This window comes from Callithrix jacchus, chromosome 6, assembly GCF_049354715.1.
Source record: "Callithrix jacchus isolate 240 chromosome 6, calJac240_pri, whole genome shotgun sequence".
Classification (NCBI taxonomy): Eukaryota; Metazoa; Chordata; class Mammalia; order Primates; family Cebidae; genus Callithrix; species Callithrix jacchus.
Genome location: NC_133507.1, coordinates 59,866,720 through 60,110,512, shown reverse-complemented (window position 1 = coordinate 60,110,512; position 243,793 = coordinate 59,866,720). Strand labels below are relative to the sequence as shown.

Below are 243,793 nucleotides of genomic sequence, written 5' to 3'. Positions count from 1 at the left end.
ATTACACTGGTTTTAGAAGGAGTACTGGCATTTTGTCCAGAACAGTTTGAATGTCACTCCAACATAACAGAAGGTGAATTTGTGGCCACAGCAACATACAATAATCACTGAGACTTATCTGGGGCATCCTTGTTTGTGGGATGAGAGATTCAAGTCTGATCTACTGAATTTGGAAAAATACAAATATGCTCAATTCAGTTAAATAGCTTAGAAGTAAATGAGATCAAACTGCATTGTTTTAATCAAATAAGGGTTTTTAAAAACTTTATTTGCAAATACCCAGCTTTATTTAATTTTATGGTATGTTTTCTTCGGGGCCCTTACAATGCTGTGGTGTGTCTTGGTGGCCATGATATGGCTGTGACATGGTTAAATGGACCAGCAGCTTCCAAGAAGATTTGTCAGCAAGTGTCAGATAAACAGAAGTCAGAGGTATGTTCAAGATTGTTGGAGGGGTTTGAAGGGAGGAGGAGGAGAAGGGGAATCAAAGACTTGCAGACCATGAGAGGCAAAGACGTCCGGCTCCTCTGCGGTCCATTTCCTCTAATCTGGATTGGCATGTCTGACCAAATTCTTGCCTCTGGTGCCACTTGTAAAATCCGAAAAGATGAGAACATCAGAGCACTATTTAATGTCTTGTCTCGATTCGGAATGAGGCATATCTACATTAACTGATTCAAAGCAATGTCCAAGATACTTTATTAAATGTAAAAAACAAAGTTTCAGAATGGCACGTTTACAGTGCCATTTGTGTATTTAAAAAGAGAGGAGTTATGTAGCATAAATGCTTCTGTATGCATACAGTTTATCTAGATTCTAGAAGGATGCACTAGAGGGAGATAATCGTAAGGGAACTGTGAGGCTGAGAAATCCCCCTATATTATATAGCCTTCTGTAGTTTCACTTTTTTCCTAGTTTAAAATGGCAATCATATAATAAAACATACCGTTTCACTAAAAGAGCTAAATTTTACAGACCAATGCTTGACATATGGAACTTTGAAATTTTACATAGTTGGGAGTGTACAGAAATCAAGTCACACAATAATGTCTTATACAGCTGTCCAAGCTTATCCCAGAATTTTTTTTTCTCTTTTTTTTTTTAGACAAGGTCTCCCTCTATCACCCAGGCTGGAGTGCAGTGGTGTGATCACGTTTCACTGCAACTTCTGCCTCCCAGGCTCAAGTAATCCTCCATCTCAACCTCCTTAGTAGCTGGGATCAACAGTCCTGTGCCGCCATGCTCAGCTAATTTTTTATTTTTACTTTTCTAGAGAGATGTGCCCAGGCTGGTCTCAAACTCCCGGGCTCAAGTGATCCTCCTGCTTTGGCCTCCAAAAGTAGTGGGATTACAGGCATAAACCACCACACCCAGCCCAGAATAATTTTAGAACTACAAATGTCAGTGCATTTTTGTTAAAGATGCATTTTTGGGGCCCAGCGCCGTGGCTCATGCCTATAATCCCAGCACTTTAGGAGGCCAAGGCAGGTGGATCACAAGGTCAAGAGATCGAGACCATCCTGGTCAACAAGGTGAAACCGCGTCTCTACTAAAAATACAAAAATTAGCTGGGCATGGTGGTGCACGCCTGTAGTCCCAGCTACTCAGGTGGCTGAGGCAGGAGAATTGCTTGAACCCAGAAGGTGGAGGTTTCGGTGAGCCGAGATCGTGCCATTGCACTCCAGTCTGGGCAACAACCTCAAAACTCCGTCTCAAAAAAGAAAAAAAAAAAAAAAAAGATGCATCTTTGGGTTATTTTTAGTATTTTTTTCCTCCTCAGATTCTCTGAAGATTATAATCTTCACGGTAGTGAAATAGAGATCACAAAGATTTTAAGAGAGAAAATGTGTGCTGTTAGCTATAAATAAAATCACTCTTCTAACCCTCTGGGTAGAGAATGAGGGAGAAAAGCTGTAGTTATATGAGCATGGTCTTTCCCTGTGACTGTGGATCAAGATTGACACCCGGTGGCCACATTTAATCCTTTTTTTCACTGTCATTCCCTTTCTATATAATTCGCCACTTCTAACATTTCCCTTTATGCTTTAGAGAAAAAGATTATTTAAATCTGTGATGTTTACTGAAAGTGAACTGTATCTTAGACAGCCAGGTTAAATTAGTGGGTCTTGTTTCATATATAATTAACAGGTTTATTTCTGTATTCTCTCTGTTTGCATTTTTTCCTAACATTAGTAGCAATTTTCGTTCCGTTGACAAAACAATGTACACTAAATTTTGTGGAAACTGCAACTTTAAGCAAAAGGAGGTACAACAGAGGCTTGAATAATGTCTTTTTTTTTGAGATGGGAGTCTCACTACGGATGCCCAGGCTGATCTTGAACTCCTGGCCTCAAGCAATCCTCCTGCCTCAGCCTCCTGAGAAGCTAAGATTATCAGCATAAGCCACCACAGCTGGCTTAGCTATAATGTCAATGAGAAAAATAAAAAAATTTTTATATCTTATTTTGCTTAAAGTTGCCATTTCCAAGAACCTATTGATGACTTTGAGGACTTAGTGTATTAATCTTTTTTTTTTTTTTTTTTGAGACGAAGTCTTATTCTGTCACCCAGACTGGAATGCAGTGGCATGATCTCAGCTCACTGCAACCTGCACCTCCCAGGTTCAAGCAATACTCCTGCCTCAGCCTTCCAAGTAGCTGGGATTACAGGCCTGTGCCACCATGCTCACCTAATTTTTGTATTTTTAGTAGAGATGGGGTTTCACTGTGTTGGCCAGGCTGGTCTCGAACTCTTGACTTCAGGTGATCCACCCACCTCAGCCTCCAAAAGTGCTGGGATTACAGGTGTGAGCCACCACACCCAGCCATGATGAAGTTAATATTTTAGCAAATAAAATTAACACGTTTAACACAGATTACCAAAGAGAAAAGTAGTAAATTTAAAAATTAGACACATCAAAGTCAAAATTCTAGCTGGGTAATCTTGAGCAAATCTCTGAATTTTACTAAATTTCAATTTCCTCCCCATTGTGAGGATTAAATGAAATGCAAACTTAAAATGCTTATCTTGGTACCTGGCATGTATGTTATGAGTTATACACACACACACACATACACACACACACACACACTCAGTAGCTATTGTTACTACCAGAAAAAGCAAGTTTATGAAAGTAAAACCCACATGAAGAATACATATCTTCTTCAATCAACTTTATAGTTTGATGCAGGAGAACAGTGGCCCCAGATAATCTAAAAGTATACATAATTCAAAAGATCAAACAATCTAAATAGAGTCATTTAGAAATAGATTTGTATTATACATATATTTTTTTGAGATGGGCTCTCACTCTGAGGTGGGAGGTGCAGTCCCACCTCAGATTACAGGTATGTGCCACTACCCACAGTTAATTTTTGTATTTTTTGTAGAGAAGGGGATTTATCATGTTGCCCAAGTTGATTTCAAACTCCTGGGCTCAGGTGATCTGCCCACCTTAACCTCCCAAAATGCTGGGATTACAGGCATGAGCCACTGAGCCTGCCCTATTACACATTTGTAATGCCCTATTTACTGTCATAATCACTTTTTTATCAAAAATTAAAATTAGGCCAGGCATGGTGGCTCATACTTGTAATCCAAGCACTTTGGAGGCCAAGGCGGGCGGATCACCTGAGGTCGGGAGTTCAAGACCAGCCTGACCAACATGGTGAAACCCCGTCTTTACGTTAAAAAAAAATTAATTAATTAAAATTAGATTAAAACTCAAAGCTCTTTGCCTTTCAGGAAAGAAAAATCATTTAGTACATACCCTACAAACCTCCATATATGATGTATATAAATTAGCTTGTTTATAAATCACATACACATGTTATTTTACTATATATTATATACATTGTAAAACTCCCCAAATAGATATTTTTCAGTATAAGATACATAAAAATCCAAGTGGAGGCAATTTCCTTCTCCCCCTCAGTGGAGTATCTTGCACATGCCTGAGGTGGGTAACCCCCTATTCTGGAAGCTGTTACTCTAACAGTTCTCTGACTCTCACCAGTAAAAGGGAGAGAGACAAACTGGTGATCTGGCACAGTGGAAGGAGCACAGGCTTTGATGAGTCCTGCATTTGAAAACTGCGGCTTCTTTAGTGCTGCTATGACCTTGGCAACAGTCCTAATCTTGTTGAGCCTCAGGGTCCTCTTCTGTCAAATGAGGGTGATGATACATACAAATGATACTGTCCATAAAACGCAGTTCTTGGCATCGTATTATTATTGCTTAGAGCTGAAAGAAGCTTTCAAAGATCACTTAGGGAACTAGGACTAGAAAGATTCACTCTCCTGGATTTTTAAAGCCACACAGCTGGCTACTGACAAATCTAGGACCACCCCACTCTCTTTACCGAGCTGATGAGGGGGCCTCAAAAAATGTACTGTCAGACAAGGTTTTCCTGAGACTGAAAATATAAATTCCATCATGAAATTTTCCACACATTTGGTCACTCCATGTATAGCCTATATAGAGAGATGATTAATAGTTATGTATGTGTTGTTATTACTAAATGGTTTCTTAAAACCACAAACCACAGAGAAAAATATGTCCTATTACCAGTATCAAAAAGTAAATATATATACATATATATTTTTTTTGAGAAGGAGCTTCACTCTTGTTGCCCAGGCTAGAGTGCAATGGCTCCATCTCCGCTCACTGCAACTTCCACCTCCCGGTTCAAGTGATTCTCCTGCCTCATCCTCTTGAGTAACTGTGATTACAGGTGTGGGACACCACATCCAGCTAATTTTGTATTTTTAGTAGAGATGGGGTTTTTCCATATTGGTCAGGCTGGTCTTGAACTCCTGACCTCAGGTGATCCACCGGCCTCAGCCTCCCAAAGTGCTGGGATTACAGGCATGAGCCACCACAGCCTGACAAATATCTTTTATTTTAAAATCTATGCAATGGGCAAAGCTCTGGTCCAAAAGGAAGGCTACCCAGATTTTAGTCCCAATTGTGACAAGGACATGTCACTTGACAACTCTGTATCTTATTTTCCTCATCCATTAAGCAAGAATGATATTACTTACAATGTTGCAAGATTGGCATGCAGTAATATAGGTTAGGAAAAGGATTCTACAAATAACTATCATTATTGCTGTTGTTTCCCCAACCACAATGAAATTATCTCGAACACACACACACTTGAGAACTCAGTATCCTTCCAGCCCAAAAGGCTGGTCCCTTTAGAGAAGAGACTAAGGCCCACTCTGCTAGGCCACAGGTAGTCTCAACAATAAAAAGCATAGACATTTTCTGTCTTCTCTGATCCCAAGACAGAATGTTCCCAGACCTGGACCCACCCTGAGCTATTCCTTATCAGCAGCCTTAGGGCTATGACCTATAGCCCAGGTGGATGGTTTGCTCAGCTGTGCCTTTGGAATTCCAGGTAGCCAGATTGAGGCATTCCCTATCTAAGAATAGATGCCATATTTTGGGCCTACTGCTGTGCTGCATATTTTGTATACATTATTTCCACTCCTAACAACAACCTGTGAAGTAGTGACTATTTCATTTTACAATTATGGAAACTGAGAGCCAGAGGTTAAATAGCTTCCCAAAGTCAAACAGCTAGGAAAGAAACTGCTAATCTGGCTCCTAATCACATGCTGTTTCTAAAACATTTCCCACTCTGATTCCCTTCCGGTTCCTGCCTGATATACCCTCAGATTTTGGACCGTATTTCCTTTACCCTTGCATGGGTTTTGCCAGGAACCGCTGTACTGCCATCCATTCCTATATTCTACTTCAAGACTCACCTACTAAGTGGAACATATTGGAGTTTACTGGAGCATTCAGTATGACACATGCATGTACCCAGATTTACTAATTGCCTGGCAATCCCACATTGCTACACCCTTCAGGCATAGGGCATCAAGTTGCCCAGCCTTCCTGTATGCATACTTCCATTTCTCTCTCCACTCAATCTCAGTGTCCTCCTGTTTCATGCCAGCCAATGTTCTGAGGTTCCAGCATGTTTTACAGCAAAGCCTGTTACAGTCCCAGAATGATGATTTAAGGAATTGACAAATTATTCATTACCTTGGAAAATACCATATTTTATTCAGACAGATAACTGTAATTCATCAGTAAGGGGGGAAAAAACCACCACAGTAGACATCTAGGCTTGACTGTAGAGACAAAGCAGTCATTTAGATGGAAAACATCTGTGAGTAGCCGAAGTCTCTTTAATCTCCACAGATATAAAGGAATTAGTGTGAGAGGGTATTATCCCCCAACCCATTTTAAACTCAGGGACATTGATACAAAATCCCAGTACAGGGCAATAATTTCATGAAATTTTAATGAGTTCACCCTAATTCTCCAAGTTCTGAGAAATGGAAAAAGCTGTCCATAATCACGTTTTTATAGGCATTTGGAAAAGATATTTAGAAAGCACAAATTAACTATAATATCCTAGGAGGGAGTTTTGTAGATCTCACAAATTGGAAATGATGCCATACATTTGTTACAGGTCACTTTGCTGTAGACTTAAAGCCCTGACTTTAAAATCAATGTCCTGCTCTTCTCACATGCTGGTGAACATAGATACCTTTAGCTATAATTCCAATTTTATAAATCTTTGAACCAATTTAGTAAAATTGAGACCAATAGCCAAGGTAAGCGCAGGGCCTAGCAAAGTGGCTTCAACTCTTGGGTTAAAAAACAAAGTATGGCTGGGTGCAGTGGCTCACACCTGTAATCCCAGCACTTTGGGAGGCTTAGGTGGGCGAATCACCTGAGGTCAGGAGTTCGAGACCAGCCTGACCAATATGGTGAAACCCATCTTTAAATAAATAAATTAATTAATTAATTAAAGTATGGCCCAGGCGTGGTGGCTCACGTCTCTAATCCTAGCACTTTAGGAGGCCAAGATGGGCAGATCACTTGAGGTCAGGAGTTCAAAACCAGCCAGCCAACATGGTAAAATCCCATCTCTACTAAAAATACAAAAGAATTGGCCAGGCATGGTGGCTCATGCCTGTAACCCAAGCACTTTGGAGGCCAAGGAGGGTGGATCACCTGAGGTCGGGAGTTCAAGACCAGGCTGACCAACATGGTGAAACCCCATCTTCATAAAAATAAAAATACAAAGAATTAGCTGGGCATGGTGGTACATGCTTATAAACCTGGGAGTCTAGGGCACAAAAATCACTTGAACCCAGGAGGCAGAGGTTGCAGTGAGCTGAGATCACACCACTGCACCCCAGCCTGAGTGACACAGCAAGACCCTGTCTCAAAAAAAAAAAAAAAAAAGTGTAACTGTGTTTTCTATGAGGTATCTGTGCAGCAACTATTTAAACAACTACTATAGGCCAGGTGCGGAGGCTCATGCCTGTAATCCCAGCACTTTGGGAGGCCGAGGCGGGCGGATCGCCTGAGGTTCAGAGTTCGAGATCAGCCTGACCAGTATGGTGAAACCCTGTCTCTAAAAAAAAAAACTACTATCAAGGCTAGATGAGGATAACTCTGTCCCCATCACCAAGAGAGTGTCCAGAGAAATGTGCCAGACTCTTGCGATACCTTTGCTCTTATTAGACCTTAATATGTAATCACACACCACATTTCTCTCTCCCTTCCTGTCTGAGAACTGAACAAATATCAAAAGTGGACTTTGTTTGCTGCAAAGTGATTCAGCAAGGCAAGGTGGATGGGATACATTTATCCTTCAGCAAATAAACATGTTTCACTGGTTTGGCACTGTTTTCCTCTGTGTCAAAACTATGGCCAGGAAATGAGGAGCTAGTGGTCAAAGGTACAAACTTTCAGTTATCAGATGAGTCCATCCTGGAGATGGCATGTAAAACATGGTGACAATAGTCAGCAATGCTGCATTGTGTACTCGAAATTTGCTAAGAGAACAGATCTTAAGTATTCTTACCACACGCATACACAGAAAAACTATGTGAGGTGATGGATATGTTAGTTAGCTTCATTGTGGAAATAATTTCAGAATGTAAATGTATACCAAAACATCACCTTGTGCATCTTGGATATATGTTATTTTTATTTGTCAATTATACCTCAATAAAGCTGTTGAAGAAAGGAAACTGAAGCCAATACTTCACCATATGCATGAGGAATGGTAGCGAATGCCCCTGGCAGCACTTGTGCAACAGCTAATTTGCTAAGAGAATCTTAAAGGGTAGAGATCAGAACTAATTAGTGTCAGTGCCCTAGCAAAACAGCTAGAGTCTACTCAAAACTTCAGACTTCAAAGAGGACAGAAGTTGGTTTCCACACAAGTTCCCATCAATGTTGACAGGGTCATGGATGTCACCTTGTGTCAGGCCTTGTTCATGACTTACTGCTATAATATTGTGTGTTTAGAGATTTTCATGCCAAAGAACCACTCAGATTCTTCTTAATTTGCAATCAAGAAACATCAGGGGTCTCCCCGTTCAATATAGAAACTGGCTTTTACACTTTCCTAGCCTCTAATGGAGATGGTCTCTCCCTGATGTCATTATAAGGGGACTCACTCTGGATGCACTGGTGCCCAGGTATGCAAGGGGGCATTGCCTGCTGTAAATTGATGTTGCAACTCTGGTTCTTTTGTGCTCCTGTTCCTCTGGTGCAGTGACAGAGGGGTGGGCTGAGGGAGTTGCTGAGGACTTGCAGCCATAGGTATTCTCTTGTCCCAAGCCTGTGCTTTCCTTGATTTTTTTTTCCTATTGCCCAAATATGACAATTGAGATAATACATGTCAAGTGCTTATTACAGTACTTGGCATATAACTGTTCAATAAATATTAGCTATGATTATTCTTTTTTGTCTAAGAACTGTAGCTTAGGTAAAGGTCAGAGCAAATCCACTGAGCTTCAAGGGAAAGAAGCAATACATTTGATTCAAACCTTTTAATTCCATACCAAACCTCCGCTATAATAATCACAACTTTATGTCACTGGTTAGCAACACATGAATTGCCAGACACAACTATTTTGACAATACACTGTGAAAGTTGCAGACACCAGGAGGAAATCATTTTTGTGAATCCCAGACAAACAGGGATAGGAAGGGCAAAAGGAGATGGGGCTCATGCTTGCAAGTCTGAATAAGAACTGTTTCCAAGGACTTTTTTTCTTTTTTTTTTTAAGACGGGGTTTCAACATGTTGGTCAGGCTGTTCTTGAACTCCTGACCTCAGGTGATCTGCTTGCCTTGGCCTCCAAAGTGCTTGGATTACAGGTGTAAGCCACCATGCCCAGCCTCCAAGGACTTTCTAAAAACCCTTTTGCAGTCTTCATGCACGTCCTGCTTTGATAAGGTTCATCACTAGACATTCTTTAGGACCACAAAAACTTGGATAAGATGTTCTCAGAACACTTGCATAGTAATGGCACCTCCACCAATGAGCTGACAACAACTATGGCTTGGGACCTCTGGACCCAAAGAAATCTATTCTAAGCATCTTATGTAAATCTGCTTTTTCCTAATAAACTTTTCCCTGTACTTTTCCCTTGCCATATGTACTGTTACCTTGCCATTTCACACATTCTGGATTATAATCCTTACTTCTATTCCTGAGTAAACCCAACATATTTAGGGGTAATTTTCTCTATTGTCTTTTTTTTTTTTTAGGTTGACAACATTGTATAAAGATAATTCCCCAAAAATGATAAAATCATACTTTCATATAGATATAAAAATAAACATACATTAAAAAGTTTTAGACTGGGCACAGTGGCTTATGTCTGTAATCTCAGCACTTTGGGAGGCCAAGGTAGACAGATTGCTTGAGCCCCAGAGTTCAAGACCAACCCGGGTAACATGGGGAAATCCTATCTCTACAAAAATATACAAAAATCAGCCAAGTGTGGTGGTGCATACCTGTAGACTCAGCTACTGGGGAGGCTGAGGTGGGAGGATCGCGCTTGAGCACAGGAGGCAGAGGTTACACTGAGCTGAGATGGCGTCATTGCACTTCAGCCTGGGTGACACAGTGAGACTCTATTGCAAAAAAAAAAAAAGATTTTATTTAACTCAACGAAAAAATTGGAGCGATGTTATACCCTTTTTTGACTATACCCAAAGAAAGAGTCAAAAAGCATAAATTTATATGGAAGAAGGAAATATTGAAACAAATGCATAAGTGGAGGCAAAATGAGCTTCCGCCACAATGGAGAGGGCAGGCAACTGAGTCTTTACTGTACAGAACAGAATTAGCACATCTATAGACAAGAATAATTTTTACATTGCCATTAGTTATTTACAATCACAAAACTGAATACAGCTCCCAAAGAACCAGAAAACATGAAATGGCTTCACCTAAACGGTGCATAGTTTTTTCATCGATGCACACATCTTTCCCTACAACACTTATATTTATATCAAGTTGCAATTAAGGAACTAACGGATAGGCAATTGAGCCACACAGTTGTTCAAGTAAATAGTCTGAAAGAATGGTGCAAATACCAAAGATCTTTCAAGGAGGTTGGCCAATAAGACCAAATCAAATTGTTTCAAACCCAAATCAGTAAAATGTCACTTCGTGTTCAGTAATAGTAATAAACATTATTATATGTCTAATGGTCCATATAGTTGCTTTCAGAATGATGATTCAACCATTATATGGCATGTTCTGTGAGAAGCTGTTTATTTGGATCATTGCTCTATCTACGCCTAAACTTATATCTTTTTCTTTTTTTAACCAATGAGTAGCATCTGTGGAATTGGGTAGAAAAAAGAGTTCCTGGCACCTTAAGTGAGATAATGATAATTCTTACATATATTGTCCCAAAGTTCATGTGGCATTTAGAATTGCCATCCTGATTAGTAATAAAGATCTTCCCCTAGCATTTCCTCTAATGCCATTTGGAATGTCTTTGATTTTTATTTAGTTTCATTTTATTTTACTTGGCTTCACCAACTGAGATCTCATGAGTCTACTAAGTGAAGGAAGCATTAATTCCTCTCTAACCACCACAACTGCTATAATGGAATCAACTGATATTTCTACACCTACTTGTATAACTCAGAGATAGCCTTACAAATGGTACACATACCCCCCTTCCTTGTTAGCCAAAGGGAGACCAATGGAAGTAAGTGTCATAGATCTGCCCAATAATGGTATAAGACAAAATCGTATTTTGAAAATATTCAACTGATGCCGTTTTGGTCTCACAACCCCTAGTAATTCCTAGTTTTCCTGAGGCTTTCTACTTAGCGTAGAACAAAGAAGACAACTGAGTTGCTTCAACAGCTCACAGAAGACATAACAGTCTGAAAGCAAAAGCAAAGGGCTTGAGTTGCAAGTGCTTGAGAAAGTACAGTGATAGTTTTGTTTTGAATTTACAACAGGATTTAACTAAAGGACTAAACACTGAGTTTTATGTTAGCCATAGCAATGGTGCAATATAAAAAGCAAGGGCAGGCTGGGCACGATGGCCCACACCTATAATCCAGTACTTTGGGAGGTCGAGGTGGGTGGGTCACTTGAGGACAAAGACTGAGGTGGGAGAATTACTTAAGCCTGAGCCCAGGAAGTTGAGGCTGCAATGAGCCGAGATAGTACCACCGCATTCCAGCCTGGGTCACAGAGCAAGATCTTGTCTCTAAATAAATACATAAATAAATGTCAATTACAATTTAAAAGTTGTTTGTTTGTTTGCTTAAAGAGCCCCAGGCCTGCTTACTCTCCCAAGTGGTTGCATCTGACCAAGGAAGCATGCATATATCCATTGCTTTCACCTCAGATCAACTGAAGAGTCCACATTTCTGCCTTTTACATCTTCCAGGCAAAAGTCACCAGTCCACATTCCACATCCCCCAATCACATAAGCCACATGTCAAGATTCCTGAGAAGTTCTTCTTATCAAGCTTGAAATGAGGGAAAGGAAGGCAGGGATACCTTACGACAAAGTTCTCTTCGAAGACATACTCTATCCGATCCTCTCTTCCCCTGTCCAACCCTATGCTTTGGATGCTTTGGGAATTTCCCTTGAAATTTTACAAATCCTGCTGGGTGATAATATAATTCGCTCTGGCATCTGGCATTTGTCATTTTAGGATCTCAGCGTAAACTTCCATTTACAGTCCTATTACAAGTGTTTTCTATTATTAGAAGAAATAAGAACCAATTAAAAAGATAAGCTCAGTTACAGAGAAGGAAATAAAGTTAAATATTAACACATCTACATTATGGCTAAATTTTGTTTTTGTTTTTTAGGGATGGAGTCTCACTATGTTGCCCACGCTGGTCTCCAACTCCTGGGCTCAAGCGATCCTCCCACCTCACCTTCCTGAGCAGCTAAGACTACAGGCGTGTGCCACCATACGCAGCTTATGACTAAATTTTGACAAAGCTTTATTATTATTTACCCTGAGCACTGCACATGCATGTAGTAGAACAGAGCCCTGAAACATGGGGGACCTTGAAGAACCCAGGAGAAACAGAAATCAACTCTCTGGTCAAGAGAGGAAAAGCAATAGAGTGAAAGAACAACTAACAAACAAGTTGGCAACAAGTTGAGCACCCCAAAAATGGCTTGTCTCTTCACAATATTTGGAGCCTCAATTGGGAAGACTCAATAGCTAAGAATGACACTATGATTGGGAGGGACTGGAATCATCATCTGGAGGTGTCTTCATTCACATCTGGCAGGTGATGCTTGCTGTCAGCCAGGGGATTAGCTGGGACTGAATACTAGAGGTGGTCTCTTCATGTGACCTGAATTCTCCTACATCATAGCAGATGGGAATTTGCATGACGGCTCTGGGTTCCAAAAACTGAATCTACATCACCCTTCTTACCTAGCCTCAGAAATCACACAATACCCACGGTATCACACGGTATCAAAGAAATTGTAGCCAGCTTTCAGAAACCATGATTCCATCCTTGACCATCACTCAAATACATACAACAATGTCTTAAGTGCACATCTATGCTTTTGTCGTCACTTTCCTATTTGAGTTATCAGGTCAAGAAAGGGAAGGCTTCTCTGAGACTGAGCCTTCTGCTTTCCTCCTCTTCTGTCACCTCACTTGGCCAGGTACACACACAAGTACATACACATACAGTTCCACACGTCGAAATTTTCACAGAATTAATTAAGCAAATCAGCTTTTTTATATTGTGCTTAAGATACAGGAAAACTATGAGAGTCAATTTTATCTTTGGCTGCAAAGGGAGGGAAATCTTGAATTATTCAACAAATTTCAGCTTTTGGTTTCTTCACATTTCAGAAAAACTTAGCAAGCTTTCTATCAACCTTTTTACGTCAATTGATTCCATTTTTTTGAAATACCATTAATTTTTACACTAGCCATTGTTTCATGTCATACATTTACGTAAGCAGTGTTTCAACGTCAGTGTTCCTTATAGTCCGTAAGGGAAAAATAAAATATTTAATTGATTAGCACTAGAAGAATTCTTATCTTCTTTTTTTCTCTTAAGGCGGGGTTTCACCGTGTTGTTCAACTCCCAACTTCAGGTGATCCACCTACCTTGGCCTCCAAAGTGCTTGGATTACAGACATGAGCCACCACGCCCAGCCATTCTTATCTTCTTTAAAAAAATAAAGATTCTAGGTGTTTTTTTTATTTAGTAAATTCAATAAGTAAATAATTCTTTATTTGGTAAACTCAAGAAACTATTCAATGGTTGCTTCTATCAGATTATGCAAGTATGATCCAAGAATTTCAACCAAAAAAAAAAAAAAAAGAATTTCAACCATGTTCTTAAATTAACACTGATTAACAATCTTAAACAGCATTGACAGTGAAAGGGAAGAAACACAAAATGCTCCAACGTTATCAAGGCTGATTTTGGGTCGTTTATCCCAGGGGCATAAATTTATATCTCATAGGAGAATTTACACTTATAAGGCTAGTTTAGAAATAACTATGATATAAGGCTGGGCATGGTGGCTCACACCCATAATCCCAGAACTTTGGGATGCCAAGGAGGGCGAATCACTTGAGATCAGGAGTTTGAGACCAGCCTGGTCAATCTAGCAAAACTCCATCTCTACTAAAAATGCAAAAATTAACCGGGCGTGGTGGCACATGCCTGTAATTCCAGTTACTCAGGAGGCTGAGGCAGGAGAATCCCTTGAACCCGGAAGGTGGAGGTCACAGTGAGACACTGCACTCCAGTCTGGGTAATGGCGTGAGACTCTGTCTAAAACAAAATAAATAACTGTGATATAAAGCAGAATGTGACTGCCATGAGAGATTGAGAATGCTTTGGGGATTAAAAACCTAAAAGCACATAGGTTAGAGGAATCAAAAAAGACTTCATAGAAGTGGCTACACAAGACTTAAAAACAACTGCTTAGGGTTCTACCCTTAAATAGAAATGAATGCTCAAAATTTATCAGAGGCCAGGCGCGGTGGCTCACGCCTATAATCCAAGCATTTTGGGAGGTTGAGGCATGTGGTCAAACCCCATCTCTACTAAAAACACAAAAATTAGCTGGGTGTGGTGCCATGCATCTGTAGTTGCAGCTACTCCAGGCTGAGGCAGGAGAATCTCTTGAACCCAGGAGGCAGAGGTTACAGTGAGCCAACATCGTGCCACTGCACTCCAGCCTGGTGACAGAACGAGACTCCTCTCAAAAAAAAAATTATCAGATATTTTTGGAAGACAGCAACATGGAAGAGAGAGAACAAAAAAAGCAAACTATATGAAAGGAAAAAATCACAGAAAATTCAGAGACAGAGGAGGCGGGGACCTGATGCAGGAAAGAAAATTTACAAAGAAAGAAAAACTTACAAAGAATAACCTCAGAGAAATAAAAGAGGATGTGACCTGAAATAAGAATAGGGGCTATGAAAACAGATAATCCAAGAATAAGAAAGAGCTCATAGCAATTAAAAAATCTGTGCATTCAGGGTCAGGTGTGGTGGCTCATGCCTGTAATTCCAGCACTTTGGGAGGCTGGAGCAGGAGGATTGCTCGAGCCCAAGAGTTCGAAGTTGCGGTGAGCTATGATTGAGCCATCCGGTGTTCTGAGTGACAGAATGAAATCCCATCTCTAAAACAGATGACAACAACAAAAACTATGAATTCAATTTAAAAATAAAATAGAAGGGCTGGAAAATAAAGTCTTTCCAGCATGCAGAAAAAAGGGGAATAGATGGAAGATAAAAAATACAAAAGATAACCAAATTAGAAGATCTACCCTGGTTATTGAACATACGAGTGCTTTCTGAGAGCCAGGAAAGGAAAAAAATATTAAATAAAAGGGAAAAAAGAGATAATCTAAGAAATATTTCAACTAGTGAAGCTGAAGGACACAACTCTGTAGACTAATAGGACTCACCAAGCAAGCAGCACAATTAATTTCAGAAGTTTCATTCCAATAGTTTCACACAATGAATGACTACTGAGGATAAAGTGAAAATCCTTTAAGTGTTTGGAAAGGAGAAGATCACATAGAAATAAACAGACATGAGAAAGGCCTTGAACTTCGCAATAATGACCTTATATGTAGAAGACAAAAGATCAGAAGTCTTCCAAATTTTGAAAGATAATGACTTTCAATCTAGAATTTTATTCCTGGTCAAGCTTTAGAGTAGGCTAAAAGCATTTACAGATGCACAAAGACTAAACACACTTACTTCCTTAGAAAGCTAATGTTGTCCAGCAAAATCAGCAAATGGATCAAGAAAAAGGGAAATCGTGGATCCCCCAAAACAGGTTATCTAATTTAGGAATGAGTCCAAGAACACTTGTAGGATGACACCTGACCTAGAGAGCAACTGGTTTAGAGTTAGCCTGGAGGGCTCCAGGAAAAAGGTTGCCAGAAAAACGAATCAACTGAGATCATCTGACATGCTCAGCATTTGGAAAACAAGTGAGAGAAATGTGACAAATCTCCTGGAAAAAAATTAAGTACTGGAAAGTATGCAAGTGAAACAAGTGTTGCAATCAACAACTCCAGGAAAAACAAGGACAAGAAGTATTAAAGCAAGGAAGTTAAACCATGATACATTATTTGGCTCAGAAGAGAACGATATTTATGTATTCTGATAATGTTATATGTGATAGCAATTGAACCAAAAACTGTGATATAATTCCACCATGAGGATGGAATGTTGTTTCCTTCCTTCCCTCCCCTACATTCCGTCAGCTAGATTTTATTCAGGTATCTACCATTAGCTGCCTGACAATGTGCCGTAGGGGAGACTGACTGTAACCTCAACCGATTAGTTAGCGTACTAGATTAGGGTAAATCCAATTAATCTCAATGACAATCCCATTCCCTTTACATGTGATTGTTTTAGGAAAAGGCAAATGACCAAAGTCTGTTCAGGGGATTCTTAAACAGAAATGCAAGAAGAGCCACTCTTCTCTTCTTCCTCTGGATACTGTCAAATGCAGAAAAGACAACTAAACGTGCTGCCATCCTCTAGCAATCATGAAGGCAGTCAACCTGAAGACAGACGGCAAGGGTAGCAGAGTGAAGGTCAAAAGTACCTGGGTATTGATGATGCCACTGAATTATCCAACCTTGAGAGGCACTGTCTTCAGACTAATGTTAAGTGGAGGTAATAAATTTCCTTATTAAACCAGCACAGTCAGATTTTTCTAAAATCCTCACTTGAAAGTGTTCTAACATTCTAATTGCTTTTTGTGGGGGGGGAGAGTGGGTTGGGGGGTGTACTCAGGTAGTGAGAGTGCCAAATACACATCTATCATAACAGGAAATATGTAACGTACTATCTAAAAGTGTTGAATCTATACTGTAAAGAGCAATATAAATCCTACATTTAGAAACACAGAGTTACATACAGAAACAGCTAAAATAGTAGGGAGTGGGTGCTTTTCAGGCACAAACTAAGAGTTGCAGAGGGATGAGATAATATTTGATTGTGTTTAGTTATGGGAGTGATTACTTTGATTAAGATAAATAAGCAAGCAAATAAAAACACAAAAAGTAACTTTTCGAGGTTACTGTAAAGAAAGGTTCCCCATGTGGCTATCAAAATAGCTACTGACATCCCCCAAAAAACAAACTAGCAAGGTTTCCAAAAGCTAATAGTCTCATCATAACCATATTGATCTTACAGTGTCAGTTACCCATGGCTTAAACTGGGGAGCAACTTGAATCTTTTTACCTGCATAATGGAACCCTCAGATACTTCCAGGCAAGATTAGAACAAGGTGATACAGCACTAGGGGATGTGATGAGGTCTAGGCTGAGGTCACATGACTCCCCAGTATTCTTTTTTCAAGTTATTTGGTATCAAATTCATTCTCTTTTTTAAATCAAGAAAAATATCTTCCAGCTTTCATTTCTCTATAATTCAAACATGAACGTTTACTATTAAGGTCTCAAGATGGTAAAGGGCTACGTGCAAATGAAAAAAGATCTTTACCATCCTGGACAACAAAATGAGACCCTGTTTCTAAGAAATGTTTTTAAGTAGCTGGGTGTGGTGTCTTGTGCCTCTAGTCCCAGCTCCTCAGGAGGCTGAATCGGGAGAATCACTGGAGCCCAGGAATTTGAGGCTACAGTGAGCTAGGATCATGCCATTGCATTCCAGCCTAAGCAATAGAGCCCATCTCAAGAAGGAAGGAAGGAAGGAAGGAAGGAAGGAAGGAAGGAAGGAAGGAAGGGAGGGAGGGAGGGAGGGAGGGAGGGAGGGAGGGAGGGAGGGAGGGAGGGAGGGAGGGGAGAAAGAGAAAAAGAAAGAAAGAAAGAGACAGAGAAAGAGAGAAATAAAGCAGAAGGAGGAGGAGGAGGAGGAAGGAGGGAAGAAAGGGAGGGAGGGAGGAAGGAAGATATTTTTGAGAAATGTTTATGATTTTGCACCTATTGAACATTACAGTAACATGAAGGAAGCTGATTTTTGGTTGTCAAAGAAAATGGAAATATAAGATTTTATAGATGGGGCCTGGGTAATGAGGGGGCACTGTCATTCTGTCAAATATTCCAAATGATTTCAATTCATTCATCTTCTGATTTTTTACAAATTAACAATCACATGTTAAAATTAACATATTTCAAAACAAAATTTAGTCATCGATTTCAGCCATTGGAACACCAAACTTTTCACTAAATTAAATAAAGGAAATGACTGATTCAAACTGACTCCCTTCTTGTTCCCTAATCACCTCTTGGTGAGGTGAGCCTGAGTCTCGTGTAGGAAGGAAGTATAGTCACTCCCTAGGGTCGGAGGGAACCAGGGCACTCTGGTGTTAACAGATCCTGGACCCACCATTGACAATAACATTTTACCCCACCATGCCTCAGTGTCCCCAACAATAAAACCAGAGGCAATCACTTCTGACATCCAATTTTCAAATATAATATTTAATAATTGTGTGATACTTTACAACTTGGGAACTTTTAAGTCAAACTGGAAATAGATCTGTTTGATGATCTTTTCAGTAAGATGGCAAAAACATTTCAGTGTAGAGAGATTCTGTAGAGTAGGATCGAAATGTAAGTCCCTTTGGAGTAGAAAATGAGAAAGAAAACCCAGATTAAAATCCTCTGCATCTTAAGTTCCAGGCTTAGAAAATATAGACAAATGGGGAAAAAATGGTCTTAAGAAATAAAAAAGAAAGTCTACCTTTTTTTCAGTCACTCTGTTTCATGTGCATTTTTCTACAATTTTGCCTGGGCCACAACACTCCAGTCTGAAAATGGCTTTACATCAGAATGGTTCTCTAAGCCTTACATCACCATATTGTTTTGAAAATTATGTTCTTATTCTTGGCTTTCAAATTCTAATACAGCCTCTTAAAGATTTCCTCATTATCTTTCAAAATTTCAAGAGTCACAAGACTGTCTTATAAGGAGATGCTTTCTGCCTGCAGACGGTAGATCTGTCTGGGGTCCTTCGACATCCTGGTTTCTTCAGCCAATTTAGTATTTATGGCAGGGTCTGAGTCTATAGTAGTCTGTAAATTATTTCCTGTTTATCTAGATTAAATTTATAAAGATCAATTCCTAAAACACTAAAAATGTATCCCTAAGATCTCAATGGTACACAGCTTGGTATTCCCTGTGGAATCCATCATAAATCCCAGAATATATCTGTGGTTTGATTGTTTATGTAAATGTCATTATTTGTATTTCTCAGTACAAAAAAAGAACAGTTGATCCAACAATTTTTGTCTTGCAATGAAAAAATTAAAGATGAAGGATACTTAATGAGCAAACTTTAATAGAAAGTGCTCAGGTGCTCACTTTATATGTTAGTCCTAAAGTGAAAAAGCAAATTTGAATACTTTCAAAGTATTCTTTTCCCTGAAGAACACAAATTGTTAAAAAACCACTTATTTTTACTTTGGAAGACTAAGCATACAACGACTTCAAGTTAGTAACTTCTGTAGTTAAACATGTCACAGACAAAAATTGTCGGGGTCCGGCACATCGGCCAGGGGACTACCGACCTGCAGGAGTCCCCAAGACCGCCAACGTAGATGTCTCGTTCAACCTGAGGGAGAGAGTGCGCGGAAGTGAAAGAAAATAGAAAAGCTGAGTCTGGAGGGCTGGCTTAGGCTATGTCCAACCAGCAATTTTATTTTTGCAGTATGTTTCCTTATATACTTTTCTGAAGTCAAAGTTGTTTACACCAGATCAACTACTTAAGTTACAGTAAGCAAGTTACGCCCACTAAGTTACGCCCAGTAAGTAAGTTAATCCCATTAAGTAGGTTACGCCCAATAAGTAGGTTACTTTCAGTAATTAGGTTACACCCAATAGATCAATGTAAGTAAGTTACAGTCACGCCCTGTAAGCTATGGTAAGTATGTTACAGTCACTGCCCTGTAAGCTATGGTAAGTAAGTTACAGTTGCGCCCTGTAAGCTATGGTAAGTAAGTTACAGTTACACCCAGTAAGTTGGTAAGTAAGTTACCAAGTGTAAATACTTAAGTTAATATTTTACAATGAAGGTAACAAGGGTCCAAAATGAACACAAGCAATAAACCATAAGAAGCCAAAAGTGGACACATTGCCTCCCAAGTCCTCATATCCATAAAGTAATGTCTGTTAATTATTTAGAATAACATAGTCCCTCTCTCGGTTCCTGCTTTCCCTCATCTCGACTCCCCCAACCAGGGATCTGTGTCTGGGCTCAAGCTCACCGTATGGCAAGGCCCATTTCCCAGGGGCCTCACACGGGAGCGATCCCCACAGATTCCCTCAAAAAATTAAAGAATTTCTTTTATTTTTTTAGAAATGAAGTTTTGCTGTGTTGTCCAGGCTGAGTTCAAGTGATCCTCCCACCTCACCTTCCCCAGTAGCTGGGGCTATGGGCACGCTGCCACTGCACCTCCAAAATTATATCTTTTAAAGCCAGTACTTCTCATGTGAGCAACAGACAACAAGAAGTATACTTATTTTGGGAAGTTGCTTTCCAATATAGCTCATCCAAGGGAGTCTATTCCTTAGTTAGTATCATTTTCTCCAGTCAAGAAGGCCCTGGACTTCCTTTTTATCTCAGCATCTTCACACAAGTTCTTCCAGCTGCTGGGGAAGCTTATCCCTCGTCCCATCTCCCACTCATTTTCCACTTTTTTTTTTAACTCCAGTGCTCCTTCAGATCTTGATTTTCTTCTCCAGGAACCCCTCCATCTTTGCCTAGACTGAAAAAGTCTCCATGTTACACACTCTTAAAACATAATAGAAGGCCAGGCACAGTGGCTCACATCTGTAATCTCAGCACTTTGGGAGGCCGAGGCAGGAAGATCACAAAGTCAGGAGTTTGAGACCAGCCTGACCAACAGGGTGAAACCCCGTCCCTACTAAAAATACAAAATTAGCCAGGCGTGGTGGAGCATGCACCTGTAATCCCAGCTACTCAGGAGGCTGAGGCAGGAGAATTGTTTGAACCCGGGAGGCAGAAGTTGCAGTAAGCAAAGATCCAGCCTGGGCAACAAGAGCAAAACTCCCTCTAAAGAAAAAAAAAAAAAAAAAAACAGAAACCCGGATTTTTTTAAAAGTTAAACAAAATTGATAAACCTTTAGCAGACTAATTAAAAAAGAGATAATAGTCAAATAAATAAAATCAGAGATGAAAAAGGTAGCATTACAAGTGATGCCACAGAAATTTAAAGGATCCTTAGTGGCTACTGTGAGCAACTATATGCCAATAAATTGGAAAATCTAGAAGAAATGGACAAATTCCTAGACAATTACAACCTGCCAAGATTGAACCATGAATAAATTCAAAATATAAACCGACCAATAACAAGTAATGAGATCAAAGTCATAATAAAAAGTCTCCCAGTAAAGAAAAGCCTGGGACCCAATGGCTTCCCTACTGAGTTCCACCAAACATTAAAAAAAAAAAAACTAGTACCAATTCTACTCAAACTATTCTGAAAAAATAGAGAAGGGAACCCTTCCAAACTCATTCTATGAGGTCATTATTACTCTGATACTGAAACCAGACAGAGACTCATCACAAAAAGAAAACTACTGGCCAATATTTCTGATGAATATTGGTCAACATACACAAATCAATGTGGTGCATCGTATTAACAGAATTAAGAGTAAAAACCATTTGACCATTTCAATTGATGTTGAAAAAGCATTTGATAAAATTCAACATCCCTTCATGATAAAAACCCTAAAAAATACTGAGCAGAGATGAAATATACCTCAACATAATAAAAGCCATATATGACAGACCCACAGCTAGTATCATACTGAATGGGGAAAGCTGAAAGCCTTTCCTCTAAGATCTGGAACACAGCAAGGATCCCCACTTTCACCACTGTTATTCAACATAGTACTGGAAGTCCCAACTAGAGCAATTAGTCAAGAGAAAGAAAGGTCATCCAATATAAGAAGAAGTTAAATTATCCATGATTGCAGGTGATATGATCTTATATTTGGAAAAACAAAGACTTCATGAGAAAATGATTAGAACTGATAAATTCAGTAAAGTTGCAGGATACAAAACAAACATATAAAAACCAGTAGCATTTCAAAATGCCAACAGTGAACAATCTGAAAAATAAATTTATAAAAGTAATCCCAATTACAATAGCCACAAATAAAATTAAATACCTAGGAATTAACCAAAGTGAACGATCTCTATAATAAAAACTATAAAACACTGATTTAAAAAATTGAGGAGGACACCAAAAAATGAAAAGATATTCCATGTTCATGGATTGGAAGAATCAATATTGTTAAAATATTCATACTACCCAAAGCAATCTACAGGTTCATTGCAAACCCTATCAAAAGACCAGTGACATTCTTCACAAAAATAGAAAAAAAAATTCTAAAATTTACATGGAACCACAAAAGACCAGAATGGCCAAAGCTATCCTAAGCAAAAAGAATAGAACTGGAGAAATCACATTATCTGACTTCAAAGTGTGCTACACAGCTATAGTAACCAAAACAGCATGGTACTGCCATAAAAACAAACACATAGACCAATGGAACAGAATACAGAACCCAGAAACAAATCCACACACCAACAGTGAACTCATTTTTGACAAAGATGCCAAGAACATATACTGGGAAAAGACAGTCTTCAATAAATGGTGCTGGGAGAACTGAATATCCATACTCAGAAGAATGAAATAAGACCCCTATCTCCCTCCAATCTAAGACCTCAAACTATTAAACTTCTCCAGGAAAACCCCAGGACATTGGTCTAGCAAAAATTCCTTGAGTAATACCCCATAAGCAGCACAGGCAATCAAAGCAAAAATGGACAGATGGGATCATGTCAAGTTAAAAAGCTTCTGCACAGCAAAGGAAACAATCAACAAAATGAAGAGGCAATGCACAAATGGGATAAAATGTTGGCTAACTACCTATCTGACAAAGGATTAGTAACCAGAATATATAAGGAGCTCAACTGTATAGAAAAAAATATAATAATCCAATTAAAACATGGGCAAATTACTTAAGTAGACATTTCTCAAGACATACAAATGGCAAACAGGCAAAGGAAAAGGGACTCAATATCATTGATCATCAGAGAAATGCAAATCAAAACTACAATGAGATATCATCTCACTGTAGTTAAAATGGCTTATATCCAAAAGACAGACTATAACAAATGCTAGCAAGAATGTGGAGAAAAGAGAACACTCATACACTGTGTGGGAATGTAAATCAGCACAATCCTTTGGAAAACACTTTGGAGGTTCCTCAAAAAACTAAAATTGAGCTACTATATGATCCAGCAATCTCACACCTGGGTATATATCCAAAAGAAAGGAAATTACTATATCCAAGGGATATCTGCATTCTCATATTTGTTACACTGTTCACAAGAGTCAAAATTTGAAAGCAACCTAAATGTCCATCAGCAGATAATGGATAAAGAAAATGTGCTACTTATACATAATGGAGTACTATTCAGTCATTAAAAAGAATGAGATCCTGTTACTTGCAACGGCATGGATGGAACTGGAAATCATTATGCTAAGTAAAATAAGTCAGGCACGGAAAGACAAATATCACATGTTGTCACTTATTTGAGGGATCCAAAAATCAAAACAGTTGAACTCACTGAGATAGCTGAAGAATGATTCTCAGAGGCTGGAAAGGGTAGTGGGGAGGGAGCTGGAGGAAAATGGAGATGGTTAATGAGTACCAAAAAATAGAAAGAACAAATAAAATGTAGTATTTGAAGCATGATAGGGTGACTATAGTCAATAATAATTTAATTATACTTTTTTTTTTAAGACAGGGTTTCACCATGTTGGTCAGGCTGGTCTTGAACTCCCAACCTCAGGTGATCTGCCTGCCTTGGCCTCCAAAGTGCTTGGATTACAGGCATGAGCCACTATGCCCAACCTATACATTTTTTTTTATACAGAGTCTCACTCTGTTGCCCAGGCTGGGGTGCAGTCGCACAATCTCAGCTCACTGCAACATCTGCCTCCTGAGTTTAAGTGATTTTCCTGCCTCAGCCTCCCGAGTAGCTGGGATTACAGGCATGTGCCACAACAGCCAGCTAAGCTTTGTATTTTTAGGAGAGATGAGGTTTCACCATGTTGGGCAGGCTGGTCTCAAACTCCTGGCCTCAAGTGATCCACCCACCTCAGCCTCCCAAAGTGCCAGTATTACAGGCATGAGCAACCACCTGGCCTAATTATACATTTTTAAATAACTAAAAGAGTACAACTGGATTATTTGTAATACAAAGAATAAACATTTGAGGGGATGGAAACCCCAGTTTACATGATATGCTTACCACACATTACATTCCTGTATCAAAACATCTCATGTGCCCCATAAACATATACACCTTCTGTATAACCACAAAAATTAAGATAGATTTTAAAAAGAAAGCTTGAGTGGAGAAAAGAGGTATTCCTTTTAGTAAAAAGAAGCTCTTGTTTTCCCCCTTAGAACTCATAATGAGTATGACGTGGCAGTCAAGAGCAAAAAAACAAAAAAATGCCTGTGCCCAGTGTCTTACACTGGGAAAGGAAAAAATCAAGAGAGATCTATACATGGCTTTGCTTTGATGTGCTCCTTGGTGACCCACAGTGAGGCAACACATGCCTGTGCGTTTCCATTGTTAGAGTAAATGTGACATTTCTCACAGAACGGGATTATGGTTTTGATCAATCGAAAGGACCCCGTGGGCAGCCAGGGATCAGCATAAAGGGTGAAAGGTGAGCAATAAATATGCCAGTGCATAAACACAATTAGGTTTATAAAAAAGGCACTGAAGCAAAATGAAACATCAGGGGTTTACAAAAGCAACAGGCATGTTCTGTGTTTTAGAGATGGATTGATGGCTAATTAACTGTCCAGAACCATTCTAACTCCTATACATAGGAAAACATGAGCTGAGACTAAGAGTCATTGATTTTAGTGGAAAAGTCCTGTATTATGAAACGAGAGAGAAAGGGAGGACACTGTAAGGCATTTATCGGAAGTTTTGAGTCTACACAGTTTATCTCTTTTTTTTTTTTCTTTTTTTACTTTCCTTTTTTAGTTTGTACAATTTAGATGGGGAATCTAGATTTTGCCAGAGACTAGGTTTTGTTGTTGCTTCTATTGTTCTTATTGTTGTTTGTGTTGTTTAAAATATCCTATAGTAAGGCAATAGCTATACCTGTCATGAAAGAATAGCTGGACCACAAGATTTACCAGAACCTTTTGAAGTTACTGGCATTGGAATCCAAAGAAAGACAGTAGTAGTCAACTTTGATTGTATAGAGACAATCAAACTATCATTAGAAGAAAGAGGAGCTTTTGCCTTTAACAGTAATTAATTTTTCCATATTTAGAGTTAAGGATTTCAGGAGCTGAGAAAGTGCCCAGAACAGGAACAGGCACCATCACATCTTGAAAACATAAATACTTTCTTTTTAATTTATTCTGTGTGACCTGAAATGAAATCATTTCCTTTTTTTTTTTTTTAAGAGACGGGGTTTCACCATGTTGGCCAGGCTGGTCTCGAACTCCTGACCTCAAGCAATCCACCCACCTCAGCCTCCCAAAGTGCTGGGATTACAGGCGTGAGCCACCGCACCCGGCCTTTTTTTTTTTTTTAGGAAAATGAAATCATTTCTACCAACAGCTCCATGGGCATCCACTCTCCTAGATTTGAAACAGTCAAACCAAGAGTGTGTATGCCACTGATGGATAGCAGTCTAATAGCAAACATATACATTCAAAATAAATCCTAAGCACAAATATCAACAGGGGGTTCATCCATCACCTCTGTGGCTCTATTCTCCCCTCACCCCACAAAGGTCAGTTTCTCTAATGGCAGTGACCCACTTCCACCCATTAGAGGAGCTTCTAAGAGGAGTAAGTGGGAATACACCCAGAGGGAAAAGGTGCTGAAGTCTGAAAAGAGTGAACGCATAGAAAAGATGATAGAGGGGTCTGCAAAAAGGCAAAATGGGTTGTATGACAAAGTTTAAGTTGGCAGCAAAGATTTAAGATTAAAGATAATCAAACAGCTTGCTTTTTTGAAAGCAAAAAGAACCCTAGATTCTGTCAATTAGCTGATATCAAGCTCTAGAAAAAATGACTGACTTAAACATAACATTGGTTAATACTTAGAAAAACGTGATAATTCAGAGCAAGTTTCTTTTCTTTCTTTCTTTCTTTCTTTTTTTTTTTTTTTTGAGACAGAGTTTTGCTCTTGTTACCCAGGCTGGAGTACAATGGCACGATCTCGGCTCACTGCAACCTCTGCCTCCTGGGTTCAGGCAATTCTCCTGCCTCCACTTCCTGTGTAGCTGGGATTACAGGCACACGCCACCATGCCCAGCTAATTTTTTGTATTTTTAGTAGGGTTTCACCATGTTGACCAGGATGGTCTCGATGTCTTGAACTCATGATCCACCTGCCTCAGCTTCCCAAAGTGCTGGGATTATAGGCGTGAGCCACCGTGCCCAGCTCAGAGCAAGTTTCACAAACTTTTTTACAAACTCTTTTTTTTGTCTGCTAGGCTGTCTTCATCCGTAGATCAGGAATAGGTCAGTGATGTAAACTAGGGATTTCAGAAAGTCATGTGACAAGGTCTTTTATGATAGCCTTGGAGGCAAAATGGAGACAACTAGGCAAGGTGATAATACAGATAAGACTGGCAACATCATGAGGACAGAAAATGTGGCTGACTTGTTCGCTGCCATATCTCCTCTATGCTGCACAGAGCATGACATGGGCTCAAAAAATGGGTCCTGATTTGGTATAGTTAGGTGCATTCACCGATGACTGAGGAGTAATACGCAAAGCACATTGTTTTCTGGATCCATGTTTTATTTGCTTCCATATCTCTATGGCATAGAGTAGGCACTTAATAAAATCTGATGAATAGGCTGGGGTTGGTGGTTCATGCCTGTAATCCCAGCACTTTGGGAGGCCGAGGCGGGTGGATCACGAGGTCAAGAGATCAAGACCATCCTGGTCAACAAGGTGAAACACCGTCTCTACTAAAAATACAAAAATTAGCTGGGCATGGTGGTGTGCGCCTGTAGTTCCAGCTCCTCAGGAGGCTGAGGCAGGAGAATTGCTTAAACCCAGAAGGCAGAGGTTGTGGTGAGCCGAAATTGTGCCATTGCACTCCAGCCTGGGTAACAACAGCGAAACTCCGTCTCAAAAAAAAAAGAAAAGAAGAGAAAACTTCAACACTCCTCTTTCAGTAATCGATAGAACAAGTAGACACAAAATCAGGAAAAACACAGAACTAAACAATGCCATGAAAAAACTGTATCTAATCGACATTTATAGAATATTTTCCCCAAAAACAACATTATAGTGTTTATATGTGTATGCAGAATGTTAATCAAGATAGACCATATACTAGGTCATAAAATAAACCTTGCCAAATGTAAAAGAGTTGAAATCACATGAAGTTTTCTGGACATAAGAAAATTAAACTAAAAATCAGTAGTAGCAAAAAAAAAAAAAAAAGTTTTAAAAACTGAGAAATTGGGGCCGGGCGTGGTGGCTCAAGCCTGTAATCCCAGCACTTTGGGAGGCCGAGGAGGGTGGATCACGAGGTCAAGAGATCAAGACCATCCTGGTCAACCTGGTGAAACCCCGTCTCTACTAAAAATACAAAAATTAGCTGGGCATGGTGGTGCGTGCCTGTAATCCCAGCTACTCAGGAGGCTGAGGCAGGAGAATTGTCTGAACCCAGGAAGCGGAGGTTGCGATGAGCCGAGATCGCGCCATTGCACTCCAGCCTGGGTAACAAGAGCGAAACTCCGTCTCAAATAAAATAATAATAATAAAATAAAATAACTGAGAAATTAAACAATAGATCTTTAAACAACCCACAAATCAAAAAGGAAGCCTCAGGGGAAATTAGAAAATACTTTGAACTGAATGAAACTTAAAATAAAACGTAAAAATCTGTGGTATACTGCTAAAGCAGTGTTTAAAGGTAAAATTGTATCATTATGTGCTCATATTAAGATCTCAAATCCACTAGCTAAGATTCCATTTTCAAAACTATAAAGGTGGGGCACGGTGGCTCACTCCTGTAATCCCAGCACTTTGGGGGGCCAAGGCAGCCGGATCACAAGGTCAAGAGACTACCCTGGCCAACCTGGTGAAACTCCGTCTCTAATAAAATTCAACAATTAGCTGGGCATGGTGGCTCGTGCCTGTAGTCCCAGCTACTTGGGGGGCTGAGGCAGGAGAATTGCTTGAACCTAGGAGGCAGAGGTTGCAGTGAGCCGAGTTCCTGCCATTGCACTACAGCCTGGCACCTGGCAACAGAGCAAGACTCTGTCTCAAAAATAATAATAATAAAATTTTAAAAATTAAAAAATAAAAAGAAGAGCAAAATATATATGAAACATACAAAAGGAAGAAAATAATAAAGGTAAAAGCAGAAATCAATGAAATTAAAACTAACCAAACCAAAAAACGGGTGGAAGGGAGAAAGAGGATTAGACAAAATAAAACCAAAAGCTAGTTTTTTGATAAGATCAATAAAATTTAAAATTCTCTATCAAGATCAGCAAAGAAAAAAGGAGAAAAGACATACATTATCAATATCAGGAAAGAAAGATGGAATCACTACAGATTCCACAGATATTTAAGGTTCAATAAGGGAAGGATACAATTCTAAGCACATAAATGGAACAACAAAGATGAAATGAACCAGGTCCTTAAAACCTCAAAATACCAAAATTCAGCCAATATAAAATAGGTCACCTGAATTTTTCTATAACTATTGAAGAGATGCAATATGTAGTTGAAAACCTTCCAAAAAGAAATTTCTAGACTCAGATGGTTTCACTGGAAAATTCTATAAAACATTTAAAGAAGATATTACATCAATTCTACACAATCTCTTCTAGGAAAGAAAAGAGAAGGGAATGCTTCTCAGCTAAGTTTACTAGTTTATGGGGCTAGCATTATCCTGACAACAAAACCAGAAGATGATGACAGTACATGAAAACTGTAGAACAGTAGCCTTAATGACCATAGGCACCAAATATTATTGAATCTAATTCAGCAAGTATAAAACATAAAAAATAGGCCAGGAACGGTGGCTCACACCTGTAATCCCAGCACTTTGGGAGGCTGAGGCAGGCAGATCACAAGGTTAGGAGTTCAAGACCAGACTGACCAACATGGTGAAACCCCTCTCTACTAGAAAACACAAAAATTAGCCAGGCATGTTGGCACGCACCTGTTGTCCCAGCTACTCAGGAGGCTAAGTCAGGAGAATTGCTTGAACCTGGGAGGCAGAGGTTGCAGTGAACCAAGATCGCACCACTGCACTCCAGCCTGGGCAACAGAGTGAGACTCTACCTCAAAAAAAAAAAAAAATCAATTATGCTTATGTTTATAGAATGGAACCAACAAAAAACACTAAAGAGTGGGGTTCTGAGAGTTCCAGATTAGTGAACACATTCAGGTGCTGGAAGGGGCAGTGCATCTGAGAGGACCTGGCAGCCCTGCAACCTCTTCATCCTTACCATGCCCCACGCATCTCTCCCATGTGGCTGGTCCTGAGTTGCATCCTTTATAATAAACTGGGAACAGTAAGTAGAGCACTTCCTGAGTTCTGTGAGCCATTCTAGCAAATTACTGAACCTGAACAGGGGGTTTTGGAAACTCACTGACTTTATCCTCTGTCAGCTTTAAGTACAGGTGGCCCAGAACTGCCGCTGTATGTGAAGCAAGGCGTCTTGTGATATTAGGCCCCTAATGTGTGGGGTCTTTCCCAACTCCAAGCATCAGTGCCTGAAGTAAACTGTAGAACAAACACCCAGTTGGTGTCCAGAGAGTTGGGGAACTGGTTAGTGTGAGCAAAAAAGAACTGCACATTAGGTGTCAGAGTGTTGTGAGTAAAAACAATTGAGAATTACATTCTGAATGATTCCATATATGTGACACTCTTGAAAAGACAAAATTTTAGTGATAGAAAACAGATTAGTCATTCCAGTGCTAGTGGGTCCCAAGGAGGCTATGACTGCAAATGTGTAGCGGGAGGGAGTTTTTCGGAGTGATGGCACTCTTCTAGGTGCTGATTGTGGCAGTAGTTACACAAATCTATACGTGTGTTAAGACTCATAGAATTGCACACTAAAAATGCCCATTTTACTATATGTTAATTTTTTAACTATGTAAATTTTTTAAAGATAGGACAGTTTTTGTTGAACACAGCTCAGTATATGCCAGAAGTATGACTTAACTACCAAAAAAAAACAGTTTGAGATGCATTAATGGAAGTACTCAATCCAAAACAAAGAAAGTTATAGACCCATTGGACTCTAAAGTAATTACACTGCATCTATAGTATGTGTTTTATTTGGGATATTGATAAAATCAATAGCATCTAAAGGAAGGTGATCAAGATGACCAGAGGATGATAGAAAGGATTAGGACTATCTAGCCTGGAGAAGAGAAGAAATGACAAGATAACTCGCCTACTATGTTAGAAAAATGTCCAGGTAGTTTACTGAGCCCTATTCTGTGTTACTTTTGAGGGAAAACCTGTGTCCTCCAGGGAGTAGTTACAAGAAGAAATGACATGATAACTCTCCTAGTATATTAGAAAAATGTCCAAGTAGTTTACTGAGCCCTCTTCTGTGTTACTCTTGAGGGAAATACTGTCTCCCCCAGGGAGTAGTTACAAGAAGGCAGACCTCAAACCACTATATAGGAAAGCTTTCTAACAATTCAAGTTGAGAATAAATAAAACAACCTGCCTAGATAAGCAGTGAGCCTCTCGTCATTGGCTGGAAATCACTGAAAATGTTCAAGCAGATGTTAAATAACTATCTATCAAGGTTATTGTCAAAGGAATTAATTCATTGAGCAGGAGACTGATCTATTTAACCTCTATGGTCCCTTGTAACTCCACCTCTTGTATTCTGAGTTATAAATGATGTTGTAAATCACCCTCACCTTATGAGTATCTCCAACTCCCTACACCTCATTACAGGGCTTGCAAAATCCTCATGAACTCCAGCTGATACTGACTGTCTCAAGACAGCCTTCAAGGCTGCTTTAATGATTTCCAACTAGCAATGGGGGAGAAGATATGCTGAAGAACATGTGAAAAAGCTAAAATTTGTGTAGAGAATGAATAGATAACTTTTAACCTGGATATATGGGGATTTTTTTGACCCTGCTTTGATAAGCTATTGTAGCAGTTTCAAAATGAGCTATTACAAGCCTTGAGACCTATTTCGACTTCCCTAATCTGGCTCCTGCTTGTCTAGACAAGGAAACTGGGAAGCTCCTTGTCCTGAAAGTCACCATATGCAAAATAATTTCTTTATTCTTTCCCGCTCTTTTCAGTTCTTTGAATATTACTCTTTATATTTTCCTTTCTAGTTTTCTCAGTGAATTATCTAGGCCCAAATCTTTCAAAAGTCTAGCTACAAATTAGCATAAGAGGGACTAGTTAAGGTTGCAGTGGGCTAGTTCAGGACAGGCGACAGAGTTAACTTCAAGCTAATGAAGACTGGAATAAGGGGATGGCTATGGAGATTAGTCTTCTCTGGCAGGACATGAGTCAGGGCAACTGATAAGGATTTGGATATCCGAATTTGGAAGGGCAATATTGAAAGCAGTAGATCAGGCACAGGTTAGGCGTGATTTCAATCAGAGGTTATGTGCACCCCAATGATTCCAAGAGAGACGAGTTGAACTGCCTACGCCCATGACCATCATGGTGCCTTTCCACACCAGAGCCCATGGGCCTACCTGGTTGACCTCATCCTCTTGGTGAAATTTCATTACAAAGTATTTATATCATCATATGCAACTTTACTCTTTTCAGGGTGTTCATGAAGTTATTATAGTTCCCTTTACCAAGTACATTATTGAATTTAAAAGACTGTTAGGCAGACAAAAGTAGTCTATAATGTTAGAGGTCAGATTGCATACTGCAGCAGATAAGCACTGCAAGGGAGCATAGGCGGTTCCTGGGGTGTGGGCCTTGTTTCTTGATCTAGCTGCATTCAATTTGAAAATTCTGGTTTTTATCGTTTTTACACTTTTCTGTATTATGTTATACTTCGATACAAATGTTCCAAAGATAAGAAAAAGCCTTGGACAGAGGTCTCCTGATACCATCTAGGTAGTGGTCAGCCAGCAATGCAATGAGTAGGCCTCAGTCTTCTTTCTTTCTTTTCCTGTGTGTGTACATGGCTCATACAGCCTCATTCAAATCTACACACAACCAGATACAAACAAGATCTGTTCAGACCCTGGAGAAACCAGCAAGAATGCTCCAAATGGATATATTTGCCTTCTCTTCCCAACTCCCACCCAGGTAAGAATTCAGGGCTTGGCAGATGCCATGCTATAGAATAGAATTTAATATTCTGTCCCTAAGTGTTGGAAAGGGGGTCCTCATTCTCTCAGGAGAAATTCAGGCCCCCTGAGGCAGAATAAATAAGGCAACTTTAAGCACCAGTTAACTAATAATACATATATGTATATATATGTATATTTAGCAAAAAGGAAAGTAATACATCAAAATGTCAACAGTTACTTCTGCTGAATGACAGGATTAACTGAATTATTTTTTTTTAGACTTTTCTCATTTCACTTTTGTGTTTTGTACGTGATCATGTATTGTTTTCAAAAAACATTTAAGTGCTATAGTTAAAATTCTCCCCCTCTCCTCGCCCCCCACTACAAGACAGAGTCTTGCTCTGTCGCCTAGGCTGGAGTGCAGTGGCACAATCTCAGCTCACACTGACCTCTGCCTCCCAGGTTCAAGTAATTCTCCTGCCTCAGCCTCCTGAGTAGCTGGAATTATAGGCATGTGCCACCATGCCTGGCCAATTTTTGTATTTTCAGTAGAGACGGAGTTTCACCATGTTGGCCAGGCTGGTCTCAAACTCCTGACCTTGTGATCCACCCTCCTCAGCCTCCCAAAGTGCTGGGATTACAGGCATGGGCTATGGCTGAGCCTGGCTACCATTAAAACTATAATGTTTGTATAGACCATTATTATTTTCAAAAATAAGCATAAGTTTTCTCAGTGGATTCTTTGTATATTTGGAATAAAAATTCTTTATCATATGTGTTTTGCAAATTTTTTTCTTAGACTGTGTCTTGTCTTTCCATTCTCTTGACAGTATCTTTTGCAGAACGGAAGTTTTAAATTTTAGTAAAATTCAACCCATCAATTTTTTTTTCATGGATTGTACTTTTGGTTCTGCCTATAAAACTCATCACCATTAATTGATTGTCTGATATTATTCTCTGACATAATTCTGTTTTTTTCTTTTTCTTTCTTTCTTTTTTTTGAAACGGAGTCTCACTCTGTTGCCCAGGCTGGAGTACAGTGGGGCAATGTTGGCTCACTGCAACCTCCACCTCCTGGGTTCAAGCAATTCTCCTGCCTCAGCCTCCCAAGTAGCTGGGACTACAGGCACATGTCACCATGCCCAGCTAATTTTTGTATTTTTAGTAGATACAGGGTTTCACCATGTTGGTCAGGCAGGTCTCGAACTCTTGACCTTGTGATCCGCTCGCCTTGGCCTCCAAAAGTGCTGGGATTACAGGCATGAGCCATCGTACCTGGTCACAAAGTAGTTTTTAACGTAGGATGAACATGGTTTACTAGAAGAAATGGCAGCTTCCAGAGAAAAAGACATTGATGAAGCTAATCCAAAGTCTATCATAATGGCATTGTTAGAAACATGCACTAAGGTGCATGCAATGCTAAGGATTATGAGTCCGGGGAACCAAAGGAGCATGTTATAAAAACAAGAGCTCATTTCCCTAGAAATATGCATACACACAACATTTTCAATATAATCTTAGGAGTCCTGAATTCTATGGCGGCTCTTCGACACAAAATATATGCAGATTAGTTTAGCCCCTTGTTGTCTTGGGAAAATATAAAATAATTTTAAAACATAATATTTATAAAAAGCACCATAATAGTTACTATAAATAGTGAGCATTCCATAAATTCTCTGAATTTAATTTAAAGTCTGATTTATTTGGTTCACAGTAATTTTTGTCTTCAAGTAGAGAATCCGTAACCACTCGGCTAATAGCCGCTATTCTACAAATTGGCCACAAGATGTCACTGTTGTTCTAAGGAAAAATGAACAGCCCACCACCCCCACCACATCCACCTCCCACCCCTACACCCACCCAGTTCCCAGCCCCCTTAATTTAAAAGGACTAAGTAATGCCTTTCACTGTGTATATCACAGGAAGGGAGTTAATGAGAGCACTACCTTTGTATTCCAAGAGCTTCATTTCAGACAAAAAAAAAAAAGTCCAGGCACAGTAGCTCATGCCTATAATCCCAGCTCTTTGGGAGGCCCAGGCACGAGGATCACTTGAACCCAGGAGTTGGAGACCAGCCTAGGCCACATAGTCAGATCTTCTCTACAAAAAAATTTAAAAATTAGCCAGGTGTGATGGCATGCACCCGTAGTCCCAGCTACTCTGGAGGCTGAGATGGAAGGATTGCTTAATCCCACAAGATCAAGGCTGCAGTGAGCCATGATGGCCCCACTGCACTCCAGCCTCAGAGACAGAGCAAGACCTTGTGTCAAAATAATAATAATAATAATAATACATGTAATAGTAGCATAATACATTCCATTTGAATATTCTATGAAAAATATTGCACCAACATAATCTTTCAGAGATGCCCTTTGAGTAAAAAGCACTCTTTGGGTTCAGACACCTCCTTCTAACCCAGAAGATCCATGGAAGGTCTCAATCATTCACTTACTGATTCATTCAAGATTTTTTGAATACCTGCTATGTGATAGGCACTGTGCATATCACAGTTTGCCAGGAGATTTAGGCATATCTGGGCACTCTCATAACAGCTCTGCATAACTAGGCCCCAGCTTGGGGTGGCAATAGCATAGGGATTTGATTCAAAGTTCCTATAGAGAAACTGGTCACCCCAAACAGCCTCTTGTAATACTCAACATGAACAGTTTTGTTTCATAACAGTGTTTTTGAGATATAATACACATACCATAAAATTCACCCCTTAAAAGTATACAAGTCTGTGGTTTTTAGCATATTCAGAGAGTCGTACAAGCAGTGCCATTATCTAAATCCAGATTTTCATTGCCTCCCAAAAAACCCCCAAACTCACTACCCCAATAAGGAATACTCATATCCTATTCTCACCCTTTACCCAGCCCCTGGCTACAACCAATCTACTTTCTGTCTGTGTGTATGTGCTTAATCTGGACTGATATAAATGGAATCATATAACATCAACTGGTATTTACTTAATTTTTGAGATAGAGTCTTGCTCTGTCACCCAAGCTGGAGTGCAGTGGCACAATTATGGCTCAGTGCAGCCTCAATCTCCTGGACTCAGGTGATCCTCCCATCTCAGCCTCCCCAGTAGCTGAGACTACAGGCACCCACTAATTATTGTTTCAAACTTATTGTAAACATGAGGTCTTGCTACGTTGCCCAGGCTGATCTTGAACTCCTGATCTCAAGTGATCCTCCCCCCTTAGCCTTCCAAACTCAGCCTCCCAAACTGTCAGGATTAAAGGCATGTGCCACTGCACTTGACTCAGTATAAACTGTTTTTAAATGACAAGGAAAAGTAATTCTGTCATGTATTTTAGGAATTCTGTCATAACTGCCATAGCTTGATGGGGTGGATTTCTGCTTCCAGAAAAGGGCTTCCAGAGTAGGACCTAACATATAAATCTGTAAATCCTTATAATATAAATCTGGGACTCTCTTGGGGGATTTTTTTTTTAACTTTGCTAAACAATACAGCCAAATTAAAGTGAAGTTGGTTTTTACTCAGGACAAAAGTGGCTGAAATTAATCATCATCTAAAGTCATTTTTTAAATATATTCTGCAAGATTATGGAGTCTGGGTACAGTGCTTGTGTCTATTATATTATATTTTAAAGTAGGAGATAAGAAAAATAAACTACAAGCTTCTGCTAGTCTGTCTTAATTAATCGTTAAATAAACATCCAAGTCCTCCACCCAGGTACACAGAGTAAAGTGAACTGACAATGACCAGCCTGGGGGTGGAGAATAACATCTACAGAGAGAACCCCCACCAGCCATTGGACTAGCCATCTTCCTCCCACCAGTTCCATGAGATAGGTACTATTCAAATGGAAAAGAGAGAGAGAGAGAGAGACTCAGTGGGATTTAAGAAATTAATCAAGGGAGATTGCATCCCTGGCATCTCCCATGCACCAGGGCCAGGCATGGTGGCTCAAGCCTATAATCCCAGCACTTTGGGAGGTTGAGGCAGGCAGATTACTTGAGGCCAAGAGTTCAAGACCAGCCTGGCCAACATGGCGATCAACACCCCATCTCTACTAAAAATACAAAAATTAGTCGGGCATGGTGGCCAGTGCCTGTAATCCCAGCTACTCTGGAGACTAAGACAGGAGAATCACTTGAACCCAGGAGGCTGAGGTTGCAGTGAACCAAGATCATGCCACGGCACTCCAGCCTGAACAGAACCAAACTCTGTCTCAAAAAGTAAAAATAAAAATAAAAATAGTGACCGGGGAGGGCTGTGGCCTGAGCTGATCTCGTGATGCTGTGAGATGCAGCCTCTCAGTCAGTACTCAGGCCTAGGACAGTGAGTACTTTCGTGATGCCACCCTGTTCACACACCAGAAAATACCTTCTGCATCTTGTTTCCTCCATTCAGTGTACGCAAGTACCGTGGCTCCCACATGCACTGCAATACATGCATTACAAAGATCACAGGGGAAGGGTTTGAAGGGCCACTTCCTCCTGCAACATCCCCACTACATCACTGTAGATACAGACTAATAAAGTTTCTCTGCTTTTTCTTGTGTGAAGGAAAGTAAAACGAGGTCAATGAAGTGATAACAAGAACTAATGAACAGGAAGGTGTTTCCTGCCCATATCCCAAGGCAATAGGGGCAATTAGGCTGATTTATGACAACAACAATAACGATGCTACTGGCTTTGTCAGCAACGCCTTTTTTTTATTGCATTTTAGGTTTTGGGGTACATGTGCAGAACATGCAAGATAGTTGCATAGGTACACACGTGGCAGTGTGATTTGCTGCCTTCCTCCCCTTCACCCACATCTGGCATTTCTCCCCATGTTATCCCTCCCCAACTCCCCCCACCCGCTGTCCCTCCCCTATTCCCCCCAACAGACTCCAGTGTGTAGTGTTCCCCTCCCTGTGTCCATGTGTTCTCATTGTTCATCACCCGCCTATGAGTGAGAACATGCGGCATTTCATTTTCTGTTCTTGTGTCAGTTTGCTGAGAATGATGTTCTCCAGGTTCATCCATGTCCCTACAAAGGACATGAACTCATCGTTTTTGATTGCTGCATAATATTCCGTGGTGTATATGTGTCACATTTTCCCAGTCCAGTCTATCATCGATGGGCATTTGGGTTGGTTCCAGGTCTTTGCTATTGTAAACAGTGCTGCAATGAACATTCATGTGCATGTGTCCTTATAGTAGAACGATTTATAGTCCTTTGGATATATACCCAGTAATGGGATTGCTGGGTCAAATGGAATTTCTATTTCTAGGTCCTTCAGGAATCACCACACTGTCTTCCACAATGGTTGAACTAATTTACACTCCCACCAACAGTGTAAAAGTGTTCCTATTTCTCCACATCCTCTCGAGCATCTGCTGTCTCCAGATTTTTTAATGATCGCCATTCTAGCTGGTGTGAAATGGTATCTCAATGTAGTTTTGATTTGCATTTCTCTAATGGCCAGTGATGATGAGCATTTTTTCATATGTTTGTTGGCCTCATGTATGTCTTCTTTTGTAAAGTGTCTGTTCATATCCTTTGCCCAATTTTGAATGGGCTTGTTTGTGTTTTTCTTGTAAATCTGTTTTAGTTCTTTGTAGATTCTGGATATCAGCCCTTTGTCAGATGGGTAAACTGCAAAAATGTTTTCCCATTCTGTTGGTTGCCGATTCACTCTAATGACTGTTTCTTTTGCTGTGCAGAAGCTGTGGAGTTTTATTAGGTCCCATTTGTCTATTTTGGCTTTTGTTGCCAATGCTTTTGGTGTTTTGGTCATGAAGTCCTTGCCTACTCCTATGTCCTGAATGGTTTTGCCTAGATTTTCTTCTAGGGTTTTTATGGTGCCAGGTCTTATGTTTAAGTCTTTAATCCATCTGGAGTTAATTTTAGTGTAAGGTGTCAGAAAGGGGTCCAGTTTCTGCTTTCTGCACATGGCTAGCTGATTTTCCCAACACCATTTATTAAACATGGAATCCTTTCCCCATTGCTTGTTTTTGTCAGGTTTATCCAAGATTGTATGGTTGTAGATATGTTGTGTTGCCTCTGTTGCCTCTGTTCTGTTCCATTGGTCTATATCGCTGTTTTGGTACCAGTACCATGCTGTTTTGATTACTGTAGCCTTGCAGTATAGTTTGAAATCTGGTAGTGTGATGCTCCCCGCTGTGTTCTTTTTGCTTAGAATTGACTTGGCTATGCGGGCTCTCTTTTGGTTCCATATGAAGTTCATGGTGGTTTTTTCCACTTCTGTGAAGAAGGTCATTGGTAGCTTGATGGGGATAGCATTGAATCTGTAAATTACTTTGGGCAGTATGGCCATTTTCACGATGTTGATTCTTCCTAACCATGAACATGGAATGTTTCTCGATCTGTTTGTGTCCTCTCTTATTTCATTGAGCAGTGGTTTGTAGTTCTCCTTGAAGAGGTCCTGTACGTTCCTTGTGAGTTGTATTCCTAGGTATTTTATTCCCTTTGTAGCAATTGTGAATGGCAGTCTGTTCCTGATTTGGCTCTCTTTAAGTCTGCTATTGGTGTATAGAAATGCTTGTGATTTTTGCACATTGATTTTATATCCTGAGACTTTGCTGAAGTTGCTTATCAGTTTCAGGAGTGTTTGGGCTGAGACGATGGGGTCTTCTAGATATACAATCATGTCTGCAAATAAAGACAGTTTGGCTTCCTCCTTTCCTATTTGAATACCTTTATTTCTTTTTCTTGCCTGATTGCTCTGGCTAGAACTTCCAGTACTATATTGAATAGGAGTGGTGAGAGAGGTCATCCTTGTCTAGTGCCAGATTTCAAAGAGAATGCTTCCAGTTTTTGCCCATTCAGTATGATATTGACTGTTGGTTTGTTGTAAATAGCTTTTATTATTTTGTGACATGTTCCATCAATACTGAGTTTATTGAGGGTTTTTAGCATAAAGGGCTGTTGAGTTTTGTCAAAGGTCTTCTCTGCATCAATTGAGATAATCATGTGGTTTTTGTTTTTGGTTCTGTTTATGTGGTGAATTACGTTTATAGATTTGCTTATGTTAAACCAGCCTTGCATCCCCGGGATGAATCCTACTTGATCATGGTGGATAAGCTTTTTGATGTGCTGTTGCAATCGTCTTGCCAGTATTTTATTGAAGATTTTTGAGTCTATGTTCATCATGAATACTGGCCTGAAGTTTTCTTTTCTTGTTGAGTCTCTGCCGGGTTTTGGTATGAGGATGAGGTTGGTCTCATAAAATGATTTGGGAAGGATTCCCTCTTTTTGGATTATTTGGAATAGTTTCAGAAGGAATGGTAACAGTTCCTCTTTGTGTGTCTGGTAGAATTCGACTGTGAACCCATCTGGACTTGGGTTTTTTTTGTGTGGTAGGCTTTTAATTGCTGCCTCAACTTCAGATCTTGTTATTGGTCTATTCATAGTTTCGACTTCTTCCTGGTTTAGGCTTGGGAGGACACAAATGTCCAGGAATTTATCCATTTCTTCCAGGTTTACTAGTTTATGTGCATAGAGTTGTTTGTAATATTCTCTGATGATGGTTTGAATTTCTGTGGAATCTGTGGTGATTTTCCCTTTATCGTTTTTTATTGCATCTATGTGGTTATTCTCTCTTTTGTTTTTTGTTATTCTGGTTAGTGGTCTGTCTATTTTGTTGATCTTTTCAAAAAACCAGCTCTTGGATTTATTGATTTTTTGAAGGGTTTTTTATGTCTCTATCTCCTTCAGTTCTGCTCCAATCTTGGTTATTTCTTGTCTTCTGCTAGGTTTCGAGTTTTTTTTTATCTTGCTCCTCTAGGTCTTTCAATTTTGACGATAGGGTGTCAATTTTGGATCTCTTCATTCTTCTCATGTGGGCACTTATTGCTATATATTTTCCTCTAGAGGCCGCTTTAAATGTGTCCCAGAGATTCTGGTATGTTGTGTCTTCATTCTCATTGGTTTCAAAGAACTTCTTTATTTCTGCCTTCATTTCATTGTTTATCCAGTCAACATTCAAGAGCCAGTTGTTCAGTTTCCATGAAGCTGTGCCGTTCTGAGTTAGTTTCTGGATTCTCAGTTCTAATTTGATTGCACTGTGGTCTGAGAGACTTTTGTTATGATTTCCATTTTTTTGCATTTGCTGAGGAGTGATTTACTTCCAATTATGTGGTCAATTTTAGAGTAGGTGTGATGTTGTGCTGAGAAGAATGTATATCCTGTGGATTTGGGGTGGAGAGTTCTGTAAATGTCTATCAGGTTTGATTGTTCCAGGTCTGAGTTCTAGCCCTGGATATCCTTGTTAATTTTCTGTCTGGTTGATCTGTCTGATATTGACAGTGGAGTGTTAAAGTCTCCCACTATTATTGTGTGGGAGTCTAAGTCTCTTTGTAAGTCATTAAGAACTTGCCTTATATATCTGGGTTCTCCTGTATTGGGTCCATATATATTTAGGATCATTAGCTCTTCTTGTTGTATCAATCCTTTTACCGTTATGTAATGGCCTTCTTTGTCTCTTTTGATCTTTGCTGCTTTAAAGTCTATTTTATCAGAGATGAGAATTGCAACTCCTGCTTTTTTTTTGCTCTCCGTTTGCTTGGTAAATCTTACTCCATCCCTTTATTTTGAGCCTTTGTGTATGCTTGCATGTGAGATGGGTTTCCTGGATACAGCACACTGATGGGTTTTGGCTTTTTATCCAATTTGCCAGTCTGTGTCTTTTGATTGGTGCATTTAGCCCATTTACATTTAGGGTTAATACTGTTATGTGTGAATTTGATACTGCCATTTTGATTCTAGCTGGCTGCTTTCTCGTTAGTTGATGCAGATTCTTCATTTTGTTGCAACGTCTTTATTTTATTATCTATTTATTTATTTATTTTGAGATGGAATTTTGCTCTTGTTGCCAAGGCTGGAGTGCAGTGGCATGATCTTGGCTCACTACAACCTACACCTCCCAGGTTCAAGCGATTCTCCTGCCTCAGCCTCCCAATTAGCTGGGATTACAGGCATGCACCACCGTGCCTGGCTAATTTTGTATTTTAAGTAGAGACGGGGTTTTGCCATGTTGGACACGCTGGTTTCGAACTTCCGACCTCAAGTGATCCACTCACCTCCGCCTCCCAAAGTGCTGGGATTACAGGCATGAGCCACCACACCCGGCCAATGTCTTTATTTTTAAAAGACTAAGTCTTAACTGGGCATGGTGGCGGGCGCCTGTAGTCCCAGCTACTCTGGAGGCTGAGGCAGGAGAATGGCTTGAACCCGGGAGGCGGAGGTTGCGGTGAGCCGAGATTGCGCCATTGCACTCCATCTCAAAAAAAAAAAAAAAAAAAGACTAAGTCCTTTCAGTAGTCCTACAAGTCTGCCTAGATTTCTGGGTGAAGGAACTCCAGGAGTCGGGAAAGAAAAGGTGTTCCCTAAAACAAACAAAGAGGACAAACCTGACTTTCGGGTTTTCTTAATAAATATACTATCTCTATATTTGCATAACTTCCCACTTGCCTCTTGTGAATTTTTCAAAGAATCAATAGTCAATGAAAGAAATCCTTGCTGTTTGTGACTTGGAGCTGTGGGTTGAGCACATAAGTAGAAGCTGGTTAACATTCCAATACCTAAAATTTGAAGCACCTGTGTATTTGGAGTCTCTGTGGTTTCTCCAAATACCTGGAGCTTCTGTGTCCATATTGCAGAAATTGTCAAACTTTGCTATTCAGTAGAATCACATAGGGAGTTTTTTTTTTAAACCGCTAATTCCCAGGTTATGCTCCTAGACACTCTGATTTCATTGATCTGGAATGCAACCTGGGCATCAGGAATTTCAAAGACTCTGGAGTTATAGACAACCAAATATGGAAGTTGGTACTTAGTTGGCAGTCACATACATCTCTGGTTCTTCCTCAGTTTCAGCTGTTCTGGAGGATGGCTCTTTATATTTTGAGGTCTCCCTTGAGGTTCCTTCACTAACAAGTAAATTTTAATTTTCAGTATGGCCCATGGTCCCTATTTTATGTCAGACCATGTCAACTGAGGCTTCAGGACAGGTCTGCTAAATAGACATGAATTAGTGAAAGTTACCTTTCTCACAAACTCAACAGAAATAAACCCTGAGAGATACCCAAGTGTATCGGTTCATACTACATCAAATTACCATAGACTGGGCGGCTTAAACAACAAAGATTCATTTCTCAGAGTTCTAGTGACTGGGAAGTCCAAGTCTGGTGAGGTCTCACTTCCCAGTTTCCAGACAACCTTTTTCTCCTTGTACCCTCACATGCTGAGAGAGAAAGCTCTGGTCTCTTTATCACCCTTATAATAGCACTAATCCCATATATGAGGGCTCCATCCCTTGACACAATTACTTCTCAAAGACCTCACTTCCCAATACCATCACATTGGTGGTTAAGATTGTCAACACATGAATTTGGTTCAGAGGTCATTTTGGGAACATTTGGTCATAACACCCAGTAACAGAGATTAGCTGAATAACGGAAAAGTTTGAGTATAAACGTAGAAAAGAAACTTAGTTCTGGTCATGTGTCTGTTAAAAAATTATGAACTTGCCGGGTGCGGTGGCTCATGCCTGTAATCTCAGCACTTTGGGAGGCCGAGGCAGGTGGATCACAAGGTCAAGAGATCGAGACCATCCTGGTCAACATGGTGAAACCCTGTCTCTACTAAAAATACAAAAAATTAGCTGGGCATGGTGGCGCATGCCTGTAATCCCAGCTACTCAGGAGGCTGAGGCAGGAGAATTGCTTGAACCCAGGAGGCGGAGGTTGCAGTGAGCCGAGATCGCACCATTGCACTCCAGCCTGGGTAACAACAGCGAAACACCATCTCAAAAAAAAAAAAAAAATTATGATCTTATGTTCAATTCTGTTGTTTTTCTTCTTTAAACAATAAGCTAGAATTGTTACTTCGGTATAGTATGAAATGTAGTATGATTAAAGTTTGTAATTTAGCTGTAAAGCAGTATACTTTTTTATTGTCACAGGAAGATTGAAATCAAATGGAAACTACCAACCAAAAAAAGAACATCTTACAAAAGGATTGGGCCATTGAGAAAGAATACTGAATTGAGCATTAAATTATTTCCACTTCTTAGGGGCCCATTGGAAAAAGTTCTTGAAAAACATTGTGATGAGCTAAGTGTAAATGAATCAGAAACACAAGGATTGCATTTCCCTGGAAATACACATGGGATAATAAGTAGAGGGAAAATTTCCCACCCAAGGTCTTTAAGAAACAATTGATATGTGATGCCAAAAAATGATAATCTGTTGTTCCAACATTCCAACATTCAAATACCATTCAAATTTCCTGCCTTTTTTTTTTTCAGGCATGTAATAAAAAATATTTGATCCTCAAAAAAAATTATTTCCACTTCACACACATTTATGAAGCATCTACTAGGTAGCTGGCACTGTGCTAAGAACTCAGGATTCAAAAATGCACCTTTTAGGGTTGGCCATCTAGTGAGAGAACAGATCATTTCAATATACTGTGGTCAGTGCTCCACTAGAAAGCAACAACAGAACAGGAACCTTGACCTCAAAAAGGAGAATAGTGAAGGGGTAGGGAAATCTGATGGAGGAAATGCCTTTGCTATATTTTAAAGGCTTGTTATCCATGTGCAGTGAAATACCAGTGTTCAGGGGATAGGGCCTCAGTTAAAGAATGCTCCAGCTTCCTTCAGATTGTGAACCAGCTGAGAAGTGGACTCAGCTAGGGATCAAACTGGAGATCAAAATCTCAGCTTTATTACTGTTACCTTTGCATTAATCTAAGAGGAAGGATGACGTTGCCAGGAGAGGAGGAAACAGTGAGAGGAGGAATCCTGTGATTTCCAGCTCCTTATCCCAGTGTGCTTTCTGTAGTCTAAGTTATATAAACAGAGGAGTTTGCTAAATATGTTCAAATGACTCACTATTGCTCAATTTGAGTGAGACAGCTGCATCAGCGTCCTTAAAAGACCTATAAGGAGAACATACTTTTAGTTCCCACAGATGGTAATTGGAAAAAACAACAAAAAAAATTGTTTTTATTTGATCTTATATCAGAATGAATTCTAAGTTGAATAATCTGGCACACACTGATTGATGGACACTCACGGTTATTATCAAACTTGGTCCTAAAAGCTAAATAGGAGATGTCAAGACCAGCTTCCTATAGCGCCTAGAGACCACATCATAATGAATAAATTTTTTTAAAGTATTAGTGCAGGGTTTATTTTGAAATATATATATACACCTACACATATATATTATTCTGATGTCTATCAACCACAGTGTAAATTTTTGTGACGGGTAAAGCTAGACCCAAAGTAATCAAAGCCACGGTAAAACCACCCCAACTACAGTATCTAAGATTAGGTGCCATGAAATTTAGCCCTTCTTTCTGATTTCTACTTGGGGAGAAACATTCACACAAAGCCTTCATGTTTTTGGTAGATTTTACTTGAAGTCTTGTCAGATAAATCGGATTTACATCACAATTCTACAGTGAAGGGGTAGGGAAATTTAAAACTGAGAATTAGATATCCACGCCATTGAAATGACCTTCTGCCATGTTTTGAAGTTGTCATTTCTATAACATTTTCAAACCTCCCACCAGGTTTCTCAGCTCTCCTCTCCCTTCCCCCAGCATCCCTCATAATGTGAGTATCCTAAAGTTATCTATATAAGCTCGTGGCCTTCCAGAAAGCATTTTTCATGCTGTTTACTTTTTTATTAGCACAGATATTTTTACAGCTTACAAAATGGATTTTCTAAGCTTTACTAGTTATGTTGTCATCAGTAGATACTAAAAATTCCAAGAAATAAACAACTCTTTTCTTCTTTCTATAACCCCACTGATCTTTAAAAATTAACCTGGTGGTTAATGTACTATAAATAATTCCAACATCATCAGATTGCTTTTGTGTTTTGGATTTGCATGAAAGAACAATAACAATGAAACTCATTCTATTCATAATGTTTATGTTTAATACTGTGAGGAGTTGTACTTTATCAGCCCATTGAGCACTGAAGCTCAATTTTAATGTACAGATCATACTGTCAGCCAAAATCATAACCTTTTAAATGTGTTGCTATATACCATTAATGGCATTCTTTTACAATAACTTTGGGCACCAGAGTAGATCAATCTACTTTGGAGGTATGAGTTGAAAATATTTATAAAATGTTTGATTAAAATGATTAATAATGAAATATAAATAATCACAGATATTTTCATTGTTCTTTTTATACAGAAGATACACAGAAACTATGATGTAGATTGACTTAGAGAAAGGTCATGCTATGTGTGTGATGCAATGGTATTATGATTTGGATACAAATGACTGTACTTATTTGGTAGAGTGGTTGCCACAGAAATGTTTATCATTTTGTCAGTGAAGGCCAACACATAAAGGCCTACTCATTTTTTAGATGGAGGTTGAGGTAATGTTATAAATGTGAATTTAAAAGATAACTTGATGGTCTGATAAGTTTAGATTGGAAAGGAAGATGTATCCAGCAGAGAACAGCATAAGGAAAGCACAAGGCACATACAGGAAATTGGGTTTAATAGTTCAGGATACCTGGCCATTGGTAAATAATGAAATATGAGGCTAGAATTCTGAGGTAATTTGGCTCGATAATTTTTTTTTTGTTTGTTTTGAGATGGAGGCTTGCTCTGTTGCCCAGGCTGGAGTGCAGTGGCACTGTCTCCACTCACTGCAACCACCACTTCCCAAATTCAAGCAATTTTCCTGCCTCAGCCTCCCAAGTAGCAGGGATTACAGGCACACACCACCACGTTCAGCTAATTTCTGTATTTTTAGTAGATACAAGGTTTCACTATTTTGGCCAGGCTAGTCTCAAACTCCTGACCTCAAGTGATCTGCCCACCCACCATGCCCAGCCAATAATGATAAAGAGAACTGAGCCTTTTAAAGGTTAAGAAAGAGTCTCTGAAATACGGTAAATGAAACAAGGTGTCATTGGTTTGTTTCCAGTTTACTAGATTGGAAGGCAATGGGACTGTTGATATTGAAAAGAGAAAAGCCCTAATTATCCTATTACTAGTAACATCAAAACACAGGGGCTGCAGCTACTACAAGGAGAACTGGGGATCTTAGTAGGAAGATAGAAGATGATAAATGCAGAGCCTTTCTGTCTTCCCTATCCTGCCCTTATCCCACTGCCAACCTTTTATAATAAATATCTCAATCTACCCAAGAAACAATACATTGCTTTAAATATGGCATATTAAGAAAATGAACATGCTTTTACAGCATGGGACACAATTCTCAACAGCATATATATATGTACACACACACACACACACACACACACACACACACACACACATATATATATATATATTTTTTTTTTTTTTTAGACAGAGTCTCACTCTGTTGCCCAGACTGGAGTGCAATGGTGTCATCTTCACTCACTGCAACCTCCACCACCTGGGTTCAAGTGATCCTCCTGCCTTAGCCTCCTGAGTAGCTGGGACTACAGGTGCACACTGGCAATTTTTGTATTTTTCGTAGAGACAGGATTTCATCATATTGGTCAGGCTGGTCTCTATCTTCCGACCTTGTGAACTGCCCACCTCGGTCTCCCAAACTGCTGGGATTACAGGCATGAGCCACTGCGCCTGGCTAACAGCATATGTTAATTGCTGATTAACTTAGTCACAAGTTGAAAATTTTGTGTGTATTGCATTCCTTTTCAGTGATCGAATTTTTTTTCCAGTGATTGCATTCCTTTTCAGTAAACAAAACATTTCTCAATGATACAACCTCTGTAATATCCAGGAACACACCCCACAGAACATCTTGTACATAAACCATAATGTTTCATTTTATTTTGCATAAGCTTGAATTCCTTAAATGGATTCCACAACTTCTTTATAGTAAGAAAGCCTTTGTTTTTGGCTGGGCACAGTAGCTGATGCCTGTAATCCCAGCACTTTGGGAGGCCAAGGTGGGCAGATCACCTGAGATCAGGAATTCAAGACCAGCCTAGCCAACATGGTAAATCGCTTGAATTCAGGAAGTGGAGGTTGCAGTGAGCCGAGATCGTGCCACTGTACTCCAGCTTGGGCAAGAGTGAGACTACATCTCCCAAAAAAAAGAGTCTTTGTTTTCAACAAAAGAACAAAGGATTCAATAAATTCAACAATCCAGTAAACAGATTAAATATTTTAAATAAAAATTTTATAGTTACATTAAACTCTCTATTAGCTCCTTTTTATACTTTAAAACAATTTGCAATGAGCCCTATTCAGGAACTTGTGGCATGTATTTATTGATTGTCTTCACATAGAAGTTAAGAAATAGATCAGAGATAAGGTTCAGATCAAATGCTTGGAATAGCTTAAAATAACTACTTCTCCCTTTAAAGTCCTTTTGCTTAGTATCAATTTCCTAACAGTTAGACTTTGAAAGTTGTTCCTAAATGCAATAATTTTGTCTTTACATAGAAATAGATTTCAAAAAACAAAAGCTAACAATGCATTTCAAAATGTATCCCTGCTGAGTGCCATGTGACTGTATATACATTTTCTTTATTCATTCATCTATTGATGAACAACTGGGTCATTGCCATATCTTGGCTATTGTGAATAATGCTGCAATGAACATGGGAATGCGGATACCTCTTCAAGATCCTGGTTCATGATTTTACACCACACTGTTTTTTCCAGCAGTCTCTCTACAGAGGCATGCTGTTCACCTGGGTTGCTATCTCTCCTGAAACAATCAAGTGTCAAGTTAGTGATTCCTCAAGACACCCCATTCGTGGTGTGGTATAAGTCCCTCCAACCCATTTTCTTTTCTTTTGTTTTCTGTTTTTTATTGGTACATAATAGAAGTGCATATTTTGGCATGCATGAGATAATTTAATACATCGATATAATTTGTAAAGACCAAATCAGTGCAATCAGGATACCCATGACCTTAAATATTTGTCTTTTCTTTGTGCTAGAACCATCCAAATTCTTTTCTTTTAGCTGTTGAAATATACAATAGGCCAGGCATGGTGCCTCATGCCTGTAATCCTAGCACTTTGGGAGGCTGAGGTGGGAGGATCACTTGAGGCCAGGAGTTCAAGACTAACCTGCCCAACATAACAAGACCCCATCTATATTTAAAAAAAGAAAGAAGAAGAAGAAATATACAATGGGTTATGGTAAACTATAGTCACCGTACTGATCTATCAAGCACTGCGCCTTATGTCATCCATCAAACTGTATCTTCTACCCATTTTCAACCAAAATGTTCAGATGATTTAAAGTGATCATTTATTAGGTTTGAATGATCTGAATAATGCCACAGGTTTGTATTTTTGTAGGCCCAATATTCTTCTGAGATAGGAGCAAAGTATTACTAAACGTTTAAATAACAAAGCAGAATTTGGGAAGTAATTTTTTTTTACAAATAGCTTCCAATTGCTTGTTGAAATTCTTTCTTCATGAGTCTCACATAAGTCATTCATTTACTTTTTATATATTTTTTTGAGACAGAGTCTTGTTCCATCACCAGGCGCCAGGCTGGAATGCAGTGGCGTGGTCTTGGCTCACTGCGACCTCCACCTCCCGGGTTCAATTCTCCTGCTTCAGACTCCCGCATAGCTGGGGCTACAGGCGCGTGCCACCACGCCCAGCTAATTTTTGTATTTTTAGTAGAGACAGGGTTTCACCATGTTGGCCAGGATGGTCTCAATCTCTTGACCTTGTAATCCACCTGCCTCAGCCTCCCAAAGTGCTGGGATTACAGGCGTGAGGCACCACGCCCAGCCAAGTCATTCATTTATTCGCTAATTCAACAAATATGTATTGATATTCCATTAGGTACCAGATGCTGTACTAGATACTGGGGATATTGTTGGTAGTTTTTAAGAAATTAAATATATACTTATCATTGATCCAGCAATTTCACTCCTAGGTATTTACCCAAAATAAATGAAAATCCTGCCGGGCGTGATGGCTCACACCTGTAATACCAACACTTTGGGAGGCCAAGGTGGGCAGATCACCTGAGGTCAGGAGTTCAAGACCAGCCTGGCCAACATGGTGAAACCCCATCTCTTAAAAAAATAAATAAACAAATAAAATTTATATCCCACAAAAACATATGCATTCATGTTCTTGGCAATTTTATAATTTTATCAAGTTGTGTTTGAATGTCTTGGGCAACCTCCAGCAGAAAACTGCAACAACCCAAATGTCCAAAAAGTGAAACAAACTGTGGCATATCCATATAGGACCGTTATCATATAACACAAGACAGCAATAAAATGAACTACTGATACAGGTAACAATATGTATAAACTTCAAAAACTTGCCAAATGAAAGAAGTCAGATACAAAAGAATATATACAGTACATAATTTATTGCACCACTTATATGAAATTCTAAAACAGTCAAAACTATGGTATGGCAAATTTGTTATATATATTTTACCACAATTTAAAATATAAAAAAACTATGCTGATAATAAAAAGCAAATGTGGTTTTCTGGGCCTAGAACTGACTGCAGAGGAATACGGAAAAAGTTTCTGGGGTGACAGAAGTGTTCTATATCTTGATTTTTTTTTTAAAAGATGGGGTTTCACCATGATGGCCAGGCTGGTCTTCAACTCTTGACCTCAGGTGATCCACCTACCTCGGCCTCCCAAAGTGCTAGGGTTACAGGCGTGAGAAACCACACCCAGCCTTCTATATCTAGATTATGGGATTGATTACATAGATGCATACACTTATCAAAACTCATCAAATTGTACACTTAAAATAGGTACATTTTGTTGTATGTAAATTATACCTCAGTAAAGGTACTTGGTGGGGGGAGAGTTGAAAACCTACCAGTGGGTACCATGCTCAGTACCCAAGTGATGAGTTCAGTTGTACCCCCAACCTCAGCATCACACAATATATCCTTGTAACAAACCTACACATGTACCCCCAATTCTAAAATAAAAGATGAATGTGGTTTAAAGAAATGAGCTATCTAGCCTTGAAAAGACATGGAGGAATCTTAAATGCATATCACTAAGTGAAAGAAGCCCATCTGGAAAGGCAACATGCTATAGGATTCCAGTCATATGACACTCTGTAGAAGGCAAAACTATGGAGACAGTAAAAAGATCTGTGCTTTCCAGAAGTCTAGGGGGCAGAAGGCAGGGATGAATAGGTGGGGCACAGGGGATATTTTAAGACAATGAAACTATTCCGTACAATGCAGTGATGGTGGACACGTCATGTCATTACGTATTTGTCAAAATCCATAGACTGTAAGACAGAAAAATGTGAACCCTAATGCAAACGATGGATCTTCGTTAATAATAACCTATCTATATTAGTTCATCAGCTGCAACAACTGTACCACACATTGCAAGATGCAAGATGCTAATCATAGAGGAGAAGCTAGGATAGGGGAGGGGATACATGGGACTCTGTACTTTCTACTCAATTTTTATGTAAACCTAACATTTACCTAAAAAATAAAGTTTGTTCATTTATTATTTATTTAGAGACAGAATCTCCCCTTTTCACTCAGGCTGGAGTGCAATGAAGAAATCTTGGCTCAATGCAACCCCCGTTTCCTGGGGTTTCTCAGCCTCCCAAGTAGTTGGAATTACAGGCATGCACCACCATCGTCCAGCTACATTTTTGGGGGGCATTTTTAGCAGAGACAGAATTTTGCCATGTTGGCCAGGCTGGTCTTGAACTCCTGGCCTCAAGTGATCTGCTCACTTCAGCCTCCCAAAGTGCTGAAATTACAGGTGTGAGTCACCTCACCCATCCAAGTATATTAATTTTAAAAGTACGTGAATGTCAGTTATATGCATATTGATGAATAACAGGTTGTCATTGTCTTCCCCCAGTCATTTCAAAGGTTCCACTGTGATATTAACATTGCGGCATAGTAAATTATTACAATCTTAGAAGTTTAAGGGACCGATCCAAGATGGCCGATCGCTAACATCTCAGGACTGCAGCTCTCAGTGAAGGTGCGGAGAACTGGACGACGCCACACTTTCAGACAAATTCTGGTCACTCACGGAGCAGAAGATCCCCAGTGGAGGAATCACACGGGTCGCCAGCGCGACTTTCGTGGCTGGCACATCGGTTCCCCCGGCGCGTTGGCGCGGCAGCTCTCGGAGCAGAGTAAACAGGTTTGGAGGACCCACAAGGGCCCCCAGCACGACACCAGAGCCCGGCGCAGCGGCTGTGACTGCACCTCGGCGCGGCAGCGCTCGGCGCAGAGTAAACGGGACCGGCTCCCCTTCTGACCGAGGTTTGGAGCCCCAGGAAGGCAGAGTCGCCTACTACGGACACAAGAAGGAAGCCAGACAAGAGAATCCTGGGCAGAAAAGCACCATCAGTTTTAACGCCACTGCTCTGGCCCTGGGAACTAACAACCTGGACGCCCACTCAAGAGACCTAATCTGAAAGTTTGTAAATTCAAAGACCACAGGAGGATAAACTTACAATGACGGGAAGAAACCAGCATAAAAAAGCTGAAAATACTGAAAGTCAGAACGCCTCTCCCTCTAAAGATGATCACAGCTCCACATCAACAATGGAACAAGGCTTGATGGAGAATGAGCGCATCCCAATGCTAGAATATCGCTTCAGGGAATGGATAATAACAAACTTCAGTGAGTTAAAAGAACATGTTGTAGCCCAACGTAAAGAAACTAGGAACTTTGAAAAAAAGTTTGATGAAATCCTATTGAGAATAGACAACTTAGAGAAGAGTATGAGTGAAATAATGGAACTGAAGAATACAATACAGGAACTCCGAAAAGTATGCACAGGTTTAAATACTCGAATTGTTCAAGCAGAAGAAGGGATATCAGAGGTCAAAGTCCAACTTAATGAAATAGAATGCGAAGAAAAGATTAGAGAAAAAAGGATAAAAAGGAATGAGCAAAGTCTCCAAGAAATGTGGGACTATGTGAAAAGACCAAATCTAAGTTTGATAGGTGTACCTGAATGCGACGGAGAGAATGAATCCAAGATGGAAAATACCCTTCAGGAAATTATTCAGGAAAATTTTCCTAAACTAGCAAAGCAGGTCAATATTCAACCCCAGGTAATACAGAGAACACCACAAAGATATTCCTCAAGAAGAGCAACCCCAAGGCACATAATCGTTAGATTCACTAGGGTTGAAACGAAGGAGAAAATACTAAGGGCAGCCAGAGAGAAAGGTCAGGTTACCCACAAAGGCAAGCCTATCAGACTTACAGCAGATCTCTCAGCAAAAACTCTACAAGCCAGAAGAGAGTGAGGGCCAATATTCAACATCCTCAAAGAACAGAACCTTCAGCCCAGAATTTCATATCCAGCCAAACTAAGCTTCACAACTGAAGGAAAAATAAAATCTTTTATGAACAAGCAAGTACTCAGAGATTTTATTACCACCAGGCCTGCTTTACAAGAGCTTCTGAAAGAGGCATTACACACAGAAACAAACAACCAGTATCAGCCCTTCTAAAAATATACCAAAAAGTAAAGAGCACCAACATAAAGAAGAATTTACACCAATGAATGGATAAAACAGCCAGTTAACATCAAATGGCAGTAACCCTAAATTTAAATCGACTAAATGCCCCAATCAAAAGACAGCCAAAACCCAATGGCATGTTACATCCAGACCTGTTTCACAGGCAAGGATACACAAAGACTCAAAACAAAGGGATGGAGAAAGATTTACCAACCAAATGGAGAGCAAAAATAAATAAATAAAAAGCAGGAGTTGCAATTCTCGTATCGGATAAAATAGATTTTAAAGCAACAAAGATATAGTGGTAAAAGGATCAATGCAACAACAAGAGCTAACAATCCTAACACCCAGATACATAGAGACTTAGACACAATGAGACAGAAAATTCATAAGGATATCAAGGACTCGAACTCAGATCCAGAACAAGTAAACTTAATAAATATTTATAGAGCTCTCCATTTCAAATACACAAAATAAACATTCTAGTCAATACCACATCACATGTACTCATAGGTTTAAATGAAACATTGATTGGCCATTATTAATACCCATTTTTTTTTAAGAATAAAGCAATATTTCCACTCACTCTCCCTCTTTCTCTTCCTCTTTCTTCCTCTCCTTTACTCATTTTTTTCTTCTTTCCTTCACTCAAAAAAAAGAATGCAACTTGTAAACCTCTAGATCCAGGTCGGCAATGTCTCTCTCATTGCTTGAATTCCTTCCTTCCCTTCCCTCATTCCTTCCCTCCCTCCCCGCTTCCTCCCTTCCTTCATCCCTCCCTTCCTCAAAAAAAAAAAAAAAAGTTTTAAAACACACAAATGTATCACCTCATAGTTTTGTTTTGTCTTGAGACAGAGTCTCGATCCGTCGCCAGGCGCCAGGCTGGAGAACAGTGGCGTGATCTCGGCTCACTGCAACCTCCACCTCCTGGGTTCAAGTAATTCTTCTGCCTCAGCCTCCTGAGTAGCTGGGACTACAGGCGCATGCCACCACGCCCAGCTAATTTCTTTTTGTATTTTTAGTAGAGATAGGGTTTCACCATATTGGCCAGGATGGTCTTGATCTCTTGACCTTGTGATCCACCCGCCTCGGCCTCCCAAAGTGCTGGGATTACAGGCTTGAGCCACCGTGCCCGGTCTTACCTCACAGTTTTTGTGGGTCAGGAATGCAGACTGGGTCTCTGCTCAAGGTCTCACCCAGAGTAAAGATTCGGGCAAGAATATCTCATCAAACCCATTCAGGTTGCTGGCAGAATTCAGTTCTTTGTGGGTAAATGACTAGAGTCTCTGTTTTCTTACTGTCTCTCAGTTCCTAGCCATATGGCTCTCTCACAACATGGCTTTTATTTCATCAAAGCCAGCAGGAGACTCTTTTTAAAAGGCTCACCTGATAAGATCAGGCCAGCAAGGATAATCTGTCTTTCCATTACTTTAAAGGACATTAATCATATCTCCAAAACTACTTCACCTTTGGCATATAACATAACCTAATCACAAGGACTGATATCCTATCATATTCACAGATTCTTCTGCACTCAAGAAAGAAGGATTATATAAAGCATGTACACCAGGAAAGCAAGAATCTTAGGGGTCATTTAGAATTCTGCCTACCACAGTAGCCCTCTTGGCCTCCAACAATTTGTGTTCCTTCCAAAGGGAAAAAAGACTTCCTCCCTCCCAAGGTTTCCCCCATCTTCTTACAGCACAAGCTCAAAGTCCAAATGCTTATCATCTGAATTATCTATATCTGGTGCAGATGAGCCTAGGTGTAATCGATCAAGCTCAGTTCTTGAAAGCACAATTCCTTTCTGTGGACTTGTGAAACTAGAGACAAGTCTGCTCCCAACACTCCATCACACAATGGTGGGACTGAAATAGGATAACAGTTACAGCCATAGCAATACAAAAATGGGGAAAGGAAATGGAAGGTAACAATGAGTCACTGGTGTATAACAATTCTAATGTCACCTCGACAAATGTTGGATTTTTATTAAGTTTTAAGATCTGGGAATAATCTTCCTTGACTTTCAACCTACCCTTTGGGCTCTTGGTTCCATTGTGAGTCATCCTTGCTTTTTCATGGAAGGTAGCACATGTTTGATTAATTTTATCAGCCTGCTTACTACCAATATGATTTTGCTAGCTCTAAAAGCTCCTGCTTGCTCACTAGTTCCAAAGCCAATTCTACGATTTTTCCTGCCCAAAGACACAGTCTCTCTCTGTCACCCAGGCTGGATTGTGGTAGCGCAATCAATAGCTGACTGCAGCCTCAAACTCCTGGGCTCAAGTGATCCTCCTGACTCAGCCTCCCAAGTAACTGGGACTACGGGTGCACACCACTGCACCTGGCCCACATTTGTATTAGTGTTTTATTGCTCCCTAATAAAGTACCACAAACTTAGCAACTTAAAACAAGACAGTTATTATCATTTATGCAGTCCAGAAGTAAAGGCACAGCTTACCTGTGTTCTCCACTTCAGGGTCTTACCAGGCTGCAATCCAGATATTTCCTAAGACTTTAGCCTCATCAGAAGCTCAACCTGGGAAAGATCCACTTCCAAGCTCATTCAGATTGTTGACAAATTTCAGTTCTTTGCACCTAGAGGATGAAGGGCTCTGGTACTAATTCTTATCATAGCAGCTGGCTTCCTTTTTTTTTTAAGATGGAGTTTCACCCTTGTCATCCAGGCTGGAGTGCAATACGGGATCTCTGCTCACTGCAACCTCCACCTCCCAGGTTCAAGCCATTCTCCTGTCTCAGCCTCCCAAGTAGCTGGGATTACCGGTGCCTGCCACCATGCCTGGCTAATTTTTGTATCTTTAGTAGAGACAGGGTTTCACCATGTTGGCCAGGATGGTCTCAAACTCCTGACCTGTGGTGATCCACCTGCCTTGTCCTCCCAAAGTGCTGGGATTACAGGCATGGGCCACCCAGCCCAGCCTAGCAACTGGCTTCTTCAAGGCAAGCGGGAGGGTCTTTCTCACTCCAGTTGGCTGAGACCAAGTCTTTTATAACAAAGCAGTCATGGGAATGACATTTCATCACCTTTGCCATATTCTATTGGCTAGAAGCAAATTCACAGGTCCCAACCACACTCATGGGGAGGAGATAATACAAGGGTATGACTCATTGGAGTCCCCCTTAATATGTGTACACTCATGCTCTTTTGTCTCCATTACCCTCTTCAATCTGAGAAAAATACCTCATGGCCTTTCACATTAGTATTCCTAGTATTTGGCCTATAGACTGACACATAGGAGCTCTAAATAATAATTCAAAGCTACAGTTATCAAACTTTTGGTCTTGGGACCCCATTATCCTCTTAAAAACATTATTGAGAAGCTAGAAGACCTTTTATTTACATGTTATATATATTAATACTGAGGGTTTTAATACTCATTCATTCAAAGGTAACAATAACTTATTATGTATTAACATGTATAGCATTAAAAAAATATTTTTTCCAGAAAATTTATGAGAACATTGCTTTACATTTTTGCAATTTTTAAATGCTTGGTTTAATAAAAGGCAGCAGGATACTTATAAGTGCTTCCACATTCAATCATCATGGCTGGGTATGGTGGGTCATGCCTATAATCCCAGTGTTTTGGAAGGCTAAGGCAGAAGGATCACTTGAGGCTAGGAGTTCGAGACCAGCCAGCAAAACACAGGGAGACCCTGTCTCTACAAATAAAATAAAATAAAATTAGCCAGGACTACCTGGGGAGTATCACCTAAGAACAGGAGCTTGAGATTAGAGTGCGTTATGATCATGCCACTGCATTCCAGCCTGGGTAACCGAGTGAGATCCTGTTAAAAAAAAATTATATAGCCTCTGGAAAACTGCACTATATATGAATGAGAGTTTAAAAAGGTAAATAATGTCTTCATATTCTTATGAATATAGTTTGACCTTGTGGGCCCCCCGAAGTGATCCGGATCAGTCTTTGTGAACCACTAATTTAAAGAATTGTCATGCATTGAGAAAAGGGACTTTGATTCATTCAAGAAGTATTTACTGGGTCCTACTCAGAGTGGTCAACTAGATAGATCAGGTGTCTGTCCTCAGGTTGTTCACAGCAGGTGGGGTAGAAGGATCAGAAACAGCTGGAGTTCACATTTGAGCTGTTTTTTTTTTTGACACAGAGTTTTGCTCTCGTTACCCAGGCTGGAGTGCAATGGCATGATCTCGGCTCACCGCAACCTCCGCCTCCTGGGTTCAGGCAATTCTCCTGCCTCAGCCTCCCGAGTAGCTGGGATTACAGGCACGCGCCACCATGCCCAGCTAATTTTTTGTATTTTTAGTAGAGACGGGGTTTCACCATGTTGACCAGGATGGTCTTGATCTCTTGACCTTGTGATCCACCCGCCTCGGCCTCCCAAAGTGCTGGGATTACAGGCTTGAGCCACCACGCCCGGCTGTTTTTTTTTTTTTTTTTAATGGAGTTTCACTCTTGTTGCCCAGGCTGGAGTGCAGTGGTGTGATCTCGGCTTACTGCAAACTCTGCCTCCCAGGCTCAAGTGATTCTCCTGCCTCAGGCTCCTGAGGAGTTGGGATTACAGGTGTCTGCCACCACATCCGGCTAATTTTTTGTATTTTTAGTAAAGATAGGGTTTCACCATATTGGCCAGGCTGGTCTCGAACTCCTGACCTCAGGTGATCCACCCACCTCGGCCTCCCAAAATGCTAGGATTACAGGCATGAGCCATCATTCCCAGCCCAAGCTGAGATTTAAGTGACAAAGGGCAGGCTTATGCAGAGGTCCGGGGAAACAATGTTCCAGACAAAGAAAGGGGGCCCTCCAAAATCTCTGAGCCCAGTCTGGCAAAAGAGCAGCCAGAAGTGAGGGTGATTTGAGGTCACAGAGGAGGTGGGTAGGGCCAGATTGAGCTAGGCCCAGGTAAGGAATTTGAAGTTTTAAGTCCAAATTTCCTTTTTTTCCCGTCATTCTAAAACCATTCCTATAAACTTTATAAAATTAATCAGGAAACAAATTGGTTGGTGGGGGGGACAAAAATAAACCAAGCTTGCAGCCAATTTGGCATTAATCATGAGGTCAGCTTCCTCTCTGACCTGCTTCCTCACAGTTGTTTGGGGCCTACTGTCCTGTCACAAGATTATAGTTCTCTTCCATTGCTCTAGAGAGAACAACTTGAACATTATGAAATACTAAGTTTTCCCTTTGAGACAGTCTTTCAGATCCTGGATACCAATGAAACTACTGCCCAGCTGGCCTGAAAGATCCCACTGATGCCAGCTGGTCTGAGGAACCCCATGAGAAACTAACTCAGCAAAGAATGAAGTTTCCCTATCATGATGATTTCATCTCCCTTATTCTGACCAATCAACGACCCCAATTTTCCAGCCCCTCACCCTCTGTGATCCTTGTAAAAACCTCAGCCCAGAACTATTCGGAAGATGGATTTGAAGGTCTTTTCCCATCCTTTGCTAGATACCCTGCAATCATTAAACTCTTTCCCTGCTGCAAACTCTCCTGTCTTCGTGTAATGGGTTTGTTACCGCACAGAAGGCAGATCCGTGGATATGCATATAGGACCTGTTGGTCCTATATCTCTGTCGCTAGGCTGGAGGGCAGAGGCACAATCGTAGCTCCCCACAGCCTCCACCTCTTGGGCTCAAGAGATCCTTCCACCTGAGCCTCCGAAGTAGTTGGGACTACAGGTGTGCACCACCATCCCTGGCAACTTTGAGGTTTGTCTGTGTAGAGATGAAGTTTCGCGATGTTACCCAGGTTAGTCTCGAATTTTTGGTCTCAACTGATTATCCAGCCTCGGCCTCCCAAAGTGTTGGGATTACAGGAAGAAGCCACCATGCCCAGCTTTAAATCTAAATCTCTTTACGGTGAAGAGAAATACAGAGAAGGGTAAAACGGCTAAAGGAGGCGAGAAAGGTCGCCCAGAGGTCAGGGACGCTCCCCCAAAGGCGGAGACAGCTGAGCTTCTCCGAGACTCGTAAACCCTGCCTCGCATCTCTAATCCGCTTAACAACGCGAACCAGCTGGGCGACGCGCGCGCACTCTCGCGGAAGCTTGAGTCTCGGCGCCCGCAGTAGACGTCACAACAGAGGCGGCCCGCTGCCTAGGAGCCAGCAAGACGCGGCTGGGCCTCCACCTCTGTGGAGACGGTCCGCCGCGGGCTTTATTCAACATGTCGGTGCTGGATGCGCTTTGGGAGGACCGAGATGTCCGCTTCGACCTGTCCGCGCAGTGAGTCTCCAAGATTCTCGAGGGGTCTTCGGCCTGTAGAGGGCGCCGCGGTGCTCGTTGGGGACCCGCGGGCGGAGCCTGCAGCCCCGCTGCTGGCCGCACTGACGAGGGTAGGATGTTTGTGTCCCTCGTAGGCGCATCGAGAGTCCCCAGGCCGGTTGGGCCACTGCGGCCTTCCAGAGGCCGGCACCGTGGCAAGAGCGCGTCGGGATACAGAGTTTTGGTCCCGTGCGATCATCGGTCCCCCAACCTGGTCTGCGGGACAGACCAGGAATGTGAACCGGAGCACGACCGGGACCACCCGGGGCTTGGCATCCTGTATACACCCACCTGAGCTTGGGATTTCAGTTTCGTGGAAGGAACGTAGGTCAGGGGCTCAGGAAACTAGGATTCTAAAACTACGTCTGTAATATCGACACACTGTGTGGACCCTTGAACAAATGTCTTCATTCAAGCTGGAGTCTTCATGTCTGTAAAATAAGGGAGGCGGGGAGTAGGCAGTCTTCAAAAATTCCTAACCACGCAAACTTTATGTCCTTGGTAAGCTTTCATCTAGTTATTCATCTAAATCACCAAGAAGAAGGAGCTCTCTTTTGCAGCCCTGTTTTTGGAGATTATCATACTTTAAGTAGAAGCCCTGTTTTGGGAAATTATCGTTCTTTAAAGAGAAGGTGATTAGAAACCTCCTGTTCCAAAATCCAGGGGGAAAAATGCAGGTTGGGATACTAAGTGTTGAGAAACACTAAAGCTAAGATTCCTGGATTAATGGCATAGAGCTGCTTAGCTACCTCTTATCATTCCTTATAGACCTCACTTCCTTAATAGAAAAATGAAATATTGATACATTTTCCAGGTTAAGTAGTGGTTAGATATCTAATACTAACATGTTAGATCCTTTAAGAAGATGAAAGAGAAAGGAATTCGTAAAATTACGGACCATAATTACGTATTGTGACTTTCTATGACATTTTCTGTCATTCTTGTAGGGTTCTTAATGCAAACAAAAGACCATTTCGTTAACATTAACAAACATTTATCAGTGCTTACTATGTGCTAGTTACTATGCTGATAGCTAGAGACAGAAAATAATAGGAAATAATACTTATATCCCCTTATTCTAGTGCAGGAGATGCACAGACAACTACTATAATAAATGTGGTAAGTACCATTCTGAAAAAAATGAACGAAAAGCTGAGACTCATAGAAACAGAACAGTTTATTCTGCTTGGTGAAGTCCTTGAAGAAGAATAAATATTTATAGTATTTGAGTTGGTCCCTGAAGAATGGGACCCTTGTCAGGGTAGACAGGAGGAGAGTATTCCAGAAAAGAATTAAGCATAAGAAGCAGAGTCCTGGAGTTGTAACCTCTGGCTAGAAGGCAGGGTCTGCTGCAGAGAGAGGTTGGAGGTACAAATAGAAAGATGAATTAGCCAGATTGTGACATTTTTAGCTCAGGATTTTGGACTTAAACTTCTAGGCAGCAGGAGGACATGGAAGGCTTTTAAGCAGGGAAATGAATCTGTATTTTCAACAGGTGATTGAGTTGGCTCTATGGAGAGTATATTAGAAGGCTCTACTAGATACTTGCTGGGGTTTTTTGATACTTACTGTAGAATGTATTCTATCAGTCAGCAAGCTGCCTTTATTTCCTTTTCACCTGTATCAATTTGCCAAGTTCCGAAGATGCTTTTCATACAGCTCTTCTTTAACCATTCCTTCCATAATTTCCTGATGTCCTTTCCTCTACTTAGAAACCTCTGGGGGTTCTCTCCTGTCCACAGGATAAGGCTTAAACCTATCAGGCTGGCATTCTGGGCTCTCTATAGTCTGGTTCCTCCTTAGTTATCCAACAGTATTTCTCTCACTACCTCCCAATATGGTCCTTCTCTGGCTTGGCCAGTCTTCTCACATGTCCTTACTATTTCTTTTTCCTGGCCTTTAATCATGGATTCTCTTTTCATTTTTCAAAATTCTGTACCTCCTACTCATCTGACTTAGTCCAGATGGCCCTGGTTACTCCAGGCCCCACTGATCTTTAGGTTCTCGAAGTTCTTGAAGACCTTATCTTTAAATGAATGAACATTTGGTACAATATAACTTATGCTGTTGGCTGTTTTATGTACATATGTCTCTTTTCTCCCTAAATAGATTGTAAGCAGGTATAGTTGTAGCTATAAAAATCAAACCTTTATATTCACTTTAGGCAAATGAAAACAAGGCCTGGAGAAGTCCTTATTGATTGTTTAGATTCAATTGAAGACACCAAAGGAAATAATGGAGATAGAGGTGAGTATATTTTTACATGTATTTTGTATTACTGGTTTACTTTACAAATGTTGAATCATATTAGCTAGAGAATATATGAAACAGCATCATTTTTCAGTGTAATTGTGAAAATGGCAGAGTTAAAACCACATAAGACTTTTCTCAGATTTAAACAGAAGAAAGAGTAGGCATTAAACTTGTAGTTTGGTCCTTTACTAAGTCCTAGTTCTAACATCACCTTTATCCAATGTAACTGTTAAAACTCAAGGAGACCTGTTTGCAAGGGGCATTAGTTCTGACCATTGGACCTGTCTCCCCAAAAAAGGATATGGGGTAGTGAAATATAAGTAGATCATAGCTGTAGTACCTGGAGCCATGCTTCCTTTTAAAAAAATTCAGGAGTAATGCACCATCAGTCACCTATGGTTGTCACCTAGACATGGATATGTGGGAAACAAACTTAATGCTACACTGTGAAATCTATTTGTAGGTCAAGTACTGGAAAATCCTGTGAGACTTCTCTGTCACTGAGGACCAGCACGGTTGGACCCTAGAGTCCCTCCCAAACCAAATCTCTCCAAGGTTGGGATATTTTTAAAGTCCAGGCTGCCTATAGCAGCTGTCTGTGGAGCCAATGACCAGTAGGTCTTGGAAGCATCATTACTGTTCTTCAAGGAAAAAAATAGAAGATGTGGAATGGCAGCTTAATGTATCCAGAAAATGTTTTAGGGGAGAGAAAGTTTAGGAGGGAGGAACGTAAACCTCTTATTTGAAAGGGGTAAGTGGGGAAATAGAGCAGACTTCATTCAGGAAAGGGGGAATCAATAAATCATTAAGAAGGAATGGTAATCTTTATTGGCAGAACATGCTTACTGTACCCCTTTGACTGGCTGCTTGCTTCCTGAGACTTTCCTCTGATCAGCTCTAGGTTGGCATGTAGGCAGCAGGCCCTGCTGTAAGCTTTTCTTCTCTGAGAGTGGTTCCCCTCAGAGACCTTACTTTTAAATGCGTGAACTTTTGGTATAGTATTATTTATGCTGCCGGCTCTTTTATATACGTATGTCTCAAACTCCTGACTTCAAAGGATCTATCTACCTTGGCCTCCCAAAGTGGTGGGATTACAGGCATAAGCCACTGCTCCTGGCTAATGTACATATGTCTCTTTTCTCTCTAAATAGATGGTAAGCAGGTATAGTGGTAGCTATAAAATTAAGACCTTTATATTCATTTTAGGCAAATGAAAACAAGACCTGGAGATTTAGATTCAGTTGAAGACACCAAAGGAAATAATGGTGATAGAGGTGAGGGTGGTTCCCCTCAGAGAAGAAATGCTTCCAAAGAGGCCTGCTGCCTACAGGCTACCACCTATAGGCAGATCCTTTTAGTGGCTGGGGCCCATCCTTAAAGTAATGCTTAGATCACACTTCTAAAATGCTTCCTGGTGTCTGTAAGGCTCAGATGAGAGTGGAGTATGAAGATCTAGCAGCAAAAAAAGTCTTAGTTTGTGCTTTTGAGAGTGGAAAAATAATCCCAACTGTCAAGATGGCTGTATCTTGACAAAATCTGAATTAACTTGAGAAAGCCAAGATAAAGTTTCATACAGATAGGCAGGAACTTTTAATAGAACATTTTTCAATTCTTCAAATACTCATTGAGTGCAGAATCCTGTACTAATACTTCAGGGTAGGAAGGACAGAAAGCCTCCCTGACCAGAAATCTCCAGTGCCTGAAATCCTACTATTAATAAAAACAGCCCAACTACAGTGGCTCATGCCTGTAATTCCAGCACTTTGGGAGGCCAAGGTGAGAGAATTGCTTAAGGCCAGGAGTTAAGAGACCAGCCTGGGCAACATAACAAGATCCTGTCTCTACAAAAGATAAAACGAATTAGCCAGGTATGGTGGTGCATGCCTGCGGCCCCAGCTACTGGGAATGCTGAGGTGGGAGGATCACTTGAGCCCAGGAGGCTGAGGCTGCAGTAAGTCATGTTGGTGTCCCTGCACTCGGCCTGGGTGACAGTGCAAGACCCTGTCTCAAAATAAAAATAGAAATAACTGTGTGTGTGCACAGACCTCAAAAACCTTTTGAAATGTTACAGGAGTATACAGCACTTCCGATCATTAAGGAGTTAAAAAATGGAAGGGGAATCCTGCTTTCTAGCCCTCCACTTCCCCTCCTTTTTAGCAGTTTGGAAATGATCAAGTTAAGGCATTGCCAAGTTCAAGAGCCCCTATGTTAAAACTATAAATATCCCAGAGGATTAGCATATTTAATCAATTTTCAACTGTTAGTGACCTGAAATTATCAGATTAGCGTTACACAGTGCCTATAGCTCATAGCCTAGTTGTAGAGATAAAATGTTGCTTAGGGAAAATGTCATAAAAAAAATAACCAATGTATCTATAATAAAAAAAAGTCATAGAAATGAGTTTGTACAGGATTAAAATATTTAATAGCTGTGTGAGAATAAAAGGGACAGCTATATTTCAGTGTTTGGGAGGTAAGTAGAAACAGAGACAACCATATTTTGGTATTAGGCAGGATGGAGAGGAAAGTCCATGTGTGGAACACTGGGTTTGGAGCTGGAGGCTGGAGTCCTTCAGCAGAAAAAAAGTAGGGTTAAAAATCGTGGAGATTGTAGGAGATATTCCAGGAGCAGAGAAAAAGGCAAATGGGTGGTTGGGGTTTTATGTGGCAAACTCTTCCCACTCCATAATTTCTTTTGGGACTGACAGAAAAATATAAAAGAATCAATAGATGTCCTGAGCCCATAGCCCATCTGTAGAAATAAAATGCTGCCTAGGTAAAATGGCATAAGGAAAACCAGTGTATCTATAACAAAAAAAGTCAAAAATTAGTTTGCAAATGATTATTTTTTAAATAACTGTTATTTTGGGAATGTTTATTGTTTGCCAGTCACTGTTCTGAATCTTTTATATAGATATAATCTCATTTAACAATAATAAAAATAGTAAAACAAAAAATTCAAAGTAAATGCAGTCATATTTATTTTCAAATGAGGAGACTGAGGAATAAAGAGGTTAGTTCACTTTTCCAAGGTCATGTAGCTAAGTGATAAACCTAACTGCCTACATTGATTTCTAAACTGGTAGGGTCACATTATTCTCTTCTCAAAAATTTTTAGTCCTTCCCAATTCCAATCCTAAACCCCACCCCCAACTCTACTGCCTCTATTGCTAATAGGTCTAAGTCTGAATTCTTTTGTCTAGCATTAAAGGACTTCTAGTATGTCCAAGAACAATGTTTATCGCCTCTGCTGCTATCTTCCATTTGTCCTTCCAGGTCTGGCGTTCTTCTCTACCCTTTTCCCCTGGCCCTGGAAACATGACTTGTATAGAGTACATCTAAGGGTTCCTTGTGTATTCTGGCTTCCAGTTGGAAGAGTCATGGCAGGAGCATGAGGTCTGGGTATTTATTCCCCTGATTCCTTCTCAATGAGAGGTTGGCTGTCTCTCTCAAAGCAGTCAGCTCCATAGGACTCTTGTTTTTTCCAGATGTCATTAACTGCTGCTCCCTCTTTTGTAAATAAACTTCAGTTATCCTAACTTAAGTGTACCATCTATTTTCCATTGGAGCAATGACTGAAAGATGCAATACCTAGTCTTCTATGATCTTGTATGAACCTTACACTCCAGCCATGCTGGATTACTTATTATTTGTCAAACATAATCTGTAATTTTCCACAATCTCCCTTGAGAATGCCTTTACCTTTTTTTTTTAAAGCCACCTTTGTTATCCAGTTTCACTCCAGTATTCATATAGACCTAGTTTCTCTGATTTTAGACATTTTAGAGGTTTTCAGAAAGAGTATGACCTGGCTGGCTATAGATTACTCATCAAAAGAATTTTATGGTTGTAATTTGTTGGTGAAATAATGTGTTTAAATAAGTCTTACTATTTCAGAATATCTCAAAGCTATCATAAAATGCTAATTTGTATTATACATCTCTAATATACCTAGTATGCCATTCTCAAATTTATTTTTTTTCTTGGAGCATCTATAAGGGATCACTGTTGTACAGGACACATTTTGAGAAATGAAGTATCGCCGGGCATGGTGGCTAACACCTGTAATCCCAGCACTTTGGGAGGCTGAGGCAGGCGGATCACCTGAGGTCAGGAGTTCGAGACCAGCCTGACCAATATGGTGAAACCCCGTCTTTTAACAAATAATTTAAAAAATAATAAAAATAAAAATAAATTTATAGAAAAATTTGTAATTAAAAGTTTTAATCTTTTAAATATTTCTAAAATAAAAATTTTAAAAAAGCGAAGTATCTAACTTTGTATTTCAGTGTATGAATATCAGTCTGATGCTAAGATCAAAAAGTATAAAGCCTTAAGTAGACTTCAGCCTGACCATAACTTCTTAGGAACAAAGTAGTTTGCTCACAGCAAAATTGTGTGTATAAATATATGGTTCATTTAAATGAGAACTGCTAAGAAGGTACTCATATAGCAAGGATTAGCGTGTATGTGAGAGTTCTTTGAAAATCGCAATTTCAATGAATGGCTGTGTGTAATTATCCTGTATTCATTCTCAGTTGACTTGTTGGGACCCCAGAACAGCTTCTACTAAGACAAAAAAACTAGTGCAGAAGTCTTTCCTCAGTCAGTTTGAGTTAGAGCAAAGCTATTGGCAGAGAACATCTGTATCCCTTATATAACTGTCAAATTTTGTTTCTCTGGGATTCTGAATCATACATTGTATACCTTATATAGGTTGGATATGCACAATATTTTCAGTTAATAAACATGAAAAATATCTGTAAGTGTTGCTTCTGAAACTAAGCTAGAAGTTCCATATCCACCTCATTCAGTGCTGCAAATTGGGTCCTTATTTAAGTTAACTCATTTTTGTCTGTCTGCTTTTAGGTAGACTCTTGGTAACAAATTTAAGAATTCTCTGGCACTCTTTGGCATTACCAAGAGTCAATGTTTGTAAGTATCTTTGTTAGATAAGTCTGAAGAAAAAAACCCTTTGTCACGTGAACTTGCATGGTGCCTTTGATACCAAAGAAGTATGTGGAAATATGTGGAAATCTTTTTTTTCTTTTCTTTTTGAGACAGGGTTTCACTCTTGTTGCTCAGGCTGGAGTGCAATGGTGCAATCTCGGATCACCACAACCTCCACCTCCCAGGTTCAAGCAATTCTCCTTCCTCAGCCTCCCAAATGGCTGGGAGTACAGGCATGCACCACCATGCCTGGCTAATTTTGTATTTTTAGCAGAGACAAGGTTTCTCCGTGTTGGTCAGGCTGGTCTCAAACTCCCGACCTCAGGTGACCCACCCGCCTTGGCCTCCCAAAGTGCTGGGATTACAAGTGTGAGCCACAGCACTGGACTAGAAATCTTAAATTAATAAAAATAAAAAACCGTCAGAAATCCTAGACATCATAATGCAAACAGAATTATCCATTATTATTTTGGTCTGTCCATTTTGTGTCTTGAACATATGTGAGATTAGGGCTTTAACCTTGCTTATTTTTTAATTTTTTTTGAGAACATGCTATCACCTGTTTAATCCCAAAGAAGTAAGATATAAGCTATAATAAAAGTATAATATTTTCATCGTGTTAAATTTTGTTTCACTTTTTTTTTTTGAGATGGAATTTTGCTGTTGTTACCCAGACTGGAGTGCAATGGCACGATCTCGGCTCACCGCAACCTCTGCCTTCTGGGTTCAAGCAATTCTCCTGCCTCAGCCTCCTGAGTAGCTGGGACTACAGGCGAGCACCACCATGCCCAGCTAATTTTTGTATTTTTAGTAGAGACGGGGTTTCACCTTGTTGACCAGAATGGTCTTGATCTTTTGACCTCATGATCCACCTGCCCCGGCCTCCGAAAGTGCTGGGACTATAGGCGTGAGCCACCACACCCGGCCTTGTTTCACTTATTTTTTTAAAGTATTTTAGATTACCCAGCTAGACTTGTTCTTTTGATGTAGTAGTGCTAAAACTTTCAGTAAATAATGTTGCAGAGGCTTTAGGGATGAAGACTTCCTTTTTCCCATGTTAATTTTTGTTTATTCAAAGAGACAGAATTAACCCTCTAGTTTTTTTTTAATTATTTAAATTTATAGTTATTTCTTTTAAACTTTTAAAAGTGTATTTCTATATATAATTTCTAAACTGTTAAAAGTTCTGTATATATATATATATATATATATATATATATATATTTTTTTTTTTTTTAGAAAAGTATTTTTCTCAGTGTACCATATCATGTTCTTTACATTCTTTGCTTTTGGATTTTAGCTGTCGGTTACAATTGCATACTGAATATTACAACAAGGACTGCTAACTCTGTAAGTCTAAAAATTCTTATTGAAATATATATATATCGTAAAGAAACTAGATATTTGAGGTTGATGTTTGTTTTCACTATAAAGGAGAAATTGCTCCTAAAATCTGAACTTTTAAATAAATTTGTCCTTACAGAAATTACGAGGCCAAACTGAAGCTCTTTATATACTAACAAAATGTAACAGTACTCGTTTTGAATTTATATTTACAAACTTGGTTCCTGGAAGCCCTAGACTTTTTACTTCTGTGATGGCAGTACACAGGTATAGTAGTACTTTATGGATTATTGAATATTTTTAGCTTATTCTTTGGTTTTAAACTGCAATAGTCCCCAACCTTTCTGGCACCAGGGACCAGTTTTATGGAAGATGCTTTTTCCATGGATTGGGTGAGAGTATGGTTTTGGGACATTTCAAGTGCATTACATTTATTGTGCATTTTATTTCTATTCTTATATACTCACCAAAAGTTAGAATCAGTGGGAGCCCTGAGCTTGTTTTCCTGCAACTAGATTGTCCCATCTGTGGGTGATAGGAGACAATGACAGATCATCAGGCATTAGATTTTCATAAGGAGCACACAATCTAGATCCCTTGCATGTGCTGTTCACAACAGGTTTCACATTCTATGAGAATCTAATGCCGCTGCTGATCTGACAGGAGGCATAGCTCAGCTTTGTTTGCTCACTCACCTGCCCACCGTTTACCTCCTGCAGGGCAGCCTAGTTCCTAACTAGGCTGTCTGTGGCCCAGGGATTGGGGACCCCTGTTTTAGAGAATAAAGCTTAGAAGTGTGGTACTGTTTTCTTCCAAGCTCTGTTGTAAATATCAGGAAGATATTGAGAAGAACATGTTTCATTATCATTTAATAAACACTTTGAAAGTATTTATAAAACACATAAAACTAAAGATTCATTAAAAATTTCTGATGACCAGATTAGATTAGCTACCAAGGTAGGTAAAGTAAAATAATTCAATATACCTAAACAAGTCACAAAATTAATTTAAAAGATTATTTTTCTAGCAGGTAGAAGGCATGTTTGAGTGTCTTCCCTGAAGAGTTCTGTTGATTTTTTTTTTTTAGGTTTGTGGCTTTTATTTATTTATTTATTTTGAGACGGAGTTTCACTCTTGTCACCCAGGCTGGAGTGCAATGGCACGATCTCGGCTCACCGCAACCTCCGCCTCCTGGGTTCAGGCAATTCTCCTGCCTCAGCCTTCTGAGTAGCTGGGATTAAAGGCACACGCCACCGTGCCCAGCTAATTTTTTTTTGTATTTTTAGTAGAGACAGGGTTTCAGCATGTTGACCAGGATGGTCTCGATCTCTTGACCTTGTGATCTACCCGCCTCGGCCTCCCAAAGTGCTGGGATATAGGCGTGAGCCACCGCACCCGGCCTATTTTTTTTTTTTTAATAGAGATAGGGTCCTGCTTTGTCACCCAGGCTGGAGTATAGTGGTGCAGTCATAACTCACTGAAGCCTCAAACTCCTGAACTCAAATGATCTTCCTGCCTTAGCTTCCTCAGTAACTAGAACTACAGGCATGTGATGCCATGTCCTGCTAATTTTTTAAAAGTGTTTTTGTAGAGCTGTACATAGTGGCTCATGCCTATAATCCCAACACTTTGGGAAGCTGATGTGAGTGGATCATTTGAGGTCAGGAGTTCAAGACCAGCCTGGGCAACGTGGTGAAACCCTGCCTCTACTAAAAATACAAAAAAATTAGCTGGGCGTGGTGGCACAGGCCTGTCATCCCAGCTACTCAGAAGGCTGAGGCAGGAAAATCGCTTGAATCAGGCAGATGGAGGTTGCAGTGAATTGAGATCACTCCACTGCACTCCTGCCTGGGTGACAGAGTAAGACTCTGTCTCAAAAAAATAATTGTAGAGACGGGATTCTCACTTTGTTTCATAGGCTGGTTTCCAGCTCCTGGGCTCAAGTGAGTCTCCTGCCTCAGCCTCCCAGGGTACTGTGATTACAAATGTGAGCCACTTCATCCAGCCTGTTTTTTTTTTTTTTTTAAATTATTTATTTTTTCTTCTTCTTGTTTGCTAAATTCTTCTCTTTTTACTACCTCAGCGTTTTTTTTCTTTTTTAAACCAGCCCTAAGTAGTATGATTTTTTTAAATGTGTGTATATAATTTTTAAATTTGTATTTGCCAGTGAAGTTGACATTTTTAATCTATTATGTATTTTTTGGCTTCTTATAAGTTTCTTAATTATACCCTTAGCTGTCATATATATTGCCAATATTATTTTTAGTTTCCTAGTTTATTTGATTTTTAATATTATTGATGTTTTGATCTATATAATGGTTTAATTTTTTAATTGAAATATAATTTACATAAAATTTTACGTGTAAAATTTACAATTTTAAAGTATACAGTTTGATAGTTTTAGTATATTCACAATATTATTCAAATATTGCGAAGATCCAATTCCAGAATATTTTCATCATTCCCAAAACAAACCCCTTACCCATAGCATTCATTCTCCTTTCCCTCACCTCAGCAGTCCCTGATAACCTCTAATTTACTTTCTGTCTCTATGGAATAGAGTAGAATCATATAACATGTGGCCTTTTATGCCTGACCTCTTTCACTTACACAATGTTTTCAAAGTCCATCCATGTTGTAGCATGTATAAGTAGTAGTACATTCCTTTTTGTAGCTAAAGAATATTCCGTTGTATGGACGTACCACATTTTGTTTATCCATTCATGAGTTGATGGACTTTTGAGTATTTTATTTTTTAGTGATTATGAATAATGTTACTATGAACATTTGTGTATAAGTTTTGTGTGAACGTATGTTTTCAATTCTCTTAGGCATATACCTAAACCTTAGCTCTTTATTTCATTTAGAGAAGTACTGTGAAAAGTTCTAAATGGAATATGAAAGGAACAGAAGCTGCTTTTCTTAAATATATTAAAAACATTAGGCTGGGCATGGTGGCTCATGCCTGTAATCCCAGCACTTTGGGAGGCCAAGGTGGGTAGATCACCTGAGGTAAGGAGTTTGAGACTAGCCTGACCAACATGGTGAAACTCCATCCCTTAAAAAAAAAAAAAAGTTATTTAAAAAAAGAAAAAAAATATGTGCTTCCCCCCAAAAAATAATTTATAGCATAAATAATTTCCATTTCTTCCACTAGTTAAGTATTGATGATAACAGCACTAAAGAAAATTAAGAGTTGCAAGCAGAATGCTCAAATTCTGCTCTTTCACAACTTATATATTAGAAGATTAAAGTACAAATTAGAAATTCAATGACTATAATTTATATAAGTGAATTCTGATGTTATTAAGGTTAAGAAACTTTACTTTTGTTAAATAGGTAACTTAGCCTGTTTTATGTGAAAGATTAAAATTAATTAAAAGTTAATTGGGGTTTCTTTCTGTGTTTATTATCAATAGACATTGAAAAAAATTACAGGGATTTAGGCCAGGCATGGTGGCTTATGCCTGTAATCCCAGCACTTCGGGAGGCTGAGGCAGGCAGATCACGAGGTCAGAAGTTCAAGACCAGCCTGGCCAACATGGTAAAACCCCCTCTCTACTAAAAATACAAAAATTAGCTGGGCATGGTGGAATGAACCTATAATTCCAGCTACTCGGGAGGCCGAGGCAGGAGAATTGCTTGAACTGCAACCCAGGAGGCGGAGGTTACAGCGAGCCCAGATTGTGCCGCTGTATTCCAGCCTGGGCTACAGTGCGAGACTCCATCTCAAAAAAATAAAAATTATAATTCTCTTTCTCTCCCTTCCTCTATCCTTTTTCCTTCCCCTCTCTCTCCTTCTCCCTCCCTCCCAGTTCTTCTCTTCCTCCTTCCCCCTTCTCCCCTTGGGGTCCCTTTTGGATTCAGTACAGATTCATTCTAGTTTTCTGTGTAGAGGTAGATGTGAGCATATTTTCAGGTTGCAGTGAGAAAAAGTAATTGTTTTGTTCTTGTTTTTGTCTTTGAGACAGAGTCTCTCTCTATGGTCCAGGCTGGAGTGTGGTGGCACAATCTCAGCTCACTGCAACATCTGCAGTGGTTTCAAGCAGTTCTTCTGCCTCAGCCTCCCAAGTAGATAGGACTGCAAGTGTACACCACCATGCCCGGCTAATTTTTGTATTTTTAGTAGAAACAGGGTTTCACCATGTTGGCCAGGCTGCTCTCAAACTCCTGCTTCAAATGATCTGCCCACCTTGGCTTCCCAAAGTGCTGGGATTACAGGTGTGAACCACTGTGCCCAGCCAAGAAAAAGTATTAATAATCGGTTGCCTGTTTATGTCCTTTGAAAAACAAGGAAATGAAGAAAAGGTAGCATTTTAATAGAAAAAACAATTTCCGTATGTATTTAAAAATAGGTTATTGTGATAAAATATGGAAATAGTATACTGACAAATTCTACAAAAAACTGTAATTGCCAAATTTTTTTAAAAAGAAAAATATAGCTGGGTGCAGTGACACATGCCTATAGTCCCAGCTACTCTGGAAGCTGAGCCAAGAGGATCACTTGAGCCCAGGAGTTTGTGTCCACCTTTGTTTGAGTGATGTACATAAATACTAACAACTACATGTTTTAGTAAATAAGTAAACATAACCCCAGAAAACCACATCTTCAGTGTGGGTTGTCTTTTGTCTGTTCTTTTTCACAGAGCATATGAAACTTCTAAAATGTATCGTGATTTTAAATTGAGAAGTGCACTAATTCAGAACAAGCAACTAAGACTGTTACCACAAGAACATGTATATGATAAAATCAATGGAGTATGGAATTTATCCAGTGATCAGGTATTGTGCAAAGAACTAGTGAACCTTTTGGGACAGTGTTTTGGTAATCATTTTTCCATGCGTCATTGGATTTATATAGTCAATTCTAATTGTTAAAATTAGCATTACAGGAAAGTATATTATTTTTCAATAAGCACAAGTTAGGTTGACATTAAAATTCCTATTTTCAATTCAATAAAATGGTATTCTAGTCCTGGACTGTCTCTTTAATTAATGAATCAAAAATTCCTGGTGCTATGCTAGGTGCTAAAGATCTAACTATGGAACTCCTACCCTTATAAACAATGCAATCTAATGTGGATTGATGGGGGATATTACATATGTTTTGTTTCTCTTTCTTGCCACAACTTCTTTGCTTTGACCTATCCAAGGTTTTGAATACTAATTTTAGTAAGGTCTAACATTTGTAGATTGCTTACTGTGTGCCAGGCACTGTGTTAAGGGATTTATTTACATGGGATATTTAATCAGGTCTCCATTTTTACATTTGACAAAATACATCAAGAAGAAATTTCCTCATGGTCAGACAGTTGGTAGGTACTAATGGTTTAATGATTAGGCAGCCTGACTCCAGAGTCCAGGCTGTTAGTTATCTAATTGTACTGCTATCAATGAATGATGAAGTCATTAATACTCAATTTTGGTATTATTTGCTGCTGTAATAAGAATTATTCTGGTGATTAGAAAATAAAGAATAGATATCCAAAAAATGATCATTTCTGTATCCCTCATTACTGTCTTTTACAGGGCAATTTAGGAACATTTTTTATTACCAATGTGAGAATTGTGTGGCATGCAAATATGAATGATAGTTTTAATGTCAGTATACCATATCTGCAAATTGTAAGTACATACATTTTGATGACCTTATTTTCATGTAGAATAAATATTTTTTGTTCAATAGTTAATGGGACTTTTAGGATTAGATGAGTTCTTGCCTCCTTAGCAGTTATTAGCTGAGAGCATATTGTAAAGATGTTGATAATTTACTATGAAATATTTCAACATAGAAAAGATCTAATTGTACTTACTTTCCAGAGAAGCAGCACTATTACCAGCTTGCTATTAGAAGAGAAATATACTGGATTCTAAAAATTTGAATAGTTATACAGAGTAAGGTGTCTCTCAGATTCTATCCAGAGGCCTTTAAATATTAAAGTTTTCTGTAACCTTTTGGTGAGGCAAGTATATGGTGGTTCCTTGGTATAGTTTTAGCACACTGATCCACAGTTTTTCTTGACTGTCTTGTCACTTTCTGCTCCAAAGCTTTTAAAAGCCAGAAGGAATTTATTACTTCTTAATTCTGTGAATGAACTGCTTTCATTGTATTTAGATACAGAATGTAATACAAGTTGGATTCATACCACAGGTTTAATGAAAGGAATCAAGATGATTTTTAGTGATAACACTTTCAGCTTAAGTTCAATTAAAACTTAAAATCAGGCTGGACATGGTGGCTCATTCCTGTAATCTCAGTACTTTAAGAGGCTGAGATGGGAGGATTGCTTGAGGTCTGGAGTTCAAGACCAGCATGGGCAACATTGCTAGACCCTTTCTCTATTTTTTTTTTTTTTAACAAAAAAAACCAAAACAATTAAAATTCAAAATAAGAACTGACTATATCTGAGACCAATTTGTTTGGGGAGTAGGTAAAGATAGTTCTTTTTATTCTGCTGCTGCTATGATAAATAAGTGACTCAGTGAAACAAACTGGAAATTCCAATACACTAAGTAATTTTGTTTTATATAAAAAAAACTACTTTCAGAATTCTAGTACAAATTAAATGGAACATAAAAATAGTTAATGAAAATGACATGAGGTTATCCTGTGATAACTGCCCTTATTGTAGGATGTATAGTCTTAAGACTAGGGAGTTTTATTAATATTTATTGAGTAGACAATGTATTTGATACCTAGAAAAGACCATTTTTAAGAAAAGAATTCCTGGCCCATGAGATGAATAATTCTTTGCAAAAGATTCCCAACCCTATCTTTGGCTAAATTATTTGATTTCTGAGTTTTAAATTTCTGATAATTCATGCATTTATATGCTAAATTTTGAGCACCTACTCTGTGCCAGGTGCTAGAGATACAGTCATGAAAATCATGAACCAGTGTACAGTTCCTGCCATCAAGGGGCTTTCAGTCTGGTGGTGAAAAACAACATATTAAACAGAAATTCATAGAATCACAACATAGGAAGAAAATTATTTCTGACCATCAAAATAAATATAAAAATTTATAATCAAGGCTGGAATGATGTGACAAAATCTACATAGGTATTTGACAAATTGGTGTTTGTATTACTATTGCTTTTTTATATTGCATTAGCGTGTTACAGCTTGCCTAACCTAACTTCTATTATGCTGAATAATTACTGAGTATTAAACAACCTTGTGCTTTCTGTTCTTTTTGTTATTTAAGAATAGAGTTGCCAGATATGGCCTCTGGAATGAATTCAAGCTGGCCCAAACAACTTGCAATCTGATATCATCAGGGCCGCAGTCATTTTCTAACTTCAGCTCTGCACCTCAGCCATTACCCTGACCCCAATCCTATAGATACATATATATCAGCTTCTTGCCAGTTTCTGTCTGACCAACCTGTGTCGCCCACAGACACCTGGTTAGATTACCTATTGAAAGCCAAAGTGCCAGTGTTCTGTGATTCCTTTTCTTTCTTTCCTTTTTTTTTTTTTTTTTTGAGACAGTGGTCTCACACTGTCACCCAGGCTAGAGTATAGTGGCACAGTCTTGGCTCACTGCAACCACCACCTCCCAGGCTGAGGTAATCCTCTCTCACTCAGCCTCCTGAACAGCTAGAACCACAAGTATGCATGCCCAGCTAATTCTTTTGTAATTTTGGTAGCAACAGGGTTTCACCATGTTTCCCAGGCTAGTCTCAAACTCCTGGACTTAAGCGATTTGCCCACCTCAGCCTCCCAAAGTACTGGGATTATAAGCGTGGGCCACCGCCCCTGGCCAATGTTCTATGATTCTTTTTTTAATTTTTATTTATTTATTTATTTGAGACAGAGTTTCGCTGTTGTTACCCAGACTGGAGTGCAATGGCACCATCTCGGCTCACCGCAACCTCCGCCTTCTGGGTTCAAGCAATTCTTCTGCCTCAGCCTCCCGAGTAGCTGGGACTACAGGCACGCACCACCATGCCCAGCTAATTTTTGTATTTTTAGTAGAGACAGGGTTTCACCTTGTTAACCAGGATGGTCTCGATCTCTTGACCTCATGATCCACCTGCCTTGGCCTCCCGAAGTGCTGGGATTATAGGCATGGGCCACCGCGCCCGGCCGATTCTTAACTGGAATTATACGTATTCTTGGGTATAAAGTAGTCCAGATGAAAGGCCACGTTTTCATAACAATTATAATCAAAGCCTTTTCTTTTTTTCAATGTTGCCCATCTGTCTAGAAGCATGATATTCCAACATCACCTTCCAGATTACCCTTTTCTGGGTTTTTGGTCTGCTGGTTGTAGCGTTAGGTCCTCCGTGGTTCTCCCCCACCCTGCCATCAGGTACATTTTATGTCACTTCTACAGGCCCTACGTGCCATGCTGCTTCTACTCTCCCCTTCTCCCAGGCCTCTGGTCAACGCCCATCTTCCATTGACCAAGCTTAGTCCTCATATCACATTTACCACCTGATGTTCATTACACTTGATCTATCCCAACCTTCCTTGATGCCTAGTGATAAATATTCAAACTTTTTTTTTTGAGACAGAGTCATGCTCTATTGTCCAGCTCACTGCACCCTCTGCCTCCCAAATTCAAGCAATTCTCCTGCCTCAGCTTCCCAAGTAGCTGGGACTAGAGGCACCTGCCACCACACCCAGCTAATTTTTTGTATTTTGAGCAGAGACGGGGTTTCACTGTGTTAGCCAGGACGGTCTCGATCTCCTGACCTCAGGTGATCCACCCACCTGGACCTCCCAAAGTGCTGGGATTACAGGCGTGAGCCACTGCACCTGGCCCAAACTTATTTTTAAAACATAAATAGAATAGAGATTGTTTTAAGAATTTAGCCAGCTATGATGTAAGAAACAGAACGCACATGTGACTTTAAAAAACTAATCTAGCCTTAGGAGCTACAAAAGACACTGGCTTACCAAAACTAAAAGATTGTTAGCCTTTTGTTTAAAATTTGAGGCTGGACACTATGGCTTATGCCTGTAACCCCAGCACTTTGCGAGGCCAAGGCAGGAGGATTGCTTGAAGCCAAGAGTTCAAGATCAGCCTGGGCAATGTAGTATGACACCATCTCTCCAAAAAGAAAAAATTAGCTGGGCATGGTGGCACATGCCTGTAGTTCTAGCTAATCAGGAGGCTGAGGCAGGAGGAGGATCTATTTGCCCAGGATTTTGAGGCTGTGGTAAGCTGTGATCACACCATTGTACTCTGGCCTGGGTGGCTGAGTGAGACCTAATTAATTTTTTAAAAAGTTCACTCCCTGGAAGTGAGAAATATTTGAGTCTGATAATTTTGTACATATTTCAGAGCTGTCTTTCTTGTATTGCCTCTTAAAACTTTGCCACCTATTTTTAGTGTGAGTCTTGTTTCTTTTACTTGATCTCTGTGGGAGTTTAATGAAAGGAGGGAGAATTCTGTTCTTTAGACTATGAAAAGTAAATACTGTGTAAAGTTTAAAAACTGTGTTAAAGAGTCACTATTCAGTTAATAAAAACATGCATGTTTTTCTTTTTCATTTTACCTCTAGTGTTCAATAAAGATTAGAGATTCAAAATTTGGTTTAGCTCTTGTCATAGAAAGCTCTCAGCAGGTAAGATCTTGTATATTTTTATTAATCTTTGATTTTTAAAACTATGTGACAGTCTAGATTTTTAGTTTTATTTATAAATTAGTTTACATCTGAGAATATTCACTTTAATATGAAGTTTATATGAAGTGTTTGAAGTCTTATAGAAACTGTCCCCAGAGGAAGAATCATGCTTATATTTTTTGTTGGACAGACATAATCACTTGTGATCATCACTTTTATTATTAATGACAGAATCAAGTCACTGTGCTGAGAGCTTTGCATGCATTATCCCAGTCTTTACACAATCCTACAGTACAGCTACGATTTTTCCCCCATTTTACAGTCAAGAAAACTGAGGCTTAGAGAAGTTAGGACTCTGCCCATATTCTCACAACTAGTAAGTGGTGGAGCTAAGTTTTGATCTCAAGTATGACTTATTTACCAAGGTTGTCTCAGAAAAACACAACCATATATTTGTGTACACACACACACACAGTTTGAGATTTTATATTCTCACACATACATATGCTAACTAGTCATAACCTTCTATGCTCCGTTATGCCAGGTTTTTGCAGAAATGCATTTGAATAAAACACGCTGGTTTGATGGTAGTAGGTTTGACTGGCTAAGAAAAATTTTATTTTTTAAAAAGTGATTTATAAAATTACTTATCATTTAAATTCTAAATTTAAACATGAATGTCTGCTCATTCCTTTCCCCACCTACAGCTGCCATTTATTGAGTGTTTACTCTGTTCCAAGAACTATATCAAATGTCATATATACATTTATCTTATTTAATATGACAACTTGATAACCATTTTATGGTTAGAAAATTGAGGCTTAAAAAGATTAAGGAAAGTTTCTGAGTGTCCTACAGCTAGTGAATTAGCGGTAGAACCAGAATTTGAACATAAAAACAATGCTCTCAACCCAGAGTACAGTATGCTACTTAGTTTTTTAACACTCCTCAAACACTCTATCATGGCCCAGTTTCTTTCCTAATTCTTCAAGGAGATAGCCACAGATGGCCCATTTCCTTTCTTCTTTTTATGTACTCTGTTCCTTTTTAAGGTCTAGCTCAAGAAAAATTTAGTTCTCTTGGCCTTCACAGTCTACAGTATAATTTTTAAATCTTCAAAGGTTACATTTGATATTTCAGATGAAATTATATTTGGATATACTTCAAAATAAGCCTGCGTTGGGGTCGAGGGGGTTCAGGTGAGGGCAAGGTTACAGATGAAACAGAGTTGGCCACATGTTGCTGCTGCTTGAAGCTGTATGATGGCTCCATGGAGGCTCCCTTGTTTGTACTCTTCTGTTTTTGTATATGCTTGAAATTTTTCATAATAAAAAGTTTTAAAAAATGAACTTACATATTGTGCTCTAAAATAAGGACTATCAAATTTATCATATAAATGCAATTCTTGTTTTTCTTTTTTTTTTAATTATTTTCTCTTGTAGAGTGGTGGATATGTTCTTGGCTTTAAAATAGATCCTGTGGAAAAACTACAAGAATCAGTTAAGGAAATCAATTCACTTCACAAAATTTATTCTGCCAGTCCCATATTTGGAGTTGATTATGAGATGGAAGAAAAGGTAATTTGTTGAGTATGTGAAATAAAGTTTGCTTAATTGGTTTTATGCAATCTGTGAAAATCAGATATAAATAAGTGTGTACCTTTTAATTTTGAACTGTGTTTAAAATGGTGAATATACAGATTCTGCTCAAGTGGGCACAGCTCCTGGATTAATACTAATTCGTACCTACCACCTGTCTTCTAACTGGCTGCTTCATCATTCATTCATTCCTGCCCTCCATACTTATCTTTGTAGATGGGCAGCCACCTTGGTAAATTTCCATGTGCAGTGCTCCTCTGATACAGACAAACTTGAGTCTCTCACTCTGTCAGCTTTATTTTTATTTTCAGCCCTTTATTACCATAGACAACCCTTATAGGTCTCATGAATACCATCTTCTTCTTTAGTACTCCACAATATAGCAACTCCAAGAGTTGGCTACATCAACACAGCCTGCATCCATTACTGTTGATCTATACCTCTGCCATATCAGTCATGAAAGTTGTTTTTTTTTTTTTGAGACAGAGTTTCGCTGTTTTTACCCAGACTGGAGTGCAATGGCAGGATATCGGCTCACCGCAACCTCCGCCTTATGGGTTCAAGCAGTTCTCCTGCCTCAGCCTCCCAAGTAGCTGGGACTACAGGCGCACACCACCACGCCCAGCTAATTTTTGTATTTTTAGTAGAGACGGTGTTTCACCTTGTTGATCAGGAAGGTCTCGATCTCTTGACCTCATGATCCACCCGCCTTTGCCTCCCAAAGTGCTGGGATTATAGGCATGAGCCACCGCGCCCGGCCCAGTCATGAAATATTTTGCATATCCTGCCCACTTGTCTGCTCTTTGTCTTCCTCTGATTTCTTTCCTGGTTGCTGCTAATATTCCGTGCTCTCCAGGTACATCAGCTTTCTTTTGGCTTCACTTGTCTCTCCAGCTGGGACCCTCATCATCCAGTCTATCAATGGTGTCCTCACTACCCACTCCATTAGAGGTGTCCTTACTGTCCACTTTATCACCAGTACCCTTGCTAGGGGCACTAGCTCTGATGTACTTGCTGTCCCCTCTATTGTTGGTGCCCCTACTGTCTGCTCTGTCACTGGGACAGTCACTGTCTATTCTGTCAGAGGTGCTCTTGCCATCTGTTCCACTACTCTTGTTGTCTTCTCTGTCCTGGTCCCACCACTGATCACTCAGTTGTAGACTCCCTTGCTAACTCTTCTTTTACTGGGACCCTCTATTGCTGGTGCTCTTGCGATTTCCTTTATAATCACTGTCCCTGCTGGGGCTCAGCATGCTGAGCCATGTTACATATATCTCTCCTTCTGCTCTTGGACTACAGCATGTTACTTTAGTAAGGCCCTTACTGCCTGGTAGTGCTCCTTGTACTTAATTTTTTCTCTCCCTATCAAATTCCATATCTTTCTTCTGGCTAAAACTTCCATCTGAGTTGCTGACATTATATTACATACATTGTATGTATTTCATCATCTGAACCATCCTTTCTTTTTCTTCCCAACATGCTCTTTCAGCATTCTTCCTTTCACTCTGCCTTCTCTGTATATTCTTTGGTAATATCATCTGCTCATTCAGCTTCTTCAACTTGTACTTTTGTGGATGACTCTAGAACTTTCCTTCTGACCTTGACATTTTCTTTCAGCGTATGCTTCCAAATACCCTTGAATATTTTCATATAGATGAGCATGCCAAATGATATGAGTGGAATTTCTCATTTCAGATTTATCTTAGTAATTTAAATAATTATGCAAGTCAATAAGATACACTAGGACTTAGATGAGCATCTCAAACTTGACATACCTAAAACTGGCCTCCTCATCTTTTTCTCAAAAGCAGCAACCTACTGATTTATTGATTTGTTTACTTACATATTTTTGGCACTGTCAAAGTCAGCTGTACTCAAAACTTTGAAGTATTCCTTTATTTTTCCCATTATCTTAATTTAAACTTTCAGTTATACCTATCTCTTCCCTGTTTCTAGTTATTACTCTTCCTTGTAGAATAATGTTGTAGAACAAGCATGGTCCTTGGAACCTGACTTTCAATCCCAGTTTCACCATTTGTTTGTGATCGTAGGGAAATCTGAGCTTCAGTTTTCTCATAAAATTGAGATAGGGCAGGCCACAATGGCTTATGCTTGTAATTCCAGCACTTTGGAGTGGCTGAAGTAGGAGAATTACTTGAGGCCAGGAGTTTGAGACCAACCTCAGCATAGTAAGACAACATAGTGACACCCTGTCTCTACTAAATTTTTTAAATTAAATTTTTAAAAATTAGCCAGGTGTGGTGGTGCCCACCTGTAGTCTTAACTACTCAGGAGGCTGAGATTGAGGTCAGGAGTTTGAGGCTGCAGTGAGTTATTATTGTACCATTGCACTGCATCCTGGGCAACAGAACAAGACCTGTCTCTTAAAAAAAAAGAGAGAAAAACAGACATAATCTTTCTTAGAAAGTTAATTGATCATATCAGTCAAATGCCTGGCACATAGGAGACACTTGATATGTTAGTTCCCCTACCCATTTGTTCTCTTCTCCTTTTCTTTGACACCAGTACATAATAGCAGCTAGCCATAATATCTCACTGTTTGACTTCATATAAGTCCCTAATCAAATGCCATCTCTTCAGGCTTTTCCCTGACTATTCTTCTAAAACAGCAACTCCCATCACCTTATTCTGCTTCCTTGCTTTCTCTCTCCTTCCTCCCTTCCTTTCAGAATTAATCAGTCTCCTCCGTTATAACTTATCTCCACGAAGTCAGGGGTTTTTGTCTATTTAATGACTATATCTCCAGCTGTTGAAACTAGCACCTAATAGGCTCTTAGTGAGTATTCATAGTTGTTGGATGACTTTGTTAAACATCTGCTGTTTGTCATTCACTGCTGTAGGAACTTTATATTCACCATCACATTTAATCTTTCCAACAATACTGTGAGAAGTATTATCATTATCCTTATCCCACAGTTAAGGAGACTGAGGCCTAGTTAATTTACTTGCACATATGCAACTCTGAACATGGTTGAAACACTGAGACTATCCTCAGCTTTGTTATAGCTGCTTTTTGTAGGTTGAAGCATATATTGATATTTTATCATTTTTGACTTATAAAAAATGGCAGTTTCATATGGTTCAATATAATATTTAGTTATTTGTCATTGAGCTTAATCTTTATCTCTACTCAATAAATTATAAACCCTTTGTGGGTAAGGGTAGGATTTTATAACATTGGTAGTACTGGCATAGTATCTAATATAACTAAGGGGATATTCAAATATTTGAAAAATGAACAAATTAATAAATATTAGCTTTATATTTTATTCTTTACCTTTAGAACATTCCATAAAAATATTCTTTTACTTTTCACGAATTATATATAATGATTATTTTGAGGAAAATTGAACGTTTTGCTATTAGACAAAACTTAGCTTTTCTAAACAATGTGAAAGAAAAGTCAAGTCAGAGTTTTTTCTTTAAAGATATCTGAGTATTAAGTATGTATAAATCTCTCTAGTTCTTTTCATGATATTGACTTCAGATATGAAAGCTTAGGTTTAACTGACTAGTTTTATTACTCATTAGTTTTTTAATAAAATAAATTATACCATGATTTTTATAAGACTTTAGTAGCTTGTAATTGTTATTTTTAAAGTATTTGCAGTTCTCATGGCACATTTAATAGTCTCTGATGCATTTTAACATCTGCTGATTTTCAGCCACAGCCGCTTGAAGCTCTAACAGTCGAACAGATTCAAGATGATGTAGAAATAGACTCTGATGACCACACGGATGCTTTTGTGGTGAGCATCATAAAGGAGAGCATTAAATTTCTTAAGGTTTTTATCTCAGTCTTGTTTAATAAAATAATGGTGTAAATGTGTGAAACACCATATAACTTGAGACTTTTGATGGCATCTTAAACATGAGTTCGAAGATGATATTTTTTGTGAGGGATTTCTTTTGTGACAATAACTTTTAAATTATCAAAATCAGAAATACTTTGAGGCCAGGCATGGTGGCTCACGCCTGTAAGCCCAGCACTTTGGGAGGTCTAGGCAGGTAGATCGCTTGAAGGCAGGAGTTCAAGACCAGCCTGGACAACATAGCAAAAATCTATCTCTATAAAAAAAGAAAAAAAACAAAAGAAATATTTTGAAAACACAGTTATTCAGAGAGTTTTAGGATTTTAGATATGTAAAGTTTTTTCATACCATGAATAGAACATGGTAAATATTATAGTTAATTAAATTTAAAATCTGTGCTTTCCATAATGAATTTTTATGAAATGTCTTCTCTTAATTCATGTTTTAAAAAGGACATGTATTTGAACAATAGCTTTCCTGTTTCCAAATTGATATCATTTAACTTATAACCAAATTATAGTGCTTTCTCCATTCTATGGCTATGAATCTGACTAAAAAACCTGTCTGGTAACAAATGCTTTGAAACAAAGGTATGAAATTAGTATAAAATAATTATAAACTACTACTACCTCAAACTCTATGCATTTGCTGACACATTAAAGTACTTGTTTTGTTTTGCCAGTATCTTCTAAACCAAATGTAGGGAAGAAATTTTATAACTTCTAAGTTATTTTTTTCTCTTCTTTTCATATGACAACTAAATAATGCTTTTTTATCATTATTTTGTTAATAGCAAATTAACAGTACTAATCATATATTACAAACCACATTTTTTTAGATCTTAAGGTAAAAGTCTTATAGACTTTAACAGAGTGAATTCTGCTACCAACATTGCAGAGATAGGTGAAAAAAAAATTAGATACACAGTAACAGAATATGAAATACATTTATAAAATCATTCTGCAAATTAAGTATCTTAGCCCACTGCTCTGTTGGAATATTGTATGTCCAGTATGTGAAATAGAATTTTCTTTGTCTTATAGGCTTATTTTGCTGATGGCAATAAGGTAAGGACATTTATTTTACCTATAATATATGAAAAAAGTTTCTATATTCCAAAATTTAGCATTCACAAACTTATGTGAAACCTCTTTTTTTGTTTTTTTTTCCTCCTCTTTGCCCACCTTCTCGATTCCCATCTTATCTTCTTGTCTCCCAAAAAGCAACAAGATCGTGAACCTGTATTTTCAGAAGAACTGGGGCTTGCAATAGAGAAATTGAAGGATGGATTCACCCTGCAGGGACTTTGGGAAGTAATGAGTTGATCTTGAGTTGAGATGGATTTCTATTTAAAGATATCTCAAGTTTAAAGATACTGGTCACCTGCCATAAGTCATGGAATAGTTTTCATATTTACAACTTTTATATTTAAAGCTTTTAAGAGTTTTTTAATGATTGAGGAAAAACTCATTTAGAAAACTTACAGTTTTCTAAAAATTATATTTAAAATTATAATCAAAATGTATCTTGTCTATAAATGTTTATTTTGTACTTAATGCCTGTAAAGTCTTAGTTTTCTGAAAACTAAGTTTTCAGAAAGTTATTAAGTGACTGTATCATGTTGGGTTTAATAAAGAATTTATGCAGCACCATTTAACGTTTTGAAAGTATTATTTAAAAGAGAAAGACCATTCTTATGGAATAATCAAAATTCTCCTTTCTTAATTATAAAATTTAATAATGGTTTAAAATATAATATGGTTTAAATATATTACCCATGGTTCCTGGCCAGGCATGGTGGCTCATGCCTGTAATCTCAACAATTTGGGAGGCCAAGGCAAGTGGATCACTTGAGGTCATAGGTTCAAGACTAGACTGGCCAACATGATGAGACCCCCATCTCTACTAAAAATATAAAAATTAGTTGGGCATGGTGGTGGGTACCTGTAGTCCCAGCTACCTGGGAGGCTGAGGCACGAGAATCAGTTGGACTTGGGAGGTAGAAGCTATAGTCAGCCGTGGATCACACCATTGCACTCCAGCTCGGGCAACAGAGTGAGACTCTATCTCAATAAATAAATAAATAATCACATAACTCCAAATGTGCACCAACTCTAATACAAACTGTAATTCTTACACTTGTCATTTTTAGGGATCATTTTTGTAAAAACTAAAAATTATAACTAACTCTAGAGTACATTAACCACTCTGTAAAATATTTTGGATACTATTTTGTAAAGAATTCAATGTAGGTTTGTCAAGAATACATTTACTTTTTAAGAAAATCATTCTGTTTATTAACTTTCTCTTTGTGTTTATTGAAACTTCTTTGAGGTTTTCTTGTTGACCTCTCTAGCATCATTCAGTGGTTTTGACCACTATTTCCATGTAAAACGCATTGTAAGGAACCTTTTTCACATACTGAAATTAGCCAATGGAGCCCTCTTCTTCCAGAGGGAAAAGTATGTAAAAACATCTAAAATAAGATGCAATTCTGTGTACAACTGTAGACATACACTACAACCAAGTGCTAACCTAAGTTTATTTTTCATTTAAATGGAAAAAGATTTCTACATTTTAAGGGTTGAAATTATAATAAGCTACTTTATGACGGAGGGAAAGAGTGTATGAAAAGTTTGTACTGGTCACAGATAAAATGCTGCCATAACTATTATTTAAATATTGTTTTTCAAGCAAAAGAGACTTTATAAAATTGCCGACTAGTAAAAAATAATTGCCGACTAGTAAGGAATAATCTCGGATGTCATATGGTGTTTGCATCTGACTCATTAATCTTTTCAAATGTTAGATGTTATGTGTAGAGAAATGAGTCATTTATTGTTTAAACAAGGAAACAGCTGTTAGTTTTTTCTAGTGTGTTAAAATCTTTAGTGACATCTATAAATGGAAAAAGAGTCAATGAGCTCTTCTTTCAGCTGTTGTTTTAGCAGCTGACAGTACTATTGACTTCACTGTGATGTAAAATAAAAGAAAAAGCCTTTACTTATGGATAGAGACCTTGAAGTTTAAAAATACATAATTCCCTGACCTGGGGCTTTCATTCATTCAACAAATATTTATGAAGCACTCACAAAACCCCTAAGCTATAGCATTTGAAAAGAAAAGACATTCCCATAGTCCCTGTCTTCATGGAGTTTATGTCTTTTTGGGCATGTGTAAGAATACCAGCCTTGAAATTATAGTATCTCTACAGCCCTACTTGAGTTTAGATAATGTTACAGTATGACTCTAATAATCTGTAATAAAGTATTTAATGAAGTATAGTACCATCTATAAACAAAGGACCAGTTTTCTTTCAAATTATGACTTCTACATCCATAATTAATATGGTATTCTATTACAATCAACAACTTATGTCCCCAGTTATATACTCTTTAAAAAGGTGAGGGCTGTTCTCTCTGACTGCTGTAGGACTTCATCTTGGTTTTGCTGTGTTCTAGTGATAACATTGTTCTCATGGGATTATATCTGTTCTATTTTTTAACTTTTAATGAATAATTTTTGGCACTTAAAATTACAGATTATCTTTAGTGATCTTATTTGTATGTGTGTGGACTTTTTCATTCCCTAGCATTGACTTTTAATTATTTTTTTCTGGCCCTGTGTTTCCTTTTAACCTTTTGCTTTTATTTTACCTTATTATTGTTTGCCACATTAGATCTTTTGTACAACATGGCAGGATATGAATAAATAATTTTATAGTTTAATTCAATATTAGTTTTTCCACAGAATAAAAATAATTTTACATGTTGTAGAAAATTAGCAATTCCTCTGCATTCCTTATTTCAGTTATCATGGCAACATTAAAGATTTTGTAAAATTATAGTACATAAGTAAACATCTTTAAGTTTACTGCTTCTAAAAGAAATATCTATATCCTGTTTTGAGTAGAAAGTAAAAATTTATATGTAACAATTATTGGAAATGGGATCTTGCTTATGAGTATTCAGATGAACACATCTCAAATTCTTGACCTTTACATCATTAATTCACAGAGCCAAGTAGCTTGACACTAGAATGTATTTAGAGGAGTGATTCATTTTTATGATTCATTTTTCTGTTAATTCAATAAACATTTTCGTGTAGTAGCCTTTATTAGTATATCACCTAATGCATTATGTATTTTTAAGCTTTCAACTTCACTTAAATGTCTTGCTTCTTAGCTGTTTCCTTAGTGATTAAAAGTTCCAGTTGTTACTTTCAATCTGTAACAGCTGCCACAACAACTCTTTTTTCCAAGCCAGCTTTCCTAAATTCCCGTTGTTAGAGTTGGTATCTATATTTAGCTGGTGGGATTAAATTGCAAGGTCTTCAAGCCGGGCAAAGCACACTGATCTGCCTTTTTACAGCTAGACCACTAGACCCGTGTGCTACAAGGAGCTAAGGCCTTCAGTGTCCCTTTCCTTACCCAGGTTACTCACAGAATGGATTCCCAGCGGGAACTTGCAGAGGAACTGCGGCTTTACCAATCTACCCTTCTTCAGGATGGTCTAAAAGATCTCCTGGATGAGAAAAAATTCATCGATTGCACCCTAAAAGCAGGTGACAAAAGTCTTCCCTGCCACAGATTGATTTTGTCAGCTTGTAGTCCTTACTTCCGTGAGTACTTTTTATCTGAAATTGATGAGGCGAAAAAAAAGGAGGTAGTACTAGATAATGTGGATCCTGCTGTACTTGATTTAATAATCAAATACCTGTACTCTGCCAGTATTGATCTCAATGATGGAAATGTGCAAGATATTTTTGCATTGGCCAGCCGCTTTCAGATCCCCTCAGTGTTTACTGTCTGCGTTTCTTATCTTCAGAAAAGACTTGCTCCTGGTAACTGTCTAGCCATCCTAAGATTAGGACTTCTTCTTGACTGCCCGAGACTCGCCATTTCTGCCCGTGAATTTGTGTCTGATCGCTTTGTACAGATTTGTAAGGAAGAGGACTTTATGCAGCTGTCTCCACAGGAACTGATCTCAGTCATTTCAAATGACAGCCTAAATGTAGAAAAAGAAGAAGCAGTATTTGAGGCAGTGATGAAATGGGTGCGAACTGACAAGGAAAACAGGGTTAAAAACCTTAGTGAAGTGTTTGATTGTATCCGTTTTCGCCTTATGACAGAAAAATATTTTAAGGATCATGTTGAGAAAGATGATATAATTAAAAGCAACCCAGAACTCCAGAAAAAAATCAGAGTTCTAAAAGATGCTTTTGCAGGCAAACTCCCAGAACCTAGCAAAAATGTGGAGAAGTCTGGGGCTGGTGAGGTGAATGGTGATGTTGGTGATGAAGATTTACTTCCTGGTTACCTGAATGACATTCCCAGGCATGGAATGTTTGTAAAAGACCTCATCCTGATGGTTAATGACACAGCAGCAGTGGCTTATGATCCCACAGAAAATGAATGCTACCTTACTGCACTCGCTGAGCAGATTCCCAGAAATCATTCCAGCATTGTTACTCAGCAAAATCAGATATATGTGGTAGGAGGACTATATGTGGATGAAGAAAATAAGGATCAACCTCTACAGTCATACTTCTTCCAGGTAAGAAGGACTTTTTATATACACAGTTGCTTAAAGGGAAGGCTGTGACTCACCAACCAGTTAGCTAATTTGTGAATTATTCAGGCTGCTTGCATTTTACTCTAATTGATGTCCTCTAAATGATGCCCTTGCACTTTTGCTGTTTAGAGAGTTGACAGAAAAATATTTGACTGCTTTGTTAATGTGTAATAAAAGTTTGGGGAATGAGGTTCTAATTAATGTTTAATGACTTAAGATGTTCTTTATTCTATTTTACAAAAAATGCCTTGTTTATAGATGATGGTGACTGGAATCCCTCAAAGCCTAGTATTTTAGTAAAAACTATATTTATTTTTTCTTGGCAGAGACAAGGTCTCACTATGTTGCCCCAGCTGATCTTGAACTCCTGGGCTCAAGCAGTCCTCCCAATTTGGCTTCCAAAAGTGCTGGGATTACCGGCATGAGCCACCGTCTCCTCTGTAAAAACTAAATTTAATCTTGTACACTCTTAACTATTAAAAATAGGTTAATGTCTTTTCCTAAATAGTTTCCCTAAATCAAAGATTTTTACATATTACAAAGAAGTAATAATTGGTCAAGATTTTCTTTTTTAGCTTTTTTTCTTTTTCATTGCAGCTCTAAATTGGTCAGATTTCCTACCTTCTTCTAAGTTTTCTTGAACTCATTTGAAGTTCTTGGAGGTAGTATTTCATCTCTTATTTATGGTTACTACCTAAAATATAATTTTGTTGAAAACGAAGAAAACTTCTGTACATATTCTACATACTTTGGATTATCTTTTAGGAAAAACTGTCTACACAAAAGTCACTAATTTGAATTAATTATAGTTAGAAGTTTTTATTATATCACATTTATTTGGATCAGAGTTAGACATTATTAGAACTTAACAATCTGTTTTGTGAAACCATAGAATTTTCCAAGTAAATTAATTCTCCTAAACTAATAGATTCTTAGTAGTTTGTTTGAAGGGAGTTTGTCTTATATTATCAATGTATTATACTATATCAACTTATGAAGGAGTTGGCTTAACCTTTGTCTTCAATAATGCCAATACTGAAACTTTGTAGCTTACAACTGGCTCAAAAGAGTTTGTGTAGGTCATAGCTAATCGTGGTCTGGGGCTTATGGGCACTTCAGTTAAAAAGGCCAAAGATAAGCGAGTATTAAATGTCATACCACAGTCACAGTATGCTCTTGAAGTGTATGACATACTTTGCATTCACAAAATACTGTTATATCTTTCATCAGCCTTTTATAATCTTGAAAAATGTAGTTGTAATACATATTAATCAAGTTTCTTAATTTTCAAAGTTCTAGTGAAGAATGTTATAAGTATTTGAATGTGGGTCAGAAAATTTCCCAAGCCCTAATTTTAAAGTCAAATAAACTTCAAAAAGGGCAAAGTCAATGAAAAAGGCTATAAATACATCCAAAAAGTAAGAATGACATCAAAACACAGACAGATAGGTAGCTACCTACAAATGACAGATCTATGGAATAGTTACTGCCATAGAATAATTCTCCAAAACTACTAGAGTTTTAAATTTCATTTCATATTTAATTTATTGAATATATTTATAACACAGTTCTTTTTAGTTTCAAGTGTTCAGTTTAATCTTTATCCTTCTCTTCCAGACTAATAAAACCCTTACTTTTACTGACCCAGCTTCTCATTTTTGGTTTAAGAAACCTATTTAATACTCTTTATAACCCCAATAATAGTTATACAAAGCTGGAAGGTCAACTCCCTCTCACTACAAATGCCTTGCTGCTTTTAAAAAGCACTAATAAACAGGATGCTAGGATAACACTTCACCATAAAAGAGGTGAAGTGATTCATCAGATAATATTTGTATGAGAATTTCAGGTTTTATATTTTTCTGCTTGGTCATATCTATTTAAAATGCATTAATTTAGGAGTAATTTGACCTTTCATTGTATGCTATAAATAGATTATAAGAATTTTTTTTTTTTTTTATATGGAGCTCACTCTGTTGCCCAGTCTGGGTTGCAGTGGTGCAATTTCGGCTCACTGCAACCTCTGCCTCCCGGGTTCAAGCAGTTCGTGCTTCAGCCTCCCAGTGGCTGGGACTATAGGCATGCACCTCCATACCTGGCTAATTTTTTGTATTTTGAATAGAGATGGGGTTTCACTATGTTGGTCAGGCTGGTCTCGAACTCCTGGCCTCAGCCTCCCAAAATGCTGAGATTACAGGCATGAGCCGCTGCACCCAGCCCCAGATTATAACAATTTTTTGTCTTGGTAAGAGAGGTTTTTTTCCCCACTCATGAATTTGATGAATTAATAGATTCATCAAGTTTTGAACAGGTCTTAAAGTAATTTAGGTCCAAACTCTAATTTTAACAATGAGGAAAGTGGAACTCAGAGAAGTTAAATAGCTTGATAGCTCATCTATAAAAGAGACTGGCAGGCAGTCTACTGTTCCATCTGCTGTAGAAAGTGGCTTCTAAGGGGTAATATGGGAAGGTAGACAGTACTGTACAGTATGAAAGTTAAGTCCTCAGATATGGGATTATGATGGTTGCTGTTCCATTTTTTAAAACAAACTATGGATTTAGATGGCTTGTATTTGAATATCACCTAAAAGCTCTGTGTATTTGGGCAACTAATTTCATCTTTCTATGCCTCAGTTTCCTCATCTGTAAAATGGGGATGATAGACATGCCTATACTGGAGAACTAAATAAGGTTACCTGTGAAAAGCATTTCATTCAAAGCCTATGACAACAGTCAAACTCCATAAATATTCATTAGTATTTCTACTATATTACACACTACCTTCATCATCAAATAATTTCTTTCAAAAGTGGAAACATAAGGGATCAAAATCTAGCTGTTGAAATTAGTGAATGCAGAGCTAACAATGCACATGTCGAGATTAAACCTCTCTTGTCACTTAGTCTTAATTAGCGCTTTGTTTAACTGAGATTACCAGACCACATATAGATAGGCTTCCACAGACATCCCTGTCTATACAACGGCCATTTTATGCACATCTATCCTTAGTATCCAATGAAACTGGGTTTTATTCATTTTGTTTTTGCAATCTAGAAGTGGCACCACAGAGAACAACAAATCTGCAACTGTACTCTTGTAGAAAACAGTTTTCTTATGCCTTAGTATGCTAAAATGCAAAGTGTAAAACCTTTAAATTACCAAAAATAAGTGATGAAACAGATGCCACCATGCCAGAATCACCTACCCCAGAGTATGGGCACAAGGAGATTTTCCTCCTTGGAAAAATCTTAAGCTTCCAGAAGTGGTGGTAAGCAAAAACAAGCAGTTACTTATTAATATAAATAAATAAAAAAACAATAGAGAAGGGTATTTCAAATGACTCCCAACAACACACTAGGAAATTCACTTTAACACCTGCCTGTATCAGAAATAATAAGGCAAAAACACAGATAACCTAAAATGTTTTTAAATAAAGAAAAAAGGATATTGCCTAACATCCCAGTTGTCTGTGGACTGAGCGACAGGTCCAGCTGTCCCAGCCGCTGGCGTGTGGAGCATGTTAAATATAGTATGCAGGGGTCATTCACATTCTGTGACCCTCCCTGCTCTGACAGCCTTTCTTTCCCCAGTGTCTTAAAAGTATGAGGATCTCCTATTTCAAAGCTGAACAAGGCAACATGGGAGAAAATCTGACAAGAAACCTCATGGTTCTAACTTCTGGGGATTCTAATTTATTCTTTCTTTTCTTGAAGTCTTGAAGATTTTGGTCTTTATCTGGTAGGCCAAGTAAATTTACTTATTCTTCTTGGTAATAATGAACTACAATATGATACTTTGAGATTGTAGTTTTATTTACTTGTGAAATATTTGGCTATCTCAATGACCTCTAAATAACATATAAAGTGTAACTTTTTTTGGTATACTTGTAACTTTTATCTAACAAGCTCTACAATCCCTCATATATTTTTTTCAGCTCGATAGCATAGCATCTGAATGGGTTGGACTTCCACCTCTGCCTTCAGCCAGGTGTCTCTTCGGTCTGGGAGAGGTAGATGATAAAATCTATGTAGTTGCAGGCAAAGATCTTCAAACAGAGGCTTCGCTGGATTCAGTATTATGCTATGATCCTGTGTAAGTTGGCATGATATTCCCATTCCCTAAGCATTCAAGTATATGCATGCCTACAACACATTCATATTTTCAAAACCTGGAATTTACTGAAAGTATATAAATTCTGTCTCCTTTAATTTTAGGGCTACAAAATGGAACGAAGTAAAAAAACTTCCTATCAAAGTCTATGGCCATAATGTGATTTCACATAAAGGGATGATATATTGTCTAGGAGGAAAGACAGATGACAAGTAAGTACCTGAACTCTCATGATTTATGTCCAAATGACTTTTTTTTTTTAATAGAGATGGGGTTTCACCATGTTGGCCAAGCTGGTCTCGAACTCCTGGCCTCAAGTGATCCACCCACCTCGGCCTCCCAAAGTGCTGGGGTTACAGGTGTGAGCCACCACACCCAGCCCAAATGACTTTTTATTAGAAAGGTTTCTTCCTCTTTTTATTTGGATCTGCATACTAAAATGGGACATGATTCTCACCTATCATATTGTGGAGGGAAAATCTTAAAATAAAATTTCAAGTTGCTGAAGTAAACATGTAGATACTCAGCATACTGCTAGGAATGAGCCTCGTACCCCAATCATAAGCATCCTTATAGTACAGGTAGCCTCTAGGAGCATAAACAAGTCCTCTATTTCACTGATTTACAATTGTATTTTACTTCATTAAAACCAATGGGCTTTCTTATTCATTTAGCTATAAGTAGATAAAAATGTAAATGTACTCTTTAATGTAGTATTTGAAATGTATCTTCTAAGATAATTGTGCATTAAAAAAATCATGGATTTGTACTTTACATTCACAAAGGGACTTTAGCTAGGTCAGTTTGAAAGAAAAATATGGTGATTGAAAAGAGGGCAGTATCCCAGAAGCAGGGGACCACCAGGTTGCCTAAGGAGGGGTGAACCAGCCCAGGTCAGAAATGGAGCAGGTCAAAACTCCCGTGTTGATCAGTAGTGGGATCGTGTCTGTGAATAGCCACTGTACTCCAGCCTGGGCAACACAGCGAGACCCTGTCTCTTAAAAAAATAAAAATTACACCAAAAGCATTGGCAACAAAAGCCAAAATAGACAAATGGGACCTAATCAAACTCCACAGCTTCTGCATGGCAAAAGAAACAGTCATTAGAGTGAATCGGCAACCAACAGAATGGGAGAACATTTTTGCAGTTTACCCATCTGACAAAGGGCTGATATCCAGAATTTACAAAGAACTCAAACAGATTTACAAGAAAAAAACAAACAAGCCCATTCAAAAGTGGGCAAAGGATATGAACAGACACTTTACAAAAGAAGACATACATGAGGCCAACAAACATATGAAAAAATGCTCATCATCACTGGTCATCAGAGAGATGCAAATCAAAACTACATTGAGATACTATCTCATGCCAGCTAGAATGGCGATCACTAAAAAATCTGGAGACAACAGATGCTGGAGAAGATGTGGAGAAATAGGAACACTTTTACACTGCTGGTGGGAGTGTAAATTAGTCAACCATTGTGGAAGACAGTGTGTTGATTCCTGAAGGACCTAGAAATAGAAATTCCATTTGACCCAGTAATCCCATTACTGGATATATATCCAAAGGATTATAAATCATTCTGCTATAAGGACACATGCACACGAATGTTCATTGCAGCAATGTTTACAATAGCAAAGACCTGGAACCAACCCAAATGCCCATCGACGAGAGACTGGACAGGAAAATGTGGCACATATATACCATGGAATATTATGCAGCCATCAAAAACGATGAGTTCGCCATCATTCTCAGCAAACTGACACAGAACAGAAAATGAAATACCGCATGTTCTTATTCATAGGCGGGTGTTGAACAATGAGAACACATGGACACAGGGAGGGGAGCACTACACACTGGAGTCTGTTAGGGGGAATAGGGGAGAGACAGTCGGGGGTGGGGAGTTGAGGAGAGATAGCATGGGGAGAAATGCCAGATATAGGTGAAGGGGAGGAAGGCAGCAAATCACACTGCCACCTGTGTACCTATGCAACTATCTTGCATGTTCTTCACATGTATCCCAAAACCTAAAATGCAATAAAATAAAATTAAAATTTAAAAAATTAAAAAGAAAAAAGAGGGCAGTAAAAAAGACAAAATAAAAACAAAAAATGGGCCAGGCGAGGTGGCTCACACCTGTAATCCCAGCACTTTGAGAGGCCGAGGTGGGTGGATCACAGGTCAGGAGTTCAAGACCAGCCTGGCCAACATGGTGAAACCCCGACTCTACTAAAAATACAAAGAGTAGCCGACTGTAATCCCAGCTACTCAGGAGGCTGAGGCAGGAGAATTGCTTGAACCCATGATGTGGAGCTTGCAGTGATTCAAGATCACACCACTGCACTCCAGCCTGGGCAACAGAGTAAGACTCCATCTCAAAAAAAAAAAAAAAAAAAAAATGAAGGCAGTTATTTCTTCAGCAGTGTTCCACATATTTACTCCCTGACAGAGGTAATATTCAAAATGCCTAATAACTGTTCAAAAACAGGCTCCCAGTGGCACCCAGTCTCTGTGAGAAAACCAAGATGAGGTTTCACATCTAAATCTAACTGGATTTCTAGTCAATTCTCAAGGAATCGGTAATTGGGAAAGAGATCTTATAACTCAGAGGAAAAGTGAGTGAGCTCCAAATCCTCCAGAGACAGTCAAACCAGTATAGCCAGTCTAGTAAAATGAGCATTTTCAGTTTAGATGGTGAGAACTAATATTCTGCCCCTGAAAACTCTGCCTAATTTGGCTTGTCATCATTTGCTCAGGCAGTTGAATTAATAGAGATGTCCAACCCTGAAAAGGGAGCCAAATTAAGAATTGTAAGGACAAAGCAGGAAAGGAGAGTAAACTATGGAAATGTGTTAGATACCAAGAACTCTATTCTGGAGTTAATGATTAATGGGTATTAGTCAATTAATATGGTAAATATAACACAGAAAAGGTGATTTTAAAAAGAAATGGTTTTTTTGATCTGGAGGATTTGCCCAGTGGCAGGTGGGAGAAGCAATGGTTTTTAAACATCTACCTGTATTCAAAATAATATATTCTAAAATGTTGATATCCTCTTTAATCCCACCTATTCCTATCAAATTTAAAGGAAGGTGTATTACAAGCTCACCTGGTGCAAGATCTATTTTGGGCATTTTTCCTGAGTAAATGGAATGGATAATCACTACTAAAGAGCGTTCTGACTTTGGAAACACAGGAACCTGCCAAATGATTTAAATTGTTTCCTTCAAGTAGCATTAGTAACTAGGAAATTGATATGTCAGTAAGAAGCATACAGTTCTTGTCAGTAGGAATATATTAATCTTGAGAATATGATTAACCAACAAAACACTGCTTGACAAATGTCAAAGTCAAGAACTTTGAAATGAGTCATTATCTAAAAGTAAGTGCTGAATTGCACCAGGTCCCATGAATTTGAAGAACGTGATTTTGGATAATGTTCATACCCATAGTCAAATATTAGAGGAACTGCTTATGCTCCAGATAACTGGTCTTTTACATAGTTAAGAAAAAAACTTTCCTCACAAAAAATGTTGAGGTGTTTTTCATCACCAAATATATCCAGTTAATCAATTATTATTTGGAATTCTGAACTCCCATCAAATTATAGATAACTTAAGGAACCATAAAAAATACTAAGGGCCGGGTGCAGTGGCTCACACCTGTAATCCCAGCAGTTTGGGAGTCCAAGGCAGGAGGATCACTTGAGCTCAGGAGTTCAAGACCAGCCTGGCCAACATGGTGAAACCCTGTCTCTACCAAGCATATAAAAAATTAGCTGGGTGCAGTAGCATGAGCCTGTGGGGTCCCAGCTACCTGGGAGGCTGAGATGGGAGAATCTCTTGAGCCCTAGATGCGGAGGTTGCAGTGAGTCAAGATCATACCACTGAACTCCAGCCTGAGTGACAGAGTGAGACCCCATAACATACTAAGAATAATTCAGATGAGTCCAGGTCTTTCTGGTAGCATTTAGCATATAAAGCTCTTCTCATTATTCATCAGCTCAGATGATTCATTGTCTAATCTACAGTCCCAGATTTCTTAAAATGCACTGGTATATTTGTGCTAATATAAAATGATGTATCATATAAAATTTAAAGTAGATACATTTGCACCTAATTATTTTTTTAAGTTAGTTGATTAATTCCTAGGATATTCAGATAATAAATAAACTTACCATTTGTTATTGAGGTACAATAAAAGGTTTACACTTTTTTTTTTACTCAAATAGAGTAAAATGAAAGCTTAAATTGAATTTAGTAGATAGGATTAAAATCAGCTTTGCCTGGGCTTCTAAGCAGTTATCCAGAAGTAAAGGTACCCTACCTTCCAGTAGCCAAATTAAGTTATAATATATATATATATATTTCAACCCCTACTATATATATATATATAAAGATGGGGTTTCACCGTGATGGCCAGGCTGGTCTTGAACTCCTAACCTCAGGTGATCCACCCACCTCGGCCTCCCAAAGTGCTAAGATTACAGGCATGAGCCACCGTGCCTGGCCTTATAAAATAGTTTTTATCTCCACATTTGGGCTTATCCTTTGCTTAGTGTCATATGTTCAAATTAAGAATTCTTGGACCCTTTTCACAAGATGGCGTCGAAAGCGAAGAAGGACATTCCTGCCCCTCCTAAAGCCAAAGCCAAAGTGAAGGCTTTAAAGGCCGAGAAGGCAGCATTGAAAGGTGTCCACAGCCACAAAAAAAAGAAGATCCGCACGTCACCCACCTTCTGGTGGCCCAAGACACTGCGACTCCGGAGGCAGCCCAAATATCCTCGGAAGAGCGCCCCCAGGAGAAACAAACTTGACCACTATGCGATCATCAAGTTTCCACTGACCACTGAGTCTGCCATGAAGAAGATAGAAGGCAACAACACAGTTGTGTTCATTGTGGATGTTAAAGCCAACAAGCACCAGATCAAACAGGCTGTGAAGAAACTCTATGACATTGATGTGGCCAAGGTCAACACTCTGATTCGGCCTGATGGAGGGAAGAAGGCATATGTTCGACTGGCTCCTGATTACGATGCTTTGGATGTTGCCAACAAAATTGGGATCATCTAAACTGAGTCCAGCTGGCTAATTCTAAATATATGTATATCTTTGCACCATAAAAAAAAAAAAAGAATTATTTGGGGCTGGGCATGGTGGCTCATGCCTGTAATCCCAGCGCTTTGGGAAGCCGAGGCAGGTGGATCACTTGAGGCCAAGAGTTTGAGACCAGCCTAGCCAAAATGGCAAAACCCTGTCTCTTTAAAATAAAATAAAATAAAATATTTTTTTAATTAAAAAAAATTCTTTGGAGTTTTTCTGATCTTATGCCTTACTATATATTTCTTATGATAAGCAAAGCCAAATTATTATGCCTTACAACCTATTTCTTACAAGCAAAGCCAAAGGTGCTTTCAGAGACAGAAGGTTCTAAAAGGAACATTTGTTTTTTTGTTTACAGAAAATGTACAAACAGAGTGTTTATCTTCAGCCCCAAAAAAGGAGATTGGAAAGACGTGGCTCCAATGAAAACTCCTCGTTCCATGTTTGGAGTAGCAGTCCATAAAGGCAAAATTGTGATTGCAGGAGGTGTCACTGAAGATGGTCTTTCAGCTTCAGTTGAAGCTTTTGACCTTACAACCAATAAGTGAGTCGCTACATCTTAGTATAGCATATGAACAACTATACATTTTAATTGTTAACTGTGGATAAAAAGTAATCTTTCAAATTAGTATGTGGGGAGGGGAGGGTAGAGAGCCACATATTACAGAGGAGGTATTTTCATCTGGGTTTCTTTTGCTGTTACTGGATGTAAATCTCATCTAACATTCTGATGCATTATGTTTGTAATTTGGAAAATATGACCCTCAAGTTTGTGTTGTCATGCCCTATTTGTCCTTGTTATTAACTTTGTGAACTTAGATATGCAAAGGTAATACTTGTGAATAACTTTTTTTTTTTTTATTTTTAAGAGACAAGGTCTGGCTCCGTTGCCAAGGCTGGACTGATGCCCCAAACTCCTGGGCTCAAGTGATCCTCTTGCCTCAGGCTCCTGAGTAGCTAGAACTATAGGTGCATACCATCATGCCCAGCTATTTTGTTTGTTTTTGTTTGGTACAGACAGGGTCTCACTATGTTGTCCAGGCTGGTCTTAAACTCCTGGCCTCAAATGATCCTCCCACCTTGGCCTCCCAAAGTGCTAGGATTATTTATAGGTGTGAGCCAGCACACCTGGCCCTGAAAAACTGTCTATGTGTACATAGGTATACATGTCTCTGTCGAATTGATTTGAAATATGTAGTTTAAGTACAAAAAGATCTTCACTTAACTTGTTAAAGATTGATACCTGTAAAGTATGAATGTTTCAGAAGTTTTCATTTCTTTATGCTGTTTATACTTTTATGAACATTTTTACTTTTGAGCTTTTTATTGACAATGTGAAAAGCTATTTGACAGCTATTCTTCATATAAAGTTGGTCTTTTTAAAATTTGAGCTCACACATCTGAATGAGTACACGTTTTTTATATTCCTAGTTTAGCAGTGAAGACAAAAGAGAACTATTATTACTATTTTTTTTTTAAGACGGAGTCTCACTCTGTTGCCCAAGCTGGAGTGCAGTGGTGAGATCTCAGCTCACCACAACCTCTGCCTCCTGGGTTCAAGTGATTCTCTTGCCTCAGCCTCCCAAGTAGCTGGGACTACAGGTGCACGCCACCATGCCCGGCTAATTTTTTGTATTTTTAGTAGAGATGGGGTTTCACTATGTTGGCCAGGCTGGTCTCGAACTCCTGACCTTGTGCTCTGCCCACCTCGGCCTCCCAATGTGCCGGGATTACAGGCGTGAGCCACCATGCCTGGCCAGAACTATTATTACTATTTTTAGGAACATGTATGCCTGACTACAAAACAGACTTTAGTATATGAAAATTACAAGGAACTTTCGTGGAACACGATTTAAATTATCATTAAAAACAATGTTTTTGAAGACTGTAATGTGGGTAAACACTCATGGTGTAAGTTTAACAAGCAGCACACAAAATTGTAAATATCTTCTTAGTTTCATTTATATGTATGGAAGTTTATATGTACATGCTTTATAAAAAGATGACAATATTATATCAAATTGTTCCAAACTGTTGCTTGTGATTATGTCATAAGGTATGATTATGGAGATATTGCTTTCTTGTATGTTGTTCTGTACTTTCCAGATTTTGTCAAACTTTCTGTTTGTTTTTAGACAGGGTCCCACTGTGTCACACAGGCTGGAGTGTGGATTTTCTATAATGTGCATTTTCTTTTCTTTTCTTTTTTTTTTTTTTTTTTTTTGAGATAGAGTTTTGCTCTTGTTGCCCAGGCTGTTGTGCAACAGCACTATCTTGGTTCACTGCAACCTCTGCCTCCTGGATTCAAACGATTCTCCTGCCTCAGTCTCCCAGTAGCTGGGATTACAGGCATGCGCCACCATGCCCTGCTCATTTTTTGTATTTTTAGTAGAGATAGGGTTTCACCATTTTGGTCCAGCTGGTCTCGAACTCCTGACCTCAGGTGATTCACCCACCTTGGCCTCACCAAGTGGGGTTAGAGGTATGAGCCACCATGCCTGGGCTTAGAGTTGATGTATTGAAGGCTTTCTGTTTAATGAAGTTATATCTTTCAAATATTTTCTAGTAGCAAACTTAGTTTTCTACTTCTGGATGCCTATGCTACTTGAATTTTTTTTCTTAAAGACAGGGTTTTGCTCTATCACCCAGGTTGGAGTGCAGCGGTGCAATCATAGCTCACCACAGCCTTGACCTCAAGGGCTAAGAGATCCTCTCAAGTAGCTGGGACTATAGGGACACACCACCAGGCCTCGCTTTTTTTTTTTTTTTTGTAGAGACAGTCTCATTTTGTTGCCCAGGCTGGTCTCAAACTCCTTGGGATCAAGCAATCCTCCTGCTTCAGTCTCCCAAAGTGCTGAGATTACAGGCATGAGCCACCACATCTGGCCACTACTTGAATTTTTTATTTATTTATTTATAATTATGGAGTCTCCCTCTGTTGCCCAGGCTGGAGTGCAGTGGCACAATCTCAGCTTACTGCAACCTCCACCTCCCAGGTTCAAGTGATTCTCCTACTTCAGCCTCCCAAATAGCTGAGATGACAGGTGTGTGCCACCATGCCTGGCTAATTTTTTGTATTTTTGATAGAGACGACATTTCACCATGTTGGTCAGGCTGGTCTCAAACTCCTGACCTCATATGATTTGCCCACCTTGGCCTCCCAAAGTGCTGGGATTACAGGCATGAGCCACCGTGCCAGGCCATTACTTGAATTTTTAAATTACGATTTCTTATACTTGTTCAGTAAGTACCTATCTGGCATTTCTTTAAGTTTTACACTGACTATATTTTTAATGATACCTAGATGGGATGTAATGACTGAATTTCCCCAAGAAAGAAGCTCCATCAGTTTGGTCAGCCTGGCTGGATCTCTGTATGCGATTGGTGGTTTTGCTATGATTCAACTGGAGTCTAAAGAATTTGCACCCACTGAAGTCAATGACATATGGAAGTAAGTTCCAAGACTTCAATTTTCAGAAGCACATATTAAATCAGATGACTGAAAAATGATTTTGTAGTAATAATAAGCCAGATTTTCCCAACATGCAAGCTACTTCTTGGTAGCAGACTAAACGTTTCAAACCTAATTGAACTTTTGTACATGCCACTTACTTGAGTAAGTAACTATTTCTAATTAGTTGTGAGCCTGGGAAAGAAATTATCTGGGCCTGTTTCTTACAGTAAAATGAGAGTTGGAACTTTGATACTCTAAGCTTCATTCCAGCTCTAAGAGTGCAATGCTGTAGGCAACCAGTAGAGCGAAGAAGGCCTCTTTGCTCCAGAGTAGTTTATTTCCTAAGAAAACAGAGTTCTAAAGAAACATTTATTTATTTTTACTTTTAAATGTTATTGATTTATTTATTGTGAGATGGAGTTTCAGTTGCCCAGGCTGGAGTGCAGTGACACAATCTTGGCTCACTGCAATCTCCGCCTCCTGGGTTCGAGTGATTCTCCCACCTCAGCCTCCTGAGTAGCTGGGATTACAGGCCTGAGCCACCATGCCCGGCCTAAAGAAGCATTTAACCTCTTGAGTTTTCCACTACTACTTTGGTTCTGTTTTGAATCTAAACAGCCTTCCACTTGTTTGAGGATTCAGCTAACAAATGCTTTTTTAAAATGAAAAAAGTCAAAGTAGCAATCCATTTTACCTCCCAAGTAGTTGCCAGGTAGTTCTCCCAAGTATGACACTTGGAATTGTTACTCAATTGAACTACTTTAGTGAAGCTATTTTAAAAAGTTTGTTTTTATCTTATTTGAGCTGAGATTCTGCCACTGCACTCCAGCCTCCGCAACAGAGCGAGACTCTGTCTCAAAAAAAAAAAAACCATAGAATCCCACATCCCACTGTATGAGAATCTGTATTTTAACAAGATTCCCAGGTGAACTGTTTGCACATTTAAGTTTGTAAGTACAGCTTGGAAGAGTGCCATTTATACTTAATCGGTGAAGGCATTCCACTAAGCCTGAGACTGGAAAGTGGGTATTATTTGTTCTATAACTCAACCAGCAGATGCTTTATTCCCAGCTGGTGAACCAAAAAGGCTGAAAAGCTGGTACCTTAACCAAACAATGATTTGTGCATTCGACATCATTTCCCCATGTTGTAATATTAACTAGCTGTGTAGAGGGCAAGAAAAAAAGTGGCTATATAAGGAAATTAACTATTATCTCCCTTCCCCCAAAAAAATAGGAAGAGAAGAGTTTTCCACGGAGTAAAGAGGCTAGAATTAACAAGACAGTGTGATGGGGAAAAGCTGGAAGCACTAGGAAAAAAGGATGAACTAATGAGGGCTGGGAAGGTTAGGGTTTTTTTTTAGAAACAGGGCCAGGTACCAAGTATAAATGGGCAGTGATTCTCAACCATAGCTATATGTTGCAATCATCTGGGATGCTTTTAAAATATACCAGTGTCTGGGTCTTAACACAGATCAATTATATTCGAATTTCTGGAGGTAGAGTTGAGCATCTCTAGTTCCTAAAACATTCCCAGGTGATTTTTTTTGTGAGACAGAGTCTCACTCAGTCTTCCAAGCTGGAGCCCAGTGGTGCGATCTTGGCTCACTGCAACCTCTGCCTCCTGGGGTCAAGCAATTCTGTTGCCTCAGCCTCCTGAGTAGCAGGGACTACAGGTGTGCACCACCACACCCAGCTAATTTTTCTGTTTTTAGTAGAGATGGGGTTTCACCACATTGGCCAGGCTGGTCTCAAACTCCTGACCTCAGGTAATCCACCCACCTCGGCCTCCCAAAGTGTTGGAATTACAGGCATGAGCCACCAAGCCTGTCCCCAGATGATTCTAATCAGCAGCCAGGGTTGAGAAACACTGATATTAAGGAATTGTGCTGTCAGTCAGTGGAACCTCACCAAAGCCCTTCTGGTTCCTAAGGGTTGTCAAAAGTCATGCTGCCCCTGCAGGTAAAAGCTGCAGTCAGCATTAAGAAAGTACAAAATCTCCTACTATTAAAGTAGCCCTGACATTATTCAAGGGAACCTGAAAGAGGGATCCTCTCTGATTGTGGTTTATTTTGTGATTAGGGCAGTGTTTCCCAAAGTTGCCCACACATTGGAATCACGAGGGTGCTTCAAAAAATACCAACATCTGCAAACCCCATGTAGCTGGGAAAAAATTAAAAGGAAAAAAATACTAACATCTCTGTCCCACTCATATTGACTGTGATTTAATTGGTCTGAAGTACAGTCTGAGCTTTGGAAGTTTTAAAAATCCCTGGATGTTTCTGTATGTGTAGACACGTTTCAGAACCACTGGATTGGGTAAAGAGAAGATGGGGACATTCATCACTATCTGCTTGGCTGTTTAGAGACTGGCATTTTCTAATTTGGGGTATTATCTGGAGCATGATTCTGAAACTTTGCTGCATATTATAATCACCTGGGGAGCTTTAAAAAATCCTGATGCCCAGGCCACCCTTCATTCCAATTAACTCAATCTCCGAAGTAGGACCCAGGCATCGGTATCTTTAACATCTCCAGATGGTTCTATTGTGCAATTAAGTTAGAGAACCAGTGATCTAATACAGTACTTCCCAAAGCAGCGTTAGCATCACCTGGGTCCTTATCAGAAAGGCAGATTCTCAGGCCTCACCTCAAATTTTTGAATTAGAAATTCTGAGGGTGATAGGACCATTGATCTGTGTTTTACAAACCCTCCAGGAGACTTAGATGTGTGGTAAAGTTGAAGGCTGCTGATGTAGAGAAATGTGGCTATTTGCCCTCCATTTCCTAGTGAACCTCTCTACCCACACATGCAGAGGTGAAAACTCAGTATACCACATTCTAAACGCAGACCCTCTTACTATATGTTTTAAAAAAAAATCCATTCTTGTATTTTTTTCTTAAAATCATTCCATTATTTAGGATTTACCAAGCTGAAAGTAAAAATATAACTACCAGGAAACAAACATTTTTAAGCCTCATTAAACCTTAACTTTGTATTGTTTAAATGTGGTCACTTTGTTTAGATCATTTAAAACTATTTATCTCTTAATTTGTTGCCCTGAATTTTATATGATTGAGGTTCTTCCCTTTATTAGTAGCAAAATTTTTTTGTATGCTTTCCTCTACATAAAAAAAAAAAATTATACCATGAGTGCATGGTGTAATTGTTGAGAATTTGGAACACTGATGAAATTAAGTCAGTGAATACTGTACGTAGGTACAAGCTAATTCTAATAATTATTTTAAATCTCCTTCATTCATCATAGAATGATTTGGGTAAATCTTTTTTTTTTTTTTTTAAATGGAGTCTTGCTCTGTCACACAGGCTGGAGTGCAGTGGTGCAATCTTGGCTCACTACAACCTCTGCCTCCTGGTTTCAAGCAATTCTCCTGCCTCAGCCTCTGGAGTAGCTGGGATTACAGGCACATACCACCAAACCCAGCTAATTTTTATATTTTTATTAGAGATGGGGTTTTGCCATATTGGCCAGGCCAAGGTCTTGAACTTCTGACCTTAGGTGATCTGCCCGCCTTGGCTTCCCAAAGTGCTGGGATTACAAGCATGAGCCACCATGCCAGGCTGATTTGGGGTAAGTCTTGTGCCAAGTCTTCACAACTTGTGGAGAGATATTAAGGTGGATAAATATATTATTTGTCCTCAGATGCCTTTGGGACTTGAGGACATTGACATGGGGGGAAAATTAAAATGGAGTGATAATTGCTATAATACCATATAAAGGATGATATGAGAAATGAAGAGAAAGCAACAAACTGTGCTTAAGGAAGGTGAGAAAGGTTTCAGAGAGAAGGCAGCATTTAGAAGCTTCCCACACAGAGAAAACATTCCTGGCCCCAGGCAGAGCAGACATGTTTGGCACACATGGTACAAGGGAATTCAAGTTGTCTATATCTTTATAACCTTCAATATTCAGAGATGAAGACCAGTCCTTACCAAAGTCAAGTGCAAAGTCTAAGAGCTGTCCTCAAACAGAACAATAAAGGGGAAGGAAGGGGAACAAATTTTCATAAAGCGACTGTTGTGTATCAGGTGCCATGCTAGACACTAGCATACAGGAACAACTGAAGGCATAACTAAGGCTACCGATAGTCTACTCTCCCCCAGTTTTTCTCTTAAGCAAGAGTCTGCTTACCTTGACTCAAAGACCAGCCATCTTCCATCAGTTCAAAGGTGAATGTTTAACTGCTTAGCTGTTTATTCCTCTTCTCTGTGCAGTCTTTGATTCCCAGAGAAGGCTGAACTGGGTGGACAGAGTGGTTCATGCCTGTAATCCCAGCACTTTGGGAGGCCAAGGCAGGTGGATCACAAGGTCAAGAGATTGAGACCATCTTGGCCAACATGGTGAAACCCTGTCTCTACTAAAAATATTAAATATTATTTTTAAAAAAAGAGAGAGAAGGCTGAACTGCCTAGGCATCCAGATTAAAAACTGTGGCAGTAGTAGTTCAGGTACATGCTCATTCAGACTGCCTATTTATTTGGGAGATATTCAAGTGCCGTTCTACCAGGTAGGTGCATCTTCCTCTGAATAAGAGCCACTAGAGTTTTTTCAAAGATCCACATTTGTATACCAAACACAGGGAAACCTATAGAACTAAAGCTGCTTATTGATTACTTTTTTTCCCTCCATCAGGTATGAAGATGATAAAAAAGAATGGGCTGGGATGTTGAAGGAAATACGCTATGCTTCAGGAGCTAGTTGCCTAGCAACACGTTTAAATCTCTTCAAACTGTCTAAACTATGAACAAGGTGACAAAACATAAGGGGGAGGTGGTTTGTGTGGTGAATGGGGCTTTAATTTATTGTTTTTTAAAAGCTTGTACAGACACTCATGTAGAAATTATTCAGGAAACTGTCTTAGAGAGGAGCAGTAGGTAACAAAACCTCAGTCACTGACTCTTCAATGTAATGTTCAGAACTTAAAACCATTTTCTAATAAGAAATTAAATATTCAGTTGAACAAATTATTTTGTGAATGTTTCACTCAATGGATTGTAAAGAAGGCTCCTAAATTTGAGTTATTTGTTAATCATTTCATTTGCATTGTTAGGGTATCTTTACACTGATTTTCTATTACAATTGGAAGTGGAGAATATGTGCATCTACATTAAAAAAATGTTTAAGATATCAAAAACCTCTCCTCATGCTTCAAAATGACAGGAATCCTGTGCATTTTGCTAAAAATTACATGCCGTAAGATGACTTCAGAAATGCTACTTCAGACGTGTAATAAATGGATGGGGAAAAAATCTCTTCTAAGTAAAAATAGTCAAATTCAAATGGCCATTTTTCTCTTTTTTTTTTTTTTTTTTTTTTTTTTGCGACACTGGCACGTTATTCGTGGTTTCCAAATCAAATTTTTATTAAAACCAGTAAATTAGTCTTCAAGCCAATAACTACAGCATCTGTGGCAAGAGGGTAAGAGAGCATCCTTAGGAAATGGATTGATTCTTTAATGCTGGGGCAGAAGATGGGGTCAGTGGGAGATGTGGAGGAGGATGTGTATTCACTGATTTAAATTTTGGCTACTCTCTGTGAAGGGGCTATTTGCTAAATTTCTGACTGCAAGGAAGGGTGATCACATTCATTTTCTGGGATGTGATGTCCTCCATTCACTGTTTCTTCTTAGTGCATATAGTAAGGTGACTCCTCAGTCTGCTCATAACTATCACATTCAACTCTGCAAGTCATAAATTAATCATCACTTTCAGCCACACACCAGCTTATGGGTCTCACATAGCTTTCATAGACATATATTTGACTTCTATCCTTACACGTTATTTTCTGAAAAACCTGACTTGGGACTGATTTGGAACATTCATTATTATTTGTCAAGGAGTTGCATAAAGAACAGATCTAAGTATCCATACACCGTTTTTTCTCAATCATAAATACAGAAATATATTTAACAGAAAAAAGTTTTATTTTAGATATTTAAAGTAGAATCCTGATTACTCTTCTATATTGAAAAATACTTTTCATAATTACAGCATGAATGCAGAATCAAGAAATTCCCAAAGTGGAAAACCCTACAGGTTTTTCAACAAACTGTTAGGAAGCAAAAGGGACACTTAGACTAAAAGGGTGCAGGAAGAGGGGGCCACAGGGATTATGGTGTCCAGAAGTACACATCTGGGATAAAATTGTAAGAATCTCTTACCATAAAATCAGGATTGAGGCTACTTTTGGGGAGAGAATGCCAGTCTACATACATGTAAAAATAATGCTTCTTGCAGGGTTTCTTTTGAGGATGATGATGTTCTGGAAACAGATATGGGTGATGGTTGCACAAATATACTAAAAACCACTGAATTATGTACTTTTAAAGGGTGAATTTTATAATATGGGAATTGTATCTCAATTAAAAAATGCTTTTGTTGATAACAAGCTAAGTTATTTAGATAGAAAAATCATCAATCAAAAATATAACAGTATCTATATAAAGAAAACCATTCGCATCAGATAGCCTGGAGCAGGGTTCCCCAACTGGACCACACAGCAGGAGGCAAGCAGTGGGCAGGCAAGCTAGCATTACCACCTGTGCTCCACCTCCTGTCAGATCAGCAGCTACATTAGATTCTCATAGGGGCACGAACCCTCCTATTGTGAACTGTACACATGAACGATCTAAGTTGTGTGCTCCTTATGAGAATCTCACTGATGCCTGATGATTTGAGGTTTTATCTTGAAACCATACCATCCCCCCCTCTGTCCGTGGAAAAACTGTCTTCCACAAAAATGGTCCCTGATGCCAAAAAGGTTGGGGACTGCTGCCTAGAGAGAGTAAGAGATGTGATAGGTGAAAAGTTAGATCAGATGTAACAACTAATGAAAGTATACCAGGGTTATTTTCAATCAGGAGTTCCATGTTCCTCAAGTATATAATGACTAAATTTTCACTTATATCCAAAGGAAACCCTTTATAACCCTCATCAGCCTAATCATTTTATTCTAAAATTGCATAGTAAAATATTTTAACCTAACCAAGGGTTTAGTTCTTTTTATCATTTGCTTGAGAAATAGAACACAATCATGGAAATTAAACACTCTGAATTTAGCATTTCCACTAATATGAGGAAATTCAGAAAGAGGAAGAAACAATGAAACATTTCACTTACTATTCTGATTGTTTTTCACAAAATGTTTTGTGAAGTTAATATTCCACAAAATCATTAAGTATTGGAGTTCAAATCATGCAAAGTCATTGGATATTTTAAACATGTACTTCAACTAAGTCTGAGAGGGTCATGAACTGAGAGGGTCATGGAGTCAGAAGATAGCCACGTTTCAGATGGCCAATTACTGCCACCATCACCAGGTGGCCTGAGTGAGGGTAGTTAGGCTGTGGCCTGCTGAGCACAAAACCATCACTCTTAGAGGAAGGGTTGGGGATTATATCACATAGTAGGCTCTCAGTAACCATTTTATTGAATAAATGTGTTGTAAGACGGGGAAAATACCATTATTCCCTCAACATGTGCAGGCTCAGACCAGGTGAAGATTGGTCCACTCAACTACGACCCCATTTCTTTGCTTCCATTTAGGAGAAAACGTATATCCTCCCATTTTCTCTTGAACTAGTCAGGCTTTCATACGTGCCACTTCGAAATGACTCTTTTCAAAGTATTAATGATTTCCATGTTGCTAAATTTAATAGCCATTTCCCATTTCTCTTCTTACCTGACCTATCAGCAGCATCTGATACAACTACGCACCTCCTTGAAATGCTTTATTCACTTGGCTCCTAGGAAGGATTACTACCTTCTTTCCTCCTATCTCATTGGCCATCGCTGCTCAGTCTCCTTTCCTGATTCCTCTTCTTCCTATTAATCTTTTAACGTTGGAGCACCTGAGAACTCAGTCCTCAGCCCTCTCCTCCATTCACACTCTTATCTCATTTTAGGTGATTTCATCTACTTAATCTCATTTTAAGTGATTTCATCTCAGGGCACTGAATACTGCTGACAACTTATACATTGTATCTGGGGCCTGGATCTCTTCTTCCCTGACCTCCAAGCTCATTTACTGAATTCTCTATTTGGTATATCCACTTAGATGTTTAAAAGACATCACAAACTCAACATACCTAAAACAAACTCGTGATCAACCCCACCACCTGCCCCATCTTGCTCATCCTGTAGACTCTCCCCATCTCAGTTAATGCTAATGACATCCTTTTAGTTGCTTAGGACAAAAGCTTAGAATCATCCTTGACTCCTATTTCTCTCATACCTCATATCCACTCAGTGAGCAAATTCTGTTGCCTTTATCTTCCAAATACATCCAAAAATCTGACTACTTCTTACCACTCTCTCCAAGCCACCATTCATTTCTTGCCTGGATTATTGCAATGATCTCATAGAGGGTTTTCTTGCTTACACATTTGCCTCATCTTTTCTTATCTCAACAAGGTAGCCAAAGTAATGCAGTTAAAATATGAGTTCATATCATAGCTTGCCTGAATCCCTCCAGTGGCTTCTCATCTCACTCCAAGTAGCCAAGAGGTTCTGTTTGACTCTATTATCTCTTTACTTTTCTCTTATATACTCCCACCCCACTCCCCACTTGTTCTGCTCCAGCCACACTGGATCCTTTGTTATTCTCAAACATGCCAGGCATATTCTCACCTTAGGATATTTGTACCTCTTATTTTATATTGAGTCAGGCCACTTAATTAAAATAAGTCCAAATGTGACACATAATAACATTCATTTTAAATAACTACAATCATGATTTGACTTCTCCAAATATACGTTCTCTCAGGTAGTCCATCCTAGCATCCTTTGTTGACAGTGCCATAGAGTTCCATTCAAACTGAGAAATCTGTAAAATAAGTAATGTAATTTGAATGAAAGTTTTAAAGCAATAAAAAACACTGAGGAAGACATGTAAGTACTACTGATCAAAGCTGTAGGAATCCTGTGATATTAATTTACATAAGGATAGTCTGTGAACCTTTATTGGAAGCCAAGTGGATCCTTCTGACCTTGCCTGGAAGACTTTTTTTCTGCTCCTTTCATCCTCCTTATCCTACAATACCAATGATAGACATTTTTCCTACATAGTCTTCTATATTCATACACTAGTTGTTTCCTCTGATAATTCTACCCATTTCTATAGTGTCTCTCTCCTTTACAAGGTAAAGAAATCATAAGATATAAATAGTCTAAAGACAATAAAATAAATGACAACTTTATTTATTTTTATGAGACAGAGTCTTGCTCTGTCACCCACAATTGAGTGCAGTGGGATGATCATGGCTTACTGCAGCCTCAGTCTCCTGGGATTAAACAATCCTCCCACCTCAACCACCCAAGTAGCCACAGGCATGAGCTACTGCACCTGGCCTGTTTGAGGTGTACATTAAAAAAAAAATTTTTTTTAAGATAATTCTGGAACTTACACATTAAAAGAAAGCACATGTACAGCTAGTGTCTCTGGGCTTTTTAGAGGCTGAATTACATGAGTATTTCATACCTGAATTACACGATAGCCCAAAATTTCCAAATGTCGTTTTTTCATAGCAGATTTTCCTTTTATGTGAGGAATATTTCTACAAAATGCTTTTGAATCCAAAAATTCCAAAGCAATCCTACATAAGACAAAAAATATTTACTTCCAAAATCAATATAAGAAACTGAATAATTACAAGCTTTTCAGGAGCAAGATTGTATCTTTATAAACTAACAAAAGCCAATGAATATAAATGAGTATACCAAGTTACATTTCTGCTAAGAAATTAGTAACTGATGAGAAACCTATTAAGTTACACAAAATTATTGTAAATATCTGTCTGCTTTCATCCATTTTTTTTGTCCAATATATATTTACACATGCCTATCATATGTAAGCCACTGTGAGGGGTACAAAGATGAAGTGACACAGCTTATAGTCTAAAAGACAACACATGATGTATAGTAAGTTACTATAATGCAGTGTAGGAAGTGGCTAAGTACTATGGGAAAAGTAGCGAGGTAGGGGAGCACAAAAGAAGATACTATTTTACTTCTAGTTAAGGACAATTCCTCTAGTACTGTAGGGAGATTGCTAGGCGTTGGACAGAAGAAGGGAGAACATTAAAGCAAAGGGACAGGAAAAGCAAAGTTACAAAGGTGGAATGCATGACGTAGGAAGAACAGATTCTACTACCTTCAATCCTTGATCATTGACTTCAGTATAGTATGACAAATTTAACATTTAGATGTTAATAAAATCTAAGAAGCAAATTACCTTTCAGCTCCTGGTGGCAGCCTTGATCCAACTATTTCGGTATTTGATTCCCAGGGCATTTCTGGTCGTTGTCCCAATGTTATATTATGGCTTCCATAAGGAAGAGGTTTTTTTCTTTTATCCAAGGCACACTCAAAATCTTAAGGAAGCATAGAAACTAGCAGTATGAATTAGGTAAAGTCTTACAGATAAAAGTTTAAGATATACTGAAATGTATATGCATATATTTATACACATACACACAAAAGAATGATGAACCTCTCAAATTATCCAAGTTACTTTATAAGATCTAGTCCAATGGCACCTCTCTTTGGAAATCAATCAATAAAAAAAATCAACCAGAAGAATTACAAATAATATTAAGTACTGGGCTACATTTAGTACTGGGCTAGGCCAAATCACATTAAAGAGTTTTAATCTCACTGGGCGCGGGGGCTCATGCCTGTAATCCCAACACTTTGGGAGGTCAAGGCAGGCGGATCACAAGGTCAGGAGATCAAGACCATCCTGGTCAACATGGTGAAACCCCATCTCTACTAAAACTACAAAAATTAGCTAGGCATGGTGGTGCGTGCCTGTAGTTCCAGCTACTTGGGAGTCTGAGGCAGGGGAATAGCTTGAACCAGGGAGTCGGAGGTCACAGTGAGCCAAGATCGCGCCACTGCACTCCAGCCTGGCAACGGAATAAAACTCTGTCTCAAAATAAAAAAAAGAGTTTTAATATCCTTAAGTCTCTTGGTTACATTTAGAGGAAGCTAAACCAACTCATCTGAAAATTAATAAAGAAAAAGATTCAAGCATTTGTCCTATCTCTCCTACATGAATTGCATATAAAACAGTTGATATGGGAAAGTTCTTTTGAGACAAATTCCGGCTAATAAATGTAGAAGGCATGATAGATGTAGAATACCGCTACTTTACCACCCCTCTGAATGATGGATTTAGGCAATGAGTGATCATTAATAACTGCTAAAATCAGCAGGTGAAAAGCTGACAGGGGAACTTTCTGTTGAATGAATCAGCTGACAACATACAAACCCACTAATGAGTCCTAATATATAAAAGATAAACAGGCCAGGTACAGTGGCTCACACTTGTAATCCCAGCACTTTGGGAGGTCAAGGCAGGCAGATTGCTTGAGTGCAGGAGTTCCAAACCAGCCTGGGCAATATGGCAAAACCCAATTTCTGCAAAAAAACTTTAAAAATAAGCCAGGTGTAGCGGCAGCTACTCAGGCTGAGGAGGCTGAGGTGGGAGGATCCCTTGAACCTAGGAGGTCGAGGCTGCAGTGAGCCATGCTTGTGCCACAGCACCTCAGCCTGGGCAACACAGCCAGACTCTGTCTCGAAAAAAAAAAGAAAAGAAAGAAAGAAAAGAAAAAGACAACCAGCATTGTATGCCTCCTGATAGAATGCAATAAGAAGTACAAGCCACTTATGAAGTTTCTGGCCAACAAGAAAAACCTAAAAAAACACACTAAAATCTAATCAAGTCTCTAGATATCACTAATGGTTTACAGCAAACCCAGGTTTCCAGTAAAAAACATTAAAAACTGTTAGATGACATATTAAATATTATCACAGGGTTGCAATTAGAAAAGTTCAAAATGTGGGCCAGGCGCGGTGGCTCACGCCTGTAATCCCAGCACTTTGGGAGGCCGAGGCGGGCAAATCATGAGGTCAAGAGATCGAGACCATCCTGGCCATGGTGAAACCCCATCTCTACTAAAAATACAAAAATTAGCCGGGCATGGTGGCATGCACCTGTGGTCCCAGCTACTCAGGAGGCTGAGGCAGAAGAATCGCTTGAACCCAGGCGGAGGTTGCAGCGAGCCGAGATTGCGCCACTGCACTCCAGCCTGGTGACAGAGTAAGACTCCGTCTCAAAAAAAAAAAAAGACAAGAAAAGTTCAAAATGTGAAAAAAAAAACTTATTCTTAAATAAATTTTAAGTTAAAAAAGGAGAAGTAGAAAAGAAAAAGTTGAACCAGAAACTGCAAACCAACCAAGTAGAATGTTAAGATCCCAATTTGAACAAATAAATTGTAAAATAAACATAAAAGACACTTAAAACAGGAAAAGCAAAGGTATAAGGGTGAAGTGAACGAGACGTATGATGAACAGATTCTACTACCTTTGATGCTTCATCGAGTTCATTATAGTATGCCAAATCTAACATTTTCATAAAATGTTAAATTTATTTAAAATGTCCCATATCTTTCTACTTAGGTTAAATTTCTCATACTTCCACTGCCTTCAATCCTTGATCACTGAGTTCATTATAGTATGCCAAATCTAACATTTCCATAAAATGTTAAATTTTATCTAAAATTTGCCCTCTGTACTTAAAATTCCCATACCTCTCCACATTTCTTAGAAGATATTTAAAAATTATTATTAATTGTTATAGGATGATAAAGATATTGTTACGTTTTTAAAGTCATTCTCATCTTTTCGATATACATCCTGAAATGGTATAGTGTCTATGATTTGAAAAGAATGAGATGGAAATCAGGTGAAAAACTCAGGTACTGAACCATCTTTAAATTAATTATGAAACATGAAATATATAGCTTTCTCATTAAGAGAATGAATTCTAGAGCCAGAATGCCAAGGTCAAATCCTGGCTCTGTCATTTGCCAGGTATGCAACCTTGGGCAATCAATAATGTTTGTGGGTTTCAGTCTCCTCATGTGTAAATAGTTTATATACCTCATAGGGATATAAGTTTACTATACACACACACACACACACACACACACACAAGTACTTATAAAGCACTTAAAAAGGTGTCTAACACATAATAAGCAATATATCAAGATATATCTATTATTGTTGTTATATGAAATTGCAGCATTGACAGATGGACATAACAGCAAAAAAATCTTATAGATTGATTAAATCATAGCATACTCAATGAAATATGCAGTAACTAAAAAAGATGTATAAGCATATCTGTTGGCATAGAAAAATATTCACAACATATAATTTATAAAATGCTATGATCTGAATATGTCCCCAAAGTTTATATGTTGAAACTTAATCATCAATGTACTAATAATAATAGTGGGACCTTAGGCCAGACGTGGTAGCTAATGCCTATTATCCTAGCACTTTGGGAGGCAGAGGCGGGAAGACTGCTTGGACTCAGGAATTTAAGATCAGCACGTGCAACATGGTGAAACCCCATCTCTACAGAAAATACAAAAATTAGCATGGTGTGGTGGTGTGCACCTGTAGACCCAGCTATTTAGGAGGCTGAGGTAGGAGAATCACTTGAGCTCTGGAGGCATAGGTTGCAAGGAACTATGATCATGCCATTGCACTCCTGGACTGCACTCCTGTACTGTACTCCAACCTAGGTGATAGAACAAGACGCTTTCTCAAAAAAAAAAAAAAAAAAAAGGAAGAACCTTTAGGAGGTGATTAAGTCATGAGGGCAAAGCCCTCTTTAATGAGATTAGTGACCCTATATAAGAGCACCATTTTTGCCTTCCTATCTCTTCTGCCATGGGAGGACACAGAATTCAAAGTGCCATCTTGAAAGCAGAGATCAGGTACCAAACCTGTTGGTACCTCGAGCTTAGACTTCCTAGCCTCCAGAACTTTGAAAAATGAATTTCTGTTGTTTATAAATTAACCAGTCTCAGGTATTTCGTTGTAGCAGCAGGAAAGGACTAAGACACAAACACTACAGAAGAAAAACATTTTTGTCTTTTTTTTAAAAAGTGAGGAAAACAGACATCAAAAGCAAACAGTGGCTATATCAATGGGTGATTTTTCTTTTTCGTTATCTTCCCTTTCTGGTTTTTCTATGCTATGCATGTCTCATGTAATTTTTTTTTTTTTAAGAGATGGGGTTATGTTCATATGGTTCTAAAGAAAAAAAGAAATATTTAAAAAGAGATGTGCTCTTAATATATTGCCCAGGCCAGACTCAAACTTCTGGGCTCAAGTGATCATCTTACCTCTGTCTCTCCAAGTAGCTAGAATTACAGACTCATGCTATCATGCCCAGCTTCAATGTTTATTGCCTTTGTTTTTGTTTTAGAGACAAAGTCTTGCTCTGTCACTCAGGCTAGAGTGCAGTAGCATGATTGTAACTCACTGTGGCCTCAAACTCCTGGGCTCAAGACATTCTCCCACCTCAGCCTCCCAATGAGACTACACGGGCATAGCACCATGCCAGCTAATTTTTATTTATTTATTTATTTAGAGACAGGGTCTCACTATATTGCCACCATGCCCACTAATTTTATTTATTTATTTATTTATTTGGAGACAGGGTCTCACTGTATTGCCCAGGCTAGTCTCAAACTCCTGAGCTCAAGCCATCCTTCCACCTCAGCCTTCCAAAGAGCCAAGATTATGTGCATGAGCCATAATCATGCACATATTCATGGATTTTTGTTATACCCAATTCAATCCTGATTAATATAAAATCAAATAAAGGAAAGTATGTGTTTTATAGCACAAGATGAAAGTGATTATCTAGTTCACCTTCCTGCCCTGTGCAGAAATCATACACATGTATCATCTGAATATTCAGCCTCTGCCTCAACATTACTTCTTCAGAAAGCAGCCAAGAATTCTCCTTATACCAAGTTAAAATCTGCTTCCTTTCATTTTTACCATTTTTTCATCCCTGAGATAGAGATATCTAGTTCTTCCACTTAATCCTTCAAACATTTTAAAATGTTATGGTCCCCATAAGACTTCTATTTTTCAGAGTAAGCATCCTTTTTTTATTCCCAAATAAGATTTAGTGGGCTGCCCACAGTGGCTCACACCTGTAATCCCAACACTTTGGGAGGCTGAGCAGGAGGATCGCTCAAGCCCAAGAGTTTGAGACCAGCCTGGGCAATAGAGTGAGACCCTGTCTCTATAAAAAAATAAAAATAAAAATAAATTTATTGAGCACTCACTATGTTCCAAGGGTAGTGTTAAATGCTTTACATGCAATATCTCAGTTACACTGATGAAAATGCTAATATTATCTCCATTACACTGATGAAAATGCTAATAAGGTTCAGAAGAACTTGCTCAAGGATAGAAATCCATCCAATCCTAGTCCTCTCTAGTTCTTTCTAAGACTTGATTAGACAAGATCCTTCACTATTTGTCCTCCTTTGTTTCTAGACCCTACTTGCCACTATCTCTTAAAAAGGATAAAATGCGAATACACACACACACACACACACACACACTATTAAGATGTCTGAAAAACAGAATACAATGGGATTACCAACTTTTTTGTTATTATTAACAATACAGTTTAAATAGTATTTGATTTTTGGCTACCATTTACATTGTTAGTTTATAACAAATTTATAATCCCTTTAAACATCCTATATATATGCAGAGGTTTTCTAAACCTAAATGTAGAAAGTTTATGTTAATTATCTAAAAATTTTATCTTTTTCATTTAAGATCACCACTTGAATGTATCAATATCTTTGAAAATTTTATATTACCATCAGCATAAGCCAGTCCACTAGCTTTACATGATCCACAATCTAATCATAATGCCTTCTACAACTAGACCAGTTGAGAAACAAGATTAATCAGGTTAGCATCAAGCACAGTAGCTTTTCAGATGAACTTAAAACAATGAAATAGAGATAAAAAGTCATTTCTCTTATTTTCACACACTGAATGGAGAGGACAGAATCTTTTGAAGATCTGGAAATGTTCAGTGAATCTGAAACTGGGTTTTACTTAGAATTGGTAGAGGACTAACCTTAAATTTTTTTTTTCCTCAAGAACAGCAAAATGCTCCTGGTTATCAACACTGGGCCACAGGAATTTGAGGATTTATTCTATTGTTCTTTCTACTGTTGTTTGGAAATTTTCAGTAATAACAACTTGAAAAAAATTCAAAACAACTTTTTTTTTGAGACAAACTCTCACTTTGTCACCAGGCTGGAGTGCAAAGGCATGATCTCGGCTCATTGCAACCTCTGCCTCCTGGGTTCCAGTGATTCTCCTGCCTCAGCCTCCCGAGTAGCTGGGACTACTGTGCGTGCCCCATGCCCAGCTAATTTTTGTATTTTTAATAGAGACAGGGTTTCAACATATTGGCCAAGATGGTCTCTATCTCTTAACCTTGTGATCTGCCCAGCTCAGCCTCCCAAAATGCTGGGATTATAGGCGTGAACCACCGCACCCAGCCAAAACAACTTTAAAAATTGCAACCGAAAAACAAAAACAAAAATTCCAAATGATAAGATGATTCTATTCAAATCAGTTTGATTTTCTGAAAGTAACTAATAACCTACCAATAACTTACCTACTGTGTGGTAATAAGGCGTAAGAACCGAGGCTTTTACACAATTGATTCCTCCTAGTACCTCTGCTAACATTTTATAAATCTGCTGTTGTGTTCTATTCATGCCACCAATACCTTTATAAAAATAAAAATAATTAGTCTACTTAATCTTTTTTTTTTTTTTTGAGACCGAGTCTCGCTCTTGTTGCCCGTTCTGGAGTGCAATGGCACGATCTCAGCTCACCACAACCTCCGCCACCTGGGTTCAAGTAATTCTCCTGCCTCAGCCTCCCAAGTAGCTGAGATTACAGGCACCCGCTACCATGCTCAGCTAATTTTTATATCTCTTTAGTAGAGACGGGGTTTCACCATGTTGGCCAGGCTAGTCTCGAACTCCTGACCTCAGGTAATCCACCCACCTCTGCCTCCCAAAGTGCTGAGATTACAGGCATGAGCCACAGCACCCAGCCTTATTAGTTTTTCAATGAAAATCATCCCAATTCTACAAACTGAAAAATAAAGATTAATATTTCTAATAATAGGTTCAGTGTAATATCTTAAGGAATGACACTAAATTCAATACAAGTTCTTTGCTCTCAACTAAAAGAGGATTATGTCCCAAATATTAAGAAATTCTTATAATGTCCCACCTACAATATCTCACATAAAATATTAAATATGTCAGCCGGGTGCAGTGGCTCATGCCTATAATCCCAGCACTTTGGGAGACCAAGGCTGGTGGATCAGGAGGTCAAGAGATCGTGACCATCCTGGTCAACGAGGTGAAACCCCTTCTCTACTCAAAATACAAAACAATCAGCTGGGCACCGTGGCACGTGCCTGTAATCCCAGCTACTGGGGAGGGTGAGGCAGGAGAATTGCTTGAACCCAGAAGGCGGAGGTTGCAGTGAGCCGAGATCGTGCCATTGCACTCCAGTCTGGGTAACAACAGCAAAACTCCGTCTCAAAAAAAAAAAAAAAAATTAAACATGTCATGATACTCTCAGGATGTCTTGTGTCATGCTTAGATATAACAAGATTAACAATGTACTACCTAATAATTTACTTTAGAATTAAATTTTGCTATCTAAAGGAAAAGAAAACTCAAACCTTTATTATATTGTTGGCAGAAGCGATCATGAAACCATGGAATCTGAAACTCAGGGCATTCCAAGCAGACTGATCTATTTAACTCCATAAAACGAAACTGGACTCTTGTACTTAGAGATGAAGGTAAAACTGAAATTAATAAAATATTAATGAATTTTGACAGCTGAGACCTAGGAAAGACAACCCATTTTTTTCACATTCATTTATCTCCACTACTGGTAGATGCTTTTATTCTAATACTATAAAAACACTTCATTTACACACATATGCTTTATATTTTTAAATTATTACATTCAGTGGCATGATTAGGACCAATTGCTGCATTGTTCTCATTAATCATGAATGTTAAAAACACATTTAAAAAATACTCCCAAGAATTTTCATTCACCTAATAGTCCACACTAGGTTTTTATCCTAAGGAAACAATGATTCATGTATAACAATTCATTACTTACAATAATGAGGTATTGGAAACAATCTGTAAGATGACAAATTTTATTATATCCATGTAATGGGATATTACGTAGCTAATAAGAAATCATGACATCAAAAAATATTTAATAGCATGGAAAATTGTTCAAAATATAGTCAGATGGAAAAAGGCAGCATACAAAAGTGATATATAGCCGGCGTGGTGGCTCACGCCTATAATTCCAGCACTTTGGGAGGCCGAGGTGGGCAGATCATGAGGTCAGGAGTTTGAGACCAGCCTGGCCAACATAGTGAAACCCTGTCTCTACTAAAAATACAAAAACTAGCCAGGTGTGGTGGCACAAGCCTGTAGTCCCAGCTACTCAGGAGGCTGAGGCAGGAGAATTGCCTGAACCCAGGGGGTAAAAGTTGCAGTGAGCCAAGACTGTGCCATTGCACTCCAGCCTGGGTGACAGAGTGAGACTCCATCTCAAAAAAAAAAAAAAAAAAGTGAATGTATAAATAATCCAAATTTTGTTTTAAATTCATATGGGGACTGGTGTGGGGCCTCTTGCCTATAATCTCAGCACTTTGGGAGGCCGAGCTGGATGGATCACTTGAGGTCAGGAGTTCAAGACATCTGGGAAGCCAGAGGTTGTAGTAAGTCAAGATTGTGCCACTGCACTTCAGGCTGGGCAACATAGCAAGACTCTGTCTCAAAAAAAAAAAAAAAAAAAAAAGAAGAAAGGAAAAGAAAGATGGCTCATGCCTGTAATCCCAACACTTTGGGTGGCTGAGGCAGGAGGATTGCTTGAGGCCAGCGGGTAGCGACTACCCTGGGCCACATAGCAAGACTCTGTCTCAAAAAATAAAAATAAAAAATTTAACAAATTAAAATTAAATACAGGCTGGGTGTAGGGGCTCACACCTATAATTTCAGCATCTGGGAGGCTGAAGAGGGAGAATCACTTGAGCTCAAGAGTTTGAGACCAGCCTGGGCAATACGGTAAGATCCCATCTCTTAACAACAACAAAAAAAAATTAGCTGGGCATGGTGACACATGCCTGTAGTCTCAGCTACTCAGGAGGCTGAAGCGGGAGGATCACTTGATCCTGGAGTCCAAGGCTTCAGTGAGCTATGACTGCACCACTGCACTCCAGCCTGGACAACAGAGTGAGACCTTGTCTCAAAACAAAACAAAAAAACACAGATATATAAACATTCACACAAGAGAAGGCAAAAGACAGAAAAGAAATACTCCAAGACATTAAAAGTGGTAGTTTTACTTGTTAGTAAGATGGGTCACTTTTTATTTTCTATGTTATATTTGTATTTTCCAAATTTCTCCAATAAGCATGCATACTATTAGAAACAGAAAAAAGTTATTAACATTTAAAGTCTTCAGTATAAGTAGACCTGAGACTTGGATATAAAGTACAACAGATAATGAAATAAATTAAAAGGTAGATACGTACCTTCAAGTTGAGAATCCAATCTAGCTAAGAATTTGATGTTAAAAATTGCCTTTAGCAGATCTTCTGGAAAATATTCAAGTGTGGCCAAAGAGAAACCAAGAAACACTAACATAAGAGGATCGAACATACCTAAAAGAAAATCAAGATTCTTTTTAAAGATACAGTTGCCTCACTTATATATAAACCTACAATTTATTCAGGCAAAGCCAGGTTTTAAAAAAAATGATACATGGCCTTGACAAAACTAATCTATACTGTCACAAGTAAGGATAATAGTTAAGTACTTACCTTTGGGTGGGGGTCAAGTAGGAAAAGGAGACTAGAGAAGAAGGATACTGTGATAATATTGTGTGCCTTGATCTTGGAACTAATTCCCTGGGTGATTCAATTTGCATAAATTCACACTATTATACTAAAGTTACATGAACATTTGTTATTACACTTTAGTAAGTTGTTTTAAAAATAGCCTTGGAAAAGGAGGCAGAGGTTGCAGTGAGCCGAGATTGCGCCACTGCACTCCAGCCTGGTGACAGAGCAAGACTGCGTCTCAAAAAATAATAAAATAATAGCCTTGGAAAAAGAAAGAATCCAAAACAAAAATGACAGTGGTGTATGTAAAAAGAAGTGATCCCAGTATTGGCAATAATATAAGCGTGTTCAGAGTATGTTACATACCGTTCAAAACACTTTACATATATCAACTCATTTATATCCTATTTCCATAATCAGTAGAAACAATTATCTCTGCTTTATAAATAAGTGTTAGGAAGCACAAAGAAGTTAAATGACTTGCCCAAGATCACAGAGTTGGCAAATGAAGAGTAGGTTTAACCCAGAAAGTCCAGCTCTGGAGCCTGGGCCATTATACTATGCTGCTCTCTGGGGATCTCTATATATTCTACATATAGTTGTGTTACTAAAAAGGGGTATAAATGTATGCCACACATGCAACACATTCATATACACATATACATACACATATCACAGCCTCATGTTGTAGGCTGTGACACAGTAGTATCAAACATGCTATCTGGCCTATAGATCCCACAAAAATGTAGCAAAGTCCATTAGCATGATGCAGACACAATTAATGTATTTATACTGGTTTCAAACCAGCTTCACCAGCGGTCTAAAGGTCTATATAAATCCCTAATGTAGAGCCTAACATGTTATGCTGGATATGGAAGCTCTCAGTATCTGCCACTTGGTAGATTACTGGGTAATTATTCTTACTCTCCAGGCAAAGCAAAAAGATATGAGGAAATCAGTCTCTGGCTGTCTCCCCAACCTTATCTCCTGCCAACTCAGTCTCCCTCACTCCACTCCTGCCACACTGAATCTACTGTTCCTGGAAAAAAACAAACATGTTCTCATCTGAGGGCCCTTTCCACTTGCCTTTCTTTCATCCTGGGACTCTCTTCCCTATCTATTGACATGGATCACTCCCTTACTTCATTTAATCCATGGTTAAATGATATGTCCTCAGAGAGGAAGTCCCTGAATCCCTTATCCAAAATGCACTCCATCTCACACTTACCATGATGCTCCAGCCTACACACTTTACCCTGCGCTAATGTTCTTGAAGGTACTTATTACCATCTAACCTTAGAGGCTTGTTTATTGCTTGTAACAGTCTCCCCCTACCAGAAAGTAAACTCAGTGATGGCAGTTTATCCATTTTTACTCTCTCCTGTATCTCCAGTGTCTAGAAGAATACCTGACAGTAAGTACATGGAAAGTGTTGACTGAGAAGGCAACGACTACTGAGCATTTCTCTTCTAAAACTTCTGTATCATACTGACAAGTACATAGCATCAGTCTGAAAAGAAAAGTCTCATAAAGCTCTACTCCTTGAAGGTCAAACTGTTCCAAACCCAACTCAGGATCCAAAATAAAAATGAAAAGGAAAAAGTAATTTCCTGTCTCTGCTGTCCTCACATATTGTTTCTGCTAAGGCCAACAGCAGGAAGGACTATTTCTATTCTACTTTTGGTACTAAAACATTTACCAAGACTTTTTTGGCCAGGTGTGGTGGCTCATGCTTGTAATCCCAGCACTTGGGAGGCCAAGGTGGGAGGACTGTTTGAGCCCAGGAGTTTGATACCAGCCTGGGCAATGTAGCAAGACTGCATCTCTAAATTTAAGATAATTTTTTTAAAAGACCTTTTTAAGTGATGCAAAATAATCAGCACAACAGAAGCAACTCTTCAAACAATTCACAAACAACTATTAAGGTTCTTAAGAAACTTTTTTTTTTTTACTTTCTAAATCGACACAATCAGATATTATGTGCTTCCAGATGTGATATAAATATAAGGTACACAGCACTACATACAAGTAAATTTTTGCTGCAAATAGTTAATCTGAACCTAACCAAGCATCTATACCTAACTTCTAGTTTACTACAAATGCAGGAGATGGAGAAGGAAATTAAACAATCAGACAAATCCAGAATGTGCCACAATTCATAATAAATGGCCATTTTATAAAAATAAATATCAAGCAAAATAAATAGAGAAAACGACATAACCACTCAATGTTGATTGTTTAAAAAAAGTTATAAGAGATAATTTAGTGACAATTGGGAAAATCTGTTTATGGGCTAGGTAGTAGATGGTAATTGTTAATTTTCTTTGGTAATGATAATGATACCCATATTACAGTTACACAGAAGAATGCCCTTATAACCTGAAGTACATAGAGCTGACAACTGGAAGGGTCATCATACGCATACGTGCTTGTGCTCATACACAGAGCAAATGTGGCAAAGGTAATCAATACTCAATCACGATTGTGGGTCTACAGTATATTATACAGGTGTTTGTTATATTGATCTTTCAATTTTTCTGTATATTTGAAAACCTGGATAACATAAAGTTCAGAAAAAAACAAACAACCAAGTCAATGCCAAGAAAAGAAAAAAGGAAAAAGAAATTCCTGACTATAAGAGACTGAAGAGACAACAACCAAACACATTAAGTAAATCCTGGATCCAAAACAACTACTCTAAAAGGTATTTTGGGAGTACTCAGGGAGACTGAAACATGAACCCTGTATTACATATTAGGAGATTAAGATTAAGTTTCTTTTTTATTTTTTTTCTTTTTATTATTTATTTATTTGTGTGTGTGTGTGTGTGTGTGTGCGTGTGTGTGTGATTAAGTTTCTTAGGTGTGCCAACAGTATTGTAGTGGTATAGAATAATGTCATTATTCTTAGGAGATGTGTGCTAAAGTAATTAGGGGTGAAGGGTCACAATGCCTGCAACTTTGAAGTGGCTCAGAAACAAATAAGAGTCAGAGAAAAAAACTGATCAGGCCAAAAAGGCAAAATGTTGACATTGTTGAATCTACATAGTGAGTATACATGTGTTCTTTGTTCAATTCTCTATACAAGTTTGACTTTTTTCAAAATTAAAATGGATACAAAAGTTTTTTTTATGGCTGGGCTCAGCAGCTCACAAATGAAATCCCAGGACTTTGGGAGGCCTTGGTGGGTGGATCACTTGAGGTCAAGAGTTCAAGACCAGCCTAGCCAACATGATGAAACCCTGTCTGTACTAAAAATACAAAAAATTATCCAGGTGTGTAGTCCCAGCTACTTGGGAGACTGAATCAGGAGAATTGCTTGAACCCAGGAGATGGAGGTTACAGTGAGCTGAGATCGAGCCACTGCACTCCAACCTGGAAGACAGAGCAAGACTCTGTCTCACAAAAAAAAAAAAAAAGTTTTTTCAGGTAGAGAATTCATGGCTATTTATGGATACCCTTTAAATGAGGGGCACTCCTAGCTGAGTAGCAATAGGTATCCTCTGACTTATTCACTCAATGCATTACCAAACAATATACCTACCTAAGTAAGACTTAAGATGTTGCATGCAAGTTTCTAAAAATTCATCCCTTTGAGGTGGATCATAATTCAAAACGCTGAATGGAAGAATAATAGCAAAAATTGTAAAAGGATGGATCTGTATAAAAAGACAAAAAAACAGTCTAAACTTGAGGAGAATAAGACACAATTTTAACCTAATTATTTTTTAGGAGAAATCTTTTCCTACCATCACTATAGTTAAATAATAAACTTATCACTTGCTTATTAATTTTTCCACCCTGCTATAATTTATTTAACCCCATCAACAATTATTAATAACTCCAAAAGTGTTAGCAAGAAAAAAAGTAAATCAGATAATCTACAAATTTATTTTGTTAGGTGTAAAATTCTGTTCTGGTTGGGAGTGGTGGCTCACACCTGTCATCCCAACACTTTGGATGGCTGAGGTGGAAGGATCACTGAGGCCAGGAGTTCAAGACTAGTCATGGGCCAGGTGTGGTGGCTCACCCCTCTAATCCTAGCACTTTGGGAGGCCGAGGTGGGTGGATCACCTGAGGTCAGGAGTTCAAAACCAGCCTGGCCATCATGGTGAAACCCCATCTTTAAAAAAAAAAAAAAAAAAAGACTAGTCAGGGCAACATAGTGAGACCCTGTCTTTATGTAAATTTAAAATAAATAAATTAATTACTTAATTCTGCTTCAGAATTCATTAGTCACTAAATTGAATAGGAAACAGTATCAGCAATTTCTGATAATCAGTACATTTTATAGAATAATCATAATGTAAAGAAGTTTCTTAATTTATAATCATTAGCATCTATTTTTCTTTCATTTGCTTTTTTATTTTATTTTTCACTCATTCATCCAATACTTAATGACTGTCAGGCACTATACTAAGCAAGTAAGACAAATTTTTTATTTTCATTTGTGAGAAACACTGTCTTTTAAATAAAGGCCTTTCCCTGATATATTTATGATAGTGATTTTGTAAGTAAGCTGCTTCTCACATAATCCATAAAGAGGCATTTTACAAGTCCTAGAAATAAATCTGCAAGAAGATAACAATGACAATTTAAGAATACTGTTGCCAATGGATACCTTATCATTTTCTGTGTTCAAGCTTATCTCACACTTTTGAATATAATTCCTTTAAAATAATCCCAGCACTTTGGGAGACCCAGGCGGGTGGATTACTAGGTCAAGAGATCGAGACCATCCTGGTCAACAAGGTGAAACCCCATCTCTACTAAAAATACAAAAATTAGCTGGGCATGGTGGTGCATGCCTATAGTCCCAGCTACTCGGGAGGCTGAGGCAGAAGAATTGCTTGAACCCAGAAGGCGGAGGTTGCGGTAAGCCAAGATCATGCCACTGCACTCCAGTCTGGGTAACAACAGCGAAACTCTGTCTCAAAAAAAAAAAAAATAATAATAATGATAATGATAAAAGTAATACCACAGGATTATAGAAAATAAGAAAAGTAAAACCAAAAATCATTCATACTCCACTATCCTAATACGAGTATCCTCAAAGAATTGATTCCTAATCTTAATATTGTGAATAACCAAAGGATGACTGCTGATCTTTCCAAATCTGCAATGTTGGAAGAACAAAGTGGCTTTAAGGTTTTTTAAGAGACAAGGTATCACTCTGTCACCCAGGATGGAGTACAGTGGCAGTGGTGTGATAATAGCTCACTGAGCCTTAACTACTGGGCTCAACCCATCTTCCCACCTTAGCCCCCCAACTTCTGGAATTACAGGCATGAGTTACCACATCTGACCCAGAAGTTAATTTCTAAAAACTTCAAATTCCAATCCAGGTTCTCAAAGTGCCTATGATAAAAATTATGCTTGCAGAAGTTGACAACTCTATAAAATTGAAGTCTAACATTCAAATTTCACCTTTTCAATCTGCTGAACAGCCACTGAGGCTAACCTATCAAGTAGCAAAGTACTGAGGTAATTAGTTTTAGAAATAAAATACGCAATCTCTGCAACATTTATGTAATTAATTTCATCCCTGAAACGCTGAAAAGCAGCAATCATTTCTTCAATAAGTGACTCAGAAAACACGTCTCCTTTGAGAGATTTCAGTTCCTTCCATAACAGATCAAAACTGTTGATGTGCTGTAGTCTCTGATGACTATAGTGATCTAATTTTTGAAGTAGTTTCAGTTGTTTCCCAGTATTACTATCTAAATGCAGCTGGTCATACTGAATCCATCTTAAAACAGATGCAGAAAAACTAGTCAGCTTATTTAGGTCACATTGTGGTAAAACTGCTTCAATTCGGGATATCCCCACTTCGTCCAGGTGAGGAGAAGGAAGCATGGAAATAGCACAGACCAGAAAGGACATCTCAGTTGGTATGAAACTAATTTTCAAATAACTGCAAAATAAAAATGAAAAGAACAAAATTAATACATCAGCAACAAAACCAAAATATATATGTATTAAAATATGAATATACATAATTAGTACTGCAATTAATAGGTAAGATGGTGATTCAAAAAAATCTCTTTCAAACTGTGTTTTTCCTCTACTCTCAAACCACAACAATCATCAACACGGAAGGCTTCTGTGACCAAATGTGTGGGGGTTCTTCTAAGCAGCGGATACTAGCTAGGTGTCCAATTCAGTTCTGACACTATCTACCTGGAGACAGTGTCAGATCCCACAAGTGGGAACTCAGTCTCTAAGATTGACCTCTGCCACAGAAACCCTATACTCCAGTTGCAAATGTAGGCCTCCAGAACTTGTGACCAACTGGCTTCAAGTTGGAGTTCCCACAACCTCCTCTTTGAGTTTGATTAATCTGCCGGAGTGGTTAACAGAACTCAGGGCAACACTTACTTATGTTTACAGGTTTATTATAAAGGATGCTATAAAGAATGCAGATGAAGGGACAGTAGGGTGAGGTATGTGGGAAGGGGTGCAAAGCTTCCATGCCCTCCCTGAGCATGCCACCCTCCAGGAATCTTCACGTGTTCAGCTATCCAGAAGCAGTCCAAACCCATTCTTCTTGGGTTTATATGAGCTTCATGATGTCAGCATTTCTTCACACTGTGTAGGGTGGGATCTTTCAGGGGAGGGTCTTAAGTCCCACAATCAGAAAGGTGGAGGAAGATTAGAGTCCTGCTTTGGGGCAGGAGACAGATTCTGCTTCTGGAGGCCTAACACACCCAACATTGTAATAAAAGGTTATACCAGGAGCTATAAAAGTTCTGAACTAGTATGAAAGCCAAGATGCATAACCATCACAGGTGGGCATAACACAAGCTAATTTAAGAAGAGTTAGATAGGCCAGGCGCGGTGGCTCGCACCGGTAATCTCAGCACTTTGGGAGTCCAAGGCAGGCGGACTGCCTGAGGTCAGGAGTTTGAGACCCATCTGGCCAACATGGTGAAACCCCATCTCTACTAAAAATACAAAAAAATTAGCCGGGCGTGGTGGCGTGCACCTGTAATCCCCAGCTACTCGAGAGGCTGAGGCAGGGGAATCGCTTGAACCAGGGAGGTGAAGGTTCCAGTGAGCCAAGACTGTGCCACTGCACTCCAGCCTAGGTGACAGAGTGAGACTCCGTCTCAAAAACAAAAAAAGAAGAGTTAGATAAATTCAAAGATGACAGGTCCGTGAAGGATTATTCAGGAAAGCCTAAGACGTTATGAAGCACAGGTCAAAATTTTTTATTTAAAAATAAAACCACAGTCCCAGGGAAACAAAAAGTCCACGTCAGAACATGTGCTTCCAGTGCTGCTGCTGAAGAAAGAATTTAGGTTCAATTTCTGATATGACCTGTCAGGCCGTTTTTCACTTAGAATACGTAGTCCAACTTTTAAAACAAACAAACACCAACAAAATAAACAGGATATACAGTTGACCCCATTCTCTACTTCTTTCCCAAATCACCATGGTAAGAGTCCCAGGACACCAGGACAATTGTTTAAAAAAAAAAAAATTAAAAAACTAGGTGCTGGGTATGGTGGCTCACGCCTTTAATTCCAGTACTTTGAGAGGTCAAGGTGGGGGATAGCTTGAGCTCAGAACTTCGAGACCAGCCTGGCCAACATGATGAAACCCTATCTCTACTAAAAATACAGAAAACTAGCTGGGTGTGGTAACACATGCCTGTAATCCTAGCTACTAGGGAGGCTGAGGCATGAGAATCACTTGAACCCAGGAGGTAGAGGTTGCAGTGAGCCAAGATTGAGCCACTGTACTACTGCCTGGGAGACAGGGCAAGACTCTGTCTCAAAAAAGAATAATAATCTTTAGGTACAGAAGTAGTAGAAGGAATAATGTAATCTAAATTCAAATAAAATTGAGTTTCAAATACTTTTAAAATTATTAGTTTGAGACAGGGTCTCATTCTGTTGCCCAGGCTAGAATGCAATCGTGCAATATAGCTCATTGCAGCCTTGACCTCCTGGGCTTAGCCTCCCTATACACTGGGAATACAGGCAGATGCTACCCCCACTTACCTAATTTTTAATTTTTTGTTGTTGTTAAGACAGGTCTTGCTTTATTGCCCAGGTTGGTCTTGAACTCCTGGGCTCAAACAATCCTCCCAGCTCAGCCTCCCAAAGTGCTGGGATTACAAGCATAAGCCACTATGCCTAACCACTTAAAATTTTTAAATTAGCATACTAAAATAATCATAATATTAATAGTCAATGTTAGCATATTAATAGTCACTGATACAGGCATTCTCATTTATTATTAGTAAACTTAAAAAGTTGGTGTAACTCCCTGGAAAGTTATTTAGCAGTATAGCTTGAGAACTTTAAAAGTATTTTAATTGTAACATTTGACATGGTCAATCCCTGTTTGGGAAACTAACCTAATAAAACTAATATAAAATCCAGGAAAGAGGAAAGTCTTTTGCCGGTACAGTGGTTTACACCTGTAATCTTAGCACTTTGGGAGGCCGAGGTGGGTGGGTAACAAGGTGAAGAGATTGGTGAAACCCCATCTCTACTAAAAATACAAAAATTAGCTGGGCATGTTGGTGCACGCCTATAGTCCCAGCTACTTGGGAGGCTGAGGCAGAAGAATTGCTTGAACCCAGGAGGCGGAGGTTGCAGTGAGCTGAGATTGCACCACTTCACTCCAGCCTCAGCAAGACAGCGAGACGCCATCTCAAAAAAAAAACAATAATTAATTAAATCCAGGAAAAAAGATGTGTGTTGTTATTCATCTTCATCTTTTTTTTTTAAAGAGGGAGTCTTACAATGTTCCCCAGGCTGATCTCCAACTCCTGGGCTCAGGTGATCCTCCTGTCTTGGCCTCCCAAATATAGCTGGGTAGAGCTGAGATACAGGGGCACACCACCATGCCTTATCATATTTTTATATGGCTAAAATGTGAAAACAATCTAAATAATGAGGGGGAATAGCAATTAAGTGAATTATGGTACAGTCATATGATGGTTATTAACTAGCCATTAGAAAAGATTTACAAAAATTACTTAATAGTGTAGAAAAATGCTTACAAGGTAAAATGGCCAAAAACAAACAAAATTGTATGGTCAACTATGAAAAAAAATGTGTGTGTGTGTGTGTGTGTGTGTGTGTGTATATATATGTGTAGTATACAACAAGGAAATAAACTAAATTGTTGACAGTGGATGAATGAGTTTATGAATAATTTTTATTTTCTTATTTATATTTTCTTCTCTTTTCTTTTTTAGAGATAGAGTCTCACTCTATAGCCCAGGCTGGAGTGCTGTGGTATGATCATAGTTCACTGTAACCTTGAGGTCCTGGGCTCAAGTGATCCTCCTGTGTCAGCCTCCTGACTAGCTAGAACTATAGGCATGAACTACTACGCTCTGCTAATTTTTTAGTTTTTTGTAGACGGGGGCTTGCTATGTTGAACATGCTGCTCTTGAACTCCTGGCCTCAAATGATCTGCCTCAGCCTCTCAAATATACTTTTTTGTTTTCCAAAATTTTCAAAATGACTTTTATATAATATTTGGCCCAGTGTCTGAAACAAGTAGACACTTAGTACTGCATATTTTAGTCTTATAACTACAAAAAAATTAATACATTATTTTACATAAAGAAATGAAAGTGCTCAAAAAGCTGTATCACTGTGGAGCTACCAGTCTTGAGATACTTTTCTACAAATAAACCGCCAACAGATAAAATTTCTCCAACCTCCATTTGCTGTTTTTCCTTGTAATACTTCCTCAATTTCCAAAGCTTAGATATTTAAGTGTATTTATTTATAATTCCACAACATACCTACCAGAACAGCTAAAATTAGAAAGTATGAGCACTGTCCTGGGTTATAGGGGAAAAAAACAAAAACAAGTGTTGGCAAGAATATGGAGCAACAGGAATGTACACATTCTGTTAGTGGGAGTAGGAACTGGTTTAACCACTTTAGAAAATGTTCAGCAGCATCTACCGAAGATGAGCACATGCATACCCTATGAACTAACAATTATATTTGCTGGCACACAGAAATGAATATGTATGTTCACTAAAAAATATGTATGAATTTGTTCATAAATAGTACTGTTAATAACCAAAAACTGAAAATAAATCAATGTCCATCAACAATATAATAAATTTTGTTATATTCTTACAAGAGAATACTATACACAAAAGCATAGATAAATCTCACAAACTTAGTATTGAGCAAAAGAAGCCCTACACAAAAGAAATCACACTGACCAGGTGCAGTGGCTCATGCCTGTAATCCCAGCACTTTGGGATTGTATTACCTGAGTGCAGGAGTTTGGGACCAGCTGGGGCAACATGCAAAACCCCATCTCTACTAAAAATACAAAAATTAGCCAGGTGTGGTAGCACATGCCTGTAGTCCCAGCTGCTCGGGAGGCTGAGACAGGAGGGTCACCTAAGCCCAGGAGCTGGAGGTTGCAACGAGCTGAAATCACGCCACTGCACTCCAGCCTGGGTAAACAAATGAAACCTAGTCTCGAAAAAAAAAAGGAAATCATACTGTATAATTCCATTTATATAAAGTATAAAGGCAAAACCAATCCATACAGTTAGAAATAGAGATAGTTAATCTTGGGCGTGAGGATAGGGTAATGAGGAAGGCATATGCATATTTTATGTATATGATATTTCAGTAAGTTAAAAAACAACAGACATTATTCCAATACATGAAAACTTGGTTCCCTGAGCTGTTTCAGGACATATTTACATAAGCATTTATGTGAATTATTAGTTTCAAATAGACTGCATTCCTTCTAATATCTACTTGAGATTATTTGCACTGAAATGGAAGAAGGTAATTCTAAAACACGAGGTACGTTATGATTTTTATATAACAACTCCCAACTTTTAAATACCAGTCAATAAGTCAAATATTTTTGATACAACTTTAAATTTCAGAGATAAAGGTTCTCCTTACTTGGAATTTAATAAACTTTAACATTATCATACATGCTTCAAGTCTTTTCATAAAAGAAACAAAACATTACAGGAAAATAAAATCTGATGATCCCACTCCTGCTCTTATTTTTCTATTAACATACCTAGAAGTATTCGACAGTATTGAATAATTTATTTTAAAAAAATAATGTGCAATGTATGTTTACAGCAGCACAATTCACAATTGCAAAGATGTTAACCAACCTAAACGCTCATTGACTAATAAGTGCATAAAGAAAATGTGGTAAATATACACCATGGAATACTACTCAGCCATTAAAAGGAAGAAAATAATGCCTTTTAAGCAACTTGGATGGAGATGGAGGCCATTATTCTAAGTGAAGTAATAGAGGAGAGGAAAATCAAAAATCGTATACTTTCACTTATAAGTGGGGGCTAAACTATGAGTACACAAAGGCATATAGAGTGATATAATAGACTTTAGAGACTCAGAAAAGCTGGGTTGGGAGGCGAGCTAGGGATAAAAAAAAAATTAGGTAGAAATTACACTACTCACGTGAAATCTCAGAATTCACCACTATACAATTAATCCATATAACAAAAAACCACTTATATGCCAAAAGCTACTGAAATATTTTTTAAAAGAACAAAAACATAGGCCCGGCACAGTGGTTCACGCCTGTAATCCCAGAACTTTGGGAGGCTGAGGGCAGATCATGAGGTCAGGAGATTGAGACCATCCTGGCCAAAGTGGTGAAACTCTGTCTCTATTAAAAATACAAAAATTAGCTGGGCATGGTCACGAATACTTGTAATCCCAGCTACTTGGGAGGCCAAGGCAGGAGAATCACTTGAACCAGGGAGTCAGAGGTTGCAGTGAGCTGAGATCGTGCCACTGCACTCGAGCCTGGTGACAGTAAGACTCCATCTCAAAAAAAAAATCAAATAAAAAAAATAAATAAAACAAAAAACAAACAAAAAAATCAAATAAAATAAAAATAAAAACATAGGCCAGGTGCAGTGGCTCATGCTTGTAATCCCAGCACTTTGGGAGTCTGAGGCAGGTGGATCACTTGAGGTCAGGAGTTCAAGACCAACCTGGCCAACATGGTAGAGCTCGTCTCTACTAAACAAAACAAAATCAGCTGGGCGTGGTGCCTCATGCCTGTAATCCAGCTATTCAGGAGGCTGAGACAGGAAAATTGCTTGAACCTGGGAAGCTGAAGTTGCAGTGACTCGAGATTGTGCCACTGCAGTGCAGCCTGGGTGACAGAGCGAGATTCCATCTCAAAAAATAAAACTAATAAAAACATAAAAATAACATATAGAAAAACAAAAATAAAATACGGAAAAAATTTAAAAATAAAAAAACAAAATACAGAAAATTTTTTAAAAGCATGCAAAAAAACTCACTGTGCAGACATAAATCATGTCTGGGCTAGTTCATAATATCTAATTTAGAACATAAAATTCAAAATTCAGAGGCAGTCTATGTGAAATTCTATACTAAATATAGAAAGGGTGAAGAAACAATAAGCATCTTATCATCTTAAGAAGAAACTTACTTCTTCAAGAAAAAGATAAACTTCCTTATAACATCCTAATATGCTAAGTTCTCATCTGATAACATGTCTCTTCATATTCCCCAGTTCAAAACCTTTTTTAACCATAAGTCACATCACTTTATTACAATAAAAATCATTTTCAACTATATGCCTGGTCTTTCAGAAATCACAATAAGAAATCAAACTAGGGCCGGTGGCTCACACCTGTAATCCCAGCACTTTTGGAGGCTGAGGCGGGTGGATCACGAGGTCAAGAGATCGAGACCATCCTGGTCAACATGGTGAAACTCCGTCTCTACTAAAAATACAAAAAAAAATTAGCTGGGCATGGTGTAATCCCAGCTACTCGGGAGGCTGAGGCAGGAGAATTGCCTGAACCCAGAAGGTGGAGGTTGCGGCGAGCCAAGATCACGCCATTGCACTCCAGCCTGGGTAACAAGAGCGAAACTCCATCTCAAAAAAAAAGAAATCAAACTAGTTGGCCATGCTGGTTCGAGCCTGTAAAACCATGTACTCAGGAGGCTGAAGCAGTAGGATTGCTTGAGCCCATGAATTTGAGGATGCAGTAAGATATGATCATGCAACTGCACTCCAGCTTGGGCAACAAAGTAAGACCCCATCTCTATGAAAAATAAAATCAAATTAGCCAAGTGTGGTAGCAATACTACTTGGGAGGCTGAGGTGGGAGGATCAACCCAGGACTTCAGGCTACAGCGAGTTATGATTGGCTGCAGTGAGTTATGATTGGCTGCAGTGAGCTATGACTGTACCACGGCACTCCAGTCCAGGGGACACAGTGAGACCCTGTCTGAAAAAAAAAAAAAGAAAAGAAAACCCTGTATCTGTGGAAAATAAGGTGATTTTAAATTATAAAGAGAAAATTTTGTATGAAAACACTTTTTTGCCAGTAGCAGTGGCTCTCACCTGTAATCCCAGCAGTTTGGGAGGCTGAGTGGGTGGATCATCTGAGGTCAGGAAACCAGCCTGACCAATATGGTGAAACCCCCATCTCTACTAAAATTACAAAAATTAGCCAGGCCTGGTGGCACACACCTGTAGTCCCAGCTACTTGGGAGGCTGAGACAGGAGAATCACTTGAACCCAGGAGATGGAGAGCCGAGATCGTGTCACTGCAATTCAGCCTGGGTGACAGAGTGAGACTCCTCAAAAAAAAAAAAAAGGAAAAGAAAGAAGACACCTTTTCACTAACATCACCATTATATCTTATTCTCAAAATTTTGAACTTAAAGATTTAATAAGCCTTAAAATAGGCATGCATGCAAGACTGAAGGGCCCTAAATATGAATGCTCCCAAATGGAGTTTAACTTTGATCAGCAGCCCCCATCTTTTCATGGTTACTCCATTCTGCAGGAAAGGAGAATGGCTTTGCTATTCATCAGTTTACTGCCATTCCTCTCCTAGGGAACTCATCACCCTACTGGCCTCATTTCCATTTCAAAATATGCCCACCATGGGCATTGGCAGAATGGGCATGGAGGGAGATAAAGTATCATAACATTTTTACTAATAAGCTTCACGATTTTGCCTCCATAACTTCTAGCACCTCTGTACATAGTTAAACAAAACAAATATTGTGGCTAGAAAATAAAATACTAAACAAACATTTCTATTTTTATCTTACCTAAGCAGTAATTCTCCAAGTTTCACAAAAAACTCCTTACTTTGGAAATGCAGAAAAGTCAATGCTTGAGTTATCTTCAACAACTCTAATGGTTTATAGTTATCCAAATGTTTATACAGAACTGAAGCAACTCTAAAAAAGGATTGATAGAGCATATATTATAATCAACACATTCATTTATCACACATTTGCTGTGGTGCTTTCACAGCAGACACTGCTCTGTGCTGGAAAAACAGCAATGAATGAGACCAGACTTTCTACTCTTGAAGAAATGTCTCAAGATGGCTCTAGAAATGTAAACAACTAAAACAGAATGAAGTAAAAATGATCATGAAGTATGATTGAAATAATATTCAATTGTTAATTGCACAAGAAAAGCATAGTTTTTCTTCCTCAATTAAACAAATCTCACAGAGCAACAAATTTCACAACCTCCCCATAACAAAATCTTTACCAAGTGTTACTAATAATTAGCAAAACTAATTTAATTTTTCTTCCTTAAATCCACTGACCCTCAAATGAAGAACTAAGGAAAATACTAAGAGACAATAAGTTGGAAAAAATGGGAAATAAGAAATAGTAAAATAAAGGAACATATAATAGGTCATGAAAAATTAAGCATATGCAATTAAGCATATATTAAAATATACGTGCAATTAAGCATTTATAAAAAATAACTATATATTTTTTCTTCTGAAATCTCAAGTTACCAAAAAGCCAACAAATGGCAGTATGATTTATTTTGTTTGTTTGTTTGTTGATTTCAAGGTAACTTTGTGGTGTCAGACAGTTCAAGTTCATACAAACATTAACTGTGCGGCAGAAACTTTCCTTTTGAAAATTATGGCCTTGGTCATAATTTTGGGAGAATTGCTTGAGCCCAGGAGTTCAAAACCAGACTGGGTAAAATAGTAAGACTCTAGCTCTACAAAAATTTTAAAAATAAGAAAGTAAGAAAGAAAAGAAAGAAAAAAAAGAGGGTATTTTCCCTATGCTTTCTATTTCACAAGGATATGATGCTCCACTTGAGTGCAATAGTACCAAATAAAATTTTTAAAACGCTATAAACAATTGTCTTTCTACTTTGAAAAACAAACTAGCACTTTGGGAGGCTGAGGCAGATGCATTCCTTGAGCCCAGGACTTGAAGACCGGCCTTGGCAACATGGCAAAACACCATCTCTACAAAAAATACAAAAATTAGTTGGGCATGGCAATAAGTGCCTGTAGTCCCAATTACTCAGGAGGCTGAGATGGAAGGATCAATTGAGACTGGGAGGTGGAGGGTGAAGTGAGGTGTGATGCCACCACTGCACTCCAGCCTCAGCAATGCAGCAAGACCCTGCCTCAAAAAAAAAAAAAAGAAAGCCGGGCACAGTGGCTCAGAACTTTGGGAGGCCAAAGCAAGCAGATCGCTTGAGGTCAGGAGTTTAAGAACAGCCTAAAGGGTTCATGCCTGTAATTCTAACACTTTGAGAGGTGGAGGTGGGCGGATTCCTTTAGGTCAGGAACTTGAGACCAGCCTGGCCAACACAGTAAAACCCTGCCTCTACTAAAAATTCCAAAATTAGCTGGGTGTGGCAGCAGACGCCTGTAATCCCAGCTACTTCGGAGGCTGAGACAGGAGAATCACTTGAACCTGGGGCAGAGATTGCAGTGAGCCGAGATTGTGCCACTGCACTCCAGCCTGGGCGACAGAGTGAGACTCATCTCAAAAAAAAAAAAAAAAGAAAAAGACAAGCATGACTAACATAGCAAAACTCTGTCTCTAGTAAACATATAAAAATTAGTTGGGTGTGGTGGTGGGCGCCTATAGTCCCAACTACTCAGGAGAGTGAGGTAGGAAAATCGCTTGACCCAGGGAGGCAGAAGTTGTGAGCAGAGATAGTACCACTGCACTCCAGCCTGGGGATCAGAGTAAGACTCTGTCTCAAAAAAAAAAAGAAAGAAAAGAAAAGAAAAACAGTGGAACATAAAGAGATAAACAGTGCCTTAAGCATTAATTCCTCATTTCTTCAAAACAACAGGTAGATTAAAGAAGAAAACCATTTTTCCTCTGAAAAAAATAGGTACTTGTGAATGACAACAAACTTATCATAAATTTCAGAAAAGAAACCTTTTAATCAGATGTGAATTTCTGCTTTCCATATTTTCCAGTGCTCCCAACACTGCCAGGGCTTGCTCGCCGGTTAGCTCCTCTGCCATCAATAACATAGTAGATTTAAGTCTAGAAGCAAAAAAAGAAGAAAAAAAAAGTTTTTGGTTAAAAAACTGAAAATTAACCTGCAATTTTTAAAAAAATAACAATTATTGGGTAACAAATGGGAAAAATTAATATAAACAAAAACCTCATCCAGCATATAATTCCAGTATTCTACATTTCTTGGAGATAATATAAAATATTACTGAATAAAGAAAAATATAATGTCTTCAATGCAATTCAGGCCTCATTATAATCCAATCTTAAACTGTTTGAAAAATATAGATAAATGATCTTCCAATGATTTTCAAATAATAGGTTATAATGGTTATAAAATACTATGATTCAGTGAAATTATTCAATACTAGAGAGCTAAGAAATGAACAATTGATATTCTGACAATTTCCCAAATGTTTTAAAATTGAATAGTAACCAACTTGGAAGTCAACAAATCTACATATTATCAGAAATCTCATATACTAAACACTTGATATAACAGTATAAACTGAAAATTAACAAAGATGGCCCATTTTGACTATGACTAGTTATCATTTGAACTATCCAAAGTAGTGCGGTAATGTAAGTATCAAGATATAAGTGTGTCTTTTAGAATCATTTAGAAAGCAAGCTCAAAACATGACATCTGAGGATAGGATAAAGTAATTGTTTATTCATACTGGATAACTCTATGCCATCCTTTCCACCAACTTTTTCAAACGTTTCAAACCCTGTTTTGACCCATATTTTTCCCAATCAATTCGATCTCTATTTTTCTCTCACTTCTGTCTGCTCACAGCACTATCCATATCACCAACTTTATTTATTCATAAACTATGTTGTTATGGTATTTACATATTTCAATTATATCTATCCTCTCAATTGCAATATAAATTTCTTGAAGGCAGAGATTCAGTTAAATCCAACTTTTTTACTGCTTTAGCATTGAGATTTTAATAGTATTTAGTCACAAAAAAAAAGGTTCCAATAAAGTTTTTTTTTTTTGAGATGAAGTCTCACTCTGTCACCCAGGCTGGAGTGCAGGGGCATGATCTCAGCTCACTACAACCTACCAGCTTCAAGTGATACACTTGCCTCAGCCTCCTGAGTAGCTGGGATTACAAATGCCTGCCATTGCAACTGCCATCACTCCTGGCCATTTTTTTTTTTTCTTTTTTCTTTCTTTCTTTTTTTGAGATGGGAGTTTCACTTTTGTTGCTCAGGCTGGTATGCAATGGTGTGATCGTGGCTCACTGCAACCTCCGCCTCCCAGGTTCAAACAAGTCTCCTGCCTCAGCCTCCTGAGTAGCTGAGATTACAGGCACCCACCACCCAACCCAGCCTCTTTTTGTATTTTTAGTAACAACAGGGTTTCACCATGTTGGCCAGGCTGGTCTCGAACTCCTGACCTCAAGTGATCCACCTGCTTCAGCCTCCCAAAGTGTTGAGATTACAGACATGAGCCACCACACCCAGTCCTCTTTTTTTGTATTTTTAATAGAGTTGGAGTTTCACCGTGTTGGCCAGGCTGGTCTCAAACTCCTGACCTCAAGTGATCTGCCTCAGCCTCCCAAAGGGCTGGGGCTAGAGGTATGAGCCACTGCACTCGGCCCCAATAGTTCTTTTTAATAATCACCTTATCACCTTGTTTCCATCTTGATATTGATGTGCTCTTAAATTTTTTCATATAATTCAAAGTATTCTTAAAAAATAAAACTTTCTCCATAAAGTTTTCCCTAACAGAGTAATGATACAGATTCCCCAATTATGCAATTCTTAGATCCCCTGCTTAAGTGAATCTACTAATCATACTTACGTGTTAGGACTATTATGTAAAATTCTTTATTTTATTTTATTTTTTTGAGAGACGGTCTTTACTCTGTGCCCAGGTGGAATTCAATGGAGCGATCTCAGCTCACAGCAGCATCAACCTCCTTGGGCTCAGGTGATCCTCATGAGTAACTGGGACTCCAGGTGCACACCACCACACCTGGCTACTTTTGTATTTTTTTATACAGACAAGATTTCACCATCATTCCTAGGCTGGTCTCAAATTCCTACACTCCAGGGATCCACCTGCCTTGGCCTCTCAAAGTGATGGGATTACACCCTGCCCAGCTTATCACTCTAAACATTTCATACAACTATGCTGGGTGGGGGAAGTTTATGTCTAGTATAAATCCATCACATGGCCTAGGAAGAGAGAATCTTATCTATTAACCATACTTATATATTAATTTAATACTTGTTTATCATTATATCCCAAAGATTTCTACCTACATCAGTATCTAGCAAAACTGGAAATTCCTAAATGAGAGACGCCACATAAAATTTGCTCAAACCTGACATGGGGACATATACTGAGTGCATAATAAATGCTTTGATGATTGCCAGGTGTGGTGGTTTAGGCCTGTAATCCCAGCACTTTGGGAGGCCTAGGCAGGTGGATCATGAGGTCAGGAGATCAAAACCATTCTGGCTAACACGGTGAAACCCCATCTCTCCTCAAAATACAAAAAAATTGGCCGGGTGCGGTGGGTCAAGCCTGTAATACCAGCACTTTGGAAGGTCGAGGCAGGTGGATCACGAGGTCAAGAGATCGAGACCATCCTGGGTCAACATGGTGAAACCCCGTCTCTACTAAAGATACAAAAAATTAGCTGGGCATGGTGGGATTACAGCGTGCCTGTAATCCCAGCTACTCAGGAGGCTGAGGCAGGAGAATTGCCTGAACCCAGGAGGTGGAGGTTGTGGTGAGCCGAGATCGCACCATTGCACTCCAGCCTGGGTAACAAGAGTGAAACTCCGTCTCAAAAAAAAAAAAAATACAAAAACTTAGCCAGCTGTGGTGTGTAGACCCAGCTACTCAGGAGGCTGAGGAAGGAGAATCCAGGAGGCGGAGGTTGCAGTGAGCCGAGATTGCGACACTGCACTCCAGCCTGGATGACAGATTGAGACTCCGTCTCAAAAAATAAATAAATAAATAAGCTTTGATGATTAATGAGATAAAGACAACAAATCAAAAAATGGCCCACTGCAATGACTATTATAATTCTAAATATTCCACAGACTTACACTTGGTGGGGAATCTTATATGTGTAAACCCAGTCACAAAGCATAGGAAGGGAGAATAAAAACATGGTGTTTCCCCTCTTTTTTTTTCATGTTGGCCAAGTATCAGAGGTTTACCTTTCAGAACACAGCAGTAGACTAAGAGTTTGGGATGTAAATCGGAATAATCAGAGAAAGAGTCAAGGAGCAGAGTGTAAGAGATTATTTTCCCTTCCACAACCTAAGGGGGTGACACCTGTACCTTCCAGAGCTGCAAGGAGACCTAAGTTTGAATCCTCCATAAATTCACAACAAAAAAATTAATGCATTTTAAACTGAACTTACTGTTTCTTTTCTTCAGGTCCTGCAATGGGTCCCAATGCTACAAATAATTTTACAAAGCTAGCAGGATGATTAAGCAGAGGAATCATTTCAGTTAGCTTCTTTTTAGCCACCATAATAAATTTAAAACTATTAAACTGTAGAAATTTGTGTAGACTAAGTATTTTACTGATGGAATCCAAATCGAGGTGGTCCACATTACTTAAAAATACATTATTACACCTTTCTAATAGTGGTTGATAACGATATCTAACATTTCGAAGAAACTGTACTATTCTTTTTGCAAAGTCGACCTCAGAAGAATCCATGGTGTCAAAAAGAAGTTCTGTTTTGTTCACCAATTGTTCTTGAAAATGTTGTGATATTAAAGAAGATATGTTGACCATTAAGACAGACAAGGAACTGAAAAAGAAAAAAGATGCAAAGATTTTTACATTATTTAAGAATAATCAATTCTTTTTTTTTTTTTCTTTTTCTTTTTTTGAGACAGGGTCTTGCTCCGTCATCCACTCTGGAGTGCAGTGGCACGACCACAGCTCCTGTAACCTCCATTTCCCAGGCTCAAGCCTCAAGGTATCCTCCATCTCAGCTTCCTGAGTAACTGGGACTACAAGCCCAAGTCAACATGCCCAGCTAATTTTTTTTTTTTTTTTTGGTAGAAACAGTCTTGACCACCAAAGTTGGTCTTGAACTCCTGGGCTTAAGCAATTCTCCCACCTCAGCCTCCCAAAGTGTGGAATTACAGGCATGAGCCACTGTACCCAGCCAAAAATAACAAACTCTAAAACGAAAGAGATATGGAAAGGAAGTGGTAAGAAATATATTATGAGTTTTATGCCATAAAATTTTTCTTTTAAATACTAGTGACTTGAATTCAAATCCTTTTAGACAAAAGGCATGGGAGTAATACTTTTCATTGATAGTATCAAATGCCTTGTTTTGCTGAGAAAACTACTTTGGTAGAAAATATTTTAGTGAAACTTAACTCAGAAATCACTTTGCACCAACAACCCATGAACATAATATTAAAAGTTTCATTTCACATTTTTAAAAGTAGACTTTTTTTATTACTCCTCTCTGTATCTATAATTTGCTAATAAAAGCTTGGTAAAATTTTTCTCACTAGTGAATAATTTCATATTTTTAAATATTTTATGCTAGATTGATATTAAAATATACCAGCAAGACAGTACTGAATATGGGATGGCATTTAACATTTCTTCACTCAATAAACACTTGAGGAGCATAAATCGATTTCCTAGATACCCAGAAGACATCAAAATTACTAAGTTGTGGTCTTGTTTTCAAAATACTGTTCTTACATAATATAAAAATCAGAAAACTACAACATAAGAATACACCTTGGCCAGGCGCGGTGGCTCACGCCTATAATCCCAGCACTTTGGGAGGCCGAGGCGGGTGGATCACGAGGTCAAGAGATCGAGACCATCCTGGTCAACATGGTGAAACCCCGTCTCTACTAAAAATACAAAAATTAGCTGGGCACAGTGGTGCTCGCCTGTAGTCCCAGCCACTCGGGAGGCTGAGGCAGGAGAATTGCTTGAACCCAGGAGGCGGAGGTTGCAGTGAACTGAGATCGTGCCATTGCACTCCAGTCTGAATAACAACAGCGAAACTCCATCTCAAAAAAAAAAAAGAATACACCTTTAGGCAGGGGGCAGTGGCTCACACCTATAAACCCAGCCCTTTGGGAGGCCAAGGCAGGCAGGTCACAAGGTCAAGAGACCGAGACCATCCTGGCCAATATGGTGAAACCCTGTCTCTACTAAAAACTATAAAAATTAACCAGATGTGGTGGCATGCACCTTGTTAGTTCCTGCTAACGTTTTATTTTTTATAGAGACAGAGTCTCACTATGTTGCCTAGCTTGGTTTTGAACTCCTGGCTGCCAGTGATTCTCCTGTCTCCGCCTCCCAGAGTGCTGGGATTATAGGCATGAGTCACATCACCCAGTCCCACAATTCTTTAAAATGAGCAAAAGACGGCCAGGCACAGTGGCTCACATCTGTAATCCCAGTACTTTGGGAGGCTGAGGGGGGTAGATCACCTGAGGTCTGGAGTTCAAGACTATCCTAGTCAACATGGCAAAACCCCATCTCTACTAAAAAATACAAACAATTAGTGGGGCATAGTGGCGGGCCCTTGTAGTCCCAGCTACTTGGGAGGCTGAGGCAGGAGAATTGCTTGAACCCAGGAGGTGGCAACTGCAGTGAGCCAAGATTGTATAACTGTACTCCAGCCTGGACAGCAGAGCAAGACCCCGTCTCAAAAAAAAAAAAATTAGAACACTAGTTGCTGACATAGTAGGGGGGTAGAACTGACTGAGAAGGAACATGAGGGAACTTTCTTATGTGATGCAACTATTCCCTACCTTGATCTTGATGTACGTATATATTTGTCACAACTGATGCAACTGTACATTTAAGATTTGTAATATCACATATTAATAAAACCTTACTTTTTAAAAAAGCAATCTTCCTGCATAATTAGTGAGTTTATCCAGAAGTATCTTAAAAAGTGTTTGTGATTGAAAAAATAAAACCACCCTCAGGTGAGAATCTTAGGCAGCCAGGAGGTAGTGCATATATATATATATATAAAATACATATACACACACACACATACTCATATATATATATATATATATATACACATGCATATATACATATACACACATGCATATTTTATTTACTTATTTATAAAGATGGAGTCTTGCTCTTGCCACCCAGGCTGGAGTGCAATGGCATGATTTCAGCTCACTGCAACCTCTGCTTCCTGGGTTCAAGTGATTCTCCTGCCTCAGCCTCAGAGTAGCTAGGATTACAGGCACCTGCCACCACACCCAGCTAATTTTTGTATTTTTAGTAGAGACAGGGTTTCACCATGTTGGTCAGGCTGGTCTCGAACTCCTGACCTCAAGTGATCCACCCGCCTCAGCCTCCCAAAGTGCTAGGATTACAGGTGTGAGCCACCACCCCCGGCCGCATAGGTATTTTTTTTAAAGGCAGGGTGCCAGGCATGGTGGTTCATGCCTGTAATCCCAGCACTTTGGGAGGCTGAAGTAAGCAGATATCACTTGAGGTCAAGAATTTGAGACCAGCCTAGTCAAAATGGTGAAAGCCCAACTCTACTGAAAATACAAAAAATTAGTGGGGCATGGTGGTGGGCACCTGTAATTCATGCCTTGGGAGGCTGGGGCATGAAAATCACTTGAATCCAGGAGGCAGAGGTTGTGTCACTGCACTCCAGCCGGGACAGCAGAGGAAGACTCTATCTCAAAAGAAAAAAAAAAGGCAGGGAGATAGGGTGGAGAGGGACAAGAAAAGCAGGAAACTACTATAATTTAATTTTACCAAAGTGCTAGTCACTTTGTAAATATGGTAGAAAAAACTGTATCTGCAACACCAAAGATAATCATAGTACTGGGTTATGAAGGTTAGCATTGACAGTAAGTAATCTTACATTAAAAATAAAACAAACCCACAAACCACTGGTGTGAAAACCAGAGAAACTCCTCAAATGTTACTTTCAAATTAATAGTTCCTTGACATTCAGCAAAGGTAATTATTAAGCCTCCTTTATGAAGCTGAAAAGAAAGTATTCCCAGACGGAAAGAATAAGAAAGACATCATTGCATGTAAAATTTGTGAACTCATACTTAATTTACTTACTTTTTATTTATTTATTTTTTTGAGATGGAGTCTCACTCTCTTGCCCAGGCTGGAGTGCAGTGGCACAATCTCACCTCACTGCAATCTCTGTCTCCCAGGTTCAAGCAATTCTTTTTTATTGTTGTTTGTTCTGTTTGCCTTTGAGTAACAAATATCTTTCTTTCTATTCTTCTATTTTTTTGGAAAGCAATTCTTGTGCCTCAGCCTCCCGAGTAGCTAAGATTACAAGCACCCATCACCACACCCAGCTAATTTTTAATTTTTTTGTAGAGACAAGGTTTTCACTATGTTGGCCAGTCTGGTCTTGAACTCCTGACCTCACGTGATTAACTCGCTTTGGCTTCCCAAAGTGCTGGGATTACAGGTTTGAGCCACCATGCCTGGCCAGTAAATTCATACTTAAATACTTTTTGGGTTTACTTCATGATATAATAAAATCTACCATCCATTACTGAGAAATTTCTGTTCTAGATACTTAGAGATCATTTTCTGTGGGTTTCTGACTGCCTTTGTTCAGAACTATCTTTTCAAGGATGTTTATGTAGCAAACAGCCTAGGAGAATAGAGATAATGTCTCCTGTTGGAGTAGAGGAGACGCATTATTATAAAAGATTCAGGTTTCCTAAGCTCAGAGTTCCTCTCCTGGAACACAACCCATTGTGGGACAAGAGCTCAGGGAATCAACATAAGAAAATGCTGGTATTCTGCTACTGCTATTACTATAAAAAACAAAGTCCTCTGTCTCTGACCTAGGAGTCTCAGGCCTTCCTCCAGCACCCATTAAAATGTGGCAGACAAACTTAGTTTGCAAATAAGGTAAAATGTCAGATCCTCCACAGACCTCACCAATATTGTATTACACTTTATGTACCTAATGTCTAATCCTCACAGCAACACTGCAAAGTAGCTATTACTATACCTCTTTTGCAGATAAGGATAATGAACTTCCAAGAGCTTTAAGTCACATGAACTAAGAGTGGCAAATCTGATTGCATCCACATCCAAAGCCTAGGATCCTTCTACCACAATACAAGATTTCCTAAATAAATTTACCTTAAGTCCTGTGTGGTTTCCAGGTTCCTATGAACAATATCAGCTATTTTTCCCATTAATGGACTAAAATATAAATGCTGCTCTGCTAGGCAAGAGGAAAATTCTGATAGCAGTTTAATATCAAACCTATTCGAAGAAACATACAAAGGAGATCATTAGCATTTACTTTCACTTAAAACACATAATAGTTACAAAATTAAAAGCAATCAAAACAATAACATATTACTCACATAAAATTATTTTTTTCTAAAATGTTGATTATTATTATTATAAAAGTAACAAATGGTAACAGTTAAAAAGTCAGATATCATAAGGGGGAAAATCACTAAAAATTATTTGAATTATACTTAATTTTTTGAGATGACAGAACAATTTTGACTCAAGGTTGCATGTTAACAAATATAACAGCTGCTACTACAACAGTGCTATGAAAAACTTCATAATTTTTTTTTCTTGAGGCAGAGGTCCGCTCATCACCCAGCTGGAGTGCAATGGTGCAATCTCGGTTCACTGCAACCTCCACCTACCAGGTCCAAGCAATTCTCCTGCCTCAGCCTCCCAAGTAGCTGGGATTACACCACACCCAGCTGATTTTTGCACTTTTAGTAGAGACAGGATTTCACTATGTTGGACAGGCTGGTCTGGAACTGCTGACCTCAGGCAATTCACAAGCCTCGGCCTCCCAAAGTGCTAGGATTACAGGTGTGAGCCACCGCACCCAGCCTCAGATTTTTTTTTTTTGAGACGGAGTTTCGCTCTTGTTACCCAGGCTGGAGTGCAATGGCGCAATCTCGGCTCACCGCAACCTCCGCCTCCTGGGTTCAGGCAATTCTTCTGCCTCAGCCTCCTGAGTAGCTGGGATTACAGGCACGTGCCACCATGCCCAGCTAATTGCTTGTATTTTTAGTAGAGACGGGGTTTCACCATGTTGACCAGGATGGTCTCGATCTCTTGACCTCATGATCCACCCGCCACGGCCTCCCAAAGTGCTGGGATTACAGGCGTGAGCCACGGCGCCCGGCCAAGCCTCAGAATTTTTAATAGGAGAAATGATCCAATTTTTCCATGAGTAATTGGTAAGACAAAACAGAGGAAAAAGGGACTGTTATAGATTGTATGACCTTGAATTCACTAAAAAACAAGCATAAGAAAGTTCATAACAACACATATATAATAGCAAAAACCTGCAAAACACCCAAATGTCCATCAAGAGTACAATGAATAAACCACACATATTCATACAATAGAATAAAATTACAGAATCATAAACATAATGGATAAATCCTTAAAATATACTGAACAAACTAAACTATAAGGGTACATACTACATTTCTATAGAAACAAATTACTTTAATGGTGTTAGAGGTCAAGATCCTCTTGGAGTAACAGGACTAAAGAGAATATGAAAAGAATTAATGACGTTGTTTCCTGATCTTGGTGCTGTTACATAGAAGTGATCAGTATATTAAAATCTATCATGCTGTATATTTATGATTGGTGTAATTTTATATGTTTTTTTCTGTGAAGTTTACTTAAAAAGAGACGAAAAAACTTGAGACACAGTAATTGTGAACCTTACTCAGAAACTGATTTAAACAAACTGCCTATAAAAAGACCTTTATAAGACAATCAAGAAAATTTGAACACAGATAAGGTACTAGGTAATACTAAAAATTTTAATTTAATTTCATCAATTTTATTATGTTTTTAAGAGACAGTGTCTCGCTATGCTGCCCAGGCTAGACTTGAACATCTAGATTCAAGTGATCCTCCCACCTAAGCCTTTTTATTAAAACTAAAAAAAAGGCTAGGCATGGTAGCTCACGCCTGTAATCCCAGCACTTTGGGAGGCCAAGGGGGTGGATCACCTGAGGTCAGGAGTTCGAGACCACTCTGACCAATATGGTGAAACCCTGCCTCTTAAAAAAAAATTTTTTTGTGGGTACGTAGTAGGTATATATATATTTATGGGGTACATGAGATTTCGATACATGAATGCAATGCAAAATAAACAAATCATGAAGAATGATTCCTCAAGTATTTATCCTTTGAGTTACAAAAAATCGAATTATATTCTAAGTTATTTTAAAATGTACAATTAAGTTATTATTGACTATAGCCACCCTGTTGTGCTGTCAAATAGTAAGTCTCATTTATTCTTTCTATTTTTTTATTACCCATATCCCCACTTCCCCCACAACCCCCCATTACCCTTCCCAGCCACGGTAACCATCTTTCTTCTCTCTACATATATGAGTTCAATTGTTTTGATTTTCAGCTCCCATGAATAAGTGAGAGCATGCGATGTTTATCTTTTCATGCCTGACTTATTTCACTTAGCATAATAATCTCCAGCTCCACCCATGTTGTTGCAAATGACAGAATCTCATTTTTTTAATGGTTGAATAATACTCCATTGTGTATATATACCACATTTTCTTTATCCATTCATCTGTTGATGGACACTTAGGTTGCTTCCAAATCTTAGCTATTGTATACAGTGCTACAACAAATATAAGAGTGCAGATATCTCTTCAATACACAGATTTCCTTTCTTTTGGATATATATCCAGCAGTGGTATTGCTAGATCATATGATAGCTCAATTTTTAGTTTTTGGGGGAACCTGCAAACTGTTCTCCACAGTGGTTGTATTAATTTACATTCCCAACAACGATGTGTAACGGTTCCCTTTTCTCCACATCCTCATCAGCATTTGTTATAACCTGTGTTTGGATATAAGCCATTTTAACTGTGATGAGATGATATCTCACTGTAGTTTTGATTTGCATTTCTCTGATGTTGAGCACCTTTTCGTAAACCTGTTTGACATTTCCATGTCTTGTTTTGAGAAATGTCTACTCAAATCTTTTGCCCATTTTTCAGTCGATTATACCTTTTCCTATCAAGTCATTTGAGCTCTTCATATATGCTGGTTATTAATCCCTTGTCAGGTGTGTAGTTTGCCAGTATTTTCTACCCTTCTGTGTACTCTCACTTTACTTTGCTGATAATATCCTTTGCTGTGCCACCTCAGCCTTCTCAGTAGCTGAAACTACAAACATGTGCCACCATGCCCAGCTGGTTCTATATTTTTAAGAAGTCCTTCTCTCAAAAAAACATACTGAGGTATTTAAAGATGAAATAATATCATTATTTAAAATATACTAAAGTACACTGAGAATGGGAGGTGATACAGATAAAACAAGACTGGCTATATGTTGATAATTGTTGAAGCTGGAGGACAGGTACATGGGATTTCATTGTACTACTCTTTCTCCTTCTGCAAATGTTGAAAATCTTCTATAATAAAAAGTATTTTTTTTAAATTTGGATTTCTTGGGAGGCCAAGGTGGGAGGATCCCTTGAGCCCAGGAGTTCAAGATCAGCCTGGGCAACATGGTGAAACCCCATCTCTACTGAAAATATAAAAATTAGCTGGGCTTGGTGGCATGCACCTGTGGTTCCAGATACTTGGGAGGCTGAGGTAGGAGGATGGATTGAGCCTGGAAGTTTGAGGCTGCAGTGAGTCCTGGTTGCACCACTGTAACAGAGCCAGACCCTACCTCAAAAGAAAAAATATATATATAGATTTCAAATACATGTTAATTATCCTTGCCATAATCCATCATATAGTACTAATCTAGAATGATCCATCCCATTTAAATCATTAAAAATTATATTTAAAAAACATAAGTTCATAGATATTTTAGCAAGATCACTGTACTACTTATTTGTAATAAAGAAAAATTTACAAGAAATGCTTGATTCACTATAAAATACAATCACACATGAGTAATTTAATTAATATAATAATTGTAAAACACAAAAGACCACCTATTTTACAGTGATTTGCTCAAGCTGCATAATACACATAATGCAATGTTGCTTTGAAGAGAAATAAAATGTTGTGACCTATTATCAACACTGACCAAATTTAATCCTAAAGATCCAGTGAGTAGATAATTCGTACTGTGAACAAAAGGAATAAGATTACTCTGCTTACCCTCAATATGGTTATAGGAAGAAAGTATAAAAGAAGACAGATGTATTTAGATAATTAGATTAACTAAAATCACAACTTAGTAGATACAGAATTTCTAAACCTAGAGAATTGTTCTGTCCGTTAATTTAATCCAGCGCATGTAATAGAAGCTTACAGAGTTTACCAATATGTGTCTACACTACAGTGAGATATCATCTCATCACAGTTAAAATGGCTTATATCCAAACACAGGTTATAACAAATGCTGATGAGGATGTGGAGAAAAGGGAACCGTTACACATCGTTGTTGGGAATGTAAATTAATACAACCACTGTGGAGAACAGTTTGCAGGTTCCCCCAAAAACTAAAAATTGAGCTATCATATGATCTAGCAATATGTGTCTATAAGTATTTATTATAGTTTAAGCTTTAAGAGGCAATATGTTAAAAATATTTTAAAAATCAGAATGGTCTCTCCTCTCTGTCTACAAATAAATAGCCTGTTGTTTCTCCTTCATCTTAGTCAAGCCTTTCCTGTCTGGTTTCTATTTGACCTAGAGGGAGAGTTGCTCTGTAGTTTTTAATATCCTCCTATCTCTTCCTCACGCTGATTTTTCTCTTTCCTCCTTAACATTTGCCTTACCTCACTAACAATAAATAGACTACAATCATCCAGAATTCTTAGATTAAAAAATTCAAAGTTTTCAGAAATAGATGAAGATTTCCCAAAATGAGTCTGCTATTATATCAGCCCTTTTATAAATAAAGAGCTTCTGATATATACTTAGAGAATAAATTCCTCTATACTCACAAGATTTCCTATTTTTCTGGATGATTATACTTTGGCTACATGCTAAAAGCAGAGTGTGTATAGTATAGGAAATAGATCTAAATTAATACCATCCACAATAGTGGACCTGAAGCTCGCTTTCTTTAAAAAGCTTCTAAGTCACCTATAAGCTCTGGTCATTGCCTCTCCATAAAAATGGAGTAACAGACAAGAAGCTACAGATGCTACTTGTAGGTTTTTATTGATAGCCAATTAAAATCAAGAATCTTTCCTTTCTGAAGTATTCTTCTAGAAAAGAAGATTCAAAAAGCCTAGTTCATAAATAGCTGTGACTCTATCTTATTTATATTTCAACTAATTACATACGTGGAAAAGTATACTATTCCCCACTCTTAAAGAGGGAATATATGAAATACTCTCTTTTCTCTCTTAAATAATACACGGCCAGGCATGGTAGCTCATACATATAACCCCAGTACTTTGAGAGGCCAAGGAGGAAGAATTGCTTGAGCCCAAGAGTTTAAGATCAGCCTGGACAACATGGCAAGGCTCTTAAAAAAAAAAAAAAAAAAAAAAAAAAGGGGGAGACAGAAAGAGAAAGAGAAAGAAAAGAATATACATTACACAATCAAAAAGTTTCAAACTAAACTGAGTTTAAATATATTTTTTACAATGAAGCTTGATAGGCAATCAGCTCCCTGTTCTTTTCCTTCAAGATTTCACTGTGTTAACCCTGAAAAGAATAACCCTGACCTTCAAGATGTACCCAGAGTACTTGCCTTTCTAGCCTTCTCCATGATTCTGTAACTAGTGCTTCAACTAACGGGTCGAAGTCCTCACCAACAAACCTTAATAAAAAAGAAAGAAAGAATCCTCCATATATACTCATTTTTAAATCATCAAAAACATATGCAGTAAGAATTATAATGCAGAAGTGAACCTCCAGTTATCTTCCTCTTATATGGGCAGTCCTTATTTCTGGTCCACTTTTATTTCACGATTCTGTTTTCTAGGTAAAGTCTAATAAACATTTATACTTTATCCCTCTCACCCTTTTATCTGCTCATTTCAATATGCATGCCACTGACCAATGATAATGTTCAACAAAAAGTACCTATAATATGTCTTACTTTGTTTTGATTTAAATATTTGTGGCTAGGTGTGGTGGCTCACACCTGTAATCGCAGCACTTTGAGAGGCTGAAGTGAGTGAACACTTCAGGAGTTCGAGACCAGCCTGGGCAAGATGGTAAAACCCCATCTCTACTAAAAATACAAAAATTAGCTGGGTGTGATGGCATGTGCCTGTAATTCCAACTACTCAGGAGGCTAAGGCAGGAGAATCGCTTGAACCCCAGAGGTAGAGGTTGCAGTGGGCCGAGATTACACTGTACTTCAGCCTGGGTGGCAGAGTGAGACACCATCTCACAGATAAATAAATAAAATACATAAATAAAATTAAACAGCCAATAGTCACCAATCACCTTATTCATAAAGATTTAAGCATTCCCTTCAAGTACCTCAGAGAAAAAAACTTTGTAACCAGGGAAGACCACCAAAAAACATGGAATCAGGCTGGGCGTGGTGGCTCACACCTATAATCCTAGCACTTTGGGAGGTCGAGGTGGGTGAATCACCTAAGGTCTGGAGTTCAAAACCACCCTGACCAACGAGGTGAAACCCCATCTCTATATAAAAAAAAAAAAAGAAAAGTAAAACAAAAAAAACACAACATGGAATCATCCTTTTTTCGTTTAACATCAATCCCCAATATAAGCTTTAAGCCCCTCTCCTACAAATGCTAATTCTCTAACAAAAACAACTTCCATCTCTAATTTATGTAATGCTAATGTTTAGATCCATTTAAATAACTCCCGATGGTTGGGTCATCATGTGAGAAAACTGCTGTTTTTCACCAATAAAACTAATATACAGATTAGTTATAACTTTTGTGTGTTTTGCATCCTTGTACAACTGTTGAATCCTTCATTTAGGGAACCCAGTTCTTTTGAAGGCTTGATTTCCTTGCAAACAACACATTTCTTTTTATGTTTTTTCCTTTTTTCTCTTCATTTTTTTCTTTATAAATCCCACAACTGGAATGTAGTATTTCTTAACACTTAACTTTATCTCTGAGTTTTTCCTTTGACACCAAGGAAGCCCTTTTTTATGTAACACCTATCAAGAATCCATATAATTTGTACAACATTGTTATCAAATATAAATGAATCTACAAAATCATTTTATTTCCTTTTCCTTTTTTTAAAGAGATATTATTGAGAAACAACCTATTATACTAATAGCCCCTAGAAAACATATCTGCCATCCATTTAATTACAAGAACCACATTGCAAATAGGTTATTACAATTTTATAATTTACTAATTGCTGATTGTTATTAGGCATTAATCTTTTTTTTTTTTTTTGGTGCCGTGACTCAGATTTTTTTTTTTTTTTTTTTTTTTTAAGACAGAGTGTCCCTCTGTCGCTCAGGCTGGAGTACTGTGGCATGATCTTGGTTCACTGCAACCTCCATCTCCTGGATTCAAGAGATTCTCCTGCCTCAGCCTCCCGAGTAGCTGGGATTACTGGATGCTCACCAACACGCCCAGCTAATTTTTATACTTTTAGTAGAAATGGGGTTTTACAATGTTGGCCAGGCTGGTCTTGAACTCCTGACCTCAGGTGATCCACCAACCTCAACCTTCCAAAGTACTGGGATTACAAGCATGAGCCACCACGCCTGGCCAGTTAATCTTAAATCTAATTTACCTACTATATCCTCATGCGCAGCCAACCAGATTTTTACAAAATTCCACAATAATCTAGTTTCAAATATCCGAAGTTATTCATTTCCGCTTTCATGATTGGTTATATTCTGATTTTTACAACTGTAATAAAACTAATAGGTATCAAAGAATATCATCCAAACATCTATAAAATATTAGACTATCAGGAAAACAACCAGGAAAAAATTATTTTTCATTTTAAAGAGACTTTTAGAAAATTAAAATATAAACTATATAATCATTTCCATAAAATATAAGAGTAAATTACTTACTGTTGTGTGATGTATAACACATTCACCAGGGTATCGTCATTCATTAATTTGTATTTATTCATAGCTAAATTATGAAGAGTAAGAAATTGAGGATGGTCTCTGACATACTCCACATTTTTTACCAGGCTGGTCTTCTGCTTTTGAAGCTTCCAAAGCATATTAAATGCACATCCCACTTGCTGTTCTGAAAGTATGGCTTTGTTTCTTTCAATAAAATCAAATATTTGCTCCTCATCTGTACACTTATTCATCTGAATAATTAGTGGTTCACAACCGATGGGTCGAGAATGAAACACTCTCCAGGAGAATGGACAAACAGCTCTTAGACGAAACATGTTTGTAACCAATCAGTCTAGGAAAACATGTGTTTTTTCATTTACATCACAAATTTTCTAGGGAAACAAAACCATCTGCAAAGTCTCAAGTGCAATAAGCAGGGATACAAAGAACTGTTTTTCCTTCGCGTATTTTGCTTGCATTACAAGGACTGTAAACCCATTCCAATGTACGGCTTCTATAAAAGAATTAGTTTGACATTGTTATGCTTACATCATTAATATCAAAATAATTCCAAAATTCAAATTAAAGTAATATGTTTTATCTGCATTAACTAAATACTTTTTCTTAGTTTAAACCAGATAGCAGAATTTGATCCAAAAATAAATGTCCAAAAAAGGGCTTCTTTCTGCACCCCATTTTAAAAGTGTTTTAAGTCTCACATTCACATAAATTTTTCAAATTTACCACAAAAGGGAAAAAAAAGTCCACAAACTCAAGCTGTCTTTTTGAAAAATCGGAAAATTATTTAAAATAATTACCTTTAAAGTTTCTAAAAAGTATAGGCTTTAATTCAGAGCTATTTTTTTTTTTTAAGTTTTCAGATGTATGATCTCTGGTTCATTTGCTTTCAGGATAATTTCTTGCTTCTTTTTCTTTTCTTTCTTTTTTTTTTTTGAGACGGAGTTTCGCTCTTGTTACCCAGGCTGGAGTGCAATGGCGCAATCTTGGCTCACCGCAACCTCCACCTCCTGGGTTCAGGCAATTCTCCTGCCTCAGCCTCCTGAGTAACTGGGATTACAGGCACGCGCCACCGTGCCCAGTTAATTTTTTGTATTTTTAGTAGAGACAGGGTTTCACCATGTTGACCAGGATGGTCTCGATCTCTTGACCTTGTGATCCACCCGCCTCGGCCTCCCAAAGTGCGGGGATTACAGGTTTGAGCCACCGCGCCCAGCTCTTGCTTCTTTTTCTTGTGCCCTTGAAGAGCTCAAATAATTCCTTCCTGAGGAAAAAAAAATTAAAAATAAATAAATAAAAGAAGTCATACAATTTAATTATTACAGACCTTGGTTTTAACCAATAAACGAGACAATTAAAGCACCAATCAAGAAATACTAAGAAATTAAATAATGTTTCAAGCCATGCTGAAGCAATGTAAGAACTAAGGATAATTATGAAAAAGAATCATGTTTTTAAAATGTGCTATAAATGTTTACATTTATAATTGAGTAGCAATGGTTAGAAAAGTGAGGACTAGGCTGGACGCGGTGGCTCACGCCTGTAATCCCAGCACTTTGGAAGGCCAAGGCGGGCAGATCACAAGGTCAGAAGTTTGAGATCAGCCTGACCAACATGGTGAAACCCCATCTCTACTAAAATACAAAAAAAAAAAAAAATTAGCCGGACGTAGTGGCCCGCGCCTGTAATCCCAGCTACTCAGGAGGCTGAGAGAGAAGAATCACTTGAACCCAGGAGGCGGAGGTTGCAGTGAGCCAAGATCGCGCCACTGCACTCCAGCCTGGGCGACAAAGCGAGACTCTGTCTCAAAAAAAAAAAAGAAAGAAAAAGAAGAAGAAGAAAAAGAAAAAGAAAAGCGAGGACTAAAGTCATATAATCTAATACTTCTGCAACATGTTCATTTACAAAGAACGTTTGAAACACATTATCTCATTAAATTCCCTCAAGTAACCTTCCAGGTAGATATTATTTCCATTTTACAGATAAGGAAAAATAGGTTCAAAAGGTTTTAAAAATTGTTCTAGTACCAGTGAAGCTGGGACTACAACCCAGTTCTTTCAACCTTAAAGCCTCATTACACCAACAAATCAACACTGTATCACTAAAAGTCCGCTTCAGACCCCTTTCTATGGCTATGCCAAACTTTCTGTTCACAAGAAAAAACGACACGACAGTACAGGCTATTTTGTAGCAAGCAGTACAGCATCCTGACCCAGGCTGACCTGGGTCACACACCCGCACAAGAAAATCCTGCACAATCAAAGGTATCCTCAAGATACTATCCATCCATTGAGCTGCTCCAAGTGGAGGCAGCTCAATGGTTAGCATAGAAAGATGTCGAGTCCCAAGCATTGTCCCGTCTGAATGACCTTGAGGAAGGAACTTAACTACAGGAGAGACCTCGGGACTCTTACGGGGAGTATCCTCTGCGCCGGGCATACAGGAGAGCTGAACAAATGAGTGAATGAACGTGGTCTCAGCCCTGCCCAAGATCATAGGCACCTCAGAGAACCCAGTATCCGGAAGGGAGCCTCTGTATCTCAACCGAACCCTATGTCCCCAGTTCAAAAACCTGCTGGGTGAGAAAAGAAAAACTGCCGCCGCGACCCAGTCCCGACTGACCAGCAAGGTTGTCTCTCAGCGCGCCGTAACTTTTCTGGAGGATCCTGGGGTTATGAAAGCTCATTAAGTCAAGGTTATTCCTTGTCCCAACATGGAACGCAACAGGCTCGGTTGTCTCGCCCAACCCTCATATCCCAGGGTTTACTGCCTTTCCTCGGGAGACATCACATTTCCCACGGTAGAGCTTGCCCCCAAACCAGGAAAAAATGTCGGGTGAGGGTAGCATGCACTGCGGAAGTCACGCACTACATATCCCAGGGGGCGCCGCGACGAGGTAGGTGAAATAGACGTCCCTCACGTATTTTGGGGGGAATTCTGGGCATTGTAGTTCCTCATTCCGGGACGCTCTAGCGCAGTACATGGCTTAAGATGTTGAAGAAGATACAGGTCGTTTAGGTGATTCTCTACTATGCGAGGTTTTTCTCCTAGTCCTTGGAGGACTACTACTTTTATAATACACACAAAAATATATATAGGAAAATGAAATTTAAAAATGTAAACATAGAAAAGGCACGTATGGATTTTTATCATTTTTAGCATATATGAAATAACTGTCAAGTAGCTTTGAAACTATGCAAACTCGCCGGACGCGGTGGCTCACGACAATAATCCCAGCACTTTGGGAGGCTGAGGCGAGTGGATCACGGAGTCAAGAGATCGAGACCATCCTGGTCAACATGGTGAAACCCCGTCTCTACTAAAAAGGCAAAAATTAGCTGGGTGTGGTGGCATTCGCCTGTAGTCCCAGCGACTCGGGAGGCTGAGGCAGGAGAATTGCTTGAACCCAGGAGGCGGAGGTTGCAGAGAGCCAAGATCGCGCCATTGCACTCCAGCTGGGTAACAAGAGCGAAACACTGTCTCAAAAAGAAAAAAAAAAAGAAAGTATGCAAACTCTTACTCTCAATTTCTGCACTTATGTCGTGGATAGGTACCAGTTTTCAGACCATATTTAAAAAAAATTACCATGGTACTTGAATAGTCACAAGATTTGACACTTAAAAAAAAAAAAAACACTAATAAATAACCAAAATGGAATGCTTACCAAATTTACAAGAGACATAATGTTCAGCTGAGAATCACTTCAACAAAGTAAGGCTCTAAAGGTACCAGACAAACTGATACTTGTTGGAATACCCTGTGCCAATTTCTTATTGTGTGGGTTACAGAGGAGGCTCTGTGTTTATGTGGTCAGGGTTCTTGTCATAAAACCAATTTTAGCGCAGTTTGCGTTTCTTTTCTTTTTTGAGACAGGGTCTCACTCTGTCTCCCAGAACAGAGTACAGTGGTACAATCTCAGCTCACTAGAACCTCCGCCTCTTGGGTATAAGTGATTCTTCTGCCTCAGCCTCCCAAGTAGCTGGGACTACAGGTGTAAGTCTTCATGCTTGGCTAAGATTTTGTAGTTTGGGTAGAGACAGGGTTTCCCCATGGTGCCCAGGATGGTCTCAAACTTCTAGGCTCAAGCCATCTACCCACCTCAGCCTTCTGAAGTGCTTAGGATTACAGCCATGAGCCACTTTACCTGGCCTAAAATTTCAATAGTTCTGACAGTGTATGCAAGATGCTGAGGAATGCCCTCCCTTGGAAGAAAATTAAAACTTGAAGATTTCCTTCTAGAATTTTCAGTAACCAATATATATTTATTCTGACATTTCTGAAAACAGAGCAAAATAAAATTGAATAGGGGCTGGCATACATCTAATATATCAGGTTTACTTTATGACTGACTAGTCTTAATACTCCTAGATTTGCTGGCGTATAAACAGCAGAATATTTTAAATTTGTTAAAGTAGAATAAAGGAAAAATTAGAGTCAAAAGAGAATACATTTTTTGTCTAGTGTCAGGAACCTTCAATTAACCATGAAGACATAGGGAATGGTTAAGCCGTCAAAACTAGTTTTCTGTTGTTGCTGTTTTCGTTTTTGTTCTATATGGAATCTTGGTCTGTTACCCAGGCTGGAGTGCAGTGGCTCAATCTCGGCACACTGCTACCTCCACTTCCTGGGTTCAAGCAATTTTCCTGTCCCAGCCTAGCTGGGACTACAGGCACATGCCACCATGCCCAGCTAATTTTTGTAATTTTAGTAGAGATGGGGGGTTTCACCATGTTGGCCAGGCTAGTCTCAAACTCCTGACCTCAGGTGATCCCCCTGCCTTGGCCTCCCAAAGTGCTGGGATTACAGGCGTGAGCCACGGCACCTGGCCTGATTGGAATTCTTCCTTGGAAACTTAATTGGTCATTTGAGTTCCTTTCTCACTAGCCTGCTAAGACATAGACATGGTTCTGGGTCATAAAAAAAATTTAACTTTCATTTCAAGTCTTGTAAACTTTCCTAGCTTTCATAGGTTGCCAATATTTATATTGCGGGATTTAGTCTGCTTCACTTTTTGGTTCGGAGATGAACATTTACTCATAAAAAAATTGTTTCCCTTGGCCGGGAGCAGTGGCTCACGCCTGTAATCCCAGCACTTTGGGAGACTGAGGCAGGCAGATCACGAGGTCAGCAGTTCAAGACCAGCCTGGCCAATATGGTGAAATCTCATGTCTACTAAAAATATGAAAAATTAGCCGGGCATGGTGGCACATGCCTGTAATCCCAACTACTCTGTAGGCCAAGGCAGCAGAATTGCTTGAACCCAGGAGGCGGAGGTTGTAGACAGCAGAGATCACACCATTGCACTCTAGCCTGGGCAACAGAGCAAGACTCCTCCTTAAAAAAAAAAAAAATGGTTTCTCTCAACCAAAAGCCATGGTTTTGAGATCTAATACCAATGATACCCTCGCGAGTTTTACTGCTCTTCCTCTCAAGTTTTTTTCTCAGTTATAGGTACATCCAATCCCATGGCTTGCTTGGTGATTTGTAGCATCTCTGCAATGCACCAAAGGGTATTTTTTTCCCATCATCTCTGGATTGCAAATTATAGCCCCCAGTGTGTGGAAATAGCCACTTGCTTCTTTATATCTGTAGTGCAATTACAAGAACAATAGGTTCAGGACTTATTCCTATGTTTTCCAGGTCTTCTAGACTTAGCCATGATATTGGTTTACTTTATCAACTTCATCATCCTAAGAGGCCACAAAGTAGGCAGTTAGAAAGCAGCAACAGCACATCCACATCTCTGTGAGTAGCACCAAAGAGGGTGCACCCTGAAAATTGTCGCTGTAGCCAAGCAATAAAAATTACACCACAATACATTTTAATGTGAAATAAATTCAACTCCTATTAATCTGTGCTACCTTCATCTTAGCTTTTAATATTGGCATTAATATCTACATCAGCCAGGACAGGCACGGTGGCTCATGCCTGTAATCCTAGCATGTTGGTAGGCCGAGGCTCAGGAGTTCAGAACCAGCCTGGCCAACATGGTGAAATCCTGTCTCTACTAAAAAATACCGAAAAACAATTAGCCGATGTGGTGACACATGCCTGTAATCCCAGCTACTCGGGAGGCTGAGACAGGAAAATCACTTGAACCCAGGAGGCGGAGATTGCAGTGAACCAAGATTGCACTCCAGCCTGGGCAACACAGCAAGACATTGTCTAAAAAAAAAAAAAAATTACATCAGTCAAACATGATCCTCAGTCAAAAATATGACATTAACAAAAAGCACTTGGCACATAACAGATGATTGAAAAATGTCTGCCCTCCCCAGCCCCCATTTTTTTCTAAAATCTCAGCTGTGGGCAAGACACAGTAGCTCATGCCTGTAATCCCAGCACTTTGGGAGGCCGAGATGGGTGGATCATGAGTCAGGAGTTCAAGAGCAGCCTGGCCAACATGGTAAAATCCCATCTCTAGAAAACAAAAAACAAAACAAAAAAAGAAACTCAGCTGTGGTAAATACTTAGTTGTCCCCCCATCCACCCTTCAGGGGGTGGGGTGTAAAGAACACTTAATATAAACAAGAGACCCCCCCCAAAAAAAAGCTCCTTATGTACTTGCCTACCCCCCACGTTTGCAGCTCCAAAGGAAAAGCTGCTCTACTCAGTTTTGTTTTCCCACCAGTGAGGCAAGCCCTCTTTCCACACTATGAAGACATAAATTACCAACACCAGGTGAAGCCTGACCCCTGCAACAATGGTTGCTGAAAGTCAAGGTCTTCAGGGGACATTAATATCAGACTTTGAAAAAGTAATCTACAGGAAAAATTTAACCCCACAGGAATATTAACCATAAACCCCGCAAAAAGGAAAAAAACCTTGAATGTTATGGCCAGAACACTAGCAAACTTGGGCTCCATGGTGGCGGCTGCATGATTGGCAGAGCCTGTGGGAGTCCACCATCATCTGTCAGTCTGTCCAGTGGTTCATGCCTCCATGTTCAGACAACCGCCTGCCCCCAACCCCATGCCTGAAACAAATGCTGCCAATGCAGCACGTGCAATCGGGGAGCACCAAGTCACTCCCAGTGGACACATCTAGCTTCTGGATGCTCACTTCCTGACAGCTGGCAGCCCACACTTTTTTTTAAAACAGCTTTACTGAGATTTAATTTACATTCCATAAAATTCACCCATTTCAAATATACTATTCAATGGTGTTTTAATACAGTCAGAGTTGAAAAACTATCGCTAACATTTTAGAACATTTTCTTAACTCCAAAAAGAAACCCTGTAACCATTAGCAGTCACTCCCCATGTCTCCCTCACCCTCTTCTGTCCTCCAATACCCTTGACTACCACTAATCCCAGACAATAATTTTGTACAGCACTGATTCAGGTTGCTTGGATCAACTGATAATAGATCTGAGATGAAGGTAATCTGAATGCACAGCATAGAAAGGGTTTTTAAACAAATGTGAGAAAAAACACAGAAATGAAACAGCATGATTTATGTCATTGCCTTCCAGTCAAAAACCACCAGAAACACACATATAATTAAACAAAGTTGTGTTTATTGACTGGTTGCAATGAAGTAAACTGTACCCTAAGAGGTGTCTCCATAAGAAGGTGTTAGAAGGGGATCATAATAGTATTTAGTCTTGGCCAGGCACAGTGGCTTACACCTGTATTCCCAGCACTTTGGAAGACCGAGACAGGTGGATTACTTGAGGTCAAGAGTTCAAGACTACCCTGGCCAACATAGTGAAACTCTTTCTCTACTAAAAATATAAAAATTAGCCAAGCATGGTGGCACATGCTTGTAATCCCAGCTATTTGGGAGGCTGAGGTAGAAGGACCACTTGAATCTAGGAGGCGGAGGCTGCAATTAGCCTAGATTGTACCACTGCACTCCAGCCTGGGCAACAGAGCTGACTCTTGTCTCAAAAAAAAAAAAAAAAGGATTTAGCATGTGTTAAGTGATTTTCTCGAGTTTTAGAGTGGTTTCTCTAGATTGGATGCTGTGAGTAAGCAAGGGTAATTCTATTTTAATAATCTTGATCTAGAAGGCAGGAAGAATGAAGTGAGGTTAAAGCTATAATTGATAAAGAAACAGCAGCTATTCATATCAGCAAGAATAAATGAATGTTTGGTCATTTTTTTTTAAGACGGGGTTTCACCATGTTGGTCAGGCTGGTCTTGAACTCCTGACCTCAGGTGATTTGCCTGCCTTGGCCTCCAAAGTGCTTGGATTACAGGTGTGAGCCACCACACCTGGCCTGTTTGCTCATTTTTATGGTTTGTACAATGTTCTTGTTTCTTTTTGTTGTTGTTGTTGTTTTGAGACAGTCTCACTCTGTGGCCCGGGCTGAAGTGCAATGTCACAATCTCAGCTCACTGCAATCTCTGCTGCTCAGGTTCAAGCGATTCTCCTGCCTCAGCCTCCTGAGTAGCTGAGATTACAGGTGCCCTCCACCACATCCGGCTAATTTTTTAATTTTTTTTTTTTAGTAGAGGTGGGGTTTCACCATCTTGCCAGGCTGGTCTTGAACTCCTGACTTCATGTTCGACCTGCCTCGGCCTCCAAATGTGCTGGGATTACAGGCGTGAGCCACTGCACCTGGCCTATACCACATTTATTTCTCCATTAATCTGCTGATGGACACTTAGGTTGCTTCCAAATCTTAGTTGTTGTAAACAGAGCTGCAACAAGTATAAGAGATCTCTACATGTCTCTTTGATATGCTGATTTCCTTACTTTGGGGGTATATACCCAGCATCAAGATAGTAGAGGTTAGATGTTCACTTTGTAAATAAATGTATTAAGCTTATATATGATTTATGTATGTAAGCTAAATTTTAATTTAAAATCTTACCTTAAAAAAAGGCTGGCCAGATGTGGTGGCTCATGCTTGTCATCCCAGCACTTTGGGAGGCTGGGGTGGGCAGGTGAGTTGAGTCCAGGAGTTGGAGACCAGCCTGGACAACATGGTGAAACCTCATCTCTACAAAGAAATGCAAAACAAATTAGCCAGGTGTGGGAGCATGCACCTGTAGTCCCAGCTGCCTGGGAGGCTGAGGTGGGAAGATCACCTGAGCCTGATAGTGATCAAGCCACTGTACTCCAGGCTGAGCAAAAGAGTGAGACCATGTCAGAACAAATGAAAGAAAGGAAGAAAGGAAGGAAAAGAAAGAAAGAGAGAAAGAAAAAGAGAGAGAAAAGAAAAGAAGTCATGCAAAGTAAGTCAAAGACTAAAGCCACCCTGGGAAATCTGTTTTGATGATTGTAAAAATATTTTTGTTAACAATTTTTTTTTTAGATGGAATCTCCATCAGCCGCCAGGCTGGAGTACAAGTGGCATGATCTCGGCTCACTGCAACCACTGTCTCTTGGGTTCAAATGATTTTCCTGTCTCAGCCTCCCGAGTAGCTGGGATTACAGGCACCCACCATCATGCCTGGTTAATTTTTGTATTTTAGTAGAGATGGGGTTTCACCATGTTGGCCAGATTGGTCTTCGACCCCTGACTTCAGGTGATCCACCCACCTCGGCCTCCCAAAGTATTAGGATTATAGGTGTGAGCCTCCATGCCTGGAGTTTTTGTTTACAATTTTTATTTGCTATTAAAAGTGATGTTAAGTGACCTAAGAGTGCTGGAGTCCAGAAATATTTCAAAACACTACAACATTATAGTGAATCTTGTATCTTCCCACAGTGTAGAACGGTCACACAAACTAATCATGCAAATAACCCTCTTTTAATGTGGTATGTGGTCCAGACTGGCAATTTTCTACTAAGTACCTTTTGACTTCTTTCTGGGCACATGCCAAGATTACATTCCCCAGAATCTTGTAACTGAGTTTTGCCCTGTGATTTTGTTCTCACTGATGGAATTAGAGCCAAAGTGGCATGTGCTATTCTCTGGTTTAGGCTTAAAATATCGCCTCTTCTTTCCTCTTCCTGTCACCTGAAACCCAAAGCAAAACTCTCTATTCTTTTAGTGATAAGGCCCTGGGGTATGTTGTAATAACATAATGGGAGGGACTCACATCCCTGAATGTATTAGTCAGGGTTCTCTAGAGGGAGAGAACTAATAGATGTATATATAAAGGAGAGTTTATTAAGAAATATTGACTCGCCGGGCGTGGTGGCTCACGAAGTCAACAGATCGAGACCATCCTGGTCAACATGGTGAAACCCTGTCTCTACTAAAAATACAAAACTTAGCTGGGCATGGTGGCGCAGCCTGTAGTCCCAGGTACTCGGGAGGCTGAGGTAGGAGAATTGCTTGAACCCAGGAGGCGGAGGTTGTGGTGAGCCGAGATTGCGCCATTGCACTCCAGCCTGGGTAATTAGAGCAAAACTCCGTCTCAAAAAAATAAAAAATAAAAAATAAAAATAAAAAGAAATATTGACTCACACAATCGCAAGGTGAGTTCCAACAATAAGCCATCTGCAAGCTGAGGAGCAAGGAAGCCACTCTGAGTCCCAAAGCTGAAGAACTTGGGAGTCCAGTGTTCGAGGGCAGGAAGCATCCAGCATGGGAGAAAGATATAGACTAGAAGACTAAACCAGTCCAGTCTTTCCAGGTTCTTCTGCCTGCTTTTATTCTGGCCTCATTGGCAGCTGATTAGATGGTACCCACCCAGACTTAGGGCAGGTCTGCCTTTCCCAGTCCACTGACTCAAATGTTAATCTCCTTTGGCAACACCCTCACAGATGAACCCAGGAACAATACTTTGCATCCTTCAATCCAATCAAGTTGAGACTCAATATTTTTTTTTTGAGACAGAGTTTGCTCTTGTTGCCTAGACTGGGGTGCAGTGGTGCAATCCCAGCTCACCACAACCTCTGTCCCCTAGGTTCAAGCGATTCTCCTGCCTCAGCCTCCCAAGTAGCTGGGATTACAAGTATGCATCACCACACCTGGCTAATTTTTTGTATTTTTAGTAGAGACAGGGTTTCTCCATGTTGGTCAGGCTGGTCTCAAACTCCTGACCTCAGGTGATCCACCTGCCTGGGCCTCCCAAAATATTGGATTATAGGCGTGAGCCACCGCAGCCCAGCAGAGACTCAGTATTAACTATTGAATAACCACATGGAACAGAGCTGTTCTCTCAGCTAAATCCTATTATGTAACAGAGAAATAAACCTTTTCAAGCCACAGTATTGTTAGAGATTACAACATTTCCTTGCATTTGCAACAGTTCCCTTCCTGGAATAATAAATCCATGTCAAATCAATTTAGGATGATTTGGGATTTCACAAATGAAATTTCAGCGTTATCTAAGGCCTAACATAGTATGCCAGTTTTTCATTTGTCCAAGTAAGGATATCTAATGAAAGAAAACAACTACCACATTCTACAACCATCATTTCATTAAAGGATATTTTAATGCTAAAATAAGTAACAAACTTAATTTCAAAACAAAATTTAAAAGACCATTCTTACTTAAGAAAAAAGCAGTGAAAACTTCATCATGGCTCAACACCAGTCACAGGTCCTTGAACTGACATCAGTAATACTGCTTCAGTACTTAAGAGTTTCCTGAAATCCGACTATTTATAATGTATATCAGTGGTCCTCAACCTTCTTGGCACGAAGGACCAGTTTTGTGGAAGAAAAAAACAATTTTTCTATAGACGGGTGGGGAGTGGGGTGGTTTTGATATGAAACTGTTCCACCTCAGTTCATCAGGCATTATATTTTCATAAGGATCAGGTAACCTAGATCCCTCGCATGCTCAGTTCACATTAGGGTTCTATCTCCTATGAGAATCTAATGCTGCTGCTGATTTCACAGGGGGTGGAGCTCAGGAGGTGATGCTTGCTTGTCTGCCCCTTGCCTTCTGCTGTGTGACTGTCTTTCTAACAGGCCAAGGACCAGTACCAGTCTGTGGTCCAGGGGTTGGGAACCCCTGTTTTAAGGTATGCAGAATTGTCTCCTCCCCCTCTCTGCCCCACTGCAAAATGTAAATCCATTTAATCTCTGAACTGTCTAAAAATGAATATGCTGCTGCTCTCCTGCTATAAAGGGCAATGACTTAAAGGTGGCCGGGGTGGAGAGGTAGAAATGCCCTGTTTTACTGCTATGTAAAACCGGTCAAGCCTCTTAGATGCACCACCGGCCCAACTGTTGTTGATAATTAATTTACCTGATGTAAGTGAGTGAAAATTTTAAATGATCATAACTTACGTTGCTTTTAAATGACAGGAACTATTTAAGTTCTCCAGTTAGCCAGGTCCTTTAAAACACACCCCACATTCATACCAAAATCGCTACCTACCTCCCCTCCTCTGCCCAAACAGCAATGGTTATTTATTTCTAACATAATCCGGGGACCCTTGCCCCTGAAAATAAATAATATATGCTATATTTTCTTAGAAGGCACTGGATTTGGCATCAAAAGATTTGTCTTGGTATTCAGGAAACACTGTGTTTGAGGAGGAGGCACTTATCTTTCCTGAGCCTCAATTTCTTTATCTGTAAAACAACAAAGAACATGAAAGCTCTTTGTAAGTTTCTTACTCTTTCCTCAAATAACACTTTGTTCATCACCGCGTTTTTTGGAACTTGTATCCTAGCGTTAAGTGGAAGCTTAACTGGAAGCTCCATGAAGGTAGGCCTTCCTTTCTAATAACCTGGCGTAATATCAATAAATGTTTATTAAATGAGACAGTTGACTTCACGAAGGATATGGCATTTTAACTATTACAAGCGTTCTCAGTCAACCCGCCCACAAAGCATTGCGCTACTTATAACCTTAGGTATTTAAAAGGCACCAAAATCCTAGACGTCCCGGGAGGGCGTGGTGACGCAAGCAGGTGAACGCTGGCAGATGCCGTCAACCCACTCCTCACGCACTTCCGGTGCGACGCGGTCTCTCCACGCCAGGACTCGGTTGTCGGGGAGGGAGGCGGTTAGCGGGCTTTAGCGCCTTTTCTGGCGGCGGTAGATTTGAAGCGCTTAAAAGGCCCGTACCCAGAGAAGAGGAAACTCTACCGGTGCAGGTAAGTGGCGTGAGGTTCTTGTTGTTTTGGTGGCGTCATTTCAGTAGTCCCGGGGTACGAAAGCGGGAAGGGCCTGGGAAGAGGGGCGGAGCCGGCGCTGCTGGCCAGGCCGTGTTAACCGTCTTTCCCCTGAGGTATCGGGCTGTTTGGGCCCAAAGGAGGTCCCCGAGGGCCGCAGCAGTAGCTTTGCCGCTGTTGGAGTAGGAGAAGGCTTGCAGTCGAGTCCCGGGGCCTGGGAACAGCCCTTCCTCTGCTAGCCCCCGCCTTCCCTACTCAGGCGCACACCTCCCTCACTGACGCATTTTGCCGCACAAGCTGTAACATGGCGGCAGCGGCTGCGGCCTGAACTCTTAAGAAGCCAGGTTGATTTTTAAAGCTTCAAAATCCTAAGACTCAGCACTGCTGCGGGGTAGGTCGCGGGGCTGTTGGGGAAGGGGGAGACACAGCCTGACGTCCTGTCAGGCTAGGGTTGGAGAGTGACGGGTGAAGAGCCTGAATCACAGGGAATAAATTGAAGACTAGCTTTCCTCCTCTTTCGACCTTTTCCTCTCACACCACAGTGGCTGTGGTGCAGTTAAGTGGCACAGGCCACTTTGTTAAGCATTCTCCTAAAACTCAAGTCCAGGGTCTTACCTGAGCTCTTGAGAAGTTCTCCCATGTTTTGGAGGAGCTATGAGCCGCGCAGGCTTTTGGAAGGAGATAATTACTCTTTGGGAGGAAGGTGATGATTTTTCGGAGCTCTGTATGCCTGAAGGGGAAGTGTGCTAATTTGGCTCATGTTTAATCTTAAGGAGCAAAGTCTAGATCTGCTGGCGAGAAATACGCACAGTCGTTTGGAAATTTTATAAAAGCCTCATTTTGTGCATTGATTTTAATTTCTTCCCACAATAGCACTTTCTGTGTATAACCAAAATTTTACAGTAGTAAACACAAAAAGTATTTGCTTTTGTAGTTTGGTAGTAGCATAGTTGTCCAAAGAACAATTAGATGTCTTAGAAATTAAGGGGTTCCATATTAACTTTCAGTAGTTAAAACCAGGGAAAAAAGTGTGTGTTTGTGTGTCGGTCACATACACGTTTTTATATTTGTGTATTCCCATTTGATAACAGGATAGCCGGTAATTGCTATTCGTAACAATGATTAGGGGAGGGGATTGAATGCTTTATACATTTTGAATCGTGCCATAAAATCCAGGAAAGATACAGACATTTATTCTTTTTTTTTTTTTTTTTTTTTTTTTTTTTTTTTTTGAGACGGAGTTTCGCTCTTGTTGCCCAGGCTGCTATCTTGGCCCTCCGCCTTCCTCAGCCTCTTGAGTAGCTGAGTTTACAGGCGCCTGCCTCTACACCCAGCTAATTTTTGATATTTTTCGTAGAAACGGCGTTTCACCATGTTGGCCAGGCTGGTCTCGAACTCCTGACGACCTCAGGTGATCTGCCCGCCTCAGCTATTTCTTTCTGATTCAGAATTATTGATGCTCTGAGATCCTGTAGGATCTTGTAGTAGGATTCTGCGCATTTGAATGGTTGTGTTTCCTTTTTAAGGCTTTTGCCTTCTCTGCAGGTTGTCAGGGTTGTCGTTCCCTGCTGTTAGGAGTGTATAAGTATGTAACCTTCCTAGGTTAGAAAATTTGGATTTTCTGTCTCATCTTTCTGAGCTTCAGTTTCTTTACCTACTTGCAAAATGACATTTTGATCTCCAGCTCCCATCAGCTATGGGCTTGAAAATTAAATACTCAGGTTTGGTAAAATTGTGTGTGTAATTGGCTTTCATTGACTCAGTGGTTCCTTTATGAGTGAAGAGTGTCCATTACATTTATTTTTAACCATATACTCAATGTATCGTCGTACTTATTGTGGTCTTGCAGTATTGGTGGCCTCTACATATTTTTGGTATTTTGCCTTACATTAGATTTTCTGTGAGGCAGCACTATATAAAGATAAAGTGCTTTTAATTTTTAAAAATTAAAATTAATTTTTTTTTTTTTTTTTGAGACGGAGTCTCCCTCTGTCTCCCAGGCTGGGTTCAGGCAATTCTCCTGCCTCAGCCTCCCCAGTAGCTGGGATTACAGGTGCGTGCCACCATGCCTGGCTAATTTTTGTTTTGTTTTGTTTTGTTTTTTAAGTAGAGATGGGATTTCACCATGTTGGTCAGGCTGGTCTTGAACTGCTGACCTTGTGATCCGCCCGTCTCGGCCTCCGAAAGTGCTGAGATTACAGGCGTGAGCCACTGCATCTGGCTTAAAATTAACTTCTTAATTTTAAGAAATTAAAAGCACTTTGTCTCTATTACGAATGAAGTAGTAGCCATTTGTAATAGAGAGATAAAGTACTTCTATTAGGACATTATCTGGGGTTAATTCTTTAAATAGTAGTTGCCCCTTTTAGTTTGGCTTTTTTCCTTCTTATTAGTTTATATATAGAATATTTAAACATAATCATAGCATTTTCTATTTTTAGTATCCCAGAGTACTAAGATGTCATGAAGGAATCGGTAGATAATTAATTAAAGTGATCTGAAGAGTTTGTTGCAAGTCTTTCTGCTGCATTATCGCATTACATGCTTTTTACTTTTATTTATTTTTATTTTTTAATTTTTTTCAGACAGAGTCTTATTCTGTCTCCCAGGCTGGAGTGCAGTGGCACGATCTCAGCTCACTGCAACCTCTACCTCCTGAGTTCAAGTGATTCTTGTGCCCCTAGCCTCCTGAGTAGCTGGGATTACAGGCCTAACCACCATACCTGGCTAATTTTTGTATTTTTAGTAGAGATGGGGTTTCACTATGTTGGCTACATTGGTCTCGAATGCCTGACGTCAAGTGATCTGTCAGTCTTGGCCTCCCAAAGTGCTGGGATTACAGGTGTGAGCCACCGCGCCTGGCCTTAAACTTCAATTTTCATGTTGCTTAAGTGTCAGCAATTTTTCCCTGGTTTAATGCATAAATGGTCTCCATAAGAACTCAGGGTATTTTTATTTCTGTAGGGCAAAACTTAAATCTTAAAATTTACTACAGACTGTTGTTATTGGGAGTTTTTTTACTTTTAGCAGCAGACAAGAAAACTTTTGAACTTTGTTTTAGAATGGTGGCTTAAAATGATCACACTTTTTGATGTTTGTATAACAGTTATAAAGGTAAACATCAGTCTTTTATATTAAAATGATTATTTTAAAAACGTGAATGATACCTTGTTTTAAAAATGAAGCGTATTTGTGTGTGTGTGTGTGTGTGTGTGTGTGTATACACTAAGCTGTTAATTGTGTACATTTTAGCTTAAGGTTTATTTATAAATAAACCATTGAATTATGGTTATATCTTGAAAAGTATAATTAAGCCATTATGTGGAATATTTTTAGTGAGTCAACTAGTTTTTACAGTGAAGTTGTAGAAAGTACTAAACCAGAACTTTTGCTGTTTTCCATATGTGATCTTGAGTCAGTCATTTAATCTCTCTTGTCCTCTTGTTCTTGATCTATAAAATCAGAAGATTGGACAAAATTCTCTTAAAGTTCCTTGAAACTCCAAGTGTCCTTATTTTTTTACGGAGGAATTACTGGATTGAATAATGGGGTTAGAACTGTGTGCATAGCTCTAAAAACAGTGTGGTTAATTTTTTTTTTTACTTTAGTAAATTGATTGTTATAAAACCTTAGGTAATTGCCGAGTAAACCATTGGCAGTATTAGCCAATTAGTATTTGCTTTTGTAGTTTGATACTAACCTAAGTTGTATTAATTTTTATGTCTCTCAAATCGTGTATATATAATAAGTATATAATATACTTATTTAACACTGCATTAGGCAACATTGTGGGTTATCTCTAAGTTTCTAAAGGATTTAAGAATTTCAGAAGTGTCTATACACTGTTAGTCATGTTGCTACCCATGCAGTGGTTTGCATCCGGGTGGTTTGTGTCCACCAGAAACATCGTTTGGGACACTATATGATATAGCCTAATTGACTTTCCTGACACCTCAGAATGTTAGCTTGTTTTTACTGTGTTCATTAGCAGCTTGGTATTTGTTAATGTACTCAGTGTTTTTGAAGCAGTGCATTTTCTTTTGTTTTTACACAGTCTCACTCTGTCACCCAGGCTTGAGTGCAGTGGTGTGATCTCAGCTCACTGCAACCTCTACCTCCCGGGTTCAAGCGATTCTCCTGCCTCAGCCTCCCGAGTAGCTAGGAGTACAGGCATGTGCTACCACACCCAACCAGTTTTTGTATTTTTACTAGAGACAGGGTTTCACTTTTGGTCTCTTGACCTCATGATCCGCCTGCCTTGGCCTCCCAAAGTGCTGGGATTACAGGCGTGAGCCACCATGCCCAGCCTGAAGGAGTGCATTTTCATTTCTCATTTGATCTATGTGAATTACACGAGGATTAGCCTAAAGAGACTGATAGGAATGTTAAAACTACTTTCTGTGAAAGTAATATGAAAGATCTACTATAGTTTTAATTAATTCAACTTACATGATTTCACTTAGAGGTGGAAATCTTCTATATAAATTATCTCCTGATTGATCAAATTTAGTGGATAAGTGTAATCCTTCTTGGTTTCTTCGTGGTAAACTGAAGTGGATTCTCATTTTTTGTTTTTTCTGAGAGGGATTTTTGCTCTTGTTGCCTAGGGTGGAGTTCCATGGTGTCATCTCAGATGACTACAACCTCCACCTCCTTGGTTCAAGCGATTCTCCTGCCTCAGCCTCCTGAGTAGCTGGGATTACGGGTGTGTTCCACCACACCTGGCTAATTTTTATATTTTTAGTAGAGATGGGTTTCTCCATGTTGGCCAGGCTGATCTTGAACTCCTGATCTCAGATGATCTGCCTCCCAAATTGCAGGTATTACAGGCGTGAACCACCACACCCAGCCGGGTTTTTTGTTTTTGTTTTTAAGGAAACAAAACACTTATAATTTAGGGAATGTATTCTCTTTCAGCTGTGAAGGAGGCAGAGAGGATGATTGCTGGTGGTAGGCTCTGGGAGAATTTACGGACTACAGATATAAATAAGCAATACCCCCATGTAAGAAGCAAGCGACTACATATAACTGGATAGGCACCGAATTACAAGAGTCTAGTTCTGCTCATGCCTCAGTTAACATTCTTTCTGTTTGATAATGTCACTGTGCTTGGTGTTAATCCCAGCACTTTGGGGGCTGAGGTGGGTGGATCACGAGGTTAAGAGATCGAGACCATCCTGGTCAACAAGGTGAAACCCCTTCTCTACTAAAAATACAGAAATTAGCTGGGCATGGTGGTGCACGCCTGTAGTCCCAGCTACTCGGGAGGCTGAGACAGGAGAATTGCTTGAACCCAGGAGGCGGAGGTTGCGGTGATCCGAGATCGTGCCACTGCACTCCAGTCTGGGTAACAACAGCGAAACTTCGTCTCAAAAGGAAAAAAAAAAAGGTTTCTCAGCCAGGCGCAGTGGCTCATGCTTGTAATCTCAGCACTTTGGGAGGCTAAGGTGGGTGGATCCTGAGGCCAGGAGATTGAGAACATCCTGTCCAACATGGTGAAACTCCATGTTTACTAAAACACAAAAAATTAGCCAGGCATGGTGATGCACACCTGTAGTTCCAGCTGCTTGGGAGGCTGAGGCAGGAGAATAGCTTGAACCTGGGAGGCAGAGGTTGTAGTGAGCCGAGATCATGCTGCTGCACTCCAGGCTGGTGACAAAGCAAGACGATTCCTCAAAAAAAAAAAAGGTTTCAAATTGGTGAAGTTTACAAACAAGTTTATTATAAGAAAATAATATTTAACAAGGGAGGGTCCTTTAAACCTCAGGAGAGTCAGAGTGAAGTTCCCACAGAGAACTCTGGCTACCTAATTACCTGGCTAAGTTGCCATCTTAAAGGACATATGGGAATCAGGGATAAGAATTTGAAGGGGCAGAGACTTGTTTGGTATCTTAATAGTTAAAAATAATTTACTCAGAGTAGGCAGTATACCTACAAAAAATTTTAAAAATTAGCTGGAGGTAGTGGCTTGCACCTGTAGTCTCAACTACTTGGTAGGCTGAGGTGGGAGGATTGCTTGAGCCACGGTACTCCAGGCTGAGGTGAACTATGATCTCACCACTGTACTCCAGCCTGAGTGACAGAGCTAGACCCTGTCTTTAAAAAATAGCAAGAATTGGCTGTGCGCTGTGGCTCACACCTGTAATCCCAGCATCTTGGGAGACTGAGGCGGGCAGATCACCTGAGGTCAGGAGTTTGAGACCAGCCTGACCAACATGGTGAAACCTCATCTCTACTAAAAGTACAAAAATTAGCCAGGCGTGATGGCATGCACCTGTAATCCCAGCTATTCAGGAGGCTGAGGCAGGAGAATTGCTTGAACCTGGGAGGCAGAAGTTGCAGTGAGCTGAGATTGTGCCGCTGCACTCCAGCCTGGGTGACAGAGTGAGACTTGGTCTCAAAAAAAGAATTTACTTTCTGTTCTTTCTAGATTGGAAACTCATTGCTATGCCAACTTCCTCATAATGTGTGAAACTTCCAAATAACTTTTAAATACAGTGAAGTCACTGTATGTCTAAGTACAAATGCCATATCCACTACAATATATTTTAATAATTAGTTGCATATATTTTTGTGTTCTTTTTTAGTCATGTTGTTTTATGATGAATACGGAAAATATTTTATGTATGAAACTACAAGAATAAACTTTTTTACACATTAACTGGTTAACTCTTACTGATATTTTTTTATGAAATGTATTTTTTGCAGATGTTTATAAATGATAATTCCTGATATTTTAAATTGTTTTACTTTATTTTTGAAATACAAAAGTGACTATTATTGATAAATATTAAAAATAACGTAATCATCTATACAGAAACAATAAGAATAGAATAAAAGTATTAAAAGGTATAGCTAAATTTTAGAATTTTTTTGCATTTTGTATGATTAATTTTTTCAGTGAGCTTATTAGCTTTATTGCTTATCTTATTAAAATGTATTTTTATTATGATAAAAAAGTAGATTTAGTATCTTATATTTAAATTTCTGAAGGAGTCAGGCAGGTGAGGTAAGTACATGAGGTCAAGTAGTAGACAAATTTCTTTTGAGACAGAGTTTAGCTCTTGTTGCCCAGACTGGAGTGCAATGGCAGAATCTCAGCTCACGGCAACCTCTGCCTCCCAGGTTCAAGTGATTATCCTGCCTCAGCCTCCCAGCTAATTTTGTATTTTTAGTAGAGACGAGGTTTCTCCGTGTTGCTCAGGCTGGTCTTGAACTCCAACCTCAGGTGATCTGCCCGCCTCAGCCTCCCAAAGTGCTGGGGTTACAGGCATGAGCCACCTTGGCCCGGCCCGGACAAGAAATTTTAACAGGTAATAAGCAATAGCTAGAACTAGGCCAAACTAGAACATATATATGTCATCTATTGGGAGCAGACTATGCTGATTGCTGTGTAGAAATGGGGCACAATGCCAGATACGGTGATTTTTTTCCTTTCAAGAAAAATTTAAGTCTTGCTCAGTCTCCTAGGCTGGATGCAGTTGTGCGATCTTGGCCCACTGCAACCTCCGCCTCCGGGGTTCAAGCGATTCTCCACCCCTTCCTGACCACATAGCTGGGATTACAGATGCCCAACACTACATTCAGCTAATTTTTGTATTTTTAGTACAGATGGGGTTTTACCATGTTGGTCACGCTGGTCTTGGATCTTGAACTCTGGACCTCAAGTGGTCCACCTGCCTCAAAGTGCTGAGATTATAGGCGTGAGCCACTGTGCTTAGCCTATTCATTTTTATAATAGTTTTTTCAGTGTCTTAAAAGTTAATATTTTCTTAATTTTTGTAGGTATAATAGGTATATTTATGGATTACGTGAGATATTTTAATACAGGCATGCAATGCATAATAATCACTTTAGACTAAATGGGGTATCCATCTCCTCAAGCATTTATGCTTTTTGTTACAAACTATCCACTTATACTCTTTATTTTTAAATATACGATTAAATTATTTTTGACTGTTGTCAGTCACCCATTGTGCTGGCAAATGCTAGGTCTTATTCTTAACTATTTTTTTTTTGGACCCATTAAACATCCTTACTCCCACCCCACTAACCTCTAAGTGTCTAGTAACTGTCTCTCTACTCTCATTTCCAAGAGTTAAATTGTTTTAATTTTTAGGTCCCACAGATAAGTGAGAACATGTGAAGTGTGTCCTTCTCTGCCTGGCTTATTTTACTCACTATAATGATCTTCCAGTTCTGTCCATGTAATTGCAGATGACAGGCTCTCATTCTTTTTTATAGTTAAATAGTACTCCATTGTGTATATACCACTTTTTTTTTTTCTTATTGACCCAGAGTTTCACTCTGTTGCCTAGGCTGGAGTGCAGTGGTGTCATTTTTGGTCACTGCAACTCTGCCCCCTGGGTTCCAGTGATTCTCCTGCCTCAGCCTCCCAGGTCTGGGATTACAGGCACATGCCCCACTAAATTTTGTATTTTTAGTAGAGATGGGGTTTCACAATGTTGGCTGCTCTGGTCTGGAACTCCTGACCTCAAGTGATCCCCCTGCCTTGGCCTCCCAAAGTGCTGGAATTACAGGCATGAGCCAAAAATTTTGAGTGACCTGAATCCCCAGATCCCAGGGAAACAGCCCTGGGAAAAACCTGATGGTGCCAGAGGTAATGGCAGCAGAACAGCTCACCTCACCTCCTTCAGGCTGCTCAGTGAGGCAGGAAAGCAGAGAACTTTCTTATAACCCTCACCAACCTGAAGGGCCTCACCCTATGAAACCTCAGGAAAGTTGAAGACTTGAAGGCTCCAGGGGTCACCTAATGCAGCAGTCCCCCGACAGTATCTGCCTTAGGGACCACCCAACCAGCACTAATATCCTTCTGGTCCATTTTTCTTCTTACAATTTTGCTCTGTTACCCAGGCTGGAGAGCTGTGGTGCGATCTGGACTCACCGCAACCTCTGCCTCCCAGGTTCAAGCGATTCTCTTGACTCAGCCTCCTGAGTAGCTGGGACTACAGGCACGACCCACACTCAGCTCATTTTTGTATTTTTAGTAGAAATGGGGTTTCACCATGTTGGCCAGGCTGGTGTCGAATTCTTGACCTCAGGTAATCTGCCCACCTCGGCATCCCAAAGTGCTGGGATTACAGGTGTGAACCACCATGCTCAGCCCACGTATACTTTATCTAGTAATCTGTTAATAGACACTTAATGTTACTTCCAAATCTTGGGTATTGTGAATAGTGCTGCAATAAACATAAGAGTGAAGATGCCTCTTTGATATACTGATTTCCTTTCCTTTGAGTATATACCTAAGAGCGGGATATATTATAATAGAAAACATACGAGGTTATAAAGTGAAAAATCTTAGCCCTCTTTTCCGGTTACCCATTTTCTCTCTCCCTAGATGATGCTTTGTTAAACAAGCAAATATATACTTGTAAAATTTAATTTGTTTTTGGAGACAGAGTCTCAGGCTGGAGAGCAGGGGTGCTACCACAGCTCACTGCAGCCTTAAAGTCCTGGGCTCAAACTGCCTTCCTACCTGATCCTCCTGAGTAGCTAGGGCTACAGGACCATGCTACCATGCTTGGCCCCACTTTCATTTTACTCTCTTCTTTTAAAAATATGCAAGAACAGTATACCATATACAAGTCTGTACCTTACTTGTTTGTTTTTAATAGAAACAAAGTTCTCTCTCTGTTTCCCAGGCTGTTCTGGAACTGTTGGGCTCAAACAGTCTTCCTGCCTCAGCCTTCCAAAGTGCTGGAATTATAAGTATGAACCACCATGCCTGGGTGACTTTCTTTTTTTTTTTTTGATACAGGGTCTCGCTCTGTTGCCTGACCTGGAGTGCAATGGCACAATCTCAGTTCACTGCAACCTCCGCATCCTAGGCTCAAACGATCCTCCTGCCTCAGCCTTCCAGGTAGCTGGGACTACAGGCATGTGCCACCACGCATAGCTAATTTTTGTATTTTCTGTAGAGACAGGGTTTTGACATGTTGCCCAGGCTGGTCTGGGACTCCTGGACTCAAGCAATCCACCTGTCTCAGCCTTCCAAAGTGCTGGGATTGCAGGTGTGAGCCACCGCATCTAGCCTTTTTTTTTCTTTTTCATTTAACAAAATAAGTTAACATTTACATTCTTTCTATCTTGGAGACAGCAGTACATGAACAGATTCCTCATCCTTTTTAATAGCTTCGTATATTCTACAGGTATACAGTAGTATACCTGTGCATTTATATTATTTATTTTATATGTTATATACTATAAATTATATATACATTATCAGTATTTATATAAAGGTACATATTTACATAAATAGGTTTATATTTGTATAAATATAGGTATATATTATATAAATATAGGTGTGCTTGTGTATATATATGTATAAATTTACGTAACCTTTCCCTCCTTGATGGACAGATTATGGTATATTGAATAACTTTGAACATATCTTAATTCACAAAAGTGTAAGGATGTACATAAAGTAAATTCCTAGAGTGGAATTACTGAGTCAGAGGGTATTAAAGGCATTTGTAATATGGATATTTGTTGTCAAATTGACAATCAAGTAGTTCTATCAATTTATCCCTTTACTAGCAGCAACAGTGAATAAGGTCAACATTTTTTATTTTTGTCAATTCAATTGGTGAAAAAATGTTACCTTTGTAATTTTAATATGTAAGATTATGACTTCTGATAGATACTATAGTATGAATTCTGTGACTACTATACTATGAATACTATAGTATTTCATTTCATGGAGGTTTTTTAAAAGTAATTCTTATTACTGTAGAATCATCTTTTTCATTTAGCTTTTAACAGATTTTTTTCATGTAATTTTAAAAATGCCTATTTTCATCACAAATTAATTTAGTTAACTATTGTGTTAGACATTTAGGTTGTTTGTGCTTTTTGTTATTTAAAAAAATAAAACAAAAAACCCAAGGACTATTTTAAGTGGTTACCTTTACAGATATTTTAATACATAGAATTACTAAAATGTTAAAAGGTACAATGAATATGAATATATTCCAGGTTCTTGGTCTGTAATGTCAAGTTGCTTAAGAAAACTGCTGGTACCTTTTATGTTTTTTTGTATTTCACTTTTTGTGAATTTTCTGCTCATATACTCTTAGGTGGTACAGCTTTAATTTGATAGAGGGACAGTGAGAGGTTTTGGTTGTCACAGTGACTGATAGTTAATAGGGCAAGGGTTGCTTAAGGTTCTGTGGTGAGTTGGACAGCCCTACTCAATTAATTGCTCTGGTTCCCCCATTCCTAAGCACTGTTATACAGTAAGAAAATTAATACATTGTCATAGTTGCTGAGAATATTTTCCCCAACGTTTTGCTTTTTGATTTCACATAGACAAGTAGAAATAATAATTTTTTTCATTAGTTAAGATCTGTTTATTATTTACTTCATTAGTGAATCTAAAAAACTATTTAATATCCAGAGTTCAGGTAAATATTCTTAGTTTCTTTTTTTTGAGACAGAGTTTCACTCTGTTACCCAGGCTGGAGCGCAATGGCGCGCTCACCGCAACCTCCTCCTCCTGGGTTCAGGCAATTCTCCTGCCTCAGCCTCCCGAGTAGCTGGGATTACAGGCACGTGCCACCAAACCCAGCTAATTTTCTGTATTTTGAGTAGAGACGGGCTTTCACCATGTTGACCAGGATGGTCTCGATCTCTTGACCTCATGATTCACCCGCCTCAGCCTCCCAAAGTGCTGGGATTACAGGCTTGAGCCACCGTGCCCGACAATATTCTTAGTTTCTGTTTTGGAAGGAGGTACACATTTTGTGAGGAAAATAAAAATTCTTTTTTTTGTTGTTGCTGAAACAGGATCTCACTCTGTCACACAGGCTGGAGTACAGTGGCTTGATGTTGCAACCTCCGCCTCCCAGGCTCAAGTGATCCTTCTACTTCAGCGTCTCCAGTAGCTGGGACTATAGACATGTGCCACCATGTCTGGCTAATTTTTGTATTTTTTGTGGAGACAGGGTTTCGCCATGTTGCCCAGGCTGGTCTTGAACTGTAGAACTCAAGCAATCTCCCTGCCTTGGCCTCCCAAAGTGCTGGGATTACAGGTGTGAGCCATTGCTCCTGCCTTCCTAAGCTCTTTAACTGTTAAACAGCAGTACTAGTTGAGTATCTCTTACCCAAAATGCTTTGGACCATATTATTTCAGATTTTAGAATGTTTGCAATGTACTTACCAGTTGAACCTTCCAACTCAGAAAATCCGAAATGCTACAGAGAGCATATCTTTTTGGCACTCAAAAAATTTAAGATTAGGGGTTTTCAGATTTGGGATGCTCAGTCTGTAGTAGTCATGACAGTGAGACACGTTAAAAAATGTCATTGAAATACAATAAGAAAAAAGAAAAAGTCGTTGGAGATTTGAATTACATGCTTACCTGACTTTCTTTCGTAAGTCTGCTGTATAAAACCTAGGAAATGCAAAAACTAAAATAAAAATCACCTATAACTCATTTACTTAGAGATAGATTCTATTTCCTATTTTGTTTTACTGTGCAGATATTTTAAATTTTTATCAGTTTTAAGTTTTGAGAAAGTAATATATGAACATATACTTATTGCAGAAATTCAAACCTTATACATAGAGCTGAAGTCTCCCTAAGATTTCCATTTCTAGACCCAGTCCCTTTTGTAGAGCTTCTGTGAGAAGTTTGGTATATGTAGTATTCTTAAGATCTCTGTCTCTGTAGAAATAGGGAATTCTCTTATGGTGTTAAAAGAAGTACATACGATTTACTTTTTTTTTTTGAGACAGAGTTTCGCTGTTGTTACCCAGACTGGAGTGCAATGGCACGATCTCGGCTCACAGCAACCTCCGCCTCCTGGGTTCAAGCAATTCTCCTTCCTCAGCCTACCGAATAGCTGGGACTACAGGTGCGCACCACCATGCCCAGCTAATTTTTGTATTTTTAGTAGAGATGGGGTTTCACCTTGTTGACCAGGATGGTCTCGATATCTTGACCTCGTGATCCACCTGCCTCGTTGTCCCAAAGTGCTGGGATTATAGGCGTAAGCCACCACACCCGGCCAACGATTTACTTTTTTTTCTTTTCAACTAAACAGGTTTCTTGGCTTGTGTTACAGTGAGACTTTTAACTGCCACATAGTATTACATAGCATGTTTATACATTAATTTGTTCAGTTTCTCTCCTATTGTAAGATATTTTGAGTGTTTCCATTTTTTGGTTGTTATTACAATTCTGCATTCTCACTTATGCATGTCCTCTCACATTTATTTGTTCATTTAATAAATACTGATTTCTTGTCATATGCCAAGCAGTGTTTGAACACTAAGAATTGAGAAGGGAGTAAGACTGAAAATTCAGGTCTATCACATCATCGAACTTATATTCTAGAGAGAGAAGATGGATATAAAAATTGAATACTAATTAGCAATAAATGCTTGGAAGAAAAATAAAGCACAGTATAAGAGGATGTAAAGTTAGGAGGATGAGAGCTCCTTTCTTAAATACGGTAGACTAGGAATGGGCCTCTATGTGAAGGTGATAATTGAGCAGCAAGGGGATGAATGATGTGAAGGGGATGAACTGAGTGAAGACGGTTTGAAAGCATTCCAGGTGGAGGGAACAGCAAATGTAAAGGACCTGATGAAAGCGTAGGCTGTGGGATGTTATGGAGGGGGGGAAACAGCTGGATAGCAATGTGCTGAAATAAAGTTGAGGAAAATATTAGAAGATGTTAGGAAATGAAAGTTGAAGAAAATGCCTAGAGGTCAACAGGAGCTAAAATATTTAGAGCCATATAATTGAAATTACAGTAGCCACAAGCCACATCTGCTTATTGAGCACTTGAAATGTGGCTGGTCTGAATTAAGATATGCTGCGAGGATAAAATATACACTGGATTTCCAAAGACTTGTTAAAAAAAAATATATATATATATATATATCTCAGTTACAGTTTTATGTTTATTATAGGTTGAAATGGTAATAGTTTGGACATTCAAGTTGAACATCACTAATCTGAAAATTTGAAATCCAAAATGCTCCAAAATGGAAACTTTTTGGGCATCACAATGGAAAATTTCATATATAAGTACTTAATACAAACTTTGTTTAATGCACAAAATTATTTTTTAAATTGTATAAAATTTACAGACGCAATTCAAGCTATACTTGTAAGGTATGTTTGAAACATAAATGAATTTTGTGTTTAAACTGTGCCCCATCCCCAGGATATCTCATGTATATGTAAGTATTCCAGAATTCAAAAAAATGTGAAACACTTCTGGTCCCAAGCATTTCCTATAAATGATGTTCAACCTGTACATACCGAGTTACATAGAATATATTAAAATTAGCCTGCTTTTAAGCAATTTGTCAAAATATGGCCACTAACATTTTTTTAATTACCTGTGTGGCTCATGTTTTTATTGAACAGTGCTGGTCTAGAGGCTTAAAATCCATGCTAAAACTTTTCAGATAAATGGAATGTTAGGACAGTTTTAAGCAGGGGGTTGATATGATAAGGTTTGTATTTTAAAAGAATCATCTCAGCCAGGTGCCGTGACACTCAGGCCTGTAATCCCAGCACTTTGGGAGGCCAAGACAGGTAGATTGCCTGAGCCCAGGAGTTCAAGACCCTCCTGGGCAACACAGTGAAACCCTGTCTCTACTAAAATGGAAAAAATTAGCTGAGCATGGCGGTGTGTGCCTGTAGTCCCAGCTACCTGGGAGGCTGAGACAGGAGAATCCCTTGAATCCAGAAGGCGGAGGTTGCGTGAGCTGAGATCGTATCACTATATTCCACCCTGGGTGACAGAGCCAGAGTCAGGCTCAAAAAAAAAAACAAAGTCTGGCTACTTTCTGGAGAATAGGCAGTATAGAATTAGTAAAATCAGAGAAACCAGATCGGAGCTTATTGGAATAGTAAGAAATAATGGTAAAGGTAATGAGAACTTTTGGGATAATTTTTGAAGCTGGAGCTAAGTTAGCTTCTTAATGGTTTGGATAATGAGTTGCTAGCGAAAGTGAGTGGAACTGAAGATGACCCCCAGGTTTTCAGCCTTAGCAACTGGCTTGGAGAGTGATAATGTTTATGAGTATTTGAGGGAATGGAGGTAGACGAATAGAGTTTGTTTTAGATACATTATTTTTTATAAAGTAAATTTTTATTAAAGTATAACATAGCATTTAAAACCATCATTTTTAGAGTCCGTCAGTTTGGATACTATTTACACTTCCTGCCTTTGTTTCTTCTACCCCTTACCTTACCTGTCGTCTTCTACCAAGTATTAGAATTCAGCATTTTAAGTCCTTAAAATAAATGTCTTATCAAAAGAACGTCTGTTAAATAATAGCTTTCTGTTATAGAGATAAAGCTGTTATACAGAGTATCTCTTCAGCATTTTTTGTGTGTGTGTCTATACTAGCATATCTGTAAAGGCTGTTGCTCATAATCAGAAAGTACCCTCATGTGAAATTGAATGTTGTGCTTTTACTCAAAATGTAAATCTACCACATATGCTATTTAACAATAGCATACTGTCGTTAAAATATCCCACTTTTTCTTCTTAGATGATTTTTGCTTCTTAAAAGTCTCACATTTTAATCAGAACTCTCATTTTTTCTCCCCCACCCCCAACAGGAGCAAAGGGAACAGTTATCCTTGGTTTTTTTGGTCTTTTCTTCATTTTAAGGTAATCTGCTTGTTGAGTTCACTAATCATAGTGAATACAATTTTCTGTGTGGGCTGTTAATCTATATTCTGGTTGATAAATAGAAAGTTGATAATTAATAATGGTTAAGACTTTCAAGTCTTTTCTAATTGCCTCACAAAATGCAATCTAATTTCTTTAAAAAAAAGCACTAATAATCCATGAGATTCACCTAACAGAAATAAATATCAAAATAAATTCAAACTTTATTTCTAATTTTGTTTCACAGAACTTTTTTTCCAGAAATTTGTGAAAGATCTTTGCTACTTTTAGTCTCCTTGTCTGAACTATTTTACTCATAGATTAAGTATTGGAGCCATGGGAATAAAGGTTCAACGTCCTCGATGTTTTTTTGACATTGCCATTAACAATCAACCTGGTAAGAATACTAGTTAACATTTATTCTTAAAATATAAAAAATAAGTGTTTTATATTTTAAATTAGTAAAGAAGTTTAAACCAACTACCTTCTTTTTCAGCTGGAAGAGTTGTCTTTGAATTATTTTCCGATGTGTGCCCCAAAACATGCGAGAACTTTCGTTGTCTTTGTACAGGTTTGTTCACATTTTCAACTGCTCTAATAGTAGTCTCTGTTCACACATGGCTTGCCTTTTTTATTTTATTTTTTTAAAGAGACAGGTTCTTACAGCGTTGTCTAACTGGACTAGAACTCCTGGGCTTATCAGTCCTTACACATAAGTTTCCTCAGGAGCTGGGATTACAGTTGTAAGCTCCCGCACCTGGTGTAGCTTGCTTTATTTTTTCATTCACTCTATTTTAGATTTCTCCATGCACATTACTTCTTTTCTCTTAATATGAAGATTACACAGCAGTGACTAGGGCGTTAAAGTAATTCTTAGAAATATTATGGCTGGGCATGGTGTGACTGGGCACAGCGGCTCAGACCTGTAATTCCAGCACTTTGGGAGACTGAGGTCGGTGGATCTCTTGAGGTCAAGAGTTCAAGACAAGCCTGGCCAACAGGGTGAAACCCCGTATTACTAAAAATGCAAAAATTGGCCAGGCTCATGCCCGTAAACACTTTGGATGGCCAAGACGGGCTGATCACCTGAAGTCAGGAGTTTGAGACCAGCCTGGCAAACATGGCAAAACCTGTTTCTACTGAAAATATAAAAATTAGCTGGGCGTGGTGGTGGGTGCCTATAATTTCAGCTGCTCGGTAATTGCTTGAACCCAGGAGGCAGAGGTTGCAGTGAGCTGAGATCATGTCATTGTGCTTCAGCCTGAGCAACAAGAGCGAAACTCTGTATCAAAAAAATAAAAATACAGAATATTAGTTTCAAATAGTGGTGTGCTCCTGTAGCCCTGGTTCTCTGGAGGCTGAGATGGGAGAATTGCTTCAGCCTAGGAGGTGGAGGTGGCAGTGAGCCAAGATGGCGCCACTGCACTCCAGTCTGAGCGATAGAGTGAGACTGAGTGATAGGGTGAGACCCTGTCACAATTTTAAAAAAGAGGCCAGGCATAGTGGCTCATGCTTGTAATCCCAGCGCTTTGGGAGGCAGATGTGGCTGGATCACTTGAGGTCAGGAGCTCGAGACCAATCTGGATCATGCTACTGCACTGCATCCTAGGAAACAGAGCTAGACTTTGTCTCCAAAAAAAAAATTAATTGTAATGGGATATTATTTGAGATTGATTTCTACATTGTCCAGAAATATATGGGTGATTTTTTTAAATGAATTTTTTAAAAAATTCGTGAAAGGAGTGAAAATATGATTTTTAAAAGTCTATAAGGTTCAAGAGAGGCATATTTTACATTGCCCTTGCTTTCATACTACTTTGATTTCCTTTCTATTAAATGTCTTAATTTTTTCATCTCTTCAGGTGAAAAGGGGACAGGGAAATCAACTCAGAAGCCATTGCATTATAAGAGTTGTCTCTTTCACAGAGTTGTCAAGGATTTTATGGTTCAAGGTGGTGACTTCAGTGAAGGTGAGACTTGAAAAAATCCCGTATTAGACTCTGTTAAATATGACAGATCTCAAAGTTAGACAAGTGCCTAGAAGTTTTAATCTAATTTTCTTGTCACTCTCACTCCATTTAATCTTTGGTCAATTAGAAGTACGCTTAGAAATACATAAAAGAAGGAAGCTCATAGAAAATAATTTTGCCTTTGACACATGAATTAATTTCAGAAATATGCTTCTGGATACAAAACAAAACATCTCAGTAATCTGTCAGTGTATGTGTTTGATTTTTGTCACAAGTGGTACTCTTTACTACAGTATAAGTTTTACTTTTTTATTGTAAAAATATCAGAACTGTACTTTTAAACACCTTGAAAAAAATGTCATTAACCTGTTGCAAGACCTGAGTAATTAGAATCCGAAAGTGTTTTTTTTTTTTGTATTTTAATGGTCTTTGTTGCATTCTTACTATCGTATCATAGTGGAAAGAAAGTAATTTGGGACCTTGTCATTATTGACATTAATTTCTTTTATGATTTGCTGCAGTCTTTGAATATTGTTAATTCAAAATTATTTAAAAATTTACTTTTTAAGAAGTATTTTGTTTAGGTAGCACCTTTGAGGACCTTAATATCTTGAGAGTTATAAGAGTATGTTTTTCATTTTTAGGAAATGGACGAGGAGGAGAATCTATCTATGGAGGATTTTTTGAAGGTAAAAATGTTTGCATTTATGTTTTAAATATTTTCTCTTTTATTCTATCTTGTTCTCTATTGAATCAATAAGATTCATTAAAGGATATATCAGTGTTCTGGCTGCCTTCTTAATATTCTAACCCAAGATTGGAAAACAAGTTCCTCCCTTTGCAATAAGTGATGCTATGGCAAAAGTTAAGTTAATGAGTCCAGACTAAATAATACTATGTGAGCCTGTCTGGCTCAGAAATGAAGCAGATGAAATGTGAAAGAATGTAATCTGGACTTCCTCATTTTTTTTTTTAAGAGATGGAATCTCAGTGTGTTGCCCAGACTGGAGTGCAGTGGCTTTTCATAGGGGTAGTCATAGTGCACGTTAGCTTCAAGCTTCTGAACCCCAGTGATCCTCCTGCTTCACCCTCCTGAGTAGCTAGGACTACAGCCACATATCACTGTGCTCAGCTGTTTCTTTTTCTTTTTTTTTTTTCCCCTTTTATTTTCGCTGTTTCTTGTTTTTAAGGACAGTTTCATTTTTTTATTTAAATAAAGTGGTTTTATCTTTTTCAGAAATTGTGAAGGACAAATATAAATGGAAAGGAAGGGGATCGAGATAGTATTGGAGTTTCTAAGCAAATGATAGAAAATTAACATCTGTCTTAGAAGATGGGAGGGAAATTGATCATATTTGATATTGTTCTTTCATAATCTAACTTCGTTATCTAAGTAATTTGTGTCTGGCACTAAAGAATATATCAGATGTGAATAGAAGTGAAAATGAAATTTTTTTCGGAGGTTATACCTATAACTGAAAACTTTACTTCTCATAGACGAGAGTTTCGCTGTTAAACACAACAAAGAATTTCTCTTGTCAATGGCCAACAGAGGGAAGGATACAAATGGTTCACAATTCTTCATGTAAGTATTTATAATCTGATCATTTAAAACATCCCATTTTGGTCTGCCGTTTCTCTGTGTGCCTGCCGTTGATTACTAATAAATAGAGGAATCTACAAGGGAGTGAATTGCTGAAGGAGGGGGAACAAAGAATTGGGTTTTTTTGTTGTGTTTTTTTTTGTTTTTGTTTTTGAGACAGAGTTTTGCTCTGTCACCCAGGCGAGTACAGTGGTGGCACAGTCACGGTTCACCACAGCCTTGACCTCCCTGGCTTATGCAGTTCTCCCTGCCTCAGCCTCCTGAGTAGTTGGGAGTATAGGTGTGGGACACTACACTTGGCTAATTTTTCAATTTTTTTGTAGCGATGAGGTTGCCCAGGCTGGACTCCTGGGCTCAATCAGTCCTCCGACTATGGCCTCCCAAAGTGCTGGGATTATACACATGAGCTATGGCACCTGGCCAAAATTGTTAAAGAGGGAAAATCTTGAAAGAGGGGAAGTTAAATTGTTCTGCTAATGTTTTGAAATAATGGAGACTTGTCAAGAGAACACAGGGAACCAAGTTAAAGGTTTCCCTCAAAATAAAAAACAGTCATACTAGTTTATGGTCAAATAGGAACCAATAGCCTACATTGATATAAATAAATGAATAAATAATGAAGGAGAAGGGAAAGCTGTTCCCATATTAGAATGTCAACTAATACATTTAAAAGGAATGGTGGAGTTAGAAAAGTCACCATTTTGTAATCATCACAGTAATGATTGACTCAGGCAAGAATCTTCTATTGATGCTAAATTTAGAAGGGTGATTTCAGTGAGAAACTGGATGTTTACACAGAAAATTTCTCCATAAATTACTTAATTACAAAAAATGCAGTCAGTTCTCACTATTCATAGATTCTGTATTTATGAATTTACCTTCTCATTAAAATTTATTTGTAACCACCAAATGTTAAGGATTTCCAATTCTGACTACAAAAAAATTGTGACCAGGCCTCCTGTCAGTAATGCCTATTTTTTAAATCTTGTCTTATGGATGCAGGTTTGCTCTCTTCAGTAGCCTTGAACTGTCCTGGTCTCTGAGGAATTTAATTTGTCAGCACCATGTGGATTATTCTGTTGTTTCCCTATTCCATATTTGTGACTTCAACAGTGAGAAATCTGGCTCCTGATTATCTTCAACATTTCTTTCATTTATTAATCCTCCAATAAACAATTGCCGTACCATACTACTGTAAAGAAGGACCTATTGACTAGAGTCCACTATTTATTTATGGTTGTTTTTGTTTTTAGACTGAGTGTAGGTAGTTAAAAATCAAGTTTAAAAGTGACTTAAACACTTTTTGGGTTTGGTTTTGTGATTCACTCAAAATATGTTAGGTTTATTCCTTTCTGATTGTATTTCATTTTGTTCTCCTTCCTACCTTGTTTTGACTTGGGTTTTATTTTGTTCTCTGCTTTTTTTTAAAGTTTATGAAATAGTAACATTTCCAAAGTCAAAAACAAAAAGAATACTGTGACGTGTGTCTCCCAGCCATCCCTTCTACTCCATTCCCATTTCCTTGTTTTTTTCACCCCGTTCCATCTATCCATGTTAATAATCAACCTAATTTCCAGTTTATCGTCCTGTATTTTCATTTGTAAACATAAGCAGATACATGTGTACACTTTCTCACTTTCCCTTATACAATAGATGGCATACCATGTATACTGTTTCACTCTTCACTTAACAGTACATCCTTTAAAACATTCCATGTCAGTTTGTAGAGATCATTCTTACTCTTTTTCGAAGCTGCATAGTACTCTATTGTTTGTATATACCATAGTTTATTCAACTAATTGCACATAATATGGGTCTCTCTGATTTTCTTTTTAAACGAAACAGTTTATGGCTGGGCGCAGTGGCTCATGCCTATAATCCCAGCACTTTGGGATGCCGAGGCAGGTGGATCACTTGAGGTCTGGTGTTTGAAACCAGCCTGGCCAACATGGTGAAACTCTGTCTCTACTGAAATACAAAAATTAGCTGGGCGTGGTTGCAGGTGCCTCTAATCTCAAGCGACTCGGGAGGCTGAGGCAGAAGAATGGCCTGAACCTGGGAGGTGGAGGTTGCAGTGAGCCAGGGTTGTGCCACTACACTCCAGCCTAGGCGACTGAGCAAGACTCCATCTCAAAAACAAATAAACTAAACAAAACAACTTATAATTACTTCTTTGTTGTTAAAAGAAAACACAGATAAGCCACACACAAAAATCTCCAGAGCATCTTTCTATGCAATAAAAATGTTTGTAGAGTGTTGCTCTGTAATCAGCTTTTGGCTATGATACAAATCTCCGCACATTATTAAATATTAGAATTTTAATGGCCACATGTTAATCTCTTGCTTGAAAGTACTATGTATTATTTCATTTTTTGACATTTTGTTTGCTTCCTCTTTTTCAAACTACTCCAGTGAACATTGTGCTTATCATTTCATACAGTTTTAATACTTAAGTTTACTTAATGAACCATTTACACATTTTTAAGCCTTTGTATATATGTATTGTTACATTGACTTCCAAAAGGAAAGGATAGTTTACATACTACTCTGGCACCAGTAGTATGTAAATGCTCATTTCACCACATTCTCAGCAGAGTATTATAACTTACTTTCCTCTTTCAAATAAAATCCTTTCTGTGCTAACCAAAACTCCTATGTTAATGTCATATAATCTTTCATACATATTTTCGGAATCTTCCCTCTAAATTTTGGTTTTACCTTGTATCTTCACATTTTGTTGGTAACCTTTCTGTGTTCCGGTTATTTAAAGGAAATGATGTGAATTTTTAGAGAGCTTCAGTCTTTAAAAAAATTTTTTTTGTACTGTAACATGTAAGATTTGCCATTTTAACCATTTGTAAGTGTACAGTTAATTAATTAATTCATTTATTTGAGATAGAGTCTTGCTCTCTACTCAAGCTAGAGTGCAGTGGCATAATCATAGCTCACTGCAGCCTCAAAACTCCTGGGCTCAAGTAATCCTACCGCAGAAGCCTCCCCAAGTGCTGCAATTACAGGTCTGAGCCACTGTGCCCAGCGAGTCATGTTTCTTCACAATGTTGTACAGTCATCACCACTATTTCCAGAATTGTTTCATCGTTGCAGAGCCTCTGTAATCATTTCCCCTTTTCCCCAATCCCTGGTAACCTCCGTAAATTTGCCTGTTTTGGGTATTTTATTTAAGTGGAATCCTACAACTTTTATCCTTTTGTATCTGGCTTGTTTCACTTAAAAATGTTTCCAAGAGGCCTGGTGCTGTGGCTCAGGCCTGTAATCCTAGCACTTTGGGAGGCTGAGGTGGGAGGATCACGAGGTCAGGAGTTCGAGACCAGCCTGGCCAACATGATGAAACTCCATCTCTACTAAAAATACAAAAATTAGCTGGGTGTGGTGGTGAGCACTTCTAATCCCAGTTACTCAGGAGGCTGAGGCAGGAGAATTGCTTGAACCCAGGAGGCAGAGGTTGCAGTGAGCTGAAATTGAGCCATTGCACTCCAGCGTGGGCCTGGGTGACAAAGTGAGACTCCATCCCATAAAAAAAAAAAATGTTTCCAAGGTTTGTTTATATATGTGGCATATATCAGAACTCCATTCTTTTTTATAGCTAATACTCCACCATGTGTATATACCACATTTCTTGATTTGTTAGTGGACATTTGGCTTGTTTCCACATTTTGGTTATTGTGAATACTGCTGCAGTGAGCATTGGCATTTGAGTTTCGTTTTTCAGTTCTTTTGAATATATACCTAGGAGTGAATTGCTAGGTTATATGGTAATACTCTGTTTAGCTTTTTGAGGAACTTACATAGTGTTTTCCATAGTGGTTGCACTATTTTGCATTCCCATTAGCAATCATTAGTTCTTATTTTTCCATATCCTTGCCAAGACACTTATTTGCCACTCTATTTGTATCTGTGAATTACCATGTAAGCACCACAAGCTGTAATTTTTAAATTTTGGGATTACAAATTAGTTTAAGTGAGCAGGCAGATTTGCAAATAGAGTATCAGTGAAGTGAGGATCAACTATATCTAGATGTAAATCGTATATATGCATTGTGACCATAACATGTTATAGGACTACACATATAGTGTACACCTAGGTTTTTACATTTATAGGTAATTTTTGTGAGTTAAGCATAGTGTTACAATGAGGAAACAATAGTAGGTCATTAACTTTATAGTTAGGCAAACCTAAAAATTCAGCTATGTGTTATAATTTTTTCAGTGGTATGGTACATGCTTTAACCAAAATTAGCATAAATTATATTACTTTCTTCAAATTTCTAATAGCTTTTTGATAAGGTTTTTTAAAATAAAGCTCATAAAATACTGATCTTTAATTTTCATGCTAGTGTTTTTAGTACATATTCAGGTAGCAGCCTTCTTAACTACATAGCTTTAAGGTTGATGCTGAGGGGGTGGGATTTTTTTAAAAGTAACTTTTTTGCCACAAAAATGCTTATTTTAATTTTTGTCACAACTCTTAATCCAGATCTTTTGCATCTAATTAAAAAACTTGTAAACACTCAGCTTGGTGCGGTGGACGATACTTGCAATCCCAGCACTTTGAAAGGCCAAAATGGGAGGACCGCTTGAACTCAGGTTTGAGACTAGCCTGGGCAACATAGTGAGACCTCTTTCTACAAAAAATACAAAAATTAGCCAGGTATGGTGGCATGTACCTGTAGTCCCAGGTACTCAGGAGGCTGAGGCAGGAGGATGGCTTGAGCTCAGGATGTGGCGGCTGCAGTGAACCAACATTGTGCGAGCACTCCAGCCTGGACAAACAGCATGAGACCTTGTCTCTAAAACAAAAACAGAAACAACTTATAAACACTGTGTAAACCATTTCTGTTCAAGTCCAACAGAATACATCAGAGGACCATAAGAAGATAGCCTGCGCTTAACTGTTTAAAATGTTAAGATTGAAAAGTTCAGTAAGAACTCAGTTCTAAGTGCAAGAAACATGAATGGATAGAAGTAACACTGAAGGGCTGGGCGCGGTGGCTCAAGCCTGTAATCCCAGCACTTTGGGAGACCAAGGAGGGTGGATCACGAGGTCAAGGGATCGAGACCATCCTGGGTCAACATGGTGAAACCCCATCTCTACTAAAAATACAAAAAATTAGCTGGGCATGGTGGCACGTGCCTGTAATCCCAGCTACTCAGGAGGCTGAGGCAGGAGAATTGCCTGAACTCAGGAGGCGGAGGTTGCAGTGAGCCGAGATTGCGCTATTGCACTCCAGCCTGGGTAACGAGCGAAACTCCGTCTCAAAAAAAAAAAAAAAAAAAAAAAAAGAAGCAACACTGAAATGTATATTTTAGTTACATACAAGTTTTCAGCAGTGAATAGGTATGTATTGCTTTTGTAATTATAACAAGTTTGATATATTTTGTGGAAAGCATTTTGCCTTCTGTTCTAGTTAAGATTTAGGTAATGTGATTATATTAAGATAGCAATTGATGTCTTTGTTTTCAACACAGTTATTTTTTTTCCTTTTTAGAGATGCTAACTTTGTTTTTCTCTGACTTTGTTTTTATTCTTCTATCCGATGACTTCCAAAAGAACAACAAAACCAACTCCTCATTTAGATGGGTAAAGATTATTTTATTTATTTTACAACTGTTTTAAATAAATCTTGAAATAAGAAGCTTTTATTTAATCATTTTTACTTGATACTTTAGGCATCATGTTGTTTTTGGACAAGTAATCTCTGGCCAAGAAGTTGTAAGAGAGATAGAAAACCAGAAAACAGATGCAGCTAGCAAACCATTTGCGGAAGTACGGATACTCAGTTGTGGAGAGCTGATTCCCAAATCTAAAGGTAAAAATAAGTACATATTTCTGAGAATACTTACACATACAAAATAAGCAGAGACACTCTAAATAATTGGCATGAAATTTATACTCAGGCTGATATAAAAGTGAGGTTTTTGTTTTAAAATGTATTTTTGTGCTTTTTTTTTTTTTTTTACTTTTTTAAGTTGACAAAAATTGTATTTACTTACTGTGAACAATGTGATGTTTTGAAATATGTATACGTTGTGGAATGGATAAATAGAGCTAATTAACATGTATTACCTCACATACTTAACATTTTTTTGTGGTGAGAACACGTAAAATGTCTCAATGATTTTCAAGAATATATTGTTAACTGTAGTCATCACATTATACAATAGAATTCTTGGACTCATTCCTCTGAGCTAACTAAAATTTTATATCCTTTAACAACATTTGTCCTATACATTCCCCTCTCTAATCCCATGGGAACCACCATTCTTCTCTCTACTTCTGTGACTTCAGCGTTATTAAATTTCACATGTAAGTGAGATCATATAGGATTCATCCTTTCGTGCCTCGCTGATTTCATACAACATAAGTTCTTCTGGGTTCATTGATGTTGCTCCACCTGACAGGCTGAATAGTATTCCGTTGTGTATGTAAACCACAGTTTTAAAAAATTCATTTATCCATTGATGGAAATGGGTTGATTCCATATCTTGGCTATTGTGAATAATGCAGCAGTGAACACGAGAGTGCAGATAACTCTTCAACATACTGATCTCATTTCTTTCAGATATATACCTAGTAGTGGGATTGCTGGATGTGTTAGTTCTGTTTTCAATTTTTTAAAATTATACTTTAAGTTCTCGGATACATGTACAGAATGTGTAGGTTTGTTACATAGGTACACACATACCATGGTGGTTTGCTGCACCCATCAACCTGTCATCTACATTAGGTACTTCTCATAATACTGTCCCTCCCACACCCAATGTGTAATGTTTGGCTCCCTGTGTCCATGTGTTCTCATTGTTCAGCTCCCACTTATGAGTGAGAACGTGGTGTTTGGTTTTCCGTCCTGTGTTAGTTTGCTGAGAATGATGATTTCCAGCTTCATCCATGTCCCTGCAAAGGGCATGGACCCAGCCTTTTTTATGACTGCATAATATTCCGTGTATATGTGCCACATTTTCTTTAGCCTGTCATTGGTGGGCATTTGGGTTGGTTCAAAGTCTTTGCTATTGTGAATAGTGCTGCAGTAAACATACGTGTGCATGTGTCTTTATAGTAGAATGGTTTATAATTTTTTGGGTATATACCCAGTAATGGGATTGCTGGGTCAAATGGCATTTCTTATTCTAGATCCTTGAGGAATCACCACGCTGTCTTCCACAGTGGTTGAACTGATTTATACTCCCATGAACAGTGTAAATGTGTTTTTATTTCTCTATATCCTCTCCAGCATCTGTTTTTTCCTGACTTTTTAATGATCACCATTCTAATTGGCGTGAGAGGTGGTATTTCATTGTGATTTCGATTTGCAGTTCTCTAATGACCAGTGATGAGCTTTTTTTCATGTTTGTCCACCACATAAATGTCTTCTCTTTAGAAGTGTGTGTTCATATCCTTCACCCACTTTTTGATGGCATTGTTTTTTCTTGTAAATTTCTTTTAAGTTTCTTGTAGATTTTGGGTATTAGCCCTTTATCAGATAGATGGATTGCAAAACTTTTCTCCCATTCTGTAGGTTGCCTGTTCACTCTGATGATAGTTTCTTTCACTGTGCAGAAGCTCTTTAGTTTAGATTTTATTTGTCAATTTGGCTTTTGTTGCCATTGCTTTTAATGTGTTAGTCATGAAGTCTTTGCCCATGCCTATGTCGTGAGTGGTATTGCATAAGTTTTCTTCTAGGGTTTTATAGTTTTAGGTTTTATGTTTAAGTCTTTAGTCCATCTTGAGTTAATTTTTGTATAAGGTGTTGGGAAGGGGTCCATCCAGTTTCAGTTTTCTGTATATGGCTAGCCAGTTTTCCTAACACCATTTATTAAATAGGGAATCCTTTTTCCATTGCTTGTTCTTGTCAGGTTTGTCAAAGATCAGATGGTTGTAGATGTGTGGTATTATTTCTGAGGCTGCCGTTCTGTTCCATGGGTCTATATATCTGTTTTGGTATCAGTACCATGCTGTTTTGGTTACTGTAGCCTTGTAGTGTGGTTTGATGTCAGGTAGCTTAATGCCTCCAGCTTTGTTCTTTTTACATAGGGTTGTCTTTGCTATATGGGCCCTTTTTTGGTTCCATATGAAATTTAAAGTAGTTTTTTTCTAATTCTGTGAAGAAAGAGTGGTAGGTTGATGGGGATAGCATTGAATCTATAAAAATTGTTTGTGACAATACAGCCATTTTCATGATATTGATTCTTCCTATCATGAGCATGGAATGTTTCTCCATTTGTGTCTTTTATTTCTTTGAGCAGTGGTTTGTAGTTCTCCTTGAAGAAGTCCTTCACATCCTTTTTAAGTTGTATTCCTAGGTATTTTATTCTCTTTGTAGCAATTGTGAATGGGAGTTCATTCATGATTTGGCTGTTTATTATTGGTGTATAGGAATGCTTGTGATTCTTGCACATTGATTTTTGTATCCTGAGACTTTGCTGAAGTTGCTTACCACCTTGAGATTTTGGGCAAGGATGATAGAGTTTTCTAAATATGCAATCATGTTATCTGCAAACAGAGACAATTTGACTTCTTCTCTTCCTATTTGAATATCCTTTATTTCTCTTTCTTTCCCGATTGCTCTGGCCAGAACTTCCAATACTATCTTGAATAGGAGTGGTGAGAGAGGGCATCCTTGTCTTGTGCCAGTTGTCAAAGTGAATGCTTTCAGCTTTTGCGCATTATGATATTGGCTGTGGGTTTGTCGTGAATAGCTGTTACTATTTTGAGATATGTTCCACCAGTACCTGGTTTATTGAGAGTTTTTAGCATGAAGTGGTGTTGAATTTTATCGAAGGCCTTTTCTGCATCTATTTGATAATCATGTGGTTTTTGTCATTGGTTCTTGTTATGTGATAGATTACATTTATTGATTTGCTTATGTTGAACTAGCCTTGCATCTGAGGGATGAAGCCGACTTGAAGGCGTAGTGGATTAGCTTTTTGATGTGCTGCTGAATTCGGTTTGGCAGTATTTTTTTTTTTGAGGACTTTCGCATTGATGTTCATCAGGGATATTGACTTGAAATTTTCTTTTTCTGTTGTGTCTCTGCCAGGTTTTGGTATCAGGATGATGTTGGCCTCATAAATGAATTAGGGAGGAGTTTGTCTTTTCCTGTTGTTTGGAATAGTTTCAGAAGGAATCGTACCACCTCCTGTCTGTACCTCTGGTAGAGTTCAGCTGTGAATCCATCTAGTCCTGAGCTTTTTTTTTTTGTTAGTAGGCTATTAATTACTGCCTCAATTTCATAACTTGTTATTAATCTATTCAGGGATTTGACTTCTTCCTGGTTTAGTCTTGAAAGGGTGTATGTGTCCAGGAATTTTTCCGTTTCTTCTAGATTTTCTAGTTCATTTGCTTAGAGGTGTTTATAGTATTCTCTGATGGTAGTTTGTATTTTTATGGGATCAGTGGTGGATATCCCTTTTATCATTTTTTAATTGCGTCTATTTGATTTGTTTCTCTTTATTAGTCTGGCTAGTGGTCTATTTTGTTAATCTTTTCAAAAAACTATCTCCTGGATTCATTGATTGTTTTGAAGGGCTATTCATGTCTCTATCTCCTTCTCAGTTCTGCTCGAATCTTAGTTATTTCTTGTTTTCTGCTAGCGTTTGAATTTGGTTGCTCTTCCTTCTCTGCTTTTAATTGCCATGCTATGGTGTCGATTTTAGATCTTTCCTCTTTCTGCTGGGGGAATTTAGTGCTATGAATTTCCCTCTATAAACACTGCTTTAGCTGTGTCCCAGAGATTCTGGTATGTTGTGTCTTTTTACTCATTGGTTTCAAATAACTTACTTGTTTCTTTCTTATTTTGTTACTTACCCAATAGTCATTCAGGTTGTGCAGTTTCCATGTAGTTTTGTAGTTTTGAGTGAGTTTTTTAATCCTGGGTTCTAATTTGATTGTACTGTGGTCTAAGAGACTTATGATTTCCGTTTATTTGCATTTGCTCAGGACTGTTTTACTTCCAATTATGTGGTCAATTTTATAATAAGTGCGATGTGGTGCTGAGAAGAAAGTATATTATGTTGATTTGGGGTGGAGAGTTCTGTAGATATCTATTAAGTCTGTTTGGTTTAGAGCTGAGTTCAAGTCCTGAGTATCTTTGTTAAATTTGTCTCATTGGTTTTTTCTAATACTGACAGTGGGGTGTTAAAAGTCTCCCACTATTACTGTGTGAGAGTCTAAGTGTCTTTGTGGGTCTCTAGGAATTTGCTTTATGAATCTGGGTGCTCTTGTATTGGGAGCATTTATATTTAGGGTAGTTAGCTCTTGTTACATTGATCCTTTTACCATATGTAATGCCCTTCTTTCTATTTTTAATTTTTTGAGGAACTTTTCTAATAATGGCTCTACTGATTTCCGTTCCCACCAACAGTGTACAAGAGTGTCCTTCACATCCTCTCCCTTGTTTTTGTTCCTTTTTTTTTCATCTTAGCTATTGTGTGAGGTGCTATCTATCTCATTGTAGTTTTAATTTGCATTCCTTTGATGTTCAGTGACATTGAGCATTTTTCCCATATACCTGTTGACCATTTGTATATCTTCCTTTGAGAGATGCCTCTTCAGGTCCTTTGCCCTTTTTTAAATTAGGTTGTTTTCTTGCTGATGAGTTTTTTGCATTTTTTATATGTATTTTGGATATTAACCCATTGTCAGATGTATGGTTTGCAAATACTGTCTCCCATTTCAGAGGTTGTGTTTTCACTCTGCTGATTGTTTCCTTGGCTGTGCAGAACCTGGTTAGTTTAATGTAATCCCATTTGCCTATTTTTACTTTTTATTGCCTATGCTTTTGGGGTCATATCCAGAAAAATCATTGCCCAAACTAATGTCATGGAGCATTTTCTGTGTGTTTTCATTTAGTGGTTTTACAGTTGCAAGTCTTATTAAGTCTTTAAACCATTTTTAGTTGATTTTTATATATGTTATAAGGGTCTGATTTTCTTTTTTTACATGTGGATATCTAGTTCGAACACCATTTATTGAAGAGACTGTCCTTCCCCCACTGTGTGTTCTTGGCAGTTTTGTGTTTTAACTATGTTTTATCCTACTTCTTACTTTGTTCATTTACCATGGAATCACGTAACTTTTTCTGGTTATTAATTTGTAATGATTTACCCTTTTGCTTCTACTGAGTTTTGTTTGTTTGTTTTTAACAGTAGTTTAATAAGTTAGTAAATAAATATTCTGATAGAGGAAGGGACTCGGGCTAGATGGCAGTTGAAGAGAAGAAGATCGATTAAGAAACTGAGGGAATAAATTATTTTTTCTTTAAGCAGTACTTAGATTCAGAAGCATTCCACATGTTTAAGAAATTTTCTTTTGTTTAGACCAGACCATCTGAAGCTAACATGACTAATTTGATATATTGTTTGAAATGGTAAGAACGTTAAGTAAATATTTTCAGTCTTTATATTTGAAATATGTGGCTGGTACTATTTTATTACAGATACTGGGTTTAACATACTAAAAGTAATAATGTGTGAGATTACCTTCAAACTTGTATAGAAAGCAGTAAAACCTTAAACTGACTCTGTTCTTACTAATAATAATATCAGTAATTAGTTTCTTAGGGTTAGCACATCTGAGAATCATCTATAATGCTTTCTGATTCTCACAGTAACTATAGTATTGTATATCCCTATTTTACAGACAAAGATAGCCAAGAAGATTAAGTTCTTTACCATGTCAGGAAAAGAGACCTCAAACCCAAGTTCGAGAATTAGAGCGTTTTCTGTTATGTTACTGACTCATTAAAGTTTAAATGTCTTTAACATTTCTTAAGAATTGCCCTTAGTAGATCATTTTCATCTCACCTTTTAGGTATACTGATTTCCTCTATAATATTTAGAAATACCTACATTTTGTTTTGTTTTGATTTTAAAATACCCAAGATGGCCATAGCAAAGGCAAAATGATTATTTTTAAAATTTTGTTTTTGTCTCTGCATTCCATTTTGTGTCTGCTAATTTTATTTTCTTTTCTGTGATGTCAAAAAAAATTTTCAGGTAAATGATTGCAGGTATATGCTGCAGCTCATGAGATTTCTTTACATGAGACTGGCCATCCTTACTTATAAACAACAGGTGTAATGTATGCTTTATTTCTTGAAGATTCAGTAAAAAACAAGATGTTGAGAATCTTTGCGTGATATTCTACAAATGCAATTATTTAAATTAAAAAAAAAAAACTAAAAAACAATCTATAATGATGTTTGTTACTTCTAAACCCTGAACCTACTAATGTTTAAACTTTAGAGTGTTTTTAGTATAGTGGGAATATTTTAGCTTAAGGCAGTATTCTTCCCAAGTCATCTAGAAAATCTTCATTATATTTTAGTCTTTAAGGTCCCTTGTGTTAGGATCTTTTTGCCTTCTTGTAAAAGTTAAGTGGCCAGGCACAGTGGCCGACACCTGTAATCCCAGCAGTTTGTGAGGCTGAGGCAGGAGTTTCAGACCAGCCTGGGCAACATTGTGAGACTCTTTTTTGAGACAGAGTTTCCCTCTTGTTACCCAGGCTGTAGTGCAATGGCACGATCTCGGTTTACCGCAACCTCCGCCTCCTGGGTTCAGGCAGTTCTCCTGCCTCAGCCTCCTGAGTAGCTGAGACTACAGGCACGTACCAGGCACGTACCACCATGCCCAGCTAATTTTTGTATTTTTAGTAGAGACAGGGTTTTACCAAGTTGACCAGGATGTTCTCGATCTCTTGACCTCGTGATACACCCGCCTCAGCCTCCCAAAGTTCTGGGATTACAGGCGTGAGCCACCACGCCTGGCCGAGACTCTTCACTACCAAAAAATAAATAAATTTTTTTTTAATTAACCACCTGTAGTCTGGCATCTTGGGAGGCTGAGGCAGGAGGATCACTTGAGCCCAGGAGTTTAAGGCTGCAACCTGGGCAACTGAACAAGACCCCATCTCTTAAAAATATATAAGTAAATAAAGTTAACGATGCTGTGTGGTTTATGTATTCAGAAAGAGATTGAGGTAATAAAAGAGTTTTTGGCCAGGGGCTGGCTCACACGTGTAATCCCAACACCTTGGATGGCTGAAGGGGACAGATAGATTGCTTGAGTTTAGGAGGTCAAGACCAGCCTGGCCAACATGGTGAAACCCTGTCTTTACTAAAAATACACAAAAGTTTGTATTTTAAACCATAAACAGTAATCATAGACTCTCTAATAAATTTGTTGTAAATTGTCACTAAAAAGGCAGTACGTGAGTATTTCCCTAAAGGAGGAAGTAAATGAATGTAGCTGTTTATATACTACTAAGGTCTTTATAATGTATTGTAACCTAAAGAAATAAATGATAGTTTTGCCCATGCCATTGGGGCCACGAAGTTGATGTAACATCCAACTGTGTGTCCCTCAAACTCATGCTAAGCTAGCATACCTTGCCTTCATAAGTTTTAACAATTTGAGAATATTTGGCCCTTTATTAATATGTATCTGCCCAGGAGTTTCTAAAAGGTCAGATTTGTTTTGGGCCGGACCTCCAATGCCTAGTCTGTTCTGAATCACACTGTGAAGAGGAAAAGATCTTTAGTTTGAAAACACACACTTGGGCCCCTGTTACTCCATAATCCTTGAATTACCATTCAGAACATCGGTCAGAGTAGATTTTGTCATGCATCTTAAATTTGATGGCATCCTTAAAATAATTAGTTGGGAACAGTCAAAAAGCATTGTGTAACACTGTGGTGTTTATCTTTGTTATATTTAAAGCCTTGTGTGAGAGATTTACACCCCATTTAAAAAGAAATAAATACAGAAATTTTTTTTCTTTTTTTAAAAAACTTCCTGAAAGGAAACAAAAAGACTTCTGAAGAAATCTGACTGTCTGGGCCCATCTGTGTATGGTCTTGGTGAGTCTGGGCAATCAGTCTTCCTGGGCCCTTCTCTCTTTGCAATTTTGAGGTTGGAGATCCCGCTTTTTGTGGCTATTTGAATGTGCCAGAGAAAATTCAAGGTCATGAGAAGAACCTTCCAGCAGATGCAGAGATGGAATGCTGGAAGCTAATAAAAGCTGCATCCCCTATAGAGGCTCAGCAAAGGGCTGTCAAAAAGTCAGAGTGGAGGATAGAACACAGACCAGTACCTTGACTAAGGTATTTTCTGTTTTTTCAGGAGTTGATGTGACGTCAGATCATGCTCTTCTGTTTAGAGTTCACTGTAGTTGTTAACCCATTTATGCCAGAGGTTACAAATTTTTTGTGTGAAAAATCAGATCTAGTTGATGACCTTGAGCAGTAGAATATACATACCTCCCACAAGTTTAGCGTTCCAATAATGGAACTAAGAGATGAGAGGATTGCTGTGTTACATAGTACACAGAAACACAAGAACTGAGTTGTGGCAACATGGCAGTAAGTAGTTCTATTAGAAGAAATGGCAGGAGTCAGATTGCCTGGCAATACAGAAAGAATAGCACAATGGAGGAAGCAGCTGGTGAATCTTGTACTCAGGAGACAAGAGGAAAACTAGAGATTCATTTCTGTGGTGACAGGGTCCCATTTCAGTGTCCTTATTCTGAAAGTAATTTTGGCACTTTTACTGGAAAGTAGCGGGATGTTAAACTTATAAACAGTTTAGGAGGTGAGACCCATAATGTGAAATGAAATTGTCTAAAGACCATTTTAGGAATAGTTCTTTTCTTTTTTTTTTTTTGTTGAGACAGTTTCACTCTTGTTACCCAGGCTGGAGAGCAATGGTGCGATCTCAGCTCACCGCAACCTCTGCCTCCTGGGTTCAAGCAATTCTCCTGCCTCAGCCTCCCGAGTAGCTGGGACTACAGGTGTGCGCCACCATGCCCAGCTAATTTTTGTATTTTTAGTAGAGACAGGGTTTCACTTTGTTGACCAGGATGGTCTTGATCTCTTGACCTCGTGATTCACCCGCCTCGGCCTCCCAAAGTGCTGGGATTATAGGCGTGAGCCACCGCGCCTGGCCTGGAATAGTTCTTTTCTTTATTTCAAATCCTATTTTGATGGTGATTTCAAAATTTCCTTCATTTTCAAGGTTTCAAGTGAAATTGATTGGTGTAAAATCTATAGGTCTCAAATAAAAAAACAGTGCAGCATTTTCTACCTTAGGTTTTTACAAATAAAATAATCTGGAGTTATTTCTGGTTTTGTTTTGTTTTTTTGAGACAATGTCTCGCTCTTTTGCCAGGCTAGAGTACAGTGGTATAGTCTTGCTCACTGCAATCTTGAGCTCCTGGGTTCAGGCAGTTCTCCCACCTCAGCCTCCAAAATAGCTAGGACTATAGGTGCACCCAGCTACTTTTTGTATTTTTGGTGGAGACAAGGTCTCACTATGTTGCCCAACTGGTCTCACATTCCTCCTCAGGTGATCCTTCTAACTTGACCTCACACAGTGCTGGGATTACAGGTGTGAGCTATGGACTTTTGTTGTTTTTTTGTTTTATTTTTTGAGATGGAATTTTGCTCTTGTTGCCCAGGCAACAAGAAATTTCAGCTCACTGCAACCTCTGCTTCCCGAGTTCAAGTGACTCTCCTGCTTCAGCCTCCTGAGTAGCCAGGATTACAGGTGCATGCCACCACGCCTGGCTTATTTTTGTATCTTTAGTAGAGACTCAGTTTCACCATGTTGGCCAACCAGGTCTTTAACTCCTGGCCTCAAGTAATCTGCCTGCCTTGGCCTCCCAAAGTGCTGGGATTGCAGACATGAGCCACTATGCCCGGCTGGAGTTAGATTTTTAACCTTCATATTGTACTAATAGGTTCAGTGACTAATTGATAGGGTTATATCACACCATACTCCCAAAGGTCAGTGAGGAAGTTTGAGAAATCATTCTACATAATAATAAGCAAGTTGCATAATCTGATTAACCAGAAATGGCCTGAGTTGAAAGTGTTATTAATTTTTGTAATTCCTTTTCATTCATTATAATTCTTAACTTGCATTGTGGTTTTTGCTTTTAGCACTGTTTCATTTTGCCTTTAGGAAACTTATATGCTTGTGAAAGAAACTTTGAAATCAGTTTTGTGTAAGTAATTAGGCAGGAAGTAGGGTTTTTTGAAGAGTCACCTGAAAACTGATGCCATATTTGGAATTTTAAATTTTAATTTAAAAACATTATAATTGAGAAATTATCACTGTTTATAGTATGCAATGTGATGTATACAATGCAGAAGGATTAAAACAAGCTGTTTAACATAGCTGTCACCTCAAATATGGTTTTTGTGGTCAGAAATCTGAAATTTACTATCAGCAATTTTGAAATGTACAATACATTATTAGTAACTATATTTACTGTTCTATGAAAATGGATCTTAACAAATACATTCTTCCTGTTTAACTGAAACTTTATACCCTAATCTTAAAACTTTAATACATTTATTTGGTTCATAATTTAGAAAGTATAAAAGGATAATCGGTGAAAATCTCTTTACATGAATTTCCATTCCCAGATTTTGTACATTATTCCATGTTATGTCAGTGTTGATCATGAAGAATAAATTTCCTAGAAATGGAATTGTCAGTTTACAGAGGTCATGTATTTATAATTTGGTAGACACTGCTACCAGAATAGAAGATAATAACTTTCCCTGCACCCCGTATAAAACCACATATTATCATAAACTCATCTTTGCCAGCCTAATGGTTTGTTTTTTAACAAATCCTAGTTTCAATGAGCATTTCTCTGAGGATTGTCATATTAGTGTCTCCTTAAGAGCAAGTTTGTTTTTATATGAACTGATTGTTAATTCCTTTGCCCCCTATTATTTACCATTCTTTTGTTCTTCCTTTGGAAGTTCCAAGCCTCCTCCTGTTACTTCTTTTTCTCTTGGGAGAACTTCCTTTAACCAATTTTTTTTTAAGGTTAGGTCTACTGGTGACAAGTTATTCTAGTTTTCTGAAAATGTCTTTATTTCAGCGGGGTGTAGGGAATGGTTTCAGGATGAAACTTTTTCACCTCACATCATCAGGAGTTTCGTAAGGATTGCTCAGCCTGGATACCTTGCTTGCACAGTTTACAAGATGGTTTGTGCTCCTTCTTTGAGAATCTAATCCTGCCACTGATCTGACAGATGAAGCTCTCACAGTAATGCTCACTTGCCTGCCATTCACCTCCTGTTGTGTGACCTGGTTCCTCACAGGCCACAGATCAGTACCAGGGACCATGGACCTTCATCTCCATGTTCTGACATTATGTTGACTATGTATATTGATAAACTGTTCATTTAAATAATACTTGTTGACTTTGAGAAGGATACAGTTTAACCATAGTCTCAATATGCCTTAATCATATTTTAAAATTTAGGTTAACACACATTTCAAAACTCAAGCCACAGTCTTAACACAATCAATATTGATATTGTTGTGTCTCCAATTTTTTGCCTTTTTACCCTTCTGTCCTTTTGTGTCTTTCTCAGTTGTTTTCTCTCTTTTTTTTTTTTTTTTTGGGGGGGGCAGACTTACAGGAAAAGGAACATAAATTAAATTTGCCAAATATCAAAAGAAAGGAACTTTTCTTTTTTGAAATAGAGTCTCACTCTGTCTCCCAGGCTGGAGTGCAGTGACATGATCTCACCCCCCTTAACCTCTGCCTCCCAGGTTCAAGAGATTCTCTGCCTCAGCCTCCCGAGTAGGTGGGATTACAGGTGCCCTCTACCACACCCAGCTAATTATTGTATTTTTAGTAGAGACGGGGGTTCACTATGTTGGCCAGACTGGTCTCAAACTCCTGACTTCAGGCAATCTGCCCGTTTAGGTCTCCCAAAGTGCTGGGATTATAGGTATGAGCCACCACTCCTAGCCGAACTTTTTAATCTTAGGGCTTTTTTTTTTTTTTTTTTAATTGAGACGGAGTCTCACTCTTTCTCAGGCTAGAGTACAGTGGCACGATCTCAGTTCACTGCAGCCTCTGCCTCCCAGGTTCATTCGATTCTTGTGCCTCAGCCTTCCAAGTAGCTGAAACTACTGGTGCCCATCACCACGCCTAGCTAATTTTTGTATCTCTGTAGAGATGGGGTTTCACCATGTTGGCCAAGCTAGTCTCAAACTCCTGACCTCAAGTGATCCGCCCACCTCGATGTCCCAGATTGCTAGGATTACATGCATGAGTCACCGCGCCCAGCCTATTTTCCTTTTATAGTTGATGCTGAGCTGATTCTCAGGCAGATTATATTCCTATAAAAATAGTTTTAAATCTCTTTCTGGCCTTCCACTTTATGTATTTATGTACTTTGAGGAGGAGTCTAGCTTTGTCTCTCAGGCCAGATTGCAGTGGTACGATGTTGGCTCGCTACAATCTCCATGTTTGGGGTTCAAGCGATTCTTGGACCTCAGCCTCCCAAGTAGCTGGGATCACTGGTTTGAGCCACCACACCTGGCTGATTTTTGTATTTTTAGTAGAGATGGTTTCACCATATTGGCCAGGCTGGTCTCAAACTCCTGACCTCAAGCGATCCACTTGCCTTGGCCTCCCATAGTGGTGGGATTATAGGCATGAGGCATTGCACCGGACTTTACATATTATTATATCTTGCTTCACTAAAGTGTTTTATTCAAAAGCAATGTGTAAATTAAATAATTGTTAATGGAATGTATTCAATACACTTGGTGAGTGGGCTTGCTTTGTGTGGTGTGGTTTTTTGTTGTTTTGGAGATAGAGTCTCACTCTGTTGCCCAGGCTAGAATGCAGTGGTGCCATCATGGCTCACTGCAACCTCGACCCCTTGGGCTCAAGTAATTCTCCCTCCTTGGCCTCCCAAAATGCTGAAATTATAGGCGTGAGACACCATGACCCCGGTGACCTTCTGGGCTCAAGTGATTCTTCCTCCTTAGCCTCTCAAAGTGCTGAGATTACAGGTGTGAGAAGCCATGCTCCTGGTGAGTGGGCTTGCTTTTTTTAAAAATTTCAGACACTAAATGGGCTTGCTTTTAAAGTGCATCAACTGTGATATATTTCTCATAGGAAAGAATCTCAATGCAAAATAAATAGAAATCAGAGCTGGTGATTAAAGCTTTGTTAATTGTGGGGTAAAGAGTTACTATATTTTAACAAGTATATTTTATGTTTTATATTTTTATTTCATCATGAATTTGTTTTCTTTGTTAGATTCCTTTAAAATTTGATTCCCCCCCCCCCCCCATCTCCGTCAGGTTTTAGTTTAGTGTATATAAGGAGATTTTTCAGGTTATATGTGTTTGCATACCCACTCTGTCTCACCAGCAGCATTGGGATTGGATTCAGGTTAACAGTTAGGTTCATGAGACAAAATAAGCTTCACCAAGCACTAAGTTTACTTCCTTAAGAAAGGATATAGGATAGGAAATGGCATGCTGGTACAGCAACAGCATAGAGGAACTCTCATGATTTCCAGGCACAGTTTGCATACATCCTAGACATCTCACACATGATAATGTACATGTTTCTTAGAAATACAACTGGGTAAGGAAGGATTACCTTAGTTCACTGAAGCCATTACATCTACCGTCTTGTTAGCTTTTTTGTGGCGGGGGGGACAGGGTCTTGCTCTCTTGCCCAGGCTGGAGTGCCGTGGTGCGACCTCAGCTTACTGCAGCCTCTGCCTCTCAGGTTCAAGCGGTTCTTTTGCTTCAGCACCCTGAGTAGCTAGGACTACAGGCATGTACTACCACACCTGGCTAATTTTTGAAATTTTAGTAGAGACATGGTTTTACCATGTAATTTCAGCCAGACTTTCATGTATCTTTTGTTTAGATATTCCTATAAATTATCAGATACAAATTGCAAGGATGATTCAGGCACAGCAACACACATGCCTGTAGGTCTAGCTATTCAGGAGGCTGAGACAAGGAGTGTTACTTGAGCCCAGGAGTTTGAGGCCAGCCTGTGCGACATAGCAAGACCCCATCTTCAAAAATATGTAAATAAATAAACAAGGCTAGACATGGTAACTCACACCTGTAATCCCAATGCTTGCGAAGGTTGAGGCAGGAAGATACCTTGAGCCAAGGAGTTCGAGAACGGCCTAGGCAACATAGGGTCTCTACAGAAATAAAAATAAAATTAGCAGGGCATGGTGGTATACACTTGTGTTCCCAGTTACTCAGGAGGCTGAGACAGAAGTAACACTTGAGCCTAGGAGGTCAAGACTACAGTGAGCATTTTAGCCTGAGCAACAACAACAAAAACAGCAATGCCAAATATCAACTCTTAAGATGTTCCTGAGGCTAAGGTGGGGCTAAAGGAAAGGTCACAAATTAGCTGATAACCTTTCAACTAAGGTTCTGTAACCAAACAGCCAACAGATAATCCAAAGATAAATTTTCTTTGTTTTCCTTTACTGTTAAGGAAAACATTAATTTATACGTAAGTGAATAAAATAGTATAACAAACAACTGTTCTTTACCTAGCTTCAGGAGTTTATTTATGGCCAATCTGGTTTTAACCATCACTAGCCCCTTTTCCCTTTCCTATTATTTTGAAACAAATTCCAGGCATAGCATTTTATCAGTAAATACTATTTCTAAAAGATGATTCTTCAAAAAGCAATACCGTAACGATACATACATACACATTCCTAAATATAAAAAATCCTGATAGTGTTCAGGTTGTAATTGTTTCATTAATGTTTTTTGTTGTGTGAATCAATCCAAATAAAGTTCAAACATTTAAATTGGTCTTGTAAGCTGTTTTTTGCTTTTTAATAAATTCCCTTACCATCTTGTTTCCTTGAAATGTATTTGTCAAAAAGGTAGGTTGTTTGTCATGTACTGTTTTCTATAATTTGAACACACTGGCTTTTACTAATTGAGTACTTATTGTGTTTTGTAATGTTGATGAGATGTAGTTGTGACTTGAAGAAATTCCTTTTAATGAAAGCAGGAGTCACACAGGACAAGTTGTCTCTGTATTCTGCAGCAGCCAGCCCTCTTGTGAGGGTTATCAGTGCCTCACAAGAAGTTGTAAAACAATGATATTCTAACTCTGTAAATCTTCTTCATTTATTCCTGGAGTACTTCTGATAAAGAGCTATTTCTCTTCATCTATTTCAATAGCCAGAGGTGCAGTTTGTACCAGAAAGGCAAGATAAATGCTTTATGAGTATCACTGTGAATTAATATATTTTTTTTTTCTTTTCTTTTCTTTTCTTTTTTTTTGAGACAGAGTTTCACTCTTGTTGCTCAGTCTGGAGTGCAATGGCATGGTCTTGGCTCATCACAACCTCCATTTCCCAGGTTGAAGCAATTTCCTGCCTCACCCTCCCGACTAACTCGAATTACAGGCATGTGCCACCATGCCTAGCTAATTTTGTATTTTTAGTAGGGACAGGGTTTCTCCATGTTGGTCAGGCTGGTCTCAAACTCCCGACCTCAGGTGATCTGCCCACCTTGGCCTCCCAAAGTGCTGGGATTACAGGCATGAGCCACCATGCCTAGCTGGATTTCTAATAATAATCTGATTTATTTCAATTTATTTAGTTCTCATCTATATATCAATATTGTCCCATCTTTGGCCCAGGTTAGCCTCTTCAGATCCACCATGATTTGAATGAGTATACCTTTAGAAGGGTCAAGCTCCTCCTAGTTTGTAGTATCTTCTTCTAATTCCTGTTATATTACACCTTCTAGCTTCACTTGCTTGTGTTGACTGATCCTTTGAACTCTGCGTTTTTTGACCCTTTTAAAGTTACTGCTTCCTTAAACAAAATAAAATTTCAATTTAAAATGACTTTTTGTAGAGTCCCCAAAACATACTATTATCATGGGCAATTGACTTTCCTCTGTTATGATTCTTCTCTTGGGCTAAATTTCTTAATTATTAGAAGATTCCTCCGGTATTGAAATAAAAGCCCATGCCAGTGAAATCAATTTCTTATCTCTTCATGTTTCTGTAAAGTGGTTTTTCTGTTATTTCCCTGAGCTAGTTCTTCCAATCTTGATAATAAGATGGAAGTGGAAAACAACAAGATTAGAATGTGAGACTCTGTGTTGTTATTCTGTGCTTTTTAGAAACTTGCTTATTCAGATGTTTATTAACATTAGGTTAGCATTTTAGACTCACCTATTTTTTAAAGTTCTTTGTATTCATAGATACAACTTTGACCATTGAATTCTGGAGATCTGGATTCTGATCCTGAGTCTTGACTCCTTTCTTGTACAGTCCTGTTCACATAGCTGGATGATCTAAGTGCTAAATACTGGACTTAGTGAGAATCTGCAGAAAATTTAAATCTCCTCCAACCAAGTTTGTTTCAAAATTGTTGATCAAAACCTTTTTGTTTTTATTAAAGTTAAGAAAGAAGAAAAGAAAAGGCATAAATCATCATCGTCCTCCTCCTCATCTAGTGACTCAGATAGCTCAAGCGATTCTCAGTCTTCTTCTGATTCCTCTGATTCTGAAAGTGCTTCTGAAGAGAAATCAAAGAAAAGAAAAAAGAAACATAGGAAAAATTCCCGAAAACACAAGAAAGAAAAGAAGAAGCGAAAGAAAAGCAAGAAGAGGTCTTAATTTTACTTTGCTAATGCTAGCTTTAAATTCTGATTCCTTTTTATAAATAAATTTGTTAGGATTTTGGGTCAATTGTATGAGACTGTTAAAATAGTGAGAAATATTGTGTAGCATGGAGCATAAGACTTTTGATATTCTACAGTCTTTAGATTAAATTTTGGGTACATTAATTATCTTTTGAAACCTGTCAGTTCATTTTTTGTGTGTACTCAAGAAATGGCTTTGGTGTTACAGATTTGTATATCTTATAGGAGGATTGTGGGAATCATGAAAATTACAGGAAACCACAAGTTGTGTTTGCTATTTTCAGTAGCAGTCCCCTTTGCTCTTATGATAGCATTCAGGTAGAAAGCAGATAATGTCAATGTATTTTACTTTCTTTTCCATTTTGTTTGAAATAATCTGTGTACTAAAACTTGTCTTCATCTGCCTGTTGACTCAAATGCAATTAATTTCTTTACCCATGTTTTAAAGTATTTTAAATTTATTAGAGTGCATTGCCCACATAGTTTCATATTTTTGATCCATTTTGTAGGAAAATATTTTTTGAGAGTGTGATAATCGAAACATTTTGTTTTGTTTTTGATTGGTTAGTTGGTTTGTCAGAGGAATAGAAGATTTTTCCCATGCGATCACATCTTTGGTAAGGACAGGATGTTTATATTATAGTGATATAAAGGAAAGAAATATGAACAATTGGATATTTGCGTAAGGACATAATAACCAAATGTAACTTGTTTTTTGTATTTCTGTCTATTAAGTGCATCTAGTGAGAGTGAAACCGAAAATCTTGAAGCACAACCCCAGTCTACTGTCCGTCCAGAAGAGATCCCTCCTATACCTGAAAATAGATTCCTAATGAGAAAAAGTCCTCCTAAAGCTGATGAGAAAGAAAGGAAAAACAGAGAGAGAGAAAGAGAAAGAGAGTGGTATGTGAATGTGTATATTTTGTCTTACATGGTTTAACCATAGAGCTTTTCTTATTTTTAAAAATGTTTTTGTTTATTTTAAACAAGATTTAATTGGTGACTTTGTCCGAAGATTGAAATCTTTTTTTTAATAAAATGTTTTCTTCCACAATTCTTTTTTGCCAGCCACATAGCTAGAAAGGTAAATTGACTTATGTTACAAGTAGATTCTGAAGTACAGTTACACATAATAAACACTAATACAAAAAAGATAGTAAGCAGCATTCCAAACCAATAACAAGATACTGTTTAACCAGTAAAACAAGGTAGTATTTTATCATGTTATTTGCATACATTAAACTTTTAAGCAAGTAATAATCTTGGTTTTTCAGTTTGTCTAATAGGAAAAACTGCTGTTTTCCCTACTTGGTTTACAATATTATAATAATAAAAATTGATATTGTGTTCAAATCCTGCAAACAATTTTACTACATCAATCTACGTTAATATCTGTAATGCTAATGGCTCTTTATCAGTCATTTTAATAACTATGTCCAAAAGTAGAAAAAGAAATATTGAAATCTTAGTTATGATCAGAAATACACTGTTATAATACAAGTAATAAAATTCTTGGCCAAGCACAGTGGCTCACACCTGTAATCCCAGCACTTCAGGTGGCTTAGGTGGGCAGATTGCTTGAGCTCACGATTTCAAGGTGAGCCTGGGCAACGTGGCGAAACCTCACCTCTACTAAAAATATTTAAAAATAGCTGGGTATGGTGGTGCATACCTATAGTCTCAAATACTTGGGAGGCTGAGGTGGGAGAATCACCTGAGCCCAGGAAGTAGAGGCTACAGTGAACAGTGATCATACCAATGAGCTCCAGCCTGGGTGACGAGAGTGAGACTCTGACTTAAAAAAAAAACTCTGAGCATTCTTTCTATACTTCAGTCTTCTCTATACAATAAAAATGTAAAAATAAGATGGAGTATTTGAAACTTTGTCATTTATATGAATTGTATGGAGTTGATTTTTCTGCTAGTATTGGAAAGGAGGTTTCCAAGGAAATAAAGATTAAAGAAAAAATATTTGAACTGCTTTTCAAATATCACTTACATGGATGTTGTTAATGTGCTAATTAAATAATAACTGATATACTATTTTTGGAAAAGAAACAGCTTCACTTTTTGGTAATAGACCGTCATATGAATGTTTGACTAATTCAGACCAGCTTGTCTCTGCTTAGTTCAGGTTACTTAGCATTTCTCTATACTTCTGTTACCAGTGAACAACTGTTGAAAGGATATAAGGTACTTTGGGATAAGATAGTTTTAAAATTGTTCTCTCAACAGCATGTAGCCCTTTCTGAGCTCTTTTACATTGCTTTTTCTTAGCACTATCAAATTAGTTTTATCTTAGTAATTCTAGTTATGGCAGTATTTAAGACATGATTGGCATTTTGAGGCAGGAAAGTTCTTCATGCTGACATATTTCAAGGCCTTAGCATTTCTGACTCCTGGGTCCTACTTACCAGTAGCACTCTCTAGTCATTGCATTTTTGGTTGATAACCACTGATTATACATTTGTCTTTTATATCCATGGGGAATTTGTTTCAGGACCCCTTGTAGATACCAAAATATGTTAAGTCTGTTATAAAAAATGACTTAGTATTTGTATGTAATCTAATATTCCCATGTATTTTAAATCATCTCTGGATTACTTATACCTAGTGTGTTATAATAATCTATAAAATAAAACTAAATTCTGTGTAAATATTTTTTTTACTATATTTTGGGGTTTTAAAAAAATTTTATTTTTCAGTTGAGTTTTTTTTCCTTCAAATAATTTTGAAACCTGGTTGCTTCAGTCTGCAGATGTGGAACCTCTGGATACAGGGACCAATTCTCCATAGAATTTTAAATTTGTTATTTTTGATAAGTAAAGCTGTATTCTACAGATTCATTTTTATTAAAATAACATGTCATGGGGCCAGGCATGGTGGCTCACATCTGTAATCCTAGCACTTTGAGAGGCCTTGGCGGGTGGATTGCTTGAGCTCAGAGGTTCAAGACACGCCTGGGCAACATGGTGAAATTCTGTCTCTACCAAAAATACAAAACATTAGCTAGGCTTGGTGGTGTGGACGTGTGGTCCCAGCTACTTGCAAGGCTGAATTGGGAGGTTAGCTTGAGCCAGGAAGCCGGACGGAGGTTGCAGTGAATCAGAATCACACCACTAAACTCTAAACTAGGTGACAGAGTAAGACCGTGTCTCAAAAATAATAATAATAAATGTTTTTTAAAAATGTGTTAACTTTCTCTTTGCTTCCTTCTAGTAATCCACCTAACTCCCAGCCTGCTTCATACCAGAGACGACTTTTAGTTACTAGATCTGGCAGGAAAATTAAAGGAAGAGGACCAAGGGTAGGTGATCTTTCCCCAGAGATCTTCACAGTATTGCATTTGTCTTCCTTAAATAATTTGAGTGTTTCTTAAATATTATTTTACTTAGCAGGTAACTAAAATTTAGGGGAGAAGGAGGTATTGAATTATATATTCTCTTTCTTAAGCAGCTTCTGTATGTTGGTACCTCCCAACAGAAAAATCCATGAGATATAAATAGATTTTACATTTACATGGAATAAAATGGGATTGAGAGCTTTCATGTTACCCTTATTACTTTGCAATCACTATATCTCTATTTTTGTTAAACAAAAATAAAAATTAACCTTATTCTTATATTTTATTCTTTTTCTCTTTACTAGATTGTCCTCATCGGAATTTAAATATCTTGTGCTTTCAAAACTTTATAGAAACTTGGCTACACTTTTCTCTCTTATGTCTTCACTTCCTACTTATACCTCAAGCACTTCTAATACCTTTGTTCTGCTGAAAACAGCACTTCATATATAATTAGCTCCATGTCACAAATCCAGTGAATCCTTTTCAGTCTTTATCTTAACTTAATCTTGCTCCTTGTAATACTTTTTCCACCTTTCTTTTTTTTGAGACTGAGTCTTACTCTGTTGCCCAGGCTGGAGTGCAGTGGCACAATCTTGGCTCACTGCAACCTCTGCCTCCCAGGTTCAAGTGATCCTCCTGCCTCAGCCCCCCTAGTAGTTGGGATTACAGGCACGCCCCACCATGCCCGGTTAATTTTTGTAGCTTTAATAGAGGCAGGCTTTTGCCAAGCTGGTCTCCAACTCCTGACCTCAGGTGATCCACCTGTCTTGGCCTCCCAAAGTGTTGGGATTACAGGTGTGAACCACCACACCCAGCCTCCACATTTCTTTCATAACATTTTCTTATCTCTCTAGCCAGTTTATCGTAAATTTCTAATGCTAGTTCATACTCCTTAAACTGACCTTTTTTTTTTGAGACAGGGTCTCACTTTTACCCAGGCTGGAGTGCAGTGGTACAATCAAGGGTCACTGCGGCCTCAACCTTCCAGTCTCAAGCAATCCTCCCACCTCTGCCTCCCAAGTAGCTGGGACTACAGATGTGCAGCATCACATCTGGCTAATTTTTGTATTATTTTTGTAGAAATAGGGTTTTGCCATGTTGCCCAGAATGATCTCAATCTCCTGAGCTCAAGCAATCTGCCCATCTGGGCATTCCATAGTGCTAGAATTACAGGCATGATTCACCATGTCCAGCCATTTACCTAAGTTTTAAATACCATAGTACATCAAGGTTCCCATTCAACTCTTCTCACACTGCATATACTCCTTCAGCAGTCTAATGACTCCCATGACTGGTAAATGTCAAACTTTTATCTGCACTTCTCAGCTCCAAAGACTTGCTTGACTAATGAATACCTCAAACTTAGCTTTTGTGAAGCTGAGCACAAGCTCTTCATCTTCAAATCTGATCCTTCTTTAGTGTACTGATTTTAGTGCCTGGCACCACCACCTGTGCAGTTCCTTCTCAAGAATAATATGGTTCTCCCCTTTTGGTTTATACCTTAACTATGGTTAGATACATGGATATATCTTAATCATCACCAAATACTGTCTGTTCTGCCTCCTGAATACTTGGAAATTCATCTGTTTTTCTCAAGCTTTACCCTTGCCATGTTAATTCAACTCCATCATATTGTCTGAACTGTAAATTTTGATGGTTTTCCTTTTTTTTTTTTTAACTTTAGTACCTCTTTCATGTTAAAAATTACTGAGGACCCAAAAGAACTTTTGTTGGTGTGGGTTATATCTATCAATATTTACCCTTTTAGGAATTTGTACTGAGAAATATTTAAAACATAATATATAAGCACACATTTCATTGGCTGTGAAAGTAATGATATCAAAACATGTATACTGAATAGGCTATTGTGTGATAATGAAAGAATGAAAATGGAAAAGGCAAATACTGTGATATTATGAAGATAGTTTTGACCCCGGAGTCTTCGGATCATAGATCCCACTTTGAGATTCACTGTCTAATCCTCTATTAAAAATAATAGCATCACAATTTAAAAATGAAAGTCTGATTTTTGTGCAGCTCATTTACGATTGATCTTAGGATAAACCCAGACTTACTACTACCATGGCCTACGACACTTCGTAAAAGCTAGTTCTTGCTTACCTCATCAATATTATCTAGTACTACTTTCTCTTGCAGTTTTTAGCTTTGGCCATATTTGCTCTGTCTTACCATCATTTTTTAAGCATGCTATGTTTCTTCATATCTCAGAACCTTCCTGTCTCAGCATCTTTTCCCTTTTCCTTTTATATCCATTCTATTGTAGCTGCATATATGTTTAACATATGTAATTATATATTGATTCACATGCTCTCTGAGTCCTGTAGAATGTAAGTTCCAGGAAAGCACACTCATTATATCTTGGCTCACTAATGGTACGTGGTAGAGTGTTTGATCATCCTAAGGGTTGAATAAGTGAACATGTACACATTTACTCTGTTTTTCCCACAATATGGGAAATATTTGCTTTGAAACATTATGTATATATAACAGATTGGAACCTGGCAACTTATAAGTTGCTCTAGCATTGGATAGGACTTTTCCATCGAGAAAATGTGTATGGCTGGTGGCTAGAGTTTTTGTGATTAATGTTTCTTAACTTGGAATTTGCATCATGACTACTTAAGTTTCTCTATCTCATTGATTTCCTACATGAAAATTGGGAAATTTTAGTAATTTTCAGGGCATAGAAATACCAGACGTTTTATTTTAACCTAGAAGCATACACTTTTTAGCTACCGTTATAATGCTTTTTATATATATTTTTTTATTTTGTAACCCTTTCTACCTCATGACCCTTGCCCCAGCACTTCGCTTTCTCCATGTGAGTCCCTCTATACCTTTATACCTTAATTTTCCCCCCTTTTAATTTTCTTTAGCGTTATCGAACTCCTTCCAGATCCAGATCAAGGGATCGTTTCAGACGTAGTGAGACTCCTCCACATTGGAGGCAAGAGATGCAGAGAGCTCAAAGAATGAGGGTGTCAAGTGGTGAAAGATGGATCAAAGGGGATAAGTAAGATTTAATTATTATTATTCAAATGTAATAAGTATTTGTTTTTACTGTTATACATAAAGTTATTTTATTGTCATTTTAATTATTAAATACCTTAAGAAAAGTCGAATATCATTTTAGCTAATAATATCTACCATTCTTTTCCTAATAACATTTCCCCAATTCTTTATTTTTCCTTATTTTTTAGGAGTGAGTTGAATGAAATAAAAGAAAATCAGAGAAGTCCAGTTAGAGTAAAAGAGAGAAAAATCACTGATCACAGGAATGTATCTGAGAGCCCAAACAGAAAAAATGAAAAGAAAGTTAAAGACCATAAATCTAACAGTAAAGAGAGAGACATCAGAAGAAATTCAGAAAAAGATGATAAATATAAGAACAAAGTGAAGAAAAGGGCCAAATCTAAAAGTAGGAGTAAGAGCAAAGAGAAATCAAAGAGTAAAGAAAGAGATTCAAAACATAATAGACATGAAGAAAAGAGGATGAGATCAAGGAGCAAAGGAAGGGATCATGAGAATGCTAAAGAAAAAGAAAAGCAGTTTGATTCTAAAGGAAAAGATCAGGAAAGGAGTAGAAGTAAAGAGAAATCTAAACAGTTAGAATCAAAGAGTAATGAGCATGATCATAGTAAAAGTAAGGAAAAGGATAGACGTGCACAATCCAGGAGTAGAGAATGTGATATAACTAAAGGTAAACACAGTTATAATAACAGAACAAGAGAACGAAGCAGAAGTAGGGACAGAAGCAGAAGAGTGCGATCAAGAAGCCATGACAGAGATCGCAGCAGAAGTAAGGAGTACCATAGATACAGAGAACAGGAATACAGGAGAAGAGGACGGTCACGAAGCCGAGAGAGAAGAACAACACCAGGAAGATCAAGAAGTAAAGATAGGAGGAGAAGGAGGAGAGACTCACGGAGCTCAGAGAGGGAAGAAAGTCAAAGCAGAAACAAAGAAAAATACAGAAACCAAGAAAGTAAGAGTTCACACAGAAAAGAAAATTCTGAGAGTGAAAAAAGAATGTACTCTAGAAGTCGTGATCATAATAGCTCAAATAATAGCAGGGAAAAAAAGGCTGATAGAGATCAAAGTCCCTTCTCAAAAATAAAACAAAGCAGTCAGGACGTTGAATTAAAGTCCTCCACATTGAAAAATAAGGAGGATGAGAAGATCAGATCCTCAGTGGAAAATGAAAACCAAAAATCAAAGGGTCAAGAAAGTGACCATGTACATGAAAAAAATAAAAAATTTGATCATGAATCAAGCCCTGGAACAGATGAAGACAAAAGTGGATGAGTGAGTTTATATAAATTTATTTCCATTCTATTTTGAATTTTAAGTTTGAGAGACTTGCTAATGAATCTCCTTTATGTTGTTTTCCTTTTCATTGTTTTTGGGTTGTTTTATGTTTGTCCTTTTTTTTATGTGCATTTCATTGAGTTGATCTTTTGATAATCTGCAATCTGGATAATTTGTACTGCTAAAGTTTTAATAAACTTGAAATGAGAAAAACACTTTGGTGTAGTACTGTGTGCTGTGTTTAACTATTTTATGTATGCATTACTGTGTTGCAACAATCAGCCAATCGCATTCTAATTTGTTTAGTCAGCCATTTGGAATGGTTTCAGTGCATTGTTATGAAAGCTTGTGTTTCTCATGATTAAAGTAACTTTAGAAGCCAGTAGAAGACATCTTGTATCGATTTTCTGATTGTGTTAATAATAGAGATTTGTAGCAGTTTCTTTTAATTACACAGAAGCAGGGTCCTAATAACCTGAGATCTTAAGTCATCACTTGATTTTTATAGTGATTTGTGCTTTAAAATAGATGTTTATTTATATTGCACTCATACTCTATTCTTTATAGTTGCAGCCATAGCTTGTTTCCTATTAATGCTTTTCCTGTCTTAGTTGTGTTTTACTTAACTGTCTATAAAAATCATAAGAGTAATTTTTTTAGTTGATGTACTGATTGAGCTTGAGTTGCTGTTATACAGCATTTGACAGGAACTATACCATGGAAAATCAGATTGTGATTCTCACTTCTGTGTTGCTTTTGGTTTGAAGAGTTTTGGAAACATTTTAATTGTTGTTATTACCCTTCTCTAAAATTAAAAAAAAAAAAACTTTTCTCATTAAAACATACCACTTGTGCAGGTCCTTAAACTATACAGATTCTAAAATTGTTAGTATTGAAACATTACTATTGAAACATTAACTTCTAAGATATCTCTTTTTTGGCCTCCTATTATAGAGTTGAGTGTTAACTCTGCATGGATTTTTTTTGTTTTAATTGAACTGACTTCTCTAACTCATAGCTGTGAGTTCCAAATGGCAAGAAAATGCATCTTTTCTATATATGTATCACGATAGGCTATAGCATGTTTATGACTCTGGTTTCTTTCTATTCAGATGGTTTTATACCATTACTGTTAATGTTATTTTAACTTGGCATGTATAACATTGCCATATAGAGTAGAGTAGAAAGTTGCAAATTTTGATAGCTTACATACAGAGTTAAACAGTAAACATATCCAAAGTCCATTTAGAGTTTTGGGTGTTGTATTTTGCTATTTTTGTGATGTGTGGCTTTTATTCTGTAATCTCTCTTCTAAATGAAACATTGAACATCCAGCAAACATAAAACCTGCCTCATTTGAAAAGAAATTTCAATATTCCAATTAATAGTATTCTTTAGAGAGTTTTGTACTTTAATATTTGTCAATGTAGTGTCAACTCTGTTACCAAGGTAAATCTTCTTGGTAAATCTGGTAGCTACTTAATGCTATTTGTATTGAATAAAAAAGCAATGCTTAACATGATACTTCCCATTATTGATTATTACAATATTGATATATTTGGCGTTGCGGTAGCTGTTGCAGAATCAATAGTGTAATGCCATAAGATTGCTTGGATAATTGTGATAAAGATATCCACAATGAATTCTTTCCATTTTTTTTTTTTCTGATGATAAAAGTAGTAGATGTTTATTATTATCCAGGGTGATTGATTCCTTAGAGACTGACCACAAACCCACATTAGGGATAATTGAGTTTGAGTGCCCAATCTATGTAATGTTACGTATTTTAAGTAAGTTATTATTTGTCTTAATTAACTGCATTTTAAAATCGCTATTTGAGCTTTAAGAAAGGTGCTATTTAAGAAAGGATTTCTAATAACAGTTAAATATTTTTTAAAGTTCATGCTAGGTAAATATATGTTGTCCTATCCCAGAACTTTATCTACTAAGAATTATACACAAGGATTTCCAAATCTTAGGGTTTCAAAAAGTAACCATAGAGGAAAAAATTTAGCAATTTCTATAAGCAGTATTCTGTTTGGGTTATCAAAAGAGCAACTCCATGCTCCACATTATTTATAGTCCTTATTTTAAAGTTTTAGTAGGTCTCTCAACAGAACAGATGTGAAGGGATTGAGAGAAGGACAATCAACTGGATTTTATTTTTAGAATATAAAGAACATTCTAAAAATGATTAAACAGCATTAACTGTACCTCAAGATCTGTGCATGCATCTCAGTAGCACATGGCTCAAATGATTCTTTCCTTTTGTTACATTTTTTTTTTTTTTTGAGACGGAGTTTTGCTGTTGTTACCCACACTGGAGTGCAGTGGCGCGATCTCGGCTCACCGCAACCTCCGCCTCCTGGGTTCAAGCAATTCTCCTGCCTCAGCCTCCCAAGTAGCTGGACTACAGGCACGCGCCACCATGCCCAGCTAATTTTTGTATTTTTAGTAGAGACGGGGTTTCACCTTGTTGACCAGGATGGTCTTGATCTCTTGACCTCGTGATCCACCCGCCTCAGCCTCCCAAAGTGCTGGGATTATAGGGGTGAGCCACCGTGCCTGGCCCTTTTGTTACATTTAATAGTTGTGTCGTCTTTAGTTTTTGCTTTGAACATTGTAAAAGTCAACTATTGCTTTCCCAAGTTGATTTTATAGTTATGTCTGAATTTATGGTTCATGTCAAAATATCTTTGAGTTAATGTCTTTTTAAAGATATTTAAACTGATTTATTGCTTGATTTGTGATAGCTGAGAAAATTTTTGAATATGTAGAATTTTCATGGTTATTTTGTGTGTGTTATTTTTCTGGGTAAGCCATCTGCCACAGAAATTGACACTAAGTGAGATTAATGTTAATGAAGTGAGCAGTAGAGAAGTAACTGGATTGCTTTAAAACATTCTTTGATGAAATTACTCTATAGTTGGTGAGTTCATAGAGCAATATAGTTTTGTTACTTAATTGAAGCTCTCAGTAGTTGCAAAGAATTTATCTGATGAATCTGCCTTTGTACAAGTGTGATACTGATGCATGGAAGGCTTTGCTGAATGGCCTTTGGTATTTGTGGCTAGTGGAAGGTATGGAGCTAAACAATTAAGATTTCTTCATTATGGATAGGCACACTTTGGGTCTCCGGTATTTTGGGTATTGGTATTAACTTGACGATTCTAATTTATTTTATAGTTATATATGTAACAAGTTAGAATGTTTCTTAGTAGTTTATTGTACTTCATTCCACTTGGTAATATAGTTTTCATCACGCTAAATTTTTGTACTAAATTTCTGTAGAAGCTTGTTGGGTTTGCCTTCACCAGAAGGTATTTTAAATACCTACCATATAGCTGATTGTTATAAAGAAACAAAATGAGTAGTTTTCTGTTTCCTTTTATGTTTACTGTATTATGTCATTTAGGATTTGTACATTTACAATTGAATAAACTAAGGATTATAGGTTGATGACTTGTTTATTGTGAAAAGATGTGTTTTGTTGTATACAAATTACTTGTTTAAAAAATTAATAAGCCCCAGGAAGTACAGCATTGACTGGCACAACTGCCCATACTCGGCTTCCCAACTAACTGCCTTTAATGGATTCAGGCAAGTACAAAGTTTCTAGCCTATTGTGTGACAAAGAAGTATATATTAAAGGAAAAGAAAAACAAATGAGTAAGAATTCCTTCAGCAAGGTTGGAGTAGGGAGTGGTTGAGGGGTTTGATTTGTTTTTTGGTATGGGAGGGAGTGGTGGGGTGGATTTGTGTTTGACTTTTTTTTTGTTTAAGCAAATTCTATATGTTACCAAAAGCACATGCTGTATATTTTCTTGCCCTTTTGTGTGTATATAGTATTTTGAAAGATAAATGAATTGGGTATTTGTATGTGGGGATGTACAAAATTGTGGCTGCTCTCTTTGTGGAAGGAAAAAACATAAATGAAGTTAATGCACTTCTTTTCCTAGCCCAAAAGTCACTGTGATTATATTTTTTTAATGAAATTTAGAAATAAAAGCTGTTGTCTTCTCAATTGTAAAATTAGTTTCAAAATGCTGCTTCTCATCATTAGTCTAGTAATTGTTGAACTGTTTTCTGCAAACTGCATTTTACAAAATTTAAACTTGGAAACTGTATTAACTTTTATAGTTAAACATTGTATTAAATAAACTATACTATAATAAACAGTTTGGTTTTGAATTTTTTAAATTGTATTCAGCTTTTTACAAATCAAAAGCTAACTAATGAAAATAAACCAGTTAAAACATACCTTTACTCTCAGAGATATACAGTTACTTACATTATGAAAAAACTGAACAAAGTTTAACACCACTGAGCTTCTTTAAGAATTTAGGCAGCAGGGACAATTTCCATGTTTGAGAGTAAGTTCTAATGTAAATATTTAATCATAATACTTGAGATTGTAGTGTGTTTTTGCCCCAGCAAACTATTAAGATTAACCTCGGAATTTGTATTACTGCCTATTAGAGTACTACCATTTGCTTTGTAAGTCCTCTGTATTTTTTTTAGCATTAGGGTTGCTTTAATAGATCCTTTGCCTATAAAGTGGTAAAGTCATGTAAACATAAATGTTAATTGACTTCTACTTAAAGTAGACATCGGGAAAATGCACTTAGTTAACTTGAAAGTGAGTCATTGAAAATGTATGCCTAGTTATATTGATAGTGACAGTGAAAAAAAGTATATGCCTATATAAAAAAATTTTGAACGTTCAGTAGTTTGTTAACAGCTGAATATTATTAACTCAAAATCTGGAGTGTTCTTAAAAGCTTTATCCAAGAAAATGTATAAAATGTGAGTGTAACAAACTGCAAATTGTGTATTAAGATACTTTAGGCATGAATTTGCTTTTTCTATTAACTTTCTAGGTTTCTTTCCTAAATATATTTCCTTACCTTTTAACATTTGTTTTTAAATATTAATAGCTTACATTTCCCTGCCCCCATCAAAGACCTCTCAGTACTCAGAATGCCTTATTCCAATTTATGTCTTTGCCACAGATTTTATCTATGAGTTTCTCTTATCAGATGAGTGCAGTTGTGTTTCCACTGCTGTGCCATTCAGTTTTTACTGAATTACTTTGTGATTATTTAAAAATATTTGTGTAGCCTTACCTTTTTAATGTACTCTAATAGAAAGCCCAGCCCAATTGAAAGTAAAATAAATTGTGTATATCAGGCTGAAAAACTAGTAATGTCTGGTGTTTTATGTTAGCCTTCACTCAAGCTAAGTTGCTTGTATAATATTTATGTAATTAGCCATTTGGTAGAAACTTATTTCCTGTTTTATAAATGGGGAAAGATAGCTATCTAAAATTACTAATTGCCAATATATATGTAATTTAAAGGAAACCACATACGGCAGAAGTTCCCAGACTTTCTTGGTTCACTTTACCTTTGTGTCTCAATGATTTTTACAAGGTGTTAACCCTGGGCAGAAGAAATACGTTAACAGATCTGTTTATTAAATAGTTTAAAAGGCCAGGAGCATACTTAAAATCCCAAAACTGGGAGGCTGAGGCAGGAGGATTGAGTCCAAGAGCTTGAGGCTGCAGTGAGTTGTGATTCTGCACGGCATTCCAGCCTGGGTCACAGAGTGAAGGCCCAGTCTCTAATAAAAAATGTTTACATAGCTAAAGTATATTTAACAACTTAGCCATTTGAAATTTTTAAAAATATTTTTGCAATTGCATTCTTAACCACACTGAGTTAACTAATGGCATGTGTGCACCTGTTGGTCACAGCACAACTTCTCAAACTTTGGAAACACATTGCATATACCATCCTCTCCTATGATACTCTGATTTTGTGTAGTATATGAATCTTATCCCATCAACTACTGAAAATCCAACTTTACAAATAGGATGTCATCAAAAGGAATAGTGTATTTAATATGTTGAACTACCTCAAGCTAGTCTTCCCGACGTCAGATAGTTTGTTTCAAAAGTTTAAACTGTCCCAGCAACTGCCTTTGTGAGTTCACTGTGGTTGCTCAGTATGCCTTGGCAGGCAATTTGAGAATCAGTAGATACAGTGTTGTTTTCAGTACCACCTATTTTACTCCTTCAAAATAGTTCATTTTTTAAACCTTGAGGTTCATAAACCCCCCCAAACAGTAACTTCGGATGATGGTTGCCTGCAGAATCTGCCGTTTTTAAAAAGTACAGCCCAGATATACTGAGCCACAATATTGGATATATGTTTGTTAATCACTGTGCTGTGCAGTCTATGAGAGGGCATTGTGGAAGTCCTTAAAACTATATGCAGAATTGTAGAGTGTGTGTGTGTGTGTACCTTACTGCTGAAAAAGCCACTAAGTTTTACCAGATTCTAACAGGATCATGACATAAGTAATTTTTGTTCTAAGACTTGGTCTCTTAGAGAATGATATACTGAACAATTTACACTTGTAGCCACCATTCTCATTTGTAGAAATCTATCGCAAAGGTTAACTGATAAAGAAAAAGGCAGAAAGCTGTTAATTACAGAATTTATAATAGAAGACGAAACCACAAAAATATCTATTGATAACGCCACTGGTTGAATAAACGGTTACACCCTTGCAGGAGAATACTATCAGTTGGAAAAGGAATGAAGATACTTATATCTGCTATGCTGTGTCTCTAGAATATATTAAGCAAAAAGAATAAAAGTGGTTTTTGTGAAATAGTAAAATACATTTTTGAAGAGAAATAAGCTAAGGACACAATGAAACGGCAACCTAGGGAAGGAAAAATATTTGCAAATCATTTATCTGATAAGGGGTCAATCTAGAATATATAATAACTACAATTCAACAAAACAACTGATGAAAAAATGGACAAAGGACTTGAGCAGACATTTCTCTAAAGATAGACAAATGGCCAGCAAGCATATGAAAAAAAAGTTCAATGTCACTAATTCTTAGGGAATGCAAGTCAAAATCACAATGAGATGTCACCTCACAGCCACTCAGGATGTCTACTGTCAAAAATACATGTAGGTGAGGATATGCACCTTGTGCACTGTTGGAAATGTAAAATGGTTCAGCTGCTATAGACAAGATTATGAGTTTCTAAAATTTAAAATTATATGATTCAGCAGTTCTACTTCTCAGTATATATCCAAAGGAATGGAAAGGATCTTAAAGTTATTTGTATATCCCTGTTTAAAGCAGCATTATTCACAATACCCAAGAGGTAGAAGCAACCCAAGTGTCCATTCATGAAGGAATGATTAACAAAATGTGATATACATACAATGGTGTATTCAGCTTTAAAAAGAAAACTGACTACGACATGGATGAATCTTGAAGACATTACACTAAATGAAATAGTCACAAAAAGATATACCATAGAGGTCAAAATTCATAGAAACAATATGGTGTTTCCCAGTAGTTGAGGGGAGGGAGAAATGGAAACCAGTTGTTTCATGTATACAGAGTTTCAATTTTGCAAGATGAAAAAATTCTGCAGATTGCCTACCAATATGAATATACTTAACACTATTGAACTATACACTTAGAAGTGGTTAAAATGTTGTAATACGTGTTCTGTGTTTTTTACCACAATAACAAATGAGAAAACAGCAACGAGTGCAGCAGTACACAAAATTCAGTGGTACTAAGTACATTCACAATATTGTGTAGCCATGACCATTATCTAGTTCCAGAAGTTTTTGGTGCTCCACCTGGAAACCCCATACTCATTAAGCAGTTACTCCCCATTTCCCTTCCCCACAGTCCCTGGTAACTGCTTTGTCTCTGTGGAAACAAGTTTTGTTGTCTCAAGTTGGCCCAACTACATACAGAATTTTTTTTTTTGAGACGAGTTTTGCTCTTGTTACCCAGGCTGGAGTGCAATGGCGCGATCTCGGCTCTCGCCGCAACCTCCGCCTCCTGGGTTCAGGCAATTCTCCTGCCTGAGCCTCCTGAGTAGCTGGGATTACAGTCACGCGCCACCATGCCCAGCTAATATTTTTGCATTTTTAGTAGAGACGGGGTTTCACCATGTTGACCAGGATGGTCTCGATCTCTTGACCTCGTGATCCACCCACCTCGGCCTCCCAAAGTGCTGGGATTACAGGCTTGAGCCACCGTGCCGGCCCAACATACAGAATTTTTTTAAGTGACCTCAAAATATGATAATGTGTGGGGCCGGGCGTGGTGGCTCAAGCCTGTAATCCCAGCACTTTGGAAGGCAGAGGCGGGTGGATCACGAGGTCAAGAGATCGAGACCATCCTGGTCAATTTGGTGAAACCCCGTCTCTACTAAAAATGCAAAAAATTAGCTGGGCATGGTGCCGCGTGCCTGTAATTCCAGCTACTCAGGAGGCTGAGGCAGGAGAATTGCCTGAACCCAGGAGGCAGAGGTTGCAGTGAGCAGAGATCGCATAACAAGAGTGAAACTCCGTCTCAAAAAAAAGAAAATAATAATGTGTAACAGGTCTAATGAGATATACTCTATTAAACCACAAAGAAGTATTTTTATAAAAATACATTTTTTATTGCGTTTTACGTTTTGGGGTGGATGTGAAGAATATGCAAGATTGCTGCATAGGTACAGCAATGTGGTTTGCTGCCTTCCTCCCCATCACCTATATCTGGCATTTCTCCCCATGTTATCCCTCCCCAACTCCCCCCGACCCCCGGCTGTCCCCCCCCCACAGACCCCAGTGTGTGTTGCTCCCCTTCCTGTGTCCATGTGTTATTGTTCACATGGACATGAGTGAGAACATGCAGTGTTTGATTTTCTGTTCTGTCAGTTTGCTGAGAATGATGGTTTTCAGGTTCATGTCCCTAGAAAGGACACAAACTCACCGTTTTTTATGGCTGCATAGTATTCCATGGGGCGTATGTGTCACATTTTCCCTGTCCAGTCTATCATCGGTGGGCATTTGGGTTGGTTCCAAGTTTGCTATTGTAAACAGTGCTGCAACGAACATACTTGTGAATGTTTCCTTATAATAGAACAATTTATAATCCTTTGGATTTATACCCAGTAATGGGATTGCGGGGTCAAATGGAATTTCTATTTCTAGGTCCTTGAGGAAACGCCACACTGTATTCCACAATGGTTGAACTAATTTACACTCCCACGAACAGTGTAAAAGTGTTCCTATTTCTCCACATCCTCTCCAGCATCTGTTGTCTCCAGATTTTTTTTTTTTTTTTTTTTTTTTTGAGACGGAGTTTCACTCTTGTTACCCAGGCTGGAATGCCATGGCGCGATCTTGGCTCACCGCATCCTCTGCCTCCTGGGTTCAGGCAATTCTCCTGCCCCAGCCTCCTGAGTAGCTGGGATTACAGGCACGCACCACTATGCCAAGCTAATTTTTTGTATTTTTAGTGGAGACGGGGTTTCACCATGATGACCAGGATGGTCTCGATTTCTTGACCTCGTGATCCATCCGCCACTGCCTCCCAAAGTGCTGGGATTACAGGCTTGAGCCACCGCGCCTGGCCACTAATTTTTTTGTATTTTTAGTAGAGACAGGGTTTCACCATGTTGACCAGGATGGTCTCGATCTCTTGACCTCGTGATCCACCCGCCTCGGCTTCCCAAAGTGCTGGGATTACAGGCTTGAGCCACCGCACCCGGCTGTCTCCAGATTTTTTAATGATCGCCATTTTCTTTTTTTTTTTTGAGACGGAGTTTCGCTCTTGTTACCCAGGCTGGAGTGCAATGGCGTGATCTCGGCTCACCGCAACCTCCGCCTCCTGGATTCAGGCAATTCTCCTGCCTCAGCCTCCTGAGTAACTGGGATTACAGTCACGCGCCACCATGCCCAGCTAATTTTTTTGTATTTTTAGTAGAGACAGGGTTTCACCATGTTGACCAGGATGGTCTCGATCTCTTGACCTCGTGATCCACCCGCCTCTGCCTCCCAAAGTGCTGGGATTACAGGCTTGAGCCACTGCGCCCGGCCATGATCACCATTCTAACTGGCATGAGATGGTATCTCAGTGTAGTTTTGATTTGCATTTCTATGATGACCAGTGATCATGAGCATTTTTTTATATATATTTGTTGGTTTCATATATGTCTTCTTTTGTAAAGTATCTGTTCATATCTTTTGCCCACTTTTGAATGGGCTTGTTTTTTTCTTGTAAATCTGTTTTAGTTCTTTGTAGCTTCTGGATATTAGCCCTTTGTCAGATGGGTAGATTGCAGAAATTTTTTCCCATTCTGTTAGTTGCCAATTCACTCTAATGATTGTTTCTTTTGCTGTGCAGAAGCTCTGGAGTTTGATTAGATCCCATTTGTCTATTTTGGCTTTTGCTGCCAATGCTTTTGGTGTTTTAGTCATGAAGTCCTTGCCTCCTCCTATGTCCTGGATGGTTTTGCCTAGATTTCCTTCTAGGGTTTTTATGGTGCCGGGTCTTATGTTTAAGTCTTTAATCCATCTGGAGTTAATTTTACTGTAAAGTGTCAGGAAGGGGTCCAGTTTCTGCTTTCTGCACATGGCTAGCCAGTTCTCCCAACACCATTTATTAAACAGGGAATCCTTTCCCCATTGCTTGTTTTTGTCAGGTCTGTCAAAGATTAGATGGTTGTAGATGTGTGGTGTTGCCTCCAGGGCCTCTGTTCTGTTCCATTGATCTATATCTCTGTTTTGGTACCAGTATCATGCTCTTTTGATTACTGTAGCCTTGTAGTGTAGTTTGAAGTTAGGTAGCATGATACCTCCAGCTCTGTTCTTATTGCTTTGAATTGACTTGGCTATGCAGGCTCTCTTTTGGTTCCATATGAAGTTTAAGTTGTTTTTTTTCCAGCTCTGTGAAGAGGGTCATAGGTAGCTTGATGGGGATAGAGTTGAATCTATAAATTACTTTGGGCAGTATGACCATTTTCACAATATTGATTCTTCCTAACCATGAGCATGAAATGTTTCTCCATCTGTTTGTGCCCTTTCTTATTTCATTGAGCAGTGGTTTGTAGTTCTCCTTGAAGAGGTCCTTTACATTCTTTGTGAGTTGTATTCCTAGGTATTTCATTCTCTTTGTAGCAATTGTGAATGGCAGTTCATTCTTGATTTGGCTCTCTTTAAGTCTGTTATTGGTGTATAGGAATGCTTATGATTTTTGCACATTGATTTTGTATCCTGAGACTTTGCTGAAGTTGCTTATCAGTTTCAGGAGATTTGGGGCTGAGACAGTGGGGTCTTCTAAATATGCAATCATGTCATCTGCAAATAGAGACAATTTGACTTCCTCCTTTCCTATTTGAATACCTTTATTTCTTTTTCTTGCCTGATTGCTCTGGCTAGAACTTCCAATACTATATTGAACAGGAGTGGTGAGAGAGGGCATTCTTGTCTAGTGCCAGATTTCAAAGAGAATGCTTCCAGTTTTTGCTCATTCAGTATGATATTGGCTGTGTGTTTGTTGTAAATAGCTTTTATGATTTTTAGATACATTCCATTGATACCTAGTTTATTGAGAGTTTTTAGCATAAAGGGCTGTTGAATTTTGTCAAAGTCCTTCTCTGCATCTATTGAGATAATCATGTGGTTTTTGTCTTTGGTTCTGTTTATGTGGTGAATTACGTTTATAGACTTGCATATGTTGAACAAGCATTGCATCCCTGGGATGAATCCTACTTGATCATGATGGATAAGCTTTTTGCTGTGCTGTTGCAGTCAGTTTGCCAGTATTTTATTGAAGATTTTTACATCTATGTTCATCATGGATTTGGCCTGAAGTTTTCTTTTCTTGTTGAGTCTCTGCCAGGTTTTGGGTATCAGGATGATGTTGGTCTCATAAAATGATTTGGGAAGGATTCCCTCTTTTGGTATTGTTTGGAATAGTTTCAGAAGGAGTGGTACCAGCTCCTCTTTGTATGTCTGGTAGAATTCGGCTGTGAACCCATCTGGACCTGGGCTTTTTTGGTGGGTAGGCTATTAATTGCTGCCTCAACTTCAGCCCTTGTTATTGGTCTATTCAGGGTTTTGACTTCTTCCTGCTTTAGGCTGGGAGGATGCAAGTTTCCAGGAATTTATCAATTTCTTCCGGGTTTACTGGTTTATGTGCATAGAGGTGTTTGTAGTAATCTCTGATGGTGGTTTGTATTTCTGTGGAATCTGTCATGATATCCCCTTTATCATTTTTTATTGCATCTATTTGATTCTTCTCTCTTTTCTTTTTTATTAATCTGGCTTGTGGTCTATTTTGTTGATCTTTTTGAAAAACCAGCTCCTGGATTTATTGATTTTTTGAAGGGTTTTTTGTATCTCTGTCTCCTTCAGTTCTGCTCCAATCTTGGTTATTTCTTGTCTTCTGCTAGGTTTTTTTTTTTTTTTAATCTTCCTCCTCTAGCTCTTTCAATTTTGATGATAGGGTGTTGATTCTAGATCTTTCCTTGCTTCTCATGTGGGCCTTTATTGCTATATGTTTTTCTGTAGAGACTGCTTTAAATGTATCCCAGAGATTCTGGTATGTTCTGTTTTCATTCTCATTGGTTTCGAAGAACACCTTTATTTCTGCCTTCATTCATTGTTTATCCAGTCAGTATTCAAGAACCAGTTGTTCAGTTTCCATGAAGCTGTACAGTTCTGAGTTAGTTTCTGAATTCTGAGTTCTAACTTGATTGCACTGTGGTCTGAGAGACTGTTTATTATGATTTCCATTCTTTTGCATTTGCTGAGGAGTGATTTACTTCCAATTATTTGGTGCTGAGAAGAAAGTATATTCTGTGGATTTAGGGTGGAGAGTCCTTTAAATGTCTATTAGGTTTGCTTTGTCCAGGTCTGAGTTCAAGTCCTGGATATCCTTGTTAATTTTCTGTCTGGTTGTTCTGGCTAATATTGACAGTGGAGTGTTAAAGTCTCCCACTATTATTGTGTGGGAGTCTAAGTCTCTTTGTAAGTCATTAAGAACTTACTTTATGTAATTGGGTGCTCCTGTATTGGGTGCATATATATTTAGGATCATTAGCTCTTCTTGTTGCATTGATCCTTTTACCATTATGTAGTCCTTTTTTGTCTCTTTTGATCTTTGTTGTTTAAAGTCTGTTTTATCAGAGACTAGGATTGCTACTCCTGCTTTTTTTTGCTCTCCATTTGCTTGGTAAATCTTCCTCCATCCCTTTATTTTGAGCCTATATGTATCCTTGCATGTGAGATGGGTTTCCTGGATACAGCACACCAATGGGTTTTGGCTTTTTATCCAATTTGCCAGTCTGTGTCTTTTGATTCGGGCATTTAGCCCATTTACATTTAGGGTTAATATTGTTATGTGTGAATTTGATCCTGCCATTTTCACACTAGCTGGCTGTTTTGTCTGTTAGTTGATGCAGTTTCTTCATTGTATCGATGCTCTTTACCTTTTGGTAGGTTTTTGGAGTGGCTGGTAGTGGTTGTTCCTTTCTATGTTTAGTGCTTCTTTCAGGAGCTCTTGTAAAGCAGGCCTGGTGGTGATAAAATCTCTGAGTAATTGCTTGTTCATAAAGGATTTTATTTCTCCTTCGCTTATGAAACTTAGTTTGGCTGGATATGAAATCCTAGGTTGAAAATTCTTTTCTTGAAAAATGTTGAATATTGGCCCCCACTCTCTTCTGGCTGGTAGGGTTTCTGCCAAGAGATCTGCTGTGATTGTCATGGGCTTCCCTTTGTGGGTGACCCAACCTTTCTCTCTGGCTGCCCTTAGCATTTTCTCCTTCATTTCAACCCTGGTTAATCTTACGATTATATGCCTTAGGGTCGCCCTTCTTGAGGAATATCTTTATGGTGTTCTCTGCATTTCCTGGACTTGAATTTTGGCTTGCCTTGCTAGGTTGGGGATGTTCTCCTGGATAATATCCTGAAGAGTGTTTTCAGCTTGGATTCATTCTCTCTGTCACATTCAGGTACACCTATCAAATGTAGATTAGGTCTTTTCACATAATCCCATATTTCTTGAAGGCTTTGTTCATTTCTTTTCACTCTTTTTTTCTAATCTTGCCTTCTTGTTTTATTTCATTAAGTTGATCTTTGACCTCTGATATCCTTTCTTCTGCCTGGTCAATTCGGCTATTGAAACTTGTGTATGCTTTGTGAATCTTGTGTTGTTTTTCAGCTCCATCAATTCATTTATGTTCCTCTCTAAGCTGTTTCTTCTTGTTAGCATTTCATCAAACTTTTTTTCAAGGTTCTTAGTTTCTTTTACTTGGGTTAGAACATGTTCTTTAAGCTCAGAGATGTTTGTTATTACCCACCTTCTGAAGCCTGTTACTATCAATTCATCAGACTCATTCTCCATCCAGCCTTGTTCCCTTGCAGGTGAGGAGTTGTGATCCCTTGGAGGAGTAGAGGCATTCTGGTTTTGGGTGTTTTCATTCTTTTTTTGCTGGTTTCTTCCCATCTTTGTGGATTTATTTACCTGTGGTCTTTGTAGTTGGTGACTTTCAGATGGGGTCTCTGACTGGATGTCCTGTTTGTTGATGATGAAGTTATTTCTTTCTGTTTCTTAGTTTTCCTTCTAATAGTCAGGCCCCTCTGCTGTAGGACTGCTGGAGGTCCACTCCAGACCCTGCTTGCCTCGGGCTCACCTGTAGTGGCTGCAGAACAGTAAGGGTTGTTGCCAGTTTCTTCTTCTGCTATCTTTGTCCCAGGATACCTGCCAGATGTCAGTCTGAGCTCGCCTTTATGAGGTGACTCTTTGGATATATGGGGGTCAGGGAGCTGCTTGAGGAGGCAGCCTGTCCTTTATAGGAGCTCAAGTGCTGAGCTGTGAGCTCCATTGTTCCATTCAGAGCTGCTGGGCAGGTACGTTTAAGTCTGCTGCAGCAGACCTAATGACCACTTTTTTTCTCCCAGGTGCTCTGTCCTGGGAAGGTAGGGCTTTATTTATAAGTTTCTGTAATGCTGCTGCCTTTTTTTCAGGGATGCCTGCCCAGCGAGGAGGCAGCCTAGTCACAATCTACCAGCAGAGGCATTTCTGAGCTGCTGTGGGCTCTGCCCAGCTGCTGTGTGAACTTCCCTGCAGTCCTGTTTATAAGGGTATATTTAGAACTGTCTCTGCAATGGCAGCCCGCCCACCTCTGTATTGGTGGACTCTCTCTGTAATGGTGTACTGCCTTGGCAATGGCAGGCTGCCTTAGTAATGGCAGACTGCCTTAGCAATGGCGGACTGCCTTGGTAGTGGTGGACTGCCTCAGTAATGGTGGTTGCCCCTCCCCCACAGAGCTGGACCATTCTGGCTTCAGCTGTGCTTGCTGTGAAACTCTCAGTCCAGAGCATTTCAGATTGCTAGTCTTTGTGGTGGTGGGACCGGCCATGCTTGATCACCTGGCTCCTTGCTTCAGACCCCTGTTTTTTCAGTTGAACAGGCAACTCTGTCTCCCAGGCGTTCCAGTCACCAGTTTAAATGGCACCCAGATTTGTGTGAGTTCTTGTGTGGAGACCTGCTGCGCTAGCTGAAACAGCCGCACTAGGGGCTCATGGCACTTTTTCACCTGGAAATCTCCTGGCCTGGCTCCCTGTTTCAGTCCCCTTTTTTTTAGTTGAACGAGCGACTGTCTCCCAGGTGTTCCAGTCACCTGTTGAAAAGACGCCCAGATTTGTGTGAGATTTTGTGTAGAGACCCACTGCACTGGCTGAAACAGCTGCGCTGGAGACTAGCGGCGCTTTTTCACCCAGGAATCTCCTGGCCTGTCTCCCTATTTCAGTCCCCTTTTTATCAGTTGAATGGGCGACTCTGTCTCCCAGGTGCTCCAGTCGCCAGCTGAAATGGGGCCCAGACCTATCTGAATTTTTTTTGTGTAGAGACCTGCTGCGCTGGCAGAAACAGCCATGTTGGAGACCCGTGGCACTCTTCCACCTGGGAATCGCCTGGTCTGTGGGCATAAAAATCCATCTGGAAATGTGGCGTCCACTCACCCTCTGCACTCTCGCTGGGAGCTGCAGTCCAAAGCTGCTCCTACTCAGCCACCTTGGATCCCCTCCCCCCACAAAGAAGTCTTAAACTTCATTTAGTAATCACATTAGTGTAATAATGCTGGTAATTATTTGATACTGATTACTGAAGGACAAAACAAATAAGCATATGAATTTCTCCTGAGGAGAAAAGAAATGTATCAAGAATACTATTCAGCCATTAACAGAATTGAGGCACTTATATATGGCACAACATGGATGAACCTTGAAAATACACTAAGTGAAATAAGCCAGACACAAATGGCCATGGTATGATTGTTTATTCAAAATACCCAGTATAGCCAAAGCAGATCAACAGTTACCAGGGGCTGTGGGGAAGGCAAATGAGGAGTGACTGCTTTATGAGTACAGGGTTTCCAGTCAGAGCACTGAAAAATTCTAGAACTACACAATGCTCATGGCTACACAATATTGTGAACGTATTTAATACCACTGAAAGTACATTTAAGAAGTAAATTTTACCTGTGTGTTTTACCTCAGTTTAAAAAAGGAATCTCAAAATTGGGGTTTTATATATACATAAAAGAAATACTATGAAGAGCCAATTAAATCACACATAATTGTACTTAGATGGAGAACAGTTTATTAACAGAAATTATAAGTATATAATCCATTTACATTTGTAGCTCATATATGCTACAACTTGAGTCTTCTCAATGTTAAAAATAATTTTTCTACCATGTAAAACCTAGCCTTCTCTTTGACTTTTGAAAATTATATTTTGGTCCCTGGGGGTTATAAAAAGGGAGCTGGACTCCAGTAATATCATTTGCCTGATAGCTGGGTCTTAATCCACCTCTGTCCACAAACACTGGTCCACGGCCACCTCCAGGTCCTTCCTGTACAGCTTTTACAAGAGGGTAAATATATTTATTTGTTGTTTCCGATTCAAGTTCAATGACCTGTCTGGCATAGTCCTGAAATTCTTTCTCCTTTACAGCCACAAGAGCTTCAGTAAGTCTGTAATAATCTAATTCTGCTTGTTTTGCTTGCTTTGCATTAAACTTATTTTTGGCCTATTTGAAAAAGAAAGGAAATTTAATATTGGTTAAGAACATGAACTTTTAAAATATAGGTAGCCTTTGAAAATGTAAGTATAACTTTCTAAAATCATTGATGTTTTACAAGTTCTGATTTGACAACTATATACTATCATTTATTTCAGAAACTCTCCTATGCTTCTTAGAATAGCATCATGCTCAAAGTAGTGGCTGAATGAAACCTTTATTTATAGCCTTATGTGATACATTTTCAAAGAAACAACATAGTGAAATAGCAGAAAGTAGGAAATTTAGATAAAAGTCAAGTAACTGAGGTTAGAATCCTGTTTCAACCACTTAGAAGATGTGAACTCTGGCGATTTAGAATGCATACCCACCATTGTCTCTACCCACCCACTATTCTAGAGGACTTCACTCAACTCTACAGTGCTGGGTGAGCCCAATATACCATGTCCCCAGCCACATAAGATTAAATCAGGAGTGAATTCTGGACTAAATTAAACCATTTATATTATCTATTTCCCAAAAATTTGCAATTGGAACGAGTGACATTTGTCAATGTAGGTTGAGAAGGCACTGAGTGAAGTAAGGAGGCAATTTGCCAAAAGCCAATTTACCATTTTATAAAAATTTTGTCTTTTAATTGCTTATATTAATTTACACTGGATCAGATTATATTTATGGCTTTTCTGTGATGCTCTGGTTGGCAACTTTTCATTTTGTATTCTGTGTGGCATTTTAAGAAATGCTGAGTTTATTTTCTAAAATAACAGTTACTGGTTGGGCATGGTGGCTTATGACTGCAATCCTAGCATGTTGGAATGCTGAGGTGAGTGGATCATGAGGTCAGGAGATCAAGACCAGCCTGGCCAAGATAGTGAAACCCCCGTCTGTACTAAAAATACAAAAATTAGCTGGGTGTGGTGGCATGCACCTGTAATCCCAGCTACTGGGGAGGCTGCGGCAGTGAATTGCTTGAACCTCGGAGGTGGAGGTTGCAGTGAGCTGAGATCGTGCCACTGCACTCCAGCCTAGGCAACAGAGAAAGACTCTGGCTCAAAAATAAATAAATAAATAATAAAATAACAGTTACTTTGTTTCTACTTAGGATTATATTTAATTTTCATAAAAATAGTTCTCACAATCCAAAATGTTGACATAAACCAGTAGTCCAAACCTGATACCTACCATCAGTTTAAATTTTTGATGGAATAGAACAACCATACTAATGTGAAATATCAAATTTTCATTATTGAGTGCTACAATTCAAGATCAAGTTTACATACTGTTTGTGAAATTGAGGATAAAATACCAAAGTTTTAAAAAGTAGAAAATGTCAATAAAACTGGAGAAAAAGTGAAAAAAAAAAAGACTAAAATCTATCTCTCATCAAAGGTAAAATGCTAACATGTGAGAACTTAATAAGCAGCAATTCAGATATGTTAGTTTAGTAAACGTTTGTAGAAAAATATTGAGGGAACAGAAAGAACCATTTGAAGCACAGAAAGGAAGTGACAATGGAAGGAAAGAATTACTATGATGAACATATGATTGGTAAGTCACATTTGATGTGCATTAAGCATAAATACAAATTTATAAAGAAAAGTCTCCAAAAAATTAGTTTAAAATCCTAAAAATGCTAACAGATAAAGTAACAAGTACATTTGGAAGATAATAGCTAATTAACTATCCTGAAAATTGGAAAATAAGGCAGAAAAAATCAAGTATTTATTCTGACTTTTCTTTAAAAATTATATCTAAGAAGAACCAAGTATTTGATCATGAAAACTTCTTGAAGACTTCAACAAGTAAATCAGAAGGATTCCAAATACTGATCTTATTTGATCCTGATTAAAACAGCAAATTATATTTTGGCACCCAGCCAGAAATTAAACTTTTATACATCAAAGATATCAACAGAGTGAAAGGTTGGGATGGAGAAGACATTTGCAAATCATATATCTGATGATATACATAATATTTTTAAAACTTCTAAAACCCAACAACAAAAAATTCAATTCAAAAATGGAGGCCAGGCACATTGGTTCATGCTTGTAACCCTAGCACTTTGGGAGGCCAAGGCAGGCAGATCATTTGAGGTCAGGAGTTCAAGACTAGCCTGGCCAACTTGGTGAAACCCCATCTCTACTAAATATACAAAAACTAGTCTGGTGTAGTGGTGGGCACCTATAATCTTAGGTACTTGGGAGGCTGAGGCAAAAGAATTGCTTGAACCCTAGAGGTGGAGGTTTCAATGAGCCAAGATCGTACCACTGCACTCCAGCCTGGGTGACAGCAAAACTCCATCCCAAAAAAAGAAAAATATAAAAATGGGCAAGGATTGGAATATGTATTCTCCAAAGAAGATGTACAAAAGTGCATTAAAAGATACTCCACATCACTAATCATTAGGCTACAAGGAGATACTACTTCAGACCAATTGCAATGGCTATTAAATAAAAAGAAGAAAAACAAGTGTTGTTTGGTGAAATCCTTGTGCATTGCTGGTGGGAATGTAAAATAGTGTGGCTATTGTAGAAAACATGACATCTCAAAATATTAAACATAGAATTAACATGATTCAGAATTTCCACTCTTTTTTTTTCTTTTGCTATATAACCAAAAGAATTCAAAGTGGATACTTGAACAAATATTTATATAACAGTGTTCACAAAAACATTATTCTCAATAGCCAAAGATGGAAACAACCCAAATAACCATTGATGGATGTATGGGATAAACAAAATGTGGTATATATACACACAATGGATTATTACTCAGCTTTAAAAAGGAATGAAAGTGATTTATAGATAGATATAGTACAACATGGAAGAATGCTGAAGACATGTTAAGTGAAATAAGCCACACGGGAAAGGACAAATATTGTCTGATTCCACTTATGTGAGGTATCTAGAATAATCAAATTCATTGAGACAGAAAGTAGAAGAGAAGTTACCCAGACTGGAGGAAAGAGGGGATGGGAAGTTACAGTTTAACATGTACAGAGTTTTAGTATAGGGTGATGAAAAATCCTCGAGATGTATAGTAGCGATGATCAATGTGAATGTACTTAATGCCTCTGAACTATACACTTAACTGTGCTTGAAATGGCATTTTTTATGTTACGTATATTTTACCACAATAAAAATCAATTTAAAAAACCTCAGCACTAAGAAAACAACCCAATTAAAAATTGGCAACACTCAAATAGACACTTCACAAAAGAAGGTATATAAATGGCTAGCAAAGATATGAAAAGATATCCATTATCTTTGGTCGTTAGAGAAATGTAAAATAAAGTCATGAGATATCACTATACCAGAAAAGTTAAGGTATGACAATATCAAGTGTTGGTGAGTATGTGTAGTAAGCTGTGCTTGCATACATTGCTGGTAGGAATGGAAAATGGCACAGCCATTTTGAAAACAAGTTTTAGTTACAAATGATTGGATGCCAGATCCTCTACACATCTCTTAAAATCTGTTATCTCCATTCACTTCAAATCTGAAACCTATGAGATCCCAATCATAGTATCTGAGATGTGGGAAAAAGGAAAAGAAGATGAGCATTATGGCCTGCTACATTCATTTGTATTTTCTTTAATATTTACTAGAGCATAATAGACAATAAAGAAGGATAAACATTCATTTAAAAGATAAAACTCACCTGCAAACTTCACTAGAGATAAAAACAGAAACTAACCTCACAATTTAAATATATTTTATTGTGTCATAACCATAATGACCATTTTTTCTTACCTGACAAACTGCTTGGGATATAGAAAACTAGCATGAATTCTGTATTATATACTTATTGTTAAAGTAAGTATAAACATTCAGGAATAATTACCATTTGCTGAATATGGGCATCTTGAACTTCTCGGTGTTTTTTATCAGCTTTGCATTTTTTCTCCTTTTCATGTTCCCATAAAATCTGATCTGCTTTCATGACAGCCAGCAATTGTTCTTTAGCCTCTATTTTTCTTTGTCTTTCTTCTTCCTCTTTATTTTTCATCTAGATATTTACAGGCAAAGGAAACAAATTAAAACCAGTTTTAGCAACCAGTCCTGTCTAAAAAGGCACAGAGTTAGAGAGCTGCAAGCACAGGAGAGTCAGCCAGGAGCAAAGAAGGAGGAGAAAACTGCACGCCTCTGGGGTAGTTCCCATAAGGCCAGTTTACTTTGTTTTTTTTCTATTTCCTGAATATCAGAAAACACCCAAGTGATAAAGGACAATCTTTATTGACTTGAAAAAGAAAACACAGGAAAAGAAAAGAAGATCTTCTCAAGGAAGGGAAATATATGTAAGTAAAAAATTAATTATAATCATGTGTATAAACTACCCAAATTAAATATTATGATAATCAGTCATGTAGGGTATAAGTTTTGAAAGATTAAGAAACAGAAATGTAATGGAATAATTTTTACATGGTTTGTCTTTAAAACATACAAATGAAAAGTATACCAAATAAATAACCTTTGCATTTCAGATGATTCTGAAACACAAAAGATTATTATTTTGCATCTATAAATATCTTATTTGTAACTGATTGTCATCTTTGTTAGGAAGTAAACATTGTCCAATTTCAAAAATATAGGAAGATAATTCATACATTGTTTTTAACATCTTGGCTAGTTTTTGGTTAGAGAGGCAGATGGGATGGAAACCACAGTTGAAAGATCCTAACTTGGTCTTTCTCTTTTTATTTTCATAATTGAATTGTTTACCACAATGGCTCTATATTCTGCAATTGCTTTTAATTCTGCTTTGCTTTTTTCATCTTTATCTCTTTCTCTTTTTTCCCATTCAGCATCAGCTTCTGCAATATCTCTAGCAATAATCATATCTTCATTGTCAAGTTTCTCTTTCATTAGTTCACTCAAGAAGTTATGTATTCTTTCTCTTCGTTCCTCCATAAGCCTGTAACAAAATAACCATACTTGTCAAATCTTCATGAACAGATGTCCAGTGGAGCCAAGATAATTTAATTAGGGAGTCTGAGATACTTTGCAGTCTCTTACAAAACTAACAGGAGCCCCACTGCTCCTTACATACATTGATTATTTTAAGTGGAAATTATTTTTTAACTGTAAAGTAACATGTATTCTAAAAATCTAAAGAGAGTATATGAATAATATATATAAAACATTAATACATACATATATGCATTATACATGTTATATGTATAATATGTTATATGTGTAATACATATAATATGTCTCTGTGTATGTGTATGTAAGAAATAAGATCTTAAAATTATCTACATTGAAAAACATTTTAGGCCAGGTATGGTAGCTCATGCCTCTAATTCCAGCACTCTGGGAGGCTGAGGTGGGAGGATCACTTGAGCTCAGGAGTTAGAGACCAGCTTGGGTAAGATGGCAAGACCTCATCTCTACAAAAAGTTGTTTTAAAAAACTAACCAAGATTTGCCCAGTGGCAGTATTGTAGCCAATGAGGTTTATCCGAGGCGCGATTATTGCTAATTGAAAACTTAAAAAATTAACCAAGTATGATGGTGCATACCTGTAGTCCCTAGCTGGGGACTCCCACTAGCATCAGGAGGCTGAGGCCAGAGGACTGGCTGAGCCCAGGGGTTCAAGGTGGCAGTGAGCTGTGTACCACTCTACTCCAGCCTGAGTGACAGAGTGAGACCCTATTAAAGAAAAAATTAAAGAAAAATAAATGTTTCTGAGACAGAGTCTCACTGTCACCCAGCCTGGAGTGCAGTGGCAAGATCTTGGGTCACTGCAACTTCCGCCTCCCAGGTTTAAGCAATTCTCCTGCCTCAGCCTCCCGAGTAGCTGGGATTGCAAGCACGCATCACCAGGCCCAGCTAATTTTTGTATTTTTAGTAGAGAGGGGGCTTCACCATGTGCCCAGTCTTGTCTTGAAATCTTGACCTCAAGTGATCCACCTGTTTCAGCTCCCAAAGTGCTGGGATTACAGGCATGAGCCACTGCACTTGGCTACAGAAAATATTTCGGTACTTTATCAGACTACCCTGCTTACTCTATCACTGGAGGCTGGGGCTACAAAAGGCTTTTATTTAAATACAATCTAGAAAATAACCTAATAAAAGTTATCAAAATCCTAACTATCCATCCCCTCAATACCTGTCTGGAATTTATTCATAGCACTCCTTTGACTTGATGTTTAAATTTCTCTCTCTCTTTACACTATAAGGTTCCTTTTTTTTTTTAAGAGACAGGATCTTGCTATGCTGGCTAGGCTGGTCTCAAACTCCTGGCCTCAAGTAATCCTCCTGCTTTAGCCTCTCAAATTCACCATGAGATTCCTCAGGTCAGAAATTGAATGTGTCCTCTTTCTAGTTAAGAGCCAAGCATATGCCTGGTATATCATAAGAATAAATACATTTTGGTGCTCGCTTTGGCAGCACATATACTAAAATTGGAATGATACAGAGATTAGCATGGCCCCTGTGCAAGGATGACAGGCAAATTTGTGAAGCGTTCCATATTTTTAAATAAAAATAAATAAATACATTTTGTTAAAGAAATGGCATTTTTATTTATGCAATTGTATAAAAAATTTTGTTGTGACAAATTCACTTATTGAGTGAATTTGCAAAGCAGCATGTGAGAAATAATGAGAAAGGATACAGTGCATACTCCAAGAAAATGACAACTTAAAGTGGAGAAAAGACATTTATGCAAATGTATTTATAGTTATACAAGGCAAAGGGAAGTAAATCCATGAGAAAGCTAGAAAATGATATGGACAAAGGAGGAAAAAAGAAAGCCTTCAGAGAAAAGGTGACATTTCAGGTAGAATTGAAAAAAACAATATTTTAAACAGTTGTATTGATTGCTTACTATGTGCCTGACACTATTCCAGTTGCTGGGGACACACATAACAGTGAACAAAAACATTAGAAGTTGGGCATGGTGGTGCATACTATAGTTCCAGCTACTCAAGAGGCTAAGACAGAAGGATCCCTTAAAGCTATGAGGTTTAGGCTACAGGGCACTGTGATCACATCTGTAAAGAGTCATTGTCCTCCAGCCTGGGCAACATAGCAAGACCTCAGCTCTAAAGAAAAATGTTTTAATAAAAATAAGAATCTTAGGCCGGGCGTGGTGGCTTACGCCTATAATCCCAGCACTTTGGGAGGCTGAGGCGGGTGGATCACGAGGTCAAGAGATCGAGACCATCCTGGTCAACAAGGTGAAACCCCCGTCTCTACTAAAAATACAAAAATTAGCTGGGCATGGTGGTGCGCGCCTGTTGTCTTAGCTACTCGGGAGGCTGAGGCAGGAGAATTGCCTGAACCCAGGAGGCGGAGGTTGTGGTGAGCTGACATCATGCCATTGAACTCCAGTCTGGGTAACAACAGCGAAACTCCATCTCAAAAATAAATAAATAAATAAATAAATATAAAATAAGAATCTCTGCCCTAATGGAGCTTTCATGATTGCTGGAGGAGAGGGACAGTAAACAAAATAAGTAATTTTAAAAATACTTATCAAGCAACGAGTGGAGGGAACACAGGTAAAGTGATAAGCAATTGGGGAGGAGGTATAATTTTAAATAAGGTAGTCAGAGATCAAGCCTCAATGAGACGGTAAAATTTAAGTACAGATCTGAAAGAGTTAATAAAGCAAGTTATGTGCTCTCTGGAGGTGAGCATTCCCTAGAGCAGGCAGAGGCAAGTCCAGTGCAAGTGAGAAGAGGGAGAGGAGAGAATAGTAAGAGAAGAGGTCTGAGGGATAATGCTGGAGGGATGAACTGGGAAGATGGAAATTTGGGTAGGTGGAGAGCCTTATAGGCCATTGTAAAGACTCTGAGATGTAAAGCAATCAGAGGATTTTGCACAAGGGGAAAGCATGATTTAGAGAGAAACACCCTGTAGTACAATCTGGCCTCCTACTTTTACCTCTACACCCCATACCAAACTGCTCACTAATATAAGCAATGTCCTCTAAATCTGATGAATACTTCATTTTAAAAATCGTACTTAATCCCATTACTGACCTAACACTGATGACTGCTTCCTTTTTACTGAGATTCTTCTCTCTGATGTTTTCCTCCAATCTCTGGAAACTCTTCTTTGGTTTTCACATTATCTTATTTTTCCATTTGACTTTTCAATGGAGTTCTCTAGGGACCATGCCACCTTCATTTCTTACTCCTCACCCTAGGTGAGCTCATCTGTATCCACAGCTCCAACTACCAATTACATAACAATGGCGCGCAAAGCTATCTTCAGCTCATATTCCTCTGGGACAGCAGATCAGCGTTTCTGACTATCTACAAGATGTTGTCCTCACACCCACGTCCCAAATGGAAATCAAGTCACTAACTGGTCTAGTCATATATAAAATAAGATCTCTGTTCTTAAAGACAACTCTCATAATAATCATAAAATCATAGTACTTTATTATACACATTATTAAAGCTTACCTGTGTGTTTCAGCTTCTTTTTCTTTCCTCATTTGTATAAGACACTTTTTTGCTTTGATAAATTTTCTAATCTTTTCATCCTCTTGCTCTTGCTGCTGCTGTTCTACAGCTTTGATTATATGTTTCTCCTGCATATGTTCCTTGGGGAAAAAAACTGTATATTAACTTATCACAAAGAAAAATATCTTTCAACATATTAATAGCTAACAAGAACCTGTCCTAATCCGCCCTCCAGACTAACTCACTGTTGCTAGTTTCTTGTCCAGACTTTGCTTTTGCATACATATAAGGAAATACAGATATGTATTCTAACAAAAATTTTACAAATAGGTCACTAGTATTTAAAACAAAAGGTAAAAATCTGTTCATGTTAGCATACGTTCTATGATCTCAGCTTGAGTTAGCCATCATAAAAACAGATGCCATTGAGCACAATCGCCTGGGTATATAGATATATTAGTATATTCTGTTATTTAAACAGGGTGTCTGTTACCCAGGCTGGAGTGCCGTGACATGATCATAGCTCATGATGAGGAAGAGGAGGAGGGGGAGGAGGACAAGAACAGAGACTTAGGAAAGAGAGTACTCTCTTTTGACCTTAATCTTTTCTTTTTTCTTGCTGCCCAGAATGTGGACATGGGGGCTGAAACTCCATTAATTATTCAGGGCCATGAGGCAAACTTCAGAACAGATGCCATGTATATACAAAGAATAACAGAGTAGGCCGGGCATGGTGGCTCATGCCTGTAATCCCAGCACTTTGGTAGGCTGAAGCAGGCGGATCACCTGAGGTCAGGAATTTGAGACCATTCTGGCCAACACGGTGAAACCCCATCTCTACTAAAAATACAAAAATTAGCCGGGCATAGCGGTAGGTGCCTGTAATCCCAGCTACTTGGGAGGCTGAGGCAGAGAGAATTGTTTGAACCAGGAGGTGGAGGTTGCAGTGAGCCGAGATCACATCACTGCACTTCAGCCTGGGTGACAGAACAAGATTCCATCTCAACAAAAAAAAGAATAACAGAGTTAAAAAAAAAAAAAGAAAGAAAGAAAAAGGTGTCTTAGTCCTGTTAACTCTACAGCTGCCATTACCAGACACCCCTCCACTTTAAACCTGTATATTATTTTCGGTTTTCTATCATATGCATTTAAGGCTTCTCTTAACTATGAGAAAAGATTCTTAAAAATTACAGCATTATTTCAAAAAGTCCAATATCTATCAGAGGGATTCTAGAATAAGAGAAAGACAAAATAGGAGGGGGCAAAATTATCTAAGAAATAAAGCAATAAAAGTTCTCAGGATGAAAGAAATATGAGTTTCCAGAATAAAAGCATCAACTCAATGCCCAGAAAAATGAATAAAGGCACGTCATTCAAGGCACATCACTGTAAAATTTTAAAGCACCAGAGATAAAGAGAGGACCTTAAAACCATTCGGAGACAGAGAGAAAGAAGAAAAAGAAAAAAAAATGGCTGGGGCAGTGGCTCAAACCTGTAATCCCAGCACTTTGGGAGGCCAAGGTGGATGGATCACTTGAGGCCAGAAGTTCAAGACCAGCCTGGCCAACATGGCAAAACCCTGTCTCTACTAAAAATACAAAAATTAGCCAGAAATGGTGGCACACACCTGTAGTCCTAGCAACTGGGGAGGCTGAGGCACAAGAAGTGCTTAAGCACGGCAAGGGGAGGTTGCAGCAATGAGCCAACATCATTGCCACTGCTCTGCAGCCAGGGAGGCAGGGTGAAACAAAACAAAACAACAAAAAAAGAAAAGTAAAAATGATTATATATATTAGATGAAGATCATCAATGGCATCATGCTTTTCAATAACAATACTGGATGCCAGAGGAATATAAACAATGAATACAAAATTCTGAATTCTGAACCCAGAATTCTCTAACCAATCAAATCATAAATCATGCATGACTTTAAAAGATAAGCTTTTCATACTATCATACTGATCCTTAAAAAATAATTAAGGAGATAAGCTTTTCGGATAATTCAAAAATTTTACCTCCCATACACCCTTTCTTAAGGAAGTTACTCAAAGGTGTATTTTTTCAAGATGAGGGAGTAAATCAAGAAAGAAAAAGACATAAGATTCAGGAAACGGGAGATTTATCCCTAGAAAGTAATATTCTATGCACACATCACAGTTTTTAATATTAACAAAGGTTAAACACATAACATACACCCTTACAAAAAAAGTGAAAATGCAAAATTAAAACTTTAAACAAAAGTCTTACTAATTAAAAAAAAAAAAGCTTGTGTTGGCTACCCTTTGTACAATACATTTAATTTAAATGTTTTCATTTTGGCAGCACATGATAAAGGTGATAGTAGAAAAGAAAGTTTTGGGGGTTTTCAATCAGCAGAACAGGCAGTTTTGCCATGTAGGAGTATTAAATGTTAGTTTCCCCAAAATTCACATCTGAAAATGTTTAGTTAAAAGTCACAGAATTTTTTTCAGTAGAGACCCCAATGCATAATTAGCCACTGTAGGTGACCTGTTTGAAAGGACAATATCTCTTTAGAGTGTAATTACTCATACGGACATGGAAAAGAAGTCTTAATCATATGAACATGATCTTAAAGGAGGGAAGAGGAAAAGGGGGAGACATAAAAGCAAGAAAAATGACATGTAATTGCAATCACTAACAAACTATATTCTCAGTCAGTGCAGAACACTGTCTTCTGTCTACAACAGGTGCTTATTCCAGAACTGTTATTGCAGCATGGATTTAATTTGCTTGGAGTCTCATCGTTCAAATGTTTTACTGTGTACTGGAGAGCAGTTAGAAGATATTCTACACTATTAGGAGGTTGGTCCTTAAGAACTTTGATACACACCAGTTGTGATAGCTCACACCTATAATACCAGCACTATGGGAGGCCAAGACGGGAGGACTACTTGGGCTCAGGAGTTTGAGACCATCCTACACCACATACCCCATTAGCCAGGCATAGTGGTGTACAGCTAGTCCCATCTACTCAGGATGCTGAGGTGGGAGAATTGCTTAAGCCTGGGAAGTCAAGCCTTCAGTGAGCCATGATTATGCCATTATACTCCAGCCTGGGCTACAGAGCAAGATCCTATCTCCAAAAATAAAATAAGTAAAATATCAGGAAGGTAAATTACCTTTGTCTATCAGATTAGGCTAAAAAAACTTTATATCAAGATACAACCTTTTATATCAAGTTTGGAAGTTTTGGCAAATGCTCCTACTGTCATAGAGTATTATAATACCTGCTGTATTAGTCCATTCTCAACTTGCTATCAAGAACTACCTCAGACTGGGTACTTTATG

General features: G+C 38.5%; 5 protein-coding genes, 1 long non-coding RNA gene, 1 other non-coding gene and 2 pseudogenes across 34 annotated transcripts in view; 6 read left to right on the top strand and 3 right to left on the bottom strand.

Moving 5' to 3' along the window:
• Window positions 1-452: 452 nt before the first annotated feature.
• Window positions 453-55,187, bottom strand: LOC128932368 (uncharacterized). The gene is made up of 3 exons (XR_008482135.2): window positions 55,061-55,187; window positions 9,843-9,962; window positions 453-589 (listed from the first exon to the last, which is right to left on the bottom strand). It is a non-coding gene; the product is annotated as an uncharacterized LOC128932368 (long non-coding RNA).
• Window positions 55,188-58,176: 2,989 nt separating this feature from the next.
• On the top strand, window positions 58,177-84,072 carry BBS5 (Bardet-Biedl syndrome 5). 9 transcript variants are annotated; one of them, XM_035304597.3, is made up of 13 exons: window positions 58,678-58,826; window positions 59,948-59,984; window positions 61,030-61,112; window positions 65,988-66,053; window positions 67,369-67,418; window positions 67,552-67,679; window positions 72,059-72,194; window positions 72,942-73,037; window positions 76,927-76,989; window positions 78,432-78,566; window positions 82,274-82,357; window positions 83,464-83,487; window positions 83,644-84,072. In XM_035304597.3, exons 2-13 carry the CDS (start codon window positions 59,980-59,982, stop codon window positions 83,743-83,745), a joined length of 972 nt encoding a protein of 323 aa, XP_035160488.1. In that variant the 5' UTR covers window positions 58,678-58,826; window positions 59,948-59,979; the 3' UTR covers window positions 83,746-84,072. The 9 variants fall into 9 exon arrangements, with proteins under 9 accessions (XP_078183569.1, XP_035160488.1, XP_008996996.1 ...); XM_078327443.1 differs by lacking the exons at window positions 58,678-58,826; window positions 59,948-59,984 and adding an exon at window positions 58,177-58,352; XM_008998748.3 differs by lacking the exon at window positions 59,948-59,984.
• A 2,708-nt stretch (window positions 84,073-86,780) lies between these two features.
• On the top strand, window positions 86,781-105,962 carry KLHL41 (kelch like family member 41). Its single transcript, XM_008998747.5, has 6 exons — window positions 86,781-87,975; window positions 91,928-92,085; window positions 92,208-92,315; window positions 97,565-97,750; window positions 100,511-100,657; window positions 105,315-105,962. Exons 1-6 carry the CDS (start codon window positions 86,866-86,868, stop codon window positions 105,424-105,426), a joined length of 1,821 nt encoding a protein of 606 aa, XP_008996995.3. The 5' UTR covers window positions 86,781-86,865; the 3' UTR covers window positions 105,427-105,962.
• LOC108592183 (large ribosomal subunit protein uL23 pseudogene) lies at window positions 96,619-97,245 on the top strand (annotated as a pseudogene).
• A 624-nt stretch (window positions 105,963-106,586) lies between the features above and the next one.
• On the bottom strand, window positions 106,587-155,641 carry FASTKD1 (FAST kinase domains 1). Of its 6 annotated transcripts, XM_017973416.4 has the most exons (16): window positions 155,395-155,641; window positions 153,573-154,036; window positions 152,755-153,268; window positions 150,475-150,543; window positions 144,921-145,046; window positions 140,179-140,577; window positions 136,702-136,812; window positions 134,587-134,718; window positions 125,912-126,398; window positions 124,029-124,143; window positions 120,177-120,305; window positions 118,290-118,418; window positions 117,201-117,314; window positions 110,913-111,051; window positions 110,160-110,274; window positions 106,587-109,505 (listed from the first exon to the last, which is right to left on the bottom strand). In XM_017973416.4, exons 3-16 carry the CDS (start codon window positions 153,087-153,089, stop codon window positions 109,410-109,412), a joined length of 2,496 nt encoding a protein of 831 aa, XP_017828905.1. In that variant the 5' UTR covers window positions 153,090-153,268; window positions 153,573-154,036; window positions 155,395-155,641; the 3' UTR covers window positions 106,587-109,409. The 6 variants fall into 6 exon arrangements, with proteins under 6 accessions (XP_017828905.1, XP_078183564.1, XP_054113536.1 ...); XM_078327438.1 differs by having other exon boundaries at window positions 152,755-154,036; XM_054257561.2 differs by lacking the exon at window positions 150,475-150,543.
• Window positions 155,642-165,611: 9,970 nt separating this feature from the next.
• Window positions 165,612-215,370, top strand: PPIG (peptidylprolyl isomerase G). Of its 12 annotated transcripts, none has more exons than XM_054257563.2 (16): window positions 165,612-165,729; window positions 175,529-175,630; window positions 178,507-178,625; window positions 181,358-181,409; window positions 181,657-181,806; window positions 181,906-181,980; window positions 183,272-183,379; window positions 184,024-184,068; window positions 184,877-184,964; window positions 190,552-190,581; window positions 190,671-190,810; window positions 207,239-207,449; window positions 208,218-208,385; window positions 210,702-210,789; window positions 213,726-213,862; window positions 214,050-215,370. In XM_054257563.2, the coding sequence occupies exons 5-16, from the start codon at window positions 181,746-181,748 to the stop codon at window positions 215,152-215,154; spliced, it is 2,256 nt and encodes a 751-aa protein (XP_054113538.1). In that variant the 5' UTR covers window positions 165,612-165,729; window positions 175,529-175,630; window positions 178,507-178,625; window positions 181,358-181,409; window positions 181,657-181,745; the 3' UTR covers window positions 215,155-215,370. The 12 variants fall into 12 exon arrangements, with proteins under 12 accessions (XP_054113538.1, XP_054113546.1, XP_054113539.1 ...); XM_054257566.2 differs by lacking the exon at window positions 165,612-165,729 and adding an exon at window positions 166,038-166,138; XM_054257571.2 differs by lacking the exon at window positions 175,529-175,630 and having other exon boundaries at window positions 181,730-181,806.
• Window positions 215,371-231,300: 15,930 nt separating this feature from the next.
• The window catches only part of CFAP210 (cilia and flagella associated protein 210), a 48,262-nt gene continuing 35,769 nt past the window's right edge, over window positions 231,301-243,793 (bottom strand). For 2 of the 4 annotated variants that reach the window (XM_054257547.2, XM_054257548.2), the window contains 4 exons: window positions 240,485-240,624; window positions 236,788-236,980; window positions 235,910-236,074; window positions 231,301-232,075 (listed from right to left, as the gene is read on the bottom strand). In XM_054257547.2, the coding sequence (XP_054113522.1) occupies window positions 231,734-232,075; window positions 235,910-236,074; window positions 236,788-236,980; window positions 240,485-240,624 (840 nt within the window). In that variant the 3' untranslated portion in view covers window positions 231,301-231,733. The remainder of the gene's footprint in view (window positions 232,076-235,909; window positions 236,075-236,787; window positions 236,981-240,484; window positions 240,625-243,793) is intronic. The other 2 variants (XM_054257549.2, XM_078327424.1) reach the window with 1 other exon arrangement.
• Window positions 237,486-237,605, top strand: LOC118154842 (U4 spliceosomal RNA; annotated as a pseudogene).
• On the top strand, window positions 238,442-238,545 carry LOC118154893 (U6 spliceosomal RNA). The gene has a single exon (XR_004745143.1). It is a non-coding gene; the product is annotated as a U6 spliceosomal RNA (small nuclear RNA).

Excerpts from the sequence above, each read along its gene's own strand:
- PPIG (XM_008998742.4), top strand. The coding sequence starts at position 181,746 with ATGGGAATAAAGGTTCAACGTCCTCGATGTTTTTTTGACATTGCCATT. Across the intron at positions 190,582-190,670 it reads CCAACTCCTCATTTAGATGG|GCATCATGTTGTTTTTGGAC; the intron begins GTAAAGATTATT and ends TTGATACTTTAG. Across the intron at positions 213,863-214,049 it reads AGATGGATCAAAGGGGATAA|GAGTGAGTTGAATGAAATAA; the intron begins GTAAGATTTAAT and ends CTTATTTTTTAG.
- FASTKD1 (XM_078327438.1), bottom strand. The coding sequence starts at position 153,089 with ATGTTTCGTCTAAGAGCTGTTTGTCCATTCTCCTGGAGAGTGTTTCAT. Across the intron at positions 150,544-152,754 it reads GTGTTATACATCACACAACA|GTTTGTTGGTGAGGACTTCG; the intron begins GTAAGTAATTTA and ends TTTTTTATTAAG. Across the intron at positions 140,578-144,920 it reads GAAACCACACAGGACTTAAG|TTCCTTGTCTGTCTTAATGG; the intron begins GTAAATTTATTT and ends TTTCTTTTTCAG.
- BBS5 (XM_008998748.3), top strand. The coding sequence starts at position 58,768 with ATGTCGGTGCTGGATGCGCTTTGGGAGGACCGAGATGTCCGCTTCGAC. Across the intron at positions 58,827-61,029 it reads CGCTTCGACCTGTCCGCGCA|GCAAATGAAAACAAGGCCTG; the intron begins GTGAGTCTCCAA and ends TATTCACTTTAG. Across the intron at positions 76,990-78,431 it reads TCATAGAAAGCTCTCAGCAG|AGTGGTGGATATGTTCTTGG; the intron begins GTAAGATCTTGT and ends TTTCTCTTGTAG.
- KLHL41 (XM_008998747.5), top strand. The coding sequence starts at position 86,866 with ATGGATTCCCAGCGGGAACTTGCAGAGGAACTGCGGCTTTACCAATCT. Across the intron at positions 92,086-92,207 it reads GTATTATGCTATGATCCTGT|GGCTACAAAATGGAACGAAG; the intron begins GTAAGTTGGCAT and ends CTTTAATTTTAG. Across the intron at positions 100,658-105,314 it reads GAAGTCAATGACATATGGAA|GTATGAAGATGATAAAAAAG; the intron begins GTAAGTTCCAAG and ends TCCCTCCATCAG.